Below are 287,312 nucleotides of genomic sequence, written 5' to 3' on the forward strand. Positions count from 1 at the left end.
GGTCATGTGCATGGCAAAGCATTTTTCTTGTCAACCCATCTGCTTTAAGTAACTAATATTTCTTAGAAAGTCATTATTTTTTTAATATTTATTTTTCCCTTTTGTTACCCCTTTTTAAATTGTTGTTGTAGTTATTTTTGTTGTTATTGCTATTGTCATTGTTGGATAGGACAGAGAGAAATGTAAAGAAGAGAGGAAGACAGAGAGGGGGAAAGAAAGACACCTGCAGACCTGTTTCACTACGACTCCCCTGCAGGTGGGGAGCTGGGGGCTCAAACCGGGATCCTTATGCCAGTCCTTGAGCTTCGTGCCACGTACGCTTAATCCACTGCGCTACTGCCCCACTCCCATGAAAGTCATTATTTTAATAGAAAAAATAAAGGTGGAGGAGATAGCATAGTGATTATGTAAAAGACTTTCCAAGATTCCAGGTTCAATCTCCTGCATTACCATAAAGCAGAACTAAGCAGTGCTCTGAAAAAAAATTTTTTCCTTAGAAATTGTGTTGATTTCTGGGGGGTTGGGTGGTGGCACACCTGATTAAGTATACATAGTACTATGCACAAGGACCCACAGGAGGAACCGGTTCTGAGCCCCTGCTCCCCACCCTGCAGTGGGGGAAGACAGTCTGCAGGTATTTATCTTTCTGTCTTTCTCTCTCTCTGTCTCCTCCTCCTCTCTTAATTTCTCTTTCTCCTATCAGATAAAATAGAAAAATAGAAGGGGGGAAAAAGAAGGGAAAAAAGAAAAATAGCCACCAGGAGCAGTGGACTTCTAGTGCCAGCACTGAGCCCTACGTTATAACCCTGGAGGCAAAAAAAAAAGTGTTGATTTCTCATAATATGCATATGAAACAATAGAAACAACTTAAGCAGTCTCCTTACCTTGGCAAAATGATTTTCTCTTCAGCAGTTAGGAAGGCATAGTCATTGAAAGTGCTAAATTTCATAGCTGGTGGATATTTGAATGGTTTTGCTCCAAAATTGAACTCACATTGTTGATATGACATAAAGCTAGCTGCAGCAAAAAATCCAGATCTATTAAAAAAAGAGATAGAGAGAAACAATAAAATAAAGTTCATCCAACTTCACAATAGAAAACAAAGAAGCATCTAGCTGGTGGGTCAGCTGGAAACTAATCTCAGCTGGGAAAACTGAGTATCTTTCTCTCCAAATGCACTTCCACTCTAGGCTTCTTCACCGTAGGGCTTTCAACATAGTGCCACAAGAGGACAATCATAAATTCTGCTACAGCCTTGTAAGCCCAAGGTTTTGGATCATGTAATATACATACATATATATATTTTAACCAGAGCACTGCTCAGCTCTTGTTTATGGTGTGTGTGGGACTGAACCTGGAAACTCAGAACCTCAGGCATGAGAGTGTCTCTCTTTTTTAAAAGATTTTATTTATTAATGAGAAAAATAAGAGGAGAGAGAAAGAACCAGACATCACTTTGTTATATGTGGTGCTGGGGATTGAACTAAAGACCTCATGCTTGAGAGTCTAATGCTTTATCCACTGTGCCACCTCCTGGATCACCAGGAGAGTCTCTTTGCATAACTATTATGTTATCTACCCCTACCCAATGTACATTTTGCTGCTACTTTCTATTGTTCAGAGCAAGTCACAAGGTCAGTGACAGAGGGACAAATTCTCCTGATGGCAAGTGTGTAGATTTTACCTTCAGGGAGGCAGGGGTATAGAAAGATGCGATTTACTGGAGACCATTATATAATGATCTATTACTGTCACAAGTATTTCATGCAAGAAAGGCAAAGAGAAAACGAAAGTGAGACTTCTTCAGGGAATACAATTTGGGAAAGTCTAATATGAATTTCTAAAGTCCCTTTGTGAAGTTATATTTTATGAATGTCTATGCAAAATATTGTTTATATTAAATAAAAAAACAAAAGTTCGTACTCAGAATAGTTTTCAGAAAGTTAGACCAAGCCATACTCAGATGGAAAGGAAGAGTGACATATTCTGCTTATTAGAACTGTGAAACAATTATGTCAAATTTTGGGGCAGTTTTAGGTAAAGTCCCAATTACCTGAAATAAAATGACTTCTTTTTCTCTCCAGAGTTATCACTGGGGCTCGGTGCCTTCACTATGAATCTACTGCTCCTGGAGGCTATTTTTCCCATTTTGTTGCCTTTGTTGTTGTGCTTATTGTAGTTGTTATTGTTGTACTTATTATTGTTGTTGTTATTGCTGTTGTTGTTGGACAGTACAGAGAGAAATCGAGAGAGGAGGGGAAAACAGAGAGGAGGAGAGAAAGATAGACCACCTGTGGACTTGCTTCACCGCTTGCGAAGTGACCCCCTGCAGGTGGGGGCTCAAACCAGGATCTTTTTGCTGGCCTTCGTGCTTTACACTACCTGCACTTAACACGATGCGCTACTGCCCAGATCCCAAAATAAAATGACTTTTTGTCACAACTGACCATATAGACAAAGCCCCCCCAAAAAAAAACCCCAAGGAGAAGAGTACATCCTATGCATCTACTCAATTTTCTTTTTAAATGAGAAGAGCTACTTACACCGTAGATGAGAATACTTGTTTCTCAGGAGGCAGCTGGTTGCCATTTAAAAAGAATATCATTTGTTTTTCATTTAAGTCCAACAGAAATCCTACTGTGTCTCCTAGAGGATAAAGTAAAGCACTGTTAGGCTAAGGGAGTATACCGCCAGGATTTGCTGAGTGTCTCCAGGGTTTTAATGTCACAGTAGTGCACCTGTGGCCTTATAGTCAATATAGCCAGGCTTCCTACTTCTTCTGCAACTGATATGACTCCTACATGACAATATTTTAATAGATCATTAGGAAATTTTTGCCAGTTAATCTATGACAAGTAGTTAGTTGCAAGTTACCAATTTCAAAGATGTTAAACCATGGGGGCAAAAGTCTATCTTGAAAACAGTGAAACATGAGTAAATCAAAATCATGTACTTCTTTGCATCTCTGGTGATGCTTGGAATCCCTTGATATAACAACTGTCCCAGATTATGCTTTATTTTAAATACATGCATTTTCACTCATCAATTTTTCAATTTTAAAAATTAAGACAAACATGAAATCTCACAGGAGAAACAGATAGTACGGGGGGGGGGAAATTTGACAATCTCTCTCTCATATATATATATAAAATCAAAAGTCTTCAAATTTTGTATCTTCCTTGCTCTAGAAATTTAACTTCTAAAGATTTATCTAGAGACAGGGAGACAGGTGTTAGGTAGCGCAGCGGGTTAAGTGCACGTGGCACTAAGTGCAAGGACCAGCATAAGGAACCTGGTTCAACCCCCCCCCCCAACCCCCCGCTTCCCACCTGCAGGGGAGTCGCTTCACAGGCAGTGAAGCAGGTCTGCAGGTGTCTAACTTTCTCTCCCTCTCTCTGTCTTCCCCTCCTCTCTCCATTTCTCTCTGTCCTAACAATGATGACATCAATAACAACAATAATAACTACAACAATAAAAAAAAGGGCAAAAAAGGGGAAAATAAATATTAAAAAAAAATTTATCTAGAGACAAGTCAGAATGGGTTATAACATTTTATATAGTAATTTTATTATAATAATAACTGTTTTTGGAAGCTGGAATCTAGGATGTGTAATTTCACTGATCCAAACTATTGCTTTTCTTTGCTTTTTAACTAAGAAATACAAAGAAAGACAGTAAGAGAGGAGAGACACTACAGTAGGGGTGCTCTGGTGTCATAGCATCTCCCACATTGGTAGTGGTGGTGAAGCCTCAGTCACATGTATGGCTAGACAGGGAGGAGCCTTACCAGTGAGTTCTCTCTCTGACTTTATATAATATTTTAATGTATTTATTAAAGATTTTTCTTTCTTTTAAAAAATTTTATTCTGTTTACCAGAGCACTGCTCAGCTCTGGCTTATGGTGGTGTGAGGGATTGAACCGGGGACTTTGGATCATCAGGCAAAGAATCTCTTTGATAGCCACTATGTTATCTACCCCAACCTTTAAAGATTTTTTTTTTTGAATATTTATTCCCTTTTGTTGCCCTTTTTTTTATTGTTATAGTTGTAGTTGTTGTTGTCATTGTTGGATAGGACAGAGAGAAATGGAGAGAGGAGGGAAAGACAAAGAGGGGGAGAGAAAGATAGACACCTGCAGACCTGCTTCACTGCCTGTGAAGCGACACCCCTGCAGGTGGGGAGCGGGGGCTCGAACCTTAGCCAGTCCTTGTTGCTTTGCACCACATGCGCTTAACCTGCTGTGCTACCACCTGACCCCCAAGATTTATTTCTTATGAGAGAAAGAGTGCACTATTGTGGTACAAGCACTGCCAGGGATCAAACCAGGAGCCTCAGGCATGTAAGTCTGGAGCTCTAACAGCTTTATTTCCCCTTCTGCTATGTAACATTTTTTTTTAAATATATATTTTTTAATATTTATTCCCTTTTGTTGCCCTTGTTGTTTTATTGTTGTAGTTATTATCGTTGTTGGATAGGACAGAGAGAAATGGAGAGAGGAGGGGAAGAGAAAGATAGACACCTGCAGACCTGCTTCACCACCTGTGAAGCGACTCCCCTGCAGGTGGGGAGCCGGGGTTCGAACTGGGATCCTTATGCCGGTCCTTGTGCTTTGCGCCACCTGCGCTTAACCCGCTGCGCTACAGCCTGACTCTCGCTATGTAACATTTTTAAATGACAAAAATACACTTGCCTGAAAAGCTGTCCAAGGCAGATTAAGTGTAACAACAGAAAAAAATATATGCTTATTTTTTCTTTATTATTTGATAGAGACAGAGACACCTGCAGCTCCACTTCACGCTTTGTGAAGCTTTCCCTCTGCAGGTGTGTACCAGGGGTTTGAACCTGGGTCCTGTGCACTGCAATGTGAGCACTTAACCAGGTGCACCATTGCCTGGCCCCTCTATGCTAAATTTTCAGTACTGAAGAATCTCCAGTGGCCAGGGAAATAGCTCAACAGGCATAGCACTGAACATGCATACCTGAGCCTCCCAGCTTAATCCACAGTACCACATACACCAGAATGGTTCTCTGGCTTTTCTCTCTCACATGAAAGTCTGCATCATATAAAATTAATATTAACACAGCTTAAGAAAAAGTCTCTGGGACCATAAAGTTCACCAGGTGGGGCACCTGCATGACCACATGCTCAGACCTCCCAGTACCCAATGGGAGATGCTATCGCAACAGAAGAATCTGCAGTGCTACGGTGTCTTTCGTTCCTTCTGCCTTACCCAATCTCTCTCTAAATGGCAAAGTGGCTTGGAGGACTGAAATTCTCCATGAGTGGGGCCCTGATTGTACACAACAGCAGCAAACCTCTGGATGGAGATTTTAGTTTCATTTTTTCTTATGTTCTAAAGTTTTATAATAAACATACTACCTCAGTAATCTTTGACAGTAATTTAAAGCATACAAGACTTTGTAGATCCCTAACTTCATCCTCTATTAAATAAACAAGTACACACACACTTTTTTTCCCCCCCACCAGGGTTATTGCTGGGATTTGGTGCCTGCAGGATAAATCCACTGCTCCTGGCAGTCTTTTTTTTTTTTTTCCCTTTTTTCTAATTTTTATTAGATAGGACAGAGAGAAACTGACAGAGGAGGGGTAGAGAAAGACATTTGCAGATTTGCTTCACCTCTTGTGAACTGTTACCCCTGTAGAATGGGAGTGGGGGCTCAAACCCAGGTTTTTGTACTTGGTAGTAAGTGTGTTTAACCAGGTGTGCCACTGCTCAGCCTGTGTGTGTGTGTGTGTGCGTAATGGCAAGACATTAAAATGAGGGCATATGGGGCCAGGTGTTGGCGCACCTGGTTAACTACACACATCACAGTGCACAAGGACCCAGGTTCAAGCCCCTGGTCCCCACCTGCAGGGGGAAAGCTTCACAAGCAGTGAAGCAGGCTACAGGTGTCTCTCTCCCTCTCTATTCCCCTCCCTTTTCAATTTGTCTCTATCTAATAATAAATAAATAAATAAAACATTTATAAAAAGAAAAGGTTATCTTTAATTAAAAAAAAATGAGGGGGGTCGGGCTGTAGTGCAGCAGGTTAAGTGCACATAGCGCGAAACTTGAGGACTGGTGTAAGGATCCTGGTTTGAGCCCCCGGGTCCCCACTTGTGTGTGGGGCGTCACTTCACAAGTGGTCTAGCAAGTCTGCAGGTGTTTTTCTCTCCCCCTCTGTCTTCCCGTTCTCTCTCTGTCCTATCCAACAACGACAGCAATGACAATAACAATAATAACCAGAATAATGATAAAAACAAGGGCAACAAAAAGGAAAATAAATAAATATTTTTTAAAAAATGAGGGCAAATATTTTGGCTTTTCAGGTTTTCACCTTTCCCACACAATTTAGCTAAGTGGAGCTGTCCTCTCACAATTCCTGCTCTCAGTATGCTGAAGATCCAGTTTACATTTATGATCTATGTGCTTACAGAAATACTTGGAGGAGTTAGGCTCCATCCCTTGGTGAACTCAGGTGTTGGGAATAAACTCTTTCCCGAGGTTCCATGCCCTCATCCTTAGAATGATATGGAGGGGAGGGGACTAGGAGGCCCTTGAGAAACTATCCTCTCACACAGTGGCGCTGTGTATTTAGTTGCATGCAAAAAGACTCATTAGGCATAAATCCTTCAGTTTAAATATTTAACAAATCAACTATGAGGTAATAACTGTTTTAATTTTTCATTAGTTAGAATATTTTCTACTGTCAGAAAATATTCTCATTTCACTAGCATTTTAATTTCAGTATTTCCATAGCTACTTTGAGTAAAAACACATGATTTTCAAATTAGAATTCATACTAATCTTAAGATTATAACTTTCCCACTCAGTTCAAATTTTATAGTTTGGAATGTTTTTGCTAATGGGCTCCACTAGAGGAGAGTTGATCAGAGGAATGTCATTCATATCCATGGCAGGGGATATAAAAGCTAATATCCCTTTTTACATTTACCTTTCATACATTAAAACATTTAAAGGCCTAACAAAATAGAAGCCTACCATAAACAGATGTCTTAACCTAATCATTAGTTCATGACAGAGCAGGGTGAATACCTTCTTTCCAGCATGGGTGTAGATGAGGCTTACTTCTAGCATTATACCAAATCAGTTGCCGGCAGCCATCATAGGCACAGGAGTACTCGTCGTCTCCAATGCCATAGCCTTCCTGAAGAGACAGAGTGAAGAGATTAGCAAGGCCTGTTGTTCGAGCCCCTGGCTCCCCACCTGCAGGGGAGTCACTTCACAGGCGTTGAAGTAACTCTATCTTTCCCTCTCTCTGTCTTCCCCTCTTCTCTACTCTTCTCTCTGTCCTATCCAACAACAAATGACATCAATAACAACAACAATAACTACAACAATAAAAAAAAAAAACAAGGGCAACAAAAGGGAAAATAAATAAATATAAACAAATTAAAAAAGAAATTTCTAAGCAAAATAAGAGAAAGGATAGAGTGGACAGTCAACTCAATTTAAGTATCATACAGGTCCTTGGACACTTCTTTTATTACTGACGTTTTAAAAAACAGATTTTATTTATTAATGAGAAAGACAGGAAGAGACAAAGAAAGAACCAGACATCACTCTGGTACATGTGCTGCAGGGATTGAACCCGGGAACTCATGCTTCCAATGCTTTATCCACTGTGCTATCTCCCGGACCACTTATTACTGACTTTTAATTATCTTACAATTATTTCTTATTCTATTGTTAAAAAGTGATGAGATCTTGGGGCTGAGTGGTGGCACACCTGGTTGAGTGCACACTATAATGTGCAAGGATCTGGGTTCAAGCCCCCAGTCCTTACCTGCAAGAGGAATGCTTTGCAAGTGGTGAAGCAGTGTTGCAGGTATCTCTCTCTCTCCTTCTCTATCACCCCCTTCTCTCTAGATTTGACTGTTTCTATCCAATAAATAAAATAAAGATAATAAAAAAATTTAAAAGATGGGATCTTAAGACAGATTTCTAAGTAGTTATGGAAAAACAGCAAAAATCAGATGGCTGCTATTTTTAAGGATCAATGCTGAAAGATTCTAGTGGAGAAAGGGATTAAAAATGTGTATTAAATCCAAGATCTCTGGTTCTGGTGACTGTTTATTCTGTGGGATAAATCATGTAACGAAGTGAGAGACTGGAAATAAGGTTCTAACATACTCTTTGGAAACCTAAACTACTATATATTGAATTCTTGGACTACAATGCATTGAATTTTGATGATTATCCACAAACATTAAGGTTTCTGAATTAGTTCTGAATGTACTATTCAACAGCTAAATGAACTTACATCTAGCTGCCTATAAGCAGAGTAAGAAATCCACTCACCTACTGAAAAGAGCACTTTGCTATCAGTCTCAAAGTTGGAACTTAAGTAAAAATTCTTATTTGGGGTTGGGCAATGGTGTACTGGGTTAAGTGCTTATAGTGTTTAGTGCAAGAACTCAAGAATCCCAGTTCAAGCCCCCGGGTCCCCACCTGCAGGGGAGTTGCTTCCCAAATGGTGAACCAGGTCTGCAGGTGTCTTTCTTTCTCTCTCCAACTCTATCTTCCCTTCCTCTCTTGATTTCTCTCTGTCCTATCCACTAAAACAGAAAAAATGGCTACTAGTAGCAGTGGATGGATTCGGTAGTCCTGGAGGAAAAAAAAAATATAGATGTTGATTCCTAGGCAAAAAGCAACTAATTTCTTTATCTCTTCACTGTCTAGAGTCATAGGAAATCCGTGACAACATTTGAATGGAATTCCTAGAAAAGTACTAGCCAGTGAGAATGAGTTTAGAACAGACTTGGCCATATACTGCCATCTATGGCTGCATGAATTACCCAAGTGGGCGGCATTATGGAACAAAGGGTTAGCACTAATCATTTTAATCAAAAATCAGTTTCACACTAAGAAATATGTGCCTCTAGTAGGGCACCAAAGGAAAAACCCTGGGGTGAAGGTGAGGGTGAATACTCGGCTTCCTTTGTGGGCCCCCCACAGGACCTTGCCCTCAACTTGGATCAACAACGGTAGAGAATGTTCCATCCTCCGAACGGAGGCTGAACAACATACTCTATGTTATACCTAAGGAAGATGGGTCAACATTGGAGCAGCTTGGCATGTTCCTACTCATGACCACAGAATGTGAGCTCAGATCTAAGGGATGCAGAGGTCACATAGGCTCCTAAGATGAATATGGGCCCCAGACCAAATCAAATAGATGGGGTTTACAGTCAACAATATTTTTTTAAAAGATTTTTGAAAATATTTATTTATTCCCTTTTGTTGCCCTTGTAGTTATTATTGTTGTTGTCATTGTTGTTGATGGATAGGACAGAGAGAAATGGAGAGAGGAGGAGAAGACAAAAAGAGGGAGAGAAAGACGGACACCTGCAGACCTGCTTCACCGCCTGTGAAGCGACTCCCCTGCAGGAGGGGAGCCAAGAGCTCGAACCGGGATCCTTACGCTGGTCCTTGCATTTTGTGCCACCTGCGCTTAACCCACTGCACTACTGCCCGACTCCCAAGGACCTACTTTTAAGTGCTCATGGCCCCGGGTTCAATCTCAGGCATCATATGTAAAATCAACAGAGACAAAACAAGTGCGTGCTCTGGGAGGTGGCACAGCGGATAAAGCATTGGACTCTAAAGCAGGAGGTCCTGAGTTCTGACAGCACTAGAATGTACCAGATTGGTTTCTGGTTCTTTCTCTCTTCTCCTTTCTCATTAATAAACAAAATATTAAAAAAAAAAAGACATAACAAGTAGAACTTGACCTATCTCTGAGCTTAGCACTTAAGTTTATCCTTTCAAAACTGAAGCTCCAGCAGTTAAGATTTGAAATATGAGGCACTAGAGCTAGACTTCAAAACTTTAGGAACTAGGTATATCCTAGGAATTACTTACTTTGTAAAAAAAATAGTTTAGCTGTATAGACAAAGAGATGTAGCACTATCACACCAATGTCTATTCGAATCAAAGTTGCAAGAATGACAACCATGTTAAAATCAGACCAGTTTCTTTTTTTTTTTTTAATATTTTATTTATTACTAGATAGAGAGAAATTGAGAGGGGGGGAGATACCAAGGGGGAGAAACAGATACTTGGAGCCTTGCTGCACCACTCGTGTAGCTTTCCCCCTGCAGGTGGGGACCAGGGTCTTGAACCTAGGTCCTAGCACACTTTAACGTGTGTGTGTGTAACCAGTTGTGCCATCCCCTGATCTCTCTTTGTCAGTTTCTAATAGGAACAATCCAAGCAACAATTGGATCAGCAATAAAACTAATAAGTCTATTGGGGCCAGGTGGTGGCACACCTGTTTAAGTGCACACACTACAATGTGCAAGGACCCAGGTTCAAGCCCCTGGTCCCCATCTGCAGGGGGAGAGCAGCTTCACAAGTGGGGGAGCAGGTCTACAGATGTCTTTCTGTCTCTCTCCCTTGCTATGTCCCCCACCACTCTCTATTTCTGGCATCTCTATCCAATAAATAAAGATAATGAAAAAAATTAAAAATAAAAAACTAAGTCTATCAAACAAATTAGAGGGTAGGAAAATATTTTAAATTTCTAAACTTCAGGATTCAAAGTTTTCTGCAACTATAATGGGCTGGAAATTATAGTTTTACCCATCAGGTAAAATGATCCATACTTACAGTCAATTAAAATATATCTGCCATATTCAGTCTTTGACAAATTATATTTAGACTTCTAGAAAGAAGAGGTAGAGAGGGAGAGGAAAAGAGAGACAGCTGCAACACTGCTTCTTCAGTGCTCACAAGACATCCCCTCTACAGGTGGGAACTGGTGGCTTGAACATGGGTCTTTGTGCATGGCAATGTGTGCATGCTAGCAAGAGCCATCAGGTCACAGAGGAGGCCAGGAAGTTAGCACAGTAGTTATGTAACAGATTTTCATGCCTGAGGCTCTAGAATTCAAGTTCAATTGATAGTACTACCACAAACCAGAGCTGAGCAGTGTTCTGGTTTAAAAAACAAAATAGGGGCCTCTGGTGGTGCACTGGGTTGAGCATGTATGTTACAGTGTGCAAGGACCCAGGTTCAAGTCCCTGGTCCCCACCTGCAGGAGGAAAGCTTCACAAGTGGTGAAGCAGGTCTGCAGGTGTCTCTCTGTCTCTCTTCCCCTTTATGACCCCCTTCCCTCTTGATTTCTGGCTGTCTCTATCTAATAAATAAAGATAATAAAAAATTTCAAAATAGAACAAATAAAACTCAAAAGATATGGACTGGGAGGATAGCATAATGGCTATGCAAAAATATTTTCATGCCAGAGGCATCAAAGGTCCCAGGTTCAATCCTCAGCACCACCAAGAGCTGAGCAGAGTTATGGAGGGAAAGAAATATTGAAAATAAAGAAGCCTAAAGGTTATAAAGCAAAAATCAAGAAAAAAAAGTTAAGCCCACAATTAGTATTTTATGAAAAACGAGGCAGAGAGATAGCATAATGGTTATGCAAAAACAAACAAAAAGCAACTCCAGTGCTTACGATCTCAGGTTTGATCTCTAGCAGCACCATTAGCCAAAAAGAGCATTACTCTGGCAAAATATAAATAAACAAAAGTTTACAAAGGGGCAAAAATCCCTTTTAAACTTCTTTTTTTTTAAACAGTTTTTTTCAAAGTCTTTTTAAAAAAAACTTTATTAGAAATTTCCCTTTTGTTGCCCTTTTTGTTTATCATCATTGTTCTTATTATTGCTGTCGTTGTTGTTGGATAGGACAGAGAGAAATCGAGAGAGGAGGAAGACAGAGAGGGGGAGAGAAAAATAGACACCTGAAGACCTGATTCACCGCCTGTGAAGTGAACCCCCTGCAGGTGGGAACCCGGGGGCTCAAACTGGGATCCTGATGGTGGTCCGTGCACTTTCCACCATGTGCACTTAATTCTGGGTCACTGCCTAGCTCACCTTTTTAAACTTCTTAAGACATGAATATAAGGTAAAAATCATTAATGGGCTTAATAAAAAAAAAAAACCAAATCAGGGTCGGGTGGTGGTGGCGCAACTGGCTGAGTACATGTTACAGTGCTCAGTGACCTAGGTTCAAGCCATTAGTCCCCACCTGCAGGGGGAAAGCTTCATGAGTGGTGAAGCAGTGCTCAGGTGTCTCTCTCCCTCTCTATCACCACCTTCCCTCTTGATTTCCGGCTACGTTTATCTAATAAATAAATAAATAAATGGAATCAAAGTTATGACTGGGGCCAAAGATGAGTCTGCCAAGTCAAAGGACATACCCAACTTCTAAGTAGAAAATTAATGTGAACCTAGAAATCAAAGGGAAAAAAAAAGGGATTTCATTTTATTTCTGCAATGTCAGAGATTTGGTGCCCAAGAAATGACTACTATATAAATCTATTTGAATAATAAGCAATTTCTACTCATCAGAAATAAAACAGGAAACCAAGCAAATAAAATCTACTGCTATCATTATATGCCCATTTCTCCATGGTACTCACATGGTTGAGAAATTTGCTGTCTCTTGTGGCCCAGCCAATCTGCATGACGCCAGAGGTAACCACTGTTACTTCATAGTACCACACCCCTGCATCCACACAGAAGGTACAGCGTACACTTTCAAAAGAGGAGGCATCACAGCGAGCCTGACAAAACCAAAGCATGACAGCCCATTATCAACGTCTGACATCACCAAAGACAGTGGATGGCTTAGAAGGCTGGATGTCTTTTTCTTTTTATTGAAGCTTCTGGTGAACTGCTGTTTCCTCCTGTGTCTCCTCAGTGAGAGAGTGAAGCACACCCTGACGATTTTAGTTTTTTTTTTTTTTTTTTTTTTTTTTAGTATTTATTCCCTTTTGTTGCCCTTGTTTTATTCTTGGAGTTATTGATGTTGTTGTTGGATAGGACAGAGAGAAATGGAGAGAGGAGGGGAAGACAGAGAGGGCAGGAGAAAGACACTTGCCCTGCAAACCTGCTTCACCGCTTGTGAAGCAACTCCCCTGCAGGTGGGGAGCTGGGGGCTCAAACCGGGATTCTTATGCTGACGCTTGCACTTTGTGCCATCTGTGCTTAACCTGCTGCGCTACCGCCCGACTCCCAATTTTACAGTTTTAATTCTAAGAAGTTCTAACAGGAGAGGTGCTTAGTTTAAATGCCCTCAAAGATGTGGTCTGGGAGGGGGCGCAGTGATAGGGCTTTGGACTCTCAAGCATGAAGTCCCGAGTTCAATCCCTGGAAGCACATGTGCCAGAGTGATGTCTGGTTCTTTCTCTCTCCTCCTATCTTTCTCATAAATAAAATCTTTAAAAAAAATGTTCTCAAAGGTAACTGCAGTAAGAATTAGTGAAGACTACTGGCTTCCTTTTTTAAAGTATTCATTGGGCTTTGCTCATTCTCATAGTTGAATCCTTTACAATGCATATATATATATGCTTAACCCATACTTGTTATTGATAGAGAAGAATGCTGAAAGTATGAATGGGGTACGTAACAGAGCTGTCTGCAGTTATTCTTCAGGTAGTTCTTCAGTCTTCACATGTCTGGTGATTTACCTTACTTGCCTCAACACAAATTGATCTTTCATAAACTTTCACCATGAAATCAGTAATAATTTCAACATACATAGAAGAAGAAGGGGAGGCACTAATCCTAGTAGGCTGCACATGGATTATAAAAAGGAATAGAGCTAAAGAGATAGTATAATGGTTATGCAAAAAGACTTTCAAGCCTGAGGCACCAAAGGTCCCAGGCTCAAACCCAGCACCACCATATGCCAGAGTTGAGTAGTACTTTGGTAGCCAGAGTTGAGTAGTACTTTGATAGCCAGAGTTGAGTAGTACTCTGGTAAAAACAAGAACAAAACCAACAAACAAAAACAAGGAAGAGCCTCTTTTGGGAATACTAGTTTTAACCGTTAGTTGAATAAAACAGAAAAGACTAAAAACAGATATGTTTAAATCAAATAGTCAATAATTACCATAGTGCTTACTACTGGCATAGCACCAAGTGGGTTATAAAGGAGTAAACGTCCTCTACACCCTTTTTACCTCTAACCATTCTTGGAATATATAATAAACTTGCAGCTATGCTAAAATAAATTGCAGTTCTTGAGAATCAGGGTATGAAAATGAAAAAGAATCACCCACTACCCCTACCACCCCGTCAACCAACCAACCAACCAACCAACCAACCAACCAACCAACCAACCAACCAACCAACCAACTCCCAGCTCCAACCTCCTGCATGGTTCATCTATGGAAGCTTTACCTCCAAGCCATGAGGTGAGATCTTCAGGTATTCGCTGACATCATTGCTATTCAGCATGGCCCTGATGCTATTCAAGTTCACTTTCTCATAGGTAAGTTGCCTACCTTCCTTTAAAACTGCAAAAGAGAAAGTGAGAATGTTTCTAAGACCGCCTAGCATAGGGAAACAGCTACCTGTCATTTTAGTTAAGAAGCAGAGGTACTCTTGGTGGGGGAAACCTAAAACTTTGCTTTGCTGGTATACAACTATATAAAGATTAATCAGACAAACACTAGAAAAAGAAGGACTGCTAGGTTTATACTTCTATTCTCTGTAATATTTTAAATTCACCAAATTCCAGATATTCTTTCAGAATTCTTCTTAAAGTGACACTACATAGGTCCTGCACTAAGCAATTCCCCACAATATTAGGACAGAAGCCATGAATTCACACAGGCTCCTAAGCAGAATATGGGTCTCAGATAAAATTTATGGGGTTTACAGTCAACAATATTATACACCTTTCCCATATTTGGGAGCTACTCTCTTCCCTGATCCATCTTTCTAGCCCTTTTTTCAGCCATAACATCATCTCCCCAGAAAATAACTTGGGTCCAGCTGCATATCAGATGTCAGGCTCAGGAAAAAAAAAAAAAAAAAAAACTAGTATAGTCATGGGCCTTTTGGAATATAACTAAAATAGACCTACTAACTATCTACAAAATGGAGAACCCCAAATCTTCATCTGTAATATTACAGCCTTTAAGTTCATGATTATCAACAATTTAGCTTCATGTGTTAACTCTTCTTTCAGCCACCAGGTTCCAGATGCTAACATGATGCCAACCGGAGTTCCCTGGGCAGTCAATGCACCAGTGTGTCCTGGAGCCTCACTTCCCTAGAGCCCTGGCCCACTAGGGAAAGAGAGAGACAGGCTGGGAGTATGGATCCACCTGTCAACGCCCATGTTCAGCGGGGAAGCAATTACAGAAACCAGACCTTCCACCTTCTGCATCCCACAATAACCCTGGGTCCATACTCCCAGAGGGATAAAGAATAGGAGAACTATCAGGGGAGAGGATATGGAGTAATGGTGGTGGGAACTGTTTGGTTGTATCCCTCTTATCCTACGGTTTTTGTCAGTGTTCCCTTTTTATAAATTAAAAAAAAAAAAGTCATGAATTACATGTTTATATGTGCTTTTAGCATAGTGCTAACTGTAAAGGTGATATGGAAATGGTATAATTTTAATTTTTAATTTTTTTTGCCTCCAGGGTCACTGCTGGGGATCCACTGCTCCTGGAGACCTTTTCCCCACTTTGTTGCCCTTGTTTTTTATTGTTGTTGCTATTGGACAGGACAGAGAGAAATCAAGAGAGGAGGGGGAAGACAGAGAGGGGGAGATAAAGATGGACACCTACAGACCTGCTTTACCGCTTGTGAAGCCACCCCCCTGCAAGTGGGGAGCAGGAGGGCTTGAACTTGGATCCCTATGTCAGTCCGCCAGTCCTTGCACTTTGCGCCATGTGTGTTGAACCTGCTGCGCTACTGTCCAGTCCCCATATAATTTCAATTTTAGCAGTCCTTGAGGTTAAAAAAAAAGTCAAGGGCCAACCTTCATAGTGAATGTAAGACTTAAGACTTGAATAGCTAAGTTGGGATAAGGAGAGGAATAAAGACAGAACTCCCAAAGGAGTGAGTACAAACGTAGGAATGATTGAGACTTGTTTGTAGGATAGAGTTACATTTGTATTAGGTAGAGTTTATTTGATGGTACAATGTGATTTTGACCTTGATGCTGCAGGAAAAAGAGCATAGTACAAGATCTTTGAACAGAAGGGTGCTAGAATTAAGAAGCATTCAATAAAATTTTTGATAGTAAGGTCCTTAGAATACTTTTCTGGGAGACTATTTCTAATCTATCAGAGGATTCTATAAGGAAAAACTTATACTTATCATTAAAAAATTATCCTATCAAAGAAATGGGAACAGGCATTTTAATAGAAGACTACTTCCACTTACAGAGATTGTCTAAGCTCCACTGAGCACAGAACCCAACTTGACGTTTCAGATAATCAGGATCATCAGCCCAGGACTCCAATGTGACAAGTCTATCACTAATACTGGATTCAGAGATAGTCAATTTATTTTCACCTGTATGGAAAGACATAAACTTCGAATTAACACTATAAGAATAAGATGACTTGTTGGACAGATTACTGGTGATAAAAAGTGAGGATAGACAGAGTATTTGGAGACTAGAATAATGATGTAGCCCAGAACTCTATTTTCTAGAAAGTAGCAATCTCATCTCTAAATGTTTAGTTATAAAAAGTGGGTAGCTATGGTCACCAAGTTTTGATTCTTAGGTGAGAAAATCTTTGCCTTTGTCTATTAAATCTAGCCTTGAAGTGTCTACATAGACAAAAAACAGAATGTATGCATGCTTTGATGGGGTTCAAAGTGTAAGCTTATCTGGTAATTAAGAAAAATTAGATTTTTAACAACTGACAGAGAAGATCATTAGTGCAAGAAGTCACTATACCTACTTGTCTGTGCAAACTTTTCCAGTGCGATAAGTGCAAAAAGCATGACTGTGGGGTGGGACTGTAACTTCTGAAAGACAATAACAGATAAAAAACAAAAAACAAAAAAACAAAAACAAAAAAATCATTCCCCTGCAGAGACAGTAAGTTATCAATTTTCTCTTCCTGCCCAATATGTGCTAGTTTTTTTTTTTTGAGAAAGATTTTACTTAACCAAGTCTTTAATTACCCATTTGCTAATAGTTAGAAATAAAGAATCAAGATAAAGTCTCTAAATTATATTGCTGTTTTATTTTACTTGGTATCACTATATTAGGACTGTGTTAAATAAAATAATGTTGCTTCTTAAATTCATCTAAGCAAATCAAACAGAAACTTAGAATTGTAGCTAAAAAAAAGACTCCATATCAAAATCTTAAAAGGAACCGCAAATCATTACCAAGTTTTGAAATTATAAAATGACAGCTTAGTCTTCACTCTTTCAGAATTATTCTTTAAGTGGAACTATCCAGGTTGTGCACTCAGTACTACAAAGGTTCTGTTTTCAGAAATGAATTCCACAAATGCTAATGATAGGTGGAACATAAAGGTTTCTGTCAGATTTGTTCACATTTACAGAAAAGTCTGTCTGCTACATATCTCCTCTTCTCATAGTCATTCCTTCCTACAGCTATGTTAGAATCCTGCAAATGAATTTAAGAATATTCAGTGGTTCCTGTTCACTTCCCTGGTGTCCAACTAGGGTCTGCAAAGCCTATAGGACCACCATTATTCCATGCTGCAAAAAGCATGTTTAGTATCTTTCTTCTTGCTATAGCCACTCAATCTTTCTGCCAGGCTTTTCAGAACCTTATCCCCCCTTCTCCCTTGGTGACTTAATCTATGTCTTACTATCTCTAAGACTGCCTTTTTGATTAGATAGTTTTCTGTGATAGGCCTGATACATGACTATTTCTCTTTCTGGACTTGTCAGTGATGAGCCTTTAGCCAAGAAACCCATTTTTCCCATCCTGTGTGCACAACCAGGTGTTAACCACCCTATGAAGGGATCCAGCTGAGGTCCCTCCTTCCTCAGAAGCCTGATTTTCATGATTCTCCCAGGATTTACAATACCTCCTACATCCCAAATATCTTCTCAGAACTCTTATAGCATTTACTCTGCAAAAAGTAATTTGCTTTTCATCACATCCTATCATACAATGGAGGTCAATTATGTGGTCTGCATAGTTTTATTCTTGACTAACCTGTAAACTTCTTATTTTTAAAGGAAGTATTTTTGGGGTTTGGGAGATAGTAGAATGAATATGTAAAGAGGCTTTCATGTCTGCGGTTCCAAGGTCCCAGGTTCCACCCCCAGTACCACCATAAGCCAGAGCTGAGCAGTGAAGAAAAAAAGAGAAAAAGAAAGATATATTTATTATGAGAGTATGAAAGAAACAGAGACCAGAGTGCTGCTCAGTTCTGGCATAAGGTAGCGCTAGGAATTGAATCCATAGCTTCTGATAACTCATGTATGCAAGTTCTGAGCTCCAATGGGCCAAGCTATCTCCCTGGTACCGATAAACTCCTTAAACCAAAGGACTGTTAAACTACTTCTGTATCACCATAATACCTACATTGTATCAAATGTTTTAAACACGTATCATATATACATATATATTTAAATGAGGTCTTTTAGATCAGAGTTTTGAAAAAGATCCTTATTCACTAGATCTGCAAAAAATAATATTTAAACATACAGACCAGTCAGGACTGAAGCTCAGCAGTGTGAAAGATCTAAAGGTACTGCCTCAGCAAACCACAGGCAATACTCAAGTATTCAATAACAACACTTTAAGAGAAGTAGAAGTGAGGGCAGGGAAAGAATTATACACTGGAAATTTGACCCACTGGTCTTCCTGGCTTACAATACTAAGCAATTTTGCTTTCACTTTGGAGGTTCCTACTACTATTTTGCAGACTAGGGGCATATACCCAAAAGTCAATTATAGCAGCCATCTTTTGACTAATTTTAAAACCATACCAACTCAGCTGCTTTTTTCTTATATAAATTCTTAGTCTACCTTTTTGTTTTCTTTAAATGCAGGAGGGAATAGATAAATACTCAGGAAGTACCTGCAAGTAAAATTACATTTGATTCCAAGCTCTGTGCCAGTGGTTAAGCTGGCAGTTTTAGAAAAATGCATAATTCTAGATGACTAAGAATGACCAGTTTGATGCTTTACTTACCAGACACTGTAACAAATATTCCAGTATTCCTGGGCTAAGCAAACCTATACTTGCAGGACCTAGATAAACACAATAAATACTGGATAAAATAAAAATGCTACATTATTTTAAATTAAAACACAAAGTATTCTAACAGACATGACCTTTGGTTGGTTAAGCCCCTAGGTTTGAGGTAATGATAGTATAATTCTCTTTCCCAGTTAAGCAATTATGGGCACAAAGTGAAACTGCTGGGAGAGAACATGGCAAAACTGGAACCAGTATCCATTTGCTATGATATCAAATTCATTCTTTCTTTTTTTTTTTTTTTTGCCTCCAGGGTTATCGCTGGGGCTCGGTGCCTGCCCTACACATTTACTGCTCCTGGAGGCCATTTTTTTCCATTTTTGTTGCCCTGGTTGTTGTTATTTTTGTTATTGATGCTATTGCTGTTGTTGTTGTTGGATAGGACAGATAGAAATCAAAAGAGGAGGGGAAGACAGACACCTGCTTGTCCAGTTATGAGGCGATTCCACTGCAGGTGGGGGGCCAGGGCTCGAACTACCATCCTTATACCAGTCCATGCACTTCACACCATATGCGCTTAACCTGCTGTACTAGGAGGTGGTAACCCGGCCCCCTAATTCATTATTTCTTACAATGCACATGACAACTAGTTACAGTACCCGCCTGCATTTTGATATTAACTTTCCAAAAATGGTAATGTTCATAAGCATGTTAAATGCCTGCTTCTCAGGAACTGATCTATTTTGAAGCTATTTTTCTTAAACTTCACCTACCTAGCATATCTCCATTATCTAGTTCAACTTTATAGAGTGTGGTGTGTAGAGCAGTATAGTAGGTATATATATACATTGTCTTTGTTGTACTGAATGTAACCTTATCTCTCACTTTAAAGCAAGTACAAGTAAAAAAATTTTTTTTTTTCAATTTTCCCCTGAAAATCTTCAAAGCTAAACTGGTCTTTTAAGCAAAAACTGGTCTTCTTTTTTTTTTTTTTTTTTTTTGAGATACTTATTTCTGATATAGTAGGTTTGATCAAAGACTTGCAGTTTAATTTTCTTTTAATGCCAAATGATATAAGATCTTCTTTTATGGAGCTTCCCAGAGTTACCTGCTAGTTTCTCAGCCAAGCAACCTAGGACTGCAGATGTGTTCCTGTGTTTGGCAGGATGACCTGAGTCCTGGCAAGCTACTTCTCCATTTAAATTGAGAATTTCAGTCAATTTCTGGAGTGCATCCTAAAAGCAAAAATGTACAAGTGGGTTTGATAAATATACTACTTAGCTTTTCTCTCAAGGTAATTCTTTGGCACTAAAGATATAACCAGATGCCAAATCATAATAACCATACAAAAGTGATATAATATATCCAATAATATCATTATTGATGGGAAATATATATATTGTAGCCATTGTACACTGGGGGTTGTGGGGAGGGCAGCACGGTTGGCTTAATTTGCAGCAGAGGTGGGAAACATTTTTAATCAACAATGTTTTCTCATTTGCTAAATTTCATTCAAAATATATCAAATATATGCTGTATACTCTTAAATCATTAAAATAGCAACCTCCTCAAATGTCAATATATGACCAGTAACAAGAATCTAGGGATACTGAAGGAAAAAGCATTGTTTTTTTTTTCCTTCTTTTTTTTTTTTTTTCCTCCAGGGTTGTCACTGGGTCTCAATGTCAGCATTACAAATCCACTGTTTCCAGAGGCCATTATTTTCCATACTGTTGTCATTGTTGTTATTTCTGTTGTTGGATAAGACAGAGAAATACAGAGAGGAAGGGAAGACAAAATAGGAGAGAAAGACACCTGTAGACCTGCTTCACCACTTGTGAAGCGACCCTCCTGCAAGGGGCTCAAATTGGGAATAATCAAGACTACTTATATCAATGTAAGACTCAAAAATGCTTTCAATACAGATTTTTTATCCAGTGGAAAGTATTTTTACAATTTGTTTTGAGGAAATTGATTAAAGGTAAGAAAATCAGCTCAGCAACTGACTGCCATTTCAGATAGAAATGCTTTCAATTTTGATATGAAAAGAACATAAACTATAATAGCATAATCGTTATGTAAATAGATTCTCATGCCTGAGGCTCCCAAGTCCCAGTTTCAATCCCCTACAACACCATAAGCCAGAACTGATCAGTGATCTGAAAAAAAAGGGGACTGGGCAGAGAGTTAAGTGTACATGGCGAAAAGTGCAAGGACCAGAGTTAAGAATCCCAGTTCGAGGCCCCGGCTACCCAACTGCAGAGGGGTCACTTCACAAATGGTGAAAAGCAGGTCTGTAGGTGTCTATCTTTCTCTCCCCCTCTGTTGATTTCTCTCTGTTCTATCCAACAACAGCAATAATAATAATAATAACAACAACAAAGGCAACAAAAGGGAAAAAAATAGCCTCCAGGAGCAGTGGATTCGTAGTACAGGCACCAAGCCCTAGCAATAACTCTAGAGACAAAGAAAAAAAAGAGAGAGAGAAATGAAAGGAAAAAAAGAACATAAGGTAAAGCTTACTGATATATGAATGTAGCATTTAGTAATAATAAAACAGATTCCAAATGTGTAACAAGGAAATGCATAACATCAAATGTGCTTTGTTGTCATACACCCTGTGCTTAAGTAAAGATGAGTTTCATAAAAAGATAAGTACTGGGAGTCAGGTGGTAGTGCAGTGGATTAAGCGCCAGTGGCACGAAGCACAAGGACCAGTGTAAGGGACCCGGTTCGAGCCCCCGGCTCCCCACCTGCAGAGGAGTCGCTTCACAGGCAGTAAAACAGGTCTGCAGATGTCTATCTTTCTCTCCCCCTCTCTGTCTTCCCCTCCTCTCTCCATTTCTCTCTGTCCTATCTAACAACGATGACATCAATAACAACAATAACTGCAACAATAATAAAAAAAAAACAAAGGCAATAAAATGGACAATAAATAAATTTAAAAAATTTAAAAGAAAGGTAAGTACTAACTTACTTTAGTGGGCAATGGACATTCATCTAGTAATAATGTTATAACAGCTGGTCCCAATGGATCTTCCAATGGAATAACTCTAATTAAAGACTGGACAACGTCCAACCATCCTTCATCTAAGAAAAAAAGATTGTATCAAGTCACTATTTTAAAAATGTGGAAATGCATAACTTAATACATCATACAAGATGACCTCATATAAAAATAGAAACACTTTTGGCCTTCACCCTGCAGTTTTGAGGCAACTATTTTTTGGCATGGTAATAATCACCAATTGGTAGCTGTTATGGAGATTTTGGAGAATCTTTATCTGGAAGAAATTCAAGCTGTGTTCCTCTGGTCTCAGATTGTGATTAAAATAGTTTTCAGCATTTTATTTACAACACAAGATTGAACTGAGAAGATTAAGTACCCAAAGCAATTGGTTGTTTTCAAAATGGCACTTAGGAAACTGAGGGACAAAAATTATGTTCCACATTCTACAAGAATTATGTCAAAGATCTGGCTGTCAACACCAAAATAATTTTCATACTTTCAATGAGGTAAAAATCATTACTGAAAGATACAGTTTTATGGTCATGATGCAATATATAGTGCTTATTAATTACTCTTATGCAGTGAAAATTCCATAGGCTACGAGCTTTTTTCTTTTCTTTTTAAAAAGATTTTATTTATTTATTAATGAGACAGATGAGAGAGAGAGAGAAAGAAAGAAAGAACCAGACATCACTATGGTACATGTGCTGCCAGGGATTGAACACAGGACCTCATGCTTGAGAGTCCAATACTTTATCATTGTGCCACCCCTGGACCACTGAATTTTTTTCTTTGTCATGTGTATTAAGTATTTTTGGAAATCTTCATTTTAAAGTAGGCATGTTTGGGTTGGGGAGACAGCATTATGGTTCTACAAAAGACTTTCATGCCTGAGGTTCTGACATTCTAAGTTCAATCCCTAGCATCACTCTCAGCCAGAGCTAAGCAGGGCTCTAGTCTTTCTGTATCACTCATTAAAATAAAGTAAATAAAATAAAATAATTACAGTTTCTCATAATTATCAATTCACTAGGGAATATTAAAAAAAAAAAAGCTTTGAAATTACCTGTTTCTGCCATTTCATGCAAAGTAATCATTGAATAGGGAGGTTCCTGATCACTGAAAAACAAGCATTCAAGACATCAAACTTGAAGAAATAAGAAATGATAATTCCAAATAAAAATTCAAACAAAATGTAGGGTAGAATAAAAAAAAAAAAGGATTTGAATGAATGTAGAGCAAGAGATGAAAGGGACAACCAGGGCTGTGATTGGTAAGGACAAATATATGCTACATGGGTGCTTTTCCAAGGTCACTGTCTGCGATGGGTAGAAGGGCACAGCAAAGGACCACCTTGTGTCACCTTGTGTCTGAAGTGAAAGCAAGGACTGGAGCCTACCTTCAGCTTCACCTCTAGAGGGCTGTTAACTAAGACAAAACAGGAAGTCAACATCATCTTACGTTTACTTACCTCAAAGAAAAGCCGAAAAGGGCAGAGGGCAATCCCAAGTGAGGATTTATGGAAGCAAGGGCCTACTTAAACATCTTCACTTTTAAGGGTTCTTCTGGAAAAAAGCACTTTTTGCTTACATTTCATAAGATGATGTTAGAAGAAAAAGAAACCAAACTTAATTGAGGAGTTATTAATAATCTAGATAGTGCTCAGAGAGTATTATTATGTGCCTAAATTCAGTGGATTTTCAAACTGTGAACTCAGGAGTCCTAAGGAGGTAGTATAGGAAAACTTCAATAGCGAATGAAATAATCATTAAACAATGGTAAAACTAGTTAAAATAATGTATTCACTTTTAGTTGTTTATGTGTAGCTCTGTTTCCCCATGTAAAAACAAAACAAAACAAACCCAAATCTATTGTCTTCTTCTCTCTTTTCTTCTTTCTTCCTTCCTTCCTTTCTTTCTTTTTATCATTGTTGAGGCTTTACCACTCCAGGCTGACTTTTTCCAGATAGAGAGATAGAAACAGAGAACAAACAGAGGGAGAGAGGGAAAGATATCACAGCACTAAAGTTTCTTCCAGAGCAGTGGGGGTCAGACTCAAATCTGCACTGCACATATGACAGAGCAGGCACTCTATCCAGGTAAGCTATTTTTCCAGGTGTGTCTTCAATTACTTAGTCCTCAGAGTAATCTTGTAATATAGGAATTACTAAATTCATTTCCGGTGCTCATTAGAGGCTGATTTTTGACACATACTATACCCTTTTATGATCAGAGGAGATTATTTAAAAGACTTGTTTTAAAGAGAAAGGGTAAAATATAAGGTGAAACTTTATATAAAGCTTATATAGTCTATTGCAATAGATCCAAGGACTAAAAAAGGGAGGCAGGAAGGGGCTAGAAGGGGTAGAAGATGACAAGTTGGAGCATGTGATGTGCTAAGAATTATTATAAGAAGATAAAAACTGTACACATGTGGCAACAATTGTCTTATACATAATTTCTCCCAATAAAGTGAATTTTAAAAAAAGCTATTGTGACAGTGGTGGGGGTGGGAGAGGTATCTCAGTGGGTAGCTCACAGGATGGCCTGCCCTGAGGCCAGAGATTCTACTTCTGGCACAACCAGAGCACGGATATGCCAGTTCTCTTTTTCTTCTCTTTCCTCTCTTTTCTTTCTTTCTTAAATTAGATTTTTATTTATTATAGGATAGAGACAGAAACTGAGAGGAAAGGGGGAAGGTAGAGAGGGAAAGAGACAGACACCTGCAGCCCTACTTCACCACGTGTGAAGCTTTTCCCCTGCAGGTGGGGACCAGGGGCTTGAACCTAGGTCCTTGCCACCCCTAGTCTTTCTTTTCCTCCTTCCTTCCTTCCTTCCTTCCTTCCTTCCTTCCTTCCTTCCTTCCTTCCTTCCTTTCTTTCTTTCTTGATATTTATTTATTCCCTTTTGTTGCTCTTGTTGCTTTATTGTTGTAGTTGTTGTTGTTATTGGTGTCGTTGTTGTTGGATAGGACAGAGAGAAATGGAGAGGGGGGGAAGACAGAGAGGGGGAGAGAAAGATAGACACCTGCAGACCTGTTTCACCACTTCACTGCTTGTGAAGCGACTTCCCTGCAGGTGGGGAGCCTGGGGCTGGAACCAGGATCCTTATGCTGGTTTTTGCGCTTTGCGCCAAGTGTGCTTAACTCTCTGAGCTACTGCCCGACTCCCTTTTTCTTTCTTTCTTTCTTTCTTTCTTTCTTTCTTTCTTTCTTTCTTTCTTTCTTTCTTTCTTTCTTCCTTCCTTCCTTCCTTCCTTTCTTTCTTTCTTTCTTTCTTTCCTTCTTTCTCTCTCTCTCTCTCTCTCTCTCCCTCCCTTCCTTCCTTCCTTCCTTCCTTCCTTCCTTCCTTCCTTCCTTCCTTTCTTTCTTTCCCAAAGCACTGCTCAGCTCTGGTTTATGGTGGTACAGGGGATTGAATCTGGGATTTGGGAGCCTCAGGCATGAGAGTCTCTTTGTTTAACCATTACGCTATCTCCTCTGGCCCTCTTTTTCTTTCTGTCTCATAAAGAACAACAACAACAAAATTTAAACCACAGTTCATTTTACAAACATTTCAGAGCACAGTTAAGAAATAATGAAATCAAGTAAGCACACACACACACACACACACACACACACACACATATGGAGAAACTGTTAAATAGGTAAGAGATGTATGTGAGGCTATTTGCTGCAGTTCTATTCATAGGAACACACATCTTGAAGTAGCCTACGTGACTATTACTAGATTGAAGGATAATATAATATAGTACTACTTTCTTTCACATTTTTTTTTTTTAAATTGATAGGACAGAGAGAAACTGAGAGGGGAGGGGGAAATAGGAAGGGAGGGAGAAAGACAGTTGCAGACCTGCTTCACTGCCTGTGAAGTGACTCCCTCAACAGGTGGGGAGCCAGAGGCTCAAACCCAGATCCTTATGTGGGTCCTTGCACTTCATATTATGTGTGCTTAACTGCCTGGCCTCCACCACTTTCAAGTGTGCAAAGGAGCACTCTGACGCAGTCTCAAAAAGTTATAGCTTTACAAGGGGCAATGTAGGTTTCAAGCATAAGGCCGAAAAATGTTAAAAACAAGACTTACATAACTATATCAGTTATACAAAACTTTAAATCACACACAAAGTATTATATATACATTTCCTATACAGACAATATAAACATATGACAGGTAGAGTAGAACTACTTCCTTTCTTTTTAAACTAGAGTACTGCTTAACTCTGGCAGGATTTTTTTTTTTTTTTTTTTTTTTGCTTCTAGTATTATCCTGGGGCTTGGTGCCTGCACCATGAATCCACTCCTGCAACCATTTTTTTTTTTTTTGATAGAAATTGAGAGGGGAGAGAAGATAGAGAGGGAGAGAGAAAGATACCTGCAGACTTGCTTCACTGCTTGTGAAGTGACTCCCCTGCAAGTGGGGGGCCAGGAGCTTGAACCAGGATCCTTGCAGGGGTCCTTGTGCTTCATACTATGTGCGCCTAAGCCTGTATGCCACCAGCGACCCCCAATGAAAATCTTTTGCATAACCACTATGCTATCTTCCTGGCCCAGAAGAATCTTAAATTCCACTAAAATAGTTAGAGAGTTATCTATTGCTGTTTTGAGGCATACAACAAAGAGAACAATGGGATGAGAGAAAAGGGAAATAATAATAACAATAATAAAAAACCAGCACACCAATGACAAAAATGGAATGAGTACTTCAACTCTATATAGAAGTACATTCTCACATGAGAGTGGGGGGGGGACTTGAGGAAGAGGAATTTCTGATGGCAAGTAGAAGCTAAAGTCACCAAACTATCGGGCTTAGGGTCAGCAACTACTCAGAGGTGACTAGGGGGCTCTCTGCTTGCAGGGTACTGGGAACCAAAGTCCCACCTGAGCAAGAACTGGCACTAATTCATTACGTGAAGCTGGGACAAAATTCCCCTTTCAGTAAAAAGGAGTGAAAACAGTGTTTGTTAGTTGAGAATGTGAGCTATCACTGGTATGAAGCCACAAGTTTCCACTGACAGGAAAAAAGGCAGTCAAAGCCACATAGCAGGACTAAGCATCTTTGAGTGAGAATGGCATTCAGAACCACCAATTTTGGCTCAGTTACAAACTGGAGATCCTTGGGATCTAGATGGAGACAACAAAAGTGACAGGAAGGGATACAGAGAGAGCAGAAGCAAGAGCGTGAGAGAGAGGATACGCATAGACATGTGATGAAAGACTTTATAAGGTGGAGTCTGCAAATTACAGTTCCAGTCACATGAAAATAACTAGCATTGGGTGGGGGTAGATAGCATAATGGTTATGCAAAGAGACTCTCATGCCTAAGGCTCCAAAATCCCAGGTTCAATCCCCCACACCACCATAAGCCAGAGCTGAGCAGTGCTCTGGTGTTTCTCTGTGTCTTTCTCTGCATCTCTCTCAGAAATAAATAAATAAATAAATAAGTAAGTAAATAAAATACTTAAAAAAAAACTAGCATTATACACAACCAGAAGAAACAACAAACATAAAAAAATGAGAGCACATCAAGACGATTTTAAAATAAGCATATTTATAAAAAATATATATAAAATAAGCATACGTAAAGAACAACCAGTAGTATCTGAAATTAAAAAATAATCAACAGAAATAAAGAGAATACTAGACATGAAATACTGAAATAAAAATTTCAATAGAAGATATAACACGGGAGTCGGGCGGTAGTGCAGAGGGTTAAGTGCAGGTGGCGCAAAGCACAAGGACTGGCCTAAGGATCCTGGTTCGAGCCCCCGGCTCCCCTCCTGCAGGGGAGTCACTTCACAGGCGGTAAAGCAGGTCTGCAGGTGTCTGTCTTTCTCTCCCCCTCTCTGTCTTCCCCTCCTCTCTCCATTTCTCTCTGTCCTGTCCAACAACTACAACATCAACAACAATATCAACAACAATAAAACAAGGGCAACAAAAGGGAATAAAAAATTTTAAAAAAATTAAAAAAAAGAAGATATAACACTAGATGAACTATAGTTAAAGAGAACATTAGACTAGAATACCGAGAAGTTCACTCAAAATCCAGAAGCAATATTCAAAGAGATGATAGCTAAAAAAATTTCAAAACTCAGTAATAACTCAGATTGAAAGTATGCAAAATAAGAATTAGACAAGAACAACAACAACCAAAAATAAAAAAAAATAAATCCAAGGGGCCGGGTGGTAGTGCAGCAGGTTAAATGCACATGGCAAGAAGTGCAAGGACCGGTGTTAAGGATCCTGGTTCTAGCCCCCAGCTCCCCACCTGCATGGGGTGGGGGTGTGTGTGTCTCTTCACAGGTGGTGAAGTAGGTCTGCAGGTGTGTCTCTTTCTCTCTCCCTCTCTGTCTTCCCCTCCTCTATTGATTTCTATCTGTACCATTAGGAATTGTGTTCTCAAATCATATCAGCTTTTCCTAAGTAAACAAAGTGAAGAGAACAGTGAACACATGAAATTTTGTCACTGTAGTATCTACATAAGTCATGCTAGGTATATTCTTACTAAGCCCATTTGTTCTAATAATCTTTCATGTTTTAATAGTCTTATAAACTTTATATTGTTATGGAATTCTCCTTTAGTAGCTTCTAAAATCCTAGATAAACAAACAAACAAAAAAAAAAACCCCATCTATGTTTATAAACTGTCTAAATCTTTTTTTTTTCTCCCAATTACAATCTCCAAATGTCTTTCATACTTGGCTTACTTTTCCATTCCCCAAAGAATTATAACTAAGTCAGTACAAACAGATGTAAGGTAAAGAGTATCCTGCTACTGAAATGTAACACTACTTGCCTCATGGAAATGAATCATGAACTTTATGAATAAGCTCACTTACACTTTGTAATATTTTCTAGAAACTCAGAAAGAAACACATGCCTACACATTCTAAATCATCCTCTTTTAAAGTGGAATGAAGTCTATTTTTTACCCATGTTTTCAATGGGGTTAACATTTCTTGTGGTTTACTTCCTTACTTGGGAAATACTTTTACTGCACAGTTTAAATGTTATCACAAGAAATTTTATAGAACAATTTTTGGCCCCTGGATTGAGAAGGAGATATAAACGGCAGAGATTAATATTCACGCACCCAAGTCCAATGCTCTACCTGCTGTGCCACCTCCCAGGCTGGCATAAATAATATTCATCATATATTTCCTACAGACACACTAAAGTTAAATCAATTTAGATATCTTAACTACTTTAAAGGGAAGGTTAAACTTAAGAAATCCTTTCTGAGTTGGTCACAGAGAATATTTGTAAGCACCAACTTTCCCCCAGCATGTTCTATACTAGCTAAAATGAACATGCAAAATAAATTTGCTTCAATGAGGAAAGATAACCACCTCAGAATAATATGCACAAGTGTATCTTACTTTGTGCTATACTTACTCGGACATTTACATTTACTAGCACAGTCTGAAGTAAAAAGGGCCCAGAAACGTATTTAATAAAATAATTGCTTTTTTCTTTATTTTTTTTTTATTTATTCATTTATTACTGTATAGAGACAGTGGAATTGAGAGAGGAGGGGGAAACAGGGAAGGAGACAGAGAGAACCTGCAGAGATGTGGTCCGGGAGGTGGCACAATGGCTAAGGCACTAGACTCTCAAGCATGAGGTCCTGAATTCGATGATGGCTGGTTCTTTCTCTCCTCCTATCTTTCTCAGAGAGAACCTGCAGCCCTGCTTCACCACTCATGAAGCTTTCCCCCTGTAGGTGGGGGCTAGGGGCTTGAACCTAGGTCCTTGCACATTGAACCAGGTGTGCCACCAACTGGCCCCTGAAATACTTTATAGTTTCCTTACCACCAGTGATAAGCTGAGGCTCAGTGCCTGCATGTCTCCCTTGTTCTGAAGGTAATTTTTTGGTAGACGGAGCAATAGGGAGGGTGAGACCCAGAGAAGGAGAGATACCTACAGCACCGTTCTACTGCTTGTGAAGCTTCCCCCTTGCAGGCAGAGACTAAGGGCTTGAACCTAGGTCCACTTGCATGGCGACATGTGCATTCTACCAGGTGATCCACTAGCTGGCCCCTGAAATACTATACTTACTAAGCAATGTGTGCATCTGACAGACATGTGCTAGGCACCACATGAAGTGTTTTATATATACTATATTGTGATAATCCTTATAAAGTGTTATTTCTGTGTTATGTAAAATAACCCAAGGCTTAGAGAAGAACTTTGCTATTGAACTGTAGGACTACATTATTTTCCAGTGTGAACAATGTCCTTTAATTTCACTGTTATTCAATCTGGGATTCCATACTTGAGCTAGACAAAGCAGAAGGAAAGGCAAAACAGGTACAGGTGTGTCTTGCAGTTTCATCTTATAAATTTCCCAAATGGATTAAAGAGGACCAAATTAAGCGACAGGAGAAAAAAAAAAAACGGGAAAAAGGAGAAGAAAGAAAACCCTCTGTGATCTGTATCCTTGTGTTACCAGCAGAAGCTGCCTGCTCATGATCTTAGCAAAACAACTCATCTGAAACCTCTGGTCAGTGGACAGAACAGCAAAGTAAGAATGAGTCTTTATGAAAGCTTGCAACACAAACTCACTCTATCTTTACTATACTCCTTAATAAAGATCATAGTTTTAATTTGGTAAAAGAAGTTTTCAGATATTCCCAGATGGGAGTAGAAACAATGTTTGCATGTAAAAATATTAAACCCGATCATTTACTCTGCCATCAGATGAGAACTAAAATACTTCCCTTTCTCTGTGGGAAGCTTGACAAATAGAGCTTGATGAACTGAAGGCATACAAAAGTTATGTTTCTTGGCAGAAACTTCTGATTACACAGGTGACTGTGGATTAGATACTTACTTATCTACAAGAGTTCGTATGACTGCTAGTGTGTCCAGCACTAGTCCATCTACGTTTTGTTTCTTCCTCCTTGGTTCATGGGGCCCCCGGCCCCTCCTTGGTGGCCGAACAGGGTCCCGGGGCTGGTTCCTCAAATCAGCAGTGGGTGCTGCACTGCTCTCGACCTGCTGCTGTTGGGTGTCAATACTGTCTTCTGCTCCACTGTCATCTCGGCAGATACAGGAATTACCCATGGTAGCAGCAGTGCCTCTAGTCCCCAGGAAGTGGGCAATGTGCTCCTCAAGAGTCAACAGCAGACCCTGGCCAAGGCTTCTGCTTGCTAAGAACACGGCCCAACCAAAGACAATCATTTAGATAGTTTCCAGTTTTCCAAGTACTGTCTTCATAATCTGGAGTGGAGGAACTTGCATCCTATTTGCTTTTAATAACCGAATGCCAAAAACAGTGGCAGAACTGATCTCCAACATTATCAACTCCAGGAAGTCCTGGTCATCCAGTGGCAGTTCTAAAAGAAAAGAGAGAAAAGGAAAATGAATCCAAGATTCTTAGTCATGCTAAACTACTCAAACTTTCCTGGTTTGACTGCATGGACATTAGGATTACAACAATCATCTTCAGCTATTTTATACAGAAATATCTTTGATGAGAGAGAGAGAGAGAGAGAGAGAGAGGCAGGCTGGGAGTATAGATCAATCAGTTAATGTCCATGTTCATCGGGGAAGCAATTACAGAAGCCAGACCTTCCACCTTCTGCACCCCATAATGACCCTGGGTCCATACTCCCATGGTTTTAAAGAACAGGAAAGCTATCAGGGGAGGGGATGGGATACAGAGCTTTCGTGGTAGGAATTGTATCCCTCTTATCCTATGGTTTTTGTCAGTCCTTCCTTTTTATAAATAAATTTTAAAAAAGAGAAAATTTAAGTCAAGAATTCTCTTTATCATAATATTATTAAGTTGATAACTAAGCCATATCACTTACTTGTAGACTACAGGAGTTACCATTAATTTAAAAAGAATATGTGAGTTTGATCTATACAGAAATGTATTTGAGGAATATGTATAACATTTTCTTTTTTTACTTAATTTTTTTACTTATAAAAAGCAAACATTGACTAAACCATAGAATAAGAGGGGTACAACTTCACACAATTCCCACCACCAGAACTTGGTATCCCATCCCCTCCCCTGATAGCTTTCCTATTCTTTATCCCTCTGGAAGTATGGACCCAAGACCATTATAAGATGCAGAAGGTTGAAGGTCTGGCTTCTGTAATTGCTTCCCTGCTGAACATGGGCGTTGACAGGTTGATCCATACTCCCAGCCTGTCTCTCTCTTTCCCTAGTGGGGAAGGGCTCTGGGGAATCGGAGCTCCAGGACACATTGGTGGGGTTGTCTGTCCAGAGAAGTCTGGTCGGCATCATGCTAGCATCTGGAACCTGGTGGTTGAAAAGAGAGCTAACAAACAAAGCCAAACAAATTGTTGACCAATCATGGACTAAAGGCTGGAATCGTGCAGATGAAGAGTTGGGGGGTCCTCCATTTTGTAGCTAGCTAGTAGGCATATTTTAGTTATATTCCAAAGGGCCTGTGGCTATACTAGTGTTTTTTGTTTTGTTTTGCCTGAGCTTAAAATCTGGTATGCAAGTGGATCCTAATTATTGTCTGGGGAAGTGGTGTCATGGCTGGCAGAAGGACCAGAAAGCTGGATCAGGGAAGAGAATAGTTCCCAAATATGGGAAAGGTGTATAAATATTGTTGACTGTCAACCCCATCGATTTGATATCATCTGGGGCCCTTATTCAGCTTAGGAGCCTATGTGACCTCTGCATCCCTGTAGATCTGAGCTCATATTTTGTGGTCATAGTAAGAACGTTCCAAGGTTCCCCAATATCAGGACCCATTTTCCTCAGGTGTAGCATAGAGTATGTTGTCCAGCTTCCCTTCAGAGAATGGAACATTCTCTACCATTGTTGATCCAAGTTGAGGGCAAGGTCCTATGGGGGCCCACAAAGGGGCCTATTGTGTTGTTCCTGCTAGGAACAATGGAGAGAGGTCTAGGCCCATCAGGTCTGTTTGGGAATCTCAGGACTTCCTGAATAGGGGCCCAGCATGTACAACCTTTTCAAGGGCTCTTTCTGTGGATAAGACTTTGAAGTCCCTGGTTCAATCCCCTGCACCACAATAAGCCAGAGCTGAACAGTGATTTGGTTAAAAAAAAAAAAAAAGATATGATTGAGTTGGTGAAATAGTTCACTTGGACAGTGTGCTGCTTGCCACACGGATGACTTAGGTTCAAGTACACATACTCCACCTTCACTGAAGAAAGCTTTGGTCTCTTTCACTTTGTCTGCCTGTTTCCGTCTCTATTAAAAAGAAAATTCTTTTCTTAACCTAACCGTATGAAAATTTTAAGGTTTCAAATAAAGTATCTAACTACGGATGTGTGCTGTAAAGAGTTATGAGGGTCTGTGAAATAGCTCACTAGGGTAGCCCAGGTTCAAGCCTGCCCCCACCCACACTGAAGGGAGCTTCAGTGTTGTGGTTTTTACTCTCTGCTTCTCTGTCTCTATTGGAAAAAATCTCCAACAAAACAAAACAAAAAGTTATGATACAAATGTGACTGAACACATTTGATACCAAAAAGAATAAAGGGATAGAGTGTTCTAGTTAAGTTACTCAAACTATAGATATTTCAACTAGAAATTTTCTTGGGAATTTACAGAAATCATGTAAGTCGTTACAAAGTTTCTCTGTTACATAAGCAAGACTATTTTGGGAAAGGCAAGGCTACATTTTCACAAAGATCAGTTTGTTGCACAATGTATCTGCAACAGAATTAAGAATAAGGATACAAGATTTATATTTGAACATACAGGTACCATGCTGGCCCTGGAAAAATAAACATGAACAAGGCACAGTTCCCCCACCCCCAGGGAATTTATGGATGATAATCTTTATCTCAGACAATATACTTATCAAAAAACTTATGGATAGAATCTTTATTAAATAACCTAGGCTTAAAAAGAAGACTTAAAAACAGGGAACTTAGAGCAAAAAGTCAAAAATATATTTAAACACCTGGACACTAGGGTCACATGTGGATATATAAGAAATAGAGACTAGTGTGGAGTCTCAGCATTTCCTTATTTACAATTAAACATTCACTGAGCACTGGCTCGGGGATAGAAATAAATGCACCTTAATATGGGCCCCATATCAAATCGATGGGGTTTACAGTTAACAATATTTATGTACTTTTCCCATATTTGGGAACTACTCTCTTCCCTGATCCAGCTTTCTAGTCCTTTTTCCAACTATGACACTATCTCCCCAGACTATACCTTTGATCCACCTGCATGTTAGCTGTTGGGCTCAGGCAAAAACTAGTAAAGGCATGGGCCCCTTTGAATATACCTAAAATAGACCTACTAGCTTTTTCCAAAATGGAGACCTCAAATCTCACCTGCTTTATTCTTACCTTATCATTAAACAATTTGTTCTGCTTTGTATCTTAATCCTTTTTCAGCCACCAAGTTACAGATGCTACCATGATGCCAACCTGGGCTATCTGACTTCTCTGGGCAGACAACCTCACCAGTGCGTCCTTGAACCCCACCTCTCCAGACCCCTGTCCCACTTGGGAAAGAGAGACAGGCTGGGAGTACGGATTGGCCTGCCAACACCCATGTTCAGTGGAGAAGCAATTACAGAAGCCAGATCTTCCACCTTCTACACCCCATAATGATCCTAAATCCATAATCCCAGAGGGATAAAGGATAGGAAAGTTTTCAAGGGATGGATGGGATGGGATATGGAACTCTGGTGGTGGGAATTGTGTGGAACTGTATCCCTCTTATTCTATGGTCTTGTCAATATTTCCATTTTATAAATAAATAAAAAAGAAAGAAATGCATCTTTCAGTGGGATTAAAAGCAACAACAACAAAAAAAAACCAAAACAAAACAAAACTGTGTTGGAAGATGGCTCAATAGATAGCGCATATGTTTTACCTTGCCTGAAGTCTTAGGTTCAATTCCTGGCACCATGGGCAGCACTATTGATCGTGGAGCAATGCTTTGGTGTCTATTTCTCCTTTTTCTCCCCCCCATACAACACACACACACACACACACACACACACACACGTTATTGATTATTGGGCAAAGACAGAGAGAAATTGAGAAAAGAGGGGGAGATAGAGAGGGAGACAGACACCTGAACAGAGACACCATTCATGAAGCTTTTCCCCACAAGTGGTACAAGGGACTTGAACCGAGGTTCTCGAGCATTTTAATATGTGTGCTTAACCAGGTGCACCACTGCCTGGACCCTTTTAATTTCTGTTCTTTTTTACAAAATTATTTATTTATTATTGGACAGAGAAAGAGAGAAACTTAGAAGGGAGGGGGAAGGGAGTTGGGTGGTAGCTCAGCGGGTTAAGTGTACATGGTGTACAATGCAAGGATCAGTGTAAGGATCCCAGCTCGAGCCCCCAGCTCCCCACTTGAAAGGGAGTCGCTTCACAGGTGGTGAAGCAGGTCTGCAGGTGTCTATCTTTCTCTACCCCTCTCTGTCTTCCCCTCTTCTCTCCATTTCTCTCTGTCCTATCAGTGACATCAATAACAACATCAATAACTATAAGAAGAATAAAAAACAACAAGGACAACAAAAGAAAAAATAAATAGAAAAAAATTTTTTAAAAGGAGGGGGGGAAAGAGAGAGGGAAAGAAACAGAAAGTCCTTTCACTAGGTATACAAAATTTTAAAAAATTGGGCCAGGGAGACTCAAGAACCTTGATGTACTTACTGCTTGGTACGACATTGGGGGAGAGAGCAGGAGAATTACTCCCATTATCTTGTGCACATTTATGAAACTCTTAGATATTTGGCCAGTTTAGTTGCTGTCTATGCAGAAAAGCAGAAGAAAAAAGGAATAGAAAATCTTTAATTTTTTTTTTTCTTTTTACCAGAGCACTGCTCAGTACTGGCTTACGGTAGTGCAGGCAACTGAACCTGGGGCCTTGTAGCCTCTGGCATGAGAATCTCTTTGCATAATAATTATGCTATCTACCCCTGCCAGAAAGTCTTTACACACATATGAATATATAATATTCAGTAAAATATAGAGAGAGAAGGAAGAAGACAAGAGATACTATTTTCCTCCTACTGCCAAGACAGTAATGGCTGTCAAGTAAGACCAAATATTCTTGCTTATTCCCCATCAAAATGTCTTCAAAATTTGGAGTTTGTGCTTAAAAAAAAAAAAAAAAGTGACTGAAGTATAGGATTCAGATGGAAATAGCATAGATTTTTAATAGGAAGACATACTAACCCAGCAAAGAGTCAAAGTGAAAATATTCTCACTACTGCAGGGACCAAGGCATATTAGTTCCTCCTAGAGGGTAGATAACCAAGGGATTTCAAAGTTTAAAAGGAGACAGGAAACCAAAAATGATTATTTTAAAGGATCATTGGTATAGATTTCTATTACTCTAATAAATTATGTTGGTTTCTCATAAAGAAAAAAAAAGGAAAAGTTAAGAAGCTATGCTCTGGCTTTTTCACAGAGAGTTCACAGAGAAGGCACTGTTGGAACAATTCAAACAAAGGCAAAAATCCAAGGTTTTCTGGCAGGTTTGCTGCTGGGCAGCAGCCCAATTGAGATGTCACTTTCCTGACATCCCCTAGTACCACATATATATTTATCCCTTAATTTAAAAATTTGACTAGTCTATGGCCATACCACCCTGAACATGCCTGATCTCTGGAAGCTAAAAATTTGACTATATTTCCATTTTAAGATCTAAATGTTGCATACATCTATAGAAAAGCAAATCTCTCTTCTGCTCTGCTTCTCTTCTGCATGGCCCCAGCACAAGGAAGGAAGGAAGAAAGGAAGGAAAGAAGAGAGGAAAGGAGAAAGGGAGGGAGGGAGGGAGGGGGAGAGAGAGAGAGAGAGAGATGGTCCAGGGACACCACTCAGCAGTATAGTACATCCATGAAGTTCTGAGTTTCTTCCCCAGCACTGCATAAAATATCTGACTAAATTTGGAAGTGAGAAGGCAAAATTTTTAAGTTTTACTTCTATTTCCAGGTTGAACCTAAGTGTAGTTAGGGTTGATTTCTGCCAAAAGGGTCAATTTCCTTAAGTGATCTAGAAAAATTATGTCAACTTAAAAATCATCAGAGAAGGCAGTGGAGTGTTTGTTTGTTTTTTTTTTTAAATGTCAAGTATTTCAAAACTAAAGATGTGAAGCATTTTAAAAGGAAAGACTGTGAAACATACAAGAAAAAAAAAACTAAGCTGTTATCTTTTTCCTTTTTAATTTATTCCCTTTTGTTGCCTTTGTTGTTTTGTTGTTGTAGTTATTAATATCATCATTGTTGGATAGGACAGAGAGAAATGGAGAGAGGAGGGGAAGACAGAGAGGGGGAGAGAAAGAGAGACACCTGGAGACCTGCTTCACCACCTGTGAATTGACTCCCCTGCAGGTGGGGAGCTGGGAGCTCGAACTGAGATCCTTACGCTGGTCCTTGTACTTTGTGCCACCTGCATTTAACCCACTGCGCTACCGCCTGACTCCCACTGTTACTTTTTTTTAAATGTATTTTTTATATTGATGAGAGATAGATAGAGAAACACACACACACACACACACAGATGGGGCACTAGAGCACTGCTCAACTATGACTTTAGTACTGGGGATTGAACCTAGGATCTCAGAGACTCAAGCATAAAAGTCTTTGCAGTAGAGCTTTTCTGAAATGAATTTACAGAGTAACTGAGGGTTATAGTCAAATGAAAGGCACATAAATGAACAAAATACATGATTTTCCAGATTTACTCAGCATTAAATACACACACACACACACACACACACACACACACACACACACACAGACTTTCACTTGGAAATGGTTGCCATTTGTGTTCTTTTTCTCAGTGAAGAAATTGTGAATGCTTTAGGCAAAAGCCTGGGTGACGAAGCTAAACAATTATACTTCAGACAGCTCTGTTTTTTTTTTTTTTTTTTTTTTTTTTAAATCTTATGCCAAAAAGCATTATTTGGCCCACTTACCAAGGAGGAAAGAAGTGGAGAGCGTAGGAGAAGCATAAAGAGGGAGGGAAAAGAAAGCACAGCACTACTCCACCATCCATGGAGTTTTCCACCAGTGTTTGAATCTGGGACTTCAAGCCTGGGAAGGTACTATACTTAGTGAACTATCGAACTATCTACCAGTTCCCTACTGACACAATTGAAAACATTCACCCCCACCTGACATCTCAGAGGACTATTGTGATGGTTAAATGGAATAGTACATTCATGTAGAACAATGCTTGACACTGAACTGCATCCTTATGTGCAATATGCCATTACAAAACATAAAGAGACCACAGTATTGCTCAGCTCTGGCTTAAGGTGGTACCAGACGTTGGATTTATAGTTTCTAGGACCTTAAGCATGTAAGTTAATGATTTAATAGGTTCGGCTTTAAAAAAGACTTAAGGGACTGGGTGGTGGCACACCTGGTTGAGCACACACATTATAGTGCATAAGCACCCAGGTTCAAGGCCCCAGTCCCCACCACCTGCAAGAGGAAAGATTTGCAAGCTTTAGATTTCTGGCTGTTATATCCAATAGATAAAAAAAAAAAAACTTAAAAATGTTAAATTTCTCATTTCTGTATCATTTGTTACTTATTATAATTTTTTATACTTTTAATTATAAGTCATTCTGAGAGGGGAAAAAGTAAACATCCAAATTTGAGTTCTCAAGAAGTTTAATATTTCAGCAGTGATACTCAAAACACAGACCTCTGTCATCAGAAACAGTTACCACAAAGACATGCAGTCAACTGTTCCAACTCTTTCTAACAAATGGTCTGGGAATCAGTGATTCATCTCTTCAAATATTTGCTTGCAATCATAATACAGTTCAGTGGCAGAAAGAACACTTCTTTTTCTCTGAACACAAGACTTTGGGATTATGCTTAAAGAAGCTGATAAAATGAATGGCCATAGGAAGAAAAAAACCAAACCAAATTTGGGCATAAATTTACTATTGCTATCATCTTCACTTCATCATTCCAAAACTGTTATGGGATGAAGTATTTTTTTTTCCAATTGCCTGCCCTGCCACCCCCCACATATGGTTAAACCATAGCATGATTTATAGAGCTACCTGTGTGATAAACTCATGCAGCATAACTAATAGCAATGTCTACAATGGACATTTTAGTGATCATCTGTCATTAGGAAATGTGTCAGATTTTTCTCCCTGAGACAGTGAATATAATACAAATTATTACTTTTAATGTCATGTTTGTATCTCTTCCATTTTATTGTGCAAAAATTCAGAGAGCAAATTTTGTGAATTTTATATACTTATGCGTCCACCCCTAAGACTTTCCCATTAACATTTTGGTACAGTTGCTTTATCACATTTTCATTTCCACCATCAATCCATCTAATTTTTGGGTGCATAGTAAACTAAGTTGCAGGCATCAGTGCATTTCTCCCTAAATAATTCATTTCCCTAAATAATTTGCCACTCCTACCACTAACTAGCTTCAATATATTTTGAGGTAATTTACATATAATGAATGGTATAAATCTTAGGCACACATGGGGCTAATTTTACCAGGTACATACATGTAATTTAGACCCTGCCAAGATAAACCCAGATATCTGATTGCTTATAAAAATAGAGGTGGGGGGAGACAGCATAGTGATTATGCAATTTTTTTTTTTTTTTTTTGCCTCCAGGGTTATTGCTGGGGCTCGGTGCCTGCACTATGAATCCACTGCTCCTGGAGGCCATTTTTTTTTTCCCATTTGTTGCCCTTGTTGTTGTTATTATTGTTGTCATTGTCATTGGACAGGACAGAGAGAAATCGAGAGAGGAGGGGAAGACAGAGAGGGAGAAAGATAGACACCTGCACCATGGTAGCAATAAAAATAAATAAATAATAAGACTATTTTTTTTTTTTTTTAATTTCAACAAGCAAGAGAGAAGACAGAGAGAGAGAGAGAGCAAGACCAGAGCACTGCTCGGCTCTGGTTTATGGTGGGGCAGGGACTGAACCTGAAACCTGGGAGCCTCAGGCATGAGTTTTTTTGCATAACCATTATGCTATCTCCCCTAACTCTGCAAAAAAGACTTTTATGCTGAGGCTCTGAAGTAACCAGCTCAATCCATTGCACCACCAAAAGCCAGAGCTGTGCAGTTCCCTGGTAATGAATGAATGAACGGAATGAATGAATGAATGAATGAATGAATGAATGAATGAATAAATAAATGTAGTCCAGGAGGTGGTGCAGTGGATAAGGCACTGGACACTCAAGCATAAGGTTCTGAGTTCAATTCCCAGCAGTGCATGTACCAGAGTGATGCTCTGATTCTCTTTTGCTCCTGCACTCTCTCTCATTAATAAATAAAGTCTTAAAACAAGCAAATAAACAAAAACAGAAGATGCAAGATGCCCCAACAGTTCTCATGTTGAGAATTGTGATTAAAAGGAAGAAACTTGACCAAAAAGATAAATTATTTGGACCTGCTATAAATAGATAAGAAAAGTGTATTATATATCAAGAATACACTTACCAATTGAAACAGAAACTACCTAAAGATGCTTTAACAAGATGTGTTTTCTTTCCAGACTATAATCTGTTATCTGGGTTTGGGAATTGTGAAATAATTTGTCTGGAACATCACACTGTTCCTCCAGAGAGGAAAGGCAGCTCTGATAAAGTGTTTTTAATGTGTCACCACGGTGCCCACAACCATCTAGATGCAGTGTCACTAGCAAATTGTGGCTTAAGTTCCCTGGGTAGTTTTATCACCTAGACTGTCACCCTTCAATAGTTTTGAAGAAGTACTGAGGGACTCTGATACTTCCACTACCCACTAAAGTTGGTTTAAGAATTTATGTTTGGGAGTCCGGTAGTAGCGCAGCAGGTTAAGCGCATATGGTACAAAGTACAACCACTCGGGTGTCAGGTGGTAGCACAGTGGTTAGGTGCACGTGGCGCAAAGCGCAAGTACCACTGTAAGGATCCCAGTTCGAGTCCCTGGCCCCCAACCTGCAGGGGAGTTGCTTCACAGGCGGTGAAGCAGGTCTGCAGATGTCTCTCTCTCCCTCTCTCTGTCTTCCCCTCCTCTCCATTTCTCTCTGTCCTATCCAATGACGACAACATCAATAACAACAGCAACAATAAAAAAAAAATAAAAAAAACAACAAAAGGCAACAAAAGGGAAAATAAATATAATTTTTAAAAAGTGCAATGACCCACTTAAAGATCCTGGTTCAAGCCCCTGGCTCCCCACCTGCAGGGGAGTCACTTCACAGGCAGTAAAGCAGGTCTGCAGGTGTCTGTCTTCCTCTCCCCCTCTCAGTCTTCCCCTCCTCTCTCCATTTCTCTCTGTCCTATCCAACAACAATGACATCAATAACAACAACAATAACTACAATAATAAAACAAGGGCAACAAAAAGGAATAAATAAATATTTTAAAAAATAATTTATGTTTAGGGGCAAAGAGATAGCTTACCAGGTAGGATGTCTAAATAGCTATGTACTTGCTGCAGGCTCAAGCCCTGGTACCACATGGGAGATGTTATAGTAAATGAGGCATAGAGGAACCTTTGGTGCTGTGGTGTCTCTGTGCTGGCCCACAGTGGTGAAATCACACGTGTGTGAGGCCTGAGTTCAACAACAACAAAAACAAAGTATTATGTTTCAAAGGGAAGTAGACAATGTTTCTGGTTGTCAAGGAAGGAGTATCTGGGAAAAACTTCTTCCCAGATGTGAAGGGCTTCTTAAACCTAGTGGCAATGGCAATCTTTGGTCTGATGAAAGACTTAATTACAGAATGAATTACAGAATACAGTCCTCACCAGAAATAGTACAGACAAAACAAAACAAAAACCAAAAAAAGATGAGTTCTTTTAGCATTCAGAAAATGCTGTTAAATAATAAAATTTAGACTTGAGATAGAGAAAGGAATTTCTAGCAGCAGAAAATAATAAAATGATAATAATAAGGGAGAGAGGTAAATAATTCTTATTTGATCTGAAAGATTACAAATATTGTTTTGTGTCCAAAAAGGAAATATTAAGGAAAAACTGTGGTAAGCATTAATAATGGCTGCAGTACAGAAGGGAAAAACAAGTGTAATACTCTAGACTACTTGAGACTTCCCACCCCCCCACCAAATAACAGGAAGCCATGCAGATGTGTTATTCAAACATATACACAAAAATCTGAAGGAAAAAAAATTTTCTCTGTTTCTTTCTTTTTTCTTTCTTTTTCTTTTTCTTTTTCTTTTTTTTTACCAGAGCACTGCTCAGCTCTAGCTCACGGCGGTATGAAACCTGGGACTTCGGAGCCTGGAAAAGGATTTCTTGTATTATAGTAAGTTTTTTTTTTTTATTATTCCTATTAAGCAAACACAATATGTGAGCAGTATGAACAATAGCACTTAGTGGTATCTACTTAAAATGATGTCTGAAAACACTCAACTAAATACCTATGTGAATTTAAGTTTTTAAAAATTATTTAATTTAATTTATTTTTATTATTATTGGATAGAGACAGAAAAAAACTGAGAGGGAAGGGAGGAGAGAGAGAAAAGACACAGAGAGACACCTGCAGCCCTGCAGGTGGAGACCAGGGGCTTGTACCTGGGTCCTCGAACACTGCAATGTGTACACTTAAGCAGGTGTGCCACTGCCTAGCCCCTCAAGTATTTTTATTTTTTTTAGATAAAGACAGAGAGAAATTGAGAGAGATGGAGGAGATAGAGAAGGAGAGAAACAGAGAGACATCTGCAGCCTTGCTTTGCCACTTGTGAAGCTTTCCTCTGGAGGTGGGGACCAGGGGCTTGAACCTGGGTCCTTGCACAATGTGATGTGTGCATTTAACCAGGTGTGCCACCACCTGGCCCTTCTAACAGGTATTTAATAATGTTTTTTTTTTCCTCCAGGGTTATTGCTGGGCTCGGTGCCTGCACCATGAATCCACCGTTCCTGGAGGCCATTTTCCCCCCTTTTGTTGCCCTTGTTGTTGTAGCCTTGTTGTGGTTATTATTATTGCCATTGTTGACGTCATTCGTTCTTGGATAGGACAGAGAGAAATGGAGAGAGGAGGGGAAGACAGAGAGTGGGAGAGAAAGACAGACACCTGCAGACCTGCTTCACCGCCTGTGAAGTGACTCCCCTGCAGGGGGCTCGAACCGGAATCTTTACACTGGTCCTTGCGCTTTGCGCCACATGCGCTGAATCCACTGCACCACCGCCCGACGCCGTTAATAATGGTTTTAAGTGAATCTACTTTAGAATCTAGAAAAGTAAGAAATATTGCCAAAATATCTACCAGTTTGAAAAAATGGAGACAAGAGCTGGACCCAGTAAAGTGCACACATCACCATGTGCAAAGACACGGATTTAAGCCCTTGGTTTTCGTCTGTAGAGAGGAAACTTCAAGAGTGATAAAAGCAGTGCTACAGGTGTTTCTCTCCCTCTCAGTACCCCTTCCTTTCTCAATTTCTCTGCTTCCATAAAAAAAAAAAAAAAAGTCACTCAGAGCTTCGGATTCATCATACATGCACTAAGCTGGTACGGCAAAATTTCCTAGTAGCAATTTTTTTTTTTTAAGGGAAGAAAGATGGAGACAATGTCATTCATTACGATTACAATGTTTCTATGCCAGTACTAGGCAAAGACGAAAATAAGCTCTTTTGGGAGTTGGGTGGTGGCGCAGCGGGTTAAGCGCACGTGGCGCAAAGCACAAGGACCACGGTAAGCATCCCGGTTCGAGCCTTCCGCTCCCCACCTGCAGGGGCGTCACTTTACAGGCGGTGAAGCAGGTCTGCAGGTGTCCATCTTTCTCTCCCTGTCTTCCCCTCCTCTCTCCATTTCTCTCTGTCCTATCCACCAACAACGACATCAATAACCACAACAATGTTAAACAACAAGGGCAACAGAACAGAAAATAAGGAAAGAAAGAAAGAAAGAAAGAAAGAAAGGAAATATGCTCTCTCATGGCAGAGATAAAGGACAATAATAAATGACACACATAATATCACATGCCATAGAAGCCTATGGATATAATATCAGGTTCACTGGGAGGAGTCCACTCAACCTACAGTTTTTCCACTGGAAGAGAGACTTGACAATCTCAACTATATCTGTACCAGCACTTTTTTTTTTAAGATGAGTATATTAGCATTAGTAAAGGAGGAATAGAGGATATATATTATGTCTTAAATTATAGGCCAAGATATTCTTGGTATGTCCTTGACCAGACAATGAAAAGTTAATCAAAAGCCCATAAACTAAATTCATAAAGATAAAGCTAGGGGTTGGGAGGTGTCTTCACCCAATAGAGTACATGTTAGTAACCATGTGCAAGGACCCACCGGTCACTCAAGTGTGCCTGCAGGGGAGAAGTTTCACTAGTGGTGGTGTGGTGCTGTAATATCTCTCTTCCTCCTCTATCTCTCTCACCCTCTATCAAAAAGAAAAAAATGGCTGCCATGAACAGTGGAGTCATGCAGGCAGAGTCCCAGAGATAACCCTGGTGGCAAAACAAAACAAAACAAACAAAAACCAAACAGTAATTCTAATAAAAACAACAAAGAGGAAGTACAAAGGGGAGACTAAAATCAATTTGACACAACACTGATGATGCATTCCTGATTGTTGCAGGAATTCCCATTGTGTTTATAACGTGTAAAAAAATTTCTTTTAGCATCAAAATTTCCCAGGTGACTTCCTGAAAGAACAAGGTACTAATGAGGGTAGAGGTAGATAGTATAATGATTAATGCAAAGAGACTCTCATGGCTGAGGCTCCAAAGCTCCAGGTTCAATACCCCAACACTACCAGTTAATATAAGCTGGTTAAAAACAAAAAAGTACTAATGACACTATCTAGACTGTCCTAGTTTTGGTTTATGAACACCAACGTTTTGATAGCCTTCAGTAATTCACTCATTATGTTATTAGTAAGTAGCCTGTAGGCATAGGTAAGTATGAGTAACTATGAAACATTAGGAATTGAAAAAAGCAAACTGTCTTTCCCACAAGGAGTGGCAGGGCAGTATTCTCACTTTGAGAATCACAGCTTTAAGGAGAAAAGAAGAAACATAATTCTTCAAGAGGTAGAAGGATAAGAAACTGACACTGAAACATAAGACTATGAAGTAATAATAAACTTGCAAAGTAAGGTATTATTTCAGATCTATTTGATGTGCATACGACCCATGAAATTATAACTGAGAAATGTAAGTTCAAGCACTAGAGCTAGAGGGTTCATTTCGTTTTTTTTTAAGTTTTTTTTTAAAAAATATTTATTCCCTTTTGTTGCCCTTGTTTTATTGTTGTAGTTATTATTGTTGTTACTGATGTCGTCATTGTTGGATAGGACAGAGAGAAATGGAGAGAGGAGGGAAAGACAGAGAGGGGGAGAGAAAGATAAGACACCTGCAGACCTGCTTCACCACCTGTGAAGCAACTCCCCTGCAGGTGGGGAGCCGGGGGCTCGAACCAGGATCCTTACGCTGGTCCTTGCGCTTTGCGCCATGTGCACTTAACCCACTCCCCACTGATTCATTTCTTAACAAACATTAGTAGTGTGTCAGTTCATTGCAGTTTCACACACATTCCTCTTTCCAAAATCCAAAAGAGATAAAGGGAAGTACTAAGGGCCCAACACTAAGATGATTTCATTTCATTTATTCTTGTATATGCCACATAGTTAAATATGTTTTTACATATTTAGCTAGCAAAAACTTCCCTTTGGAGTGGATAGACTAAAAACATAAGAGATATTTCTTTTCCTATTCATAAAGGTTGGCAACAAAGTGATTTCAAAAAAAAAAAAAAAGGGAAAATTATTCTTTTGTGTTCTTAAAACTTATAAAAATCTCTTTCTAAAATGTGATCTAGTGTGGTCTGGGAGGTGGTACAGTGGAAAAAGCACTGGACTCTCAAGCATGACGTCCTGAGTTTAATGCCCAGCAGCACATATACCAGAGTGATGTCTGGTTCTCTCTCTCTTATCTTTCTCATTAGTAAATAAAATCTTTAAATATACATATATATGATCTAAAATCTTTAAATATACATATATACGATCTAAATTTTGAATTAACTACATCTTGACTGTTCTGTCTTTCAATTTTTTAAAAGATTTATTTACTAATGAGAAAGATAGGAAGAGAGAGAAAGTACCAGACATCACTCTGACACATGTCCTGCCGGGAATCGAACTTGGGACCTCCTGCTTGAAAGTCCAAAGTCTTATCATTGCGCCACCTCCCGGACCACCTGTCTTTCAATTTTCTAACTCAAATGTCAGGAAAACAGTATCATAAGTCAAAGGCAAATGCCTTGAAACACCAAGTAGAAATTGCACTGATAGGTACCTCATCCATGGTGCCTAATGACTCTACTTTATTTTGCAACCTTCTGTGATTATCAGTCTACTTTACAAGGGTCCCATCACCGCAAAAAAAAAGTTTCTAACTTAAAGTGATGTAATAATGATTACCACACTTTTTTTTTTGCCTCCAGGGTTACTGTTGGGGCTCAGTGCCTGCACCATGAATCCACTGCTCCTTGAGGCCATTTTTTCCCCCTTTTTGTTGAACACAAGAATTTTTAACAATTCCCCAAACTGTATAGAGTATCAAAGAGAGCTGTATTTTGAAAGATGCAGATTACTTCACTATTAGGGGAAATATAATCAATTTTTGACAAACTGAATTAATTCACAAGTTGAAATAGACTGTTCAAAATGCAATTTAGAACATGCAAAGTCTGGGTGTTTTTTTTTTTTTTTTTGGTTATTCTTTTGTCAAAACATATTTCAGCTATTGTTTTCCCTTATTCACTATAGAATAACATATCATTACACAAAATAATAAGTTTTTATTTCCTCTTGACTCTTGGCCAATTTACTAAGTACAAAGCTATTCTGCTGATAAAGCAGAAACATTCACATGAGTATGCTGGAATACTTCCTATAATCAATAACTTTAAGATAATCCTGGAGACAGAAATAAAGAAGAGTTTGTGGGGGAAAAAAGCAGGACATAGCAATTTGTGTCCTGGAAAATCAGCAAATTTACAAAATGACCCAGTAATTTTTTTTTAAAACCCATGAAATAAAAGATTAGATGGAAAACAAACAAACAAAAAAGGATGTGGAAGTCAGCTGTTTGTTTAAAAAACTTCAAAAATCACAAACTACCCAATATTTGAAAAAAGCTCTCTTGAATATCACTAGCCAAACACTACAATTCAAATATCTGCTTACTTCATAGAAGAAGCTACAAAGTGAGATGTCATCCCAGGAACTGCAAATTTTATAGATATGAAGAAAATGCTAACATGCCTCATAACCTACAGGTTGGGGTTGCTATCAGATATTATAACATTCACAGAGCAAAATAGGAAGTCTTATTTGCAAAATCAGAACTGAGATAAAGCATTATATTTGCTAGTTATTGAAAAAGAAAATATATGGGAAAATGTGAGGGGTCATTTATAATGCTGACATAAAATTGCTTGGGGGCAAATTCTAACTTCAGGGAAAAGCTTCTTGGGGGCAAAGATCACATTATAGGCACCATTATAAGTTAAAAGTAAACTCAAACTTTGGGATGAAAAACTAGAAACCCCCGCACCTCCATTTTATTTAAACAGCGGTTGAAACCATGGGTTTACATTGTTATATTAAGACGAGGAGTTGTGACCCTTGAAGCTTCCAGTACAATATGGCACCAGCACTCCACTGGCCATGCACAACCCTTCTAAAAGCTATTTCCTTACATCTACATCCTGCTTTTCAGGATGTGAACATGCCTTCACTTTAACTCCTCCACAGCAACCTGTTCGGAGGTAGAATCTCACGACTTCACTTTCACACAGCTTTTTAGTTCATAAAATTCCTTTACACACACACCTGCGCACACACACACCACGATTTTCACAGGTGGCAGATAGAGGGGGTCTGGACAAGGGCGGGGACTTTCCTCGGTCAAGAACAGTAAGTATCAAGCCTTCAAAGTTCGAAGTACCAACATTCCAGGATCCTGACAGTTCATTCAGACAGTGCCCCCGAGATCCAAATGCAGAGACCCGTCGGGAACATGCCTCAGGTCCCCTCCTCAAAGGCTGGGAAACCAGAGACTAGAAGGTAAAAGACACAAAGTCTGACCGACCTATGTGTTCACACCAGGAGTGCTGGTGGGATGATCGTCCTCCACCCCGACCCCCACAAACCCCGAAGCAGTGTAAAGAGTCTGGACCCAAGTGGGGGAGCCCTTCCCGCTCCCCCCACCCCGGGCTCTCGTAGGGTCGGGGTCTCTGCTGGACGGAAACACCCCGGCAATCCCGCTCCCCCAAGCCGTCAGGGTTTTTTTCTCCTCGGGCCTCCCGAGTTGGGGAAAATCCGCTAGCTCAGGTCCCCACAACCCAGCGCCCCCGGCTGTCCGTCTGTCTGTCTGGGGGCGTCTGTCGACCTCCCGGGCACTTCCACGTCTCCCACCTGAGCCGCCCCGAACCTCCAAGTCCACAAAAGAAGCTCCCCTCGAAGCGTCCTCCATCCACACCGTTCGCCTGGAGCGCCCCGGAGAGGCACCCCTAAACACGGGCGCCCTCCAAGAGCTACCTGCCTCTCACCTGGGCCCCTCCAGCCGCGGCCTCCTCAGCAGGGACCCCTCACCCCAACCTCCTGGAAGCTGCTCCGGCCGAGACCCCCCGAGGCGGGGAGCACCCTCTCTCAGGAACCCCTCGGGCGCCTTCGGCCAGGGCCCTAGGAAGAGAAGCTGCGGGCTGTTCCCGGGCTCTGCCCGACGCCACCTCCTCCCCGGCCCCGGGTCCGCTCTCGCCGCCGCACACTCGGGCTGCTGTTCCCCCTTCCTCACGGGGGTCCCCAGCTCCCGGAGTCCTTCTCACTCCGTGTCTCCCAAGAGGCTTCCCAGAGCAGCGCGGCTGGGCTGCGGCGCTTGACTTGCTCCAGCTCCCGGACATACCTGAGGGAGGGGGCGGCGGCGGCGGCGGCGACGCGACTCCTTTGTGACAGGTCCGAGAGAGCGGTAAAGATGGACGCGAGGCCACCGCGCTGCCATTACGCGCTGGGGCCCACCCCCGCTTCGCACCGCCCCGGCCCTCCCTCTGTCCCCTAGGAAACGCCCCTTCCTCGCTGGCAAATCCCTCCCACTAGCACCCAATCAGCTGGCCGGACTACTGTCACGTGACTACACCGCTCGGCCAGCCCCCTGGACGCGAGCCGGCCAATCCCTTGGCTGAGCGGTGAATGGCCCAATCAAGTTTCAACTGCGCGGTTGACGGGCACCGGATTTCCATGTGTCTCCTGGGAAGGACCCGAGGTGCGGATTGGGTTCCCCCGCCGGAAGCGGGGCGGAAATTTTGTTGTGGCGGCGAGAAACAGGAAGCCCTGAAGGGTCAAAAGGAATACAAAAAGCAAAGGCTGTTTGTTTGCTTTCTTAGTTTTCTTTCCTTTCCCCCCCCTCGTTGATTCTACCCTCCCACTCCCCTCCATTCCCACAGAGCGAGCGATCTTTGGGGTGGGCGCCGCCGAGGTTGAGGGGGCTCACCTCCTGCACGCTGTAGGTGAGTGCGGCCTGGGCCCCGGCCGGGCGGCGGAACCGAGGCTCCAGCTTCTCCTTGCCGAAGACGGGGGGGCTGCGTCTGAGAGGAGGGTTTTAGCACCAGGTCTGCGCTTCTCACACTGCACTTGCCCGGTGTTGAGACGTGAGATCTTGGGGATCCAGCTTGATGGGGGGGGAGAGGCGAGGGCACCCTGGCAAAGGCCTCCTGGTAGTATGCGGGAAGATCGGCTACCCTTTCTAGGTGTTTCCCGGCTCCTTGCCACCTTTCCCGAAAGTTGGGGGACACCGAACCCCCAGTTGAAGAGCGAGCTCTGTTCCAGACTTCTTGGAACGGGGCCAGGGCATTTTAGGAGAGGTGGGGATGATGCATGGTTGCAAACTACGTCACAACGAAGCTGGGAAACATCAGTTGCTTTTATCTAAGTTCATTTTTCTCCTGATAGAAAAACAAGAAGGCTCCCCCCCCTCAGAATACAGAATACTTAGGGAATCTAAGACCTAGAGTTTCAAGCATCTTTGTTTTCAGAGTTGGTGGCCGCTATGAATATGTCAGTTTGTGCTGAGGCGGGATGGAGGAAAGAAGCAAGCTACTCGTTCTCAGTAGTAGTTCTTTTAAAAATGCATTTCTTCGGACCTCACCCCTAGTTTTTCTGACTTCATGTGTTTTTTATTTTATTTCTTTATTGGGGAATTAGTGTTTTAGATTCAACAGTAAATACAATAGTTTGTACATGCATAACATTTCCCAGTTTTCCGTATAACAATACAACCCCCACTAGGTCCTCTGTCATCATACTTGGACCTGTATTCTCCCCACCCACTCACCCCAAAGTCTTTTACTTTGGTGTAATATGCCAATTCCAGTTCAGGTTCTACTTGTGTTTTCTGATCTTGTTTTTCAACTTCTGCCTGAGAGTGAGATCATCCCATATTCATCCTTCTGTTTCTGACTTATTTCACTTAGCATGAATTTTTCAAGGTCCATCCAAGATCAGCTGAAAACTTTGAAGTCACCTTTTTTTTATAGCTGAGTAGTATTCCATTGTGTATATACCACAACTTGCTCAGCCACCCATCTGTTGTTGGACACCTGGGTTGCTTCCAGGTTTTGGCTATTACATATTGTGACTTCATGTGTTTCATGCTAGTTTAGAGTGAGTCCCAGGTAGCCTTGTGCTAGGCGGATAGTCAGAATACCCAGTGACTTCCTGTGCACCAGCTGTGCTGTTGAGTGATGTGTTCACCTAGTAAAGTGGTTTGAAGGCTTCTGAAATCCTTGGGACAATCTTGTGTAGAGATATTTATTTATTATTTCTGAGAGGAGAAAGAACCGGAGCATCACTCTAGCATGTACTTGGAGTCTCACTTTCACATTCAGAGCTTTAGCCACTTCCCTACCTCCCAGCACCTAGAGACTCCTTTTTGTTACAAAGAATTGAAGGGCATAAAGGCAGCTCTTACAGTCTTGTGTATAAAATTTGAGATCAGCTGTTACTTTGTAAAGGTCTCAAAGCAGAGGCTACTCAATTCTGTCCCGACTGAAGTCTTGGTGCTTTTAGATCCTAGTGAAATTCTTAAATGTACTAAAGGGAAGAATTGTGTTGAGACTTTTTGCGTGTTCAGCACTGTTCCCTGTGACTGTGACTCTGGATGTTTAGTTAAGATGCTGGTGCAGAAATTGAAAACCGTGTATCCGCTAAATGGCTCAAACAGTGTGATGATGCAGGTGTGATGGCTAAACTAGTGAATTCAGTGAACTAACTATTGATTGCTGTTTGAACTTGCTTTGTCTTCGCTCGTAATATAACGCATTTCATTCTTTAACTCAACTATGGGCTTTCATTTTTTTTTAATTTTTTATTTATAAAAGGGAAACATTGATGAAACCATAGGATAAGAAGAGTACAACTTCACACAATTCTTACCACTAGAACTCTATATCCCATCCCCTCCTTTGATAGCTTTCCTATTCTTTATCCCTCTGGGAGTATGGACCCAAGGTCATTGTGGGATGCAGAAGGTGGGAGGTCTGGCTTCTGTAATTGCTTCCCTGCTGAACATGGGCATTGACAAGTCGATCCATACTCCCAGCCTGCCTCTTTCTTTCCCTAGTGGGGCAGGATTCTGGGGAATCTGGAGCCCCAGGACACTGGTGGGGTTGTCTGTCCAGGGAAGTCTGGTCGGCATCATGCTAGCATCTGGTGGTTGAAAAGAGAGCTAACAAACAAAGCCAAACAAATTGTTGACCACGGCTTTCATTTTTTTTTTTTTTAAATTTATTTGATGTGTATTATTAGACTTGTATTTGTAGATCAGTGTTATTTCCTTCTATAAATTTACTTTTTTTTATAATTATCTTTATTGGAGACAGCCAGAAATCGAGAGGAAGGAGGAGACAGAAAGGGAGGGGGACAGAGACACCTGCAGCACTGCTTCGTTTGCAAAGCTTTCGCCTTGCAGGTGGGGACCAGGGGCTTGAACCTGGGTCCTTGTGCATTGTAACTTGCACGCTTAACCAGGTGCTCCGCCACCTGGACCCTATAAGTTTACTTTTAAGAAGCCTAATTTATTTTCTAAAAGGTTTATTTCATTAGAGAATGAATCAGAGCACCTCCTACATAAGGGTGCTGGGCCTCAAACTCAGGACTTCATAAAATGCAAGCCCTGTGCTTTATTTTTAAAAAATATATTTTAATAGATACATGGAATGAGACCAGGGCTCTCCTTGACTCTGGTTTATAGCAGTGCTGGGGATTTGAACCTGGGACTTTGGAGCCTCAGGCATGAAGGTCTTTTTATATAACCACTATGCTGGCCCCCTTACCCCCATCCTTTACTTCTGAGCCACCTTCTTGCTGTTGTAAAATTATGTTACAGGGTAGTCGGACAGTAGCGCAGGCAGCGGGTTAAGCACTTGTGGTGCGATTCGCGCCCCTGGCTCCCCACCTGCTGGGGCGTCGCTTCACAGGTGGCGAAGCAGGTCTGCAGGTGTCTGTCTTTCTCTCCCCCTCTCTGTCTCCCCTCCTCTCTCCATTTCTCTTTATCCTATCTAACAACAACGATACCAACTACAACAACACTAATAACTAAAACAAGGGCAACAAAATGGAAAAATAAATACAAATAAATATAAAAAATTTTAAAAATTATTTTACAGAACTAATTTTCATTGTTTCAGTATAATATATGAATGCAAAATTACATTTTATATTCATATATTGCTTTTGCCCCATTAGCTGATCTTTTTTCTGATTTTAAAATAGATTTTTTTCATTCTATTTTTGTGCTTTTATTGTTCCATAGTGCATTCTGAATGATTTCATCATCCTGTCTCTCCCCCCCTCTTTCTGTCTCTTTTGTAGGTTATTAAACTCATCCACTTGAAGTTTAAATTCATTTTTTTGTACTTTTTAGTTCCTGAAGTTCTCTGGTCCATTTTCAAATGTTTTATTTGCTGCTATTTTGAGGCCTGGTTTTAAGTTCCTTAAGTATGACGAGCCTACTTATTTTATGATCTATATGTGTTAACTTCACTTTCTGAAATCTATTTTGAGTTTTTTCTGTTGCCTGCCATATCTGCTATTTTCTTCCCAGTTCACTTTTACTCTGATTGTAGGGTTTTTTTGTTTTGTTTTGTTTTGTTTTGTTTTTAGCAGATTAAGATCTAGGAGGAGATGGTGACTCCACATTGCTCCAGGTTCCTCTCTTTCCTTTTTAAAATTTTTTTTAAAAATTATTATCTTTATTTGTTTATTGGATAGAAACAGCCAGAAATCAAGAGGAAGGGGGAGATAGGGAGAGAGACAGACACCAATAGACCTGCTTCACCAGTGGTGAAGCTTCTCCCTGCAGGTGGGGAGGGTGGTGCGCTTGAAGTTGAACCTGGGTTATTGTGCATTGTAACATGGGCTGTCAATTAGGTGTACCACCACCTGGCCTCCAGGCTCTCTTTTCTTTTGCTTTGCAAGGGTACTAAAATAACAACCTTCATTCAGGTCAGAGAAATGTCTCGGGGAGAAAACGAAGTTTCTGCTTATCACCTTTACTGGAGACTTGAACATATTCCTTACTGTTTATTATTTTATTTTTTTGCCTCCAGGGTTATTGCTGGGGCTCAGTGCCTGCACTATGAATCCACTGCTCCTGGAGGCCACCTTCCTCCCCACCTTTTTTTATTTTTTGCTGCCCTTGTTGTTGTAGCCCTGCTGTGGCTACCATTGTTGTTATTGATGTCATTCTTTGTTGGATAGGACAGAGAGAAATGGAGAGAGGAGGGGAAGACAGAGAGGGGGAGATAAAGATAGACACCCACAGACCTGCTTCACAGCCTGTGAAGTGACTCCCCCACAGGTGGGGAGCCGGTGGCTCTAACTAGGATCCTTCCGTTGGTCCTTGCCCTTTGCGCCACGTGCACCTAACCCGCTGCGCCACTGCCTGACCCCCTTACTGTTTATTTTTTCTCAGCAATTTAATTACCCCTTTAATCTTGCTTTATTTCCTCCTCCTCCTCCTTTTTTGTCAAAGTATCATGGTTTATTAGAGTACTAGTTGTCGTGGGTGCCTGAAATCAAACCTAGAACCTCTCAGAAATCATGTGTGCCACCACTGCAGTGTCCCAGCATCCTTTGGTCATCTCTGCACTGATTTTCTCAGATAGAAACAGGTACATAGAGTTATAGGGAAAAAAGAAAAAAAAGGCACCAGAGCTTCCTCCAGTGTAGTGGAGGGCCTGGCTTGAGTTGTCTTGTTGGCCCCATGTGGCCCTTTTTAACTTATTAGCTTGTATTTCAAAAATTTCTTCCAGGATTGGTTTAGGTTGCTTAACTCTTAACTCACTATATCTGAAGGGATAAAGTCCCCTAGCATTTTGATTATGGAATGTGAAATTAGTGATTTCAGGCACTCTTGAAATTAGGATTATTTTTCTTAGTCTACCTGAAACTTGCATCATTTTTCACTGTGTGGGAATCCATTATCAAAATCAAACCTTCCCTGTGCTTTTTTTCTAGTTGTCCCCCTCCTCCCTCCCTCCCTTCCTTCCTTCCTTCCTTCCTTCCTTCCTTCCTTCCTTCCTTCCTGTCTCGTTTTGTGGAGGTCTGACAGTGGTGCACTGGGTTAAGCGCACCTAGTACGAATCACAAGGACCTGCGAAAGGATCTGGGTTTGAGCCTCTGGCCGCCCACCTGCAGGGGAACACTTCACAAGTGGTGAAGCAGTTCTGCAGGTGTCTCTTTCTGTCTCCCACTCTACCCCCCCACCCCCCAATTTCTCTCTGTCTTAGCCAATAAAAATGAAAAATGCCCACCAGGAGCAAGTGGATTTGTATTGCTGGCACTGAGCCCTAGCAATAACCCTGGAAGCAAAAAAGAAAAATAATAATAATAGTAAGTTTTTGGACTGGAGGGGGCAACATTATGGCTTTATGCCTGAGACTGAGCTTCCAGGTTTCATCACCAGCACTGCCAGAGCTAAGCAGTACTCTGGTAAGGGGTGGGGTGAGGTATGGGGGATGGTAATGAGAGAGTGAGAGAAAGAGGAAAGACATTCCGTGTGAGATAGGAGATGTTGATATGAAAGAGAAACCAGAGTACAAGAGTCATTGTTCAGTATCTGGCACTGTACCTTTCAGTATTACTGCTGAGTGAGTTAGTTGGCCATGTCTGGTTGGTGTGATGCTGCAAAGTACTATATATATGTATGATGAGCTACATAAAGCCTAGGTGAGTAGGAGTAGGACAAGTATGATTTAATGTAGGTAGGTTCCAAAGCCAGTCTAGATGGCAAAATAGTGTATAATGCAATCTACCCTTAAAAATCTTCCAGGGAGGCACCATATTGGATGTAAGTATACCAGCACAGAGAAATTCCAACATGGCCAGGCTTCCCTCCAGCTTGGGAGCAGATGCTGTTTTTCTTCTTTGAGCCCCAGATGAAGTACAGTAAGTTGAATGTGTCCATAGTTGACGTGTGTCCAAGATGAGATTAATTAGGCCCTTGAAAATCACAACTTTAAGTGAAAAGACTTAGAACAAAACCAGTTCTAAAAAAAAAAAAAACACAAAGCCTGTTCTTCTTCAATATAGTATTTTGTTCAGAATGACCTTTTTTTTTTTTTTTTTAAGATATTACAATCTCCTTTAATAGGTTTACACTTAGGGATGTGAAGTACAATTAATACTGGGATCATATATAAAGGAAATATTTACAAATCTTTGAGAGGCATTCATGCACTAGGGAACTGGTTAATTAATTGGTTCTTTTTTTTTCTTTCAGTGCATATAGATGAATCCAAGGTAATCTTAGCATATATAATGAGCCCCTGCCTGTGCTATGTAAAGATAAATTTAAGGGGGGGCTGAGTGATGGCACACCAAGTTAAGTGCATATAGTACAAAGCGAAAGGACTCACGTAAGGATCCCCTTTTGAGCCCCCGGTTCCCTACCTGCAGGAGGGTTGCTTCGCAATCTTTCTCTCTCCCTATCTGTCTTCCCCTCCTCCCTCAGTTTCTCTGTCCTATCCAAAAAAATCGGGAAAAATGGCCATAGGAGCAATAGATTTTGTAATGCAGGCACCGAGCCCCAGCACTAACCCTGGAGGAAAAATAAATAAAATAAAGATACATTTTTATATAGGTTTCTTAAAATTGAACCTGGTTTTGGCTGTTTACACATCCAGAAGGTTACTGCAAATTACCTTTGTAATATGAATTAAGTTATTTATGTTGTACTCTGATTTTTAGATAATTTCTTTTGTAAGTGTACCGCAATTTTAGTTTTTTAATTCTACCTGGGCTTTGCTAGGGGTTTGTGTTCCTTCTGCCCACCCTCCCTCTTTTTTCCTTCCTTCCTTCCTTCCTTCCTTCTTTCCTTCCTTTCTTTCTTTTCCAGATAGAGGGTAAGACAGAGAAAAAAGAGGCATGACAGCACCACACCACACCACTGCTTATGAAGCTTCCCCTTTGCATGGTGTTCTCTTATGCTGGCCAGGGATTTGTAAAGTACAGCTCTAGTGGGCAAGCTGTCTCCCAGCCTGCCTCCTAGAATGCTTTATATGGTGCTAGGGACTGAACCAGGGGTCTTTTACTTGTATGATACTGCCAGATGGCCTCCACAGCTCATTTTAACAATTCTGTATAATTGGGGTGGGGGGGAGACAGCAAGAAGAGGGAGAGAAACTCCTTTTTGGTGCTGTCCATGGTGTTTCCGCATAGTCCTGGGAGGGGGCCTTAGTACAAGGCCTCACATACAGTAAGGTGTGTGCTCCACCTTGAACTGTCCCCTCACCCCACTTCCAGACCTCGTTAAGTAAGCCTCAGCTTATTTGGAAGCTTTATTTATACTTTAGTTGTCCACAAATTCTGTTCAAAGATCTTAAATCATCCTTTTTTAAAATGATGTAATGCTTACTTTGATAGTTAATCAACTTGGAAAAAAAGGTACACAAGGAAAGTTAGAAGATTGAGGATTGGGCTGGGGAGATAGTTTAATGGTTCTGCAAAAGACTTTTTAAAATTTTTTTTTAATTATTTTTTATATTTATTTATTTTCCCTTTTGTTGCCCTTGTTGTTTTTCATTGTTGTTGTAGTTATTATCGTTGTTATTGATTGTCATTGTTGTTAGATAGGACAGAGAGAAATGGAGAGAGGAGGGGAAGACAGAAAGGGGGAGAGAAAGACAGACACCTGCAGACCTGTTTCACTGCCTTTGAATCGACTTCCCTGTAGGTGGGGAGCCGGGGGCTCGAACCAGGGTCTTTACGCTGGTCCTTGCTCTTCCTGCCACATGCGCTTAACCCGCTGGGCTACTGCCCGACTCCCCGCAAAAGACTTTTATACCTGAGGTGTTGGAAGTCTCAGATTCAATCCCTAGTACCACCATAATCCAGAGCTGAGCAGTGCTCCAGCATCTCTCTCTCTAAAATAAATACAATAGTAAAAGATTGAGGATTAGTTTGTCTAGTAATAAATACTAAGAATGTTCTTTCTTGGTAGTTTTGCCATTATCTCAAGTTTTAGAGTTTAGGAACATTAGCTTGCTATAAATGACACTAGCTAGGTAGGAATGCATTCTGGCCAAAAGTAAACCTTATTTGGAACATAGTTGAGTTTACCAGATGGCAAATCCCTCTTGGTGAGCGTCTTGCATTTTGAAATCCCATGTGACTTGATTATCAGGGTGAAAAATGTTGGGAGGGCAGTGTTTAAAGAGTATTTACTGGCAAATACTCTGGAAAGGGGATTGGCCTGTTATTTTTTGCTACTAAGAGAGAAGAAGCCTTAGTACACATATCAGAGAGATCTGATTTCCCCCTGGTGTGCTTTTACATATGTATAGCCTAGTGTAAGAACTAGGAGGGTGTGGTGACCAATGATACAGATTTTGCCATCACCAGATTCAGTTTCATAGGAAGCTAGATTTCATTAGCTTGTATCATGTCATGAACTTAAGTGGAATAGTTTGGTAAGGCAATTCTAGGCAAGTGATAGTAGCTACTTGGGGAGCAGCAGTGTAAGTTTTGTATCTTAAAATATGTATTGCATGCTTTGGAAGATACTGAGCCCATTCTGTCCCGTGCCTGGAAATTAGATACCTTACTCTTCAGTACAAGTACAGTAGTGCAGTATTTAATAGTTAGTTACTTTGGCTTGAAATATAAGAACTTTTTTTTTTTTAATTTTCACACAAATTTAAAAACTATGTTTTTATTGTGTCGCCTGAAAAACTCTTTTAAGTTTGAACACAGTGGCTTTAGTTTGGTTTTAGTTGTCCATGAATTCTCAATTTGAAGACATTAAATAATCCTTTTAAAAAACAATGTTTAGTGTGCTAGTTAATTAACTTAAACTGTACAAGGAAAGTTAGCTTTTTTTCCCCTGAAATTAAACAATAAAGAAAAAATAAGAATTCCCAATGTAAAGTCTCTTTTTTTTAAAGTTTTATTTATTTATTCATGAGAAATGATAGGAGAGAGAGAAAGAACCAGGCATCACTCTGGTACATATGCTTCCGGGGATTGAACTTGGAACCTCATGCTTGAGAGTCCAAAGCCTTATCCACTGCGCCACCTCCCAGACCACATAAAATCTCTTTATTCTTACATAAATATTTATCATTTTTATTTGGAATTTAATTAAAATTATGAGTATAATATATGAATGCCATGTAAATTCATATGACTGTGAATATGATGAATTACTAAAGTGAGTAGTATTAAAGTCCATTATGAAGGGCACAAATATTAATTGATCCAGTTTCTCATATAAAACTTGAGCGTATAACTTTTCCCTCAGTTCCCTTACATCCCACCAGTTGCCAAGTTTTACTGTTTCTGCTACTAAGTTACTTTTTTTTTTTTTTAATCAGCACTTTGGGGGCTTTTGCTTAGAGTATGTTTTAATTATTTTCATGAATAAAGGAGGAAAATAAATTTGTAAGAATTTAGCTAAGCACTAAGAATCAGAAATGAACATGATTTTGTTTCTAGATTTTCTTACCACTCCCAGAAGATGCTGAAAGTTGAAGATACCATCAGTTCCCTATTGCAGTATAAAAAGCCAGTTAATATTGAATACTAGAGGCCAGGAAAGTGACAAGTGGGTCAGAGGTATAGTACACACATCAAACCACGTCAGGCCCACGGTTTGATCCCTGACACAACACATACACACACACACACACACACACACACACACACACACACACACACACACACACACACACACTCTCTCTCTCTCTCACTCTAAGAAAAACAAATAAAAAATCATAAATGGCAGAGCTGTGCTCTGGTTTCATTAAAAAAATGTTACTCTTCTAGGAAAAATGCACAGGAAATAATTACTACTTTATTATAAGCTTTTTTTCTTTAATATTTATTCCCTTTTGTTGCCCTTGTTTTATTGTTGTAGTTATTATTGTTGTTGTTATTGATGTCATCGTTGTTGGATAGGACAGAGAGAAATCGATAGAAGAGGGGAAGACAGCAGGGGAGAGAAAGATAGACACCTGCAGATCTGCTTCACGGCTTGTGAAGTGACTCCCCTGCAGGTGGGGAGCTGGGGTCTGGAACTGGGATCCTTACACTGGTCCTTGCCCTTTGCGCCACCTGCGTACTGTGCTACCGCCTGACTCTTTTTTTTTTTTTTTTGTCACTTGTTCTTAAAAGGAAATAGCAAGAGTTATTCTTTTTTTTCTTTTCTTCCTTTATTTATTGGATAGAGATAGCCAGAAGTCAAGAGGAAGGGGGAGACAGAGAGGGACAGACAGAGAGATACCTGCAGCACTGCTTAGCTTGCAAAGTTTTCCCCCTGCAGGTGGGGACCAGGGGCTCAAACCTGGATCCTTGAGCATTGCAACATGTGCTCTCAACCAGGTGCACCACCACCCAGCCTCCCAAGAGTTATTCTTGAAGACCAATGGTACAATAAAGCTACTTATTTTTTGTTCCTGTGTTTCCTACTGCACAAGTTGTATAGTGTTTGAATAGGCTTCCCAATGGAAAATAGAAACTTCAACAAAAACTTATCTAATCTCTGTCATTCTCTATAACTTATATTGAACAATACATACCTAGGAGTATTCATGTGAAAACATTCTTCCCTGCTTTAGTTCTTCTAAAGCAGTTGATTCAATAAATATTCATTATATATGCTTGATTCTGTGCTAATAAGCACTCTGGATTCAGAGAGCTATTGAAACAGTCATAAATGATAAAAACTTATTGAGTACTGTAGACATGGCTAGAGTAGAAACAGGAAGACTGGAGTGCTCTTGAGTTCATACAAAATGACAAAATGAATAGAGAACAGAAAGGGAAGAACCCTTTAAAACAATGGGGGAAAAATAGAGAATAGATTAAGAGGAAGAAGAGAGGCCCTGGGTACAATTTCTGCTACCACATGAAAGCATTGAAAACAGATGGAACTCCATGGCTAGTGAACTAGTGCTTTTCTCTATCACCCCCGCTCCAAAAAAAAAAAGGAAGAAAGAAAGGGAAGGAGAAGAAATTGGGTCAGGGAATTAATAGAGCTGTAGAACATATGTTTGAGACCCTGCAATTTCAGTCTTTAACACTGATTTTTTTTTTTTTTAAAGGTAATTAGAGGTGAAACAGTAAAACTTGGTAGCTGGTGGGATGCAAAGGAATGAGGAAAAAGTTGTATATCCAGATACTCAGTCTGGGAAACTGGACTGATTCATATTTGTGTCCTTTATTGTTGTGTCTTACTTGCACTGTCCACTTTGGTAATTCATCATATTCCCCCCTCCCTTTTTTTTTTTTTTTTTTTTTCTTAATCAGAGTGCTGTTCAGCTCTGGTTTTAAGATGATGTGGGGCATTGGATCTGAGACTTCAGAACCTCAGTCATGAGCTCTTTTGCGTAAGCCCCCCCATCTGTCATGTTCATTTTTCTCCGGTATTAACTAGTGTCATAATACTGATTATTTAATATTTATTTCCTTTATTCACCCTGTAGACTTGCACAGTGCTGGATGTAGTTCAATATGAAGCACTTTGTTGAGCTTTTTAAATTTAAAATGTTATAAACAAATACAGTAAAATAGAGAACCACAGTAAAAGGAAATAATACGTAGTCACCAAGTTATGCATATGTTTTAATTTTTCCTAATTTGTGTTTGATGTGACCCCTCCTTCAGATAATCTTTTTTTTTTTTTTTTTTTTTTTTTATTGATTGATGAGAAAGGAGGAGAAAGAACCAGGCATCACTCTGGTACTGGGGATCAAATTCAAGACCTCATGCTTGAGAATCCAATGCTTTATCCACTGCACCACTTCTAGTACCACTCATGGTTGTTTACGTCACTGATTTATTTCTCAGATTTTTCAGTGCAACAGTAGTCCTCTCACTCCCCTTACTTGTCCAGAGCCAAGTTAGCATAGTGCTCTGTAGTAATGCACACCTGCCAAAGGACTTTTTTTTCTTTCCATATTTACTTGTGATTAATGGTTATAATATTTTAAGATCACAATGTGTAGTTCCACACCCCCCACCAGAGTCCTGTGTCCCCACCCCACCCCCGTCTCTCAGAGGTAATCAACATAGTTTTTACAAGTCTGTCAAAGGATTTTTAAGCATGTGCCAAACACTCTATTAAGAATCCTGCATGAATTATCTTGTTTATCGTCATTAAAACTTTGTTTCACAGTTCTATTTTAATCCACTGTCAGAGTAGTTTGTGGATGAGCAAAACAAAGGTTCAGAGGAGTTAAGTGATTTGCCCAGGATCCTACAAATTATGAGTGACAGAACCAGGTTTGAAGCAGAGGTATCTAGATTTCAGTCTGTCATTATCTTTCCATTACCTACACTTCTTCATAATCTGTATTCTTCCTGGTAATAAAACTGCACGAGAAGGTACTTGTTATATATTGGCTGAATTCATTGAGGTATAATGAAAGGTGTTTGGTTTTAGCTTGCTTTTGAGCTATGTTTGTTAATAGTGAAGTTTTACTTATTTTGAATAGAGACAGAAAGAAATTAAAAAGAAAAGGGAGAGATAAAGAGAGAGTGAAAAAAAAAAGACCTGTAACATTTCACTGCTTTTGAAGCTCTTCCTCCCCCCATTTCCGCAGTTGGAGACTGAGGGCTTGAACCCTGGTCTTTGTGCACCGTAATGTATATGCTTTACTTGGTGCACCACCACCCAGCCTCAGATAGTGAAGTTTTGAATCCTGCAAAGATCTAAATATTTCTGAAGAACAACTATTATCAGTATTTTCAACAGTGATGGCCACTGTTTCATGAGCATGTCTTGTCCCTGTCTTTGACCTCTCCTAACTTGAAAGATGATCAAATTAATTAAGCAGAGAACCTATGAACTGAAGGAGGGGATCTTTTAGTTGTTGCCAGGGAATGAGGGCCTATAGAAAAAATACAGTTTAAAGAAGACAACTGATAAAACTGTTTTAATCACAGTCCTTTAATTCATGGGGCTTCATTATAACTAGGTGTGGTCATTTAACTTGTGATATTTATTTTGGGACGCGAGGAGTGTCACAATTATAATTTAGGTTTTTTCCTCGCAGAGCACTGCTCAGACCTGGTTTACGCTTGTGCAAGTACTGAAGCTGGAACCCTAGAGCCTCAAGCATGAGAGTTTTTGCGTAGCCATTTTGCTGCCTCCCACACTCTTTTATTAGTTTTAAAGAACAGACTTTGAAAAGTGTTTACTAGATTCAACTGCATGTGTTTTCAGGAAACCAACCCATGGAGAGTAGGCAAGAAATAGTTTCTAAGACCATTCATTGTCTCTAAATTAGCTTTATCTTATTATTTCTTTTCAATGGGGTGCTGAGGATGGATCCCAGAGCCTTACACACTGTGCCACTGCTCTCATTTTTTTTTTTTTTTTTTTTTGTATTTTGATGTGAGAGAAGGAGGGAGAGACACCCAAGCGCTGCTGTTGACCACCATCGCTTTTTGCCTTTGGTGCTCTGGTACCAATGATCAAGCCAGGGACTCATGTGCAAGGCATGCACTGTACTTGTTGAGCCATCTCCCTGGTCTCTAAATTTCCTTTTTCAGAATGTGTTTCTGCTTTATATTCATCATCCTTAGCCGGCTGCTCCTGTTTTGTGTGTGAAAGATAAAGAAGCTTTAACCTCTAGTAGAAACAATGTAGAAAGGAGTAAGGGTTTCTTGGAATTTTATGAATCTGTCTTTTCCCAAAGTGATGGATAAATGTTAATAGGGAAGGGGAGATTTGTGTTTCTTGAGAGTTTATCTTTCAATTCAACTCCATGTTCACATGACTTTTTTTTTTTAGTAGTTATTTTTTTTTAATTTCTTTTTTATTTAAGAAAGGATAAATTAACAAAACCATAGGTTAGGAGGGGTACAACTCCACACAATTCCCACCACCCAGTCTCCATATCCCATCCCCTCCCCTGATAGCTTTCCCATTCTCTATCCCTCTGGGAGCATGGACCCAGGGTTGTTGTGGGTTGCAGAAGGTGGGGAAGGTCTGGCTTCTGTAATTGCTTCCCTGCTGAACATGGGCTTTGACTGGTCAGTCCGTACTCCCAGTCTGCCTCTCTCTTTCCCTCGTAGGGTGGGGCTCTGGGGAAGCAGAGCTCCAGGACACATTGGTGGGGTCTTCAGTCCAGGGAAGCCTGGCCGGCATCCTGATGGCATCTGGAACCTGGTGGCTGAAGTAGTATTTCTTTTTTAAAAAATACTTATTCCCTTTTGTTGTCCTTGTTGTTTTATTGTTGTAGATATTATTATTGTTGTTGTTGTTGGATAGGACAGAGAGAAATGGAGAGAGCAGAGGAAGAGCGAAGCAACTCCCCTGCAGGTGGGGATCCTGAGATCCTTACGCAGGTCCTTGCGCTTTGTGCCAAGTGCACTTAACCTGCAGCACTACCGCCCAACTCCCCCCATGTTCACATGACTCTTAACAGGATCTGCTGTTTGTTTCAGGGATCTTTGTTAAAGTTAAATTAAGGTAGATTCTTCTTTTTCCTGAAACTCTACAAACTATGAAAACTAAATGATTTTACTTTCATTATTTTGTGTTATAAGTCTTATGAGTCTGAGATCTTTTTTTAGATGGAAACATGTTAGACTCTAGGTTGTATTTGAGGCTATTAAGAGATTCAATTAAAAAAGAAAAGGAAGTTTCAATTTTTAATGTATAGTGAGAATGAAGAGATACATTGCTGTATCCTAATATTTCCCAGGATTGAGTCATACTGCTTTGAGACACTTGTTTTTCTTTATTTAGTAAGATTAAATAAACTGAAATGTTTGACGCAGATAGTTACAGATTAAGAATTGTCTTTAAACAATGGCAGCATTGTCATGTTACTAAAGGGCTTTGGCTCTTTTTGTGTAGTCTCAGTGAATTGAAATCTATGCACAGATTTCATAGGGTCTAATTGAGTTTTAGGAACAACTTGTCCTACCAGTCAGATCTGCTTAGAGAAAGGAAATCAACTACCTTCAAAGGAATGCAGTGGTCCTTCTTGAAGTTTTTATATGTAGGTTGGATGAAGACCTGAGGGTGTATGGTGGATTCAGATGTTGAATGGACAGTCATAACTAGGTGGGCTGTAAGGACCTGTCATGCTCTGAGTCATTTACCAGGAAATAAGGGTAAAACCCAGATAGCTAATGTGGGGTAAAAATGTGAGAACTACAGCTAGTCGAGGATAAGCGTGGGGAAAATTTCACGTACAGTACACCATTCCCATCCATTAGAGTCCTACGTTTTTGGCATTCTTCCCTGGGACATTTAAGAAAATATTGGCTCTTGATTCATAAGAGGTCACTTGGCAGATTTTGAGCAATTTTTGGCATAGACACAGAGATTGAACAGTTTTATTTCTATAATAGGCCTCTGACTGGAGACATCGAGTGATGCTAAATCAGAAATGTCCAGGCTATGGGTATTAAGTGGGAGCTGCAACATGTCAATGATTGGGTTTTATTTCTAGTAAATTTCAAAATGTTCTTCTTACATTGAACTAATCTTCAGCAATAGTAGGATTTAGGCTGAGACTAGTCTTTTGTTGTGAATGCTTGGATTTATTTTCTTGGTTTCCATTTTCTGTCTTTATTAAGTATAAAGGCTAAAGCATTTTCAACACTAGCATTGATGTAAGAAGATGAAATGAACATGTCCTTTTTTTTTTTTTTTAAACCAGGTTCCCTGGTTTTGGGGGAGGGCTTAGTAAAGTGGGCATGAGTATGAATTTTTTATGTCAGAATTTGACTGGATTTGGGGGTTCTGTCATTCACCACTTTCATCACCTCTTTAGACAAGTGACCGAGCTTCTAGGCCTTAGTTTCTTCCTTCCTTCCTTCCTTCCTTCCTTCCTTCCTTCCTTCCTTCCATCCTTTCTTTGTTTCTTTCTCCCTGTCTCCCTTTCTTCCTTTTCCTTTCCTTTCCTTTCCTTTCCTTTCCTTTCCTTTCCTTTCCTTTCCTTTCCTTTCCTTTCCTTCCCTTTCCTTCTCTTCCTCCCCCTCCCCTCCCCCCTTCCTCCTCCTCCCCCGCCTCCTCCTTCTCCTTCTTCTACCAGAGCACTACTTATCTCTGGCTTGTGGTGTGGGGGACTCTGGAGTTTCAGGCACGAGAGTCTGTTGTTCATAACCATTATGCTATGTACCCCCATCCTAGACCTCAATTTCTTTATTTGTAAAGTGATAGTATTACTTACAGGGTCAACTTGAGTGTAAATGAGATACTATACATAGAAAATGGCAAGAGGTCAGTAAATGTTAGGCACTTTATTTCCTTGTTAGCAGTAGAAACACTTGTTATTCGGAGTTGTTGTCAATGGGTATTGAGTTGATGTGCCAGGTTATATTGACTGTGCTTCTTGCTAGGTATCATTATGTAAGACATGGCATGCTTGGTTAGAGAGTTAATTCCATGGTTCTTCAGAAGGAAAGAAACCAACAAAGCAAAGCAGAAATATCTAGTTTAAATGGAATAATTCATACTCCTGGATCTTTATTTCTTTTCCCTTCCTTTTTTTTTTTTAATATTTATTTATTTATTTTTATTAGATAGAGACAGATAAATTGAGGGGAAGGGGAGATAGAGATGGAGAGAGACAGAGTGACACCTGTAGTCCCGCTTCACCACTCGCGAAGCTTTCTCCCTGCAGGTGGGGACCAGGGGCTTGAACCCGGATCCTTGTGCACTGTAGTGTGTGCGCTTAACCAAGTGCGCCACCGCCTGGCCCCTTTTCCCTTCCTTTCTAAAGAGAAGTTCCAGTAGACATACATAGACCCAGTTTTTTGGATTGACCGCAGGACCTCATGCTTTCAGTCCATGATTTTATCCACTGCACCACCTCCCAGGTTGCCTAGGAGACCTGTTTGTCTTTTCTTTCTCTTTCTTCCTTACTTTCTTTTCTTTCTCTCTTCTTTTTTTTTTAAACTAGTCCACTGCTCAGCTCTGGCTTATGGTGGTGCAGGGGATTGAATTTGGGACTTCGGAGCCTCAGGCATGAGAGGGGAGACTTATGTGTCTAGAGGGACAGGAAAATATATGCAGTGTGAGATATACTAGGAAACACTGTATAATGAGAATTATTGAGGTTCTCTTATTTTGTTGATAGCATCAATGTTATTAAAACTACCAATATAATAAGGAAAATATAACTATGTATTTACATCAGTGACATGGTAAAATTATAATTTGGGCTTTTCTTTAGTGTTGAAGGGAATTTTAAGCTAGCTTATTGTTGGGGGAGAGAAAGAAAGCCAAGTCTGTTTGTTTCTCCCTCTCTCTCTTTTGAAGATTTATTTATTTATTAATGAGAAAGATAGGAGAGAGAAAGAACCAGACATCACTCTGGTACATGTGCTGCCGGGGATTGAATTCAGGACCTCATGCATGCTTGAGAGTCTAATGCTTTATCCACTGCACCATCTCCTGGACCACTGTTTGTTCCTTTTTAATTTTTTTTTTTTTTTTGAGAAATGAAAACATGGGCATGGTTTATTAACATTGTAACAAATGAACATGGATGATGAAATGAGTCCAGAGCTGGAAAGGCCACAGGTGTGTGAGGGCCAGTGAGAGGATGAAGTCTCAAAGCACCACAGGGTGAAGAGTCCGCCCCAATTGCGAGGGCTCCTGCGACACATCCAGGGCTTCTTCCTGTGCCAGCCGTTCCTCTGCCAGTCTTTTCTGTGGAGGTAGCTCACAGCCTCATGGCCCCTGTTGGGATGGCTGGTCCTGCTGTCCTGGGAGGTCCGGGAGTGGTCTCTGCTCATCGCAGAGCTGGACTCTGAAGGGTCTGGATGAGCCGTGTCCTGGTGCCTGTGGGTCCCTGGAGCTTGTGTTCCCAGCTGAAGCAGGCTGTAGGCACTGACCTTGGCACTTCTGCTTCTTCCTGGAGCTGTCCGGTGACGGCCGGGGGGCTGACAGATACATGCCCCATGTGTGGGGGTCCTGTGGTCCGGTGTCTGTGCTGACAGCAGGACTTGTGCAGCAGCCCGCAGGGGCTGCAGTGCAGCCGCATGTTGAAGTCATGGTCGTCTATAGAGATGTCTCCCAGCTTCAGACAGAAAGGGAGCGACCAGGGTCCCAAATGCCAGGTGCTTAGCACCCAAGGTGCCTTGGTCCCCTCAGCCTCCTGTGCTCTGTCCCAAGCCTGGCGCACACAGCAGGCGGAGGGCTGCTCCATGTCCTCGGTGGTTTCAGGGAACCCAGGTCTCCTGATCAACCCCACACCTGTCTGGCCTAGCCGAGCGCAAGAATCAATTTTTTTTTTTTTAAGATAGAGACAATAGGTAGAGAGATGAGAGTAAAAGAGACCACAGCACTGACTTCCTTCAGTGTGGTGGGGGCCGCATTTGAATCCATATTGACATTGCTCACATGGTAAATAAAACAACACAGTTTTCAAGTGAGCTATTTTGCTAGCCACATCTTTAGAACTTTAAGTGTAATTCTTAGTTGAAATTCTTTATTTGCAGCCTGATTGTCCATTATGGATGGAGGGGATGATGGTAACCTTGTTATCAAAAAGCGGTTTGTGTCTGAGGCTGAACTAGACGAACGGCGCAAGCGAAGGCAAGAAGAATGGGAGAAAGTTCGAAAGCCCGAAGATCCAGAAGGTCTGTAGGCTCGTAATTTGGCATGTGACTTAGTCACCTTTAATCCTCATTGTCTTGTAAAATAAGTAGTAATATTCTCATCTAAAGTGGAGGAATCTATATGTAAAGCCTCCATAGTTAGGAATGGGACCAGGAAACTCACATCCTTGCCCTTTCTACTTTACCACTGTGTCAGGAGTTTATGCGATTCTATTTCAGTCTGAACTGGTAGATCCTGAATCTGAACAATTTGAGAGCGCTATGGCTGGATTGGGATTGGGCTGCCCCCTCATCCAGTTAGCTGTCTCTGGCCATGAGTCCTGTTGACATTGGTAGTTAGCTTTGGGAATCACCAGGCCCTCTCTGAGGTGCAAAGGGAAGCTGTGGATTTTGTGCTATTTTTTATGAGTCAGCAGCAATGTGAAAAAAAAATTCTAAAGGCTGTATCTTTTCCCCCTACCCTTTCTTCTTTCAGAGTGTCCAGAGGAAGCATATGACCCACGGTCTCTGTATGAAAGACTACAGGAACAGAAAGATAGGAAGCAGCAGGAGTATGAGGAGCAATTCAAATTCAGTAAGCTGCAGAATCCCAGAGTTGCAGGGAATCCACCTGCTTGACACACTTTTGCTAACTCGCCGTGGGACTGTCTTGATTTTCAGGTGGCAAGGAGACAAGCTTCTCATTCTAAACCACATTGAACATTTTTGTTCAGAGCTGTAGATACTCATTGTAATTTTATACTGCTATCTAGTAGTGGAAACAATGTCTTGGTTTTATGCCATGTTCTCTTTAAGTCATGATGCTGAGAAGTTCTTTGTTCTAATCCTCTGAAGGAGCTGTTGTTTATTTCAATAATAATAATAATAATAATGGAAAGAGGGACAGGAGGGAAGGTGGAAGGCTGTTCTGGGCAGTGGCTCATTTGGCTGCAAGCACACAAAAAAGAAACCAGGGTTTAGCTGGTCCCCACCTGCACGGAGTGAAACAGTGCTACCAATGTCACTCTCCTCTATCTCCTCGTGCCCTCTCAGTGTCTCTCTTATCTCTATTCAAATTACAAAGTTTACAGATATACAAAAGAACTTCGCAGCCCAAAGGTAAATATGTTTAAAAAAAAAAAAAAAAAGGAAAAGTCTTTTATTTATTTATTTATTTTTTAAATATTTATTCCCTTTTGCCTTTGTTTTATTGTTATAGTTATTATTGTTGTTGTTATTGATGTCATCGTTGTTGGATAGGACAGAGAGAAATGGAGAGAGATGGGGAAGATAGAGAAGGGGGAGAGAAAGATAGACACCTACAGACCTGCTTCACCGCTTGTGAAGCAACCCCCCTGCAGGTGGGGAGCCGGGGCCTCGAACCAGGATCCTTGGCGGGTCCTTGCGCTTAACCCACTGTGTTACCGCCCAACTCCCTTTATTTAGTTTTTAAGACTTATTTAACTAGATACACTGCCACAAGAAAGATATATTGAAGAATATTTTTCAGGGGCTGGGCAGTGGTGCACTGGGTTGAGTGTACACATTATAGTGCTCAAGGACCTAGGTTCAAGCCCCTGGCAGGTGGGGACGAAGGACAAGCTTCATAATTGGTGAAGCAGTGCTACAGATGTCTCTTTTTCTCCTCTTCCCTCTCAATTTCTGTCTTTACCCAAAACAAATAAAATATTAAAAACTATTTTCCATCTAGCCTGCTAAGTAGTTCTTTCTCTTCTTTTTTTTTTTTTTTAGATTTTTTTTAAAAAATTCCTTTTTGTTGCCCTTGTTTTATTGTTGTAGTTATTATTGTTATTATTGATGTTGCTGGATAGGACGGAGAGAAATGGAGAGAGGAGGGGAGATAGAAGGAGAGAAATATAGACACCTGCAGACCTGCTTCACCACTTGTGAAGCGACTCCCCTGCAGATGGGGAGCTGGGAGCTTGAACCGGGATCCTTATGCCGGTCCTTGCGCTTTGCTCCACCTGCGCTTAACCCGCTGTACTGCTACTACCTGACTCCCTCTCTTCTTTTCTTTTTTAAAAAGACTATTTATGAAAGAGAGAGGACCAGGGTATCACTCTGATACATGTGATGCTGGGAATTGAACTTGGGGCCTCATGTTCAAGCCTCCAGTGTTTTATACACTGCACCACCTCCCAGCCCACAATTTAGAGTTGTTGTTTAATTATCTCCTTAGAAAACATGGTAAGAGGCTTAGATGAAGATGAGACCAACTTCCTTGATGAGGTTTCTCGGCAGCAGGAACTAATAGAAAAGCAACGAAGAGAAGAAGAATTAAGAGAACTGAAAGAATACAGAATATCCTTTGTATGTTAAGAGGACTCTCTACAGTGTAAGTTTTCTTTTCAACACCTGTGGATTTTTGTCTCTTCAGAAATAGAATAAAGGTCTTGTACTTGGCATTCTTAAAATTCAGCACTGATCTCCCTTTGGTCTGAATAATTGGCAGTGGTTTGTAGAGGTTATGTTGCCTACAAGAGTCTGTTGCATTGAAAAGGCCAGATCCTTTGGGATTAACGAAATTCTACTAGTCAGTACCACAGCTTCCTGTCTTGTTCAGTTCTTCTTCTTCTAGCGTTTGCCCTTCTTCCGTAGCCAGTCAACAGCGTCAGGTTGAAAGCTGTCAGGAGCTGCTTGTTGCTGGCTTTGAAAGTGACTGGGATCCATGTGGATTCAGTCAGCTAGGAAGGATCGTCAGTTTCCCCAATGAATGGGTACTCACGGGATGCACCACGAGAAGGTCGACCCAATGCATCCCATCTTGTTCAGTTAAACTCTGAGACAGATGGATGATGTGGTAATCTCATCCCAGGGAGGAATTGACTTCTGAGTTGTATTTATTTTATTTGAACAAATCCTCTAGTTAGTTTTTTTTTTTAAATAAAAATTTGTTTCTTTATTAATTTGGGGGGGGGGAGAAAAACTATAGCATCACTATGATTACAGGGTTCAAACTCAGGACCTTTTGCATTTTAACAAGTCAGACACTACCTCCCAGGTAGACTTGTGAGTTTGGAAAGAAATGTCTAGCAGCTCTCCTGTGTGCAACCTTATCTGCAGAGGCAGCCTACTCTGTCCCAATACAGGGGTAGAGAGAATTTACAAAAAAAAAAAAAAAAAAAAAACTTTACTTTTTTGGCATCCACTTAAATATCTTAGTAAGCATCTGACATATAACTTGGATGTATCAAAATTCTATACCTCCCTACTCCCCACTTTTCCTACTCTACCCTCCCCCTAAATTATTGTATTCTTGCTACTTCTTCTCCCACTGCAGTAAAACTGTTCTCTGGACAACCATGACTTAAGTTGTTTTTGCTTCTGCTATGGTATGCAGCAATGCATTTTCTAGACAATGAAGGGAACTTTTGGAAACACATAGGATTAGGTCACTAGTGGTTTCCTATTGCATTTAGACCATTATACTATCTACCCCATACACGTATTTATTTATTTATTTATTTATTTATTTATTTATTTATTTATTTATTTTACCAGAGCACTGCTCAGTTCTGGTTTATGGTGGTGCAGGGGATTGAACCTGTGCCTTTGGAGCCTCAGGCATGAGAGCATTTAGACCTAGATCTACATCCCCCCCCCCCTACAAGACTACATAATTTAGATTAACTTCCCTGTTGCATCTTGAGCTTTTTCCTGATGTTTCACTTTTACTTCCTGGGTTCACTGCAGGCTTTCTTTATGCTCCTCCTATAATGGTTTTGTGATTCCATCTCAAGACCATTATTTTTGCTTTTCATTGCCTGGCTTTGCTCTACATTTTCCAGGTCTCAGTTCATATCTTCCCTCCTTGTACAGACCTTCCCTTAGCAAACCCAGCCCATTTAAATTTTCAGTGTCACTTTTTAAATTATTACTTATTTTTTATTTTTTTAATATTTATTTATTCCCTTTTGTTGCCCTTGTTGTTTTATTGTTGTAGTTATTATTGATGATGTCGTTGTTGGATAGGACAGAGAGAAATGGAGAGAGGAGGGGAGGATAGAGAGGGAGAGAGAAAGACACCGGGAACCTTATGCCGGTCCTTGCGCTTGCACCACGTGCGCTTAACCCGCTGTGCTACCGCCCAACTCCCTAAATTATTATTTTAAAGAATATTTACTTACAAGAGAGAAAGAGAACACCAGAGTATGCTCTGGCACATGCAGTTCTAGGGCTAGAACTCAGGACCTCATGCTTGGCAATCTTAACTCCTTATCCCTTTAGTCACCTCTCAGGCCTGGAATGTTTTTGATTTTTACCAGGCCAGCCTTGTGGTATGGGGGATTGAACTTGGGACCTTGGAGCTTCAGGCACTAGAGTCTGTTTGCATAACCGTCTTGCTGTCTCCCCTACCCTGTAATGTCATTTTTAAAAACCACGTATTGGGGAGTCAGGCAGTAGCGCAGCAGGCGCAAAGCACAAGGACCGGTTAGGATCCCGATTTGAGCCCCTAGCTCCCCACCTGAAGGGGAGTCGCTTCACAGGCGGTGAAGCAGGCCTACATGTGTCTATCTTTCTCTCCCCCTCTCTGTCTTCCCTTCCTCTCTCGATTTCTCTCTGTTCTATCCAACAACAATAACAGTAATAAGAACAACAACAATGATAAGGGCAACAAAAGGGGGAAAATAGCCTCCAGGAACAGCAGGAGCCCCAGTGATAGCCCTGGAGGCAGAAAACATAAAAACCACATATTGCCACCTATAAGTCTTCATTTCTTTGCTTACTGGCTTATCTCTTTAATGCTACAATTTAAATCAAGCTCCATATGAACAAGGATTTGTTCATCACTGATTTCCCCTATAGTTGGTTATATTAGATTCTCAATATATCTGAATAAATTAATGACTCATAGGAAAGTTAATAAAAATCTCTCTGTCTCTCTCTTTTTTTTTTCCTCCAAGGAGGAAGTTTTTGGCAGTTCTAAGCTTATATGTTGAATAAGCCTCAGTAATGTGATTCATTGGACTTTACCCCTAAGATTGATGGTTGGCTTTGAATGTGCTAGTTGATTTTGTTTCATTTATGAGTGACATGGGAGAAAATGCCGACATTATATGCCAGATCCCCAGGGATTTGGTTTAATCAAGATGTCCGACTGTGACTAGTTAGGTGGTATCGTGAATTTGGAAAATTTGCTCTGCACTGGTCACAGAAGACTGGTTTGCAATCCCACCTCTACTAGTGACATTACAGTGTTATAATCAGATAGGCGCTGATACCACAGTTGCAATGATAGGGGTGAGACTAACTGACTCTTCTGAACTTCCTCTCCCGTACTCCTGACCTGGCAACCCCAGGATAATAATGTGTTAATGTTTGCAGTGATGAGCAGATATATGTTTTCTGTTGTTTTAGGCACCAGGCTTTTCCTCTAAGGAGTTACATTAATTACACTTCTCATTTGAATTATGTCTTGTTTTATGTGCTTAATTTAACAGACTAGCAAATAAGGCATAGAATGTCTCCCAATGCAGCATTCTAAAGATTAATGTTGGTGTGATATCATTGTGAGATTCCCTTGGCTTTTCAGTTTCAGTTCAAAAGGAGGAATGAACAGGGCAACAGTGATTTAAAAGAAACTTCTGTCTTGGTAACATTATAGTACAACACTGAGGAGGTACCAGGGGTCTTGGCTTTTATTGGAAACTTGGAGATGTCTGACTGTCTAGAAAAAAAAACTTAAAAAAAAAAAAAAAGGCAGGCCTCCCAGCCCATTGCGCTAATTCCAAGCACACACACACAAACCAGAGACAAGTTGAGATAGGAGTGGAAAGATTAGGCATTTTGTTGATTGAAGCTCTGAATTAGGAGCTAGTCCTTGGCTTTGCTTGGTGGTTATAATATGATACATTTTATAAAGTGATACTTGTGAATACTAATAAGCTGTGGTTTATACTATACAAACAATAGAACTCTTGTTTCAGATTAACTAGTACTTAGCAGTGTTATGGGTGTTAAAAATGCTGTCCCTTTTGAAAATGAATCATCTAGCACTGTGAGATTATCAAGACGTGTTTATGTATTTAAATAATTTTAGGGAGTAGTCCGGGAGGTGGCGCAGTGGATAAAGCATTATACTCTCAAGCTTGAGGTCCTGAATTCAATACCCAGCAGCCCATGTGCCAGTATGATGTCTGTTTCGTTCTCTCTCTCCTCCTATCTTTCTCATTAATATAAATATAACCTTTAAAAAATACTTTTAGGGAAAGAGGGACATATGGTGAGAATGGCTTCTGTTTTGGATTTGGACCTAAAATAGTATCTATTTTCACAGTAACCTTTAAAATACCAAATCAGTGAAACTCAGAATTGTACTGGTGAGCATTATATGGAATCTCCAGGGAGTTTAACACGTATTTAAGGCCACTAGTGAGCATATCAACAATTAGTACATGTAGAGTGATCAGAACTAGAATTTCTTTATAGACTCTTTCCTTTGGATCATTCATGCATGCTCCTTAGATTTCTTGGCCACTAGATGTCACTATTGTCCCAGTAAGACACTATTGTATTCTTAAGGGATTGTACGAAGGATTAGGGGTATAGCATAATGGTTATATATAGAGACTCTCGTGCCTGAGGCTCTGTAAAGTCCCAGGTTCAATCCCCCACACCACCATAAGCTAGAGCTGATCAGTGCTCTGGTAAAAAAAAAAAAAAAAAAAAAAAAGAATTATACAAGTACAAATACTTCCCTGTTGCATAACAGGTTCTGAAAAAAAAAAAGCATGAAAAACAAGTGAGAGAGGGGGCTGATGAAAAGAACAAAAGCAAATGAAAAACCTTGAGAGTCAGAGATTGACCCTAAGCATGAAAAACTAGTGTTACTAGTAAACTGGTTGTGATTTTAAAATCAACAACTTTGTTGTTGGTGTTGTTTTACTTTATTGAACAGAGATAGGGAAATCAAGAAACAAAGAGGAGATAGATAGGGAGGAGAGACACCTGCAGCCCCCACCACCTGTGAACGAGGTGTTTCCCCTGCAGATGGGCTGTTCTTTTTTAGAATTTAAAGCAGGTTCCTAGGCCTTGGAGATCCTCATCTAGTATGTTGCTACAAAGGAGTACCTTCTATAACAAGTCTCCCAGTGATCTGATGATGTTTTTGCACCAAATTAAGAATTAACCTTTATGATGTCTAAGACTGAATGCCACTAATAGTTATCAGACAGTCTGCACAATTTTATTTTATCCTTACAGAAAACCAATTTACTTTTTGTTAGTGTAATCACCTCTTTTTCTGTTCTGTTTCTTTGTTTTCCCCATCAAGCCTGTTACTGTCCATGCCTTTGATAATAGCAGATTTTCTGATTATACTTAGATTTTCACTGAGAATCAGAGAAGAGTTTCTTTGTATTCTTTGGGGGATGTGAGGGTGATCTGGATGTGACATTTGTCACCTCATTTATCCCGAGGGTTGGCAGGGTGGGTGTCCCCTTCCTCTCTCACCACTCCATGTGAATCTCTCCCAAAATTGTGTGCTTGGTCGAAGAGGACGGCCTCAGTCAAGGTGTTTGTGTTATTTTGTGTTGGACTTACCTCCTTTTGTGACCACCTTTATTTCTCTCTACATTGTCTGTTTTTGTTTGTTTATTTTTATATAAGTAGCCAAAATACTGCATTGCAGATCTGAGATGCTAGTGCTTTTTGTCTCTCTTCTCTTGCTTTATGATGGTCCTACCCTAACTCTTTTTGTTTAGTTTTGACCCTTAACCTGTAACTCACAGTAACCTCAACAAAGTTGGAGTTTCTTCTGAAAACAAAAAGGAAGTGGAGAAGAAACTGACTGTGAAACCCGTAGAAGCCAAGAACAAGTTCTCCCAGGCAAAGCTGTTGGCAGGAGCTGTGAAGCATAAGAGGTTAGTCAGCAGTCACATAACTTAAATCTGACTGTGGACTCTGACATGCCGTATATGTATGTGTAATGATTTACATACACACATATGGATAATAATAAAGAGTTGTTTACTAATGAGAGAACTGAAGCAGTACTGTGACACACAGCACTGGGGATGAAATTCATAACACATACAGGTCCAGTGCTCTGCCACTGTACCACTTCTCCACCTCTGAAATACCTGTTTTAATGTAGTCAGAGTTAAATGTTACATAAACATTAATCTTGATGAAATTCCCCTTATAGCTCGATCTTTCTCCTTCCAGGCTTAGTGCCTTCTCTGATTGATTATTTAATGATTTTATTATCTTCATTTATTTGACAGAGACAGCCAGTAATTGAGAGGAAGAGGGTGAGAGAGAGAGAGAGAGAGAGAGAGAGACACCTGCAGCCCTGCTTCACCACTTGGGAAGCTTTCCTCCTGCAGGAGGTGACTGGGGACTCGAACCTGGGTCCTTGCACATCGTAACATGTGCGCTTAACCAGTGTGCCACCACCCAGCCCCTCTCTGATCGATTGTTCACTATGATAATAGCTCCTTGTCATTGTGTAACTGCCGTATGCCAGGCACTGTTTGGTTGCTTTCCATACAGGGTGCCATGTACTCCTTTGGACAAGCAGATGAGGTATAAGTTACCAGCATCCCTGCCTTACAGATGAACTGACTAAGGATCTGAGAGGTTGAGAACCTGTGCCCAAGGTCACAACGCAGTAGAACAGGGGTTCACTAGTTGAGCATCTCCATTTCTAGGCAAATAATATAGTTAAGTTCTGTGAAATAATTAGCATGAAGTATAATTAGAGCAGGAAGGAGGAAATACATAACTCTGCCTACAGGGGGTATGTGTGCTCCTGTGGGGAAAGTTAGGGAAAGCATTAGAAAGGAGATGTTGATTGTGGAGGAGGACTGGGGGTTTCATAGACAGAAAAGGGGAAGGGAGAGCATCCCTGCCAGGCGGGTAAGCTGCTGCCAGGCCATTGGGGCCTGGCAGGACCTGGCAGCTGTCACAGGGCTACTGTCCTGGCTGGGCCTCTTAACTGACTGGGGTGTCAGTGCTGCCTAGAGATCTTGATAAGTTCTTTGTTAGATTTGTTCCTCCCTTTCCAAATTTTGAATTGGTACCATCGGGTCATTTCAATTGGACCTACCATACCCTGGGTAAAATGACGTTATATAAGTGCAGTCAAGTCTGTTAGGAAAATCAATACGGTATATTGACGATCAGCCACATATATGGAAGGGAGTGTACTAATGCAGTCTGTGGCTGGCACACCTTTAGCTACAGATGTTCCTGGGGACATTGCTTACACGTGGAAATGTCACCGTGGTATAGCTGCAGAGGGGAAGGAGTTTCACTAGTCTGAAAACAAGTTACTGAGCCATAAATAATCCCTTTCAGATTTTCACAAAAGCTTTATATGCTCAGACCATTTTCTTTCAGGATTTGAACCTCAGTCAGTTTTACTGAACTGTAAGAAGGGACACTCTAGGTAGGCAATTAGCTGCCTTTCAGAAGTAGCTTACTGATGTCAGAAATGGGTGTTTTAAGGGCTGGGGACACAGCATAATGGTTATGCAAAAAGACTCTCATGCCTGAGGCTCTGAGGGCCCAGGTTCACTCCCCAGAGTTGAGCAGTGCTCTCTTGTCCCTTGGTCTCACTCTCTCTCTTTCCCCCTCCCGCCCTCCAATTCCCCCTCTCCCCTCATTAAAATAAAATAAATTATGGGAGTTGGGCTGTAGCGCAGCGGGTTAAGCGCAGGTGGCGCAAAGCACAAGGACCGGCATAAGGATCCCGGTTCGAACCCCGGCTCCCCACCTGCAGGGGAGTCGCTTCACAGGCGGTGAAGCAGGTCTTCATGTGTCTTATCTTTCTCTCCTCCTCTCTGTCTTCCCCTCCCTCTCTCCATTTCTCTCTGTCCTATCCAACAACGATGACAACAATAATAACTACAACAATAAAACAACAAGGGCAACAAAAGGGAATAAATAAATAAAATAAAATAAAATATTTTAAAAAATAAATTATATATATATATATTCGGTGTTTTAACTATTTTACTGAGTCCATAGAACACCTTTCAAACAGATTCTATATTAGCTTATTTGATGACATAGGTTTACTCCCTTTTGAGTTTGGAAACTACATCATTTATTGTTGTTTTGTATACCAAGGTGATAAATTAGTCTCCTGGGGCAGAAGCTCTTAATCTACCCAGTCCTGGGTTTATAGGAAGCATCTGGGTATTTGCTAATACTGTGAACTCCAGACCTCACTTTTAATTCTTGTTGAGTAATTTTGCAGTGGGGTCTTATTTTAAAGTTCCATAGATCGGCTTTAATGCCAGAATATTAATAACATTGAGTCTACCACTGAGCATCTTAACATCCTATCTCCCTACCCTGCCATCTTCTGTACCCTAAGGTCATAGGTAATGTTTCCTCTAAATATTTGAGTTTTTTCTTTCGTATGGAAATTGATTTTTGTGAAAGGGGGTAGGAACTCCATTTGTTTTTTTTCTTCAAATAAAAAGCTAATTTTCTAGCTGCCTTTATTAAATAATTCTGCCTTTCCCCAGTGATCTATTATGCTACCTCTCTTGTAACAAATTTTCATATGATATTTACCTTTTGTTATTGATGTCTACCTTAATTGCATTTCAGTTTATATGTACTATTCTTCTGAAATTGCTTTAGACTTACTTTGTGACCCATCATTGAGGTTGATTTTTTTTTTTTTGCCAATTTCCCAAGTGAGCCTGATAATTCTTACTTATTCCTTTTTGTTGCCCTTGCTGTTTTATTGTTGTAGTTATTATTGTTGTTGTCATTGTTGGATAGGACAGAGAGAAATGGAGAGAGGAGGGAAAGACAAAGGGGGAGAGAAAGATAGACATCTGCAGACCTGCTTCACTGCCTGTGAAGCAACTCCCCTGCAGGTGGGGAGCCGGGGGCACGAACCGGGGGGCACAAATTGGGATTCTTATGCAGGTCTTTGCACTTCGCTCCACATGTGCGCTTAACCTTCTGGGCTACCACCCGACTCCTGGAGAATTCTTTTTTTAACTTATGTGCCCTATGTAGGAACAACAAAACAAGTTTGTTAACTGCATTGTTTAAATCTTCTACATCACTGGAATGTCACTAAAGATATTTCCTTTAGTCTCTCATAAGTTTACTACATATTTTGTCACTTATGAATTTGTCTCGATATCCCTGAAAATCTGTCATTCTAGCCTGCCAAGATGAATGATAAGAACAAGGAATTTGAAATTTAGATGGGGGAGGGGCGGGAAGGGAGACAACATAGTGATTATGCAAAAGACTTTCATGCCTAAGGCTCTGAAATTCCAGGTTCTATCCCTCACACAACTATAAGCCAGAGCTGAGCAGCTGAACAGTGCTCTGGTATATGTATCTCATTAAAAAAAATATATATATATACATATAGGTATATATATATGTATATATATATGTATACAGACACACACACATATACTTTTAAAGATGTTTAAAAAAGGAATATAGGTGAACCAACACTGTACTTGCTTTTTTCTTTTTTTCCTTTATTGGGGGGATTAATGGTTTATAGTTGGCAGTAAAATATAGTAGTTTGAACATGTGTAGTTTTTCTCAGTTTTCCACGTAACAGTCTAACCTCCCCACCTTGGTCCTCCTTCAACATCATATTCCAGGATCTGAACACCCCCACCCCTACTCCAGGGTCTTTTACTTTGGTGCAATAAATAAATCTTTTAAAAAATGAAAATAAATTGTCTTTATAACTAATAATATAAGGAGAAAAAAATTAGAGCCTGAAATTAAAATGGTATCTGTTCATCCCAGCTCCTCAGAGCTATTTATGTAAATGGTTATTGGAACGCCCACTTCTCTACGCTTTGATCCCCAGGATTGGATGTAGTTCAAGTGATTGTGGTTTTTCCCTTACAGCTCAGAGAGTGGCAACAGTGTGAAAAGACTGAAATCAGACCCTGACCCAGATGACAAGAATCAAGGTGGGTGGTAGCTCTCCTTTTATTACTCATAAGACACATGAACCATAGTAAAGGACTGAAATGCACTGCCTCTGTACTTTTATCTCTAAGCAGGCCTGCCTAAACTTAACTTACCAAACCATGTTACAGCAGTCAGGATGTCTACTCAAGTATTTTTTTTTTAAAAATTTATTTATTCCCTTTTGTTGCCCTTGTTGTTTTATTGTTGTTGTTATTGATGTCGTCGTTGTTGGATATGACAGAGAGAGAAGGGGAAGACGGGGGGAGAGAAAGATAGACACCTGCTTAACCGCTTGTGAAGCGACTCCCCTGCAGGTGGGGAGCTCGGGGCTCGAACCGGGGTCCTTGCACTTTGCGCCACCTGCGCTTAACCCGCTACACTACCACCTGACTCCCTATACTCAAGTATTTTAGCTGCCCTACAAAGTATGTTAGAAACTGGTGGAAGTGATAAATGACATTTGTGCTCTCCCAGGAGTCCTTGTGAAACCAAAGCCCTGGTCGGATCACCTCTGCTCACAAAAGGTTCTTCTCTGTCTCCCCCAAATATCAAGTTTCTGATTTCACCTGGCCTGCTACTGATGAGAGGTCAAATGCTTGGCTCCTGCTAATGGCTGGATTGGATTGAGCCTAGATGCTTTAATACAGTCCCCAGGAATATACTTTCTTTTGTGGTGACTTTCATGTGATCAGATCTGCCTCTGTATTAAGTGGCATGAAGTTATAAGTGAAAGTGAGCATTTCTGGGGCTGGACCAGGAATGAAAAATTCAAAAAAATCTTTGTTTCTGCGCCTATCTGTGTGGGACTTTGTGCTAAACTCAGTGGGCTATCTATAAAATCAGATTGAATATTTATTTCTCTCTCCAGAAAAAAAATGGATACTTTGAAATATTTATTTACTGAGCACCCTGTATGTCACTATACATATACATTCCTTATGTATATGTATGTCCAGAGCTATTTAGTGTATATGCAGTCATATATATATATATGTGTGTGTGTATATATATATACACATATGTATATATATATATATATATATACATATATATATGTTTTGGTATGATTAGACATTTAGATGATATACTGAATCTCATCATAAAGATTAACAGTTTTAATATATATCCAGTCTTATTTATATATTTATGAGCATAAATCCGTATTATCAAATTGTTCTATTCATACTTCTTTTAAACATAACTGCAATAACACTGGCATACATAGAATAATGACAGTATTTTCTAACAACTATTACATTCACTTTGTTGGGTTATTCAATAACTCTATTTTAACTTTCTGAAGAACCGCCAAACTGTTTTTCAAGCTGCTACCCATTTTTCCGTTCTAATAGCAGTGTATGTCGGTTTCTTCACAGCCTCATCAGCACTTGTTTATTAACTTTTGTTGTTGTTAAATCCATCCTTGTGAGTATAATTAATACTTCATTGTGGTTTTGATTTACATTTCCTTAATGACTAAGATGTTATTAGCATCAGGTTCTTAATGATTATTTGTATATTTGCCCCAAGTCCTGAGCTTATTCTTAAATCACTTGTCTTTTCATTGTTGAGTTATAGGAGTTTAAGCCCCCTGGTCCCCACCTGTGGAAGTGAAGCTTCTCAAGCAGTGAAGTGGTTCTTCATGTGTCTCTCTTCCTCTTTGAACTTACTCTGTCTCTCACCCTATTCAGTAAAAAGGCCACCAGGAGTGGAAGAGCTGTACATGCACTAAATCCTAGTGATAATTTTTTAATACAAAAAATCGCTGCTTTATAAGGGTTCTTTATATATATATATATATATATATATATATATATATATATATATATATATATTCATTCAGGATACCATACACTTGCCAAATTTCTGATGTATTGGTATTTTCTCCCTTCTTGTGGGTTGTATTTTTTTGGAGCCCAAAAGTTGTACATTGTAATGTCATCTATGAACTTTGCTTTGGTTGCTTGTTTGTGATTTAGATGTTAAATCCCACATGCCTCCCATTCATTCTTGTAGAAAAAACCTGAACAATGCCTATCCTTTTGCTAGGAGTTAAAACTCTGTATCTTCCTGGACTGGGGAGGTAGCATAATGGTTAAGCAAAAAGACTTTCATGCCTGAGGGCCCAAAGGTTCCAGGTTCAGTCCCCAGCACTTGCAATAAGCCACAGTTGAGTAGTGGCCTGGTAAATGAGAACAAATAGTAAAGAATATTTCCTGAAAAGTGCTTCAAAGTCTTGTCCCTGGCAGTAGAATTTGTCGCCTCAGAAGATAGCTCTGTGACCCTAGTACAGGCTTCTTCTTTCTGGAGACTCCGGGCTTAAGCTCTAAGCAGAGCATGTGAATGCCCAGATTTGCTTCATCTACTTGCAAGTCACGCATCTAAATCCCAAGAACATTGTCTATCAGTGATTTTCAGTATTAATTTGGTATGACAGTGTGGTCCTGCAAATGCAGAAGCTGGCAGGAAACTTGACCAAATGGGTAAGGTCAGAGGGCGTCATTTTGTTCTTTTTAGATAGATAGTTGCTTTTGGAATGAAATTTGTCAGAGTTGCAGTCTCTTTTTCTTTCTTTCTTTCTTTCTTTCTTTCTTTCTTTTTTTTTTTTTTTTGTTTGTGAAACTTTCTAAATAATGGGGAGATTTGTTTGGTTTTTCAGTCTTAAACCCAGTTGGTTCACAGTGATTCCTTGGTTGCTTTTTTGTGTCTAGCTTCCATCCTTCCCTAAGGCTAACTCTGATTATCCATAGTTACTTTACATTGAGACTTTTCTGTCTAAGGTGGGCCTTAAAATTCAGTTCACACCTGTAATATTGAGTAAGCTGACAAATACCACAAAACAGCATCATATAAATTACTTTTTCCAGTAACTTGCTCTTTACAAGGTAACAAATTTTAAATCAGATTCCTCAAAGTTTTTCAATGGAAGACTGAAAATAACTCTAATTCGGTGTTGTGGCCCAAATTTCACATCCCTCCTCTCCCTCCAAATTTATCCATTTGTAATAAGACTCTATAATCAACTGTCTTTTAACACATTCTTCTGCTCTCACATTGTGAGTATACTTGTAGCCTGACTGTTGCCATCTTTGCACCCTTTGTCAGCTCTCAGTTTAGTATTCTTTATTTCATTTTTTTTTTTCCTCCAGGGTTATTGCTGGGCTCGGTGCCTGCACCATGAATCCACCGCTCCTGGAGGCCATTTTGCCCCCCTTTTGTTGCCCTTGTTGTTGTAGCCTTGTTGTGGTTATTATTATTGCCATTGTTGATGTTGTTCGTTGTTGGATAGGATAGAGAGAAATGGAGACAGGAGGGGAAGACAGAGAGGGGGAGAGAAAGACAGACACCTGCAGACCTGCTTCACCGCCTGTGAAGCGACTCCCCTGCAGGTGGGGAGCCAGGGGCTCGAATCAGGATCCTTATGCCGGCCCCTGCACTTTGTGCCACATGTGCTTAACCCATTGCGCCACCGCCCGACCCCCTATTTCATTTTTTAATCATGAGAGAGAGAGAGAGAGAGAGAGAGGTGAAGGGAAAGGGAAGAGAAGGGGAAGGGGAAGGGGAAGGGGAAGGGAAAAGGAAAGGGAAGGCAGAGAGCCAGGACCAAACTACCCATCTCTGGCAAAAGGTGGTGCTAGGGATTGAACTTGGGGCTTTTGGGGCCCCACACATGTAATGTGGTGCTGCATCAGTCTTAAACTACTTTCCTGAATCATATTACTTGTCTGCATCTCCATGTTTTGACATGGTTTATCTTTAGCAGCTTTCCCCCCCCACTCCTTAGGACTCACTGTAAAGCGAGTGAATACACCAAGCACCTGAACTCTGTGTGCTAGTTGTTTTCAGTCTCTTTTTTTTTAGCTTCTCAGTGTTTGTTTGTTTGTTTGTTTGTTTTCTTTCCCCTTTATTCTTCCTCCTGGTTTCACATTCTTGGAACCTTTTATCCTTCTCACGTTTAATATGAGGTGTCGGTTTGTTATAGCAAAAATCCTGGAAGGTAATTTTCTTGTGGGCCTTACACAAAGGCTTGAGCTCCAGCTTGTACTCTATATGAGCATTGCTGTCTCTTCATACATTGCCTTTTGATTCAGATTCAGTTCTTTATTCTGTGTGGCTTATCACCCAAACCAAATCACTCGACTTCCCTCATCAGTGACATGGGAGATAATACCTATGTCAGGTTGTTGTAGTGATTAAACAAGTCAGGATACATCTAGAGGGAGGAAGAAATGGTGGAAGGGAGTTCTTCACTTTTGCTGTGACCTTCTCTCTCTTTTTTATTTATTTTTATTTGTTATTAGATAGAGACAGAGAGAAATTGAGAGAGATAGGGAGATAGAGAGGAATAGAGACAGAGAGACACCTGCAGACCTGCTTCACTCTGCAAGTGGGGAGCCGGGTGCTTGAACTGGGATCCTAACCGGTCCTTGCGCTTTGCGCCATGTGCATTAACCCGTTGTACTACCGCCAGACTCCCCAAGTCCTATTTTCTAAGTTGAAGTTTGTGGTCACTGAGGTAGAAGACTAACTGTGGTTCCTGAGGCACAAATAAACAAAAACCACCAGCTATTCGGTGACATTTTGCATGGTCTGAAACCATTCTCTGAGTGTGACTTCACTCCTCTCAATTATAACAAAGGAACAGAACTGTAAAGTATGATGCAAGACTGTTGACTGCATTTTTTTTTTTTCGCAGCTCCCATGGGCATAGTGCCTGGAACATGGAAAGCATTACCATCAATTTCCCTTCCTCCTCTTTTGCAGAAGCTCCATCCTGTATATCTGTTGGAAGCACATCCCTGAGTGGTCCCTCCATCCACTGCCCCTCTGCCGCCGTCTGCATTGGTATCCTGCCAGGCCTGGGTGCCTACTCTGGGAGCAGCGACTCCGAGTCCAGCTCAGACAGCGAAGGCACAATCAGTGCCACTGGCAAGATCGTTTCCTCCATCTTCCGAACCAACACCTTCCTCGAGGCCCCCTAGCTCCAGTGTCCTCATCACTGAGACCTCCTCCCCAAGAATAGACTGGACAGTTCATTCTACCCACGGGCATTATCTCTGTCAGAAAACTCGTTTGCCTGCTTCCTGTGCACACCGTGACATTTTTAACCTCCTCTGAAAATATGCCAGACCCCACTCGGGGCCTGGCCTGTGTTTGTTTTCTATTTCCACTCTATTTCAAATGCTCCAGACCTGTCCTGCTGCCTCCTCCCTCAGTAATGTGGTGGAGTAGAGGTCAGCCCCCTGAAAATGCCCTGGGGAGTAGACACCAGTGGGCTCACAAAGCGTTAGGGTCATAATGGTTTCTTGTTTTGTTTTCCCTTTCCACAATAACACAAGGACAGTTACTGAACAGTTTATTATTTAAACTATTCTGAGTGAACATGTCATTTGGTTATACTGCATTGTAGAGCATGTGGGGGAAGAGAACTGGCCCAGGTGATGAAATGGCGTGTCCCCTAGAATTTAACCTATTCTTCCTGTTGTGTGACTAAGTAAAGATGATAAGCTGTATCTACAAGGGGCGTCACTTCATTCACTGTGAAGTTTTGCCTTACTCTTAGTCATTTCTCCTCCTCCGTCTCCTCTTCTTCCTCCTCCTCCATATATCCAGTCTGACTGAGATCCCAAAGGATCTTAGGCCTTATGTCATCATGGCCAGAAATCAGATGTGCTGGTAGGTGTGTGGACAAGTTGGCTCATTTCTCACAGCTTCTGGATCCCGATATTGCAAAGCTGTACGGTACACTTGAACTTGCTGACTACTGCTGGTGCTCTGTCAAGGCTCTTTTCTGGTATACTTATGACTTCTAACAATGAAAACTATTTCTAGCCTGTAGGTGCTGCCTCAGCCCTTGTTGCTTTTATGTGTTGCCCTGTTGCTTTTTTAGTTCCCACACAGGGCAGCTCCATGGCTGAGCAGCCACGACTTAGTGGCACTGTTCTCCTTCTCTTCCTGTAAAGGGAGAGAAGTGGTATGAAGGCCTCAAGGACAGAGGTAGGCATGGACTTTGGTAGGGAAAAAAAATCCACAGGCACCCCTGCTTCAGGACGGTGGGCCAGTAGGGTCGTCACCCCCCCCCCCCCCCCCCCGTGGTTCCTACGTCAATTGTTGTACTTCCTCGGGTGTGAGACAGATAAAGACGCACACAGAATGTGTTGACTCTGTGATGCTGTCAGGCAGAGAATCTGCCTCATTTTAACGTGGGCAGAGAGGCCCCTGGATCTTGTCCAATTCACTCCTTTCCCCTTCCAGTGCAGTGACACTATGATGCCTGCTGGCAGATGGTGTCTTTCCTTCACCCATAACTGATGCCTTATGAGTTCTTCCTCCTTTTCAGAACTACTCTGTGCTAATTGTTCCTGACTGTCAGCAAAGACATCACAGCTCCATCCTAGCAAACAAGACATTTAGGTAAAACTGTGTAGGCACCTTCTGCCTCTGTGCTTCATTGTTCCTGTGATTGTGCTGTCATTATGACAGCATGTACCCAGAGCACCCTCGCAACATTTCATGAGGTAGACCAAGGAATCAAAGCCACCATGAGATAGGGTTTGATTTTCAAGAGGCCGTTATTATACCTCATGGCCTCTGTTGATGTAGAAAGAAGGGGCAAAAAGTTTCAGAGATTAAAAACACATTAGTTTGAGAGCTAATATGGCCAGTGGAAACCAAGGCCTTACTTTTACTGTACTGAGTCTTGTAATCCCAACTCTATCCCCATCCACTATAGCAACTCAACAACGTCTCCTTTGTGCTGAGAAGGTGGAGACACTTCAAAATGCAATGTCCGCTCTTGGTGTCTCAGGAGAGACAGAGGGTCACTAGTGATGATTTCATTGCACTTGTGAGTGTAGAGCCTTGGAATGGAGATACAGGTTCTTTATAGCAAGGCAGGGGTTAGTCTGCCCGGGTGAGAAAGCAGCACTGGAAGGCCTCAGACTCAACAGAGAACAGAGGAAAGGAAGGAAAGGGAAGTCTAGCTTTCAGCCATAAAGCTTCTGCCTTAATAACTGGGATTTTATAACTAGGTTATAAGGGACACAAGCAAAGTTTTTTTTTTTTTTTTAATTTTATGTAAGCCTGCATATAAAAGTTATACTTGTAGTATTCCTCTAATTCTTGAACCTTGTGGGGGAGAAGGCTTGTCTATAAAGAATCCCATTGAAGGCTGGGTAGTGGTACACCTAGTTGAACACACACATTATATTGTTCAAGGACCCAGGTTCAAGCCCCTAGTTCCCACCTGCAGGGGGGGTGGAGGGGGAATTGTAGCTTCATAAGTGGTAAAGCAGTACTGCAGATATCTCTCTCCCTCTCTCCTCCTTTCCTCTCAATCTCTGTCTCTATTCAAAATAAATTTAAGAAGGAAACCTATTACCAACTCCATGTCTTCACACTATGCCCTCTCTCAATCGCTTCCTGCTGTCTACCTTTGGTCCTGTCACCCAGCTTGGGAAGCAGGAGGGGGGGCGGCGGGGAGGAGAAGCAATAGGAAATTTTCCATCTGTGAAAAGTTGAATCCCAAGTGATTAGACCCAGAGAGGTGGCTGGTAACCTGTTTGTATATATGTATATATATTTCCTGGTCCCCAGAGCCAGGCAAGAAAGTAAAGTGGGGGTTTCAGCTCTTTCCAGTAGTCTTCTAGACTGAAAATCAGGAGCCCCTAACTAGGAGTGACCTAGGCTAGTCCCTCAGTCTTCATTTCCTTCTCGCCACCTTGTGAGTTCTTCCTTTCTGGGTACCTCCTTCCCACCCTAGAGAGAAGTTGCATTCTCCAGACTTCCCCACTGCGTCTGCGGTTTCACCCTGGGGAGCTTAGCTGAGTTTCTACCTTCCATGGATATGCCATGGCAGTTAGGAGCCTGGAGCCAGACGTTTACAAGTTGGGTTATCTGGACAAGGTGCTTAGCTTCCCCTCCCCACCCCCGTACCTGTCTCCTTGGTAAATAGGTATACTGGCACCAGATTCCTGGTGAAGGTGAGTGATGATCTAGATTGGAAGCCTGGTGTGGTATCTGGCACACAGTGCTCAGTAAGAGGTTACCATGAACCTCCCCTCCTCAGGGTAGGCACTGTTGGTAATTTGTGGCAGACTTCCCCACCCTCCTGGCATTCCTCGGCTGCAGTTAGAACACTCACATGACGAAGGGTCAGATGTGGTCGTCAGAGCTCCAAACACCTGCTTCTGTGTGCTTCCTTCCCTCTTAGCTAAATGTTAATTGTCGAGGCACACCCGGTTCCTTGGCTCGAGTGTCCCAGCCGTGGGTATGTGGGTATGTGGCTGTCAGCTTAAGCCCCACCAGAAAAACAGGGGAACTCAATGGCATCACACTATCTTTTGGACTCGGGTATTTTCTTGATTTCCTGGCATGCCCAGCCCCACTTACGCACAACAGTATGGAATGCAAGTTCTGCTCTGTGGGAGTCTAGAATCTTGGCAACATTTTTATAGTCACAGGTTGAACGCAAGAAGCCAGTTGTATACTCAAGCCTTGGTGGTGCTGGCAAGGGCTGGCATTTTGCTCCCTTGTCTGCTGGAGCAACCGTTTTAGAGGATTACCCCAGGGAATAGGGGCAGAATGTGGCCCCAGCACCAAGAGCTTCACAATGATGGACAGTGGAGCCCAAAGACACTCCACTCTGATGAGGTTGTAGGCTTGGTTAGGTTGTAGGTTTGTCATTTGACCAACAGTCATATACATTATCTCTTACGTTTGATTGTTTCATTCTTATATACCTAGGGCCTAGTAACATAAACCCTGGCACTAGGCACATATTAGGGTCAGATGAACAACACAATGACTCAGTAGGATGAGCCATCCCACCATTAGGAAATGTATCTACTCTGAGCAACTTTTACAGATAATCATGCAGCATTATTAACTATAGTCATGCTGTATATTACATGCCATTCCCAGCACTTATTTTTATTTTGTTTTAAATTGTTTATGAACACCAGAGTGAAAAGGAGAGAACCAGAATATCACATATTAATGCTGGGGATGTGCTGGGAAATTGTGCAGATGCAGTCACATCTGCCATGTTGTCCCCTCAGGCTACTGCTAGTTCCCCGCGAGAGTTGGGACATTCTTGGAGTGCCTGTTCTGCCATGTTGTGCCCTCAGGGCATTGTCTATTTGCCCCGCGATATTTGGAGTGCTTTGGTCACTCCTCCCCCGTCCCATTCTCACGAGAGTTACCATCCTATCCTGGAGTGCTATGGTTACTCCTCCCCCTTCCCATTCTCGCGAAAGCTGCTCCTATAAAAGCCCTTCTTCTTCTGCACCTCGCTCTCTTGCCAGCGCTTCACTTTGGTGTTCAGACGCAGGAAAGGTTACTGTGTGAGGTGGCCATTTTCGCTACCTCCACGTGGCCCAACCTGCTTCTCTAGCACCCAACTCTGAGGTGCCAGTGCAAATAAAGATTTGTGTTCCCTCTTCGCTCCGGACCTCCTCTCTCTCTTCTCCGCGGCCAGCGCACAACAACAGGGATGGAACTTGGGAGCCCATTGCTTCCAAGTCTAGTGCTTTAGCCACTGTGCCATCTCCTGGGCCACTTTTTTTAAAGTGATTTAGCATGGTTTGGGAGGTGGCACAGTGGATAGTATTGGATTCTTAAGCATGAGGTCCCAAGTTTGATCCCTGGAATTGCATATGCCAGAATAATATTCCTTCGTCTTTTTCAGACACGCACGTGTGAAGTTCAGGCCATTGTTTTACCTGTCAATTCAAGCCAGCCTGGAGTAGAGGGCTCCCTTGTTTGAAATTCCCAACCTTAGACTGAGAAGGTGAAAGAAAAAGAGATGGCAGGAGTTGGGCGGTAGTGCTGTGGGTTAAGCGCAGGTGATGTGTAAGGATCCTGGTTCAACCCCCGGCTCCCCCCCCTCTCCATTTCTCTCTGTCCTATCCAACAACAATGATATCAGTAACAATAATAATAATAACTACAACAATAAAACAAGGACATCAAAAAGGAATAAATAAATATTAAAATCTTAAAAAGATGGCACCACATCAACTGCCAAGTGAACCTGGAAATAGAGTCACTGCCATCACACCTGCTCCATAAGGGTGCCCTCATTTGGGATGGAGCCCCTATGCAAGACAGGGTCTCTCAGCCCAGTAAAAGTCAGTTTCCTATTTATTCATCATTGGGTAAACTACTTTTATGGGGTACTTAAGGGAGAGATCTAAGAAATGGTCACCCTCCCCCCCAAACATCGAACCTCTGAGGTGAGGGATAAGGAGGGAATTGTGCGGGCCTCTGATCAATCATAATTTGATAAATTCTCCCAGGCTGGGTTAGCACAGAGTTCCCTGAATATAACATCTGGCTAGGCTTGAATCAAGGGAGCAATGACTTGGGTTCCCATCCACTTTGCTGAGCTGACTGAGGGTGTGCTGTAATTTCCTAAAGATCTTTGGGGGATGCCAGGCCATGGTGTGGCCCTGCAGCCCTCTCAGAAGTGAAAGTATTCTAAAGAATTTTCAGCCAAGCACTGGAAACTTAAAAGAGGAAAGTAACCCTCACTGTCAGTCCCACCAGATACCAGATACACAGGAGCTTGTGAGGGTTTTTTTTTGTTTTGTTTTGTTTTTGCCTCTGGTCATTTGGGGCTTAGTGCTGGCACTATGAATCTACCACTTATGGCAGACTTTTCCCCCCCCTTTTCATTTGATAGGACAGAAATTGAGAAGAAAAGGAAAGACACCTGCAGACCTGCTTCACCACTTTTGAAGCATACCTGCTGCAGGCCGGGAACAGGGGCTTGAACCTGGGTCCTTACACATATCTGTGCACGTAGTACTATGTGTGCTTAACCGGGTGCACCACTGCCCAGTCCCAGCAACTTGTGAGTTTATCAGGCACCTCAGACCCTGCCTGATGGAGCCCTCCCCTATCCCCTGGGTCTAGTAGGCCCAGTAAGAACTACTGACCAGAAAGAATAAGAGGAGATGGCCAGTTCATTAGTCAAGTTCATTAGTGACTCAAGTAGAGGACTCCCCTCTCAACTTCTGTCCTATCAAAAATAAAAAGAGGAAAGAAGGGAGGATGGAAGAAAGAAAGGAAGGTGACTGATGGGAGCAGTGGATTCATCCTGCAGTAGCAAGAGCTCCAGCAAATAAAGTGAGAGGGGCTTTAGGGAGAAGTGGGGAAGCACCATGTGGTGTTGGCAAGGCCAGTTTGTAATGTTTATGTTTGCTTTTTCCTAATAACTTTAAAAAAATTATCTTTATTGGATAGAGACAGCCAGAAATTGAGAAGGTAGGGGGAGATAGAGAGAGGGGGAAAGACAGACACCTACAGCCTGGGTCCTTGCCTGTTCTGACATGTCTTCAAGCAGGTGTGCCACCACATTGCTCCTGGAAGTACCAATTTGTAGGGGACTCAGAAGCTTGTGTGAGCTCTGCAGGGACCCAGAAGGCCCGCAGCTGTGGGTGAGGGACGAACATTCTGCCATCCACGTGTGCCAAGTTCTGTGCCAGATTCACAGGCACTACTGTTCATGTAGAACGTGTGTCCCCAAGTACAAATATACAGGTGATTTCACCAGTTTCACAGGCTTGCTGGGGGAAGGACACCCTGAATATAACAAACAGAAACAGGGTAGAGGGGGTCAGGTGGTAGCGCAGCAGGTTAAGTGCACGTGGCGCAAAGTGCAAGGACCTGCATAAGGATCCCGGTTTGAGCCCCTAGCTCACCACCTTCAGGGGAGTCGCTTCACAGGCGGTGAAGCAGGTCTGCAGGTGTCTGTCTTTCTCTCCCCCTCTCTTCCCCTCATCTCGATTTCTCTCTGTCCTACCCAACAACGAACAACATCAACAACAATAATAACTACAACAAGGCTACAACAACAAGGGCAACAAAAAGGGGGGAAAAATGGCCTCCAGGAGCATTGGATTCATGGTGTAGGCACTGAGCCCAGCAATAACACTGGAGGCGAAAGAAAGAAAGAAAGAAAGAAAACAGAGTAGAGAAGAAGCAGCAGGAACTAGGTGTAGGCTGTGACACAATGCTCAGGGACACATTCCTCTCCAAGTGACGTGGAAAAAAGCCAGCTGTGATTGTAAAAATTTTATTCTCTTTAATAACAATAATAATTTCACTAAAATTATACAAAGTACATTCAATACTTAAAAGAGTGGCAAGGACGAGAGAAGAGGAGAGGAAGTCAGTTTGGCCTGGAAGCATCATCCATCGACAAGAGTCCAACAAAGGAAGTCCAGCTGGGCTGGGGGAAGTCGGGGGCGGAGGTCCAGTTGTAAAAAATAAAATTGTGGATCAGTTAAAAAAAAAAAAGCCACCCACAAGGAAGCAGGGTGAGCGTGCATGTTCGGGGAGGAGGGGAGGACAGGGGGCCCAGCTGGCATGCTGCTGCTGGGCTAGGCAGGCGCTCAGGCGGGCTCCGAGTTGGTGGGGGGCAGGTTTTGACGCTTGAAATACTGCACAACTTGTTGGGGCAGCTCCGCCAGCACAGCTTTGGCCAAGGTCTCCTTTGCTGCCTGCAAGGTGGGGAGAGGAGAGAGTGAGGATGACTGCAAGTGGAGAAGTGATTAGGGTGCCACTTCCAGGAGCAAGGCAGAGGCTGCCAGTCCCCCCACAAGCCTTTGGGGGGGGTCAGGTGTATGTGTGGGCAGTTTCACCTTTGAAGCCTGGCTTGGGTGAAGGCGGATTAGTAGATGAGCTACCTCACTTCTGTCTGAGCCTTTGTTCCCCCCCCCCCCATCCGTGTGTCTGGAATGCTTTGCCCCACATGGATTTTTTTAATTATTATTATTTCTTTATTGGGGGATTAATGCTTTACAGTCAACAGTAAATACAACAGTATGTATATGCATAACATTTCTCAGTTTTCCACATAACAATACAATCCCTACTAGGTCCTCTGCCATCATGTACCAGGACCTAACCCCCCCACCACCACCATTTTTTGAGAGGAAAGTGGGAGATGTGGGGGGTAGGAGAGTTGAGAGAGAGAGAGGGAGAGGGAGACGTGAAGCACTGCTTCACCACTGGTGAAACTTCCCCTCTGCAGGTGGGGACCAGGGGCTTGAACTCTGGTCCCTGCACACTGTAATGTGTGCACACTTGAACGCTGCTGGGTGTGCCACTGCCTTGCCACCGCCCCCCCCCCCCATGGGTTAACCTTGACTTCTGGTTCAGGACCCTGTTCCGAGGGCAGGCCCTCTGGGAAGCCCTTTCTTGGAGCTCTACGGGCCATGCCTCTCTGGGACCACATCCACTGACTGACTGGAGCCAGTGTTCATGCTCTCTCTCTCATGTGGCATCTTCGGGGCAGGCCTGGCGCACAGTAGGCCCACAGAGAGTCATGCCAGGATGGAGCTGGGACGGGAGCTAAGGACGGCTCAGGTGACCTTCTCTCTGTGAGTGCTAACCTGGGTTGGGAGGTGCTGTGACCCACCACCCACCCACCCAGCTTGGGGCCCACACTCACACTGCGGAACTCCCGGAAGGGCACAAACTGCACAATGTCGCGGGCAGCCTCCTCCCCCGTGTGGGAGCGTAGTGTGCGGCTGTCCCCATCTAGGAACTCCATGGCGGCGAAGTCAGCGTTGCCCACACCCACGATGATGATGGACATGGGCAGCTTGGAAGCCTGCACCACGGCGTGCCTCGTCTCCTCCATGTCACTGATGACGCCGTCCGTGATGATGAGGAGGATGAAGTATTGCTGTGGGACAAGGGAGGGAGTTCACTGGGCACTTAGGCCTCTGAGGCTCAGGGCCCCCATCCCTCCTTCCTCCCCCAGTACCCCAGATTTAACGCCTGTCTCCACTAGTTGCTACACTGTGGTACTCTGGCAACTGACTTATGCCCACTACCAAGTGGAGTTGCCTCCTCTTTCAAAGACAGCAAGCTTGAAGCCTGGCTGCCATTTGCTCCCTGAGGACCTTACAGAGGGAATATATATATATATAATATCCCTTCTATTATCTTTTTAAAGATATTTACCTATTTTGGACAGAGGCAGAGAGAAATTGAGAGAGAAGGGGGGAGATAGGGAGAGAGAAAGAAAGAAACCTGAAGCACCACTACACTTCTTGTGCAACTTCCTCCCTGCAAGTGGGGACCAAGGAATTGAACCTGAGTCCTTGTGCATAACACATGCACTCTACCAGATGCACCACCTAGCCCCCATATATATATATATATATATATATATATTTTCTTTGATAGGACAGAAAGAAATTGAGAGGGAAGGAGGGAGTAAAGAGGGAGAAAGAGAAACACCTGTAGCACTGGTTCACCATTCAAAAAACTTTCCCCTGCAGGTGGGGACCAGAAGCTGGAAGCCTGGTCCTTGTGCTTGGTAATGTGTGTGTGCCCAACCAGGTATGCTACCACCCCCTCTTACAGAGGCTATAAATCCAGTCCCTTAGGATACTTCGCTTGCTCATCTGCCCCTCAGTTCAAGCCCTGGAATGAAGGAGTGGGGTGCACTATGTGGAGGCATGGGCCCCACCATGTTAATGTCTGGTTCCCAGGCAGCACTGTGCCTTTAAGAGACAAATTGCTTGGCTGTGGATACCTGTTGCTATGGAGATGGCAGCCTGGATCCCTGCAGTGGAGGGCTGCTGCTGCTGCTGCCGCCAGCCCCCATCCTGGGGCTGGGGAGTGGAGGGGGTGGCTCCAAAGCCAATCCAATCTGGACCCTTATGTCCCTAAAGCCTATCATGGCTCCCACACCACACCTCTTCCCTGTGTGGCCCGCAAGCCCCACTTCCATCCCATCAGGAGTAGTTTGGGGCAGTACATGTACATCTCAGCTGGCGGAGGGAAGGCACTGAGAAGCCTGACCCTACAGACAGGAAATAACACTTGGCTTTGGTCTCTAGAGGGCACCATGTGGCGAGTGGGCCTAGTCTCCAGGCCCTTCCAGCCCAGCTCCTCTTGGCTCTCACCCCCCACCAGCCCCCCATCCCCACATTTTGCATTAGGAGACTCAGCATCCCAGCTTGGGTCTCCTTCAAGCCCTGGAACCCTCATCCCCTGGGAGGTGGGAGCAAACAAGACCTTAGTTCCTTCAGGGCACCCAGGAGAAGGGTGAGAAAGTCCTTGCTAGCACACAGTGATGGTGGCAGTGCAGACTCCCCCGTCATCTCGCACTGTGAACCTTCTTACAGAGAGTGGGTCAGTGACTTGCTTAAGGCCTCCCAGCAGGGAATGACACAATCCCAACACAAACCTAAACCTGGCTGACTTCAGATTTGGGGCTCTTTCCACAGCAACCTCTTCTCTAGTTCACTGGCATCTCCAAGAGTGGGGGCCAGATGGGAGAAGCTTTCTTATTATCTTTCTATCATAATTTTTAATTATCTTTATTTATTTAGTGAGTAGAGACAGCCAGAAATTGAGAGGGAACATGGAGACAGAGGAGAGAGAGAGAGAGAGAGAGAGAGAGAGGGAGAGAGAGGCCTGTAGCACTGCTTTACCACTTGCAAAGCTTTGCCCTGCAGGTGGCGAACGGGGCCTCAAACCCAGGTCCTTGAGCACCATGACATGCGCTCAACCAGCTGCTGCACCACCACCCAATCACCCCCCAGAAGCTTGCCACACCCCCTTCTATATCACCCCAGTGTGCAAAGGCTGGACCCCCAACCTAGCAGCTCAACCATGGCACTGGACTTTAACTCTTACCCGCATATGCTGGCTGCCAGCTGTAGTGCCCACACACGTCTGACCTCAGACTCTGTCCAGCTAGACTCGCAGGTCAGCAGCCTGGGCCAACCTTGGCAATGGGCATGAAGCTAGCAATTCCTGAGCTTCTCACCCACCCCAGTCAGTGCTGAGGTGGTGCAGCAGCCTCTAATGTCCACCACAACCCAGGAGTCTTTGGTCCCGCCACAAGAGACCAGAGAGGAGGTGGTAAGGGAGAATGAGGAGTGGAAACAGAGGAGGTGGGGAGAGGCTCTGCTGTCCCTATCCCTGGACCTTTCCTGCTTTGTGTCCTTCTGTATGGCCTGCCTTTCCCACCCACAGCTCCACCTGAACATCTGTTCTTTGTCCCAAGCAGATGTGATGATCTTTCCAGGACTGGTTCTGCCTTTGCTGCCAGTGCTTGCTCTTGGGGTAGGGGTGCTCCAAAGACATGCCTCTTTCTTCCTTTACATGCTCACACCTGGTGGGCCTGCCACTCTGTCAGTGTTCCAGAGATATAGCCACACGCTGCTGGAGGAAATCCAGGACCCACACTGCCAGGCCAGAGTATCTTCTGCCTTTACCCAGAGGCTCTCTGGGCTTCGAGGACTGTAAACAGCCTCTTTCCCTAATGCACTTATTGTGTGATTTGATTTATAAGAAATGGACTTGACCACAACAGTTCTAGGCAGAGTGCAGGAAAGTTCCACTTACTTCCCAGCTTATTTATGAGAAATTGGCTGTCTGTGGCCAGGGAACTGGCTGCTTCCCAAGACTCCCTTTCTCATGGCCTAGGTGGTCAACCAGGAAGGGACCAGTGTCATGCAGAGGGAGGGGTAACAGCCTCATGATGGGACTCCCCGGGCCAGAAGTGGTTCCCCAGTGCCCTTGAGAAAGTCTAAACTTTCTACTGGCCACACTCTCCACACTCTAACCTTACTTATGATCCTTCATGCTCTCATATCAGACTCCTTCACACACACACACACACACACACACACACACACACACACACACACACACACACACACACACACACACTCTGACCCTTGACCAGGATAATTATTCATTTGGTTTTGGCCCCTGGCATGGAATGCAAGACCTCAGGCATGTGACACACACACCTCTGGGTCACTCTCACAGCCTAGTACTTTGCGATAACGCTCATCTTCAAAGTCTCAGCCTAAACATCACTTTTTCAGAAACCTCCCTGAGCCTCTGCCAGGGCAAGACACTACCCAGATGACCCTGTTCTGATCTGCAGCCTGGTACCCCACTAGACCACGGGTACCGGGAGGCAGAGGGCCTCTCTCCATGCAGAAATGTGCTCTGTGATGGTGAGCTGTGTGAGTGAGCTGCTGGGAGCGGGCCTGCTTGGAGGAGCTTCCTACCACCTGCTCTCAGCTTCCGCGTGTGGGTGGGTGTGCATCCGCATGCCAATGCTTGGGGCCAGGGAGGGTGAAGCCACACAGAGGATTTCCCAAAAGGCAGCTGGAGGAAAGCAGCGGATCATCTATTGTATCTGGTTACCTGTGACTTGGGCACCCTAGGCCTCAGAGCTGTCGACATGGTTATGAGCATTTACTGTTTGCCAGGCAATGTGCTGCATGATTTTCCTGCCAGTCTGGGGGGATGGATCCTCACATGCTTCTATTAGGCAAGTACTATGCTCATCAGCCTCATGGTACATGAGAGGAAGCCAAGGTTCAGAGAGCCTGAGTAACCTGCCCTGGGTCACACAGCCCAGAAGTGGGCTGGCACTGGGGGTTGATGGTCTTTCAGAGCCTGAGGCTGAACCACCAGGAGCTTAACTCCCCCTCTAGTCCCCTTTTGGGCCACAGAAAAAGGTGAGCTAAAGGCAGGAGGGGGAGGAATATTGGTATTTGTTTTTGGACATCAGACCAGAGATGTTCAGAAGTGGCCCAAAGTTACAGAGTGTTGGGGATGGGGTGGAGTGGGCAGAGCTTCCTGAGGGAGGCCACCTCCTCAGGATGGAAGGGTTTTGACAAAAATGGCAGGTTAGGGGGCCAGGCGGTGGCTCACTTGATTAAGTGCTCACATTACAGTGCACAAGGACACAGGTTCAAGCCCCTCGTCCCCACCTGCAGGGGGAAAGCTTCACAAGTGGTGAAGCAGGGCTGCAGCTCTCTCTCTCTCTCTCTCTCTCTCACTATCTACCTATCTATCTCCCTCTCCTCTTTTGCTTTCTGGTCCCTCTTTATTATTATTATTATTAATAATAATAATAAAAAGACAGGTTATGGAAAGGATGAGGATTGGTCAAGATTAGAATCCACTTAAGAGAAGGGGCCAAGTTCTTTTCTTTGGGGAGCCCAGACCAGTTGTTCTCCAGAAAACAAAGAAGCCCATCCTGACCTTCCCTGAGACTCAAGCTCACTTTCAGAACTAGGATCCAGCAGCCACAACTTGCAGGTAACACCCTCACCCCCTCCACCCTAGGTGGTTCCCCTTAACCAAGAAGGCATGCCTTTCCCCACCCCTGAGAAAACTGGCTCAAAAGGAAGGGACTAGGTGGACAGAGCCCGGGCTGCTTGCAGGAATGCAGTATGGGCTGCTGGAGGCTCAGAAGTGCAATTCACTCCCAGTCCTTAACCCCCACCTCATACACACACACACACACACACACACACACACACACTGGTCTCCCTCACTAACAATGCTCTTGGGAGCAGAAAGGATCAACACACACACACACACACACACCACACACACACACACACACACACACACACACACACACACACTGGTCTCCCTCACTAACAATGCTCTTGGGAGCAGAAAGGATCAACACACACACACACACACACACACACACACACACACACACACACTGGTCTCCCTCACTAACAATGCTCTTGGGAGCAGAAAGGATCAACACACACACACACACACACACACACACACACACACACACACACACACACACACGTCTCCCTCACTCTGTCTGGGGACTCACTCCCACCTGTCCTCCTTAGCCTGCAGGTCTCTTTGGCTGCCTGGGGCTGCTTTCCCTCATTTACTCCTAACCTGTGTCCTCAAGGCAGAGTCAATCAATATTCCCAGTGTGTGTGAAGGAGGAACCAGAGAGGCTAAATCACTAGCCTGAGTCACACAACAGGGAAGAGGGGAGCAGGAGGGGGCTCCTACCCACAGGAGTCCCTTCCCTACTGACCCTCTGTTGTCTCCTGAACAACCAGGCCTTCTGCCCCACCCTCCAGCCCAGGCTGCCTCTGCCTGCCCACTTCCCTCCCAGGCACCCGCCCTCCCTTGCCTGGGCTTCCTTGCACCATCTCCCCTGTTCCACTGTCAATCTCAAATTCCTTAGCTTCTCTTCCTAGGCTCCCTCCCATTCTCTCTCCTTGGATCTACAGTCATGCCCACCCCAACCTCCAAAGATAGCTAGCCCCATCCTCCCTCCACACTGTCTCGGCTAGGGGCCCACTCCAGCCCCATCCCAGGCAGTCTGCACCTGCCCTCTCCCTAACCTCGCCTCAGCCCTGACTCAGCTATGTGGCCTCAGGCAAGGCGCTGCCTCTGAGCAGAAGGGAAGGTTCAGAGGATGCATGAGTTCTGCCTGGGGTGGCTGTCCCTCAAGGCATGGGTGTGGACTGGTAGCTATTATCACCAGGACTTTACAGTGAAAAACTAGAGAGCAAGAACTAAGAGGGAGAGAGAGCTCCCAGCCAAAGGACACCCAGCTGGTATGGACCCCAAGTGGTACTGAAATGCTTTCTGGGCCTCACGGAAACAACTTGTAAAGTGAAGGTGAAAGGAGTCTTCTGGAGTTCCCTGCAACGAATCCCTCGGAGTTCACCTCCAGGCACAGGTCTTGCTAAAGTGATAAGCTAGGGCTGGGGAAACAGCATAGTGGTTATACAAAATGACTCTCATGCCTGAGACTCTGAGCTTCCAAGTTCAGTTCCATGTATCACCAAAGCTGAGTATTGCTTTGGTGGAAAAAAAAAATCCATATCTCTCTCTTTCTCTCTTTCTCTCTCTCTCTCTCTCTACACACACACACACACACACACACACACACACACACACACACACACACACTGGGGCAAAGACATATTTGCACTAGAGCCAGCTCCTGAGGCCTAATGTCTTCTAGCCCTGTGTGTCTCTCTCATAACCTATCCCTTCTTTGCTGCTCCTGCCAACTGCTATTCACCCTCATCCCTTTGCGATCAGAGAGGGTCCTCTCTCCTTTTAGTGGCCTTCATGGGACAAGGTCCCTTTCTCTGAGAGAGGATCGTACTGAATTACCTCCTAAAATGGCCCACAAAGCCCCACTGAACACCATCAGATCCCCAGAACATGAGACAGGCCTACCACAGGCTAGAGGAGAGGGGACAGTGAAGGCAGACACAGCCCACTCCACATGCTGGACCCAGTGAGGGAGATGCACTGCCACAGGACAGTCTGGAGTATTTGAAGATGTGGCCACTATCATCAAGGTCAAGATGGAATAAACAGAGAAGGTGGGCAGGGACTCACCGTGGCGGTCTGCTGCTGTGTGGCCTGGGCCGCAAACCTGGCCACATGGTTGACGATGGGAGAGAAGTTGGTGGGACCGTAGAAGCGGATATGGGGCAGGCAGGCTGAGTATGCCTGAGCAATGCCGTCCACACCTGGCTCAGAGAGAAGACACTGGATCAGCCTGGCCTGTCCCAACCCTGCACCTGCCCGTATGCCCCACCTGCTGACCATGCCTCTGCGTCCCATTCAGCCCAAGCATCCCTGGTGTGGTCAGTGTGGACCCTGGGGAACTGGCAGTCCCAAGGGCAGGGCCAGCCAGGGTGGTGGTATGGAGCAAAGAGCCCTGGATGTGGATTCAGATAGGCCTGAGTTCAAATTCAGGGGCCAGCAAGATAGGGCACCTGGAGAGCATGCTGCCTTGCCATGCACACCACCCAGGTTTGAGCCTAACCCTCCCCCCTCCCACACCTGCACTGGAGCAAGCTTAGTGCTGTGGTGTCTTTCCCTTCTCTCTCTATCTGGGGGGGGGGGAAGAGCAGTGAAGTCCTGGCGACAACAAAAATAAGTGAAACCTGGGCCTAAATTGGAGGTGAGAGTGTTTTGCAGACCCCTATCATAGGGAGATGAGAAATTATACCCATGTGTCAACAACTGCACTGTAAACCGTTAACCCCCATATAGTTATAAAAGGAGAAAAAAAAAAGGGAGTTGAGTGGTAGCGCAGCGGGTTAAGCGCAGGTAGCACAAGGCACAAGGACCGGCGTGAGGATCCGGGTTCAAGCCCTCGGCTCCCCACCTGCAGGGGAGTCGCTTCACAGGCGGTGAAGCAGGTCTGCAGGTGTCTGTCTTTCTCTCTCTTTCTGTCTAACCCTCCTCCTCTCTCCATTTCTCTCTGTCCTATCCAACAGCAACGACATCAGTAACAACAACAACTACAACAATAAACAAAGGCAACAAAAGGGAATAAATAAATATTTTAAAAAAGGAAAAAACAAACAAACAAAAATAAATGAAACAGATCTGTTTTTTCTACTTGCTAAGGCTCTGGACTAGAGGATTCTTTACCGCTCTGAACCTGGCCCTGGTTCCCTGTCCTTGATGAGACCACCAGCCTGTATTCCGGGCCACTGGCAGGAGAGGGCAACCGCCTCTTCTTGGAAGAGGGGCTTGCAGAGTGGACAGGGGTGCTTTGGGGCCACAGGAAACCAGGGGAAGGCAATTCTGGACACTAGATGGCTTCTGCTGCTGGTGGGTCTCAGCTCAGCACACAGTAGGGCACCATGAACAGCCATGCCCTGAGGTCCTGTCCAGAATACCTGTGGTGGGCATGAGGCCACCAGCCTGAACTTGGGCAAGGCATCCTGACAGGAGCACAGGGCCGAATTCTGCACTGACCCAAGCTGCTGCACTGTCCCCGAACTGGTGACCTGATGTACCTCTTTCACCTCCAAGCCTGACCCAGTTTTAAAGATCCTTCAGGGAAGGCAGAGGACACAACACACCCAATCCTTGGCTGAAAGTCTCAGGGACTTGGTGACTGGTGGGGGAAGAGGGCAAGGAGACAAACTCAGTGATGGTCTCATTGGGGCAGGGATCACTCTATCCCATACCCACCTGGAGCCCCTTCTCTGGCTCCAAGTTGTTGTTGTTTTTTAAATATTTATTTATTTATTTTTTATTTGGGACAGAGGAGGAGGAGAAAGAGAGAGAAGCAGGGGGTAGGGGTAGATAGCATAATGGTTATGCAAAGAGACTCTCATACGTGAGGCTCCAAAATCCCAGCATCACTCTGACACAAATGACGCCGGGGATAAAACTCGGGACCTCAGGCTTGAGAGTACAGTGCTTTATCCACTGGCCAACCTCCAAGTTTTGTTTTGTTTTCCTTTCTCTCTGTTTCTCTAGCCCCAGCAATTATTATGGTAGCAGAAGAGAGAGAGAGAGAGAGAGAGAGAGAGGGGCAGGCTCTGCTTCGCTACTTGTGAAGCTTCCCCTATGCAGGTTGGGATGGTGTTGGGACTGGGGTTTGAATCTCAGTCTTGTGCATGGTAACATGTCCACTAAGCCAGGTGAGCCTCCACCTTAGGGGTGCTGGGTAAGTCCAGACACTTACTTCCCACTTCTTCTGCCTTGACTCCCCTAGTAACTTTACCTTTGGGGGCCAAGGCTCTCTGTGGCAGGCAGGGGTGGGGGGAGGGAGGTGGGAAGCTGTGTATAACCTCCTGCCCTTGCCTCTTGGTCTGCACAGGGCTTCCTATCAAGGCTTCTCTCTCCTCGCCTGACCACCCAGTGAGGAGAGCTACTCCCCAGATTAGGTGAGGAGGTAGAGGCCCAGAGAAGTTTAGTAATCTCTTCAAGGTCACACAGCCAGGAATGGGTCATAGCTGGCCTTGAATCCAGGGCTGCCTGACCCCAAATTCCAGCTCTTCTCTGTCAACTTGAGGGGAGGGGGGAGGAGAAAGGGAGAGAAATCTGTTCTCAGCACTTCTATCATTCAGGGACTTGGCCCTGCCTGGCATTCATCCAAGGCAGACAGCAGTGGACTTGATACTCACCTGAGCAGAAGGGGTTGGTGGGGTTGAAGTTGATGGCAAATTCATGGGAAACCTGAAATGCAGAGAAGATGCTAAGCACAGACATGCCCCATCTGCCAGACCCAGACTCCTTTGAGGGCACATGCCTACTGGCTCCATCCTCCCAGGGCATGGTTCCAGGTACCCCCACATGCTTTCAGGAAGCCGAGACCCTTCTACACACTCCAATCCATCTTGGGGGAGGGGGTTAGAGCTGCTTATGTATTCTTGCTCCATGCAGAGTGAGAGGGAGAGAGACCCTCTAAGGAAAGGGGCATTTGGCATGTCCCTTTGTCACCTGAGAGGGTCTGCAATCAGAGCTCCCCTTCCGTGGGTCTTGGGCTGCTTCCAGTCTTCATATAAACTGGAGTGTCTGTGAGGGCACCCACTTCATGGCCAGCCATACCAGGTCTAGCTGATAGCAGCCCGGAGACGGCCTGGGTTCAAGAAGCATAATACGGCCAGAGGGTGCAGAGGGGCAGAGAGGGCTGTCACTTCCTTTGGGAACCAATCCTGTTTCTCTGCCTCCAGACCCAGCAACAGCCCAAGAGACCCTCTAAGACTGATCCTGCATATTCCTGGGCTCTACTGGATTTGCCATCATCTAAGAACACCCCATGGGTAGAGTCCATTTGGGAATACAGGGAAGACTTCACTGTTTGCAGAGCTGGGAGTCTCAGGAGACCTGAAAGTTCAGACAGAGAGCCTCCCAACACTCCCTCCCTCAACCAGCTACCTCAAATCCCCAGCATTCCCCCCCTCCTCTGGCATGCACTCTTACATTCAGCAGAAAGCAGGTACCCCACCCCACCCTTCCTTCACAACAGCCCCATCGTTCAAAGGACCACACAGATGCAGAATGGATTAGAATGTTCCCAGGGACACATAAGTGCTGACAGCAGATATGGGGGTGGAACCAGGCCAGGCTCACAGTCCGTGAACCCAATAAACCCACAAGGTTCTGGGGGAAGACCTACCAGAGGGGAGCTCTTGTCTGGGAGCAAACATTCCCACAAACACCCTTTAGCTTTGAGATGCTACAGTGGGTGCTGGGAGGCCCTACCAAGTTCAGTGTCCCCATTTTACAAGTCAAATCAGGCCAGAGATGGTCCATTGGTGCCAAAGCCAGGCAGCAGAACAGGCCTGAGGCCCTGGCCCCGCACACCTGCAGAGTCCCTCCCTCTGCTCTGGGGGAGTCCTTCTGGAGTTCCCCGGAGGGAAAGTTCAAGCCGTCATGTGCTTGGTGGCCCAGGATAGGCCAGTGGCCTGAGGAGAAGACACAATTATTTTAGATGTTCCTTTTCCCTCCCTCCCTCCTTCCCTTCTTTTTAAAAATTTTTTTTAAAAAAAATATCTTTTTTAAAAATTTTTTTAATTTTATATTTATTTATTTATTTCCTTTTGTTGCCCTTGTTCTTTTATTGTTGTAGTTATTGATGTCGTCATTGTTGGATAGGACAGAGAGAAATGGAGAGAGGAGGGGAAGACAGAGAGGGAGAGAGAAAGATAGACACCTGCAGACCTGCTTCACCGCCTGTGAAGTGACTCCCCTGCAGGTGGGGAGCCAGGGCTCGAACCGGGATCCTTATGCCAGTCCTTGTGCTTTGTGCCACCTGCACTTAACCCACTGAGCTACAGCCCGACTCCCCAAAAATATCTTTATTTAATGGATAGAGACAGCCAGAAATCCAGAGGGTAGGAGAGAGAGAGAGAGAGAGAGAGAGAGAGAGGGAGAGGGAGAGGGAGAGACTGAGACTCCTGTAGCCCTGCTTCACGACTTGCAAAGCTTATCCTCTGCAGGTGGGGACTAGGGGCTCAAACCGGGTCCTTTTTCATTGTAACATGTGCACTCAACCAGGTGCATCACCACCTGGCCCCCCTCCTTCCTTTCCTCCTTCATTATTTCCTCTTCTTCCTTTCCTCCTCCTTCTTCATACTTATTTTTTTAATGAGAGACACAGAGAGAATAGCACACAGAAGAGACCAGATCACTGCTCAGCTCTGGTTTATAGTGGTGCTGCGTATTGAATCTTGGGACCTCAGAGTCTAAAGCATCAAAGTCTTTTACATAATCACTATGATCTCTCCCCCACCCTCTTTCTCTCTCTTTTTTTCCCCTTCCTTTCCCTTTCTCTCCCTCCCTCCTTTTTATATTTTTATTTTGCCACCACAGTTATAACTGGGGCTCAGTGTCTGCATGACGCCACTGCTCCTGGTGAATATTTATTCCTCTCCTTAGATAGAGAGAGGGTGAGGGGTAGAGACAGAAACAGAGAGATGTGATACCACAGCACTGCTTGACTGCTTGTGAAACTTCCCCCTGTAGGCACTTCCATAAGGTGACCTTGGGCCTGAGCCCAGGGCTTCATGCATGGTATGCTCTACCAGGTAAGTCATGCACCTGTCCCCAGGTGTTTCAGCCCCTTGCTCCATCAACCCTAAGGGCTGGGCATGGAGACAGTTTCTTTTTGGCCCCTGTTCCTGCCTGGGGGGGTGGGGGTGGGGCTCTTCCTTCTGTCCCCAGTCTGGGCTCCCTGTGTGTGTGTGTGTGTGTGGGGGGGTGAGGGTGGGGGGGGTGGGGAGGGTTTCTGAGGTCTTTGTTGCCATGGAGACTTTATGAGCCTCTATAGAGATGAAAAGGGGGGCTTGTATAAGGGGGCTGAGAGGAAAAATGGTTGCTAGGGAAACAGCCCTCCTTTGGGCCAGTGGCTTCCTGCAAAATCAGATTTTAGGAGATTTTAGAGACCAAAGGGAAAAGCCCCTTCCTGATAGGAGCATATTAATGTTCTGCTTCCTCTGCCTCCCAGCCTCTTCACTTCTTCTCTCCCTGGCAGTCAAGTGGGTGACTGTGGAGATCACTCACACATCCTGGAGGCCCCTCAGGTCATGTACTCTCAACAGCTCCACTTCACAGGTGGAAACAATGAGGTTCAGAAAGGGTAGGTTCACACCTGGTTCACAGGAGAAGCCATGACAGAGCAGGGCCATCTGGGACAAAGGTGCAGGCTGCCCGCAGCAGCCCCACTCCCCACACACTGTGCTGTGGCTTGCTTGAGAAACCAGGGAAACAAGAAAGCTTCCTGCAGGCTAGCCAAGCTGATTAGGGGGCCCCTGGGGGACCTACTGCCCACAGGTCTTTGTCCTGGGACACCCTGTTGCCTTCTGACCACCAATGGTCCTTCACCTCATCTGGCCAGCATGTGTGCAGCTAGTTACCTAAGACACCACAACCTGTGGGCCTAGCTGGGGCAGAGTGAGGGACGGAACTGAAGGGATCTCACAGGGACTGTCCTGCCCCAACCTCAGTTTCCCCATCCATAAAGCAGGGAAGCAGGAAGAATCATAAACTGGCCTCTTTCCTAGCTGCCCGAGGCCTGGCACAGCCCTTTCAGCTGCCACATCCCTTACTTTATTGGGTAAACCCTGGCCCCTCCTGAAGCCCCCAGCCCTCACGCCCTGTCCTCAGGGAAATGCCTGCGGGGTTCCTCAGCCACTCCTCAGGCTCATCTTGCCCAGCTCTGTGGAGGAACCCAGCTCCCCAGGGCGGGCAACAGAGTTACCTGCTCCTTCTAGCTCCTTCCAAATCCTGCCCTCAAAGAGCCAACACCCCTGGCAGCTCACATTTCTGGGTCTTCACCCTGTCATTGGGAAGGGTTATAAGGAACTGGGGTGTGGTGAGAAGGAAGTCTGTCTGTCTATCTGTCTATCATCTCTCTCTCCTCCCACCCCCTTTTCTCCTGAGCTCTGAGGGAACCACACACACAGGGCTGGGACTCTGCAGGCCTATGAGGACAGTGCTGGGGAGCGAGGGTCCCCATCCCATATGAGCGCATTCAGGGTAAGCCTCCTGGGGGAGGTGTGAGTTATCAGTGGATGGGAGCACAGAGCCACCACAGGTTACGTGTAGGTTACGTGCAAGGACCCCAAGGTGGGAATGAATGAAAGGAGGCTCACAGGGTGGATGTGAAGTGAGTGAGAACAAGAGCATGTGGCCAGGCCAGAAGAGGCAGGGTAGGGACAGGTAGGACACAGCCTGTGCTTCCAACATGCCTCCTGGCACTGCTGGGTACCTAAGCCTCCCCAGAGTGCCCGGAGACATTTCCAAGGAGGTTTTTGCACAAGAAAGCATCTCATTCAGCCAGAGTTCTTTGAAAGCTGGCTGGTGTCCTAGCAACGGGGGCCGTGTGGGGCCTGGCCACACCAGCCTGTCCTACATCACTTTGGTCTCTGAGATCTTGCCCTGCACTGTACCATGAATCTCCCCACATGACCAAGAGTCTCAAGAGCTACCCTCTGAATCTTGGGGCGGGGGAGGCTGGGAATGGGGGACATGGCACACTCTGGAAATGGCATATAGCATAGGCTAGAGAGGAGAGGGCCCTGCAGAGAAGCTAGGCACAGCTAGAATTCTCTATGCCCATACAGTAAGGCTTCTCATCAGAGAAAGAGCTGGAGACTATGGCTCTGGGTCTAATTGCCAGCATCACCAAATGGTGCTCTGGGCTCTCTCTTTAAATATAGGAACCAGTTAACTGGTTGAACAAAAGGAATCCAAGAGGCAGCAGCTCCTGAGAATTACTGGGTTGCTGGAAAACTCATGATGCACCTTTGCATAGGAAAACTTAGAAAAAAGACATCAGGACCTTTCTGACAACCCAACACTAACTTTAGAGTTCATCTGCTCTGCTGGAACCTGGCCTCCTGTTGTGAATGTGACCTTACACAGGTCCCTTAGGCCCTGCTTTGTCATGGAGTGGGGAAGGACACATTCCCTGTCTTGGCCTCCAGGAGCTGCCCCAGGCTGCACCCTCATCACCAGCCCATGGGGCCCAGATCTGCCAGGGTTTCACAAACCCTGGCATCTCTCTTAATTCCTTCTTGGTTCTTGGTTCATTTGTTTCTTCCTCTTCCTTCTATACTCCTCCTTCCCCCCTATCCACCTGCCCCCCCCCACCCCATGCACCATTCTCACCCCCACCCCCCTTCCCGGCCTGGTCTCCCTGGAATCTTAGGAGGGACAGTCACTTCTTAGGCTCCACTTGACCCTCTGAACTGGAACCTAGTTCTTCTGCTTCTCAATCCAGTGGGTTCACAACAGCACCCAATCATCTGTTTTTTGTTTTTGTTTGCTCGCCTGGGTTTTTATGAGAAGTAAATCAAGCTGGTAAGGTTAGCAGAGGTACATCTAGAACATTCTTCTTCTTCTTTAACATTTTATTTATTAAGGAGAGAAATCCAGAGCATCACTCTGGTACATGGGATGCCAGTGACTGAACTCAGGACCCCATCCTTGCAGGTGACATGTTCTACTCACTGCACCACCTCCTGGCCACATGTCTAGAACATTCTAAATGCCCTATAAAGGATGCTGCTGTTTCTTGGTTCACTTTCCATGGCCCCCACATTGCCCCTCCTTCCTGGATGTCCCCGACTCTTTCCACTCCAACTCAGCCTTGGCACCCTCTGATTCCCCATCTCCCTGGTCATCCCTTACCCAGTTTTGTACCCTCAGTCCTGGATGAGGAGGCCTGGGCCTCCAGTCCTATTTCTTTTATATTCTACCTACCAAACACAGTGTCTTGTCCTCCCTCTCTGACACAGGCACCACGGTCAGAGGCCATCACTGTCCTGCCCCCTTGTTAGTCCCCCCCCCCCCACCGCCACCTTATGCCTGTTTGAGTTCATCAGGGAAGAAGTGAGGGTGAGGTTGGGTTTGGAGCATGCATAGAGAAGGCAGGGCAGTGGGGCCCCCTGCCCCAGCCCTTCCCTCCTGGAGAGGCCACAAACACAGAGTCATCTCTACTGAAAGCTGCTTCACTCACCTTCCAGTCTGGGGGCAACTGGGCCCCGAACCCCAGAGCTGGAAACATCTTATCACTAGGTCAGAGAGGGGAGGAAAAACAAAACAAAACAAACAAACAAACAAAAACATCATGAGACAAGTGGAATGAAAGTTTTGTCACCCACATTCATCCCCCAAATCCCTTCCCAAGGTTGGGCCCACTCTGCTGCATACACTTCTCAGGGCAGTAAAATGGCCTCTGCTCTCTAGAAGAAGGTACATTCAAGCGACCCATTGAGCCCAAGCCCACCTCTGTGTATCTGGTCAGCATGCAGCTGACCACACTGCACCTGTGGCAGGCATTGCTGATAATAGCCTTCTAACCAAAAGGCCTGGGTATGGCTCCTAGACCCTTCTCAAGCCAGCAGCACTCACCCACAGTGGTAATGGAAGCAGAATTCTCTGGCCTATCATATGCTTGAGAACAATTCTCCTAAAAGGAGAGCCCTTCCCTTGGCACTCAAGGCCCTTCACCGCCTGGCTCTAAGGCCTAGCTTCATCTTCTTCCACCTGCCCTCCCTCACACCCCAGTCCTGACCACTACACTGCCCTGCAAACTATATTGGGAAATTTCACATTCCAACTCTCCCAATCCACTCCCTGTGGCAAACTCCTACTCATCCTTTAAGACCCTTCTCTCTGTGGGCTTCCCTGAGGGCCCAGAATGCCTTTCTCTTTGGTGCTTCCACAACTGTGTGAACCAGTCTCTCATCATTCCAGTGATTTCTTTCCTGGATTCCTCTTTGAGTGGGGACTTCCTGAGGGGCCACATCGCATTTGTTCATTCATTCATTCACATGCATTTATTGAAGCCCCCCAGTGGCTGTGTGTGTGTGTGTGTGTGTGTGTGTGTGTGTGTGTGTGTAAGACAAGCGGTCAGAGGCCAGGGAAGAGGCAGGGAGGCCAGTGAGGAGGCTGCGTGGGCAGGAGGCAGTGGTGGCTCAGAGAAGTTGATAGCAGCAGGAGTCAGGAGGAAAGGCTAGATATAGGTATCTTTTTGAAGGATGTACTAAAAGAATATGGGTGGAAGTGGGGGAAAAGTTTTGGGGTGAGCAGTGAGACCCTTCATGTGACTTGTGGACCTTTAACATTGGTCCATCCTGTTTGTGGTTCTCCTCTATTGACTTCTCACTAACCCCAAACCTCTAGAAAGTGTGGTCCAGGAAGAGTACACACACACACACACACACACACACAAAGACACACAAAGACACACACACACACATACAAACACACACACACACAAACACAGACACACATACACACACACCTCCTCCTCCAAAGTTCCTAGCAGGACTGAGATGGTTATGCCATCAGGGATCTGAAAGACTGGCTTCCAGTCTCTCTGATCTGTGTGACTTTGAGCAAGTTCTCCACACCATAAACCAAGGCCTCTGCTTCTCAAAGTTTAAAAGGCAGGAGGTTGTGCAATAGCAAACAAGCTTCATCTTCTATCTTGACTCATTTTCTTATCAGTTACATGGTATAATAGGTAGAGAAGGTACCAGTGTGGGCTCAATAGGTAAGAGTTCAGCAATCTACTAGCAGTGTCTGCAATCCATTAGTAATGTCTGCCTCAGGCACAGGAAAGGACAATGGTAGCATTATGCCAAGTGCTGGATATTCCCTGATCTGGTATTCTCTGGGTCTCTTAGTTTTGACAAACAGATAGTCCCAGGTCAGATGGAGCTCTGACTGACCTTTAGAGTCTTTCCCTTATGTACCTTACCTGTCATAGTCTTGAATGATCTGCCCAACGGCCCAGATGGCTGACAGGTACTCGTTGGTGCCCATAGGGTTGATATAGTGCAAAGAGGAGGGGTCCAGGGGATTCCCATTGGAGGCTGTGAAATCTATCCCAACCTGCATAGAGGGGACAAAGTCCATCCAGTATGTCCAGAGGCTCCAGCTCCCTATCTCACCCCCAAGGAATCAGAGAGGTGGGTGGAACATGGGAGGTACATTCATCTCCCAGCCCCAAGTCACCCTTCCAAAGGACTATCTGAATCTTAGAAACTGTCTGAAAGTTATTACTTCCTCTGGCTCTAATGTCATCTGTGGCTCCCAATTTGCTAAGCATAAAGTCTACTGCCTAGGTGTGATACAAGTCCAACTTACAGTCATAAATTCCTTTTCCCTTCACTGTCCCCACACACTTTTCTGCTCCATTACAGGGCCTTTATTCACAAGGTTCCATTGACTTGAAGGACCAGGTCACCTTGACTCCCTGGCTAATTCTCCTTCAACCTCCAGGCCTACTTCAGACACCACACCCTCATTGATGTCTCCCCAGATACCTTCCCAGTACCTCAAGTTATCTCCCCATTGTCCTTCAGACCCAGGGCTGCCTGGTAGGGCAGTACTGGTCACCCCAGCCTGAATGGGTGTTCACTGGGGGGAGAGACTCCTAGGAGTCAGGTCCAGACTGAGTACAAAGCATGTAGTAGTGCTCCCCACAAAGTTTGGGGCTGATAGTGGGGACCCTGGCTCCACCTTCTCTCTCAGCTCAGAATGAACTCCAGCTGAGGCTATGGAGAGGAGATAAAGGAATGGCAAGACTGACCAGGAAGGAAGGAAAAGGAGAGGGACCCAAAAGGAGAGATGGTCATCTGAGAACTTAGTCACCATGGGGTTGGGCTGGAGTAGGGGGTCAGGGTGGAGGTCTCAGTCATCAATGAACCTTTGAAGGGACACAGGCTGAATGTGAATGCCCAGGCTCATTCACTGAAATGAACGCAGATATGCCATAAGAGCCGAAGGGCCTGGCCTTCCCATGGAGGGTGGGAATAGAGCCAACCACTGAGGTTACAGGTCAACAAGGACACCCTTCCTATCTCCATATCCCCCATGGGAGCTGGCCCTGGGGGTAGAGAGTGGGCACACAATAGGGCAGGCAGGCAGATTACACAACACCCCAGCAGATTCTCTTCTCCAGGCCTGAGGGACAAAAGGCACAATGACTGGGATCAAAGGATGCCAAACCCCACACAGGATGGTAGCACACACTCTCATGTATTTCTGAGTTCCTGCTGGGCACTGGGCACCATGAGATGCACTGAAATTTCAGCAAAGCCCTGCACTTAGGGGACTCGGGTCTACTGGATAGGACAACAAGGACAGGCTAAACATAACTGAAATCATTTCCCTGAGTTGTAAGGGCCCGGGAGAGAATAAAATAGGAGTGTAAGAAAGGCACAGGTGGCATGGGGAAGCTCTCCCTGGTGGAGAGGGTGGGTGCTCTATGCCACAGCATGAAGGATGGCTGGACAAACAGCCATGTGAGAAGGTTCCAGAATATTGTTCCAAACAGAGGGACTAGCCATTGCAAAGCCCTAAAGTAGACCAGAGCTTGGCATGTTGTGGGATAGACCAAGGGAGCAGAAAGAGGACTGCAGACTACACAAGAAGGCTTTGTGACCAGTGCAGAGGAGATAGGGGTACAGTCAGCAATAGTGAGGGCTGGGCAGCCTTGCTCTGACTTACAGCTAAGCCCCCAACTCAGTTCCTTCCATCTCCCCCCTCCCTCAAATCAGACATACCCCTTGCCCTGAAGAAGTCCTTTCTTTTCTTTCTTTCTATTTAATATTTGTTTTTATTTTACAGAGAGAGAAAGAGGAGAGAGAGAGAGAGAGAAGAGAGAAGAGAGAGAGAGAGGGAAGAGAGAGACTGAGACCAGAGCACTATTCAGCTCTGGCTTATAGTGGTGTTGAGGCTTGAACCTGGGACTTTGGAGCCTTATGCATGAAAATATTTTTGCATAATCATGCTATCTCACCTACCCCTTTCTTTACTTTCTTCTTCTTTTTTTAATAAATTTTTAATGTCTTGCTTTAAAAATATTTGTTTTTTTACTTATTATTGGATAGAGACAGAGAGGAGAGGGGGATATAGAGACTAAGACTGAGAGACACCTGCAGTACTGCTTCACCACTCATGCAACTTAACCCCTGCAGGTGGGGATGAGAAGCTAAAACCTGCACTCTGTAATGTGTATGCTTAACAAGGTGTGCCATCACCCGCTCCCCTGCCACCCTTTGCTTAAAAAAAAATGTACTGGGCTTGGGAGTTGGTGCAGTAGATAAAGCACTGGACTCTCAAGTGTAAGGTCCTGAGTTTAATCCCTGATATCACATGTGCTAGAGTTAATGTGTCTCTCACTAACAAATAAAGTAAAACAAAAAATATTTATTTATTTAATGACCAAAGCATTGCCGAGCTCTGGTTTATGGGGGTGCCTGGGAATTAATCTGGGACTTCAGAGCCTCAGGCTTGAATTTTTATTTATTTATTTGCCACCACAGTTACTGCTGGGGCTCAGTACCTACATGACAAATCCACTGCTCCCAGTGACCTTTTTCTTTTTGGACAGAGAGAAACTGAGAAGGGAGGGGGGGGGGGATTCAGCAGAAGCGAGAAAGAGAGCCACCTGCAGCACTGCTTCCCTGCTCATTAAGCTTCCCCTTTGCAGTGGAGACCAAGAGTTATGCTGTCTCTCTGCCTAGGGGCGTCTTTTTTTCTTTTTTTTTTTTTTTGCTTTTCTCCTTCATCTCATCTCAGCATCTGTATTAGTCTGAGCCCTCAAGGGGAGCCTCACTAAGGAGTAGGAGGAGGTTTGGTAAGATACTGACCGTGAACATGAGTTGGCAACCACCCAGGATATAGTCCAGGAAGGAATACTCTCTGTTTATCTGCAAAGGAAGCAGGGTTGTCAGAAAGGGGCTGCCCCCCAAGTGATCCCACTCTCCATGACAGCTTTTGGGGAGCTGTTGCTCTGTGTCCTGCAACCTTGCCATAGGGTCAAGGAAGCCAAAAAAGAGACAGATGGGGGAGTCAGGCTGTAGTGCAGTGGGCTAAGCGCAGGTGGCGCAAAGCACAAGGACCGGCATAAGGATCCCGGTTCGAACCCCGGCTCCCCACCTGCAGGGGAGTCACTTCACAGGCGGTGAAGCAGGCCTGCAGGTGTCTATCTTTCTCTCCTCCTCTCTGTCTTCCCTTCCCTCTCTCCATTTCTCTCTGTCCTATCCAACAATGACAACAACAACAATAATAACCACAACAATAAAACAACAAGGGCAACAAAAGGGAATAAATAAATAAAATAAATATAATAAATAAATAAATAAATCTTAAAAAAAAAAAGAGAGAGACAGATGGACCTGCAGATGACAGCAAAACCCACCTCTCTCTCTGACAAAGCACTCAGTGCAGCAGTTCTGGATGGCGAGAGACTCTTCCCCAACACAGAGACACAAGATGAATGCTGGCAGGGCCCAGGGAAGGTCTCAAGTCCTCCCAGCTACACACCGGAGAGTCTCTCGTGCTGCTGCCCTGCCTATGTTCTTGCTGCCCCCACCAACCTCTGTTTAGGGGGAAAGCCAGGTCTTGGGCTCAAAGCTGCCCCCTATATATTAATAAAGCCACTGAAACAGTGTCACTTGGATGTTCTTTTCTGCCTTTTGGCAGAGAATCACAATCTTTCCATCGGGGTAGGCTTAAAGGGGTTCCTATTAAAACAAATGTATTTAAGGTAGAAAGGAAGGAAGAAAGGGATAAATAAGGACTTACTAAAAAAAAAAATAGAAAGAAAGAAAACAAATGACAACCCACAGCTGTGAAGCCCCACTAATGATAAGTAAATAAATAAAGCTTTTAGTGAAAGGAAGAAAGGGAGAAAAAGGGGGGTACGGCTACCAAGAGAGCACACCTGGCTAGTGCATCTGCTTTGTCATGAGTTTTTTTTTCTTTTCCCCCATGAGTTCTGTCTGTCCAGGTTGGAGCCTGGATAGAAGCTTCAGTGCTATGTTGTCTTCCTTTCTCTCCCTCTGTCCTCTTGTCTCTATTTGAAAAAGTCTGCTACCCCACCTGCAGGGGAGTCGCTTCACAAGCGGTGAAGCAGGTCTGCAGGTGTCTGTCTTTCTCTCCCCATCTCTGTCTTCCCCTCCTCTCTCCGTTTCTCTCTGTCCTATCCAACAACAACGACATCAATAACAACAGCAATAATAACTACAACAATAAAACAATGGCAACAAAAGGGAATAAATAAAGAATAAAAAAGTCCGCTTGAAACTGCACCAATGACAAAAAAGGGGGACAGGAGGAGGGGCTAGTAGGTAATATAGTAAATAATAAGCAAGGCAGGGGCCAATGGTCATGCAAAGCAACTGTGAATGCCAGGAGCTGCAGAGAGAGGCCCAAACGCCACGCTGCTGTCACTTGCTCTCTTCTCAGTGCGCCTGGGTATGGAGGCCCCCTGCACACTCAGTGCAGCCCATCTCCAGAGCAGCGGGAAAAGACTGGGGTCCACCAGCTGATGGAAAGAGCCAGGACCCACTCAACACCTTCAGTTTTTTTTAATTTTTTTTTATTATCTTTATTTATTTATTGGATAGAGACAGCCAGAAATTGACAGGAAGGGGGAGACAGAGAGGGAAAGACAGAAAGACATCTGCAACCCTGCTGCAGCAAAGCTTTCCTCCTGCAGGTGGGGACTGGGGGCTTAAACCTGGGTCCTTGTGCATTGTAACATGTGCGATCAACCAGGTGTGCCACCACCCGGCCCCCAACACCTTCAGTTCTTCCTTCCTTCCTTCCTTCCTTCCTTTCTTCCTTTCTTTTTTTCTTTCTTTCTTTTTCTTTTTTTAAAGATTTTTTAATTTAAAAAAATATTTATTCATTCCCTTTTGTTGCCCTTATTGTTTTATTGTTGTAGTTATTGTTGTTGATGTCGTTGTTGTTGGATAGGACAGAGAGAAATGGAGAGAGGAGGGGAAGACAGAGAGGGGGACAGAAAGACAGACACCTGCAGACCTGCTTCACCATTTGTGAAGCAACTCCCCTGCAGGTGGGGAGCTGGGGACTCGAACTGGGATCCTCATGCCCACCCGTCCTTCTGCTTTGTGCCACATGTGCTTAACCTGCTGTGCTACCGCCCGACTCCCAACACCTTCAGTTCTGTGTCCACAACTCTCACTGCCCTGACCAGGCCTGAGGTCATCAGGGTCTTGTTTCCAGCTCAGCCCGACCAAGGTTGGTAAGAGCTTCCTATTTTCCTGGGCTTCACAGTCACAGCTATGCCCCAGGAGTCACAGTTACCCCAGTCCTCACTGATCAGAGGACAGGGTGCCCCTTCTCAATGACCTCTTGTTTCTCCCCTCTCCCAGATGCTGCCAGCATGGAGGCAGCAAAAATGTGATATCCCCATTCCATAGATGAAGAAACAGATCCCAGGCAGGTGAAGCTCAGAAGTCACTGAACTAGGGTTGGAAGCCAGATCTCATTCCCCCTTCTTCAGTAACACCCTCCATTTGACTCCCACCCACCTCAGACACAGTCCCCCTGGCCTATGCCCACCCTTGCCCATGCACCTTGCAGGAACGAAGGATAATGATGCCCGAGTTTTTATAATTTTTCTTCTTCTTCTGTTTCTTGGGGTTGATGCATTCGAACTCCAGCTGGGCAACAAGGGAGGAGAGAGAGAGCTTAACTTAGGAATTCCAGAGGGACTGCCTCTCCGCTGACACCCAGAGTCCCCATAGAGCTCTGACAAGGGACAGCATGAGCATGCCTCTTCTAGGAAGCTCTCCAGGAAGCCACACTCAGAAATGGTTCCCCCTCATACTCACACCAAGCTCTGTACCTGCTCAAGGCGGAGGAGGAGGAGAAGAAGGAAGAAGAGGAAAATCTGCATTTGTACCTCCATTCCCAGACATCTCACTGCAGCATGTCCACAAATGTCCCCACAACTGTCACAAATGGCCAGGCTTCACAGGCTGGGCTAAAGGGGCATCTCCTGAATGTTCTCTCTGTGCCATCTCATTTAATTCCCATCCTGCTCCTCTGCCTCTACTGGACAGATGGGGAAACTGAGGCTCCAAAAGACTGATGATCTTGCTTAAGTTCATAGCAAGCAGAGGGGAGGAATCTGAGACCCAGGCTGCTTGATCCAAATCCTTGCTCCCATTGTTCAACCCCTGCTGAGGTCTTGAATACACACACACACACACACACACACACACACACACACACACACACACACACACACGTCTTACCGGGACCCCGTCTCGAGCCTCACACATCCGGGATACAGAGGTCTGGAAATCTCCGATGAAGTCATGGCCTCCATCATTGTCATAGTCATAGCACATGACCTGGAGTGGGTCCGGGGAGGTCAGCCCAGGTCAGCTCGCCAGCCCCTTTCTGTTCCCTGAGCAAACCCCATGTCTTCTTTCTTCTCCCCCAGATCTACCTCGCAAATCTGGGGTGATGCCAGCAACTCCTCAACTGTCTCAAGAAGTCTGACAGGGTTGCCTCAACTGTCTCAAGAAGTCTGACAGGGTTGCCTAGAGGACTAAGTGTGCCAACCCCAGTAACGGATGCTGTACCCTCTGGTGCAGGGAGTGTAACACCACTCTTACACTCCTCAGTTTCTCACTATTGAGAGAGTGAGTCTTGTGGGCCCGATGTCCTTCCTAAACTGCTTTCCCTCTGTGATGGACACAGAAAGGTGTAGTTCCTCATGTCGTCTAACAGCTCCCATGTCCTACTAAGAGGAGGGCAGAAACCTCACTCCCACGCTACTAATGGGCAAAGTGAGGCCCCAAAAGGGTGCTCCTTGCCCACAGAGTCTCACTACAGTGGCACTAGGGACCCCATCCTGGCCCAGGTGCCTCCCATCACATGATCTCTCAGGCATGGTCCCTGAGGATTAAGGGCCTCAGAGTCGGGCCAATCAAGTCTGCTGCTTCTTCCCTGAGTGGGGTCCTGTTCCATCCTAACAGGCAGGAACTCAGCTCTAGCACCCCACAAGACTTGGGGCATGCTTGGAGGCTGGAGCTCCAGGTCCCCTCACCTGGATAGGCTTCTCCATGTCCCCATCACACAGGGACACCAGTGGCACAGTGAACGGCCTCCATATGGGGTCCAGTGTGTACTTGATCACCTGTGGCAGAAGAAATGGGCAGGGGTGAGACTAGGCCTGGGGGCTGCAGTGGGGGGCTGGAGGTGGCAGGCTGGAGGTGGAAGGATGGAGACTCAAGGCCCCACCTAGGGACAGGAAAGGGCATTGAGTGAGTGGGTGGGGGGTCCTTTAGGTAATGCTATGGATTTAGGTAATGCTCTGTGCACTGTGTGGCTGTGGCTACAGACCCACTTGGAGACCCATTTAGAGACCCACTGAGAGACCCACCTGAGGGCTCACTTAGAGACCCACTTGGAGACTCATTTAGAGACCCACTTGGAGACCAAATTGGAGATCCACTTGGAGACCCATTTAGGGACCCAAATGGAGATCCACTTAGAGACCCACTTGGAGACTCATTTAGAGACCCACTTGAGACCCAATTGGAGATCCACTTGGACCTATTTAGAGACCCAATTGGAGATCCACTTGGAGAGCCATTTACAGACCCACTTGGAAACCTACCTCAGTTCTGTGCACCAGCATCCATTTGCCATCATCCCCTGGCTTGTAAAATTCAAGAAATGGGTCTGACTTGCCAAAGAGGTCCTGGAAAAGCAAGAGACAGCTGAGGGAGGTGCACCTCTACTAGGCAGTGGGTGGCCCTGCTGTACACCCTACCGCAACCTTGGGGTCAGAGCCACTGTGCTCATTCACTGTGCTCATGGGGTCCTCCTGTCCCAGAAAATGTCCCAACCTGGGGTCACCAGGACTTGTGTTTGAGAGTCTGAGAGTCGGGGCTTGCAGGAGCTGAGACTCTAGCATCTTAGAAGGGAGAGTTGGGGTGTGGGGGAAGAACTTTTAAGTGAGAGACTTCCTGCAGGATGTGATGGTGCTATTTACTTATTGATTATGGCCACTTCTTTATCATTCAGCTAAAGAGACCGAGACAGAGAGGGAGAGGGAGAGACAGAACAGCACCAGAGCTTCCTCCAGTGCTATGGCACCTCCCATGTGGTGTTACAAGCATGACAAGGCAGAAGCCCTACTTGGTGAGCCACTTCTCCAGTCCTATGTATTTATTTAGATTAGATGTTGGTGGTGTCAGGGATCAAACCTGCATGCATGGAACCTCCTGCATGGAGCACTCCTTTGCACTGTCTCCCTATAGCCCAGGATGATAATTAAATTTATTTAGTGGGAATCTGAAAAAAACTAACTATCCCAGCACATGACAGGAGGGATATAACATACCATTAATTTAAGTCAAAACAAGTGTCATTCAACAGAGGCTACATCCAAGCAGGGGAGACAGAAGATAATGAAGGAATTAAGCAACGGAACAGGTTTGGCAGCAATCAGTGCTAAGGAGGCAAGTAAAGCCAGAGTCTGAGGGGGGGGTGACATAGCAGGGACTTGCTGGCAGTGAGAAGGCCACTGTGAGAATATTTGGGGGAAAACAACACCGAAGGCAGAGGGAGCAGGAAGTGCAAAGGTCCTGAGGTGGGAAGGTACCTGATGCTTTCCAGGCATGAGGAGGCTGATGCTACTGAAATGGAGTAGAGGAGGAGAAAGTAGAAGGGGTTAGGTCACAGGGCTGTGGACACACCAGGTGGGACCGTCGGTCCCTCACATTTACAGTGAGAAATCAGGATCCCTCATGAATAGGTTTCTGGAGGAATATATATATATATGGAGAGAGAGAGAGAGAGAATGAAAGAGACCATGATACCAAAGTTTCTTCAGTGCGGTGGTGACCATGCTCAAACCCGGGTCATACACATGGCAAAGCAGTGCACTATCCACGTGAGCTCTTTAACCGCTCTCTCTTTCTCCTTTCACTCTCTTTCTCCTTCACTTCCTTCTCTCTCTCTTTGCCATCAGGTGCTAATCCAAGGGGTTCGGTGCCTGTACAACCTCGCCATTCCTGGAGACCATCTTTTCTTTCCTCTAGATAGAGGGTGAGATATAGAGAGACAGAGACAGAGAGAGGAGAAGAGATACTGAAGCACTGCCCCACCTCTCATGCCGGGAATCTGGTGGTGGAAAAGTTTGTTCAGAACTGAGTGGGAATAGTGGAGAGGATGGGTGACAGAGGACAAGGGAGGGAGGAGGACAAACTGAGTCCTAGTGGCCACTGAAGTACGTGAAGACTTCCCTTATCCATTAGATCTCTCTCTCTCTCTCTCCCCTCCCCCCCTTTCCGCTTGACCACCTCTAAGTGATGGACAATGTACTATCCTTGGTGAAAAGAGCTCCTCCTAACTTGGGGGTGGTCAGGAGGGTCCTGTGCTGTGGGGAATGTGTGTGTGTTGTATCTCAAAGTTGGTAGCCAGAAGCCCCCCATCTAGGTTACACAGCTCTGGGGTCATGAATGGGGGCTACAGCCCCAGATGGAAGCCCCTGCCTGCAACCCACCTCACCTTCTTGTCCAGCTTCCTGCCCGCCAGGCTCAGAGTGATGACACGGTTGTCTGACAGCTCCTGGGCTGCTATCTGTCAGGTAAGAGGAGTGTGAACAGTCAGGACCTGCTCCTTAGACTCCCCCCTCCCTACCCTTGCCAGGTGGGGTGGGCATTAGGTATTCCAGGGAGAGGAGGGATGAGGCAAGGAAGAGTCATGCCAAGTGATCTTGAACAAGCCTCTTGTCTTCCCAAACCTTAGTTTTCATCTTCTGGAAAAAAAAAAACAAAAACCTGGAGGTCATCTGTCTGGATGAAGAATCCAGAACTGACCACATGTGACTCAAGAGAGGGGCCCTGTTGAGGGGCCAGACAGAGAGGCTGGCTTTCCTCTCTGAGGGGAGGCTCTGAGCCAGGCCTGACAGACCCCTCCAGCTGTCACTGCAACCCCAGCAAGAGCAGCAGCTTGAGGACACTGAGAGACTCAGAATCACAGCGACTTTGCCATGCAGATGGAGAAACTGATGCCAGGACAGGGGCAGGAGTTGCCTGCAGGACTCACCCACTACCCTCCTCGCCATTCTAACAGCCCTCCTAGCCCAGCCCAGCAGTGACACCCCAGCTTGGTGACCTCCAGGAACCTGCCCTCTCTGGGCTTTTCGTTCTCTTCTATAGTGCTGGGGGGGGGGGGGACTGTACTCAGGTGGGCTGAGCCTCTGGGTCTCCTCTGCATACTCCCTCCTGCCTCACCTAACACAAGCTGCAGAGGCTCTGCTGCGACACTGGTTCTCCCCATCCTTCCCTTCTTCCAACTGAGGAATGTCCCCTCACTGCCCTCATTCATGGAGCAGGGGCCTGAGGGCCACAATGGAAACAGTGGGAAAACTGGGGCATGGCTCACCAGACAAGGAGGACCTGTCCCAGCTGGCTCACGCTCACGAAGCATTTCAAATAATTTTTTTTTTTTTTTTGCCTCCAGGGTTATTGCTGGGATTCAGTGCCTGCACTATGAACCCACTGCTCCTGGAGGCTACATTTCCCCCCTTTTGTTGCCTTTGTTGTTTATCATTGTTGTGGTTATTATTGTTGTTGTTATTGCTGCCATTGTTGTTGGATAGGACAGAGAGAGGAGGGAAGACAGAGAGGGGGAGAGAAAGATAGACATCTGCAGACCTGCTTCACCACCTGTGAAGCAAACCCCCTGCAGGTGGGGAGCTGAGGGCTTGAACCGGGATCCTCATGTCAGTCCTTGGACTTCGTGTCATGTGTGCTTAACTCACTGCACCACCATCTAGCCCCCAGATAAAATTTTTAAGGATTATTTATTAATGAGAGAGACAGGCAGAGAGAGACAAAGGGAACCAGACATCATTCTGGCACATGTGCTGCCAGGGATCAAACTTGGGACCACATGCTTGAGAGTCCAACACTATCCATTACACCATCTCCTGGGCCACTACAAAGGTGTTTTGATGGGGAGGTTTGAAGAGAAGCTGGTGTGTGTGTGTGGGGAGGGGAGAGTAAAGCAATTCAGGTGGCAGGGGCAGCCAGGGATAGGGTGAGGAATGGGCTCCAGCTGGCCTTAAATCCATGCCATATACATGAAGGGGAATGTGGGAGTCCACAGGCAGCAGGGAGCCCCAGCAGGTCCAGGGGAGGAGAGGAGAGCCCCTTCCTCCCTCCAGCTTCCCCAGCATCACACAGGCCCTGGTGAGGATCCTGGAATTCCAGAGAGCCTAGCTAAACCATCCCAGGACACTTCTTCTAGGGGCTTCAGCTCTGTCATTGGTGGGGTTCCCTTGCTTCCCGGGGGGTCCGTGGGGCCCCGAAGCTCATCTCAGATGCTAAGGGTCTGCAGGTAGGAATCACTACGCATGGCAGCCTGGGGCAGAGCTGCGTAGCCGGATGCTCTAGAAAGACCCCAAGAGAGGATGGGCAGAGGCCAGTGCAGGAGAAGGGTGCCAGGAGGTTTCTGGAAGCCTGGAGCGGGGGAGGGGGTGAACAGGAGCACCCCTGCCTGGGGAGCCTCCACTGGGGCCCCTCCAGCAGCTTCTCACCACCCCCCACCCAACTTGGTGCTCCCCACCCCTGTGCATCATGTGCAGAACTGGCAGCCCCGTTGCTAAGAGACCTGTTGCTAAGTTGTAAGTTGGGCCTTTCTACTCCAAACAAAGCTGATGATTATCTGCCAGGGAAGCAGCCCATTGATGAGGGAGGGAGGAGGCAGAGGCAGGGGGCCCATGTGGGGCAGGGACACAGACAGGTACCGTAATCAGCCCCTTCCCTGCAGGCTTGTCATTCATCAGCAGCAGAGGTCGAGTGATCTTCTTGCTGGAGACAATCTGGGGGGAGAGAGAGGGGCATTTGGTGAGGCTGGAGGAGGGGGGTAAACCTCAGTGGGCATTGTACCTAGCTACCCATACCCACCATTTGGGCAAACTTCCCCCACTGAGCCTTGCCCTGGGAGGCTCCACTAACCCCAGCCACTGCCAGGAGCCTGGGCCCAGAGAAGTTAAGGCACTTGCTTTAGGCACCACAGCTGGGGCGGAAGCCCATAGTCTGATGCCTCCGACTGGCTGCCTTTGTCTTTTCACATTCACAACTGTCATCCTCCAAGTCATACACATCACTCACTTCACCCTCCCCTGGAGGTCATACCTCAACTCCATTTATGCATTTTTTTACTAGGAAATAAAACATTCACACAGGGTCCAGCCATCCACATAGGGCACAACAGACAGGGAAGTCACACTCTTGTAGGCCTCTCTGCCTATCCTCACCCTCTCCCCATGCCCTTTCTGGGTTAAGAGCAAGCACCTCCCTGTTCTTTCTGGGGACTGCATCACCCCAGCTTGGGGGAGGGGTGCCCCCAAGGAGGCTTTAGAAAGAGCAAGGAGCTCAGGAGAGAAAGGCTGGTCTGTGGCTTGGCGGAGCTCTGCTGCTGGGCTCTAGTCCCAAGGACTCCCCACCTTGGCCACAGCTCCTCCCATATCCTGCAGGCCGGGCATAGAGGAGCTACAGTGGGGTCAGACCTGCATGGGTTCCCCACCCCTGGCTGGGTCTCATGTACCCTTTGAAGAAGCAGACCTCAAGAGATGAACCCTGCTTCTTACACAGCTCCTGGGCCTTTGCTTTTTCTCTTTTACCTCTTGGAGGGACTGGTGTGATTGTTCACCACTGAGGATGCCTACATTGCCCTGTGGGTCACCCAGGTTTGAGTCCTAGGCACACCACACAGGAGTGCTGTGGCACTGGGGGAAGGTTAGGCACTGTGGTACCTCTCCCTCTCCCTGTCACTGTCTCTGTGAAAGAGCCAGGATGGTGAAGCCCTGGAGACAACAGATTAAAAGAAACTAAAAAATGGGAAAGCTATCAGGGGAGGGGATGGGATATAGAGATCTGGTGGTGGGAATTGTGTGGAGTTGTACCCCTCCTATTCTATGGTTTTGTTAATGTTTCCCTTTTCAAATAAATAGAAAATTAAAAAATAAAACAGAAGTAAAAAAATGCTGTTAATATGTGAACTGGGTGAAAATTACAAATAAATATTTCTTTTTAATATTCTGTAATCCTGCAGTTTTGAAAGTTTATAATTAAAATAGATCATCATGATTAAAAAAAAAACTGTCTCTCAAGAGCTTAGGGGGTGGTACACCCGGCTGGGCACACATGTTATATGCAGAGACCCAGGTTCAAGTGCCAAGTCACAACCTACAGGGGGGAAGTTTCATGAGTGGTAAAACAATGCTGTAGGTGTCTCTCTTTCTCTCTCCCTCTCCATCTCCCACTTTCCTCTCAATTTCTCTCTGTCCTATCAAAGAAAAAATGAAAAAGAATAAAACAAACAAATCCTAAAAAAAAATAATAATAAGGCCTGGGGGCTGGGCGGTAATGCAGTGTGTTAAGCACATATGGTACAAAGCTCAAGGACCAGCGTAAGGATGCTGGTTTGAGCCCCCGGCTCCCTACCTGCAGGGCGGTCTTCACAAGTGGTGAAGCAGGTCTTCAGGTGTCTATCTCTCTCCTCTCTCTGTCTTCCCCACTTCCCCTTCTCTGTGCTATCCAACAACAACAACAGCTATAACAACAATAGCAATAAAAACAAAAAGTGCAACAAGGGCAACAAAAAATGGGAAAAATGGCCTCCAGGAGCACAGGATTCATGGTGCAGGCACCAAGCCCCAGCAATAACCCTAGAAGCAAAAAATAAAATAAAATAAAATAAAATAAAATAGGCCTCTCTCACAAAGGGACATTTCAACCTCCAGTAGGCCCTCTCAAAAGATTCTCCATTTTCTCCCCTGACCAGCCCCAACAGCAGTTATCATTAACCTACAAGTGCAACAGGGGAAAAACTGAGGCCCAAGGTAGGAGACTCGCCCAAGGGAGCAGCACAGCACAGCTAGCAGAACCTGTGTTGAGAGCACTGAGCCCTACCCCTCCTCACCTCTACAGGATCTCTTGGGAGTGAGCAAAATTGTGAAGTATGGCCCAGAGAGGAAAAGGAAGTTGCCCAAGGTCACACAGCCCTGGGGCTGCTGCCTGGTAGCTCCTCTCCCGGCAGGTCTAGACTACAGCCCATCCAGATGAGAAAAATCAGAAAATTAAAAACTCTGGCTCCTGTGGGCCCCATTCCTGTATGGCAACATAGGCTAATGCTGTGTTTTATTTTTTAAAATAATATTTAGGGGACCAGGAGATGGATCACTGGTACATCTTACATTTCACCATGTAGGAGGATCAGGGTTCGAGCCCCCAGTCCCCACATGGGACAACCTACATGGAAAAGATTCACAAGTGGAGGGGGCTGGGCAGTAGCACAGTGGGTTAAGCGCACATGGTGCAAAGCTAAAAGACCAGCATAAGGATCCTGGTTCGAGGCCCTGGCTTCTCATCTGCAGGGGGGTTGCTTCATAAGCAGTGAACACGCAGGTCTGCAGGTGTCTTTCTATCCCCCCTCTGTCTTCCCCTCCTCTCTTGATTTCTCTCTGTCCTATCCAACAACAACAACAACAGCTATAACAACAATAACAACCACAACAAGGGCAACAAGATGGGAAAAATTGCCTCCAGGAGCAGTGGATTTGTAGTGCTGGCACCTAGCCCCAGTGATAACCCTGGAGGCAAAATAAAATAAAGTAAAAAAATAATAATAAAGATTCACAAGTGGTAGAACAATGCTGGGCATCTCTCTTCCTTTTTCTCCTTCTCTGCCACTCACCCTCTAGTAAAAAAAAAAAAAAAAAGAATCCTGTAGAAATCATGCAGGTGTAAAGTCTCAGAGAAAAACTCTGTGACAAAATCAATAAATAAATATTAAAAACTAATATTGATTTAGGGCAAGCAAAAGAGCTCCCCTGGGAGGGTGCAGTGTTTTGATGCACACGACCCAGGCTTAAGCCCCGGAAGCACAGGGGAAATGCAGGGCCAGCCCTGGGGGCTGCCAACCTGTGGTATCTTCCCCTCTCTCTTTGTTCCTTTTTTTTTTTTTTTAAGTTTTCTTTAAAATTTTATTTAGTCATTTAAAAAAAATTTTACGTATTTGTTTTCCCTTTTGTTGCCCTTGTCTTTTTTTATTGTTGCTGTAGTTATTATTGTTGTTGTTATTGATGTCGTTGTCGTTGGATAGGACAGAGAAATGGAGAGAGGAGGGGAAGACAGACAGGGGGAGAGAAAGATCACCTCTAGACCTGCTTCACCACCTGTGAAGCGACTCCCCTGCAGGTGGGGAGCCGGGGGCTTGAACTGGGATGCTTTTACACCAGTCCTTGCACTTTGCACCATGTGCGCTTAACCCGCTGCGCTACCGCCCGACTCCCTAGTCATTTTATTTTTTCAAGATAAAGACAGAAAGAAATTGGGGGCTGGGCAGTGGTGCACCAATTAAGTGCACATACTTCCATGCAGAAACACCCAGTTTTGAGCCCCTGTTCCCTCTCACCTGCAGGGGTGATGCTTCACAAGCTGTGCAGCAGTTTTGCAGGTGTCTATCTTTCTTTCTCCCTCTTTATCTCCCCATCCCTCAAGTTCTCTCTGTCCTGTCAAATAAAAAAAAGAAAAAAAAAACCAGAAAAAATGGCCACTGAAAATGTTGGATTTGTAGTGCTGGCACTGAGCCCCAGCGATAACCCTGGTGGTAATAAGTAGCACAGTAGGTTAAGTGCATGTGGCACAAAGCACAAGGACTGGTGTAAGGATCCCAGTTCGAGTCCCCCACCTCCCTACCTGCAGCGGAGTCGCTTCACCTGCGGGTCTGCAGGTGTGTATCTTTCTCTCCCCCTCTCTGTCTTCCCCTCCTCTCTCCATTTCTCTCTGTCTTATCTAACAATGATGACATCAACAACAACAACAATAACTACAACAATAAAACAACAAGGGCAACAAGAGGGAATAAATAAATAAATATTAAAAGAAAGAACAACAACAAAAAGACAGAGAAATTGAGAGGGGAGGAAAAGTAGAGAAGGAAAAGGACAGACATCTGCAGCACTGCTTCACTGCTTATGAAGCTGCCCCCTGCAGGTGGGGACTGGGGGCTTGAACCCTGGTCTTTGTGCATGGTAACATGTGCGTTCAACCAGATATGTTACAGTTTGGTCACTGACTCTTTCGTTCTATTTGAAAAAGTCTGCCTGGAAGGGTGCAGTTCCAATAATGACAGAAACCAAGAGAAGGAAGGAAAGGAGAGAAACGGGGGTAGGGAGTGAGGGAGTGAGAAAAGAGTGGGCTTGAAGGTGGTGTATCAGGTTGAGCACATATGGCATCATGCTTGAGGACCCAGGTTTAAGCTGGGGTGGGGCGGGGGTGGCAGCTTCACAAGCAGTGAAGCAGAGCTGCAGGTATGTGTCTCTCTCTCCCTCTTCTATCACAATTCCTCTCTGCCATATCCTAGCAAATCAAATCAAATAAAAAGAAAGGAAAAAATGTCCACTGGGAGCAGTGGGTTCATTGTGCTGGAACTGAACCCCAGAGGTAATCTGGGTGGCAACTAAAAAAATTAAAATTAAATTAAAATAAATCACTCAGTTCATCTTTATTTATTATTATTATTATTATTTTTGTCTCCAGTGTTATCGCTGGGACTCGGTGCCTGCACTATGAATCCACTGTTCCTGGAGGACATTTTCCCATTTTGTTGCCTTGTTGTGGTTGTTATTGTTGTCATAGCTGTCGTTGTTGGATAGGACAGAGAGGAATCGAGAGAGGAGGGGAAGACAGAGAGGAGGTGAGAAAGATAGACACCTGCAGACCTGCTGCACCGCTTGCGAAGTGACCCCCTGCAGGTGGGGAGCCGGGGGCTCGAACCAGTATTTATTTTTAATGTATGAGAGAGTCAGAGTCCTGCTCCAGCGTCCGTGGCATAAGGACTCAGGTCCTGGAGCCTCACATGTGCAAGAGTGGGGCTCTACCCACTGAGCCACCGGCCCAGGACCTTCTGATGCTAGCTTTTCAACCTGGTTCCTTTGGGAACTGCTGGCCCCAGATCTGTGACTAATTACACCTATGTGGAGTCAGTTAAGGAAGGGAAAGCAGAGAAGGCAGGAGATGGGGCTCTGGGAGAAGGGTGACATGTGGGGGGCTGCCCGCCCCCACCCACCCACATACCCACACACCCGCATAGATGGACGAGACTCACCGTGCCCAGGCTGCAGGAGAACTGGCCCAGGAAATCATGCTCATCCAGCTGCATGCTGGACTTGTCCTGGTCAAACAGGGCAAACTTGAGCTTCTGCACCTCCTCAAAGTGGTAGTCGAGGATGAACTTTTTGGAGAAAGCGGGGTTGAGGTTGTTGACTGCAGTTTCTGTCCTGTCATACTGGGGACGAGGGAGGGGGAGGGCAGGGAAATGGGGTTCAGAGTCAGGCAGCTGGAAACCTATTCTGTGACCAGCACCCATAGCTAGTCAGCTGGGTGGTTTAAGCGATCATTATTCCTAGCTCAGAGAGAAGTGACTTTTCCCAAGGATGACCAGCAAGCTGGAGATTTGAAACCGGGTGGGATTCCAGTGCCCATGTACTGAACGTGTTTGGCCTTGGCTCCACATGCGAGTATCAGAGGAAGAGCTGTGCCCTTGTCCGCCCCCCACCTGCCTCGATGAGTGACAGGGGGATTTCTATCCCCATCTGGACCCCAGTCTCCATCTTTACAAACACAAGAAATGTGACTGCAGCTTTATCCTTTTTTATTTTGAGAGAACTCTTCTTTTCTTAAACCACCTTCTACAAGGAAGCAAAGAGAGGAAACAGACAGAAGGAGGAGGGCTCACAGAGAGAGAGTTGAGGTCGTGTCCCAACCATCCTGGGGGGGCGGATGCTTGAACTATACATAGAACCCTGAAATGTCAACGGTAGGAGCCTAGCAGTCTGAACCCCCACCTCCTGGGGAAACCAAAGCCAGGATGAGAGCAGGGTCTGGCACTGGGGGCGGGGGTGGGGTGGGGTGGGTGGGAAGTGGGCTAGGACAGGAAGCTGGCCTCCTGGCCTCCTGACTCCAAGGCTGCCCCAAGTTGAGCAGTCTGGTGACGTCTATTTTGGGGCTCGGGCTCTGTTGACTTTGCCTTCCACCCAGTCCAATTCCAAGGGCTGAAGCAGCAGGGATGGAAAGAGGTCTTGGCCTGGGGCTATTTTTAAGCAGGGTGGGAGAGATTGTGGGGAGGGTAAGGGGTGCCTGGTATAGGAGTGGGGTGTATTGGGGGAGGAGACAGGTTTTGGATACCACGCAGAGGGGACTGCTATTTCCAGGCAGGAAGTCTCACTGACCCCATGTCCCACTCTAACACGTTGGGTAACACAAAAACCCCTAGTAGCTGGGTAGTGGCACACCTGGTAGAGCCATGTGCATGGACTGAGGTTAAGTCCCTGGTTCCACCAATAGGAGGGAATCTTCATGAGAGAGAGAGCAATATGTAGGTATCTCTCCTCTATGTCCTTTTATTTCCCTTTCTATCTTGCTCTCTCACTCTCTATCAAAAAGAAAAAGGGGGTGGGGGTATATAGAATAATGGTTATTTAAAGAGACTCTCATGCCTGAGGCTCCAGAGTCCCAGGTTCAATCCCCTGCACCACCACCAGTCAGAGCTGAGCAGTGCTCTGGTAAAAATAAATAAATAAATAAATAAATAAATAAATAAGGAAGGAAGAAAGAAAGAAAAGGGGGGGCGGGAGGCTACTGGGGGCAGTGGAGACATTGCACAGGTTCAAGCTCCAACCATAGGTCAGGTGGTGAAAGGCAAAAGGGGAAAAAAGTAAAATAAAAGGAAGTCTCGGGCTCAGGAAACAACATAATAGCTCAGCAAAAAGACTCTCATGCTTGAGGCTCTGAGACCCCATGTTAATCCCCACCACCAACATAAGCCAAAACTGAGCAGTGCTCTGGTATGAGGGGAAAATACTCAAAAGGAAGTCTTTACCCATTCTGGGTCAATTTCCCCTCTGTTAAGTTAGTTAACAGTCTTGGGCTCCAGTCCTTGGCATCATAAGAAGGCATCGATGGACCAGGAGACAGTGTAGCATTTGTTCACCAGACTTTCATGCCTGAGGAGCAGGGGTCCCAGGTTCAATCCCAAGGACTGCCATAAGCTAGAGCTGAGCAGTGCTCTGGTCTCTCTCAAATAAAAAAAAAAGAAATATATATACAAGGACTAAGTATCTGGAAAACTGATAATCCACAGTACATTCAGTGGGATGCCCACTGTGGCCCAGTTAAATAACTGAAACACAGGGGGTTGGGCAGTGGCACACTGGGTTAAGCGCACATAGAACAAAGAGCAAGGATCCCAGTTTGAGGTCCTGGCTCCCCACCTGCGGGGGTGGGGTCACTTCATAATCGGTGAAGCAGGTCTGCAGGTATCTGTCTCTCTCTCCCCCTCTCTATCTTCCCCTCCCCTCTCAATTTCTCTCTGTCCTAACCAATAAAAATTAAAAATAGCCTCCAGGAGCAGTGGGTTTGTAGTGTAGGCACCCTGGAGGCAATAAAAAGTAACTGGAACACAGACAGTTATTTTCATAAATGCACATGCCAGTGGAACAGTCTGTACACTAGAGGTTCTTTTTCACAGGTAAGAAGCTCTCAACCATTTTGATTTCTTTTTCAAGTCTATCTGGACTTTTCTAGATTGAACACAGAATCTTAGTGGGGCCCTTTAGGATAGGAAATAAAGCAATTTTTAAAAAGTATTTATTCCCCTTTTGTTAACCTTGTTTTTTTTTTGCTAACCTTGTTTTTTTTGTTGTTGTTGTAGTTAGTATTATTGTTGTTATTGATGTCGTCATTGTTGGATAGGACAGAGAGAAATGGAGAGAGGAGGGGAAGACAGAGAGGGGGAGAGAAAGACACTTGCAGACTTACTTCACTGCTTGTGAAGCAACCCCCCCTGCAGGTGGGGAGCTGGGGGCTTGAACTGGTATCCTTACGCCGGTCCTTGTGCTTTGCGCCACCTGTGCTTAACTCACTGCGCTGTAGCCCAACTCCCATAAAGCACTTTTCTTTTTTTTTTTCTATATTTATTTTCCCTTTTGTTGCCCTTGTTTTTCATTGTTGTAGTTATTATTGATGTCATTGTTGTTGGATAGGACAGAGAGAAATGGAGAGAGGAGGGGAAGACAGAGAGGGGGAGAGAAAGACACCTGCAGACCTGCTTCATCGCCTGTGAAGTGACTCCCCTGCAGGTGGGGAGCCGGGAGCTCGAACTGGGATCCTTATGCCAGTCCTTGCGCTTTGTGCCACGTGTGCTTAACCTGCTTAACCTGCTTAACCTGACTCCCCAATAAAGCAATTTTCTAAACCCCAAAGGCTTCACATTTATTTCGCAATATCCTTCCTCAAGTTTCATCTCTGCCCTGTTTTCAGGCCAAAGACTCTCAGCTCATTAGTCTTTGGTTGTGGTACCATTAACATCCCCAGCTCTGGGGCTCTCCAAGGTAGGCAGGGGGAGAAAAAGCCCTCATTTCAGAGCCGAGCAGGAGATAGGATCAGAGTGAGATAGCCACTTGCCCAAGGCCACACAGCAGGGAATGATAGAGCTGGGCCCTGGGTAGCTCAGGGACCAAAGCTTGAGTTCCCCACTGACTGTACAATTCAGAATAAGTGAGTAAAGTTACTTAAAAGGTAGACGTGAGTAGTCCAGGAGGTGGTGCAATGGATAAAGCCTCTTAAGTATGAGGTCCTGAGTTCCATCCCTGTCATTGCATATGCCAGAGTGATGCTCTGGCTCTCTCTCTCCCCTTCCTTCTCTCTCATTAATAAATAGATCAATATTCTCTTTTTAAAGGTGGAAGCAAGAATTTTGTAAAACATCAAGCCTTTAAATATATGTAATCATAATTTGAAACATTATGACATAAAACAAGAGGGCTGTGATGATGTAGTTATAAATATATACCTGTGACTTATTTTTAGTACTGCTTTTTTAAATGTTTATTTTATTTTTTTATGTTATATTTATTAATGAGAAAGACAGGAGGAGGAGAGAGAGAGAGATAGAAGGAACCAGACATCATTCTGGTACATGTGCTGCCAGGGATCGAACTCAGGACCTCCTGCTTGAGAGTCCAATGTTTTATCCACTGTGCCACCTCCCGGACCACAGTGTTTATTTATTATTATTTATCTAGATAGAGACAGAGAGAAACTGAGAGGGAAGGGGAGATAAGGAGGGAGAGAGAGAAACACTTGCAGCCCTGCTTCACTACTCCTGAAGTTTCCCCCAGCAGGTGAGGAGTGGGGTGCTTGAACCTGGGACCTTGAACATGGTAACCATGTGCTTTCAACCATGTGCGCCACGGTCCAGAGGAATAGCTGAAATGTAATTTACTGTTGATAGTGACAATTTTTCTTTTTTCTTTTTTTTTTTAAGGACTCTTGTTTTTCATTTGTTTTTTTCATTTTATTTTTTTATATTTATTTATTTATTCCCTTTTGTTGCCCTTGTTTTATTGTTGTACTTATTATTGATGTTACTGATGTCATTATTGTTGGATAGGACAGAGAGAAATGGAGAGAGAAGGGGAAGACAGAGAGGGGGAGAGAAAGAGAGACACCTGCAGACCTGCTTCACTGCTTGTGAAGTGACTCCCCTGCAGGTGGGGAGCTGGGGGCTCGAACCAGGATCTTTACGCTGGTCCTTGTGCTTTGCGCCACCTTTCACTTGTTTTTTATTTGATAGAGACAGAGAGAATTTGAGAGGGTAAGAGAGATAGAGGAGGAAAGAGACATCTGCAGCCTTGCTTCACCACTTGTGAAGTTTTCCCCCTGCAGGTGGGGACCAGGGGCTTGAACCTGTTTCCTTGTGCATATATATCTTTTCTAATGAGAGATATACAGAGGTAAAGGTAGATAGAGAAATACAGAGACCAGAGCACTTCTCAGCTCTGGCTGATGGTAGTGCTGGGAATTGATCCTGGGGCCTCAGAGCCTCAGCATGAGAGAGTCTTTTGCTAAACCATTATGCAATCTCCCCAGCCCACTAACAGTGGCAATTTTCTAAGTAATGTCAGGCCCACACCCCATCTAACGCCACTCATTCAATGAACATTCCCCAAGCACTCCCGAGATAAGATGAACTAAAGCTACTTCACCTCTTCTGTGAGCCCAACAATATTAGCATCACCCCCACACCCCAGTGCAGTCACCCAGGAGGGGCCTCACCTCCATCCAGCGGCCATCATTCTCTGTAAAGAGGACGCAGAAAGGGTCAGACTTGGAGGTGACATCCCGGTCCAGCAGGCTCTGGCCACTCACAGACAGCTCCACTTTGCATACACAGTACTGGGACCCCATGCGGGCTGCCCCTAAGGTAGGGGCACCCCCACCTGGGATGTAGGCCATGGGGGTCGGTGGTGGGGGCAGCAGTTCCTGGCAATCTAGGGGGACAGGAGCGGAAGTCAGAAAGGGAACAGACAGATACCCAAGACTCTATCCCAGGGGGTGTCATCACCTGACCTTCAAGATGTGGGTGAACAGAAGGAAGAAAAGATGGTGTAAGGGGCTAAAGAGATATCTCACAGGGTAGGGTGTATGCCTTGCCATGCTACTGGTCCACCATAGAGCCCCCACACCATATGGGAAGAGCTATGGCACCTGAGGAAGCTCTGATGTTCTACTGTCTCTTTCTCATTCACTCCCCCCACCATCTCTCTCTCTCTCTCTCTCTCTGAATGAAAAGGTGACCAGGTACAATGAAATCACATGTGGACAGGGGAGACAGCATAATGGTTATGCAGAGGACTTTTCTTTTTTTTTCCTCCAGGGTTATTGCTGGGCTCGGTGCCTGCACCATGAATCCACCGCTCCTGGAGGGCATTTTTCCCCCTTTTGTTGCCCTTGTTGTTGTAGCCTCATTGTGGTTATTATTATTGCCATTGTTGACGCTATTCGTTGTTGGATAAGACAGAGAGAAATGGAGAGAGGAGGGGAAGACAGAGAGGGGGAGAGAAAGAGAGACACCTGCAGACCTGCTTCACCACCTGTGAAGTGACTCCCCTGCAGGTGGGGAGCCGGGGGCTCGAACCGGGATCCTTATGCCGGTCCTTGCACTTTGCGCCACATGCGCTTAACCCACCGCGCCACCACCCAACCCCCGTAGAGAACTTTTCATGCCTGAGGCTCTGAGGTCTCAGGTTCAATCCCCAGCACCACCAGAAGCCAGAGCTGAGCAGTGCTCTGGTAAAAACAAACAAACAAACAAATAATCCCTTTCTTTAAAAAAAATGAACTCACATATGTGTAAAGCTCTAGTGCCACAAAAAAGAAAAGAAAAAAGATAGGACCTTTTAGGTCCATGATTGTTCAACAATTTGTTTGGCTTTGTATATTAATTCTCTTTTCAGCCACCAGGTTCCAGATGCTAGCAGGATGCGACCAGACTTCCCTGGACAGACAACGCCACCAACGTGACTTGGAGCTCTGCTTCCCCACAGCCCTTCCCCACTGGGGAAAGAGAGAGGCAGGCTGGGAGTATGGATCGACCTGTCAACGCCCATGTTCAGAGGGGAAGCAATTACAGAAGCTAGACCTTCAACCTTCTGCAACCCACAATGATCTTGGGTCTATACTCCCAGAGGGTTAAAGAACAGGAAAGCTATCAGGGGAGGGGATGGGATACGAAGGTCTGGTGGTAGGAACTGTGTGAAGCTGTACCCCTCTTATCCTATGGTTTTGTCAATGTTTCCTTTTTATAAATAAAAAAATTAAAAAAAAAGATAGGACCAATACATAACATGAGCAAAGGCCTGGAGAAGGGAGAATGTCAGAAGTACATAACAAAGAAGTCTGGTGGACATGTCTTGTTTTGCCTCTAGAGCTATTTTCTGTTGTATATTATTATTACATTATATTATTATTGTTAATGTTTAATTTCTTATTGCCACCAGGTTATTACTGGGGCTCGGTGCCAACATGATGAATCCACCACTCCTGGTGGCCATTTTTTCCCTTTTATTTAATAGGACAGAGAGAAATTAAGTGAGAAGGAGATGGAAAGTGAAAAAGAGAGACCCCGGCAGCGCTGCTTTACCACTTATGAAGCTTCCACCCTGCAGGTGGGTCTGGTGGCTTCAGCCAGGGTCCTTATACATGGTAGTGTGTGTGTTCTACCTGGCCTCCCCGAATTATTCTCTTCTTTGGTTCATTTTTCCCTGCAAGACATAGACAGTTCTTAGCTGCCCCTATCAGATCAGGAATAAATCAAAGTGGACATGGGCATCCCAGGCATTTACTTTGCCAGCAAAACCTGGGCCTTCTCTGGCCATAGTGAAGCTGGTCACTGTCCAGATTTCCTTCCTTCCTTGCTTTGGCCACTAGGAAGCTCACTGTTGGTGACTGTGTTAAAACATACTCTGATACATCTCACATTTGTAGCCCAAGCACTGTGACAATCCCAGGGAGCACTTAGTGTACACTTGCTAGATGCAGACAAAATAAGTGTACAACTCAGTAAGTGTGCAAACTGTCCCAATGCTCAAACCCTGCCTGCATGGCTCCTGATGATTTCAGCATAGAATCTGTCCTTTCACTTGTCCACACACAGTGCCTCAGGTCTGTCTGCCTGGCTCTGCCAGGGCTCACTGCTGGCATCTGTTTGCCCTGAGTGGTTCTGTTTGCTCTTCAACTGCAAGGTGTTCCTTAGGAGCAAGTGGCTGGAAGCAGTTCTGGGTTACTCCTATCGCAGCCCCCTGATCAGGCCCTCCAGTTCTCTGTGCCTCAGTTTCTTCATCTGCTGTAGAGATAGTGCAGTCCCATCCTAATAGACTCCGGTGAGTGGACCCCATGTTCAGGGACATGTGTGCAGTTAACACAAGCCCTGTTGTTCACAGAATGAGTTTCATCCCCAAACAGATACCCACAAAGGCCACCCTCAAACTGTCAAGTGGGGGACTGGCCCTGCACTGCCTGCCGCAGAGGGAGGAGGTGAGAGGAGGAGGACGCTCCCTGTGGAAACATGATTCTAAGTGCTTAGGAGCACTTAGAGCTGAGTACCTTTCCCTACTGATATGACCCCATTTCCCAGAGAAGGGTACTGAGGCCCATTCATTCTCTTTGGTGTTTCGTGAATACTTCTGAGGTCCCAAGAACCAGGCCACAGCTGGGCCCCTGTAGAGGGAGACTGTCCAGACTCAACTCTTGTGGTGAAAGGAAGGGACAACAGTGAGGTCCCATGAGCACTGGAGGCTCTGAAGGGGAGTTGGGGTTCAACTCAGAGTGATGCTTACAGTGGGGAGGACACAGATCTGAATGGGATTTTAAAATTCTATTCCAGGGCCAGGCAGTGGCACACTCAGCTGAGAACACAGTACAGTGCTCAAGAACCCAGGCTCAAGCCCCACCTGCAGGGGGGGAAGCCTCACGAGTTGGAGGAAGGCCAGTTTGGGCAGGGAAGACCCAGGGAAAGTTGCAGTGCAGTGCCCACTCCTCCTCCTTGTTTAAATTTTTTTTTTTTGGTATTATCTTTCTTTACTTGCTGCATAAAGGTAGTCAGAAATGGAGAGGGAAGGGGGAGGTAGAGAGGGAAAGAGACAGACACCTGCAGCACTGCTTCACCACTTGTAAAGCTTTTCCCCTGCAGGTGGGGACCGGGGCTCAAACCTGGATCCTTGCATACTGTAACGTGCTCAACCAGGTAACTGCAACGTGCGCTCAACCAGGTGCGCCACCACCTGGCCCTACCATTCCTCCTTCTTGAATCAGCTAGAAGGCTCCCTGGGGGCTAGCTTGTCTCAGGGCCATCACATGCCAGACACAGCACCCTGAGGCACATCTGGCAAGGAGAGGACCTGGACAGCACGGGGCTAATCCTTATGCCCCCTCCCTTCTGCCCCCACCCCCAGAGCCTCCTTATAATCACATGGTCCCAGAGCGCCAACAGCACTACAATTTGCCTGCAGGATTTCTTCTTGTCATGTGAAAATTGGTGTCCACTGGAGGGGCTGTGTTTCCTTGCTATGTGCAGCTGGGTGGGCTGAGCAAAACCCAATGGCCAGGAGGGGTTTTTGGAATGGACACCTTGCTCTGTGGCTCGAGCCCTGCAGGCCACAGTGGAGGGGCAGGGGTGGGGATGGGGGAGGTCACTATCTTCAGGTGGCAAATAAAAACACAAGAGTCCCAGAAAGCTGGGCAGCAGAGTTAGGGTGAGGCCCAGGTGTCTGTACCCTCAGGCCTTCTTGCCAGGGTGGGGGGGTGCCAGACACGGTGGTGCTAGGACCTAGGTGGGAACATGGGGCATCAGGCAGGCCAAAGGGAGCCAGAGGCTAAGAGGGGCCCAGATTGCCCCAATTGTAGCGAGAACCCAGAGCGCCTCCCCATCCGTACCCCTGCACCTCCCAGCATTACTGACTAGGTGGCCATAGCACAGCCACCTCCAGCCCTCCCAGTAGGGGCCTTTGAGACACACTAGCTGCTGCCTGGGCCACAGCCCCTATTTCCATGTTAGGGGTGGGGAGGTGGGGTCAGGACATGCTCCTGCTTGGGCTTACACACTGCTTGGGCATGGACACATGCACATAGTCACACATATGACCCAGGGTGAGCAGAAGAAAAGCACATGCCCACACAAACAGCCCACGTCCCCTTCTCCCCTGCTCAGCCTCCCCTGTCCAGTCCCCCATGCCTATCTTCACTCCCGATGCTGCCACAGCCTTCAGGGGCTCTGGCCTGCCTGACAGTGTGGCCAATGTGGTCCAGCCATGGAGGGTGGCTGGGTACCAGAGGATGTTTTGCTGTCCTGGGTTGGGCTCTTGGGAGTCTACAGACCCCAACTACAGTGAGTGATGAGTGGGTGGCAGGGGGCAGTCCTCCACCCCTCAGGAGCATCACCAACTCACCCTCCGGCTGGAAGCTTCTGGAAAGCCGAAACGGGGAACACATGATGTCCAGAGTTGGGGCAGGCAGGGGGTCAGAGTGGGCCGTTGTGTGCCAGCAGGGCGGCGGATAGGCGGGCTGGACCCTGAGGTCTGACGCAATGGAAAAAGTAACCACAGCCCTGGCTGGGCCAGGCCCCCTCCCCTCCGACTCCAGTGGGAGGGCTGTCGAGCAAGGTGTCATTAAGGAGGGCTGGGCCTGCCCTGCATCTGGGCGAGGGGAGTGCTCTCCAGGACAGTGCCCGCCCCACAGGTAATTTGAGGTTACAGACTGGAAGAGGAGGCGTGGGGAGCCCAGGCCTGCTCATAGATGGTCACACATTGAACACAGGTCCTCTGGGGGTGACCGGACCCCAAGGAAGGAGAGGAAAGGCATGACTACAAAACAAAAAGCCTCTTTTTATAGATAGGTTAATTATAGATAGGTTAATTAAGGCAAAGAAGGGTCAGGGCTGGGGAATTCCCATTCATTCATTCAACAAATATCCCTGGAGCACGTTGCGCCATAGCAGTGAATAAGACAGACACTTTAGGGGGCCAGGCAGTGGTGCAGTGAGTTAAACTGTCATAGTGCTAACTAAGCGCAAGAACCCACGCAAGGATCCCGGTTTGAGCCCCTGGCTCCCCACCTGCAGGGAGGTCACTTCACAAGCAGTGAAGCAGGTCTGCAGGTGTCTATCTTTCTCTCCTCCTCTCTGTCTTCCCCTCCTCTCTCCATTTCTCATCTTATCCAACAACAGCAGCAGCAATAGCAATAATAAACAACAACAATGGGATAAAAGATGGCCTCCAGGAGCAGTGGATTTGTAGTACAGGCACCAAGCCCCAGCAAAGGCAAGGAAAAAAAAAAAAAGACAGAAGCTTCAGCCTCAAAAGGTCCACTGGCCCCATTTCCTAGCATATTTTGCCCTTTAGGCAAACCAGACACTTCCATATCTCTGCCTTCAAGTCTATCACATAAAACCCAAAATTCCCCTCAGGCCAGCAGGGCTCCCACCTGACCTGGCCCCACATCACCCCAGCTCTCACTCTCTCTGCCCCAGTGGCTCTGACCTCCTGCTCTGCCAGCATGCCAGCCTCTCTCCTGCCTGAGGGCCTTTGCATGTATGGCTCCTTCTGCCAGATGTTTTTCTTCACAGGACTATGGGTCTTAATGAGCAGCTTAATGTTACCTTCTCAGAGGTCTTCTCCAGTCACCCAGGGATGATGTCATCTCAGTTTCAGCCCCACATTTCCCTCCCTCCCCCTCCCTCCCTCCCTTCCTTCCGCTATTTTGCTTTATTTGAGAGAAATCGAGCACTAGATTATCACTCCTGTACACTTGATGCTGGGGCTTAAAGTTGGAACCCTGTGCTACAGAATTCACTGCACCACCTCCAGGGCTGCCCCACTGTTCCATCACAGATGACCGCAGGGTACAATCACTTACTGTTCACCTGGCCCCTCAGACTGTCAGATCCACAAGGGAGGAATCACCTGTGTCCTTGATGCTTCACCTAGCAAGCACTGAATGAACAGATGCCAAATAAATGGGAGGAGGAGGGAGCTCACCCAATAGGCCTGTTAACCTGAGGGTCCAGGGAAATCATAGCCATCTTACACACACACACACACACACACACACACACACACACACACACACACACCCTACTTCTCAAACCCTCAGCTCTGCTCTAAGTGGCTAGAAGCAGAGGAACTTATACCCCAGTTCAAAGGGAGGGAAACTGAGGCCCAAGAAATGACAATGGCTTTTCTAAGCCAGGGGCAGAAGGTTATGAGACCAAGAGCTACGAATATCCCACTCCATCCTTCTCTCCGTCAACGGCTCAAGGGGTTCAGGATTCAGGAGCTGAACTATACAGCCATCTCCACACTGCGAAAGCAGGTGCACAGATGCCTGGGAGGGCCCCTCACTCAGATATGGGCAGTGACAAGGTGGAGGTGACCCCATGGAGCCCACACTTTGAGAACCAAGCTCCTAAGTGAGAGGAGGACTAGGGTAAGGATCCTCGTTCGAACCCCTGGTGAAGCAGGTCTGTGGGTGTCTATCTTTTTCTCCCCCTTTCTGTCTTTCCTTCCTCTCTCGATTTTTCTCTGTCTGTCCAACAACAATGACAGCAGTAACAACAACGATAAACAACAAGGGCAACAAAAGGGAAAAAATAGCTCCAGGACCAGTGGATTCATAGTGCAGGTGCTGAGCCCCAGAGATTTAATAGCTGACCACACCCCTCAGTGACTCTGGTGGAGCCTGAACCTGGACCATGAGGCAGAGGCCACACTGAGAACCCAGGCAAGTCCTGCCAGCCTCACACACTGAGATCCTGGCCAGATCTCCTCTGGACTGCATGGTAAAACTCAATGCAACCGGGAGTCGGGCGGTAGTGCAGTGGGTTAAGGGCACATGGTGCAAAGCACAAGGATCAGCATAAGGATCCTAGTTCAAGCCCCTGGCTCCCCATCTGCAGGGGTGTCGCTTCACAGGCAGTGAAGCAGGTCTGCAGGTGTCTATCTTTCTCTCATCCTCTCTGTCCTCCCCTCCTCTCTCCATTTCTCTCTGTCCTATCCAACAATGACGATATCAACAACAATAACTACAACAATAAAACAAGGGTAACAAAAGGGAATAAAGAAATAAATATTTTTTTAAAGAAAACCTCAACACAACCCTGAGCTAAGCAAGTGCCTGGTTCTTGTGGACCCTGGTAGCTGTGTTCACTGGAATTTCAAGGTCAAGATGTGACCCTGAATGTGTCTACGCTGTACCCTTCACCCCATTTCCCAGCTGAGAAGAGCCAAGGAGACAAATGGCAACTGAACCATCCAGGGTTTACTGGAGAAAACAGAACAAATAGAAACTCTGTCTATCTGCCTACCCAGACTTCTTTTAAAGGAAACATCTCATATGAGTGTGATGACTGACAAGTCTGAAATGTCCAGCCAAGACTGAAGATTCAGACATTGCGATTTGCAGTCTGAAGTCTGCAGAACAGACTGGGCAGAGTGGAAAGCTGGAAACCAGGCAAGGCTTCCAGGTTTCAGTCCTGGAGCCAAATTCCTTCTCTTTGCTTTTAAGGTCTTCTGTCGATTGGATGAGGCCCACCCACATAATGGAGGGTAATCTGCTTTAATAAAACTCTACTGATTTATATGTTATTCACATCTGAATAATCACAGGGCAATATGAGACCGGTGATTAACCAAACAACTGGTCAGCAGAGCCTTGCCAAGTTGACACAGAAGATTAACTCTTACAGCCACTTTCAGTTGCTCCAAGATATGTCTTGGGACATAAAAACAGGGGGTGGGGCTGGGGCTTTGGGCCAACCTTTCCTAAATGTAGGCACTAGGCATATACACACCTGGTCCCCTCTACTGGAAGGGGACAGAGGAGTTGAGGGGCTGTGTGCTGATGGAGCAATAATAAAGAGCATTATGGAATTTAAAGTCTGTAGTTTAAGGGATCAGGCAGTGGCTCACCCAGTTGAGCATACACATCATCATGTGTGAGGACTAGGGTTCAAGTTCCTGGTCCCCACCTGCAGCAGAGGAAACTTCATGAGCAGTGAAGCAGTGCTGGAGGTGTCTCTGTTTCTGTCCTCTCTCTCCTTCTCTCTCCCTGCCCCCTTCCCTATTTCTCTCTATTTCTATCAAAAAGAGAAAAAGTGGGCGGGGGAGACAGCATAATGGTTATGCAAACAGACTCTCAAGCCTGAGGCTCCTAAGTCCCAGGTTCAATCCCCCGCACCACCATAAGCCTGAGCTGAGCAGTGCTCTGGTGTTTCTCTCTCTCTCTCTCTCTCTGCATCTCTCTCAAAAATAAAATTAATAAAAAAAAATTTTTTTTTAAAAAAAAAGAGAAAAAGTAACTATGCAGGAACCAAACCCCTGTGATAAGGCAAAAATAATAATAGGTGAAAGGAAGGAAGGGAAGAAGGAAGGAAAGAAGGAAGGAAGGAAGGAAGGAAGGAAGGGAGGAAGGAAGGAAGGAAAATCTGTAGCTTAAGTAACATCCTGGAGTCAGGTGTTACCACCACCCCATTTTCTAGGTGAGCAAACAAAGCCTGGTCAGATGACCCTGAGCATGTGGTTTGGTCTCTCCAAAATGCAGTTCAGCTTTCTTATTCACCCAATAGACATTATAAAAGGACTGACACAGTAGGTACCAGTTGAAAACCAGAAAAGCCTCTTCAAAACACTCTACCCTCCTTAGAACAATGTCCAAGCACTCTAAAACAGCCCTTAGACTTTAGGCCTTAGCTATGCTATTCACTTTACACATACTTTTTCCTGCCTACATAATTTTCCACATGCCTGAATTGTCCTCCCTTCTCCTTTTTTAAAAATTTATTTTTTTATTTTGTTTTATAACCAGAGCACTGATCAGCTCTGGCTTTTTTTTTTTTTTTAAGATTTTATTTATTTATGAGAAAGCTAGGAATAGAGAGAAAGAACAAGCTATCACTCTGGCACATGTGCTGCCAGGGATTGAACTCAGGACCTCATGATTGAGAGCCCAAAGCTTTACCACTGTGCCACCTCCCAGACCACAGCTCTGGCTTTTGATCGTGCAGGGGATTGAACCTGGGACTTCAAGCCTACCATGAGCATGAAGGCAGCACAGGACACTGGCATGGAGAGGCTCACACAAAGCAGGGGACAGTATATGTGGGGGAGTGTATTCTCTTGCGTGAGTGCATGTTGCAGACAGAGGAATTCTCTGCCACTGGAATCTTGGGCAGTGGTGAGTGGAGGAGGTGGGGGGACAAATGTCAGTGACCACAATCAGGTGCTGGGGTGGAGGGGTGTGTGTTTCTGTTTCTCAGTCTGAGTGTTTGGTCTGTGAAGTCACCGAGATGTCCCTGTCACTATCTGCTTGAGTTTACCATGAAAATGTCAGGAAAAAGGTAACAGGGTCTGGGATGTAGCTCAGTGGTAGACTGCTTGCTTTGCATGTATGAGGCACCATGACAAACAGCAAAAGCACAACACTGGGAGGTTCAGGAAGTGCCACAGTGGGTAGAATACCTGACATTTCCTGCCTGAAGTCCCAAGTTTAGTCATCAGCATTACATATGTCATAGTGATGACTGGTGTTCTCTCCACCATTCTCTCTCATCAATAAATAGCTAAATCGGGGTGCTGGGAAGTGATACACTCGGGTAAGCACACATACTACAAACTTCAAGGGCCTACACAAGGATCCTGGTTTGAATGCCTGACTCCCCACTTGTAGGGGGGTTGCTTCGTAAGCAGTGAAGCAGGTCTGCAGGTTTCTACCTGTCTCTTCCCCTCTCTATCTTCCCCTCCCCTTTCAATTTCTCCGACCTATAAAAAAAAGAAAGAAAAAAGAAAGAAAGAAAGAAAGAAAGAAAGAAAGAAAGAAAGAAAGAAAGAAATGTCCACAGGAGCAGGGGATTCATAGAGTAGGCACCAAGCCCCAGCAATAACCCTGGAGGCAAATAAATAAATAAATACATAAAACAAATAGCCAAATCTTTGAGAAAACACACACACACACACACACACACACACACGGGCTGGGACCATGTACAAGGGCCCAAGTTCAAGCTCCTGGACCCCACCAGTTGGGGAAAAGCTTCATGAGTAATGGAGTAGTGCTGCAGGTCTCTTATTTCTCTCTCCCACTTGCTATTTCTCTGTTTCTCATCATCTATCAAAAAGAAAGGAGAACAGAATAGGAGGAAGGAAGAGAGAGAGAAAGAAATGGCCTTTAGGAGCAGCCGAGTTGTGCAAGCATGGAACTGAAGCAATAAGCATAACACACACACACATACACACAGACACACAGACACATGCACACACACACACACATTGTGTAGAGTGCATATGATGCACCTCATTCCACCTGGGAGAACCAGGGTCAGTACCAAGGGAATTCCATGGTGGGTGAACCAGTGTTTGGGTCTCTCCCCACTCCCTCACTCTCTTCTTACTCTCTCTCAAAAAAAATACAGAATGAAAACTGGACTAGAGAGGCCACTCAGCAGTATGGCACATCTTCTGATATGGAAGTATGGAAGATCCTCTCACTGCATCCGAAACAAAACAACCCCCATGACACTGCGCCTCTGGTCCTCGAGGGGAAATCACTCATGCTGTCACCATGCTGTAACCACTGGCCTGAGAAATGCCACCTTCACCTGAGTTTAAAGATGAGCCCAGGTCTTGTTTTTCATCTCCGTTGTTCTCAGTACAGAGAAGCACGGAATAGGACCACAGTGGTTGACAGTAGGGAAGAGTGAAAAGGTGAGTGGAATCAACCCAGGAGGTAGCACAGTGGCTAGAGCCCTGGATTACAAGCATGAGGTCCCAATTTGATCCTCAGTACTGAATGTGCAAAGCTCCCGTTCTCTCTTTCTCTCCTTAAATAAAGAAGTCTTTAAAAATAGATTTTAAAAGACAGGGAGAGGGAGAGGGAGAGGGAGAGGGAGAGGGAGAGGGAGAAGGAAAGGGAGAGAGAGAGAGAGAGAGAGAGAAAGAGAGAAAACGTGCAAGGAAAAGGCGCTCTCAGGGCTGGGAAGATAGCATAATGCTTATGCAAAAGACTTTCATGACCGAGGCTCCAAGGTCTCCCTCAGGTTCACTCCCCAGCACCACCATAAGCCAGAGCTGAGCAGTGCTATGATATTTTTCTATGAATGTCTCTGTATCTCTCTCATTTTTTATTGGAGGATTAATGTTTTACATTCAACAGAAACACAATAGTTTGTACATGCATAATATTTCTCAGTTTTCCACAAAACAATACAACCCCCACTAGGTCCTCTGTCATCCTTTTCCAGGGCCTGTACTCTCCCCTGCACCCACCCCAGAGTCTTTTACTTTGGTGCAATACACCAAATGCAATACTCTCGCATTAAAATAAAACAAAAACATTAAAAAAGAAAAAGAAGATGAACTGTGACTTCTTAGAATGGGACTAGAGATTCACAGAATCACAGGGTTTGGGAATTCCGAGGCTTCAGAATCTGGAACTCATTGACTCTCTGAGCTGAAAGGCTTTAGCTGGACCAGTGCCACCTTCCAGCCACAAACCAGCCACCGTCCTGTTTCTCTAGAGGGGTGGGGAGGGGTAGCTTGTCCTCCCTGTGGGCCCATGGCTCCAGCCAGGCAGTACAGTCCCCGGAGAGCTGGCTGGTGCTTGTCAAGGTAAGGGGTGGCACCACATATCATCTCTCCACCTTAGCTCAGGCACCGGCAGCTGCTGCTGCGCTGGGAGGACTCAGGCACTCCCAACAGGCAGCCCAGGCAGCCGGGCCATTATGGGGATAAATATAGAGCAGCTAGCCTGCCAGCAGGCTGCAGTGGGGATCGCCTGGCGCCCCGAAGCCCCGTTCTGCCAGACCACACCTGCGGGGAAGTTATTCTCTGCAGCCAGCCCTACCTGCACACCAAACCCTGGCTCCGAGGGGATGGGGAGGGGTGGTTTCCTTGGTACCGGTGAACCATGGGGCTGCTCTCCAAGACTGGGAGGAGGAGGGTCTCTCTAGGTTATCACCTTCGGGGCTGGCTGAGCAGGCTGAGAGGCAGCCACTACCCTACTCCCAGGGAGTCCCTGTGGGGGTTCACTTTCCTTTCTGCTGCTGCCTCCCTCCTAGGCTCCTTCATCTGCACAGTAGGGTTGCTGGCTAAGGTCCTGCCCTTGTCCACAAAGGAAGTGCTAAGTGAGGTGCAGAAAGAATTTCCTAGGGGCTGGGTGGTGGCATACCTGGTAAAGTGTACACATTACCATGCTTAAGGATCCAGGTTCAAGCCCCCAGCCCCACCTACAGGGGAGAAGCTTCAGAAGCAGTGGAATGGCACTGCAGACGTCTCTCTCCTCCTCTTCCTCCTCCCCCTGCCCCCCATCTCTTATCCTTTATAAACAAACAGCAAAAACAAACAAAGACCCAGCCACCTGGAATGGTATAGCCAGTAGCCACAGAGACCCAGTGACAATCCTGGTGGCAAAAGAAAAAAAAAATTCCCAAGGGTCTCCAAGTGGGGCTGCCCAAGTCCAGAGAGTCGACCAAGTAAAAGAAGGGTAGAGGGAAACATGGTGACAGTCACCTTGGGCCAAAGCCATTCCAACCTGATTTTGTTCTGAGGGGGGCCGTGGGGGGAAGGGGCTCAAAGGGATTTGGGCACAGTATCATGATTCTGTCCTGAAGGGGTTTCCCCTTCCTTCTGGGGATGAACTTGGGGAGACTGGGATAGGTGTTCCCACTCTCTATGTGAACTTGCAGAAGTTCCTTTCCTTTGCTGTGCTTCAGTTTCCCTGCCCATCAAAAGCTTTGGTTTGTTCCTTCCAGGCTTGAAAAGTCACAGAAGAGCTTCAGTCTTTCTTTCTTGAAGAACTATGGGCTTCCATTCCTCAAGTTCCCCCTCCAAGAACCTCTGGGCTAATAGGATCTGAAAAGTCATCTGGACCCACTGAGAGCCCAAATCTCCCTGGGGGTGTCCACAGTGACTGGTGGACACTTCTCTCAGCTCTGTAGAGGGGGCTCTCCCCTTTATGTTAAGGGCTTCTTGTAGTTTGGTAGCTTCCGTGGGCCTCAGGGCTTTTGCATGTCCCATTCCCTCTACCTGGAGCCATTCCTCCACGTTCATTCATTCAGGAAGACCCATTAGGCATCTGTGGGGCAGCAGCTACTGATGTCATACAACCATGAGTGAGAGACCATGTGTCAGCCTGGAGAGGCACCCCTCTCATTCACATAGTGGGAAGGGTTTTCTCTGAACCTCAGCACCCAAACAAGTGAGCGGTCCACAACCCAGAGGAGCAGGCTCTGCCTCAGGCTCGGGTCCCCAGCAAGTTCCTTTCACCAAAAGCATCACCATCTGCTCTTCAGCACCTGGTCCCAGCCCCACCTTCAGACAGCCTAAGCTGGAAGCAACAGTTCTGATGGCTTCCTGTGTGGCTGGTCTGGTTCTGAGGATAACATAATACCATCAGGCCTGCTGCAATCCTAGGAGAGGTCCTAAGAGAGGTAAGCAGAGGAGAGGATGATGCCATTTTATTGTTTTGAAGTTTAATTTCCTCACTAATGGGGGGGGGGGGTAGGAGAGGGTGAGAGAGAGAGAAAGAAAGAATGAGTTAGACCATCATTTTGGCATAGTGGTACAGGCAATTGAACTCAGGACCTCATACTTGAGAATGCAATGTCCTATCCACAATGCCATCTCCTAGGCTGAGAGAGGACCCTATGATGAGGACCTTTATCATTCCATCTTCTAGATCTGAGGACTGAAGAACAGACAGTTAATACAACCTGCCAGATAGAGGGGAACTGTGTTCTCTGAAACTTTATGTTAAAGCCCTAGCCCACAGAGTCTCAGAACATGACGGGTAGTTGTTGGTGTAAAAATGGTTCAGACAAGGTCCTATAGGAGTAGGCTGTGTCTTTGTCCAACATGAGTGGTCTTTGTATGGCAAGACAATGGGAAGACACAAAAGGAAGAAGGCTGCCAACAAGAGGCAGAGGTTGGAAAGATGCTACCACAAGACAAGGAATGCCTGTGGCTCCCAGGAGCTGTAAGAAGGAAGATGGAGGGGAGGCAGCATAATGGTTAATGCCAAAGACTGTCATACCTGAGGCTCTGAAGCCTGCAGTTCAATTCCTTTAGACAGAGCTGAGCAGTGCTCTGGATTCATTTTTTTTTATTTCTTTAAATATTTATTTATTTATTCCCTTTTGTTGTCCTTGTTGTTTTATTGTAGTTATTATTGTTGTTGTTGATGTCATCGTCATTGGATAGGATAGACAGAAATGGAGAGAGGAGGGGGAGAGAAAGAGAGACACCTGCAGACCTGCTTCACTGCTTGTGAAGCAACTACCCTGCAGGTGGGGAGCCAGGGGCTTGAACCGGGATCCTTAATGCCGGTCCTTGCACTTTGCACCATGTGTGCTTAACCCGCTGAGCTATTGCCCGACTCCCCTAGTCTCATATTCTTATTTCCTCTCTCTCTCCTCTTTTTCTCAATGTATGCCTCATTAGAATAACATAAATTACAAATTTTGAAAGAAGAACCTCCCCTAGAGCTACAGTGGGGACATAGCCTTGTCAACACCTTGAACTTGAAGCCTCCAGAGCCACTAGAGAATTCATTTCTGATGCTTTTAGCCACTAGTTTGTTACAGCAACCACAGAAAACAAATGCACTGCCTAGGCTCACTCAGCTATTCCTACAAACCAGAGTTTGAAACCAGCTTAACTTTCTGCATCCACTGTACTCTCCTGCAGCATAATGCACCTTCCCTTCAGGGACACAGGCACGACATGGAAGGACTGCTAGAGCCCAATAGGAGGGAGGGGCTGGACAGTGTTATCTGCTGGGAGCATGTGTCATGGGAGGGGATAGGCAGGTCAGATGCCCCCCAGCTCCTGACCCCCAAACCACTAAAGAAACAGATAGTAGGGGAGTCGGATGGTAGCGTAGCGGGTTAAGCGCACATGGCACAGAATGCAAGGACCAGCATAAGGATCCCTGTTCAAGCCCCCGGCTCCCCACCTGCAAGGGGGTCGCTTCACAGGTGGTGAAGCAGGTCTGCAGGTGTCTATCTTTCTCTCCCCCCCCTCTGTCTTCCCCTCCTCTCTCTAGTTCTCTCTGTCCTACTCAACAACGACATCAGTAACAATAATAATGACTACAACAGCAATAATAATAATAAAGAAATAGATAGTAGGAACAAAGGAAGAAGATATTCTAGCCTCCCCTAGAGCTGCAGTGGGGACATGATGTTGTCAATAACTTGAATTTGGACTTTGGAGCTTCTAGAACCACCAGAGAAGACATTTCTGCTGTTTTCAGTCACTAGTTTGTTACAGCAACCACAGAAAGTATATGCACTGTCTAGACTCACTCAGCTAGTCCTGTAGTCTGAATCTAGCTGGACTCAGCACAAGGACCAGGGTTTGAATCCCAGCTCCCCACCTACAGGGGGTCCTATGAGAAGTGAAGCAAGTCTGTGGGTATCTATCTTTTTCTCCTTCTCTCTATCTCCCTGTCTTCTCTAATAAAAATTAGAAAGAGAAAAAAAAAAAAGGCCACTGGAAGTGGTGGATTTGTAGTGCCAGTATAGAGCTCCAGCTCCATGGCACTATCAAAAAGAAAAAAGAAAAGAAAAAAGGAACTAGCTGGACTCTCTGGTCTTTGCATGTGCTATTACCCCTACCTGGGGCCAAGGAGACATATTAACCCATTTAAAAAGGCCTATCATGCATCTGCTGGCTAGCAGCTACAGATGACTTACAACCATGAAAAATAGACCAGTGCTCACAGATTAGTGACTCAGTTCCAATGTCACCACTTCCTAATGGGGCTGATATCCTAAGATGGTATCTGTTAAGTTAGCCTATGCATTCTCTGTCACTCACAGCCCTGTCAGGGCCATGGATTTCTCTTCTCCAGGGGGAAGACAAACAACAGTTACTTTCAGCATATGTTTCAAAGATGCCCCATGACCCCTTCCAGGGCACCCTCCCTCTCCAATCCTGCAGGCGCCAGACACGATGAATGTAGCAACCACCCAAAGATGTGTTGAAAGAGCCAAGGTCTTGTTATCAATGGAAAGACATCTGCATCCACTGCCTGCCTTTCTCCCCCATATCGACTCATAAAAATCCAACATATAGGGCTGGCGAGATAGCTCACCTGGATCGTGTACTGCTTTGCCAAGTGCGTGGCCCAGCTTCAAGCCTGGTCCACACTACACTGTATTAAGCTTTAGTGCTGTGGTCTCTTTCACTCTGTCTCTCTGTCTCTATCTACACAAACAAGCAAACAAACAATGCACTCTAACCTCAGGCAGAGACTTTGTCTCTTGCCTCTCTCTGGCCCTCTTCTCCCTTTGAAAAAGATACACTTTCGGGAGTCGGGTGGTGGCGCAGCGGGTTAAGCGCACGTGGCGCAAATCGCCAGGACCTGCGTAAGGATCCCAGTTCGAGCCCCCGGCTCCCCACCTGCAGGGGAGTCGCTTCACAAGCGGTGAAGTAGGTCTGCAGGTGTCTGTCTTTCTCTCCTCCTCTCTGTCTTCCCCTCCTGTCTCCATTTCTCTCTGTCCTATCCAACAACAACGACATTAATAACCACAACAATGTTAAACAACAAGGGCAACAAAAAGGAAAATAAATAAATAAAAAATAAAAAAAGATACTCTTTCTTTCTCTTTTTAATATTTATTTATTCCCTTTTGTTGCCCTTGTTTTTTTTTATTGTTGTAGTTATTATTGTTATTGATGTCATCATTGTTGGATAGGACAGAGAGAAATAGAGAGAGGAGGGGAAGACAGAGAGGGGGAGAGAAAGATAGACACCTGCAGACCTGTTTCACCGCCTGTGAAGCAACTCCCCTGCAGGTGGGGAGCCAGGGGCTCGAACCAGAATCCTTAATGCCGGTCCTTGCGCTTTGCGCCACGTGCACTTAACCCGCTGCTGCACTACCGCCCGACTCCCTTTTTCTCTTTCTTTCTTTCTTTCTTTCTTTCTTTCTTTCTTTCTTTCTTTCTTCTTTCTGTCTCTCTCTCTCTTTTTAAACATTTTTATTTATTTATTATTGGAGACAGAAAGAAATTGAGAGAGGAGGAAGAGATAGAAAGGGAGAGAGACAGAGAGACACCTGCAGCCCTACTTCACCATGTTCAAAGCATTCCCCCTGCAGGTGGGGACTAGGGGTTTGAACATGAATCCTTGAGCACTGTAATATGTGCATTTAACCAGGTGCGTCACCACCTAGCCCCTGACCAGCTAGCTTTCTATCACATGTCTCCATGTCTTTCTTTCTTTCTTGAGTCATCCTACCTATCACATTTTACTGCTTCCTCTTTTAGGGAAAGAGACAATGGTCACCCTGCTCCTCCCTGAGCTCCCTCTCAGCCCCCTTCCCCATCACAGTCACTTCACGCTGTTTTATTCTCTTGGAGGCATTTCCCTCCCATCTATAGCTTTCCAACCCCCTGGTCATTCATCTGCTCGCCTCCTCCCCGCTTCTCCTTTTCCCTTAATGCTCCCTAGTTGTAGCCCAGCTTGAGTGCCCTCCCTGAGGCTCAATGAGGGGGACACTTTCCTGGGAGGTGGGGACCCACGGCCACAGGGGGCGGGGGAAGAATCACGACATCTGTGCACAGCTCTCTTCAGTTTATAAGCCATTTATAACTGCTCAAGAACCCCACCTGGGAGACAGGGTCTGGGAGAGAGCACAGACTTTCATGCCTGAGGCCCCAGAAATCCCAGGCTCAATCTCCAGAGCCAGCACAAGACGGAGTTAGCAGTGCTCTGGGGTATCTCCTCTCTCTCTCTCTCTCTCTCTCTCTCTCTCTCTCCTTGCTCTGTATCTCTCTCACAAAAGAACTTAATGAAGATAGCTTGAGATGACTTCCAGTTTGAGGGCCCTCACTTCCTACACAAAGAAATTGAGGTTGGAGGGTTAAGAGACTTGGCAGGGATGCTGAGTAGGGACACTCTCCCCAACATGCCTCCAACTCTGGAGTTCGGGCAAGGGCAGCAGCTGCCAGCCCCACCTCCCCAGTCCCCAGACCCCCAGTTTCTTCCTTCACCAGTCCATCCTTTCGCTCTCTTCTGGCCCAGCACTGCCCCTCCTGCCTGGACAGGTCTACTGTCCCCCAGTGCTCCATGGGGGTGCCACAGGGACCCCTCCAGAGAACCAAGGGGGAAACTCTCAATGTTTCCGGGCCCAATCTCTCACCAGCGCAGACCCATTTATCAGGAGCCTTAACCATTCATCCACACAGCATGCTGCCAAGTGCACGGAGCCTTGAACAGGACTGATGTTCTTTATTCTTTGGGGAGAGGAGCCTACATAGATACATGAATGAATGAGTGAGGTAACTGGTTACAACCCAGAGGAAATCAGGCAAGGCTAAGTGACCAGAGGTGAGGGGTTTGTGGTTAGTTCCTCTCCTAGACACTGGAGGAAGAAGGTGTGGACAGGGCAGCACAGAAATACTCCAGGGCATGGAACAACAGGGCTCCCTTGATGACACCCCATTCCAGAACCAATGGGGAGAGAGAACCAGGAGACTGTGAGCCCTGCTCAGCCTGCAGGCACTGTGGGACCTTAGAAAATCATGACACACATCCCATGAGAATTCCAAGCCTCCATATGGACTTGAACCAATGGTTATTTCCACTTCCAGATGCAGTCTGCTGAGACCCCAGGTGACCCTGTACCCAGGTCCCCTGCCCCTTTCAGAGGCCTGTTCTCTAGGGGGCAGGGGCCTGGCTTGCAGAAGGGACTTCAGGACTCCTTAAGTGCTAGAGGAGGGAGAGGAGAGGAGGCCTCCAGGGGACAGACTGGACCCAGGATAAGGGCCCTCAGAAGGGAACACTGTCTGGAGACAAGGCTCCCAGCTCTGACAGGAGTGAAAGGAATTCTAGAGAACATTCTGTTTCCTCTCACTGTGGGGGGAAGGAGGGAGTGGGAACACCAACCATCGGCATGGTAGAAACTTCCTGCTCAGAACCCTGTCCCTACAGCAGTCCAGAAGTCCAACATTTTAATTCCGAGGAGGCTTCTTTCTCCAGGGAGGAAGCAAGGGAGGGAGAAGCAGGCCTAAGAAAAATCCCAGGAAGAATCCTAAATGCTGCTGCTTTGCAGAAGGCTGACTACACTCCCAGGGCCAGTGACACTGAGGATTGTTCCCGAGTGCTCATCCTGAACCACCGCTAGGCAAGGCAGCTTTCTGTCACCTGTAGGGATCATCAGAATCGCCTTTATTTGTTTGTTTAGATAAATGAAGTGAGGGCCAGGCTTGAACCTGGGCCACACACATGACAAAGCAACACACTATCCAAGTGAGCTATTTAAAGTTGATCTTAAAAGATGACTGAGGCGGGGGGGGGGCGGTGATTGAGATATACAGAATTGTCTCTGCTTTCCACCCTCTGTTCATGGCCCCGTGTTTTTAATTCCTATGGTTTCTGGGAAGGAGGGCAGAAGGAGGAAATAGTGTCAGGGACCACACTTACCCCCTCACTTTGCAAACACCTGCACCCGCTTGCTCCCAACTCCTGCCACCCAGCAGCCTTGCAAACTGCATTAACTCTCAACTATGCAAACTGACATGCTCATCACTGTCTGCCTCATTTCACAGATGGAAAAATCTCCCCCCCTCCTTCCAGGCCAAGGGGTGACAAGGCACACAGTCAGGAAGTGGCAGAGTGGGTGGAGGAGAACCCAAGTGTCCACATTTTTAACCTCGGGTTCTTTCCACTGTGGGGTGACCACTCCCACTCTGGTCAGCTATGTCACAGTCCCCTGGGGCAGTCACAGCAATCCCTGGGCCCCAAGCCAGAGGGGTTGCAATAAAACCACTCCTTGGTGTTTGCACACAGCCTCCAGAAAGGCTCACAGGCCCAGGACAATTAGCCCATTTTACAGATAATGGCAAGGAAGAGGGTCTGGCCTTGGCTGTGTTGGGTAGGGGTCGGGGGAGGCATTCTGACCTAGGGTACCCACAGCTCCAGCGAGTCAGGATCTGATTTCCTCTCCCCTCACTGAATAAAGATGCTGTGAGTGCTCCAAGGAACCAAATAGCTGCGGCCGCAAACCCCTCCAACTTCCCCCCGCCCATGGCAAACCCAGAAACGCCATGTGCAGACAATGCAAAGGTTGGCTCAGATAATTTTCCCAGATCCCTTGCCAGGTTACTCCCCACAACACAAAACAGGGCGGGAGGGAAATCGCGATCAGGATAAACCCCCAATGGATCATCAGAGCCCTAGGCTCCAGCTTCGCCTTGGGCAAATCACAGCCCCGTGATGGAGCCCCTTCCTCAAAAGAGGGTTTGTAGCAGGCATAGAGGCTACTGGGTACGATGGGATTGGCTGGGGGTGGGAGACCCCCTTCCCTTCCCAGAGAAGCAACCCTAAGAGGCCCTGGGAGCGGCCTTGCTCTCTCGCCACTGTGCACCCCCCCACCACACACACACACACACACACACACACACACACACACACACACACATACACACACACACACACACACACACCTACCACCACACAGGTGCCAGACAGCTTTTGCAGAAAGAACTAGTTTGCAAACACACTCCGACTTCTGGGACACTGCCCAGCCCCACTCCCACTTTCGTTCTCCCTACCCAGTCTGGAAGCCGACAGGCTTTCCAGCAGTTTCCTGAGCTGGGGTGGGGGTGGGAGGGCTAGTCGTGTCATGGGGGTGCGATGAGGGGTCCGCGCCAGCCGGGCACCAACCCGACCTCAAGTCTTATTCAGCCGTAAGAGCAATGGGGACTATACCTCCCGAACGCCCACCAGCTTTCCGGAGAGGTAAGTGTGTGTGTGTGACCGGGGAGGGGGGTATCCCCAAAACAGCTGCACTCGCCCCCCTCCTCCCGAGGGCACTAGCCCCCGCCCACTCCGCTGCCCGAGTCGCCCCACCCCGCAGTCCGGGAGCAGGCGGAGCGCCCCCGCGCGGCCGGGTGACAGCGGACTCAGGGTGCGCGCGGGGAGCGGGGGCTCGGGGCGCCCCAGCCCCTGGAGACGGAACCCCATTTCCTTCCGACCCGCCCCGGCGCCGGCCGCCGAGCCTGAAGGCCGAACTTGAGCGCCCGCCAGCCCTCCGGGGGCCCCACTCACCGCGGGTCCCGCCGCTCTCACCGCGTGGCTGGCGCTGCCCGCGCTCCGGGCCCCCGGGGCATCCCCGCGCTGCGCCTCGGCCGGGCGCGGGCCGGGCTCAGGGCGCTGGCGGCGCGGCCATAGCCAGCTCAGTGCGCTCCGCGATCCCAGCCGCCGGGGTCCCGTCCTCCTCGCGGGCCGGGCGGGCGGTGGCGGCTCCGGCTCCTCCCTCCGGCCGCGGGGGGGCTGGTGTGGGGGGCGGGGAGGCACGGCGAGCGCTTCCTGGAGGGGCGCGCGCTCCCCAGGCGCCGCGGGGCGCTGTCCTGTAGTCCCGGGCTCCGCGCTCCGGGCTCCGCGCTCCAGGCAAGCGCGCGGGCACCGCGAGCTGTAGTCCTTCTGGGGCCCGACGTCCGAGGCAGGACCGAAGGTTCTGGGGCTGGGTTCCGAAGGTCCCAGGCTGGGAGGACTCAGCGCTGCGGGTGCACGGCGCCCCCGGGACAGCTTCGCTGAGCCCCGGGAGCCTGCGACTTGCCCCGACGCTCAGGAGCCCCGACGCACACCCAGGAGTGGGCTCAGCGCGCACCTGCGGGCCTCCACCCGAGAGGACCGATGGACTCAGTGCTGTTCCCTTCGGGGTTATGGCACAGTGTTCGGTTCTGGACGGTACTGGGCCGCACTAGGACCGAGGTGTGTGTGTGTGTGTGAAAAGCTTTGGCATTTTCTTGCTACCAGAGACTAGGAAGATGACACATTCCTCTGACAGAGAGGATAAGATAGCTAAGATAAAGACAGCCACACAATGCTTGGGACTAGGCAGCTAGGTGGGTGGGGGCAATTAGATGGGTATTTAAGGCAGGGTGTGTGCTGACCCCTGGCCCCCACCCCTCTTTCGAAGGTCTTCTTTTCCCTGAAACAAAAACTGTTTCCATTAAAAATATTTTTTATTCATTATTCTGGCACATGCTATGCTGGAGATCCAATGAAGGCCCTCATATTTCAGAATCTAGTCTATACAGCATCACTCCTCCACCGCCTGCAGGCAATGCAGGAGGTAAAGCTTAGGGCGGGAGACCTCAGAATCGAACCCTGGCATCCCATGTGCCAGAGTGATGCTCTGATATTCTCTCTCTCTCCTCATAAGTAAATAACTAAAAAATAATTTTAAAAAATGAATCCAGGGGGCCAGACGGTAGCTCACCTGCTTAAGCTCACATAGTGTGAAGCAAAAGGACTAGCACAAGGATCCGGATTCAAGTCCCCCCCCAACTACAGGGGGGGGGGTCGCTTCACAAGTGGTGAAGCAGGTCTGCAGGTATCTGTCTTTCTCTCCTTCTGTCTTCCCCATCTCTCTCAATTTCTCTCTATCCTATGCAACAACAATGGAAAAAAAAAATTTTAAAAAGGCCCCAGGAGCAGTGGATTTGTAGTGCAGGCACAGAGCCCTAGCTATAACCCTGGAGGCAAATAACAACAACAATAATAATAATTTAAAAAATGCATCAAAAAGTCTGCAAGATAGCTTTCCTGGGAAGGTACCTACCTTATCATATAATCAGACCAAGTCTGAGCGTGGTTCCCACCACACTAGTGGAAACTTCAATGATGGGATGTTTTTCCCTCTCTGTCTCCATCTATCTGAGAAGTCAGCCGGATCTCTGAAGTCTATAGAAAGACCAAAATTTAATTAATTAATTAATTAATTAATTAAAATAAAGTCTGTGAGCTCTTCCTGCAAGTCATTCAAAGGTATTTACATGCCTCCCCCAGATTGGTGCCTTAGACAGAGGAGCATCATTTAACTAGATCATGGGAGGATGGGGCTGTCTGGGAGAGCTCAAGGTCACAGTCCAAAGGCCTTGGCCCTGGGGCTCAAGGATCCAGCAACTGGGCAACTGAGCTTTAATGCCCACTTCTTGGGTTGTGCCTTTCCCTTGTTCCAGGAATCTGAGGGTTAACAGGGACACTCATGCTGCACCAGGAGACTCATGCTGCTGCGGAACCTCCCTCCAGGTCTGAGTCACAGGCACTTTTGCAGCCCAAGCCCCAAGGCTCTGAGCTTTGTTCTCTGCCTGCCTCTCCCCCAACCAACCTTCCTTTCTCTCTAAGCTCTCATCTCTCTGCTACTCCAAAACCTCAAAGCCTTCAGCCTAACTGGAGAGGGGAACTAAGCTGTAGGAGAGTTCTTAGACCCAGCTTCAGCCTCTCTTTCTCCAGGGACTGTGTTCTGACTGATCTGTGTCTCCAGTTCCTCAATGGGAGGAGAGCCAGGCTGTCCTCCTGGGATGGACAGTGGTGAGCACAAGTAGAGGGTCCCTGCCTTCAAGTCGATCCCCCTCCTAGAGGCAAGACTAGGACCTGGCCAATCAGTGCTGTTGGGAAAGAGCAAAGGTCTTGAGGTAAGGTAGCATGGAAGACCTACTGAGCCCTGGACGCAGCAAGGCTTCTTCAAGGAAGGATGAGGAGGCTGGGACTGTAAAGAGGAAAAAGAGATACTGGATCCCTAACTGAGAAGGCATAGTACAAAGGCCAGGCAGGGTTCCCAGCAGCTCCACTCCTAGCAAATACTGAGGGAAGTATTCCAGGAAGGATAAAAACATGTGTCCGAGGGGCCAGGCAGTGGCGCACCTGGTTAAACACTCACATTACATACGATGTGAAACGACACAAGTTTGAGCCCCTGGTCCTCACCTGCAGGGGGAAGCTTCACCAATGGTGAAGCAGGGCTGCAGGTGTCTCTCTGTCTCTCTCTCTCCCTTTCTATCTCACCCCCTCTCAATTTCTTCTGTCTCTATCCAATAATAAATAAATAAAGTATGTGGTCCTGGAGGTGGTGCAGTGGATAAAGCATTAGACTCTCAAGCATGAGCTCCTGAGTTCAGTCCCCGGCAGCACATGTACTAGAGTGATGTCTGGTTCTTTCTCTTTCTCCTCCTATCTTTCTAATAAATAAAATCTTAAATAAATAAATAAAGTATTTTTAAAAAGACTTAAAAAAAACATGTTTCTGTACAAAAAGCTTCACTGCAATGTGATTCAGGGTAGCCCAAAGGTGAGAACAACCTGTGTTCATCCACACTGGAAAACAAAATTTGACCTAGCCATGCAATGGAGTCTAATTCAGTGATAGAAAAGTATGACAGGGGCCCAGTCAGTGGCTCACCTGGTTAGGTGCACATAGTACTAAGTACAAGGATCCATGCAAGGGTCTGGGTTCGAGCCTCCCCTTTCTTTCCTTTCTCCCCTTATCTCTCTCTCTCTCTCTCTTGTCTCTATCATTCATAAATATTTTTAAAAGGTATGACATTTATGTGCTAACTGTAAAAAGTGAGAGATCATACGATGCATGACGCATTCCTACAAATAAAAAAAAGAAAGAGAAAAATCCAGCCTAGACGATTCCAGCAAGATGGAAAGCATGTTGGTGGCTGTCTAGGCTGGGAGGCAGGGTGGAGAGAGATTGCTGTTGGATCTGGATTTCTCTAAAAGTGTTTTATGACAGTGACGGTTGCACAACTGCAGATCAAAACCATTGATCTGTTTACTTTCAAACGTGGCTGCTAACTTAGAGTAGAGCTCGTGCATTGCACCAAAGTAAAAGGCTCTGGGGTGGGTGGGGGGAGGGTTCAGGTCCTGGAACATGATGGCAGAGGAGGACCTAGTGGGGGTTGAATTGTTATGTGGAAAACTCGGAAATATTATACACGTACAAACCACTATATTTTACTATTGACTGTAAACCATTAATCCCCCAATAAAGAAAAAAAAGCAAATTTTTAAAAAAGTAACTGCTATAGGGCCGGGTGGTGGTGCACCTCGTAGAGTGTACATTTTATAGTATGCAAGGACCCGGGTTCAAGCCCCCAGTGCACACCTTCCAGGGGTGGAGGGGAAAGCTTCACAAATGGTGAAGCAGTGCTGTATTTGTCTCTCCCTCTTTATCTCCCCCCTCCCTTCTCAGTTTTATCTTTATCTTCCCCCCTCCCTTCTCAATTTCTCTCCCTCTTCATCTTCCCCCACTTCTCGATTTCTCTGTCTCTAACCAAAAAAAGTAATAATAAAAAGTGACACGTATGTGAATTATTTCTCAATAAAGCTATCTACAGAAACGGCAGGAGTCGGGAGAGCCCAGAGCTCATTCTGTTAAAGGCCATTGCAGGTTGATGCCGTGCTTTGCCCTTGACCCACACGTGATTCAGGGCGGTACACTGCAAAAGCCGAAGGAGTCCTCAGCCTCATCTTGGAGGAGAGTTCTTGGTGCACAAGCAGGTGGCCTGAATCTCCCTAAATAGGCTGATGGGAGGTGGGGCTTGTGAACACCTGCCGTCTGGGTGTTTATTTTTGCAGTCCGGGCTGTCTGGACCAACATCACAACCAGCAGCATTGCCTGGCCATCTCAACATGCTTGGAAATTGAGGACACCTTGATGGAGCTCTGCTCACATGGGTAGAGACCCTGGCTGGCTCTAGTGATGTGTGTGTGTGTGTGTGTGTGTGTGTGTGTGTGTCAGGGGTGGGGGATCCATTTATCTATGCTGCATCACAAATCACCCCAAACCTTATCGTCTCTCAGTCTATATGGAAGAGGGGACAACTGAGCTCATCTAAGGCTGCTCTTGTGAAGGATTTCTGAGTTACAATTATATGACAGGGACAGAACTTTCTTTCTTTCTTTTTCTTATTTTTTCCCTTTTGTGGCCCTTGTTGTTTTATTGTTGTAGTTATTGTTGTTGTTATTGATGTCGTTGTTAGATAGGACAGAGAGAAATGGAGAGAGAAGGGGAAGACAGAGAGGGGGAGAGAAAGATAGACACCTGCAGACCTGCTTCACCGCCTGTGAAGCGACTCCCCTGCAGGTGGGGAGCCGGGGGCTCGAACTGGGATCCTTATGCCGATCCTTGTGCTTTGTGCCACATGCACTTAACCCACTGTGCTACCACCCGACCCCCTAGGGACAGAAGTTTCTGGAAGGTCTTCTCACATGTATTTAGCTGTCAGTGACTATAGCACTAAAGCTTCCTTCGATGTGGTGGGGGCCTGGTTGAACATGGGTTGCACACATGACAGAGCAGCACACTAACCAAGTGAGCTATTTCCCCAGCCCCAAGTCTCCTCTTCTTCCCTTTTCTTTTCCCTTCCCCTTCCTCTTTCCCCCTCTTCCTCTTCCTTCTACTACTCTTTCTCCTTCCTCATTGCCACCAGGGTAATTGCTGAGGCTCAGTGGCTGTGGGACAAATCTACTGTTGCTGGTCGGTATTTTTCCTACTACTATTACTAGTACTACTACTATTATTAGTACTACTACTATTACTAGTACTACTACTATTATTAGTACTACTACTATTACTAGTACTATTATTACTACTACTACTATTACTACTACTACTATTATTACTATTACTATTACTAGTACTACTATTATTGTTACTACTACTATTACTACTACTACTATTATTACTACTACTAGTACTACTACTATTACTACTACTACTACTATTACTAGTACTACTATTATTATTACTACTATTACTACTACTAGTACTACTACTAGTACTACTATTATTCTTACTACTACTAGTACTACTACTACTATTATTACTACTACTACTAGTACTACTAATATTATTACTACTACTATTACTAGTACTACTATTATTACTATTACTACTACTACTACTATTATTACTACTACTACTATCACTACTACTACTATTATTACTACTACTAGTACTACTATTATGCTTACTACTACTACTACTATTATGCTTACTACTACTAGTACTCTATTATTACTACTACTAGTACTATTACTACTATTATTACTACTAATACTATTACTACTATTATTACTACTAATACTATTACTACTACTATTATTACTACTACTATTATTACTACTACTATTATTTCTACTAGTACTACTATTACTACTATTAGTACTACTATTATTACTACTACTACTATTACTACTACTAGTAGTACTAGTACTACTACTATTATTACTACTAGTACTACTACTATTATTACTACTAGTACTACTACTATTATTACTACTACTACTATTACTAGTACTATTGTTACTACTAGTAGTACTACTACTATTACTAGCACTACTATTATTATTACTACTATTACTACTACTATTATTACTACTAGTACTACTACTACTATTATTACTACTACTATTACTAGTACTACTATTATTATTACTACTATTACTACTATTAGTACTACTACTATTATTACTACTAGTACTACTACTATTACAACTACTAGTACTAGTACTACTACTATTATTACTACTAGTACTACTACTATTACTACTATTACTACTACTACTATTATTATTACTACTACTAGTACTAGTACTACTACTATTATTACTACTACTACTATTACTAGTACTGCTATTATTTCTACTATTACTACTACTACTATTACTACTACTACTATTACTACTACTACTATTATTATTACTACTATTATTATTACTACTATTACTACTATTACTACTACTACTACTATTTTATTTGATAGGGCAGAGAGAAATTGAAAGGAAATTGAGGGAGGGAAGGAGGGAGGGCGGGAGAGAGAGAGATAGAGACATGTAGTACTTGCTTTGCCTTGTGTGAAGCTTCCTCCCTACAGGTGAGGATGGGGGTCCTTGCACATGGTAATATACGCACTTAACCAGGTAGGTGCACCACCGCCCAAATCTCCTATTCCCTCCTCTTCCTCTTGGCAGAGCTGCTTTCTGGACAGCCAGGTTAGGGCTAGGCTATGTGTAGGTGAACTCATGTATTGCTTCCAAAGACTGGGGACCAGGGAGGACTCTAGCTCTGAGGGCTGGGAGATACTGGGGTGGTGGTGGGCGCTTCACTAGAGCAGGGATGGGAGAAAGACCACCTGTTCCTAGGGCTTCCTAACTGCAGCCCTGGAAAATATTTATTTATTTATTTATTTATTTATTAATATTTATTTATTCCCTTTTGTTGCCCTTGTTGTAGTTATTGTTGTTGTTGTTGTTAATGATGTCATTGTTGTTGGATAGGACAGAGAGAAATGGAGAGAGGAGGGGAAGACAGAGAGGGGGAGAGAAAGATAGACATCTGCAGACCAGCTTCACCACCTGTGAAGCGACTCCCCTGCAGGTGGGGAGCCGGGGTCTCGAACCAAGATCCTTATGCCGGTCCTTGTGCTTTGAGCCACATGCACTTAACCCACTGTGCTACCGCCCGACTCCCAATCTTTATTTTTTAAATTTTCTTTAATTTTTTTCCCCTTTTGTTGCCCTTGTTTGTTGTTGTCGTCGTTGTTATTGATGTTGTTGTTGTTGGCTAGGATGGAGAAAAATCGTGAGAGGAGGGGAAGACAGAGAGAGGGAGAGAAAGACAGACACCTGCAGACCTGCTTCACCGCCTGTGAGTGAACCCCCTGCAGGTGGGGAGCCGGGAGCTGAACTAGGAACCAGATGCCAGTCCCTGTGCACTTTCTGCCATGTGCACTTTCTGCCATGTGCGCTTAACCCACTGTGCCACTGCCTGGCTCCCCAGCACTGGAGAGTATCAGGCCTGTCCCAGCAAGGTCTTCCCAGTACCTCTGGAAGCCTACTATGAGGGTGTGTGAGACTCTAATTGGGGCTTAGGCTGCCCTGCAGGCCTGGCCTTGGTCATGCAGGGGTGAGGCTGAGTAGGAGCGGGGCCCAGGAAGCATGCACAGACCTTCCACCTTCAGTATTGGGAGGACACCTGAGGTACACACTGACCTAAACACACACAACTAAACCCCAAGGACTTCCTCCCCTCCTCCAATCCAGGACTGGGCTCAGACTGCCACTAAGTGGTCCATGAGGTGTGATTGCGGGCCAGTGTTGCTCCTCTCGTCAGGCTGTGGTCTCAGGACTAGGATTTATTTAGATAGCCAGTAGAATGCATGCCTCCCATGCATAAGATTTTGAGTTCCTTTCCCAGCACCCTCTGGGAGCATCATAGACAACATGCAGGCAATTCCACGGATGGTGGAACTGTGCTGTCATATGAGTCTCCTCTCTTGGTCTGTTTGTCTGTTTCTCCTACTTCCCCCCTCCTCTGTCTAGGAAACAAAGAAAAAGATGGAGGGGGTCCTCTGATCTCTCTTGCTTACTCTTTCTCAACAAATAATTAAATCTTAAAAAGAAAAACCATGTGGTGTGGGAAGTGGCGCAGTGGGTAAAGTGCTGGATTCTCAACCATGAGGTCCCGAGTTCAATCCCCAGCAGTACATGTACCATGTACCAGAGTGATGTCTGGTTCTTTCTGTCTCTCTGCCTAGCTTTCTCATGAATAAACAAATAAATCTGTTTAAGAAAGAAAGAAAGAAAGAAAGAAAGAAAGAAAGAAAGAAAGAAAGAAAGAAAGAAAAACCAGGTGGGGGAAGACAGCATAATGGTTATGCAAAAAGACTGCTAGAGGCTCTGCTGCTTGAAGTTCTGTCTCCCACACCACCCACCACAAGGCAGAGCTGAGCAGCGCTCTGGTAAACAAATAAAAACCAAGCTCAACCTGCTTTGGGAAGGGAGGGGGAGGAAGATTGGACATCCTAAGTGTTGGATAGAAAAATGCTATCTAGGGAGCTTTGGAGATGTCATAGTGGCTGGAGCACTGCACTTCAAAGTTTGATCCTGGGAATCAGGCGGTAGCGCAGTGGGTTAAATGCACAAGAACGCAAGGACCGGCATAAGGATCCTGGTTCTACCCCCTGGCTCCCGTCCTGCAGGGGAGTCGCTTCACAGGTGGTGAAGCTGGTCTGCAGGTGTCTATCTTTCTCTCCCCCTCTCTGTCTTTCCCTCCTCTCTCCATTTCTCTCTGTTGTATCTAACCACGACAACATCGATAACAACAACAATAACAACAACAACAATAAACAACAGGGGCAACACAAAGGAAAATAAATATAAAAAACTAGTCAAGTTATACATTATTGAAAAAAAAAGTTTGATCCCAGCACTGCATGTGCCAGAGTGGTGCTCTGATGGTCTCTCTCTCTCTCACCTTCTTGTCCTCTTGTGCTAGTAAATAGTCTTAAAAAAAAATTCAAATAAAAATAGGCCAGATGGGAGAGGAAGCTTGTAGGAAGTGGAACAAAGTGCCTGCCCAACTTCCTGCTGCAGGCCCAGCCCTCTTTGTGGTGTTGACAGGACTGAGGTTTATTTTAGGGAAGCTGCTGCATGTTTTATGTGGTGGGGTATGGAGGGAGAAGGTGGTGGCGGGAGAATAGAAAGGAAAATTAAAATAGATAAACAATAAGTGCTGGGTCCTTGAGCTCTGGGCCCTGCCTGAGTACATTTCACCCAGCCTAGGACTACTACATTTCCTTGGGTCCTCCTCCTCCTCCTCCTCCCTCTTCTTTGTCTTTTTAGAGAGATAGATATACCCCTTTTTACAAAGAGATAGTGAGGGAAAGAGACCCCAGCACTGAAGCTTCCTTTAAATCAAGGGGGGTGGGGCTCTAATTCGGGTCTCACACATTGCAAAGCAGTGCACTACGCAAGTGAGCTATTTTTCCAGCTTGCTCTGGGATTTTTGATGGGCAAAAATTTCTTAGCTTTCTTAGCCAGAGCAGTTCAAGGCTTTGGGGTGGGTGTGGAGGGCTCAGAGGCCATCTGGGACAAGGAGAGAAGGCTTCCAGTCTTCCTGGACAGGAAGCAGCATCCTGAGGGTCCAAGGTGACATAATTCGGGGTTAAAGGTTTCTGGGTAAGCTTCTTGAATTCTCCTCCTGCCCACCCCCACCCCACCACACTGGTGCCAGGTGTGCTCTGGCCCTGGCCCGATAAGAGCGTCTCTGTGTGGGGTGTGGGTACTTGGCACTTGGCCGGAGGACTTTCTCCTCGGGGTTGTGAGCAACTGAGGACAGAGTGGAGGGCTGCAAAGGTCAGCACCCAGACATTCAGAGGAGCCAGGGGCAGAGCTAAGAAGAGCAGGGAGCATCACTCCTCTCTGGATCCCATGGTTGAGGCAGCTTGCAAAGGACTTGCCCATGGGTTAGTCTGCCCTCCAGTGGCAATCATCTGGAACTGCACCCTCCTGCCCTGCAGAAAGGTTCTCCACCTAATTGAAAGGCTATTGCAAAAGAGGGACGGGACAAGCCTGTGATCAGTGCCCTCTTCATACTAGAGACTTTGCTTCTGGGAGCCTCTAAAGTCCCAAGTCCCTGCCCTCAGAGGCAGGCAGCAAGTGACAAAGTCACCTTCCATTCCATACCTGTCCAACTTCCAGAGCCAGGCTCCGACATCCCACTTGCTTATGGAGACCCCCTGAGTCAGGACTTTCCAGGGTCTTGTTAGGACCAAACTCCAGAAGGGAAAGGGGCATATTGGGAAGCAGTGGGGACTGTGGAAACATGAGGGGTATAGAGTCATATCTTTTTTAAAAAAATATTTATTCCCTTTTTGTTGCCCTTGTTTTTATTGTTGTAGTTATTATTGTTGTTATTGATTTCATCATTGTTAGACATGAAAGAGAGAAATGGAGAGAGGAGGGGAAGACAGAGAGGGAGAGAGAAAGATACACACCTACAGCACCACATCTAAGGGGCACAGACATGAGGCTCCACAGATTGGTCTCACTTCGAAGAGAAGATGAAACTCTGGATATTTATGTAAAGGGACCATTAAACAGGGCCTTTAGTAAAGGTTGCCCGTTAGTTTGGAAAAATAGTTGAAATGTAATGCAAGTCACACAAAAGAGTAATTATATTTGCATAACCACTATGCTGTCCCCCCTCAGCACCCCCCCCCCCCAGGAGTGCTTCTAACATATTGAGCTTTGCTTATGTACTTGTCATGGAGTGGGGGGGGGGGGAGAGGTGAACAGACTTACTATAATCACATGGCCATAGAGGGCAGACTTTGTACTTAACCCTTGGTCTTTTGCCTCTGGGTCAGTGCTCCTTTCTTTCTTTCTTTTTTTTTTTTTTAATTTTGTTTATTTATTTTCCCTTTTGTTGCCCTTGTTGCTGTTTTTATTGTTGTCGTAGTTACTATTGTTGTTGTTATTGATGCCGCCGTTGTTAGGACAGAGAGAAATGGAGAGAGATGGGGAAGACAGAGGGGGAGAGAAAGATAGACATCTGCAGACCTGCTTCACCACCTGTGAAGTGACTCCCCTGCAGGTGGGGAGCCGGGGGCTCAAATCAGGATCCTTATGCTGGTCCCTACGCTTTGCGTCACATGCGCTTAACCCACTGCGCTACCGCCTGACTCCCCAGTGCTCCTTTGAATACATATCTCTGTGTGGTCTGCTCTGCTATCCAGTCCCTGGGGCAGGGGGCCAAATTATTAAAAACATTTTTTTTATTGCTACCAGTGTTTTTGCCTGCATGATGAATTCTACCACTCCTGGGGGGTTATTTTTCCTTTTTTTTTTTTTATAAGACAGAGAGAAATTGTGAGGGGGGGAGAGAAAGAGACACTTGCAGCCTTGTTTCACTGATCGCGAAGCTTCTCCTTGCAGGTGGGAGTAAGGGTTTGAACCCAGGTCCTTGGGCATGATAACGTGTGTGCTCAACCAGGTGTGCCATTGCCCAGCACCCTCCCCTTTTTAAAAAATATTTGTTACCTATAAGAGAGAGTTTCACACAAGACACAGAGAAAGATGCCAGAGTACCTCTCCGGCATGTTCGGTGATTGAACCAGGAACCTCAGGCATGCTAGTCCAAGGCTCTGCCTATTGTGGCATTTTTTCCTCCAGTCATGGGGGTGAACTATTTCTGACCTCTGCGAGGTGGCGAGACACATGGGAGTCAGAGTAGAGACTGGGAGGTGATCCTCACATTTATTGATCAGCTTGGCTTTCAGTGGAGTGGGCCTGGCATGGGCTCTCTTGGAGTAAGGACAACACCGTGTAGCACACGCAGCCCCGGGCAGCTCCCCTGGCTCCTGCTGAGATAGTTGCCCAGCCTTGTCCCTGGGCCACTAGACCTGGCTTTGACCCTTCTGCAGGACAGACCCAGCCTGACTCCTACCAGGGGCTAGCTGGCTCTACCTGGACCTGGGCCTCAAGTTCTTGGAAGTTGGCACTGGAGGGGATGGGCACATGTAGCTTACAGATGAAGAAACTGGGACTTGAGGCAGGAGGGGACCCATGGATAGCCTTGTGGCTTTGTCCCCATGAGGCTCAGAGCCCTGGCTCTTGGTGCCCTGGGCCAGTCAGTGTTTAGATATCCTTCCTTTCCTTGTTCTGGATGGAAGGTATTCCATGACCCTGGAATGAGTTTCTCCAGAAGCTCAACCCATAAATACAGAAGTGGTTTATAGTAAAATATATACAGTACTATGCTTAAAAAAATAATAAATTAGATCTTGGACTCCCCTGAGGGTACCTGGCCACATGCATATCATATGGCAGGGGCATTGGCCATGTGTCACATGTGGACCCCTAGCTGAGTGTCCTATACCTTACGTAGTGCGAGGACTCAATCCACTGACCTAAAGGTTACACAGTAATTCTATGTTGCATCACATGGAACTGTCATGTGCCACCTTTGTGTCCTGCATTGCACATGACACCCTCCTTGTTTCCAACTCGTCGACTAAGGCCCATGTCATAAAGGGTAGACTTTTGTTTGAGAGTGGCTCTTAGCCCTGAAAAGTGTCCTCCTTGAAGACTAAAGCAGGACAGATGTGCCTGTCCCTCCTGAGCTTATGTATAGGGGCACCCGGGTGAGGCTCCCTTCTGGAATCTTCTTTCCCAGGGTGTGGAACTTAGCATTACTAAACTGGATCTGAAAGGTCTTGAGGGGGGCCTTCAGGTATCTCCAGAGGTCTGTGACTTGCTGTCGAAGAAGGCAAAATTCAGCCTGGGGTTCTGTCTCTGGAGATGCTGGACTTTTTCATGAGAGATGGAGTTTCCCCAGAGGCTGTTGGACATACAAATAGGTGCTTAGCACTGAGAGTTAGTTGCTTACTGAGCCTCCTCTCATCTGTTCAGATGGGAGGCTGAGGCCTGAGAGGGAAGAGCTGCCCTAATCACCTGGACGAGGCAGGTTCAAACCAGCCTGGCTCTCCTAGGCAGATGGTGCCCCCACTATGCCCACCTCCTGACTTCTCCCACTTAGTCATCTTCCCCGGGAGCCAATGACCCTAGCCAGGCCCAGGCTTGTATGCATATCTGCACATATAAGGACAAAGCTCTTAGTGCCTGCACTATGAATCCACTGCTCCTGGAGGCTATTTTTCCCATTTTTGTTGCTCTTGCTGTTGTTATTGTTATTGCTATTATTATTGTTGTTGGACAGGACAGAGAGAAATTGAGAGAGGAGAGGAAGACAGAGAGGGGGAGAGAAAGATAGACACCTGCAGACCTGCTTCACCACTTGTGAAGTGACCCTCCTGCAGGTGAAGAGCCGGGGGCTCGAACTGGGATCCTTATACCGGTCCTTGCACTTGGTGCCATGTGAACTTAACCCACTGTACTACTGCCCAGCCCCCGCTATTAGCATTTAGATGCCTGCTTATACTGCTTACTCCTTTTTCTTAATATATTAAACATATTTTATTTATTTATTTATTTATTTATTTATTTATTATTGGACAGTGACAGAAAGATTGAGAGGAGAGGGAGAGACAGAATGGGAAAGAGACAGACACCTGCAGCCCTGCTTCACTTGTGAAGCTTTCCCTCTGCAGATGGGGACCAGGGACTTGAACCTAAGGTCTTACGCACTGTAATGTGTGTGCTTAACCAGGTGTACCACCACGTGGTTCCCCAGTGTGCTTACTCTTTAAGTAAGCTAGGCATTGTGCTCAGTGCTTTGGAATAATCACTGAGTCCTCACAGCAATTCTCTGAGGTAGGCACTGCCATCATCTTTTTTTTTTTTTTTTTTTTTTTTTGCCTCCAGGGTTGTTGCTGGAGCTCGGTGCCTGCACAATGAATCCATTGCTCCTGGAGGCTATTTTTTCCCTTTTGTTGCCCTTGTTGTTTATCGTTGTTGTTATTATTGTTGTTGCTGTCATTGGATAGGTCAGAGAGAAATCAAGAGAGGAGGGGAAGACAGAGAGAGGGAGAGAAAGATAGACACCTGCAGACCTGCTTCACTGCGCTACTGCCAACTCCCCCCTTTTTATGATAAGAGAGGGAGAGATATGGTGAAAAAGACAACAGCTGAAGCTTCACTTTAGTGCAGTGGGGACTGGGCTCAAACCTGGGTGTTGCACATGGTGAAGCAAAACACTACCCAAGTGAGCTATCTCATTAGCCCTCATCATCCTCATTTTACAGATGGGGAAACAGATTCAGAGAGTTTGCCTGACTGACACAAATGGCAAATGGCAGAGTAGAGCTTGATCTAGGGCTGCAGCGGCCCTATGATTGGGCCCTCCTCAATCGCTATTGAACAGGCCATGGCCAGTGTGCCGCTATGTTCCATCGCTGGGGAGCCAGAGACGACCCGAACTGCCCCTGCGGCTCCAGACAGACTATGACCCACATAGTCAACGACTGCCACCTCTCCAGATTCAAAGGAGGTCTCGAAACTTTACATCAGGCTCAACCTGATGCTGTTGACTGGCTATGGAAGAAGGGCAAATGCTAGAAGAAGAAGAATCACAGACCCCTGCAAGCGTCAACCCGGCTTTGACCTAGCACGTTATGATTGGGCCCTCCTCAATCGCTATCGAACAGGCCATGGCCGGTGCGCCGCTATGTTCCACCGCTGGGGAGCCAGAGACAACCCGAACTGCCCCTGCGGCTCCAGACAGACTATGACCCACATAGTCAACGACTGCCACCTCTCCAGATTCAAAGGAGGTCTCGAAACTTTACATCAGGCTCAACCTGACGCTGTTGACTGGCTACGGAAGAAGGGCAAATGCTAGAAGAAGAAGCAGCTAGATTTCTAGGGGAGAGCCCCTGGTCTCCTTCGATAATGCCCAACTCAGGTTCTGATTCATATGACAAGAGGGAATTGCCTTCTATAGTAAAGGCTGGGGAGCTTGCACCCACCACCCACACCCCTGCAAACCCTCTTACCAGATGACTTGGATGCCAGGTGCCTGTGCCAGTCCTGCTGCCAGGAGCTGGGCTCCATGGGCTGTGATCTGATTCTTCTCCAGGCTTCCCAACAGATGGCAGAGGGAGATAGAATGAGGGAGAGAGAGAGAGAGAGAGAGAGAGAGAGAGAGACTGACTTGAGATTGGGAAGGTGGGCTTGTCTGTGTCCCCTCCCAGGCCAAGATGGGATCACATCTGCTCAGAGGACCCACTAGGTGGCCATTCAACAGGGAGGAGGAAGGCTGGGGCCCAGGTAGAGCTCAGCTGGGCAAGGGCTTGCACACTGGGAAGGGGGACTCAGGGAAGATTTGCTGGAGGCAGGGGAATGGCCCAGGGGCCCACTTGGTTTTCCTTGGTCACAAGGTCCTCCCTGCCCCATCTGGCACCCCAGGATGTGCCCCCTCATACTCCATTCTCTTCAGCCGGCCCATCTGCGGCAGGACCAGGGCCAGTTCAGCAGCCGCCATGTCCCCCAGTTGATTCCAGGACAATCTGCAGGGCAGGGTTTTAAGGTCAATGACAGGGGATCAGTGAGGTCATCAGGCAGAGACAAGGCTGACAGGGGAGCAGTGGGGTCAAGGGGAAGAGACAAAGCGGTGAGTTGAGGGGGTTGGGAGGTTGGAAGTAGTAACAAGGAGAGGGAGAGACCAGAAGCCTGCTTGGCTCTGACATAAGACATTGCTGGGGATTGAACCTGTGGCCTCTAGGTCTCAGACATGCAAAGTGATGCTGTCACACTGAGCTAGCTCCCGGTAATCTTGGCTATCATGACTATCATTGGAAAATCTGATTAAGGACCCAAAACTAAAGGTTGTTTCAAGGATAAATCCATGCAAACAACAGTAACACTTTCTAATTGGAGCCTGTGTCCTGCCTAAAATGCTGCCCCCTGCACACCAGTCTAGTACTTCCTCTTTGTTGTAACACAATGAGAAAGGTTCCGCTTCTTTCCTGCAGACCTAAGCTCCCCCTGGAATCCCATCGGGCCTATACTTTAGGAAACAGTACTTCTCTCAGTCAAGGTCAGGTTCCAGGCCAGTGCTGGCAGCTGGCTTACCCCTGAGGCCACATGGTAAGTGACAAGCCAGCGTCAGGTGGGCATGGTGGGTGGGCATCGCGGGCAGGCAGATGGGGGGCTGCTGGCTGTAGTCACTCTTTCCTATACCATCTGCCATTGTCATCTGGGCTCCACCAAGCTGCCTCCTCCCAAAGGGAAGGTCAAGGGCAAAGAGCCTTTTAAAAGCACAGACCCCTTTCCCTGACACCTCTGCCCAGATGGGAGCAGGCAGGTGAGGCTGAGGGCCCTGAATCTCTCACAGCACAGTGGCTAGAACTTCCCAGAGGGTTAGACGATGGTTTGCCTGGTAGAGTAAACACTTGGCTGTGCAGTGCAGGAGGCACCAGGTTCCAGCCCCCAGCTGCTACGTGGGAGGGGTTCCTGTGTGAAGAAGCTTAAGAGTAGTAGAGCAGGGAGTCCAGCGGTAGCGCAGCGGGTTAAGCTTAGCACATGGCGTGAAGCACAAGGACTGTCTTAAGGATCCAGATTTGAGCCCTGAATCCCCACCTGCAGGGGAAGCCCTTCACAGGCAGTGAAGCAGGTCTGCAGGTGTCTATCTTTCTCTCCCCGTCTCTGTCTTCCCCTCCTCTCTCCATTTCTCTCTGTCCTATCCAACAACAATGTCATCGATAACAACAATAATAACTACAACAACAATAAAAGCCAAGGGCAACAAAAGGGAAATAAATAAAATAAATTAAAAAAAGAGTGGTAGAGCTGTTCTGTCTCTCTCTTCTACCTCTCCTACCTGTTTCTTTCTTTCTTTCTTTCTTTCTTTCTTTCTTTCTTTCTTTCTTTTATTTTTTAATTGTTATTTACAAAATGGAAACACTGACAAGACCATAGGATAAGAGGGGCACAATTCCACACAGTTCCCACCAGCAGGACTCCGTATCTGGAGATAGAGGACACCATACCCTCCCTGGATAGCTTTCCTATTCTTTAACCCTTATGACCATAGAATGCGAGCTTGGACCTACAGGGATTCAGAGGTTACACAGGCTCCTAAGCTGAATATGGGCCTCAGATCAAATCGATGGGGTTTACAGTCAACAATATTTATATACTTTTCCCATATTTGGGAGCTACTTTTTCCTGGTCCAGCTTTCTAGTTCTTTTTCCAGCCATGACATCATCTCCCCTGACAATAACGTGGGTCCACCTGCATATCAGATGTCAGCCTGAGGAAAAAACTAGTATAGTCATGGCCCTTTAGATTACACCTAAAATAGACCTACTAGCTATTTCCTAAACGGACACTCCTACCTGTTTCTTATCCTCTCTCTGAAAGATGGAGAGAAAGAAAGTAAGTAAGAAAAAAGGAAGATATTCTGTTGGAGGCAGTGGAATCATGTAGGCATGAAGCCTCAGTGTACAACCCTGGTGTCAAGAGAGGAAAGAAAAGGAGTGGAAAGAGAAGGGTAGGAAGGGAAGAGAAGAGGAGCGGAGGGGAGGGGAGGGGAGGGGAGGAGAAGGGAAGGGCAGGGAAGGACTGGGACAGGGAAAATAGCACAATAGCACTGCAGTTTATTCATTCAATTTTATTTTATTTTATTTTGTTTTTTTTACCAGAGCACTGCTCAGCTCTGGCTTATGGTGATGCTTAGGGATTGAACCTGGGACCTTTGGTGCCTCAGTCCTCAAAGTCTTTTTGCAAAACCATTAGGCTATCTCCCTCCCCAGCCCACTTGATAGACTTTCATGCTTGAGGCACCTGAGGTCCCAGGTCAGTCATCAGCACTAGCGCAAGTCATAGCTGAGCAGTGCTCTGGTTAAAGCAGAAAAACAGAACTCCTAGGAGAGAAAGTCTGAGCAAGAAGGAGCTCCCATTGTAGCTGGGAGGCTGTTGTCTGGGGTCAAGGGATGGGAGACGGGGGAAAGGAGGGATGGAGAGGCAGCACTGTTCTCTGTACTCACAGGATTTCTTCCAGGGCTGGACAGAGCAGGAAGCTGGCGGCCAGGGGCTTGGCAGTCTGGTCATCGATCTCACAGGCGACCAGGCTGGGGAGGGGAGGAGAATGAGCCAGCCCCGCCCCCACTCACACACACATACCACAGAAGGTGGAGAAGTGGCCCAGCTTCCCAATCCCCATTGTCACTTCCAAGGTCTCCCCATAGTTCAGGTTCCATTAAAAAAGGTCTTCCCTCTCTGTCCCCCCAGCCTCCCCGTCCTGGGGGTTGGCTACTTACTCTATCTGTCTGAGCAGTGGGAGTCCCCGGCAGAAGGACAGCACCCCTCCAGCCAGGCTGTTCTCTGCTAAGCTGCAAGGCAGAGGATACTGGTGTGAGGGGGACTCCTAGGCTTTCCCAGCCTGACCCCTGCACAGTCCCTATAGCCCCGCTCACCTGAGCTCTTCCACATGTAGGTACCCATCCAGGGCCTGGCCCAGGCTCAGCAGGCCTGTTGGGCTCAGATGACAGGCCTGCAGGCTGGGGGGAGGGGAGAGGGCTGTATGTGGAGACTGGGGCCTTCTGCACCACACTCCACCCCAACCTGTGTCTTGGGGTTGACCAGGATATCTGGACAATTGCCACCCCACACCCTCCCAGCTTAGACTCCTTTGCCTGGAACACAGAGCAGATCAGAGCCCTGGTCCTTTGTGGGGCTCAAAAGGGACTGCGGATGTAACGTGCTGAGGCTGCACTGCACAGCCTCTGCTGGCATGCCTTCGTTAGTCCCCAGAACTCCGCTCACAGGGCTGGAACTTTTGCAAAAGGAGAAACTGAGACTCCTAAGGATCAGGAGTGTGGCCAAGGACACACAGGGAAAAGTGGCAGAGCCAGGATCAAACTGGGGTTCCTGAATGCCCTGCCTGGACCCCAGAGGCAGGAGGGAGAGGGGGCAGGCTCACCACCTCCCCTTTAGTTGCAGTTGGACCTAAGGCAGGGCAGCTCAGTCCTTAGACTGCCTTCACGTCCAGTCCTCCCACTATCCCGATTGCACCTGGTGGGGGTGGGGGAAGACACTCACAGCAGGACCCTCAAGTGTGGGGGCAACTCCCGAGCCAGCCGCAGGGCTGTGGGGTCCCCCAGGACATTGTGGCCAAGCCTGGAAGGAGAGAGGGGCGAAGGCTGAGCAGGGGGCTACTCTGCCCTGTGCCCGTGGTGACGGTGGCGAGATGAGGGTCAGGGGTGAGGGGCACAGGGACACGGCAGGGCAGCCATGTGGGCCACACTCACCTCAATTCCTCCAGGTGCCTGCAAAGGGCGAGCGACTCTGCCAAACGCTCTCCCCCCATCGGACCAAAGCTGTTGTTTGAGAGGCTGGCGGAGGCAAGAGGCAAATAGCAGATTCTCAGACCCCACCCTGACCTAATACATCTGCTGGGGCCACAAGGGGCAGCCCCTCTCTCCCCCATTTCATCTCCCAACCCCACAGGGTCGTGAGATCCAGCAGGTCCAAGCAGAAACCCCACCCCACTGCCTGGAGAGACAGAGAGAGAGAGGGAGAGGGAGAGGGAGAGGGAGAGGGAGAGGGAGAGGGGGAGGGGGAGGGGGAGGGGGAGGGGGAGGGAGAGGGAGAGAGAGAGAGAGAGAGAGGGAGTGTGTGTGTGTGTGTGTGTGTATAAACAGCAGACTGAACCTGGGGCCAGTGTGCCCCCTCACCCTTAAACCATAGTGTGGTCATTGAGGGTCCCTAGGGTAGAGCTGGCCACTCACTCTATCTTCCTGAGCTCTGTCAGCTTCCGCAGCACTGTGGCTAAGTGCTGAGCACCCACATCTCCAATCTGGTTTTGGCTCAAGCTGCGGGAGAGAGAACCGGAGAACTGGAATCAGAGGACGATGACACCTAGAGAGGGCTTGGCTCACACCCAGGAGCGGCTTACCCCAAGCCTTCTGTTCAGGTGTGTTCTCCCTGAAGTCTGATCTCCACCCCTCCGGCTATCAGACACCCTGTCTTTGCTAGGCCCGAGGCTGTGCATGGCAGGGAGATGACCAAGTGAAGGTACCCAGGGAGTGCCTTACTCCCACCCCCTCCCCACCCCAACCTTGGGGAGAGGGACCCACAACTCACTGCAGCTCCTCCAAGCCAGTGGCAGCTCCAAGAACCTGGGAGAGGTGGCAGCAGCTGCTGTCCTCAAGGTGGGTACTGTTCAAACTGGAGAAGCAGAGGCGCTTAGTCAGGAGTGCAGGTAAAGCCTTCACACACCCAGGAACTCTTTTTTAATTTTTAAAAAATATTTATTTACTTATTTATTCCCTTTTGTAGTTATTATTGTTGTTGTTGTTGGATAGGACAGAGAGAAATGGAGAGAGGAGAGGAAGACAGAGAAGGGGAGAGAAAGATAGGCACCTGCAGACTTGCTTCACCGCCTGTGAAGCGACTCCCCTGCAGGTGGGGAGCTGGGGGCTCCAACCGGGATTCTTAGGCTTGTCCTTGCACTTTGTGCCAGGTGCGCTTAACTGGCTGTACTACCACATGATTCCCAAACTCTTTTTTTTTTTTTTTAAAGATTGATTTATTTAGCAATAAGAGAACCAGAGCATCACTTGACACATAAGATGCTGGGGATTGAACTAAGGATTCCATGCTTGCAAGTTCAGTGCTCTAGTCACAGTGACACCTACTGGGCCACATCCAGTAGCTCTGACCTTTGCTACTCACTCACAAGACTTCAGGGAAGAAGGGAATGTCCAGATAAGAACATCGGCCTGGGGGTGGGGGTGGGGCTGGGGGGTGGGGGGTTTTGGCCTGGCCAGGCTTTGCCTCAAGGGTGCCTGAGACTGGGATCTCCAGGCCCGCCCCATCATTCAAATGCTTTCCACAATACATATTCTTCCTCCTGGATATTACCCTGTTCCAATCCAAGTGGATGGTAGGTTTTTCCTTAAGCTAAGTTTATTATTATCTTTTCTCTACCCCCTCCTTGTCTCTCCTTTGCAAGAAAGGAAAAACAAACAAAATCAAACAGCTGAGGGTTAGCATGATGGCTCACTTGGGAGGGCAGCTGTTTGCCATGAATGTGACACAGGTTCATGTCCAGCCACCACTGTGCTGGTGCAAGGTCTTCCATGATGTGCTGTGTCCTTCTCTCTCTCTGTCTATATCTCTATAAAATCAGCCTGGAGTGGTGAAGCTTTGTCATAAACGAAGCAAAATGAGCTGGACAGTGGTGTACTTGGCTGAGCACATGTGTTATAATGAGCAAGAACCCAGATTTAAGCCCCTGGTCCCCACCTGCTGGGGGAAAGCTTTGCAAGTGGTGAAGCAATGCAGCAGGCATCTCTCTGTCTCTCTCCCTCTCTAACTCCTCCTGCCCTCTTGATTTCTGGCTGTCTCTATCCAATAGATACATCAAGATAATAAATTTTTTAAAAAAGCAAAACAAAACCAACTGAGGCAAACTGTCATAGTCCACATGTTAAGTATTTGAGGATTATTTGTTTCACAAATTAAATTTAAGGACCAGAGAGATATCTCACTGGGTAAGGTACAGCATTGTTATGCAGTATACCCAAGATTGAGCCCTGGGATCCCACAGAGGTGTTACTGCAATAGAGGAAGGTTCAGGGCTGTGTCACTCCCTCTCTGTCTCCCTACCTGAATGAAAAAGTGGCCCAGAGAGGTGAAATTGAGTGCAAGGCACTGGTTCTACTAACACACACACACACACACACACGCACACGCACACGCACACACACACACACAGCTAAAATTTTAACCAACTTCCTTTTAATCAGTTTATTTTGGGTGAAATGATCTGCTCCCCCAAACTCTCTGACCTCTTTTCCTATTCACTCTGGCAGACTGGGGGTGGGTCTTAGACGGAATCAAAGCAAGAGCTTTGATGTATCATAACTTGGGTTTGCTTTCAGTCACCTTCTTTCTTATTGTGAAAAATTGCACGCACAAAGCAGGTGATACTTGTCTGTCACAGTGGTCAGGGGCACCCAGATAGAACACCAGGGTAACCAGCTCTGAGTCTAGACCCTCACTGTTCATGGTGAGGTCTACAGTCCCAGAATTTGTGTCATTGGGGGAGGGTTTTATTAGAAATGCAGAATCAGGTCAAGGAGACAGTATAGTGGTTATGCAAAAGACTTACACACCTGAGGCTCTGAAGTCCCAGGTTCAGTCCTATGACCACTATAAATCAGAGCTGATCAGTACTCTCTGGTAAAAGCAAGCAAGCAAGCAAGCAAGCAAGCAATGAATGTATGAATGAATGAATGAATGCAGAATCTAGGCAATCCACATCCAGGCAATCAGAATGTGAACAAGAACCCAGGGTGAACTGTGCGCATATAAGAGTTGGATCTAGTCCCCTCAGGTCACTTTTTTAGCCAGAAGAAAGTTGGTGGCATTAAATGGCAAGAACAATGGACACTGATCTGGGATGACTGTTTCCAGGACAGGAGCACAGGCTCCCCAGGTCAATGGTCCCAGAGCTTCCCTGGGCAGGGGACAGCCTCCCACTCATTCCCATAGGGTCACGCAGCCACTCACCGGAGGCTCTGCAGGAGAGTCATGTGGTTTAGACCCCGAGTGAGCACAGCCAGGTTGGAGTCGCCTAGTGGGAGATAGCTGAGGCTGGAGGAGAAGTCAGAGAAGGATTTGATGCTTCTGGTTGGGTCTCAGCTGCAGACTGAAGGCTGTCCAGCCTGGAAGCTTGAGACCTCCCAGACCACTCACATCCACATGGTGTAAAGACATATAAACTATAAGTTATACAAAACAAAACTGCACTGGGAAATCCAAATGCCATTTCTCTGCATGAGATGTTAAGGTTATTTGAACCAACAGAGGTGCAGAGGCATGTGGGGAGTAGAGACAAGCAACAGAGGCAGACATCTGGTCCAAGGTCTCACTAACCCCACCTCCTTCCCCCAACAAAGAGGGAGAGGAAGGATTCTTGAAGGGGCAAAAAGTCAGAGAAGCTTTCTTTGAAATTATATTCAAAACATACAGGGCTGGAAAGGTAACTTAGCTGTAAAATGCCTCCTTTACATTTGTGAGGCTCTGGTTTTGATCCCTGGCACCATATGAGATCAACCAAGATAAAATGAAGAGAACAATTGGATGGTGGAACTGTTCCGTGTGTCTCTCTTTCACGCTTATAAAAACAAGCAAACAAAAAATGAAGTGTGGAGGTGACACAGTGGTAGGTTGCATAGACAAAACCCTGAATTCCATCTCTCGTATCACGTTAAGAAGAAAATCACATGCAGAAAAAGAAATCTGGGGGGAGTCAGGTGGTAGTGCAGCAGGTTAAGTGCAGGTGGTGCAGAACGCAAAGACCTGCATAAGGATCTTGGTTCGAGCCCCCAGCTCCCCACCTGCAGGGGAGTCACTTCACAGGCAGTGAAGCAGGTCTGCAGGTGTCTCTCTTTCTCTCCCCCTCTCTGTCTTCCCCTCCTCTCTCCATTTCTCTCTGTCCTATCCAACAACAATGACATCAGTAACAGCAGCAATAATAACTACAACAATAAAACAACAAGGACAACAAAAGGGAATAAATAAATATTTAAAAAATCTGGAGGAAAATTCATAACCATTCATTCCCAGAAGTCTTCTCATGGGGTGTCATGAGGATGTGGTGCTCTTTATTAGATGTTTCTGTGATGATAAACTTTCTGTAATTGGGAAATATTTCCTGTCACTAGAAAAATTTAGAGATTAAAAGCAGGAAACATTCTGTTGGGTGTTATGTCTAGATACTTTCAGGTCTGTGTGAGACAGAAACCAAGGCTCTTTCTGGTGTTTCTAAGAATTTGGTAACTCCAAATTATACATAAAAGCCCCTAGTTACTAAGGAAACAATTGTTGGCAAATGGCAGTGGGTCTCTGTGGGTTTTTCTCCCAGAGTAATTTTCCCTTTCTTCTAGTGAATAACACCATGAAATAACAGCACCCAGAAGTAATAGCACCCTTGAGTGCTGACAACTGTGTAGGCATGTGACCCAGATCTGGCCAATCAGAGTGTTGTGTGCTCAGAGCCTAAGTGATTGGTTTAGGGATGGACCTAGGCTAGCCCAGGAGAGACTCAAACTAAGCCTTTTTGTTATAACTTCAAGGAGGAAAGTGTTCTCTTTCCACTAAACTGGGAGAGGGAGTCTGCAGCTTTAGAGAGAGACAACCATGGAGACAGAGAGAAAGAGAGGGAGAGAGGGAGAGAGCGAGAGAGGGAGAGAGGGAGAGAGGGAGAGAGGGAGAGAGAGAGAGAGAGAGAGAGAGAGAGGCTGTGTCCAGCCTGAAGTCTGCTGCCTTGTAGCTTCCCTCCCTCCCTCCCTCCTTTCCTTTCTCCTTTCCTTCCTTCCTTCCTCCCTTCCGTCCTTCCTCAGAGCACTGCTCAGTTCTAGTTTATGGTGGTGCTGGGAATTGAACCTGGGAGCTTAGAGCCTCAGGCATGAAAATCATTTTACACGACCATTATGCTATTTCCTCATCTCTGCCTTGTAATTTTCAGACATGAGCCAGTGCATTCCTGATTTGGGTTGGTGGTATGAATCGAATATTCTGTTTTCTGTGATCAAGCATCCTGAAGACACTCCGAGTCAGCTAAGGAAGAGAAAGATCTTGGGAAGGCATTTAGCTCATGTACATGTGATGGTGTGTGTGCAGGAGAGATGCAAAGATTCCCAGGCACTCGCCTGCCCTCCACCAGCCACCACCACTTGCTTACTCAAGCCTCTTCATACGTTGCTTGCTCTCAAGGGCCCCCAGCAGCACCGTGGTGTCCTCTTTACAGAATTCATTGCTAGAGAAGCTAGAGGCATCAGGACAGAGTTAGTCATGCCTGCCTGCCTGCCCAGGCCCTGTCGCTTATCACTCCTTCAGTATCCCAGACTGACTGCCCTGTTCATGCTCTCTGGAGGCATTTTCTGTCTGGAACAAGGGGCTCTTGGGTCTCCAAAGAGGGAGGTGTAGCAGTCAGAGATAGTCAGAGAAAGGACACCCTGGATAAGGAGTGCAAAGAGGAAGAAGGGGAGCAGGGGACACATACTGTCACATGCACAATGGTAGCCCTGTCCCTTAGCCCTCTTGTACCCTGACACCCACAGTCACTCTGGGCAGGACATTGTGAGCCCATTTCATAGATTAGAAGATCCAAGCCTCACTTCATATTTGAAGTCAAGTTGGTGTACAGAGCATAAACTAAGTCTCAGCTGCCTCCAGGCCATCCCAGGGAGAAAAGTGACCATCGGAATCCACCCTCCACCTTACAGCAACCCCAAGGCTTCTTTCCAGCCTTTCCCTCTGCTGGGCCACTCCTTCCTAGGTCCCCTCCACTACTCACTCCAGCTCCTCCAGATGGTGGCAGTGACTCAGACCAGATGCCAGGTGGGCCAGGCCCTGGGAACTCACACAGCTGGAGGTCAGCCTAGTAGGGGTCAGAGGGCAGCAGGTCAGGAAGGAGCTCTGGGTTTTGGGAACTCGAGTTTAGTGATAGAAGGCAAGGAGGTGGGTGGGAAGTGGTGCCAGGGGGTTGGGACAGTGGGAAGGAACCCCTCCTTCCTTTCACAGATCTCTCTCATGGTGGACAGTATGGGACCCAGGACTGTGAGGCCACGGTGATAAGCCAGACTATCGTGACAACTGGCAAAACGGAAGTATAGGTTGTAGTTTAGCTAATGGTCATATATCTGTGTTGAATTTCCTAGATTTTATACCTTTATCACTTTATAGGGGAAAACATCCTGCTCTTAGAAAATGCACTGAGAGGGAGTCGGGTGGTAGCACAGCGGGATAAGCGCAGGTGGCGCAAAGCACAAGGACCGGCATAAGGATCCTGGTTCCAGCCCTCGGCTCCCCACCTGCAGGGAGTTGCTTCACAGGCGGTGAAGCAGGTCTGCAGGTGTCTGTCCCTCTCTCCCCCTCTCTGTCTTCCCCATCTCTCTTGACTTCTCTCTGTCCTATCCAACAACAATGACATCAATAACAATAATAACAAGAGCAACAAGGGCAACAAAAGGGAAAATAAATAAATATAAAAAAATTAAAAAAAAAAAGAAAATGCACTGAGATGTTAAGGGTGAAGTATAGTGACTGCAACACAGTTTCTTTCTTTCTTTCTTTCTTTTTTTTTTGCCTCCAGGGTTATTGCTGGGGCTCAGTGCCTGCACTATGAATCCACTGCCCCTGGAGGCCATTTTTTCCCTTTTGTTGCTGTTGTTGTTTATCACTGTTGTTGTTATTACTGTTATTGTTGTTGGATAGGGCAGAGAGAAATTGATAGAGGAAGGGAAGACAGAGAGGGGGAAGCAACCCCCCTGCAGGTAGGGAGCTGGGGGGCTCGAACCAGGATCCTTATGTCCCGGTCCTTGAGCTTGGCGCCACGTGCGCTTAACCCACTGCTCTACTGCCTGGCTCCTGCAACTTAGTTTCTTTTCTTGGTTTTTTTCCAACCAGAGCACTGCTCAGCTCTGGCTTATGGTGGTACTGAGGGTTGAATCTGACTTTGAAGCCTTAGGCATGAAAGTCTTTTTGCCATAACCATTATACATTCAAATGATCCAGAGAAGGAGAAAACAGGATTGGGGGTAGGGTGAGGAATGAGGGGAGAAATGGGTGAATTGGGGACAGTAACACCTGATGATTTTTCTCAGTTTTCTAGTAACTTTCCTACTAGTTTGCAATTAAACAATGGAGGAAAGAAGAGCACTGAAAAGAAAGTCATTTTTCTGGTCACGTGGTCATGGCTTTTGGCATCATGACATTGGCTCCTTTTGTAGTTCCAGTTCATGGGGGACATGGAGCACAGGAAGAGTGTGTGTGTGTGTGTGTGTGTGGGGGGCACACCATGGGGGTCTTGTCTGCATACCGGAATTTCTTCAGCTCAGAAAGAGACAGTAGCAGGCTTTGTAGCATCAGGGAGCTGTCATCACAGAGGCTCAACTGGGACAAGCTGAAAAAAACACACCTCTGGGGTCAGCCCTTACATTCAAATGGGAGACAGAGAAGGGGGGGACCATCCCAGAGCTGCCAGTGGGCAGGATCCCCCTGGGCCACCCTGGGGCTTTCCATGTTGGTCAAGTGTGACTGCTGCCGAGGCTAGCCAGAATGTTGATGCCCCCAGCTCTGCCCACCTCTGCTGGGGACTGGCCAACCTCTCAGGTATGGCCTGGAGTGGGCATTGGCCCCGAGGCCATGTTTCTGGGTACTGACCTGAGCTGCTGCAGCTTGGCACACGTCTCCCTCAGCTCCCTGGCAGGAAGGTTGTGGTATGTCTCAAGGTCACAGTGAGCCAATCTGGAGGTTGACAGACATGTGGCAGTTTCTGAACATCTGGACCAAGACTGAGGACTTAAATGCCGTCTGCAAGAAGCTTGCCTTTTGGGAGCAAACACATGCTAAAGAAGTTCAGTTTTAGATAGTGCTGCAATGAGGAGGTCCAGCTTGGGGCTGGTGGCATGGCTTTACAGGCTGTTCACAGTACAAGGAGGCGAGTTGGCACTGAGATTCAACTGTTTGGTCATGTCCTCAGCATTTGTAGGTGCAGGGCTACTCTTATCCAAGGGGGAGGGGTGACATTTAGCTTCCCAAAGTGTGTTGTGTGGATTAGAGGTACTGTGGTTCCAGGTATCTTTAAGATTGTCAGTGGGAGGGCTTGACAGCCTGGGGGTAGGAGAGGAGAGAACATTCTAGACTGGGGACAGTTTATGAAAGGGCCCTGACGCAAAAGGGAACTAGGTGGCATTGGAGGTGCTGAGAGCTCATGGGTCTGATGGAAATTGGTGGGGATAATGGGAGCTGAGACTGGGTTTGTAGTTAGTGAATGGACCTCATGGAGGGTTAGCTTGGTTCAGACCTAGGCCATGCAGACACTTTGGAGGTCAAAGGACCCAGAGCAGGGGCATGAGCAATACCGACCAGTAGTTGCAGCCCAGCCCAGCCCCCAAAACCATGTCCAGCCACACCCTCTCAGGGCTCTAGGTACCAGGTCGCACCTGAGGGCCACAGCCTCTGGGTTCTCCTGACGAGGAAAGTCCAGCCGGATGTGGAGCTGCTTCTGGGTCCCAGAAACGCTGAGGGTGGAAAGGATAGGTGGTGTTAGCTCACCCTGCAGCAGCAGTATTTCCCAGGGCACCTAACTCTCTCTTTTTCAAAAATGAATTCATTTATTTATTCATGAGAAAGACAGGAGAGAGAAAGAACCAGACATCACTCTGGTACATGTGGTGCCCGGGATTGGACTCGGGACTTCATGCTTGAAAGTCCAGTGATTTAGTCACTGCGCCATTTTCTGGACCACGCAGGGCACCTAACTCTCTGTCCCTTGTCACTCCACGTGTTTCTGCCACTCCTAGTCAGGGACCTCAGTGTGTATTGTTGTAAATCCGGGGTCACCTGCAGGCAGTCAGCGTGGGCCCCCAGCTTATCCATCTGTGATCCAGCTGCTTTTCATCTTTATTTTTATTTTTATGGCCCACCAGGATTATTGCTGGGGCTCAGTGCCTATGTGATGTCTTCACTACTCCTGGCAGACACTTTTTTTTAAATTATAAGACAGAGAGAAATGTGTGGGGGGTAGTGGGGAGAGGAAGAGACATCTGTAGCACTGCTCCTCCACTTGTGAAGCTCCTCCATGTAATTGGGGGCTGGAGGCTTGAATCCAGGTCCTTGTGCATGGTCGGATGTGCTATCTACCCAGTGATGCACCATAGCCCAGCCCAAACCTTTAGTCTATTGTTTATTAATTTTTTTTAAATGTGTGTCTTCAGGAGATTTTTAGCCCCTTGTCCAGAATCTGGGGCTGCCTTCCTCTCTGGCTCTGTAGCCTGAAGACTGTACAAGTCTCAGCAAGCACACAGTCTCCTGAAGAAGCACCAGTACTTCCTGCCCTTGGGGACCCGAGAACTCATGTTCCATGCAGCAGCTGATGCACAGGGCCTGAGATGCTATCTATAGGAAGAAGCGTCAGGAAAGGGTGAAGCACCCTGTGAGAATCTCCTCCCTGGACTCACCTTATTTCAGTGATGTTGCCTGAGGCCTGGGTACAGACTTCTAGCAGTGCTTTCATCCTGGTTCTGCCCACCCATGGCTCCTTTACCCTGTCACAGAAGTGGGCACAGAGAATGGTTCCCCCACTGGGGTGAGCAGTAGCTAGTGGGAGTACCTCAGGCCAGGGGATGCAGTGAAGTTTTCTACCGATTTCAAAGTTACCAAACTATACAACTGGCCAAAAAGCATGAAGCAAAATGAACATCATCCTTATTCCAACAAATGCAGGTTCCTTAACAGAAAAGTGCCTTTAAAACATGGTTTTGATGCCGGTAGACGTGGTATGGGTAAAATCTTGTAATCTTACAGTCTTATAAAACACTAATGATGACAAATAAAAAATGGGAAAAAATTATGGTTCTGAGATTAGAAAAGACCAGATAGTAAGATATTGCAAAGATAATAAAAGTTTATTAAAATGATCCCAATGTGTTCTTAAAAAAAAGAAGACTATGCAGAGACGGCAAAGCCATGAAAAGAAAGAGGGAGAAAGATGCCTGAGGAAAATACACTGAATGTTAATGGTGGTTGTTTGGATGCCTGTGAATGGCTTCTTTTTATTTGTTCTTTAGTTTTTAATATTATCTGAATTGTCTGCAATGTGCATGCATTCATTCAGAAGCAAAAACAGAGCTGTTCAAAAAACATTGCTTTTAAAGTTACTTTGAGTTCCCCACCTCCTTTTTTTTTAAAAAAAATTTATTTACTGGGGAATTAATGGTTTACAGTCAACAGTAAAATAAAATACAATAGTTTGTACATGTGCAACATTTCTCAGCTTTCCACATAACAATTTAAACCCCACTAGGTCCTCCTCTGTCTTCTAGGACCTGAACCCTCCCTCCGCCCCCCAGAGTCTTTTACTTTGGTGCAATACACCAAAACATCCTTTTTAAAAAAATTATTATTATTATTAGATTATTTATGAGAGACGATGAGGAGAGAGAGAACCAGAAAATGACTCTAGCACATGAGATACTAAGGATCCAATTGGGGACCGTCAAGTCTCAGGGTCCAATGTCTCATCCTGTGCAATCTTTGGGATAAATAGGCAGGGTTGGCTCCAGGTCCGGGGGCAAGTTTCTGGGTGTAGAAGGTGGCCCAGACCATGACTCTTGGGGGGACCCACACTCTACCCCCCACCCTTGACCTGGGAAGAGGAAGATGGTACCTGAGTGTGAGCTGCCCTGCCGGCTTCCTCACCAGGTTCAGGAGGGAGGCCAGCTGCTCCTGAGCCAGGTCACACTGGGTCAGCCTGGGGACAAAGGTCACTTATTAGAGTAGCTCTGACAGGGAGTCCCCACCCCTCTGCTGCTTCCAGGGGCTGTGCCCAGTCACTCACGTCAGCTCTGTCAGCTGCAGGGCCTGGCTCAGGCCGGTGGCCAGTCTGGGCATGTTCTCTAGCCCAAAGCTGCACTTGCTCAACCTGAGGGCAAAGGAAAAGGAGCAGAGCTGTGCTGAGACTGTGGGGTCTTCTGCCCTGCTCTTCCCCCAGTTTTCCTCAGGGACTATGGTGGGGGTGGGGTGAGGGCATCACAGGCTGCCAAGGCCTGGCACAGAGCCTAAGAAAAGGCCAAAAGTGCAGCAGCTCCTCAGTTGGCAGCTCCCTGTTGTATTGGGAATAGACAACATGCCAATCCCCCCACTCCCACCTACCCCATCACCTTCTCTGCCCACACCCCCACAAAGCACAGTGCTGGGAGTGAGTCACTTATTGAGCCATAACTATATCTGGTCCTGTGCCACATAGGTGAACAAGGTGAACAAGCAGACATGCCTCATGTGCAGTATCTCCTGTCTGGAGGGCTGTTTCCTAGGAAGAGGCTGACTAACCCAAGAAGACACATCAGGTAAGAAGTGAGGGCAGGGGGCTGGGTGGTGGCGCACCTGGTTGAGCGCACATAGTACAGTGCACAAGGGTCTGGGATCGAGCCCCTGGTCCCCACCTGCAGGGGGAAGGCTTTATGAGTGGTGAAGCAGGTTTGCAGGTGTCTCGCTGTCTCTCTCCTATCTCCCCCCCTCCTCTCAATTTCTGGCTGTCTCTATCCAATAAATAAATAAAGATAAAAAAAATTAAAAAAAAAGAAGTGAGGGCAGACCCAGTTAGAGATGATGTTAAGAAGGGAATGCATATGTCCTGGAAGACCAAGAGTCCTCAACCAGCAACTTAAGCAACAGGTATGTTTCTTAATACTTCCCAAGACTGTATAGGCAACTGTTCTTCATTCTACCTTTATTTGACCTACAGTGAAGAAGACCATAGCATTTCATTAAGAAAGTCTTGAGGCTTTCCGGTTCATACATAGTTTATAGTTTTTTATTATTATTATTACTACCTCCAGGGTTATTGCTGGGGCTCAGTGCCTGCACCATGAATCCACTGCTCCTGGAGGCCATTTTTTTCTCCCTTTTGTTGCCCTTGTTGTTGTAGCTTTGTTGTGGTTATTATTGTTGTTGGATAGGACAGAGAGAAACAGAGAGAGAAGGGGAAGACAGAGACAGGGAGAGAAAGACACCTGCATACCTGCTTTACTGCTTGTGAAGTGACTCCCCTGCAGGTGGGGAGCGGGGCTCGAACCGGGGTCATTCCGCCAGTCTTTGCGCTTTGCACCACATGTGCTTAACCAGCTGCGCTACTGCCTGACCCTCAGTTTTATTATTTTTATGTTAATAATGTGTCAGTTTTGATTTAAGTGATGTTTACTTCAATATGTCAATGATATAAAATATTTATTGAACAACAATGTGGATTGTTTTAATGTTCTAACTTTTTTTTTCTTTAAGCATGTTCTTTGCATCTGCCAGTGTTATTATCAGAACTTGTTTTTAAAATTGTTGGGTTGGGGAAATGGCATTATGGAATTTCATGCCTGAGGCTCTGAGATTTGAGGTTTAATCCCCTCCCCCTCCCCCTCCACACAACCACTATAAGCTAGAGCTGAGTAGTGTTCTCATTAAACTAAAGGCTTAATTTTAAAGTACTGTGGACATCATATAGTGTATAATGTATGTAATTGTCAATTCATTGTAACTTTTATTTTTATATAAAAGTATGGGGATGATTTCTGATTCAATATGTGAGAGATGGTTAGGTCTTCTCTTCAAAAGAACATGAATACAATTGTTTAGTACAAAAATTCTTTTTATAAATTGTTATCTATGACCACGTGTGGCCAGTAGTTTCCTATTCTTACGCTGGTCCTTGAGCTTTGCGCCACATGCGCTTAACCCACCGCACCACTGCCACTGCCCGACTCCCTGGTTTTCTATTCTTTAGGTCAGCTCCTTGCAGTGCTTGCTAATCCTCCAGCAGAGACCCTCAGACTCTCTTCCTCCTCTCCTCATTTGGGCAACGGGGAGATTGTGAGCTCTGAAGCCCAACCCGGCGTGGAGGAGACAGTTCTGCTTCAGGTATAAAAGAAAGAGAGGCAGGCTGTGAGTATGGATCCACCAGTCAACGCCCATGTTCAGCAGGGAAGCAATTACAGAAGCCAGACCTTCCACCTTCTGCATCCCACAATGACCTTAGGTCCATACTCCCAGAGGGTTAGAGAACAGGAAAGCTATCAGGGGAGGGGAGGGGATGCGGAGTTCTGGTGGTGGGAATTGTGTGGAGTTGTACCCCTCTTATCCTATGGTTTTGTCAGTGTTTCCTTTTTATAAATTAAAAAAAAAAGAAAAATAGGAGAAGGGTGAAGGGGGTGCGCTGCTGCCTGACGGCCACTGTTGGTGGCATGCCCTTATGCAAAAGAATAAATGCCTTGTTTCAACTCCTTATTCTTTGCCTTGATAAGTAATTCTAATTGGAAGTCATTTACAACAACTGCATTTGAGTTTATTTTTTCCAGTTGTTTTCATATCTTCTTTTCTAATACAATATAAAACTTGCTTTGAGTTTGAGTAATAACTGCCAGAGGGTAACAGTCACAAAAGAGCCACTTCTCACTTGCCAGTCTTTGTGCATAAAACAAACAAAACATAATAAATGTTCAGGTTTTGATTACTGAAACATTATGAAAACTATTTTTACCAAAGAGATGCAGTTTGTTTTAATAAAATATCGCTTTGAGTAAGCTTTGTATTAAAACAAGAAGAGGACGGGGAAGAAGGAAGGAGGAGGAGGAACAGAGAAGAAGGAAGGGGAAGAATAAGGAGAAAGATGGGAAGAAGAGGAGGTGGAGTGAAGAGAGGAGGAGGAGGAGGAAGAAGAAGAGGAGAAGGAAGAGTAGAAGTGGGTTGTAATCTTGCTTAAGCTGCCTTCAGACCCCAGACCTAGAATCATTCCCCAGTACCCCACTACCCCCCTCCCCACCCTCCATACCACCTTATTCTAGGCTCCCTGACAAGAAGGAAGATCTGGGATCCTGGCCCTGCATGGTCTGCAGCTAGGCTTCAGGCACTGGCTCTCAGGCAGGCTGAGAAGAGGCAGCACAACACCTCAGGGATGCATTGGATCGACCTTCCCGTGGTGCATCCCGTGAGTACCCACTCATTGGGGAAACTGACGATCCTTCCTAGCCGACTGAATCCACATGGATCCCAGTCACTTTCAAAGCCATTAACTGGCTACGGAAGAAGGGCAAACGCTAGAAGAAGAAGGGCCACAGGAAGCTTCTGGGAGCCGCTGACATTTGAGTGGGTCTTAAAAGACCTGGAGGATTTTATCTCAGAAAAGAGAATGTCAGGCCGAATGCCTGAGGCAGGGACGCTTCTTCAGCAGTGCTTGTCTGGTGAGACCAAGTTTGTCCCCTCCCACCCCCACTTCCCATGGCTGTCAGTGTAGTGTGATGTGTGATGTGTGTGTGATATGTGGTGTGGGAATGTGAATATGGCATGGTGTGTAGTGCATGATATGCTCTGTGTGTGCAGAGTGTGGCTGCTGCATGTGATTTGTGTGTGTGTTGTAAGGTGCTATCCATGGTGTGTGTGTGTGTGTGTGTGTCGGTGTGGGGTATAGGATATGAATATGATAGAGCCTGATGGCCAGATCAGACTGTGAGCAAGACCAGGGTTTGAGGAATGTGACCTTTATCCTGGGGACAGTGGGGAGGGAAAGGGCTTAAAGCAGCAGGGGTTAGTTAGTGTTGTGGGATAAACAGACTGTGCCTGTGAGCTTAACCGGGTGTGCCACCACGCAGCACTAAGAGTAAACAGATTGTGGAGGGGAGGCCCGGTCAGATGCACTAGGCCATTTGGTGGTCATGGGTACAGCTGACACAAAGACTGGGAGGAGACTGGGTCAAGGCAGTGGGGGCAGGCTGAGACAGAGCCTGAGTCTAAACTAGAAGGGCGTCATAATAATATCACAAACCACCACTGACACAGCACTCAACTGAGGCTGGCCTTTCCAAGCATTTTATTTATTTATTTTTAAATATTTATTTATTTATTCCCTTTTATTTCCCTTGTTGTTTTATTGTTGTGGCTATTATTGCTGTTGTTATTGATGCCATTGTTGTTGGACCCAAGCATTTTATACATACCGGTTCCTCTAATCCTCTCAGGATTGGCCTAACAGCTACTTCTTTCTCTCTCTCTTTCTTTCTTTGAAATTTTTGAGCACACATGTTATAATGTGCAAGGACCTGAGCTCAAGCCCCCAGCCCCCATCTATAGAGGGAAAGCCAGAACTCCCGCCTTCTGCACCCCAAAAAGAATTTTGGTCCGTACTCCTAGAGGGTAAGGAATGTTAGGGGGAAGATGACTACAGGGCTCTGAACTCCAACTCCAACAGGACCTGGAGAACAGCTACTTCTATTTTATGAGTGAGAAATGAAAACACAGAGAGATGAAGTCCCTTTCCCAAGGTCACACAGTTGACAGAACTGGGATTTGCTCCCATATGACTTCAGAGTCCCTTATCCCTTAGCCAGGCTTCTAGTTAGGTCCAGGCAGAGGACTGGAAGTGTGGAGGGACTGGAGACAGATGTAGGGAGAGCAGACAAGGCACAGAACTTAAGTGTGAAGAGGTGTGGAGGAGGAGGGGAGCTGGTAGAGGAAGCATGGGGGTTGCTGCAGGGTCAGCCCCCCCCCCCCCATCCTCTCCCTTGCTCTCTGATCTCCAGGTCAGAATTACCTCAGTGTCTTCCTGGCCTCCTCCTTTCTGGAGAAGTGAATCCAGAAGCTCTGCTCCGGGCCTAGGCTGCAGAGAGAGGTGTGGGGATGTTGGAGTTACCTGGCCAGCATTCTAGGGACCTGACACCAGGGGGCACTACAGAGCAGTGAGGGAGTGGGCCTGTAGGGGAGTGGCTCCTGAGGAGTGGAGGGTGGAAGCCACAGGAGAGATGCTTGCTGACTAGCAGAGATCCCCAAATCAACCTACGAGGATTCTGAATCCCACCATTGTCCCATTTCCGTGTGAGTCTCAGGATGGAGACTGACCCCTTGTCCCGTGAACCCAGAGACCCAGAGATGGTGGGATTTGCCCCTAGTTACACTGACAGCGGGCACAAAGAGGGGGATTCCCACACACCTCCCACACCCCAGCAAGGGGTGCCAGCCTCTCCTTACTTCACTGAGGCCTCCCGGACTCTCGGGCAGGAGGGCAGGGCCTCCAGTAGGCAGAGGGTGCTTTCCTGAGAGATGCCATTATGGCTCAGGCTAGAAGAGAAAAGGGGCTCAGGAGGAGAGGGTAGGGTACAGTGCTTCTGTGGAGCCCTGGCTGGGACCCCTTGTTTTCTTCCCTGCAGCTGTCGTCATTGCCCAAGCTGAGTAAGTTCAGAGTGGCATTGTGCCTGCACCGTGCCCACCTGTCAGGCAGGTGCCATCCCCCCCCCCCATAAGAGCCACACCACACATGCCTTCTGCCCTGGGGGACAGGGCACTGAAGCACCTGGGTTGGCAGCTTCAGCCCCAAGGAGATCAGGGACATCCAAAGTGCAGAGTTCAGTTGCCTAGTAATGGGTAGTATCCTGGCTCTGGCCCTGATCCCCCAGGTCCTGTAGCTTCTCCCTGACATAGGGGTTGATGAGAGGCTCTTTAGTGACAAGATGGACCAGGGGTGGGATAACTGAGGTCTAAGACCAGCCAGTTAGGGCTAAGCTGACACTCCTTTCCTGCAGTCAGCTCTGGCCACTCACACCCTCTGCTGGGTGGCTGGTGGGGACCTTGCCAGGACAGGCAGTGAAGGAAGGAGACAAAGACCTTCTCCCCTCCGGTGGGCTTCTCGAGGGAGGCCACAGGAGAAACCTGCTGATGCCCCAGGTCTAGGAGTCAAGGCAGGCCTTGGCCCTTGATGTCAGGGAGGCTGCAGGTCACTTACTCAATTGAACCAGAGATGGGCAGCTGGGGCAGACAGTCCAGGAGGGCCCTGAGGCCGCCATCTCCTAGCAGATTTGCCGAGAGGCTGCAAGAGGTCAGAGGAGGTTGGTGGGGGTCAGACACCATCTCCCCCCACCCCTCACACACACACTGCATTGCCATCAGCACCCCACCACTCCAGGGCACCATAACCACCTCACTGAATGCCAGCATTGAGCCTTACCATATTTTGTACCACCAGTCACTGCTAGAGTATGTGTCACACCCTCCCCCTCCAGGTCCCCGGGATCACATTTCCCCCTTCAGTGCCTGGTGGCTGCTCCAGCAGGCTCCCCAGAATCAGAACAAAACCAATTGGCTTTTCTGGTCCCCTTGGCCTGCTTCAGGGCTCAGTGGGGAGCCATCATCTCTGAACAGGAGGGAACCCAGGGTGAGGAAGGGTATTGGGAGGAAGTGTTTACTTTATGTATTGTTTCTTTTTAATTTGGGAACGTGGGATCAGAAATTGCACTTGATTACACTCTCACTTCCCTTCACTGGTTACCTCCTGTGGTGAGGAAAACATTTGGAAACAATATCTTCGTCCTGCCTTGTAATATCTGACATCCAGCCTGTGTCTCTGAACCCATGTGGCTCCTGAATATGATACTTTAGAGGTTTGGCTATATATTAATATTTTTCTGGAGAACCCTAGAAATCAATAGTTGTTTTGTCTCCTGGTACAAGTTAATATTCTTTAAATAAACATCTTTTTATATAAACATCTCTGAAATAAGAAACATGGCCATGGGGGCTGGGTGGTGGCATACCCGGTAAAATATACATGTCACCATGGACGAGGAACCCTATTCAATCATGCCTCCAGTCTCTACCTGGAAGGAGGAAATTTCACAAATGGTGGGGCAGTTCCCTTCTCCATGTCTCTTCCTCTCCCTTCTATCTTTCTCTGTCTCTCACCTTCTATAAAAAAATAAAAGAGTTTGCAGTGAGTACCTCCCTAACACTTCCTCTCCACTATTCCAAGCTTGGGATCCATGATTGCTCAACAAATTGTTTGGCTTCATATGTTAACTCTCTTTTCAATCACCAGGTTCCAGATGCCACCAGGATGCTGGCCAGGCTTCCCTGGATTGAAGACCCCACCAATGTGTCCTGGAGCTCAGCTTCCCCAGAGACACACCTTACTAGGGAAAGAGAGAGGCAGACTGGGGGTATGGACCGACCAGTCAACGCCCATGTTCAGCGGGGAAGCAATTACAGAAGCCAGACCTTCTACCTTCTGCAACCCTCAACGACCCTGGGTCCATGCTCCCAGAGGAATAGAGAATGGGAAAGCTACCATGGGAGGGGATGGGTTATGGGGATTGGGTGTTGAGAATTGTGTGGAGTTGTACCCCTTCTACCTTATGCTTTTGTTCACTAATCCTTTCTTAAATAAAAAATTAAAAAAAAAAAAAAAAAGAGAGGGGAGTCGGGCTGTAGCGCAGCGGGTTAAGCGCAGGTGGCGCAAAGCACAAGGACCGGCATAAAGATCCCGGTTTGAACCCCGGCTCCCCACCTGCAGGGGAGTTGCTTCACAGGCAGTGAAGCAGGTCTGCAGGTGTCTATCTTTCTCTCCTCTCTGTCTTCCCCTCCTCTCTCCATTTCTCTCTGTCCTATCCAACAACGACAACAACAATAATAACTACAACAATAAAACAACAAGGGCAACAAAAGGGAATAAATAAATAAAATAAAATATTTTAAAAAATCCTAAAAAAATAAAAATAAGAGAGAGAGAGAAAAAAGGAAAATAAATAAAGAAATGTAAAAAAATTTTTTAAAAAAGAATATGACAGCCTATAAGTCCTCACCTGGTTGGCTCTGAAGTGTTGGGTTTCTCCTCAGGCTGGGCCATTTGGTTATTTATTTATTTATTTTTGTTATTGGTACTGAGGCTTCACCAAGGTGGGCTGACTTTCTCAGACAGAAAGAGAGAGCTAGACAGAAGGAGTCAAAGAAAGAAACTATGGCACTGAAGCTTCCCACAATGCAGTGGAGGCTGAACTCAAACCTGGCAAAGCCAGCACACTGTCCAGGTGAGCTATCCTGCTGCACCACTTCTTTCTTTTCTTTCTTTCTTCCTTTCCTTTCTTTCTCTTTCTTTTTAAATATTTATTTATTCCCTTTTGTTGACCTTATTGTTTTATTATTTAGTTACTATTGTTGTTATTGATGTCATCATTGTTGCATAGGACAGAGAGAAATGGAGAGAGGAGGGGAAGACAAGTGGGGGAGAGAAAGAGAGACACCTGCAGACCTGCTTCTCTGCCTGTGAAGCGATTCCCCTGCAGGTGGGGAGCTGGGGGGGGGCGGCTCGAACTGGGGTCCTTACGCTGGTCCTTGTGCTTTGCACCACCTGTGCTTAACCCGCTGTGCTACCGCCCGACCCTCTTTCATTCATTCCCTTTTTCTTTCTTTCTTTCTTTCTTTCTTTCTTTCTTTCTTTCTTTCTTTCTTTCTTTGTTTCTTTCTTTCTTTCTCTTTCCCTTTCTCTCTCTCTCTCTCTCTCTTTCTTTCTTTCTTTCTTTCTTTCTTTCTTTCTCTCTCCCTTTCTCTCTCTCTTTCTTTTCTTTCTCTTGCCACTAGGGTTATTATTGGGGCTTGGTGCCAGCACTATGAATTCACTGTTCCTGGAAGCCATTCCCTACCCCCCCTTTCTTTCTTCCTATTTTATTTGACAGGACAGAAAGAAACTAAGGGGGGGGAGATAGGGAGAGAGAAAGACAGATATCATCAATACTATTTTTACCGTTTGTGAAGCTTTCCCCTGCAGGTGAGGAGCAAGGGCTCCAGCCTGGGTCCTTGTGCATGGTAATGTGTGCTGTGCTGACCCTCTGGTGGAGACCTTTTGTAAGGTCTCCTGTATTAGGTCAAGGCTACACCCTGAACTAGCTCCACTATGACAGGAGTGTGAGTGGGAGGGATAAGATAGGTATAGGGAAACTTTGTAGGAGTCCTAGGCACTCTGTTAGCTGTTTTACACACACACACACACACACACACACACACACACACACACACACACACACACACACACACACCCCTCCAGTGGCACACAGGCAACTCTTCCATATTCTCCATCCTCTCTTCTTCCTCCTACTTACTCTAGCTGGCTGAGGTGGTCACACTTGTTTAGCAACCTGCACAGTGTCTTCACATGTTCCTGCCCAAGGTCGCAGCCTATAAACCTGCAGGAGGAAAGGGGATGGTCAGAGGGGACTTTCAATCACTCAGCCCAGGTGGGACCTCTGAGCTCCTGGCCCTCTGACCCCTAGCTTGGATTCTCTGGACATATCCATGACTTACTGCTCCTACCTCTCCTTCCTATCAGCAGAGCCCACCCAGCACCCACATCCTTCCTCTGGGAACATAGTTCTCTCACTGGTCACCATATAGCATCATCAGGGAGCTGGTAAGATATACATTCTGGAAAGCCAGCCCAGATTGAAGCCTAAACTCTAGGGCAAGGCTCTCCAAGAGATCTGGTTCAAGCTCAGTGAAGCAGAGCTCTGGAGGAGACTTTAGTGACCAGTCAGGGGAGTCAGATGGGGAAAGTAAGGGTGGCATCTGCTCTTTCAGAAGGCTACCGATGCTTTATAGTATATCATTACAGAAACAGGAAGTCTGTTTTGAAATGTTTATGCAGAGACAACTCAATAAGGCAGATGCATTCTGGGACCAGCCAAGAGCCTTGCAGAGTTGGGGGGGGGAGGGGGAGGGAGGAAGAGAGATAGAAAGGGAGAGAGAAAGAGAAAAAAGAAAGAAGGGCCGGGTGGTGGTGCATATGTTACAATGCCCAAGGACCTGGGTTCAAGCCCCCAGTCCCCACTTGCAGGGGGAAGCTTCACAAGTGTTGAAGCAGTACTGCAGGTGTCTTTCTGTCCCTCTCTCTCTACTTCCCCCTTCCCCTCAATTTCTGGATGTCATTATCCAATAAATCAATAAAGATAATAAAAAATTTTTTAAAAAGAAAGAAAAAGAGAAAATAAGAAAGAACCTAATATCAATAGCAATTTTTTTTTACCACTGTTGCCCTCTATCAGGAATTTTTCCACTATCTTAAATTCCTAGCAGACTATCATTTGCTTCCTAGTTTAAAACCAGAATTAACCCCTTCAATAACAACAACAATAATAAAACAGCACTTTGGTTTTCTTTCATGCGCTTGTTATCAAAGGGAACTGACTTGTAGTACTCATTCAAATGGGAAACTGGCATCGCAGGCCACAAACAGCCCATCAACCTAACACAGTACATGGAGTGTGAGAAAATATCATCATTACCTTCTAGTCTGAGAGTGGTAGCTGCTAAGGGCTCTCTCTTTATTAAAAAAGGATCTTAGCAAGTGTTAGAGAAGTATTAAAGTCACACTAACATGCAACTGAGACTTCTCAGCCTTCATCAGAGAATTGGAAAGGGTGTAACTAGTTCACTAGGGAATTCAGTGAAGGTGAACCACTCCACCATCTGGCTAACCTCCTAAAACTCACCCCATCCTGGTCAAGGGCCTACATTCTGGAGACCACTGGCTTAGAGACTCTCCGGGCTCTAGAAGTCAGAGAGCAGGGCTAGAACAGGACCAAGGACCAGGTTTCAGATGCTAGCATGATGCTGACCAGATTTCCCTGGACAGACAACCCCATCAATGTGTCCTGGAGCTCCGATTCCCCAGAGCCCTTCCTCACAAAGGAAAGAGAGAGACAGGCTGGGAGTATGGACTGACCTGTCAATGCCCATGTTCATCAAGGAAGCAATTACAGAAGCCAGACCTTTCACCTTCTGCATCCCACAATGACCTTGAGTCCATTCTCCCAGAGGGTTAAAGAATAAGAAAGCTATCAAGGGAGGGGATGGGATATGGAGTTCTGGTGGTGGGAATTGTGTGGAGTTGTACCCCTCTTATCCTATGGTGTTTGTCAGTGTTTCCTTATTATTAATACAATAATAATAATAATTAAGGAGAGCTATCTTACTTGTTCAATTTTTAAAAATTTTTAAAAAAATTTATTTTTCTTTTTGTTGCCCTTTTTTTTCATTGTTGTTGTTATTGATGTTGTCATTGTTGGATAGGACAGCGAGAAATGGAGAGAGGAGGGGAAGATAGAGAGGGGGAGAGAAAGATAGACACCTGCAGACCTGCTTCACTGCCTGTGAAGCGACTCCCCTGAAGGTGGGGAGCCAGGGGCTTGAACTGGGATCCTTACCCAGTCCTTGCGCTTCTTTGCACCTTATGCACTTAACCCGCTGTGCTAGTGCCCAACTCCCTGGTTCAATTTTTTTTTTTAAAAGATTTTATTTATTTATGAGAAAGATAGGAGGAGAGAGAAGCCAGACATCACTCTGGCACATGTGCTGCCAGAGATCGAACTTGGGACCTCATTTTTGAGAGTCCAAAGATTTCTCACTGCGCCACCTCCTGGAACACTAATTTTTTTTTTTTTAATTGAGTGTGCATATATGTACAAGGGAGAGTTTGTGCGTGAAAGAGAGTGGTAGAAAATGTAAGGACAGGGAGTCGGGCAGTAGCGCAGTGGGTTAAGCACACGTGGCGCGAAGCACAAGGACCAACATAAGGATCCCGGTTCGAGCCCCCGGCTCCCTACCTGCAGGGGAGTCGCTTCACAGATGGTGAAGCAGGACTTCAGGTGTCTTTCTCTCTCCCTCTCTGTCTTTCCCTCCTCTCTCCATTTCTCTCTATCCTAACTAACAACGACATCAATAACAACAACAATAATAACTACAACAATAAAAAAACAAAAAAAGGGCAACAAAAGGGAAATAAATAAATAAATAAATAAAATAAATAAAAAAAGAAAATGTAAGGACATTGAGAAAGAGACAGAGAGCAAAGAGAAACATCACAGCACTGCTCCACATCCACAGAGCTTCCTGGTGCTATCCACGGTGATCTCATGTGATTTGGGATTCGAACCCAGGGTCTTGTGTAGGGTAAGGCACTTGCTCGATCGACTGAGCCCTCCAGACCTCCTCTTCCTCCTTTTCCTCCTCTTCCTCCTCCCCCCTTCCTCCTCCCTCTTTTCCTTCTCCTTTTGATTCCAGGGTTATCACTGGGGCTCTGTGTCAGCACTACAAATCCACTGCTCCTGGTGGCCATTGTTTCCATTTTATTGGATAGGACAGAGAGAAACAGAGAGAGGAAGGTAGAGAGAGAGAGAGGGGGGGGGAGAAAGATAGGCACCTGCAGACCTGTTTCACCACTTGTGAAGCATCCCCCTTGCAGGTGGGGAGTTGGGGGTTCAAACCCAGATCCTTGTGTGTGTGTGTGTGTGTGTATGTAGGTCTGGGCACTTAGTACTATTTGCGCTTAAGTGGGGGCACCACCACTCAGCTCCCAGACCTCTGCTTCTTTTTGATGGAGGAAAAAAGTCTTGCTGCAGGGCGACTTCAGGGAGATGTTCCATGCAGGCACATTGTCTTCTGCTCTGGTCACTCCAGGTCTTTTGGTCCCCAGCACCCTCTGACATGGTTCCAGGCAGTGGGTGGTGGGTGGGTGGGTGAGGGGACTTACCCACAGTATCTGCCCTCCTGCTCCTCGCTGGTCTTCAAGTGTAGGCTCATGTGACACAGGGACCTGGAGTAGAAAGCAGTCGAATTAGCCACCCTGGCCTATAGGAGGACCCCTCTTCCAACAGCTGAACCTCTGACTTGGGACTGTCTCTATCCCACTCCCCAACACTGACTGGGTTTCAGAGACCAGTCCCAGATCACCTGAGTTCCACCTTCTGGATCTTTGAACACACGCTGAAGAGGTCAGCCAGCAGGAAGGGGCTTCTCAGGGGCAGTTTTCTCGCCAGGCTCAGCCTGAGAAGGGGAAGGAGGGCCCTGCATTAGCACCTCAGAGCTAAGCAGGGTCAGTTGGCAAGGACCAGAGAATCCAGAGGGCCAGGTATGGGAGGGTAAAGAGGGTTGTGGAACAGCAAGGCAGTAAGGGAGAAGGCAGGGACTCAAGAGAGACACACAGGGGCCTGGAGTCTAGTAGCAAGAGCTGGATCCATGGTTTACATGCTGGCTGTGTGTCCTTGGACAACTCACTTAACCTCTCTGAGCCTCAGTTTCCAAACCTGGAAAACAGCCTTCCTCATGGTGCACTGATTACTACAGCCCCTACTTATTAATATCCTCACTACTGTTTCTAGTTGTAAGCCCAGACGTCACAGGTAGGTTCTTGCTAAGTGGGAGGAATTAGGGATTTAGAGCAGTTTCTCAGCCTCTGCACTGTTGAGAGTTGAGACTAGAGACTTCTCTGTTATAGGGGGGTTGTCCTGAAGGATGTGTAGCTGCAATCTAGACCTCTCCCAGCTAGATGCTACTGATTTTTTTCCAAGGATTAAATTTAAAAAAATTATTATTGGATAAAGACAGATAGAAATTGAGAGAGGAAGGGGAGATAGTGAGGGAGAGAGACAGAGAGACACCTGCAAGTCCTGCTTCACCACTTGTGAAGCTTTCCTCCTGTAGGTGGGGACCAAGGGCTTGAACCTGGGTCCTTGTGTACTGTGTGTGCTTAACCAGGTATGCCACCACCTGGCCCCTTCAAGGATGTTTTAAAGATGTATTTTATTTATTTATTTACTTAGGAGGTGAGGAGATGGGGGAGAGAAACAGAGACAGTGACAGAGAGACCAGAGCACAATTCTGCTATTTTATTCAATCCCAGTGATCGAATATGGGGCCTCAGATAAGTAAGACCTGCTGAGCCATTTTCCCAGCTGCTTTATTTAATTAAAAAAAATTTTTTTCCACCAGAGCACTGCTCAACTCTGTCTTATGGTGGTACAAGGAACTGAACCTGTGACTTTTGGAGCTGCAGGCATTTTTTTTTTTTGCATAACCATTATACTGTCTTCTACAACCTTTAATTTATTTTATTACTATTTTGTAGATGCTGTCAGCTAGGGCTTTACCGCTCTGGGCCAACTTTTTCTTTAAGTTTTTTTAATTATCTTTATTTACTTATTTATTGTTTAGAGACAGTCAGAAATAGAGAGGAAGGGAGTGGTAGAGAGGGAGAAAGACAGAGAGACACCAGCAACCCTGCTTCACCACTTGTGAAACTTTCCCTCTGCAGGTGGGGACCAGGTGCTTGAACCCAGGTCCTTGAGTATTGTAACATGTGCACTCAACCAGGTGTACCACCACCTGGCCCCAGCTTTTTCTGATAGAAAGAGAGAGACAGAGAGAGAATGGGAAAGACACCCGGCACTGAAGCTTCCGCCAGTGTGGGAATGGGTTTGAATGTTGGTCATGCACACAACAAAGCGGGTGCACTGTTCAAGTGAGTTATCTTGCTGAGTCTTAGTTCATTTTTGAAAGAGAGAGAGAGAGAGAGAGAGAGAGAGAGAGAGAGAGAGAGAGAGAAGGAGAGAGAGAAGCACTCTACTATTTTATACATTGCCAAAGATTGAACCTGGGGTCTCAGCTACTTGTGGTTGGGGTTCTGCCACTGAGTCATCTTCTCTGTCCATTAAGTGTTGTTAGTATTACTTCCCCTATCTTCACAAACCAGTGTCCCCACAGCCAGATGCCTCTTGACTGAAAAATCACTACAGGCTGTGAACCACTGCTGTCAAGAAAGCAAGATGACTCAGAGGCCTCCTTGCCGTTTCTGGTTTCTGTGTCTGACGCCCTACATATCCTCTGTAATCTTGTCTTGTCAGCTTCACTCTCAAGATGCCCCCTCTCCCCAATTCACCTCTTTCTCCACCCCTGCCAATCCTCAGCCCATCATCTCTTACCCTGACAGCACAGCCTCTTCCTTGCTCTCATTCCCACCTGTCACACCTCTTCTTGGAGATGTTAAAATTATACTCGACAGGGATCGGGCAGTAGCACAGTGGATTAAGCACACATAGTGCAAAGTGCAAGGACTGGCTTAAGGATCCCGCTCAAGTGCCCAGCTCCAAGGACTGGCTTCAAGACCCCAGCTCCCCACCTGCGGGGGGGTGGGGGTGTGTGTCTGCTTCACAAGCAGTGAAGCTGGCCTGCAGGTGTCCATCACTGGTTACTTCCATCAGGAACATCATTATCAGCCCTCTTGTGGGCTTTTTCAGGACTATATCCTCACTATGAACTAGCAATGGTAAGGACTGCTCTAATCCTACTCTGCCATTTGAGGAAAACTGGTTCTGAAATGAGTGCAACCTAGAATGTTCCCAGCTGTGACCATGCACTGTGAATTCACTGACAGGGACTCAGGGTTTATAAGGCTCCTGTGATAAATATGAATATATATATGCCCTGGGTAAGATTGAAGGGATAAACAATTGATTGTATTTATATATTTTCTTTCTTTTTAAAAAATATTTATTTATTCCCTTTCATTACCCTTTTTGTTTTATTGATGTAGTTATTGTTATTGATGTCATTGTTGTTGGATAGGACAGACAGAAATGGGGAGGAGGGGAAGACAGAGAGGGGGAGAGAAAGACAGATACTTGCAGACCTGCTTCACTGCTTGTGAAATGACTCCCCTCCAGGTGGGGAGCCGGGGGCCCGAACTGGGATTCTTAAGCCAGTCCTTGCGCTTTGCGCCACGCACGCTTAATCCGCTGTGCTGCTGCCTGACTCCGTATTTATATATTTATATATTTTCTTCAAGTTTGGGAGCTACTACTCTCTGCCCTGATCCAGTTTAAACAATTTTTAAATTTATCTTTATTTATTTATTGGATAGAGACAGCCAGAAATCAAGAGGGAAGAGGGTGGTAGAGAAGGGAGAGAGACAGAGAGACACCTGTAGCACTGCTTCACCACTTGCAAAGCTTTCCCCTTGCAGGTGGGGACTGGGGGTTCAAACCTAGCACATTGCAACATATGTGCTTAACCAGGTGAGCCACAACCCAGCCTCCTGATCCAGCTTTCTAATCCTGTTCTCAACTCTAATACCATCTGACACCCAGAAAATATTTTTGTCCACCTTCATTTTAGCTCTCAAACTACAGAGAAAACTACCAAAGTCACAGGCCCCTAAATAATACTAAAAATAGACTCCTTCACTTATTTTTACCCTAAAATCCTTATTCCCATTTGCTCTATTCCTACTTTTTGGTTCCTGTTTATGAAACACTTTGTCCTGCTTTATATGTTACTGCCTTTTAGCCACCAACTTGTAGATGCTACCATGATTTCATCCTGAACTTCCTGGGCAGATGACCTCACCAATGCGTTCTGGAACCTCACTTCTCTAGAGCCCTGCCCCACTAGGGAAAGACTGAAATAGGCTGGGAGTATGGATCAACCTTTCAACACCCATGTCCAGCAGGTAAGCAGTTATAGAAGCCAGACCTTCCACCTTCTGCACCCCACAAAGAATTTTTGTCCATACTCGCAGAGGGGTAAGTGTTAGGGGAAGATGACCAGAGGGCTGTGAACTCCAATTCCATCAGGACCTGGAGAAAGAAGAGGGTGGGGGGATGGGGGAGAAGGACACTTGGAAGTAGTAAGTATGACTTAGAAAGGAAGAGAAGGAAAAAGGAAAAAAAAATGGGCAAGTATATATAAATATAGATAAATAGTTATAGAAAAAATAGTCATCCCATATCTATGACCTTGGGAGAACTAATGCAGCTTCCAATGGAGAGGAACGGGAACACACAACCCTGGTAGTGGGAAAGGTGTAGAATTATACCTCTGTTATCTTACAAGTTTGTAAATCAATATTAAATCACTAGTAAAAAAAAATTACACTTGGTTCAGCTGGGTGGTGGTGCACTTGGTTGAGTGCACATGTCACAGTACGCAATGACCTGGGTTCAAGTCTCTGTTCCCCACCTGCAGGGGGGGGAAGCTTTACAACTGGTGAAACAGGGATGCAAGTCTCTCTCTTTCTCTCTCCCTATCTCCCCCTTCCCTCTCAGTTTCTGTCTCTGTCCAATAAGTGAATAAGTCAAATATTTAAAAAAACTACACTTGACTTACGGCCTTTCAATTCCTTGGAGAACCCCTAAACTCCTCTCCTTGACTACCAGGCCCTGTGTGACTCTACCTAGGTCCTCTCTCCACCTCCTCCCTGCCTAACTGTATGTCCTGGTTGCACTAATTTGCTGGCTATTTTGTGAGCTTGCAAAACTCAGTCATGGGTGGACACAGGCTCTTTGAGCTTGCCCATTTCTGGAATGCCACTCATGTCCTCCCTCAGGGATAAGCAGAGGAAGTGATGTGAGAGTCCTTTGGCACCCAGAGATTTTTTTTATTATTAACAATTCAGTAGTTATTTACAAAATTACATGTCAACCAGGGTGTAATTCCATGCCGTTCCCACCACCAGAGTTCTGAATCTCAAGTCCCTCTATTGCAAACCACCACCATTCTCCCAAGGTTGCAGACATGGGTTAACTGTCATCTCTACAACTATCTGTTTACATCTGTACATAATTGTCCCCTTTTTCTTCCAGGTCCAATCCTCTCTTCCCCTTCAGGCCACACATAACCCTATTACTACATCCAAATATCTCTCTCCTTTCGGCTTCTCTCTCAGGGACCTGACTGAGCTGGAGTTCAGAGCCCTCTTATCCACTCCCTCCTATAACTTCTCCCCCACTGGGAGTATGGATCAAAGTTGTTTTTTGAGATGCAGAAGGTAGGAGTTCTGACTTTTGTAATTGCTTTTCCATTGGATTTGGATGTTGGCAGCTCAAACCATAACCCGAGCCTGTTTCTTTCTTTCCCTAGTGGGGTAGGGCTCTGCAGAGGCGAGGTTCCAGGACACACTTGGTGAGGTTGTTTTCCCAGAGAAGTCAGGGTGGAATTATGGTAGCGTCTGCAAGTTGATGTCTGGAAAGTGGCAGGACATAAAGTGAGACAAAATGGTTAATGAACAAGAACCAAAAAGTAGGAACAGAACAGATGAGATTAGGGATCTTAGGGTGGAAGAAAGCTCTGAAGTCCATTTTAGTCATGTTTCTTGAGTTTGAAAGCTAGCATGAAGGTGGATAAAAACATTGTCTGACAATAACTTGGATCCATTGGCATATCAGATTTCAGGCTCAGGGGCAAAAAGAAAAAGGAAAAAAAAAAAAACTAGTATAGCCACAGGCCCTTGGGAATATAACTAAAATATGCCTACTAGCTATCTACAAAATCGAGCACCCCCCCAACTCTTCATCTGCACTATTCCAGTCCTTAGGTCCATGATTGGTCAACAATTTGTTTGGCTTTGTATGTTAACTCTCTTGTCAACTACCAGGTTCCAGATACTAGCATGATGCTGACCACACTCCCCTGGACAGACAACCCCACCAATGTGTCCTGGAGCTCCGATTCCCCAGAGCCCTTCCCCACTAGGGAAAGAGAAAGACAGGCTGGGAGTATGGATTGACCAGTCAACACCCATGTTCAGCGGGGAAGCAATTACAGAAGCCAGACCTTCCACTTTCTGCATCCCACAATGACCTCAGGTCCATACTCCCAGAGGGTTAAAGAATAGGAAAGCTATCAAGGAAGGGGATGGGATATGGAGTTCTGGTGGTGGGAACTGTGCGAAGCTGTACCCATCTTATACTATGGTTTTGTCAATGTTTCTTTTTTATAAATAAAAATTTTTAAAAAATTGTCTGAGGAAATGATCAGAGTAGAGTAAAGGGCTAGAAAGTTGGCTTAGGGCAGAGAGTAGCTCCCATTCTTGAAAATATTTTGTGGATAGAATTAACTTTATCTCCATCCACCTGACCCAGGGCCCATGTACATATTTATATTTAGCATCAGAGCCTGTGTAGCCTCTGAATCTCTATTGGTCTGAGCTTGCAGCTCATGGTCACAGCTGGGAAGCACCCAGAAATCTTCAGTGTTAGCATGTATGTTGTTATTAATGGGAAGATTTAACGTCTTGTTGTATTTTTCCATCTCAGCTGCAGCTGCTTGCCCCCAACCCCAGCTGCTGGAAGAATATTTAAAGTCCATCCCTTTCAGTCTGAACTGAAATTAGAAAACAAGAGTTTTAAATACTTCAAGGAAATACTGCCTAAATTGACCTTTCACAGAGTTAAAAGGTGACCTTTAACAAGCTAGTGGATGACTTATACACATGTGACCTAAATTCTGCAAAACCCCCATTCTAAAAGTAGATGACCTTTCTGTATGGGGGTGGGGTATGGCACCCCCACTCACCACAGCTTTCCATGATTTGAGGTGCTTTTAAAGTTACTGTCATCTTCGAGTCCCTACTTTGGGGGTTGGTGGGTGGTGGAGAGTATTCATCCCATTTGACAGATGAGGAAACTGAGACCTGGGATCCAGCCTTCCCCTTTGCCAGGCTGATAGCATTTGGGAAGAGCCAGAGGCAGACAAGAGCCAAGAGAAAGAGGGAGCAGGAAGGAGGGGGTGGCTTTGCAATGGACGGCAAGGGACAAGGGACTAGGGGTGGGGGACAGGAGACAGGGGACAGGGGCCTGTCATACTGCAGCAAGTTCAGACTGGGGATCCGGGGTAAGTGGTACAGCAGGGTGTTCAGGGTCTTCTCATTCAGATGTTCACACGATAACCTGTGAAAGAAGGGACCCCAGTGAGGCAGGGAGACACCCAGAAGCAAATCCTCATAGCCAGAAGATCAGGAGGTGGGGCCTGAACTAGGGCCGCCTCTGACATTTCTTCTGACCTCTGGGCCCTTGGTCATCATCAAGGCTGGAAGAAATGGGAGACTGGGTGTGTCTGGAAAATTCTGGGATGAGCCTAATGAGTCATCTTAAAAAATGTAAAAAATATTTATTTATTTATTGGATAGAGACAGCCAGAAATTGAGAGAGAAAGGGGGTTACAGAGATGGAGAGTCACTTGCAGCACTGCTTCACAGCTCGCAAAGCTTTCCCTCTGCAGGTGGGGACTAGGGACTTGAACCCAGGTCTTTGCTCATTATAACATGTGCACTCAACCAGGTACCTAGAAGAGTCTTCTTTGCTGTAGAACTTCTCAGAGCTTTGACTCTGCCCCTCTGCCTTGGGAATTTGTAAGGGGGTGATGGTAGACTTTCCCTCAGTTTCTTGTCCCTCTAAAAAAAGAACAAAGGTAAGGACTAGCAGAATCATGATTATGAAGGTCATGGAAACTAGGCTCCTGCAAAACAGTTAAGAAAGAAGAGAAGGCCTGTGATGCTTTGCTCTTTGCATGGACTGGGTTTGAGCTCACCCTCTTTCCCCTTGCCCTCAGTGTTCTACATCTCTGCCTCTCTATCTCTATTAACAGAAAGAAAAAGGAAATAAAAAGGAGAAAGAAGAGAGCGCCACCTTAACCCAGAGTGGAGAACATAATTGGCAAAATTCAAGGGGGCAGGCGGTGGTGTACCTGGTTAAACGCTCATATTACAGTGTGCAAGGACCTGGTTCAAGCCCCTGGTCTCCACCTGCAGGGGGAAAGCTTCACAAGTGGTGAAACAAGGCTGCAGGTCTCTCTCTGTCTCTTTCCCTCACTATCTCCCTTTCCCCTCTCAATTTATCTCTGTTTCTATCCAATAATAAATAAATAAATAAATATATTTTTTAAAAAGAGAGAAATTCAGGAATGTCACAGATCAGCAAAGGTCATGGTGGAGATTATGGTGGTGGTGGTGGTGGTGGTGTGTGTGTGTGTGTGTGTGCCCTTGCGTTCGTGTGTGTGTGTGTGTGTGTGTGTGTGTGTGTGTGTGTGGCGGGGGCTGTTCAAGTTCCTTGACTGTCAGTCAAAGCTTGTGAGTGGCTGAGCCAGGACTAGGTCCCCAGTCTGGTCTCTGGCCATAGACCCATGTATTTTAGGTGGGAGAGCTGATTACTAGAGGAGATGTCTTCAGAAATTATAGCAAGGCAGGCCCAGGTGAGTGTCAGGGTAGGCCTCTGGGGGTGTAGGGGGCAAACCAAGGCTCCCTGGTGCCCTGAGTTGAGCGGGTAGGGAAAATAAAGTCCTCAGGCCTGCAAAGCCTCCCTCAGTGGGATGGACTAAGGCTTCTGAGCTGGGCTGTTGAGGCAGAAACTTTTCCTCTAAGTTAAGGGGACTTCTGTGAGGTAGGGTTCTGGGGTTCAGTGGGTGTGGAGCAGGAAAGGCTGACTGGGCCCCTCACCAGGCCCTTCCTTTCCCAGTCACTGGGCAGATGCCACATTGGGTGTTCCTGACTTACATGACTTCCAGAGGCACTGCACACTGCTCCAGAGTCTCACAGAGTCGCTGGAGGCTCTGGGGCTCCAGATGACACTCCCTGAGGCTGAAATGGAACAGCAGGCAGGGGAAGGAGGGTCAGAGAGGACTCAGAGTCCCTGTCCAGCCCTGCTGATTCTCCCCAGGCCCCTGGGCCCTTCTTTCCCACCTGTAGGCTCTGCTCCTTCCTGACCAGACATGCTCTCCTCTTCTGTCTCCCCAGCAATTCCTGCTTCCCCCATCTGACAGTGACAGTAAAGGCCCCTCTCAGCAGCCCCCCTGGGTCCTACCCACTGACCCTGTCTGGGACTGGACTGGGTCCATTACCATTGGCCTAAACCACTTCCTGTCTTCCCTTCTTGCTTCTCTACAATCCTTTATAGTTGCAAGTTTTTGTTTGTTTGTTTGTTTGTTTTTTGTTAGTGCCTGATTTCATTGGTCCCAGCTGACTTTTTCAGATTGAAAGAAATAGAGAGACAAGAAAGGCACCACAGCACTGAAATGTCCTCTGGAACAGTGGGAGCTGGGTTCAAACCTGGGTGGCACTTACGGCAAAGCAAGTGCACTATCCAGGAGAGCTATCTTGCCTGCCAGTGACTTAACTTTAAAACGGTGCAAACCTGACCAGGCCTCTCCTCTGCTTAAAACCCTCTGTGGCTCCCCATCACCCTTAGATTAAAAGCAAAATACCCTTTTCATGGCCTCATGCCTCTCTACTCTCCCCGTATCAGCCCCAACCACACTGCAGTGCTCCTGAAAAGTTTTGGACAGGCTGGCTCTCCCGCCTGCCACACCCTCACCTCTCTTTGGATGACCCTGTTCAGACCTCAGTTTAGGTATCTATCTTCTCAAGTGAGGGGATGATGGAGAGGAGACCATCCAAGGTCTTGCAACCCCTCCTGGCAGAGGAGTTGCCAATTTCCTGGAAAGTTGGCAGAGAGAACATGTGGGAACTTCTCTCTAAGGAGCACAGTGGAGCCAGCAACCTTCCACCCACTACGCTTTCCTTGCTTTCCTTAACTTCTCTCAGATTCTTCACTCTTCCCCAGCCCTAAGCCTTTGCCTCCTTCCCTGTCTCCACGTCCCAACCCCCAACATCCACAGTGGTCACCCCCAAGCAATGAATGAGCAAGAGAGTCACCAAAAGCTCTTGGGGATGCAGTGCAGACCAGATCCCAGGAACTTGGCTCCAGCTTGGAAATCAGGCCCAAACTCAGCAGGCTGTGGATCTCTAGGAGTGAGGAAGCCATTTTGAAAGGACAGTTCAAAGTCTCCACTTAGTGTTTATTTCATATGTCTATTACCACTAGGGCTATGACCAGGGCTTAGTGCCTACACAAAGAATCCACTGGAGCTATACCCTTCCTTCCTTCCTTCCTTCCTTCCTTCCTCCCTTCCTTTCTCCCTCCTTTCTTTCTTTCTTTCTTTCTTTCTTTCTTTCTTTCTTTCCTCCCTTCCTTCCTTCTTTCCTTCTTTTTGACAGAAATTAAGGGGGAGGGGAGATACACAGGGAGAGAGACTGCAGCTTTGTTCCACAGCTTGTGAGACTCTCCTCTTGTAGTTGGGGACCTAGGTCCTTGCACATGGTAACGTGTGTGCTCTACTGGGTGCATCACCATTCAGCCCCCTCAAAACCTCCTCTTAGGAAGATTGGACTCAGAAGTCACAGCTGGGAGGGTCCTAGAATCAATAAAGGCACTGCATGCTGGGTCAGCCCCTCACTGTATAGATGGGGAAACAGATGCCCAGAGAAGGGAGGTCAGAGTGAGGAAAAGCAGGCGTTTACACCTGCCCAGCTCAGGGGGAGCCAGAATACAGCCCTTCCTCTCTCTGGCTTTCATTTCTCTCAGTTTTGCTTGGTTCTTTTGGTTTCAAGGATCTGGATGTGGAGACCCTAGCCTAGCTACCCAGCCTTGGGCCACCCCTGGCTCCAGACTGCCCACCTGACACAGGAATTTTTTTTTTTAATTTCTTTATTGGGGAGTTAATGTTTTACATTCAACAGTAAATACAACAGTTTGTACATGCATAACATTTCCCAGTTTTCCATATAACAATACAACCCTCACTAGGTCGACACAGAGGAATTTATTCCGCCCAGTTGGCCCTGGGTTAAGCCCTCCCTGCAGGTCAGCTCTCTAGAGTGAGCAGTGAGCATTCTCGCCACTAGGGGGCAGCCAGGAACCCCTGTAGATAGCAAGCTTATTCTTTGACTGCAAAGACATGGGAACTTTTTCAGAGCACCAATGGTTGGTTCTTGGTTGTTCAAGTGTGAAAAAGTGCGGCCAAGATCTACCAATGTCCCTGAACCATAATGGCTCTCTCTACCCTCCCACGCATCCTGCCAGCACCTATTCATTCTTCTGAGGTGAGACTTCCTACCCTCCCCACTTCCTCCAGCTGTCCTGTCTTCTTCCAGGAAAGAATGACAGCAGCTAACCGCTACCGCAGTCACTACAGAAACAGTGATTAATTCTAGTGCACCAGACCTGCCAACCACACAAATTAGGGCCCCTGTAGGGAATGGGGACCAGAGTGAGAGGGCAATCCCCCACCCTCCCAGCTCTCCCTCCTCACCTGCCACCTCTGTCACTTCTCAGGATGACTTGCTGGCTCTCGAAGCTGCAAGCAGAGAGGAGACACGGGTCTCAGTAAGGGGGAAGGCCCTTCCAAGGCAGTGACAAGAGGGAAGAATGGTTGAACAGTGGAGGGCCTAGAGGGTGCCCGCTGTCTTGGTAAATAAGATAATCAGTATGTCAAGTGACAACCACATTTATTAAGACACATGCAAAACACACCACTAGATAATATCACCTTAGACTGATTATCTCACAATAAAATGGTGAGGGAAAGGAAGCATTCTCATCCCTGGTTTTACAGAGGAGGAAACAGGTGTGAAGAGGTTTGGTGACCCATGTCAGTGGTGAGCCTGGATTTGAACCTGGTCTGTCTGCTATATCCCCATCTGACCCAAGAGACTCATTAGGAAGGAAGGAGAACAGTATAACTCAGCTGTGTGACAGCTCCCTCTAAATATTCATCAACTCCAGAGATTCTTCCCTTAAAGCAGCTCCCTGAGCATTCAGTAGCCAGCTGACTTTTTCTTTCTCATTTATTTTAATAGCATCTATTCATTTAGTTTTAATGATAAAGATACAGAGAGATAAATACAGACACCAGAACACTGATCAACTCTGGTTTATGGTGGTGCTGGGGATTGAGCCTGGTGTCTCAGAGCCTCAGACATGAAAGTCTTTTGAATAACCACTATACTTTTCTCCCCACCCCACTATCTTTATTTCTTTGCCACTAGGGTTATTGCCAGGGCTCTGTGCCTACCTGTATTATTCCATTGTTCCTCATGTGCCCCCCCACTTTTTATAGAGGGTGGGGGCAGGAGAAGGAGACAGAGAGAAAGAAAGACACCCACAACACAAGCTCCACCACTTGTGAAACTTCCTCCTTGCAACTAGGGACAGGAAATTTGCACCCAGGCTCTTGTGTGTGGTAATGTGTATGCTCTACTGGGTGAGATATCATCTCACCCATTTCTTTTCTTTTCTTTTCTTTCCTCTCCTTTCCTTTCCTTTTCTTCTCCTTTCCTTTCTTATCTTTTCAAGATTTATTTTCTTTGTTAGTAAGAGAAAGAAAAAAAAAGCATCACTCCAACATATTCAATGCCAGGAATCAAACAAGGACCTCATACTTGCAAGTCCAGTGCTCTAGTGCTGCATATCTCCTGGGCCACACCACCTGTTTCTTTGGGTCTCCAAGGACAACTCAGAGAGCAAGAAAGACTATGTTGACAAACTGTGCTCCCCAGTGAATATGGAGACACATTAGTGTCCCTGAGGCTGTTTTCATTCATTGGTCCATTCGTTCACTTACTCACTTGTTCACTAGGCAGAAACCCTTGACAGGCTCACTGCCTCTAGTAGCGCTTGGGACCCTGAGGATACTACTTTGTACACACAGCAGGCAGGGGCCTAGGGGACTAGCCGGCAAGGTGAGATCCAGAAGCCAACTCACCTGATGTCCAGGAGGAGTACCCACTGTAGAACAGAGAAGCACTGGGCCAAAATGAACAGGGCATCCAGGGACAGGTTGTTCTGGCTGAGGCTGAGGTGACACAAGGAAGGATGGTGATGAGGGACAACTGAGACTCAAAACCACCCTCTTTGTGGCCAGAATACAGGATATGGGGATCATTACACCCCAGGTAGTCAGAAAGCACCTCTCCCAATTCCTACTTTGTGTGCTCAGCCTGGTGGGCTACTACATGACCCCCTACCAATTTCTATGGTCATAACAGAGAAAATGAGAATCAAAAACTGCTGAAGTCTTTCATGACACGTTAGTGACAGAATTGGGATTAAATTCAGTGGTTCTCTCAGCCTGTGATAAATCTGAGGAGTTGTGCTTCAGTTACCTTGCCTGACAAAGGAGGGGGTTGTACCTACCCAATACAAAATGAAACAGCAGACACACTTATTAAAAGGCAAGTGCTGGCTAAGCACATACATTACAGTGTGCAAGGTTCTGGGTTCAAGCCCTTGCTTCCACCTGCAGTGTGTGTGTGTGGGGGGGCGCTTCACAAGTAGTGAAGCAGATCTGTAGGTATCTGTATTTCTCTCCCCAACTCTGTCTCCCCCTCCCCTCATGATTTCTCTCTGCCTCATCAAATTAAAAAAATAAATAAAAAAAATAAATAGCAAGGGTGCAAATCTTTGCCTTTCTCCCAGAGGCATTTATTTGGCCCAGGCAGGGGGATACTGGTTGAGTGCTGAGCCTTGGTCCCGGGCCATGGCAGGTGCTCACAGTACTGAGAAGATCATGCGGGTATCTGTCTGAAAGCTCCACCTACACACATAGTTGACACCTGAAGTACACAGGCCCACTGGTACCTGGAGATTACTCCATCTGTGAGTTTCACATTCACCCATGTAACCAACAGAGGATGTCTGTAGGTTGAACCCACAGATGTGGAACCCACAAACAGTCAGGACCACTGGAAGTTATATGCAGGGTATTTTTTTTAAAGTTATTATCTTTATTTATTTATTTGATAGAGATAGCCAAAAATGGAGAAGGTTGGGGGATATAGAGAGGGTGAGAGGAGAGATAGCTGAAACCCTGCTTCATCACTTATGAAGTTTTCCCCCTGCAGGTGGGGACTGGGGGCTTCAACCGGGGTCCTTGCGCACTGTAACATGTGCTCTCAACCAGGTGCGCCACCACCTGGCCCGCTTGTTTGATTTTGCTGCTGAAGTTATTGCTAGGGCTCTATGCTGATTTCATTGCTCCTTGCAGACTCTTTTTTTATGATAGAGGGTGAGAGACACAGAGAGAAGGAAGATATCTCAGCACCTCTCCACTGCACTTAAAGCTTTCCCTCTGCAGGTGACTCCATGTGGTGGCCGGAGCTTTGAACTCAGGTCCTCATGTATGGTAAAGTGTACACTCTACCAGATGAGCTATCTCTCAGACTTATGCAGATATTTGACTGCATGGGTAGGGAATATAAGGCCCCTCGGCCTCCCGGGGTTCCAGGGTCGCCTGTGATCTGTCAGCAGTGCTCAGGCCTTCTGTACACTCTAAGCAGGAGCAGAGGGCCTGCCCTTCCCCAATTCCTAATGAAAGACCCGTCTGAGCAGGAAGGGTTGATGTGCCAGGCGCCCACTCTCCCCTAGCTGCTGCCTTTACAGTTGCTGAGCACTCTCTCGGGACCAGGGATTCAGAGCAGTGATGTAACTAGCCCAAGGTTACCCAGGAAATCTAGCTGCAATCTCTTGCAAAAACTCTTCTCACTTTGTTTCAGAAGAGATGGAAGGGGAGTAGGAGCCCAGAACCCTGGGAAACTTTTAGGGCCTAGTAACTTTATCTGAAAGGTCCCGAAGCTCCTGGGTTCCTTCCATGTTGAACATCTCCTGATCTCTGCTGGGTGCTGGATCTTGCTGGGTACCCTCCCTGCCTACTGGAATGTTAGCCATCAGACAGCACTTCCCTGCACCCCTGGGGCCAGAGTGGGTGGCAGCCACTGCAGTGATCATAAATTATTTTTCGTCCACATCTGCCTCAGCCCAGGTGACTTGGGCCCCCCAGAGAGCCAGGTTCCAGAAGTGACACCTTCAATCTGAGGCTGGATGACTGAGGCACAAGGCACAGAGGCAAACTGGGGTTCATAGTCATAGTGTTAACTGTTCTTTACCGAGTACTTATCAGGTAACAGGAGCTTGACCAGGAAACCTGCCTACACCTTCTGCCTTTCAGTGTAATCTTTGCAACCACCTTAGGAGGGAGTGAGATGGGATAGAACACCGCCCCCCACACAATATCCTCACCCCCCATTCTTGATGAGGGCAAGTCATGGAGGCTAAGCCCAAGAGGCTACTTACTTCAAGGAGTGCAGAGGACCCAGTCCAGGCAGCAGCTGAGCCAGCTGGGTCACACCTTCATCCCTCAGGGCATTGTCTGAGAAGCTGGGGAGGGGGAGTGTGAGGCAAAAAACATCTAAGTCACTCAGTCACTCAACTTCTTCTGAAGCTGGGTCTTGGCCAAGGGCCACCAGGCAGATCTCAGCAGACCTCCTGGGCTCAGCTACCCCCAACCCTGGAGTTATCATTCCCCCAGAGTTTCCATCTTAAGGTCCAGACCCCTGGTCGGGGAGAGGCTTCAGAGGAGGACAGCATTTTAGGGGAAAAGCCACAACTTTCACCACTTTCTCTATGAGGATTCTGATTGGGAGGGGGAAGTACTGCTGATCTAAATCTTAAAGAAAAAAAAAAGAGAGAGAAACCCCAAAGTCCTAGTCCATTTAAACACCCAGTAACAGCTGGGTCCCACCCACCTGTCCTTCAACAACAACCAGCTACTCACTCGAGGCCACTAAGGTCACTGAGGTGACTGCTTCCTCTCAGCGCCTTGCAGAGTTGCTCGAGGTGCTTGGCTTGCAAGCCACAGCGTGTCAGTCTGCAGAGGAGGAACTGAGCCCTCAGTGCCTGCCCTGCAGGGAACAGAGGCCACAGGCCACCTCCACACAGCAGAGAGCAAGACTGCAGGAGAGGGTTAAGGCTGCATCTGGCTCACAGACAAAGAGCGACCAACACATACCACACAAGAGACAGAGAAAGCTAGAACACAGGGTGGGACACCAAAATAGGGAGGGAAAATGTGCGCGAGAGAGAATCAAATTGAAACTGGTCTCAAAGGGACAGGGTTGATGGTGCGGCCCTGGAGGGACTGGTGACCTACGGCTAACAAATCGGGCTAAACGGAATGTGGAAAATGAAAAGCCAGGGATCAGGAATGCACAGTTCTCATCCCATCCCTGCTTGCCTGGGGCCTTCAGAACTGGGGGAAGAGTCAAGACCTGTTGTGGGCTTTCTTTTAGAAAACTTCTGGAAATTTCAGCAGCAATCAGGAGGCCAAGATGGTCTAAAGGCCTTAACTTTCCATCCTGTTTGCCCTGGGACTCACCTCCCGGTTTCCCAGCCTTCTTCCCACTTCTTATCTGCATAAATATTCCCTCAAACAAAGGAAGAGAAAGAGAGTTGAGCCTTGCTCAAAAATGCTTCTGCTGCCAAAGACTTGTTTCCCTTCTTACAAACAGTGTGACAGTGTCTGGTTTTTTGTAGCAATAGACAGTGGGTCCATATTTGGTTTCAAAATTAAATCAGTTGGGGCCAGGCAGTAGAGCAACTGGTTGAATGCACTTGTTAAAATGCACAAAAGCCTGGGTTCAAGCCCTGGCTCTCCACCTGCAGAGAGAAAGCTACATGAGCAGTGAAGCAGTGCTGCAGGTGTCTCTCCTATCTCCTTCTTCCCTCTTGATTTCTCCCTGTCTCTGTCCAATAAATAATAACTAAAAATATTTTTAAGAAGTCAAACATGTTTAAAAAATATTAGACACTAAGGAAAATGGCAGCAGAGACAGAGAAGCAAGCAAGCAAACAAACAAAAAATTTGAGATAGGCAGACAAGGAGGGAGATTCAGATAGACACAGAGAAAAAAAAAAGGCCAGAATATTGACCAGGAAAGAAGGGGCCTGATAGTGATGGTTCTCCTCTATCCAGAGATCCCATAATCCTTCAGCTGTGGGAAGTTGGGGGGGGGGGACTGAGTAGGGTGGGGGAGCCCAGGGAAGGAGATGAATTGGGCAGGGTAGGTGGAAACTGGGGGGTGGGGGGGAGCCATGACTCCTGGATACAGCCACCATGTCTTTGAGGGGGGGATGTGACTGAGGGCATAGGGTCAGATTTTGCAGAGGACAGGGGGTTGCTGGAACCACACTCAGGACTGAGGGCCATCACCATACCTGATCCAGCGTGGAGACAACTCCAAGGGCCTCTGGGGCATATAGCTGTAGAGAGATACACACCAGAGTCAGGATCAGTATAACCTGAAAGTCCTGCCTCTGCCTAGCTTCCCCATCAATCTCTCTCTTTTTTAAATATATTTTTATTTATTTATTTTTAATTTAATTTCTTTCTTTCTTTCCTTCTTTTTTAACCAAAGCACTGCTCAGTTCTGGTTAATGGTAGTACGGAGGATTGAATCTGGAACTTTGGAACCTCAGGCATGAGAGTCTGTCTACAGAACCATTATGTTATCTACACCTGCCTCAATCTCTCTTCTAGCCTTGGAGACACCCTGATTCTCTGATTGGGTTTCTCGACCTCTTGGTTGTGTGAAAAGTCACTTCATTTCCCACCAAGAAGATGCATGTAAGTTGCCTTAATTTGGTGCTTGTGCACAGTAAAGTGCTCAGTGAATCTAGGCTGTTAGGATCTCAGTATTTGCAGTAAATCAGCCTTGGCAATGAGCATGCTTTAGGATCTCAGACCCTACAAAAGAGATTTCAGGTGGGCACCAGAAAGCATAGAGTTACATCTGTGGGCATCTGTTAGCTGGGGCAATCCAGGAGGGCACTCCGAAGGAGACAAACACCCTAATACTCAAAAGTAGCCAGACTGACCATCAGAACCACAGCCAGGAAATCCTCTGGGTTAAGGTTGCAGGGCCCCTGTTCTCTGAGGCAACACTTGGGGGCTGGGAGGGTTCCCTGTCCTTACACCCTCCCCCTGAAGGCTGTGTCTTCCACCAAGTCTGCTTGATGCCTGCACCTTCATGAGTTTATGGTCTCCTGGCATTGGTGTAGGACTGTGTGGGGCTGTCCAGCAGTAGAGGTCAGGAGGAGGGCTCAGGAGTGGGGACCTACCACTTCTGGGTCCCCTCCTGCTCTTCCAACTCTGGAGAAAACATGAAGATCGCAGTTTTTTGCAGTAGGCTGAGGAGAGAAGAGAGGAGAGAAGAGGCAAGAGACTTATGGGGCTCCTGCTGCTCTGTGTTATTTCCAGCCTGGCCTAAAGGCACCTCTGAGGTATCATGTTCTCATTCTTCGCTGTAACCACTTCCTCGATTGCTCTCAGCTTTCAGAGACAGGGATCTTTCCAACTCTGAGATTACATAAACTCGTCAGCCTTGGTTTAGCTTCAGTTCTGCCTTCTCTGTGGTGTGGGCCTTGGGCAGACACACCTCCTCCCTCTGTGGTGGGTGTTCCCTTGGTACGTACAGAAGGTTCTGCTTGTACCCCTCCTAGATGGTGCGCCTGTTTCAGCTGCTGCAGATAACGGCCAGCTTCCCTGGCCTTGCCTTTGCAATTCAGTGTTCTGTATCTATCTATCTATCTATCTATCTATCTATCTATCTATCTATCTATCTATGTCATCACAAGTCATACTTCTTCTCTACACAAGACTTAGATAACCTAATCAGTAATAAGAAAATAAAGAGAAAGTTGGTGTATTGCACCAAAGTAAAAGACTCTGGGGTGCGTGAGGGTGAGGGTGAGGGTTCAGGTCCTGGAACATGATGGCAGAGGACCTAGTGGGGGTTGTTTTGTTATGTGGGAAATTGGGAAATGTTATGCATGTGCAAACTATTGTATTTACTGTCAACTGTAAAACATTAATCCTCCAATAAAGAAATTTATATATAAAAGAAAATAAAGAGAAATCACCCAAAGAAGCCAGGCAGTGGCACACCATATTGAACACACACTTTGTCACAGGCAAGGACTCAGGGTCAAGTTTCCAGTCCCCACCTGTACAAAAGGTGAAGCAGTATAGCAGGTGTCTCTCTTTCTTTCTGCTTCTCTATCTCTCCTTCCCCTCTCAATTTCTCTGTCTTATAAAACAAGGCAAAATAAATAAACCATTAAAAAAAAAGAAAAGAAAAGCCACCCATAATATCTTCAACATCCTACTTGCTGCTAGCACCACTCAGAGCTATCCTTTGCATCCTTAATTTAAAAAAATAGTAATAGAGAGAAATAAAGCAAGAGCGACCACAGCACTGTAGCTTCTTTCAGTACAGCCAGGGCTAAGCTCGAACCTGAATAATATACACGGCAAAGCAGTACATTATCCAAGTGAGCTATTTCACCATCTCTGTTTTTAGCTTTTTTTTTTTTTTCTTTTTAGCTGTTTACTTCTTTGTGAATCCAGGGTTTTGGGCATATGCAGCATCAATGCACCTGAGTTGATATTTTCATTCTTTTTATCTTCGAGAGAGTGGAAGAGACACCACATTAGCTGAGTTTCACCCAGTGCCTGGTTTTCCCATGTGATGCCTGAGGTTCGAACCCCAGGCACACACAGCAAAGTATATGCTCCACTCAGTGAGCTATCTTCTGGTCCCAGACTCCTTTCTTTAAGTTAATTTTTTCCCTTAAAAATATGGGATTAAAATTGTAGATTTTCTTTTAAGAATTACTTATTCGGGAGTCAGGCTGTAGCGCAGCGGGTTAAGCGCAGGTGGCGCAAAGCACAAGGACCGGCATAAGGATCCCGGTTCGAACCCCGGCTCCCCACCTGCAGGGGAGTCGCTTCACAGGCGGTGAAGCAGGTCTGCAGGTGTCTATCTTTCTCTCCCCCTCTCTGTCTTCCCCTCCTCTCTCCATTTCTCTCTGTCCTATCCAACAATGACAACAACAATAATAACTACAACAATAAAACAAAAGGGCAACAAAGGGAATAAATAAAATAAATATTAAAAAAAAAAAAAAAAAAAAGAATTACTTATTCAAGGGACAGGGAAAGGAAGGGTACCAACATGTTGTTAACTCTTGGTGGGACTACAGGTGTTTATTACACCATCCTCCTTGCTTTTGAACTTACAAATAGAACTTACATTTCATAGTAAAGCCACATCTATGTCATCATTTATTTTTTGTGGTTCCATTCACATCTTCTCTCTGGATAGAACTTAGTTTATTGAACTAATCCCAGCTGTTGAACATTAAGCTAATACCATCTTTTCCTGCTATAGCCCATACTGAGAACATGCCTGCAGCTAAATATTTTACACAATCACAATTCTTTCCCTCCCTCCCTTTCCTTTTTAAATAAGAATAGAGAGGCATAGAGAGTATAAAAGAGATGAGAGTATCAGAGTTACCTTCAGTATACTTGGGGCTGGGCTCGAACCTGGGTTACACACATAGAAAAGCAGCACATTATCTCAGCAAACTATTTTTGTGTGTCCTATCATGATTATTTCTTTAGTATAAATTCTTAGACGTGAATGGAGTGTTTCTACAGAATTATTCTACACAAGGTTGCCTGATCAGCACCTCTTAGGTGAATCAGGTCTTTCCCTTCTCTGAGGGGTTTTTATAGTAGGGAGGACCCTACTTAGTTAAGGGCCCCTCTGGAGGGGGGACTTGTGCTGACACTAATTAGTGTCTGTCCTTGGCTCCTCAGATGAGCACTGAGACTTGCAGAAACAAGACTGGACCCAGTTGGAGGGTGAGCTTTATAGAAGCAGAGCAGGGGTCTGGAAGGGACAAGGCCATGAGCCACCTGATCACATGATCACATGATCTGGTGAGTGCCTGCTCTCAGGGAAATAAACCAATAAGGGCCAAAGAATAGCAGAACAAGTCAGGTCCTCAACCTTAGCCCATGGGGAGCTCTAGAAGGTGAATGGCACCCTACAACTAGATTCAAGAGACCTGGACAGCTATACTTCTGTCTTTGTCACTGGCCAGTCCTAGTTGGGGACAAGGAGGGCTGTAACCTCTTAGTCTGGAGTCGGTCTCCAGAGCTAACAGAAGTAGTGAGTGGACGATCTCTGCAACATCTGCAGCAGCTAGAACAGGTACATTAGCCACAAGGGTGCAAAAGCAGCACCTCTATACGTGTCAAAGGCCTGGGAGCCATAACAAATTCCAAGGACCTTAGAAAGAGCGAGTGATGGGGACACCCATGGACTCTAGATTTGGAGGTGGAAGTGGGCGACAGTGGTCCTCTGGAGCTCCCACCTGATGTCCAGCTGCACCAAGGTCCGGCATGTGTTCAGCAAGCTCAGCACACAGTGCAGCCCCGACACAGACAGCCCATTGTCACTGAGGCTGCAGAGAAGAGGGGAGGCAGTGTCAGCAGGTGGCAGAAGCCCCCAAACCTGGACCCCTTCTTATAACTTAATCACTTGCTGGTTGTCACTCTGAAGATGTCCTGAGTCCTTAAGAAGGGTTTCCGGTGCAAGTGGGTGAGTCAAGAAAGGCATGACCCATCTCACCCACCCCATCCCAAGCCCCAGAGCCTGCCCCCCTCAAGGAGAGCAATGAGCAGCTCTAGCCCCCCTCCAGCCACAGCAATAACAAGCAACCCTAGGTGTTGGAGCTTCAGTATCCTGCTCTGTAAAAGAATCAACATTTTAATCCTGTTCTCCAAACAGAAAAACTGACACCCAGGTAAAGCAAATCCTTTTCCCAGAGTCAGAGCCAGGATTCAAATCCATGGTCCTAGCCCCAAACCACTATAATTCAATCTAACATGCATGTGACATTAAGGCCCCACCCAAATTCTATTCAAGGCAACCCCACATTATGCTCCCCCTTTCCCCCCCTCCAAGTGCCCTGGTAGCTCATCCCTTCGCCAAAGCCAGCTCAAGGTAGCAGGCAATGGTGCCCCAATGGAGATGAACCAACACTTTCAGTGGCTGTTGTAAGAGTAAAGGGAGCACACACACCACTAGTATGCAAGGAGAAAGGTGTGTGTGTGTGTGTGTGTGTGTGTGTGTGTGTGTGTGTGTGTGTGTGTGTGTGTACACGCGGGGATGAATAACTGGGACCAAGATGGTGTTCATGCCAGAGGCAAAGGCATGGTGAAAGCACGCTAACTTTACTGGAGGAGTAGCCTGGTTTCTGGTGACTTTGACTATGGGTTGGGGAGATCTGGAATTCTTGGGGGGCCTCCTTGCTACCCAATAGGGGGTCACTCACTTGAGCTTCTTGATGATATGCAGCTGGGATGCAGCCTCTGCCATCAGGCAACAGCCTTCATCTTCCAGTTGGTTCCCTGAGAGGCTGAAACAGAGGGGCCAGATGCCCTGTGCTGCTAGGGTGGGGTCCCCGCCACCTTGACACTCATACAGCCCCTGAATTACATTAGTCTAAGCATCAGGCGAATATGTGGACCTTAGTAGTAAGGAGGGTGGGATATCTGTACCCTGTGCCCAGCACTGTCCTAGGTACTTCTGCCTGTAGTGAATACCTAATCCTTACACTAGTTCTATCTAGTAGAGACTCTTACCCTCATCTAACTGAACAGCACAGAGGGCTCAGGGTACTTGCTCTCAGGTGGAACTATGATTTGAATTCAGCAACTTGATTTAAAGGCCCACCTCAACCATTTTTCTCCTCTCCTCTCCTCTCCTCTCCTCTCCTCTCCTCTCCTCTCCTCTCCTCTCCTCTCCTCTCCTCCCCTCCCCTCCCCTCCCCTCCCCTCCCCTCCCCTCCCCTCTCTCCTCCCCTCCCTTCCCCTCCCCTCCCCTCTCTCCTCCCCTCCCTTCCCCTCCCCTCCCCTCTCTCCTCCCCTCCCCTCCCCTCCCCTCTCTCCTCCCCTCCCTTCCCCTCCCCTCCCCTCTCTCCTCCCCTCCCTTCCCCTCCCCTCCCCTCTCTCCTCCCCTCCCTTCCCCTCCCCTCCCCTCTCTCCTCCCCTCCCTTCCCCTCCCCTCCCCTCCCCTCCCCTCTCTCCTCCCCTCCCCTCCCCTCCCCTCTCTCCTCCCCTCCCCTCTCCCCTCCCCTCCCCTTCCCTCCCCTCTCCTCTCCTCTCCTCTCCCTTCTTCTCTTCTCTCCTCTCCCTTCTTCTCTTCTCTCCTCTCCCTTCTTCTCTTCTCTCCTTCCCCTTTCCTTCCCCTCCCTTCCCTTTTCTTCTTCTCTCCTTTCCTTTCCTCTCCTCTTCCTTCCCCTCCCCTCCAATCCCCTCTTCTCCTTCCTCCTTCCCCCTTCTCTCTTTCTTTCCCTCCCTCCCTCCCTCCCTTCTTTCTTTATTCTTTTTCTGTGGTACTGGAGCCTCAAGTATGTTGTTGTGGGGAGGAAGAATTAGATGTGGTGGAGTTTCTTTACAAATCTCAGTGACAAATAACCAGGAAGAGGCCAGAGTCACACTGCTGGAGCCTAGACTCAGACTGTCTGTCTCTTGATCTGAACCTTCCTGTGGCTCAATTTCCTCCTTAATAAAATGTGCATAGAAACAGGGTTTACATGAGGCATGAGTGAGGTTAAATGAGAAGACTGTGAAAATACCTGGCACAGGTTTAGTGCTAAATAGTGGCAACTTTTACAGTGGTCTACTCTCCTCAAATTCTTTTTAAGGTTTATTTTAGTTATTTCATGTGAGATATAGACACCTTCATAAAGAGAAGGATATGGAGAAGCCAAAGCATCAGTGCCAGGGATTAAATAGAGAACCTCAGACATATTGATATATGTCCTATATTCTACCACATTATGATAAAATTTTTTTTTTTTTTTGCTAAGGCTCATGGTTCCACCTTTTCTGGTGGCCATATTCCTTCTTGCCCTCCTTCCTCTTTTTTTTTTTTTGAAATAAAGTGATAGAGACAGAGAGGGAGATGAAGAAGAGGGAGATGAAGAAGAGAGAGACTAAATTAGGAAGAGATACCCAAAGCATTTATGAAGCTTCCCCTCCAATTCCTCCCACTCTTCTCTGCTTCCCATACAGAAGGGACCAGGAGCTTGAACTCAGAACTCAGATCCTCATGCATAGTAATGTGTGTGCTTTATCAGGTGAGTCAACACACAGCCCTGATAAAATAACAACTCTTAATGAAACAGCAAACCCTTCTGACAGGATAGCACCCTCCCAAAGCTGAGACCCAGTCCTCCCTCCGGTATCTCCTGCCCCAGCACTTCCCATGATACTCACTCCACTTCGATCAGGTGGGGACATCTCCGGAGCTGGGCTATGAGTATGTCTGCACTGTGGACCCTGAGCTCACACTCCTGGAGTCTGGGGTGGGAGCGGGGAACAGAGGGCTTAAGGAAAGAAACTATCCCATGTCCCTTCTGGCCTGGAGTGCTGCTGCTATCTATGTACAAGGGCTGGGAGAGTCTGGTTGGGTGTTGCTGCTGGCCTTGCTCTTAGTAGCTGGGTGGTCTGGGACCAGGCATTTAGCCTGTCTGGGACCCAGTTCCATTCTAATTGGAATAACAATGTGGGTTGGACTAGGCTTTCAAATGAATTCCAATGAGTTAATGGATAAAAAACACCAGAGTGCCCACATGCAGGACCCATGTAACTGTCTCTGTTGTTGTTGTTATGGTAGCTGCTCCTGATTCAGCCCAGAATGGGTTCTGCATGATTTTTCCTTGCCCTGTGTGTGTTTTGCCCTCCCTGCCTATACTAAGGTCTTCTAGAAGGAACCCTCCCTGCATCGAAGTCCCTCCTCCTAAGACAATTTTTTCCCCCTTGAAGGTACCTGAGTGTCAGTCTTCTGCTCAGAGCTTCCCCCTTCTGGTTGGCATTTCCTTGTAGGTCTGCACCCCTGGCAAGAACAAACCAAACACTGGCCTGGACTCAGGAGTCCAGCACCTGAAGGAGCAAACCTTTTCCTTTGGCTTCTGGGGATGGAAGTCCCTGTGACACAACCCACAGTGAGAGAGCAACCGAGATGGCTGTGTGATGGTGTGGCAAGTGCTAGACTGGAAAACAGCAGGAGCTAAAGGTCATAACACAGCCGTGTGGCATGTGGCAAGTCACATCACTCATTTGGACTTTCATATTCACTTTCTTATAGACAAAAATGACAATATGTAACACCTGGAATCATGAAAGGAATGGGTGGTCAAACGGCTAGCAAAGGCACAAAACTGAAGCTAAGTAAAGAGAAGCTGTGATTGGGCTAGGTGATAGCTCACACCTACACCTCAGAACTCATGCCTTACCCATGAATAAGGCCCCTGGGTTTGAGACCCAGTACCACATGGAAGAACCACAGAAGCACAACCCGTTTGTGTGTGTGTGTGTATGTATGTGTTGGGTAGCTGTAGTGGCTTCCCCCTTATGCCTGCATGTCCCTTTCTTCTCTCTATAAAATAAAAAGAATTGGCCTAGGAAGGCTTCTCAGCAGTGGTATCACACATGTGCAAGACCCTGGGTTTATCCCCAGGTGTTAAAAAAAAAAAGGAGGAGGAAGAAGAGGGAGAAGAGAAGGAAGAGGAAGAGGGAAAGGAGGAGGAGCTGCTGCTGCTCTAGGATCAGATATGATGGTCCCCATCTGTAGATGTGTCAGCTACGGCTTAGAAAGCAGGGAGCATGGACTGTATGTGGGACTTAGTTGTGAGAAGCAAAAGCATCTCCAAGTTTTCTCCCAGGGGTGGGCAGAGAGCTAAAGGGAAGTTGGGACATTATGAGCCAGTTTTCCATTGACAACTATATCTGCACTGTCTGGCAGAACCTTCTGAGATAATGGTCGTGCTCTGGGTCTGGGCCATTCACTGTGGAAACCAGTGGTGAAGCTTCCCCCCTGCTGGTGGAGACCAGGGACTTGAACTTGGGTCTTTGAGAAGCTGAGTGCCAACTGAGAGCCAGAAGTGTTCTAAGCACTTAGAATGTATTCATTCAATTCTCAGAACAATTCAAAGGTGTAGGTGTCATAACTACCTCTACCCCTGCTTTGAAGTTGGAACAGTTTTCCCATATGTCCTATCCCTCCCACCCCACAACAGCAATGTCATTTTAACAGTATTTTTAATGTCCCTTTTAAGGATATGAATCACTCTGATTTCTGGGGATGCTCCCTCACCAGATGTGGCCAAGATACAACAGAAGACATAGAGTTCTTTACAAATGCTGAGAAGCAATTCATTCCTCAGGGAAGCAGTAGCAAGAAGAATCCCTGCATTCAGTTCCATCTCTTCCCAGACTCTTCTGGCCAGCTTTCCCAGAAACAGCCCAGATCACTCTCAGGATAATCCCACTGCCTCCCTCACTTCTTACCCTTGTGGATCCGTCACTGTCTTTGTGGATGGGGAGAGATCAAAGAAGAGATCTGTCTTCCTGTGGAGTCAGACACAGAATTATGAAACATATGGACTGAAAACCAAGACAGTGGCTTCCTCCAATCCATGCACCCCCTTTCTGCCCTAACTGTCTAGAAAATGATTTGTGTGTGTGTGTGTGTGTGTGTGTGTGTGTGTGGTAACAAAGAAACAATAGAATTGGCAACATCACTCTAAATCAGACATATAAGATTATGATTGTGGCATTGTTTAATGAATCCTGAGTGCTTTAAAAAAAGTCAGAAATGGGCTGGGGAGACAGCATAATGGTTATGCAAAAGACTTTCATACCTGAGGCTCTTCAGTCCCAGGTTTAATCTTCAGTAACACCATAAATCAGAGTTAAGCAGTGCTCTGGAATCTCTCTCTCTTTCACTCTCTCTATATCTATCTCTATATCGGATGTCTTTTTGTATCTTTCTCACTAAAATTAATACTAAAATATATACTTTGTAGTATTTTATTTATATTTATTTTCCTTTTTGTTGTCCTCATTTTTTATTGTTGTTGTAGTTATTATTGTTGTTGTTATTGATGTTGTCATTGTTGGATAGGACAGAGAGAAATGGAGAGAGGAGGGGAAGACAGGGAGAAGGAAAGATAGAAATAGACAGTCTGATTAGACAGTCTGATAGACACCTGCAGACCTGCTTCACCACCTGTGAAGCGACTCTCCTGCAAGTGGGGAGCCGGGGGGCTTGAACCAGGATCCTTACGCCAGTCCTTGCGCTTCACGCCATGTGAGTTTAACCCGCTGTGTTACCACCCGAACTCCCTAAAATATTTTTTTAAAGTCATCTCACCTGGATATTGTACCTGCTTTGTCATGAACACAATACAGGTTTGAGCCTGGCCCCCACAACACTGTAGGAAGCTTCATTGCTATGGTGTCTTTCTCTCTCTCCCTCTCTCTGTTTTTATCTGAAAAAAAGTTAATTGGGAGTGGTGAAATCCTAGCAATGATTAAAACAAAAAGGTCATGAATACAATGTGTGTGCATATGTGCATGCATGTGTGTGTGCATGTGCGTGTGTATGTATGTGTGTGTTTAAGTTAGAGTACCATTCAGCTTTGGCTTGTGGTGGTGTGGGATTGAACCTGCAGCTTCAGAGCCTCAAGAATGAAAATCTTTTAAGTGACTACTATGCTATCTCCCTAGCCCATACTGAGAGTTTTTCTAGGAGCTACAGTGTTTAGAATTAAGAGGTTGTGAGAAGCAAATTTAGTACTGGCACTTAGCCTAAACCATGTTCCAATATGATGCAATGCCAGGTCAGCACCATGGAGAGCATCCCGTGGCTGTTTAGCCCTCCCCTGCAACTGTTTCCTAGATTTGTTAATTTATTCTCTCAAATATCTATCCTTCCAACTGCCTGTTCATTTCATTTCATTCATTCATTCACCCATTCATTCATTCATTCATTCATTCCCAAGTACAGGGTGCCAGATCTGAGCTAGGCTTTGGAAATACCAGTGTAAATAAAACAGACTTTCCCCTCTCCTACTCTGTCCCCATGCCTGGCCCTACTCACCCGACCTGCAGTATCGTGACCATAGGGGATGTGACTGCCACCTCTGTCAAGCGGAGTAGGGTCGACACCATGATGCTGTTGCGGCTTAGGCTGCACGATTGTGGCAAAGGTGTCAGGAGGGAAGCCTCTATCCCATGGGGTCCAGGTAGTCTTTATTCTCCAAGGGAAGAGGGTGACTCAGGCAGGGGTGGAGGAAGAATCACTTACTCAAGCTTCCGGAGCTGTGGCAGGTCGGGAAGGACCTCCACGATGTGCAGTATTTCCTGGTCCTTGAGCTGGTTGTCCTGGAAGCTGTAAGAAGATCCAGGGTGGGTCCCTCAGTTCTAATGTTGGTGCACTTAGAAGCCCCAGTTGGCAGATCACAGGTCATTTTGGGAGACAGGGGCCCAGAACAAGTTGGTGAGTTGTCCTAGGGTGCCTAGCAGGCATAGTTAGGGGATAGAGCCCTCTGTTGGCTTCATTTCTAACTCTTTTAAGTAGCTATAGGACAATATGACTCAATGGATCCAGCTAACAGCCTCTTAAGGCTTCATATTGTGGGATGAGGGGTTCCTAGCACCCTGCTCTTAGGGCTAAGTGCCTGAGCCCCAAGTTCATAATAAAGTCTAGATTGGGGGGGGTACAGAAGGTGCTCCTTCTAGTCCTGGCTCTGTCCTTGATTCACCAAGAGCCCAAGACCAAGCATATTCCCTTCTTTTCTTACATTCCCCACCTATCAAGTGGTATCTACAACCCAAACCTGCCAGGGCTCCTAGCTGGAGGGAGTGAAGCATTAAAGACTATGAGGGTGGCTGGTCAGGACAAAGGGGTGGAAACATTGCATGTGTTGACATTTTCTCTTCTTTTTCAGCCACTGCAAGTAACTTCAATCTTTTCTCCATTCACACAGACGAGTCACACAAAGACATTTGTCAGAGGGAATGGAGCAATACTGTGCTCCAGCTAGTGATCCAAGTAATCAGTAGTGCACCTTAGTGTCATCTAATCAGCAGTAGCTCTGTCCATGAGCTGCTGAATATGGTCCCTAGCCCTACCCTTCTTGGGCCATTCAGTCATAAACACAAGGAAGAATATTTGTGCAGATGTGCTTAGTGAATGCTTGCATCTAAGTGTGTACATGGAGCTAAGTGGGCATGCATGTGTGTGCTGTACAATGCACACCAGTGGATGTGCATATATGTAAAGCTCATTTAAGTGAGTAGACAAATGTGTCTATACATGCACATGGCATGAAGGTCAGCTATACATATTTGTACATTATGTATAACAACAGTGCCCAGCATGTTACCATTCCATCTTCCAAGACCACAGAAAGAGTAGAAGAGCCCCCAGATGCATGCTCCTTTAAGATGGGCTAAAATAGCATACAAACAAAGTATTGTTCTGGGGCATTTTTCAGTCTCGTGTTTGGATCTAGTCCCACACAGATCTGAGATGCTTCCTCTCTCTTTGGATCTCATTGACAAACTACTGTCCTGACCTTGATGGAATAACTAGGCTCCAGTGCAGACCTTGGGGGGTTCCCAGGACCTGGGCAGTCATTCCTTCCACCCACCCTGCTAGCCTGCCAGTGATCCCAGCTGGGGAGTACTTACTGGAGCTCCTCTAGCTGCGGACAGAGACACAAAGCCTGAACCAGCTGGTGGATTCCTTGAGCAGTGATCTGACTTCCTGTTAGCCTACAAGGTGAGTGAAATGATGGGGAGGAATGGGAAAGGAGATAAGGCAGAAATCTGCCCTGTGTGAAGCTAAGGGGAGGGTAGAGTGCTTCAGGTATCCCTGCATGAACACCCCTCTTGGCCCCAAGCCCTGGCTCACCCAAGCTGCTTCAGGTTCTTCATTGTTGGCAAGGTCCTAGCGAGGGCTTCTGCAAAGGCATCCCCACATTTCCTGCTTTTAAAGCTGCCACGAAAAGAGGCAAAGTGACAGTGGGTCAGTGGTGGGCCAGGTTTAGAGGTTTATGTCTCTATCACTTCCTGTAACAGATGGTGCTTAGAAGAATGAATAACGGTAGTAGGTATTTTTTAAAAGTATCTACTTATTAATGAATAAAGAGAGAAAGAACCAGGCATCACTCTGGTACATGTGCTTACAGGGATGGAACTCAGGACCTCATGCTTGAGAGTCCAGTGCTTTATCCACTGCACCACCTCCTGGGCCACTTAGTAGTAGGTATTAATAAGTAGTAGTGGATACTGTTGTAGTCACTGTAATAGCAATAAAATACATATTGTGGTAGAGACTACTAATTCCCCACCAAACTCCAATTCCCACTGCAGCTATAGGAACAGAACTAGATGCAGCTGGGGAGGTAGCACAGTGAATAAGATACTGGACTCTCAAACATGAGTTCTCAAATATGATCCCCTGCATTGCATGTACCATAGTGATGTTCTGGTTCCGGCTCCCTTTGCCTTTCCCTATGTATCTCTTAGACAGACAGACAGATATTTTAAAAAATTAATAAAGCTATAACTGGGACCATGGTTTCCCAGCCAGAGATGACATTTTCCATCCTTTCTAGAAGTACTGTGTGGCTCTATGATTATTTTTTCACCAGTGGGGTGTGAGGGGAAAGGATGTGCTTTGTTTTAACATATGGAGACTATCTAATCAATGTTCTTTTTTTTTTTTCCTTCCCCCAATCCAGAACACTGATAGGCCCATAGATTAGTTTTGATGATGTGGATCAAGATGCCCAAGGGAATGATGGGGGCAGCAATAGAAGAGGCCCAGGCTTCTGCATAACCACAGGGAACAGAGCCATCCCACCAGTCTGGACCATTAACCTTTACATCTTTCATGAAATCAAAATAAACTTCTGCATGATTTAATCCATTGTCTTTGGGTGGGTATTTGTTACTGTAGACTAGCCCCTTTTTTTTCCTAGATAATACACATACTGAACCTTTACTCTGTGCCGGGTGCCATGCTGAGGAGGATTCGTCATGTATTATGTCTCTTTTCATATTCACAGCAAGCCAGTGTCTTAGGTACTATCACTGAGTCATCTCAGGGATGAAGAAACTCAGGCAGAGAGAAAGTTAAGTAATTTGCCAAAATAGGCAGGGGAGATAGTATAATAGTTATGCAAAAAGACTTTCATGCCTGAGGCTTCACAGTCCCAGATTTAATCCCCTGAACTACTATAAGCCAGAGCTGAGCAATAATCTGGTTAAAAAATATATGCCACAGTTAAACAGCCTCTAGTAACACAAAGTGGATGGAGAGAGAGAGAGAGAGAGAGAGAGAGAGAGAGAGAGAGAGATATGGGTGGGGGTTGCTAAGAATGCAGAGATTGCAATGAGAGGAGAATCCAACTGTTCTCCTGAGGTCCCAGTCATGGCATGACACTTTTTCACTGTGTCACAGGTTATAGACTCAAAGGCAGGATCTTTCTGTTCTGAAATTCACAATTCTCACCCAGTCTCTTCTGCAGAGGTCTGCCAGCCTGACGGATGTCTGCCCTCTGGAAAGCCCAGTTCCTTCCTGCCCTAGCTCTCACCTGAGACTCTCCACCTGCTCACAGCCTGCCAGGGTCTCAGGGACGTAGGGGCCCAGTGTGCAGCCCTCAAAATCCAGGTGGATGGGGGCATCCCTGTGTCCCAGGATGTTGGTTAGGGCAGCCAAGTCGGTGGAGGTTAGCAGGAAGTTGCGGAAGTGCAGTAGGGAAGGGAGGTTTTGAGCAATAAAACTGGCCAGTTTGGGGTCCTGGGTCTCACTAACACAGTGGCACAGCTCTATCACTTTTGGTCCCGTGAGCTTGTGGGTGGCTAGCTTTTTCAGAGTCTGTATCACCACAGCCTGCCTGGCGTCCACCCATGCTTTGTCCTGCTGTGCCAGGAAGAGGAGGAAAGGGTGGCAGGCAGAGGATGCCAGGCCCGCCAGGAATGTAGTGAGGTGGCCAGAGAGGTCGGATTTAGCATTGGTCCTCAGCAGCCAGCGGGAATTGAGAGTGACGTGGCAGGCTAGTTTGTCCGTGTCCACCTTGGGGCTGACCATCAGGTACAGGGCAGCGAAAAACTCCTGCAGACTGAGGTGGGTGAAGGCATAGCCTGTCTCCAGGTGCCCAGGGCCTGTGCAGACACGGAAGGAAGCCAGCAGGCTGTGGGTGGCCCCAAAGGCCATTGTGGATGGGTGGATGTCCCCCGCAGAGAAGATCACTTTGCTGTTCTCTAAGCCCCACAGGGCCACCTCACTGAGGCTCAGCAGGAAGTCGGTGGTACAGTCCCCACGGTCCCTACGGGGGCTGAGGGTGAGCACCATCTGCATGAAGCTCTGAGTCACGGTGGGCAGGAGGGCTGCAGCCTGGCCCGGGGAGCTGTCTGGGAGCAGGTGCTGGAGGCAGAGGCAGGTGACCTGGCAGAGGGCAGGCACCGCACACATGTTCAGGAGACTTCCACTGCCTCGAACCTCTACTAGGGCCGCCTCCTGATATGTCTGGTCACTGAAAAAGTGTCTCACATAGGCCTCCACTCGCGGTTGATCGAAGCCCCACAGGTGGGCCATGGCTGCCTCTGTGGGCAGGCAGGTGGGCAGCTTCCCTGGGCGGGAGGTAGCCAGGACCCAGCATCCAGGCAGGAGGGTCCCACGGCAGAGGCCAGAGAACAGGTCAAGGGGTGAGCCTGCGTCTTTAGGATCTGTGACCTCTATGCTGGAACAGGGGTAGAGGGCCTCGTCCAATCCATCAAAGATGAGCAGGACTCCGTGGGCATTCATCTCCAGATACTGGAAGATAGCCTGGGGGTCATCCTCAGGGCTTAGGGATAGATCAAAAAGGAGTTGGAGCAGTGTCATGGAGTTCGGGATCAGGCTGAGCTGTCGGAATTCAAAAAAGAACAGAGCCTGGAAGCATTTCAGCTGGCCGTCAGCCCACTGCTGGCAGAGACAGTGGGCCAGTGTGGTCTTGCCCATACCTGCCTCCCCCAGAAGCACCGTCACCTTTGGATCCTTGTTGGTCTTGGTGCTGAAGAGGTCTAGGATGCTGATGTTGGTGCCATCTTCTGCTTTCAAGGCCCCCACAGCGACCCCCTCCTGAGTGTGGGAGGGTGTGGTAGTTCGGCTCCACTGCAGGATTGGGGGGACATAGGCCTGTTGGGAGGCAGGGAACAGCCCTGACCCTGGGGACCTGCCACCATAGCACTGCTCAGTGTATGTCCTCAGCTGCTGCAGGTACCTCTTGGCCAGTCCTGCAGAGGGCAAGGAGAAAGTGTGAAAGCCAGAAGGTCTCTGGTCCCTGAATCCCTTCACCCCAACTAGCTGTTGGGAGCCTGTAACCTCAGCTGTGTATTTATGGGAGTGGGCACCCAGGGGACTCTTGCACCGTCCAAATTCCTCAAAAAACTAGCTCTGTGGAAGTACAGATTTGGACAGCTATTGAAAGGCCTGCTTGAGAAGGGAAGTTGGAATGAAAGCATGAATCATGGTTCTATTTATCTTGTGACCATAGGTGAGTATAATGAGTACAATGTCAGCAAGAACAAGGAGGGGGAAATGTATTTCTCTGTGATATCTTACTAGAACTAGCTTTCAAAGTGATTACTGAGTAATTTGTGCCCCTCCCTGGCTCTAAAATGCCCACAAGTGAGCAAGAACAACTTGAGGCTGTGGGTACTAGTTAAGCATAAATACTGGAACTGGGCCCCTCCTAGGTCATGTATTCCCTTGGTAATTGCTGAATCACTGGGAGATCTTGGGTAACTCAGAGAAAGGACTGGTGTCACTGCTGGGAGTACCCACTAGGTATGCTAAGGTTGTAGCTTTCTTTCCCTTCCTTCCCTTTCTTTCTTTCTTTCTTTCTTTCTTTTTTTTCCCATTTATTTATTTATTTATTTATTTATTTATTTATTTATTTATATTGCAACCAGGGTTATCACTGTTGTTTGGTGCTAGGAGTACAATTCCACCATTCCTGGAACCATTTTTTCCTTTTTTTCCCCCTCCTCCTTTCTTTCTATTTTATTGGATAGGACAGAAAGGAATTGAGAGGGGTGGGGGTGATAAAGAGGGAGAGAGACACCTGTAGACCTGCTTCAGCACTTGTGAAGCATCCCTCCCTGTAGGTGGGGAGCAGGGGCTCAAACCTGGTTCCTTGAACATGGTAATATGTGCACTCAACTGGGTGCCTCACTGCCACTGCCCGACTGTGGTTGTGACTAGTTTATATAGTTAAGAATCCTCTTTCTATCTGTGATTTTATGAATATACTTATGGTGGTTTCTCAGCTGGTAGGCAGTTGGTTAAGAGAGAAACCGTCTAGACAACTGATGGAGCAGGACAGTCTGTCTCCTCTACTCTCCCTGGCGTGGTTGGTCCTCAGCAACCCCTATGTCTACCTACCTACAGGCTTCTACCTTGGGGCATAGGGGTTTCTCCTGGTCTTGCCCTTAAACTGGCACAGACTTGACATAATGTAAGGGAACTCCGTTTGTGACCTATCGGAGGCCCTTCCTTGCCAAACCCAACTTTTGTCATGTCTACTGAGCACCATGACCAATTATTCTCTCCTGGTGGTATAGGAAAAGAGGTGCCAGGCACTGGGAAACTTCTCTGTAGGCAGCCAAAGCTAGGCTCTGTGTCCTGGACCCAGGACAATTCCTACATTGAGGTCCCTTCCCACTTTGCTAACCACCTTGCTGCTGTTTCCTGCTCTGCTTCCGGCGAGGTGAGTTTCCATAGTTCTGGTGGGGCCTCTTGAGACCTGGAAAGAATGAATAAAAGAATGAAAAGAATGGCCTAGGGGACTGAGTGGCAGCTCATATGATAGGGCATGCATGCTACCATGTACCAGGACTCAGGTTCAAGTCCCTTGTCCCCATCTGCAGGGGGGAAGCTCCATGAGTGGTGGAGCAATGCTGCAGTTCTCCCTCTTTCTTTCTCTCTCCCCCCGCTTCTTTCTTTCCCTCTTTGTCATTTTCTTATCAAAAAGAAAGGATAAAAATCATTAGTGGGAATGGTGAAGCTGTGGAGACATGGAACTCCAATATGCTAATCCTGGTAGCCAGCAAACATGCAAACTTGAAAAGAATCAAAGAAGAGGAGACTTTAGGGGCTGGGCAGTGTGACCCCATAGAGTGTACACACTACCATGCAAAGAGACTTTGTTTAAGCTCCCAGTCCCCACCTACAGAGCAGAAGCTTCACAAGTGGTGGAATAGTGTTGTAGTGTCTCTCTCTCTCTCCCTCCCCTCCTCTCTTTCCCCCTCTCTCTTTCTCTCCCCCCTCCCCCTCTCTCCCCCCCTCTCTCTTTTTCTCCCTCTCTCTTTCTTTCTCTCCCCCTCTCTTTCTTTCTCTCCCTACCTCCCTCTTCCCTTTCAGTTTCTGTTTCTATCAAAAAGAAAGAAAGAAAAGGGGAAAAAATAGCCACGAGGAGCAGTTATGCAGGCACTATCCTAGTGGCAAAGACAGAGAGAGAGAGAGAGAGAGAGGTATTTGGGGACTTGGATTGACAAAATGCCCAGAACCTTTGGGGAGCTCATTCCATACACAAGCTGCAGGCAGACACATATTAATATAAAATAATCATATTCAAGGACTAGGTAAAAACAGGCAGAGCACAAAGACTGTATTAACCCCAGTTTTTTTTGCAGAAAGGGGCCCCAGGCCCAGAAGAAGGGCTGGGGGCTTATATGTCTGAGTGGTGAGGGACTGGGCTGGGGGCTGGAGCACAAGGCCTTTTGGTTCAGAAACAGGGGAGTGAGAATAAGACAGAGGATTCTGGCTATGGCCAGCAACTTCACACTTTCTTAGGAGGTCCCACTTGAGAGCCCTGGGGGACAAGACACATTTTTTTTTTTGTTTTGTTTTGTTTTGTTTTCAACCAAGGTTATTGTTGGGCTTGTTGTCTGTACAACAAATCCACCTCTCCTGGTGGCCGTTTCTCCCTTTCTTTCTTTCCTTTTTAAAAAGATTTTATTTATTTATGAGAAAGATAGGAGGAGAGAGAAAAAAAAAACAGACATCACTCTGGCACATGTGCTGCCAGGGATTGAATTCGGGACCCCATGCTTGAGAGTCCAAAGCTTTACCACTGTGCCACCCGTTTTTCCCTATCTTTATTTGATAAGACAAAGAGAAACTGAGAGGGGAGGGACAGATAGAGGGAGAGAGAGACAGAGACACCTGCAGTACTTGTTTCATTGCTCATGAAGTGTCCCCACTGCAGGTGGGGAGTAGGGGTTCAAACCTGGCTCCTTGCACATAGTAATGTGTATATTCAACTGGGTGTACCACCATTTGGCCCCCTAAGACACAGTCTTAAAAGCCATATCCTGGGAGAAGGGCTAGAGGCCACAGGGAGGGCCAAGGGCTGTTGGGGTTCCTGGGCGGGGGGAACCATCCTGGCTCACACTTCCCCCCCTGGCCTGTTGGCCAACAGGCAAAGAGCGGGGAACCACGGGCTAGCAGAGGCAGGAGCGAGTTCACTAAGGGGTCTTCTAGCATACCATAGCGGCGGACAATACACAAACCTCCTTAGGGTACTCCTGTGGAGAACGGGACGTCTTTATTGACGCAGTTACAAGTTTATAAAGGGGTAGCTGTGCAGGGGAAGTAGCCAGCTGGCCAATGAGGTCAATATCTTATAAGGGAAAAGAGGTCAATATCTTATAAGGGAAAAGAGAGCAAGGCAATGAGAAGGTATGGATGGTGATGCAGGAACGGGGAGATAGAAATATAAGGAAGGCGAAGCCCACCAGAGGGAGGAGGGGTGGGGTGATGCAGCAAGGCTAATAGGAAGGTTGGAATTCCCCCGACTACTCTGGCCACATCTCAATCTACCACAAGGCTGGCGTGCCAAGGGGAGTCTGATAGCTGAGCTTCAGGGGGGAGGGCAACCATCCATGCTCAAACACACATTAGACCCACAAAGGTCCTTGTGCAAATGGGTCAAGGGGTAAGGAGATGTTGATGGGAACAGCTGTAACCCCCTCACATCAGCCTCCTCTGACTTTGAGATTGACCTTGACATGTTTGATGCCCCTCTCCTGCCCCATACCACCCCCCAAGTCTCACCTTGGTGGAGCTGAGATTCACTTTGGCTTTCTTTATCACCTGTCAGCTGGCTGGAGAGTCCTGAAAGAGAAGGGGAGATAGAACAGACTATGGGGGTGTATGGGGTGTCCTGGAGCCAGTTCTGACTTGGTGTAGAGCTCAGTACTTATGTTATGGCGTGAGTCCCCAGCCAGGGACAAATAAAATGAAACTCAGCTATCTGTGTGGAGTCCAAGTGGTGGTGAGGCTTGGAGACAGTTGTGGGCAAAATGTGTGTGCATATGTGGGCTTATGTATGGACAGGTACATGTTACATATCTGCATGTGCACACATGCTTACACATATATAGATGTTAACACACACACACACACACACACACACACACACACACACACCATGACCCCCCTGCATTTCTATTTGCAAGCAAGCAGACTTCTTATTTTATTGTTATCGTTTTTTTTTTTTTTTTTTTACCAGAGCATGGCACAGCTCTGGCTTATGGTGGTTCTGGGGATTGAACCTGACATAGAAATCTTTTGCATAATAACCATTTTTGCATAACCATTAGGCTTTCTCCCCAGAAACATCACCATCTGAATGCCCTGTGCTTCCCCACTGCACTATGTAAACAGAAGGGACCCAGCAGATGCCTACTGAACAGACTACAGCCCACACAGCTAGCAGTAGAAGTCAGAGACCTCACCCTATGGGTGCTTCAAGTCACGCTGCACATAACAGAAACATCTTGGGTGTTACAGAATATTTGTAATGTCCTGCTTGGAAAGAGTCACTTGAACTTTTCTCTGGGTATCCAGCCTCCCTAGGCAGTTGGGGTGGGCAAGGGAGAGAATCAATCCACCCCACCCCCACCCTTTGCCAGCTGATTCAGTGACATTAGGCGTTTGGTGGCATTGCTCTAAGAAGTGACCAGAGACCTGCAATTCTGCTTTGGATCTGCTCACGCCCTCTCTGTGTGCCAAAAGTGGGTCCCAACCATCCCCGGCCTCCCCAAGGCTTTCCATGATGTGACTGTTGCCTGGTCCTTACCGTCAGTGTTGCCCCAAGTGCTGAGCAGCATTGCCTCCAAATGCAGCGGCACAGTCAGCTCCATGCATACACAGTGGATGAAGCCCTGCCAGGTGTCCTCGCCTTGGCCTAACAGCTTGTTGAGTTGTTGAGTAACCCTCTTTGTGGGGTCCAGGTCCCTGTTCCCGAAGCCCAGGTCCATGCTGGGGAGGAAGGACTTCACTTTGTGGTCCAGCCATTCTGGGTCTTTAGTGAGTAGTGTCACGAGCAGGCTCCACAGGTTGTTGGTGTTCAGCTGGTCACTAAGGGGGTCCATGAGGAGCGGGCCCTGCAGGCACAGGGAGGCAGGTGCACTGGGAGATGGGTGGAGGGTCTGTGGAGGTCAAGTGCATTAGGAGGAAGGTGAATTGAAGGTCAGGTGAGTCAGGGGGCAGGTGAGCTAGAAGGTGGGTGATCTGGGAGGCAGATGAACTGAGGGGAGCTAAGGGAGGCAGTAAAGAACTTCTCCCCCAACCAAGCTTCATGTGCAGTGAAACAGGTCTGCAGGTGTTTCTTTCTCTCTCCTTTTCTATCTCCCCATCCCCTCTTAGTTTTTCTCTATCCCATCAGTGAGAGAGAGAGAGAGAGAGAGGAGGGGGAGTAAGGGAGGAAGAAGAGGAAGAGGAAGAGGAGGAAGAAGAAGGAAGAGGAGAAGGAAATGGAGAAGGTTAAGGAGAAGAAAGAATAAAAAGATAGAAAAAAGGACACGCCCCCCTCCCCCCCCAATGTCTGAGTGGTAGAGGGTTGTGATACCAGTGGCCTCCTCATGGAGTCTCAGTGCTTCTGCTCAGGGACTGGTCCCAGAGATTAACCTCCTTTTTTCTGCACCCCTTCTTGTACCTATTCCTATGTGTGCCTGTGCCCTGGTTCTCTATGACTCTCTACAGATGCTTTATTCATTCTAGTTTCCATGAACTCTCTAAGCAACCTTCGTGGCAGAGAGAGAGAGAGAGAGAGAGAACTAACCATCCCCCTCTGTTCTCCTCTTAGTACTTCCTTACTACTAGAACTCCTGAATATTCCACAGCCACCTGAAATCAACGCTATTTCCCAGTCTTTCTCACATTTACATGTAGGTATGTAAATCCGTTTGGCCAACTGGATGTAGGTTGAAGAGTTATACACCTTTCTTTTCTTTTTCCTGCTGGCTGGAATGTGGGTCAGGGAGCAGGTGACCTAGGAGGCAGGTGATCTGGGTGGCAGATGAACTGGTATCACATATGTGATGGCTGAGACTTGGGAAGCTGCATTGGCTCATGAGGTGGAAACCAGTGGTGAGGAAGGTAGAGGGTAGGGCTTTCTATTTGCCCTGGGCTGTCTGACTTTGAACCACTGTTGTCTGAGGGCTCTCTGCTACTCATAGTAAAATCTAGCCCTAGGTAATGTGAACTGTCCCCCTCACACACACCGCTTTCTCTTTAAAGTTTTCAAACAACCTGTTGGTAGGAGTAAGTTAAGGTAAGGTGGGGGGATAGATCTTACATAGCGGAAACCTAAAAGGTATGCATGCAGTTCTTTTAACCCTGCAATCCCATCTCTAACTTTCTAGCCTTAGGAAACAATCATGAGTGTAAAACACAAAACATTTCATTATAAGGCTGTGCACTGGAAGACTGTTATAACTAGATAACATATTATTTCCCACTATATAATATCCTACACTATAGAGATATAATCAGTGTTATATATAGTAGTTATAATATGTATAGATTACATGCATATTATATCTATTACATGTATGTTATATCTAAATATGACTTTATTATAAAGACTCTTTATTCTAAATATTATTTACAATAGTTAAGTATTGAAAGCAGTTTAAATGTCCGACAACCAGGGATTAGTTAATTAATTTCTGGGCCATCACACAGCAGAAGATGCTATGACATTATCAAAGGTACTTGCTGACGTGTTGTGCAACGCTAGTAGAAAACATTAGAAAGCATTTACCATGTGCTGTTCTAAGTGCCTTGTGTATATATCTCACCAAATCTTTACCACCCTAGGGACCCCACTTCTAACTCTGAAAAAGGTGGGAGCCCCACTCTTTGGACAGATGGTAAGATTGAGATAAAAGAAAGGTAAAGGGGCCAGCAAAAATAGCTCATTTGAATAGTGTACTGCTTTGCCATGTGCATGACCCAGGTTCAAGCTTAGTCCCTCTCACATTGAAGGAAGCTTTGGTGCTGTGGTCTATCTCTCACGCTCTCCTATATCTCTCAAGAAAAAATAATAACTTCAGGACTTGGGCGGTAGTGCAGTGGGTTAAGTGCACGTGACACCAAGCCCAAGGACTGGTGTAAGGATCCCGGTTCCAGCCCCCAGCTCCCCACCTGCAGGGGAGTCGCTTCACAGGCAGTGAAGCAGGTCTGCAGGTGTCTGTCTTTCTCTCCCCCTCTCTGTCTTCCCCTCCTCTCTCCATTTCTCTCTGTCCTATCCAATAACGAACAACATCAACAATAACAATGATAACCACAAGTCTCAACAGCAAGGGCAACAAAAGGGGGGAAAAATGGCCTCTAGGAGCAGTGGATTTGTGGTGCAGGCACTGAGCCCCAGCAATAACCCTGGAGGCAGAAAAGTAAATTAATTTCTGCCTACAAGTGAGGCAATCCCATATTCATCCTTCACATTTTGGCTTCTATCACTTAACATGTTTTTTAAAAAAAGAAATGTAAAGGTGGCAAGGGTGGTAGCTCAGTGGTGGAGCACAGGGGTTGCATGTGTGAAATTTTTAGTGTTATCTATCTGTCCATCTGTCTGTTTATCTATCTATTGGAATCATTCATTAAATAAGTAAGTGAAAAAGAGATGCAAAGCTTGTGCGCAAGGTCATACTACAATTCCCTGGCAAATCTAGGCACAGAGGTAAGATTTCTTACCCCCAGATCAGTAAATTCCCAAGGTCTTGAAGCTTTAGGAGGCATCAGACAAAGGCTAACACACTAGACTTCAAATATTCTTGGCAAAAGGCTGTGACAACAATGCAGCTTCTTTTCTGGCTAGAATGTCCAAAGTCCATGCTGTCCATACTGAAACCAGCTGGGACACCAAGGTTCTAGGAGGAAGTCAGGAGGGCCCTGGGTGGTGAGATTTTGGGGAAGAGTTCTTCACCCTCTAGGTGGTGTAACAGAATGCCTTTGTTGCCACTAGTGCTCCCGCCTCAGGGTGGAGCATGGAGCTCTTTAAGGATAAACACCTCTGTGAGGAGAAGCACACTATATCATTACCAGTCATTGAGACATCTGTGAGAAAGAACCCTGGAGACAGAGGATCAGAAAAATCCTCAGCCCCAGACATAGGAGACTGGCCTTCATGTGCACAGTCTGTAATGACTTCTCTGCAGTAGACATCACATCCACTGGTGTTCTATTTCCAGATACTCAGTAAGACCCCACTTCCCTGCTTCCTGAAATTGGGCTCGGGCATAAAACTTGCTGTAACCAAGAAAATATTCATAGATTGTGCATGTCACCTCTGTGCAGAATTTTTTGTTTTGTTTGATAGAGACACAGAAAGTAGAGGGGCAGAGGGCAGGGGTAGATAGAATAATGGTTATACAGAGACTCTTCTTTTTTTTTTTTTTTTTTTTTTTAACCTGAGGCTCCTAAGTCCCAGATTTAATCGCCCATACCACCACAAGCTAGAGCTGAGCAGTGCTCTGGTAAAATAAGTAAGTAAGTAAATAAATAAATAAATACATAGAGGGGCAGAGAAAGTGAAAGAGATCACAGCACTGAAGCTTCCTTCAATGTAGCGGGGGTCAGGCTTGAACTTGGGTTGTCTATATGGCAAAGCAGTGCACTATCCAGGTGAGCTATTTTGCAGGCCCTGTGCAGATTTTTTTTTTAATTATCTTTATTTATTTATTGGATAGAGACAGCCAGAAATTGAGAGAGAAAGAGGGACACTTACAGCACTGCCTCACCACTCGTCAAGCTTTCCCCGCGAAGGTGGGGAGTAGGCTAGTTGAACCTTGGTCCTTGCATACTGTGATATGTGCGCTCTACCAGCTGTGCCACCACTTCCTCCCCTGCCCCTTTTAAAAAATATTTAATTATCTATTTGGGATAGAGATAGACACTAAAAGCAAATGTTCTCTTTATTCCTTTCCTTCAGAGGTCGGCTGTGTTCTGGCTGCTCCTCTAGCTTGGGTCCGGGGAAGAGGACATAGTAGAGCCGAAGTCCCAGTCCCAAAGGAAGAAAGTAATCCACTTTCATTGCTGTGAGCTACTGGAACCCTGGGGGTTGGCTGTACCACAGCATAAAGCCACCTCTGTTCACTGGCCACACTCACAATATGCCCGTGAACGTCTTCCCTATCAGGGTCTGCCAACTTTGCAGATTAGGACTGAGGATGTAGCTCTGTGGTAAGAGCACCTGTTTCACATGCAGGAGGCCCTGGGTTCAACTGCTGACTTAGATCAGGTGCTGTCACAACGACTTTCTGGGTTTTCTGTATCACCGGTTTTCACTTTCATGCTGAACAAGTAGTTAATGGCAGATATGTTACTTGTTAAGGGCAGCTCATTGAGGTAAATCTGTGTGGTGAGAAAGGAAGGGGTACGTGGGAGTCGGGGAGGGGAGACAACCCAAATGGGGAAGGTTGGCTTACTTGGCTTCTTGTTTCATCATAGATATCCTCTGGTCTATGTGGAGGGGGTGCAGAGGATGCCTGGGCTACGTCCTTTGCTGGGAACTAGAATCGCAGATGACTTCATAATGCAGGTCCCTGAGGAGAGAGGGAACAAGGAGTTTTCCCCACTGCCCCAAGTCTCAGAAGGACTGCTGGAAGGCAAGTACCAAGCTCTCAGAGACACCTTGAGGACTCTCGGCCGGAACTAGTCTCCTCACCTCCTGTGCAGGTCCAGTCCTTCCCCAATAACAGCTCCTCTAGGGCCTGGACTTTGCACAGCCCAACCCTGCTTGGTGTCACCTCTTGCCACACCTGGCAGAGAGGACAACCCTTTGCCAACTCCGATATTCACCCATGGCATTACAGTGCACCTTTCAAGTCTGGTTGATTCATTACAGCTAATTTATTCAAATGAAGATGGAATCATCCTCACAGCAGATGCCAACTTCCTTTCTCAATACCCCTCCCCCCAAAAAAAAAAGGTTAGATCAGCAGACTTTTTTCTCATTATGAGAGAGTGTATTTTTCTATATGATCAAGCATAAACATTCCTAGTGAGAAAACCCAGAGGCATCGATCTCAGTCTCTCAAAGGGGACAGTAAAGTGACACTCTGGCACACATGCATGTGGCACCTGACTTCTGAGATCCTGTCTAGCAGTATAGAATGGACAAGGAAAATGGCGGCTAAAAAGTGTGTGGAATAGAGACAGAAAAAGAAAGAGACTGGTATGTGCACTGAATGGGTATCTATCAGATGTGAGGGATGAAACCACATAGTTCCAGGGCTTTCAATAATTTACATAGAGAGGGTACATTCTAACATAACATATTTAAGAACTATTAGAAATAAACGAAGAGGGGAGTCGGGCTGTAAAGCAGTGGGTTAAGCGCAGGTGGCGCAAAGCACAAGGACCGGCATACGGATCCCGGTTTGAACCCCGGCTCCCCACCTGCAGGGGAGTCACTTCACAGGTGGTGAAGCAGGTCTGCAGGTGTCTATCTTTCTCTCCTCCTCTCTGTCTTCCCCTCCTCTCTCCATTTCTCTCTGTCCTATCCAACAACAACAACAACAATAATAACTACAACAATAAAACAACAAAGGGCAACAAGAGGGAATAAATAAATAAAATAAATATAAAAAAAAGAAATAAACAAAGGAAAAAAATAGGCCCCTATTGAAGAGGTACTGGGGTATTAATAATTGAAAGGCCTAGTGAAGGCCAGAGTCAGTATCCCAGGGCATATAATGAAAATGAGTATTTATACAGATAGGAGAGGGTGAGAACTGGAAAGCCAGGAACTGGATTTAGAGGCCAGCAGGGAGGGATCCTAGGCCTCCTGTGTTTCCTTTAGAACAAAGGCCATAATGGGTCTTGAACTATTCTTTAGAATTTCAAAAGGGCAAAACCAACAGGAACTATGAGGTAATTTGATTCCCTGATGCTGTCCTTTTATTTTCCAAATTCAGTTTTAATAAACTAACTGCTCCCCCTAGCCAGGGCCCTCAGCACCCCAGCCTTGTCCTTCTGGGGCTGGTGGTGTCTCAGGTTCATGTTGAAGCCCAAGTCCTTTAAGGTAACTAAGTTTACATGAAATCATAAGCATGGGGCCTTCAAGACGGGTGGTGTGACATTATAAGAAGAGGCAGGATCTTCCGCCACCCCTCACCCTCCACCCCTAGAACCCTGAAGAGTACATAGGCATTATACAAGTCCCACAACCTCTGGTATTCCATGATAGCAAGTCAAACCAAGTCAGACTTGCTTGCAACCACTGAAAGTAAAAAGAAATTTAAAAGCTCCAAATTAATTGTAAAGATTTATGACAAAGTCACTTAAATCACAGCAGGATACTTCAGAGAACCTGATAAAACAACAGCCATTTAAAGAGAAAGGGGCAAGTAGGACAAATATTTGTATGTCTCACATTCATAATAAGCATTGGAAGTTAGAATAAGACAAAAAGAAAAGAAAAAAAAAGGCAGTTATACCAAAGACTTGTTGGGAGAAACAGGCAATAGTACAATAATAAAGTCATTTCCAAGTATAATAAAGCATATTATAAATACATTGCCAATAGAACGTCATGGCCTCTGATTAAAATAGAAAAACTGGCCCAAGAAATGGTATATATACTTAAAACTCACCACTTAGTCACTGGTATTAAGAAGAAATATACGTAAAACTATATACATGGCACTAGAGGTGCTTTAAAATTAAAGAATTATTTTTTACAGTCAAGTAAGTAAATTAAAATTTTCTATATGCATGAATTAGAAAGTAAAACCACAGCCAGATACCATTTCACATCCACATAGGTTGGTTGTGATGAAAGAAAAGACAAGTATTGATGAGAATGCGGAGAAGTAGGAACATTTATATTACTGCTGGTGGGAGTTGAAATGGTGTAGCCACTTTGAAAAATGACTTATCAGTTCCTTAAGATATTAAACAGAGACCTGGGAGGTGGCACAGTGGGTAAAGTGTTGGACTCTTTAGCCCTCCGTCCAGTCTGACCTCGTGTATGCCAGAGTGATACTATAGTTCTTTTTCTCATAAATAAAATAAATCTTTTTTAAAATGATACTAAGTGGGAGTCGGGCGGTAGCGCAGCAGGTAAAGCACAGGTGGTGCAAAGTGCAAGGACCAGCATTAAGGATCCCGGTTCGAGCTCCCGGCTCCCCACCTGCAGTGTGTGTGTGTGTGTGGGGTTCACTTCACAGGCAGTGAAGCAGGCCTGCAGGTGTCTATCTTTCTCTCCCACTCTCTGTCTTTCCCTCCTCTCTCCATTTCTCTTTGTCCTATCCAACAACAACATCAATAACAACAACAATAATTACAACAATAAGACAATAAGGGCAACAAAAGGGAATAAATATTTTTAAAAAAATGACACTAAGCATACTACATAGATCATCAATACCCAAGAGAAAGGTACTTGTACACAAATACTCATTTTCCATAATAGTTCCCAAGTGAAGGCACCTCAAATGTCCAAAAATTCATGAAGGGATAAACAAACTAGAATATCTACACAATGAAATACTAGTCAGCAGTAAAAAGGAACAATGCACTAATACATGCAACAACATGGGCAAACCACAAAAACTTTGTGCTGAATGGTAGCAGTACCAGGGTCTGATGGTGGTGGCTGGTAGATACACTTTATCATGTTGAACACCTGGTTCAAGCCCTCTGTTTCAAACAGGGATAAAGCTTCCTGAGCAGTGTAGCAGTATCACAGGTGTCTCTGTTCTCTCTCCTCTCTCTCTCTCTCTCTCTTTATTCTCCTTCTTCTCCTTCTCCTCCTCCTCCTCCTTCTTCTCTGTCTCTCACCCTATGCCTAAAAAAAAACAACAAAAAAAAAACCCTGCCACTGGGAGTGGTGGTGTTACCCTGCAGCTACCAAACCCTAGTGATAACTCCAGTAGCAAAAAAGAAAAAAAGCTCCAAAAATATTAAGTAAATTCAGATCACAAAGCTTCAGTACATGTGTGTTTCTATATGCAGAAAACCCCTCTAGTGCAGTACAAGAAATTGGTGACAGGCTGTGTCTGGGGAAAGGCCCCAGGGAGCCCTTAGATTGTACTCTTCTGGACTACATTGAGGCAGGCTAGATTAGTCAGGAGGGAGAGTCATCCCATTTTCTCTTCAACTGCCATATCAATGCAAACCAGAACTGGTGGTCACAAAACTGACTACTTTTTTAAGTCCAAGTTGCAAGCAAGAACTGGAAGCAACCCTTTGGAACCAAGATGGTGACTGAAATGTCAAATACTGGACCCTAAGCCTCATGCCATCATTGTAATAAAAAGTTCCTACCAGGGGTCGGGCGGTGGCGCAGTGGGTTAAGTGCATGTGGCGCAAAGCGCAGGGACCGGCGTAAGGATCCCGGTTCGAGCTCCCGGTTCCCCACCTGCAGGGGAGTCACTTCACGGGCGGTGAAGCAGGTCTTCAGGTGTCTATCTTTCTCTCCCCTTCTCTGTCTTCCCCTCCTCTCTCCATTTCTCTCTGTCCTATCCAACAACGAATTGCGTCAACAAGGGCAATAATAATAGCCACAACGAAGCTACAAGGGCAACAAAAGGGGGAAAAATGGCCTCCAGGAGCGGTGGATTCATGGTGCAGGCACCGAGCCCAGCAATAACCCTGGAGGAGGAAAAAAAAAAAGTTCCTACAGGCGACCCCACCAACGTGTCCCAGAGCCTTACTTCCTCAGAGCCCCAGTCCACTAGGGAAAGAGAGAGGCAGGCTGGGAGTATGGATCCACCTGTCAATACCCATGTTCAGTGGGGAAGCAATGACTGAAACCAGACATTCCACCTTCTGCACCCCATAATGACCCTGGGTCCATATTCCCAGAGGGATAAAGAATACGAAAGCTATCAGGGGAGGGGATGGTAGATAGAGTTCTGGTGGTGGGAATTGTGTGGAGTTGTTCCCCTCTTATCCTACGGTGTTTGTCAGTGTTTCCTTTTCATAAATGAAAATTACACACACACACACACACACACAGACAGACACACACACACACCACACACACACACACACACATATGGGGTCCCATCACATGCCTGACGACACACGAAAGGGACAAATATCAGAAAAAGAGGGAGGTTTCAAATTCTGGGAAAACAGCACCTTTTCTGGGAAATTCTCCAGTCCCCTAGTGAATAGCACTTTTCCTGAAAAAGCCACACCTGTCCCAGACAGAATTTACATAATCTGACTCCTCAAATGGGCCCTATAATCCACCCACACCCTGTTGAGTGTGTAATTTTATTATAATGTCTGTGTGATTCACCCTAGGGTCCGTCCTTGCCTTTGAGTACGTATTTTATTCTCCGGCAATAAATCTGATCTTATTTGTGATCTATTGGTCACAAAGTTCTTTCTAAACTTTGACTAGAATTTATATCTGGTTTTTGTATGGAAAGAAGCTGCTCTATCCTTACTTTTAGGCTCCTGTTTATGAAGCAATTTGTCCTGCTTTATATCTTACCGCTTTTCAGCCACCAAGTTGCAAACACTATTATGACACCATCCTGATCTACCTGGGCAGACGACTTCGCCAATGTGTCCTGCCTCACTAGGGAAAGATAGAAACAGGCTGGGAGTATGGATCGACCTGCCAACACTCATGCTCAGCGGAGAAGCAATTATAGAAGCTGGACCTTCCACTTTCTGCAACCCATAAAGAATTTTGGAGGGGCCAGGCGGTGGCACACCTGGCTAAAGGCTCACATTACAGTGTGCAAAGACCCAGGTTTAAGCCTCTGATCCCCACCTGCAGGGGGAAAGCTTCACGAGTGGTGAAGCAGGGCTGCAGGTGTCTCTTGTCTTTCCCTCTTTCTATCTCCCCCTCCCCTCTCAATTTCTGGCTGTCTCTGTCCAATAAATAAATAAAGATAATATAAAAAATTTAAAAATAAAGAATTTTGGTCTATACTCCTAGAGAGAGACTAGGGAACGTAAAAACAAACCAACAAACAAAAAAAACCAACAAACCTCTCAAACTCCTTTTAATATTCAGCTGTATGTAGCATTTCTTGTACTTTTAAGTCTCTCTATCCCTTTTACTAGATTTGTCTGCAGTTCATATCTCTTCTGTTTATAAATAAACTTTTTTTTTTTTTTTGCCTCCAGGATTATTGCTGGGGCTGGGTGCCTGCACCAGGAATCCACTGCTCCTGGAGGAGTTTTTTTTTTTTAAACTTTCTTTATGGGGGAGGGGTTAATGTTTTACATTCGACAGTAAATACAATAATTTGTACATGCATAACACTTCTCAGTTTTTCACATAACAATACAACCCCCACTAGGTCCTCTGTCATCCTTTTTGGACCTGTACTTTCCCCCACCCCCACCCCAGAGTCTTTTACTTTGGTGCAATACACCAACTCCAGTCCAGGATCTACTTGTGTTTTCTCTTCTGATCTTGTTTTTCAACTTCTGCCTGAGAGTGAGATCATCCCATATTCATCCTTCTGTTTCTGAATTATTTCACTTAACATGATTTTTTCAAGCTCCATCCAAGATGGGCTGAAAATGGTGAAGTCACCATTTTAATAGCTGAGTAGTATTCTGTTGTGTATATAGACCACAACTTGCTCACACACTCATCTGCTGTTGGACACCTGGGTTGCTTCCAGGCACAGAGAAGGCCAGTATATGTTCAGTAATTAAAAAAAATAATAATGACCTGATAGAAAAATAGATTAAGGGGAGTCGGGCTGTAGCGCAGCGGGTTAAGCGCAGGTGGCGCAAAGCACAAGGACCGGCATAAGGATCCCGGTTCGAACCCCGGCTCCCCACCTGCAAGGGAGTCGCTTCACAGGCGGTGAAGCAGGTCTGCAGGTATCTATCTTTCTCTCCTCCTCTCTGTCTTCCCCTCCTCTCTCCATTTCTCTCTGTCCTATCCAACAACGACAACAACAATAATAACTACAACAATAAAACAACAAGGGCAACAAAAGGGAATAAATAAATAAAATAAATTAAAATAAAGAAAAATAGATTAAGAACATAAAGTGATTATAGAACAGGAAAGACTGAGGAGACAGCATAGTGGTTCTGCAAAAGATTCACATGCCTGAGACTATGAGGTCTCCGATTCAATCCTCAGCACAACCATAAGCTCGAGCTGTGCTCTAGTCTCAGACTCTTTCTGTCTCTCATTAAAATAAAATAAAATATTAAAAAAACAAACTTTTAAAAAAGAAAAGGAGACACAAATGACTGTAAAAAAGAACTTAAATTCACACAAAATGAAAGAAACCCACTAAAACTAAAACAGATGCAGCATTCTTGGTCTTAGATACACAAAGATATTACACTGGCTAAGTGCACATACTACAATATACTACAATATACAGGGACCCAGGTTCATGCCCCGGTCCCCACCTTCAAGGAGAAAACGTCATGAATGGTGAGGTAGAGCTGCATGTCTCTGTCTCTCTCTACCTCTATCTTCCCCTCTCCTTTCAAGTTCTCTCTGTCTCTATCCAATAATAAATAAACAAAATAAAATAAAACAAAAAGAAAAAGAAAAAAGAATAGGAAACCTTTCGTTGGAGGGGACGGGATATAGAACTCTGGTGGTGGGAATTATATGGAATTGCACTCCTCTTATCTGACTATCTTGTGAATCATTATTAAATCACTAATTAATAAAATAAAATAAAGAACCTATATCTGAATTCAAGATGCACTTCATCTCACCTTTCCAGGTCCCATTCTCTATTTCTCATAGCAATCCAACCCCAACCCTTGCCTGCAAACATCTTGATATTATTCAAACTTTTTGATAAGCACATTTAAATTTTTTATTTTATTTTATTTTATTTTTATAGCAAGAAAGAAGCATGTGCAGTGTGAGAACTGACCACGGTCCTCACATCTGCAAGTTCAGTTCTGCATCTGTGTCACCCTTTGGCCACCATTTTAATAGTTTTTAAAACCATAAAAATATTTACATTAAAAACAAGAATAACTATTTCCCCAAAGTGCAACGCAGAGAAACAACATGATGATGAGTAAGCATACAAATTTAATAATTATGGTTCACAGAATTGGAAATTCCCTAAATACTGTGAAGCAATATAGCTGAAACTACAATAAGAAGGAAATACATGGGGTTATATATCTAGCTTAGATATATCAGAGGCTGAACTTCAAATTTTAAATAATTAATACAGATGGAAAATTTTACTCTACTTTTTAGTTTAGTGTCTGTGTGTGCTTTGGGGACAAAACTGTATTTCTACTGGAAAAGTGGCTGAAAAGGTAGAACAGGCAACTGTAGTCAATATTTACTAAACACTGTACAAGTGCCGTCCAGTACTTTATTTATTTGTGAAGATAGAGACAGCGAGGCAGAGAGTGAAAAAAACATAGCTACGAAGCTTCCTTCAATGCTGTGAGGCCTGGGTTTCAGTTTTGGTAAGGCCAACGACAAAGCAGCACACTGTCCAAGTCAGCTATTTCGCCAGCCCTAGTATTTGTGTGTTTTATATTTCAAATTACTATTTTTTTTAATTTTATTTATTTATTTTCCCTTTTGTTGCCCTTGTTGTCTTTATATTTCAAATTATTTTTTCCTCAGTCTTATCTATAATAATTAAGTCTCCCAACAATTCAATTTGAGGGCCTTAGATATATTTTAAAATTAAATCCCCAAATCCAAAAGTGAGGCTCCCTCCCGGTCGCCCCTCCCAAACCAACCAGTCCTGACACTACCTTTTTTTATTCCAGTGAGGGGTGGCTTCATGCTTCTTTGAACCCAGGCCAAATACGGCTGAGTTTTTCTAAGAGTAGCTATCCTACAATCTCACTTCCTTCACTGCTGCTGCCTAGACCTGGCACTGGCATTTCTCACCTGGATTCTTGGACCAGGAAATGTGGGCCTCTTTTCTTCTACTCACCCGAAAACGCTCCACAGAGGAGCTAAGCTTGTGGCCCACATCACACACCTTTATAGCTCAGTGCCTCCCTACCTCACTCACCTCAAGTAAAAGTCAGTGCTTTTACTTGAGGTGAGTACTCACCTCAGTACTACCAAGTTGTCTGTGCAGTTGTAAAAAACAAAAAAACAAACAAACAAACAAATCAAATTTGATAACCTAAAAACGTTCTCCATTTGTTGATGGGCTTCTTATTTTTATTAGTTTTGATAATTCATTTTTAAAAGAAAATTACTCATTTTCCTTAAAAAAAAAACAAACAAAAAAAACCCCAACAAACCTCTCAAACTCCCTATAATATTCAGCTGTATGTAGCATTTCTTGTACTTTTAAGTCTCTCTATCCCTTTGTATTTATCTTAGCTTTTCTTACTTTGTTTTTCTTTTTACTAGATTTGTCTGCAGTTCATATCTCTTCTGTTTATAAATAAACTTTTTTTTTTTTTTTGCCTCCAGGATTATTGCTGGGGCTGGGTGCCTGCACCAGGAATCCACTGCTCCTGGAGGAGTTTTTTTTTTTTAAACTTTCTTTATGGGGGAGGGGTTAATGTTTTACATTCGACAGTAAATACAATAATTTGTACATGCATAACACTTCTCAGTTTTTCACATAACAATACAACCCCCACTAGGTCCTCTGTCATCCTTTTTGGACCTGTACTTTCCCCCACCCCCACCCCAGAGTCTTTTACTTTGGTGCAATACACCAACTCCAGTCCAGGATCTACTTGTGTTTTCTCTTCTGATCTTGTTTTTCAACTTCTGCCTGAGAGTGAGATCATCCCATATTCATCCTTCTGTTTCTGAATTATTTCACTTAACATGATTTTTTCAAGCTCCATCCAAGATGGGCTGAAAATGGTGAAGTCACCATTTTAATAGCTGAGTAGTATTCTGTTGTGTATATAGACCACAACTTGCTCACACACTCATCTGCTGTTGGACACCTGGGTTGCTTCCAGGCACAGAGAAGGCCAGTATATGTTCAGTAATTAAAAAAAATAATAATGACCTGATAGAAAAATAGATTAAGGGGAGTCGGGCTGTAGCGCAGCGGGTTAAGCGCAGGTGGCGCAAAGCACAAGGACCGGCATAAGGATCCCGGTTCGAACCCCGGCTCCCCACCTGCAAGGGAGTCGCTTCACAGGCGGTGAAGCAGGTCTGCAGGTGTCTATCTTTCTCTCCTCCTCTCTGTCTTCCCCTCCTCTCTCCATTTCTCTCTGTCCTATCCAACAACGACAACAACAATAATAACTACAACAATAAAACAACAAGGGCAACAAAAGGGAATAAATAAATAAAATAAATTTAAAAAAAAAGAAAAATAGATTAAGAACATAAAGTGATTATAGAACAGGAAAGACTGAGGAGACAGCATAGTGGTTCTGCAAAAGATTCACATGCCTGAGACTATGAGGTCTCCGATTCAATCCTCAGCACAACCATAAGCTCGAGCTGTGCTCTAGTCTCAGACTCTTTCTGTCTCTCATTAAAATAAAATAAAATATTAAAAAAACAAACTTTTAAAAAAGAAAAGGAGACACAAATGACTGTAAAAAAGAACTTAAATTCACACATAATGAAAGAAACACTCTAAAACTAAAACAGATGCAGCATTCTTGGTCTTAGATACACAAAGATATTACAGTTTGCTAGGCTGTTGAATTAACAAAGATTTTGATGCATTGCTAGTACAAGTGTAAAGAGAAACAGCTTTTATTTACTAAAATCATAACTGCCACATAACCGTCCCTAAAGATTTAATGTCCAGGTACCTAACCTACAGATATATCCACAATCTGTAAAATAACAACTGTTTAGGGAGATGTTATGACTATTTTACAATAAAATAAGATGGCAGCTGCCTACAGAACAAACACAAAAGCTCTATGGTCTCTTACGTGTATATATTTGCATTTTAGTACAGGGACCTCTGGTCTGCAGTCCACAGTCTGCAGTGCCTCCCTGGAAAAGACTTCTTAAGTGTGGAGGATTCAAAGAGAGGGAGTGAGCTCCCAGATCCAGACAGCAAGAGGGCAAGGGGTAGCGACATGTCTGTATACCTTGTCAGGGTTCTGGTCTCACTGAAAGGTCTGTCTGGGAGTGGGAGGGCCAATCCACCCTGGCTTCAATTTCATTTCTGATGACCCCCTCTATTACCTGTTTCATTGTGTTCTTGAGAACCTCTCCTGAGACCCTGTAGGTGATAATAGTAGAGGGAGTGGAAAAGTCAGGTGCAGGTACCTCACTTAGTCCCTGCTGATGATTCCTTGGCCTGGAGAGCACTGTCATCCCTAATCCACACACACGCACATATGTAGACATGCCCAGGTGCAAACGCAAACATGCATGCGCACTCGTCTAACTAGACAGATTTCTAAAAAGTCAGCTCTGGTCTGGCCTCATTTCTGCACAACCCCCCTATCAGCTTCCCACCACATCCCAGAGAAATTCTCATCATGTTGACCTCCACAAGCTGGTTACCTCAGCTGTCAGAGAAAGGTCCAAAGGATGAGTAAACAAATGGCCTTGCCTTGGCTCCTTCCAGGATGTCCCACACTTGCTGCCCTGCTCACCAGACTCACCCTTCACAACTCTGTCTCACAAATGTGCTTTCTTGGGCCTCAGACATCCTACCCTTACTCTACCTTGCAAACTTCTTTCTCCTTTTGGGCCCAGCTGATTCTCGCTGCCTTCTTAGGAAAGTCCTTCTGGCGGCCAGCCTTGGCCAAGTCATGCCCCAACACAGGGCTACATTTCTTAGATTTCTCTCTCTGAGCCTCCACTGCAGGCCTTGCCACTCTGCATTGTCACTCCCTCTTGAGCTTCCCTCAGTTGGCTGGGGACACCTGGGGCTCTGCTCTTTCTGCATAAGAGTGAACACCCTGGCATCATGACCCTAGATTGGTTTCTACCAGTTACCAATTATGTGTGTGTGTGTGTGTGTGTGTGTGTGTGTGTGAGAGAGAGAGAGAGAAAGAGAACCATGGAAGAGAGAGACAGACAGACAGACAGACAGAGAGAGAGAGAGACAGAGAGAGAACTATTCCATCATTGTTTTAAAAAGCAGAGTACTGGGAGTCAGGTGGTAACACAGCAGATTAAGTACATGTGGCCCAAAGCGCAAGGACTAGCATTAAGGATCCTGGTTCGATTCCCCAGCTCCCCACCTGCAGGGGGGTCGCTTCACAAACAGTGAAGCAGGTCTTCAGGTGTCTGTCTTTCTCTCCCCCCTGTGTTCCCCTCCTTTCTCCATTTCTCTCTGTCTATCCAACAATGATGACATCAATAACAACAACAATAATAACTACATCAATAAAACAACAAGGGCAACAAAAGAGAAAATATATATAAAGCAGAGTACTATTTCAGCTCTGGCTTCTAGTGGCACCAGGGATTGAAACTAGGACTGGGAGCTGGGTGGTAACGCAGCAGGCTAAGAGCAGGTGGCGCGAAGAGCAAGGACCAGCGTAAGGATCCCGGTTCGAGGCCCTGGCTCCCCACCTGCAGGGGAGTCACTTCACAGGCGGTGAAGCAGGTCTGCAGGTGTCTATCTTTCTCTCCTCCTCTCTGTCTTCCCTTCCTCTGTCCATTTCTCTCTGTCCTATTCAAAAAAGAGAAAAAAAAAGGAAGGAAGGAAGGAAGAAAGGAAGGAAGGAAGAAAGAAAGAAAGAAAGAAAGAAAGAAAGAAAGAAAGAGAGAGAGAAAGAAAGAAGGAAAGAAAGAAAGAAAAGAATCTAGGACCTCAGCAGGCATGAAGGTCTGTTGAATAAACTGCTGTGCTGTTTCTCCATCCCACTCTGCCATTTTGCTTTTCATTTTAATACTGTTTTTACTAGTGATTTAATAGTGGTTAACAAGATCATAAGAGTTCAGGGGTATAGTGTCACATCACACCTGCAACTAAAGTTCTTTGTCCACCTCTAATAACCATCATAATTTTGACAAAGCCAGTTTGTTTACTTTTTAAAAAAATTTGTATAAGTGAAACCATCAGTGGTTGTCTTTCAGTTCTTATTTCTTTCCTTTCTCTCTTTCTCTCTTGTTCTTTTTTCTTTTTGCCTCCAGGTTTATCACTGGAGCTTGGTGCTTGTACTACGAATCCACTGCTCCTGGAGGCCATTTCCCCCCCTTTTTGTGGCCCTTGTAGTTTATCGTTGCTGTTATTATTATTGTTGTTATTGCTGTTGTTGTTGGACAGGACAGAGAAATTGAGAGAGGAGGGGAAGAGAGAGAGAGAAAGAGAAAGATTGTGAAGTGACGCCCCCCCCCCCCCGCTTGAATTGGGATCCTTACACTGGTCCTTGAGATCATACAGCAATAGAACATAGAACTTGTACATTGAGAGGTCCCAGGTTCAATCCCACCACCAACATAACAGAGCTGAGCAGTGGTTCAGCACAAATAAATAAATCCAAAACCAGGGCCGCATGCACAGGTGCATATGCTCTACTGCTTCAGGTCAGGTAACCAAGTCTCTCAGCACCTCAGAGTCCTTACCTGGGGATGTTCTTCACCAGGCTTCTACAAATAGAGCCCAAGACAGCATGTAAGAGCTGTGTGTTTAGGTCGTAAGGAAACAGGCTCGGGGGGGAGGGGGTGAGAGGTGGAGGGAGATGGGCTAAGCAAGGGTGGTTTCAGGGGCAGACTAACTTCAGACTGATAAATGCACCACCCATTCAGGGACTCCAGAGGCTGGGGAGTTTGTCCTGCTAAGAGGCGATGAGGGGGCGGAGGGAGTAGGGCTGCTCTATGTCCCCATCTATCAGTCCCTGGCTGTCAGCCATACCTGGCGGGTGGTGGGGGAGGTGGCTTTGTGGCCTAGGCACCTCTACGTGAGGTTCCACGAGCCAGTCAGGGGCAAACATTGTGGGAAGGGCACAGATGTCAGTGTGCATCTCCCACAAAGAGTGGGGATGGTGCACTGGTCAAACAGGGGCAGTCATTGGGGGTGTGAGTGGAGCACCAACGGTGCCTGATCAGGGGTGTTCATAACTGCTTGCAAGGCTGGCACAGGCCACACCCCTGATATGGCAGCTGGCACAGAGGGGGAGCTTGATATGAGTTGGCCAGTGTTGGCCCATAACTGTGTGGTTTCCTCCAGCTCTAAGTAGTTTTGCCAGAAGTCTTTTCACTGCATAAGCAACTGACTGTAAGGCAACTTTGTCATAGAAGAAGGAAGGAAAAAAAAAAAAAAAGAACTGGCCAACTTTTTGGTTTAACTTTTGGTTTCAAATCTGGTTTCAACTGACATAGTCCTCCCATCTTCTTCCTTCCTTCTATCCTTTCTTTCTTTCTTTCTTTCTTTCTTTCTTTCTTTCTTTCTTTCTTTCTTTCTTTCTTTCTTTCTTTTTCCAAGATAAAGACAGGTAGAGAGTGAAGGAGTCCACATTGCCAAAGTTTCCTTCAGTAGGGTAGGTGCTGGAACTCAAACCTAGGTCACACATAAGGTGAAGCAACACACTGTCCATCCTTCCCATTTCATTTTATTATTGTTATTATTTTTAAAGATTTATTTATAGATCAGGAAATAGCTCAGCCAGTATTTCAAGGACCTAGATTCAAGCCCCTAGCACCCGGGGAACCTTCATAAATAGAGGGGCTGTGCTGTGGTGTCTCTCCTCCTCTTCCTCTCTCCTTTTATCTGATAGGACAGAGTGAAGTTGAAAGTGGAGGAGGAGATAGAGAGAGACGCCTGTAGCTCTGCTTCACCACTTGTGAAACCCCTCCTTCCCCACCCCCATGGAAGGCTGAGGGCTTGAACCCAGGTCCTCGAGCATGGGAATGTATGCACTTAGCCAGGTGCACCACCGCCTGGCTCCCCTGCCTCTTCATCTCTATCTGAAATTAAAAGGAAAAGCGAAAGATCCCCCTGGGAACACTGGAATTGCACAGGTGTGAAGATCTAGTGCCAAACGTAAATAAATAAAATAAAAAGTGAACTCAGTTATTTTATGAGCAACACCAGAACACACAGGATTAAAACCAGGGTCTCAGGCCTGCAAGTCCTATGCCCAGACACCCACCCTTCTAGGATGTTACTCTTAGCCCCACAATGTTCCCTGTAGTGCTGGCAGAGTGGCAGTCTTCAAGTAGTAGATGCTGAGAACTACAAATACCTCATTGATAGAAAACACTGTGGAAGGGAAAAAGAAAAGAAAAGAAAAGAAAAGAAAAGAAAAGAAAAGAAAAGACTGTGGTTGGTGTAGTAAAAGGCTATGGGGTGGGTCATGGGGAGAGTTCAGGTCCTGGAAAAGGATGACAGAGGACCTAGTGGGGGTTGTATTGTTATGTGGAAAACTGAGACATGTTATGCACGTACAAACTATTGCATTTATTGTCAACTGTAAAACATTAATCCCCCAATAAAGGAAAACAGAACAAAACAAAACACTGTGATAGACCTTATCAAAATGGTAACAGATCAGTATGTGAATCTTTTGGTGAGCTTGGCCACCTGTGAAAACCAAGCTAAAGACAGCAGGGGAAAGCAGTCCATCCCTCACGGTCTCAGACAGCATTAGCGATAAATTATTTCGCTAATTTGCAACCACCTGTTCTCTAATCTCATCTTCAGTCATTTGATCACACAATATTAGAAGGTAGAGGCAGCCTACAGATGGCGGTGGAGGGGGGCGTTCAGTAGAAAAGTCAAAGACTTAACCTGTGTGAAGCTCTGGGTTCTAACCCCAGCACCACATATGTCTGAGCATAGAATAAACAAACCAATAAAAGACAGTTTTAAAAGAAAGCAGAGGCACAAGATGAATCAAGCACTCCCTCTCTGTCCAAAAGAAGCAGTTGCATGGTTAAAGAATAAGTCTTATGAGAAAGGTAAAAACTGTTTGCTATGAACATGATTCAGGCAGAATCTAGGTATCTGGCACAGAGACCTGGGGGGAGGGGGTTGGTGAGAAGGAAGAACCAGCCACGTGATGAAATCGCTAGTGGCAAAGAGTTTAGTAAGACAATGTTTATTTGATAGCCTCCACAGGGGCAGGGGGAAGGAAGAGAGGGATGGAGGAGAGGATATGATTGAGAGACAGGCTTCAGACTTTGTTCCTCTGGCTTTCCCCCTCTTCTGATAGGATCTCAAGGTTTGGAGTAAAGGGAGACCCCAGGAGGCAACTTGGGAAGGACAAAGAAGTGCTGGAAGCTCCCTAGGCTTGTTGGGGTATATTTCCTTATAAGGCCACCTGCCTGTCCTGTCCTCTGGGCTACCTGCCCAAGAGAGACTGTGAGAAACTGGAGGTGACTTAGCAGGTAGTTCGCAGGCCACACATGTGTGAGGCCTTGGGTTGGGCTCAATCCCAAGGGAACTGTGTATCACCTAGTAGGATTCTGGTGTCTCTCTCAAAAATATTCATTTGTGTACCAAAGAACTGCTAATCTTTGGCTTATGGTGGTGCTGGGTATTACTAAATCTGGGGCTTCTAGTGTCTCAAGCATGAAAGTTTTTTTTTTATTTTACCACAACTACAAATGCAATTTTCCCCACCCTCTATCTCATAAAATTAATAAACAGATTTTGTTATGGAGAAGGCAGAGTTTAAATCTGCAAACCTTTGTTTTCTTCTTAACTCTTTCTTTCCTTTTTTTTTTTTTTTTTGCCTCCAGTGGTTTGGTGCCTGCACTAAGAATCCACTGCATACAGATTGGAAGAGAAGAAGTCAAACTCTCCTTATTTGCAGGTGACATGATAGTATACATGGAAAAACCTAAGGAATCCAGCAAGAAGCTTTTGGAAATCATCAGGCAATACAGTAAGGTGTCAGGCTATAAAATTAACATTCAAAAGTCAGTGGCATTCCTCTATGCAAACACTAAGTTAGAAGAAATTGAGATGCAGAAATCAATTCCTTTTACTATAGCAACAAAAACAATAAAATATCTAGGAGTAAATCTAACCAAAGAAGTGAAAGACTTGTATACTGAAAATTATGAGTCACTACTCAAAGAAATTGAAAAAGACACAAAGAAGTGGAAAGATATTCCATGTTCATGGGTTGGAAGAAGTAACATCATCAAAATGAATATATTACCCAGAGTCATCTACAAATTTAGTGCTATCCCCATCAAGATCCCAAGCACATTTTTTAGGAGAATAGAAAAAATGCTACAAATGTTTATCTGGAACCAGAAAAGACCTAGAATTGCCAAAACAATCTTGAGAGAAAAGAACAGAACCAGAGGCATCACACTTCCTGATCTCAAACTGTATTATAGGGCCATTGTCATCAAAACTGCTTGGTACTGGAACATGAATAGACACACTGACCAGTGGAATATAACTGATAGCCCAGAAGTGAGCCCCACACCTATGAACATCTAATCTTTGACAAAGGTGCCCAGACTATTAAATGGGGAAAGCAGAGTCTCTTCAACAAATGGTGTTGGAAACAATGGGTTGAAACATGCAGTAGAATGAAACTGAATCACTGTATTTCACCAAATACAAAATTAAATTCCAAGTGGATCAAGGACTTGGATGTTAGACCACAAACTATCAGATACTTAGAGGAAAATATTGGCAGAACTTTTTTCCGCATACATTTTAAAGACATTTTCAATGAAACGAATCCAATTACAAAGAAGACTAAGGCAAGTATAAACCTATGGGACTACATCAAATTAAAAACCTTCTTCACAGCAAAAGAAACCACTACCCAAACCAAGAGACCCCTCACAGAATGGGAGAAGATCTTTACATGCCATACATCAGACAAGAGGTTAATAACCAACATATATAAAGAGCTTGCCAGACTCAACAACAAGACAACAAATAACCCCATACAAAAATGGGGGGAGGACTTGGACAGAATATTCACCACAGAAGAGATCCAAAAGGCCAAGAAACACATGAAAAAATGCTCCAAGTCTCTGTCAGAGAAATGCAAATAAAGACAATAATGAGATATCACTTCACACCTGTGAGAATATCATACATCAGAAAAGGTAACAGCAGCAAATGCTGGAGAGAGTGTGGGGTCAAAGGAATCCTCCTACACTGCTGGTGGGAATGTCAATTGGTCCAACTTCTGTGGAGAATAGTCTGGAGAACTCTCAGAAGGCTAGAAATGGACCTACCCTATGATCCTGCAATTCCTCTCCTGGGGATATATCCTAAGGAACCCAACACATCCATCCAAAAAGATCTGTGTACACATATGTTCTTAGCAGCACAATTTGTAATAGCCAAAACCTGGAAGCAACCCAGGTGTCCAAAAACAGATGAGTGGCTGAGCAAGTTGTGGTATATATACACAATGGAATACTACTCAGCTGTAAAAAATGGTGACTTCACCGTTTTCAGCCGATCTTGGATGGACTTTGAAAAATTCATGTTAAGTGAAATAAGTCAGAAACAGAAGGATGAATATGGGATGATCTCACTCTCAGGCAGAAGTTGAAAAACAAGATCAGAAACGAAAACACAAGTAAAACCTGAAATGTAATTGGCATATCGCACCAAAGTAAAAGACTCTGGGGTGGGTGGGTGGGGAGAATACAGGTTCATGAAAGATGATGAATGACATATTGAGGGTTGTATCGTTAAATGGGAAACTGGGGAATGTTATCCATGTACAAACTATTGTATTTACTGTTGAATGTAAAACATTAATTCCCCAATAAAGAAATAAATTTAAAAAAAAAGAATCCACTGCTCCTGAAGGCTATTTTTTCCCTTTTGTTGCCTTTGTTGTTTATAGTTGTTGTTATTATTATTGTTGTTGTTGCTGTTATTTTTTGATAGGACAGAGAGAAATAAAGAGAAGACGGGAAGACAGAGAGGGGGAGAGAAAGACACCTGCAGACCTGCTTTACCACTTGTGAAACGACCCCCCTGCAGGAGGAGAATGGGGGCTTGAACTGGGATCCTTACGCAGGTCCTTATGCTTTGTGCCATGTGTGCTTAACCTGCTGTACTACCACCGGGCCCCCAACTATTTCTTTTAGAGAAACTGAGAGGAGAGGAGGAGATAGAGAGGGAGGGAGAGACAAAGACACCTGCAGCTCTGCTTCACCTTTTGTGAAGCTTGCCCCCTGCAGGTGGTGACTGGGGGTTAGAACCCATGCCCTTTTGCAGATGGTAACATGTGTGCTCTGCCTGGCGTGGCACTGCCTGACCCTACACCTTTGTTTTCTCTAATTGATTCCCTATCTGACCCTCGATGCTCCCTTCCCAGTGGCTGCAGCACTAGTATTTAAAGATGGTATGTGGAGCCGGGTGGGGGTGGCACACAGCTTTGCTCAGTCTCTCACAGGAGACACATGTATTATTAATTAGCGTCTTGTTCCTTTCACGCTTATCTGTCTGTTTGATACTTGTCTGGATTTGGGAGTCCAAAGGGGCAGGCATTTCTTCTCTCTCTCTCTCTCTCTCTCACTCTCTCTCTCTCTCTTCTGTCTCTCACTCTCTAACTAGAGGAAATAAAAGAAAAAATATGGGGGCTGGACGTTGGCACATCCAGTTAAGTGCATGTCCATGAGCAAACACCCAGGATCAAACCCCTGCTCTCCACCTTCAGGGACGATGTTTTACAAGCAGTAAAACTGGTCTGCTGATCTCTCTCTCTCTCTCCACCTCTTTATCTTGCCCTCCCTTCTCAATTTCTCTCTGTCCTATCAAGTATAACAAAAAAGAGAAAGAAGGTGAGAAAAAAAGAAAGAGAGTGGCCACCAGAAGCAGTGGATTTGTAGTGCTGGCACCAAGCCCCAGTGATAACCCTGGTGGTGAAAGAAAGGAAGGAAGGAAGGAAGGAAGGAAGGAAGGAAGAAGAAAGAAAGAAAGAAAGAAAGAAAGAAAGAAAGAAAGAAAGAAAGAAAGAAAGAAAGAGGAAGAAAGAGAGAGAGAGAGAGATGAGTGCCAGGAGTGGTGGATTCAGGCAGTCACCAAGTCCTGACATGTTCCTGGGCCTCCACAGGTGTCTCCTTGACTCTGCTCGGCCACTATTTGCCCAGAAGAGTCAAGGAGAAACTTCCATAGCCCACAACTCAGTGGGAAACTTCCATAGCCCACAACAACAGCATGACTGCTGGGAGTGGGAAGTGTCCTCCAGGCTTCAACTTCTGGAAGGTCCCTAGGTGATTTGATGTGCTCACAAACTTGGGCCACACAGTTCTTGCCACTGGGCACTGAGCTCAATGCTTCCAGTGGGGAGAGATAGGTTCCAGATTCCTCTGTGTGTGGCACTGCTTCTCCAAGCAAGCCTGTACCGAGTGAGACTTGCCCTCTGTGAGGGTGGAGACAGGGGAGCACCAATGGAGTCACTTCTAGACAGAGATTTGAGGATCTCTCCTGAGGGCTGCCCCCCTCGCCTAAGTGGAGAGTCTGCTTCTGCCCTGGACTGTGCCCTGGCACCAGGTACCCCAGCTCTGGGTTATGCCAAACCCTCTCACACAGGCCAGGCTCCACAGGCTCACACCAGATTGGAAATGAAACTGAAGCCTGGAAATACCCCTCCTTAACCTCTGCGTCCTCTGTGGTTGATACGGATCTCAGAGGAATCTTAGGTTGGTTTTGGAATAGGAGGGGATGAAGGTTTAGAGTGTAATGGAGACAAGTTGGGTCTTGAGGTTCAGGTTCACCCATCTATGTTAGAAAAAAAAAAGGCAGGGGGACTGGCAGGTGGCTCAACCAGTAGAGAGAGCACATGTTGCCAGGCACAAGGACCAAAGTTCAAGTCCCCACTTTATCACATGGGAGCGCCTGCAGGACTGAAGCTTCATGAGTAGTGTAACAGTGCTGCAGTGTCTCTTCTCTATCTATGTATCTATGTATCAATCCATCTATCTACTTCTGTCCCTCACTCTCTAACTAGAGAAAAGAAAATAAAGGGAAAAAATGAAATGCCAGGAGTGGTGGATTTATTTTATTTTATTTTTTCTTTAATTTTAAAAACATTTTTAATCTTTATTTATTGGATAGAGACAGTTAGAAATCAAGAGGGAAGGGGTGATAGAGAGGGAGAGAGACAGAGAGACACCTGCAGCACTGCTTTAAGGAGTGGTGGATTTATGCAGTTACTAAGCCTCAGCAATAATCCTGGTGGCATAAAGAAAGAAAGGGAGGGAGGAAGGATGGATGAGAGAAAGGAAAGGAAAAGGAAGATAAGAAAAGAGAAAAGAAAAGAAGAGAAGAAAAACGAAAAGAAAGCAAGGGAAAAGAAAGACAAGACAGGCTCAAAATGGAGTCATTCATTCTGGGGCTCCACCCAGACTTACTACCTAACTTAATAACAGTTTCAGCCTCTCCTAGGAGTGTAATCCTAAACCAATTACTCTGGAAGTTTCCAGATAAAACTCCAGTTTGGTAAGATTAGCACAATAAGATGCCCTCTCCCCTTGCCTCTGACTCCAAGGAGGGAAGGTGATTTTACTCAAAATAGTCTCTTCTTTCTAACACTCTTTCTTACAAAAACAAACAAATAAAAAACAGCCTCATTCAGTAGCCAGGCTGGGCAGTCAGTCAGTAGCCAGGGTGGGCAGTGATGCACCCAGTTGAGTGTACACAGCACCGTGCTCAGGGTCTGGGTTCAAGCCCTTAGCTACCACCTAACGAAAGGAAGCTTCATGAGTGATACAGGTGTCTTTCTCTCTCTCCCTCTCTATCTCCCCTCTCAATTACTGTCATATCAAGTAGAAAAAAATTTTTTGAAAGTCTGCTGGATACCTACTCATGACCACAGAATGTGAGCTCAGATCTATAAGGATGCAGAGGTCACACAGGCTCCTAAGCTGAATATGGGCCCCAGATCACATCAAATCGATGGGGTTTACAGTCAACAATATTTATACACCTTTCCCATATTTGGGAGCTACTCTATTCCCTGGTCCAGCTTTATGGCCTTTCTGCCAGACATGACATTACCTCCCCAGACAATAATTAAGATCCACCTGCATATCAGATTTCAGGCTCAGGCAAAAACAAACAAACAAACAAAAAACACATTAGTATAGCCACAGACTCTTTGGAATATAACTAAAATATGCCTACTAGCTAGCTACAAAATGGAGGACCCCTCCAACTCTTCATCTGCACTATTCCAGCCTTTAGGTCCATGACTGGTCAACAATTTGTTTGGCTTTGTATGTTAACTCTCTTGTCAACCACCAGGTTCCAGATGCTAGCATGATGCCGACCAGACTTCCCTGGACAGACAACCTCACCAATGAATCCTGGAGCTCCGATTCCCCAGAGCCCTTCCCCACTAGAGAAAGAGAGAGACAGGCTAAGAGTATGGATAGACCTGTCAATGCCCATGTTCAGAGGGGAAGCAATTATAGAAGCCAGACCTTCCACCTTCTGCATCCCACAATGACCTTGGGTCCATACTCCCAGAGGGATAAAGAATAGGAAAGCTATCAGGGGAGGGGATGGGATACGGAGTACTGGTGGTGGGAATTGTGTGGAGTTGTACCCCTCTTATCCTATGGTTTAGTCAATGTTTCCTTTTTATAAATAATTTTTTTAAAAGTCTGCTGGAAGTGCTGGATTCATTGTGCAGCCATCAAGCCCTGGAATAACCGGGGGGGGGGGGTAGAAGAGAAAGAAAGAAAGAAAGGAAAGAAGGAAGGAAAGAAAGAAGGAAGAAAGGGAGAAAGGAAAGAAGTAAGGAAGAAACCTTCTCCACCCACCCCCACATCATTATGGGGTATGGGGTGTGGAACTGGGGAGATTGTATAGTGGTTATGCAAAAGACTTTACTACCTGAAACTCTGTGATGGCTGGCTCAATCCCTGACACCACCATTATTAGCCAGAGCTGAGCAGTGCTCTGCTAAAAACAAACAACCCCCCATTCTGTGCAATCCTTGCTGACCTTCCTACTTTGTAGATAGAACACTATCTGATCCATGATTCCCTTAATAAAGACAAGTACATCTCCAACTCAGTGATTTTTACCCCTAACACCAAGAAATTGGTTTGCCCATTTCATGGGGACAAGTCAGCAGCGACTTCTACAATTTAAAATATATCCGCCCTTAGGTTCCACAGCTAATCAGCATAGTAAAAAAGTTCCATGGAGGGCCATTTGGTACACAGGGGCCACCTACAGTGATGCCTTAGACACATGAGGTCTTTGCAACTCAGCTGCTGGATTCTGGGCATGAGGGTCACTGACTGTGTGTGGACATGGCTTGGTCCTGAAGGTGTGTCACATTGGACAGTACAAGACACACTGTATAAAATTATATGCATAAGATGATATCACCTGCTTTAAAAAGTCATGTACATGGAACAACAGCACTGTATTTCACACACACACACACACACAAATTTAAAATAAGAAGATTGTGAGTCAGGCGGTAGCACAGCGGGTTAAGTGCATGTGGCGCAAAGCACAAGGATGGGTGTAAGGATCCTGATTCAAGCCCTCAGCTCCCTAAGCGGTGAAGCAGGTCTGCATATGTCTATCTTTCTCTCCCCCTCTCTGTCTTCCCCTCCTCTCTCCATTTCTCTCTGTCCTAACAACAACAACATCTATAACAACAACAATAATAACTATAACAACAATAAAAAACAAGGGCAACAAAAGGGAAAATAAATAAATATAAAAAAATTTTAAAAAGATAAAAAAGAAGATTTTATAATTTAGATATTAGGAGCATGAATTTTAGAACCAAGTTATCTAAGACTTGATGCTAGACACTTCACCATTTCCAGGATGTGTGGCATCTGGCAAGTTGAATAGCTTCTCTGAGCTTCTATAAAAGGGGACTATATGGGGTAAGGGGAGATAGCATAATGGTTATGTAAAAAAAGACTTTCATGTTGTAGGCTCCAGGATCCCAGGTTCACTCCTCAGCACCACCAACATCCAGAGCTCAGCAGTGCTCTAGTTAAAAAAAAAAAAAAAAAGAATAAAAGAAAGGTGGTGGGGTGGGGGTGAGGATAATAATAGCACCTACCTCACAGGGTTGTTGTGAAACTTTAATGAAATAATTCTTGGAAAGCACTTAAAGCATGGCCTAGCAGTTATTAAGCCCAATCTAAGTCTTATTTTTATTATGCCAGTGCTCTTGAAGGTCAGACACCATACCAACCATCCCAGACTAGGAGAACCCAGAGCCGGGATGGAAGATGGAGTGGAAGGGGGATTTTAGCCTCAAGGTTCAGGTATTTCACTTTTTTCTATGAGTATTTAGTTATGTTTTACTTGTGTAGTTAAAGCTGAATACTGTTTTTTTCTTTTTTTTTTTTTTTTAAGTGAAAGGAGAAAGATTGCCAACCTGAGGGCTGGGTCCTCTGAGGTTAGAAGAGGTGTTTTCCAGAGTGGAATGTCTGAGTCACTTTCTCCCATACCAGCTGACAAGGCCCAGACACAGAATGCCAGGACAGAAGAATGGCTTGAGGAGCTGAGGGACAAAGGATTGGAATCTTGGCTCTGAGTCCCACAGCCTCAGACTGATCTGCTGGGTGATGCCTGGCAAATCCCTGCCCTCTCTGAGTTTTATATAAGTCGACTTAGTTGTATATCAAGCAGATCTAATGCCAGCCCAGCTCCCAATGATCTACAGCATGAATAAAAGAGCATATGGGGTCAGGAGACCAGGTTTAAAGCCTGATTTCACTACTTAGTACTGTACAATATAAGGCAAGTTTCTTTTTTTTTTTAGCTTTAATATATATATATTTTTTTTATTTAAGAAAGGATTAATTAACAAAACCATAGGGTAAGAGGGGTACAACTCCACACAATTCCCACCACCCAATCTCCATATCCCACCCCCTCCCCTGATAGCTTTCCCATTTTCCATCCCTCTGGGAGCATGGACCCAGGGTCATTGTGGGTTGCAGAAGGTAGAAGGTCTGGCTTCTGTAATTGCTTCCCCGCTGAACATGGGCATTGACTGGTCGGTCCATACTCCCAGTCTGATAAGGCAAGTTTCTTAACTTCTCCAAAATAGAACTTCCTTATTTGCAGATGGGGGTGATGGCTTTGCATCTGCTTCATGGGCACATTCTGAAGACTGGAGACACATAGGTATAAGAAAATATACAAAAACTAGTATAGCTACAGGCCCTTGGAAATATAACTAAAATATGCCTACTAGCTATCTACAAAATGGAGCCCCCCCCAACTCTTCATATGCACTATTCCAAACTTTAGGTCCATGACTGGTCGACAACTTGTTTGGCTTTGTACATTAACTCTCTTTTCAGCTACCAGGTTCCAGATGCTAGCATGATGCCAACCAGACTTCCCTGGACAGATGACCCCACCAATATGTCCTGGAGCTCCACTTCTCCAGAGCCTCACCCTACTAGGGAAAGAGAGAGGCAGGCTGTGAGTATGGATTGACTTGTCAATGCCCGTGTTCAGTGTGGAAGCAGTTACAGAAGCCAGACCTTTCACCTTCTGCATCTCACAATGACCTTGGGTCCATACTCCCAGAGGGATAAAGAATAGGAAAGCTATCAGGGGAGGTGATGGGATATAAAGATCTGGTGGTGGGAACTGTGTGGAGTTGTACCCCTCTTATCCTATGTTTTAGTCAATGTTTCCTTTTAATAAATAAATTTCAAAAAAAGAAAGTATATAACACAATTGGAGTGTGCCCAGTCTCCAGTCAGTGCTGGTCCTCAGTGAATTTTTCTGAGGAGCTATTTCCTCCATACTCTAGATGAAGAAAAGGACTGAGGGGCTGGGGGATGGTTTACTCAGTAGAACCAACATTTTATTCTTGCAACAACCTGACTGTGAGCCCCCAGTCCCAACATGGGAACACCTGCATAAGGAAGTTGCAAGGGCAGTGGAATGGTGGTAAGGTATTTTCTCCTCTCTCCTTCTCTATCATCCTCTAACTAGAAGAGAAAGGGAAAGAAGAAAGCCTATTTTGAGTAGAGGAATCTTACAGGTATGGAGCTCTAGTGATAACCCTGGTGTCAGAAATAAGAAAAACAAAAAGGAAAGAGAAGGGAAGGGAAGGGAAAGGGAAAGGGAAAGGGAAAGGGAAAGGGAAAGGGAAAGGGAAAGGGAAAGGGAAAGGGAAGGGAAGGGAAGGAAAGGGAAGGAAAGGGAAGGGAAGGGAAGGAAAGGGAAGGAAAGGGAAGGAAAGGAAAGGAGGAAGGGAGGGAAAAGGACCCTAAGAGTGGGCTAGCTAAATAGCTGATTTGGACAATGTGCTCTTTGCCATGTGTACAACCCAGATTTAAGCCTGGCCCCCACCACATTAAAGGAAGCTTTGGTGCAGTAGTCTTGTTCACTCTCCCCTGTTCTCTCTCCCCTCTCTGTCTTTATCTAAACAACAACAACAATAACAAAAACCCAAACCCAAAGCTTTCTAAAAGAAGAAGAAGAAAAGATAAGAAAAAAATAATAATAACCAGTGGTAGCGCAGCGGGTTAAGCCAAATGGCACAAAGCACAAGGACTGGCGTAAGGATCCTGGTTCGAGCCCCTGGCTCCCCACCTGCAGGGAAGTCACTTCACAGGTGGTGAAGCAGGTCTGCAGGTGTCTCTCTTTCTTTCCCCCTCTCTGTCTTCCCCTCCTCTCTCCATTTCTCTCCTATCCAACAACGACGACATCAATAACTACAATAATAAAACAACAAGGGCAACAAAAGGGAGTACATAAATAAATAAATAATAATAAATTTACCTTTTAAAAATAATAATAATAAAAGGACTCTGAGGCATCAAAAAGTCATATATGCTTTAAAACCTAGCTGGGGGGCAGGGCAGTGATGCATCTGGTTGTGTTCATATGCTACCATGCACAGGGACCCAGGTTCAAACCCTCGTCTCAACCTGTGGGTGGGAGAGCTTCAACAGTGCTGCAGGTGTCCTCGATCTCTCTCTCTCTCTCTCTCTCTCCTTTATTTACCTTCTTTACTCCCATCTCAATCCCTCTCTGTTCTATCAAACATACAGAACAAAAAGCCAAGCCTAGCTGAATGTGTGCTTATGGGGGCCCAGGGAGTGTTGTGCAGTGGTAGAATACAGGATTTGCAACCCCCTGGCACCATATATGTCAGAGTAATACTCTGGTTCTCTCTCTTTCTTGTTTATCTTTTTTTTATTTATTTCTTTTCCCTTTTGTTGCCCCCCCCTTTTTTTTTACTGTTGTAGTTATTGTTGCTGTTGTTATTCAGTAATACTCTGGTTCTCTCTCGGTTTTATCTCTTTTTATTTATTTATTTTCCCTTTGTTGCCCTTGATTTTTTTTATTGTTGTTGTAGCTATTATTGTTGTTGTTATTGATGTCGTCATTGTTAGATAGGACAGAGAGAAATGGAGATAGGAGGGGAAGACAAAGAGGGGGAGAGAAAGATAGACGCCTGTAGACCTGTTTCACTGCCTGTAAACTGACTCCCCTGCAGGTGGGGAGCCAGGGGCTTGAACCAGGATCCTTATGCCGGTCCTGGCACATGCTTCATGCCACGTCGTTTTATCTCTTCTAAGTAAATAGATATTTAAAAACAAATAAAACATATATTGAATCCAGAAGTGTTTTCCAAATGGAAGCATCGTGCTACCTTTAATGAACAGTGTTCTTTCCAAACAAAATGATCACTCCCATATATCTTTACTAGTTACAGCTTATCAAATATAAGCTGCAGTCATCCGAGAAGTTCCAAATGTTGCAAAAATAGTAACATGGCATCTCCTGTAAGCATGCCCTGTAACAACAGCTTTATAATTTCCAAGAGGTTTTACCCCAGTTTGAGGATATTAACATTTTATTTGAGACTCAGAATATCATTTCCTTAAATTTTTTTTTTCTAGAAATCATCTCATTGTTCATTTTGAAAGTGCCATTTGTCATGCATGGAAGGTAACCCCCTAAGAAAACATGTTGAAAATGACACTGCTGAACTAGAACTGGATGTTGTTGCCTACAGGGAGAAGCCCTGGCCCTTTTCTGTTGATGAGGATAGTCAAAGTGGTTACAGGCACCAGCAGCCAAGCGACACTTTCTCCTTGACTAAGCAGGGAGGGCTAGAGAGAACTGAAAGGAGAGCAGGTTCTCACTTGATGATTCATTTTAAACAGACGCCCTGTTCATGTAGCTCATGAAACCAGCTTGTGGACTGGACAAGTCTCCATTGGGGAGAACACTGACCTGTTCATTTTAAGAAGAGGGGTTTTCAATGCCAGAAGTGAACGGAATTATCCTCTGAGAACTCAGGGAAGGGGTTAGGGAGGTGGCTCAGTGATAGGACACATGTTTTACTTGTAAAAGGTTCACATGGGAGCAGCTGGCAGTGTTATTGCTTTGCTCTCTTCCTTCTCTCTAGTCAGGGAGGCAGCTTAGTGGGTGGGGACACTCATTGTGCATGTATGAGACCCGAGGTCTGAATCCCAGCCCTGGATATAGCGCACTTGTGTGCCTTCTTTCTCTCACCTTTCTGTACACGCACACACAGGAACTCAGAAGAGATTACGGTGAGATATACAAAAAGGAAGTTATTTATCTCCCTCAAACAGGACACAGTAACAGACCCTAGGTACCTCCGAGTTCCAGCTGCCCAAGGATTGACCATGTGGGGCAGAAGGAACAGCCACAGTGAGGGTGGATGGTGGTTTGAGTATTTCTGAGTGGACAAGCTCCCTCTATTCCTTAGGAGATGGGTCCTGGGGCATCAGGCAGCTTCCTGTCTACAGCCTGTAACTGCACAGTCAGTTAAGAGAGAAATGGTCTTAAATATTTTAGAAATAAAGAGCTAGGAGAGGATTCTGGAAAGACAGTAGAGGAGGAAGCACTAGGAATAAATCTCTCTACCCAGACAACAATCACACCAGCAGGATCTGTTTATTTGGGCACTTTGGAGTCTGCTGAAAGCTTGCTACATCCAGGGGAGGACTTGAACAGTTAAATGCAATAAATTTTGGCCAATATCATCCCTGAGCACAATATCAGCCACCTGGCAGGTAGCCATGCATGGACTTCTGAAGCCGCTCCTAATTCTAAGAGTCAGTTCTTCAAACTGATCATTGGTGCTCTGGTTGCTGATTACTGCTTCTGATCACAGAAGTGTAAAAATAAATGACTTCCATGAGACTAAAAGGGCCTTATCTCTCTCTCTCTCTCTCTCTCTCTCTCTCTCGCCACACACACACACACACACACACACACACACACACACACACACACACTAAAGATGTGGACATTTATAAAACAATTGCATGTAAGGAGGAAAAAGAGGATCCAAGGAAAGGCTCAGAAAAGACACCAGATACTAAGTTTACATCTCTTTTTATTTATTTTTTTTTGTCACAGAGGCAAAAATTATAACTTATAACAGCTAGAAATAAATCAATAAAGCAACAAAATGCTATGTATACAGTGGTGGAAGTACATCCTAAGAAGCTCATTATTTCTTCCTGTGTGGACTTCATCGAGGGTAGTTACACACCTAGATGGTATTGTCTGCTACACACCTGCAGGGTCACTGTAGTACACACAGCTCACTGCTGCCCAAAGGGTCATCGAATGACATGTGACTATCACAACAAATAGCAAAACTCGGAGGGAAGAAGGAGAATCTGATTTCCAGAATTACTAGATTCAAAATCTAGTACTCAACAACAACAAAGTCACAAAGCATATAGAGAAATAAGAATAAGCCCAGGAGATGTCTCAGCGGAAAAAAAAAATAAATAAACACTTTACTATGTACGAAATGCCAGTTTCAATTTGTGGTACCAAATGGATGGAAGGGGAATGGGCATCAGAAATAGCGCCAAGGTAATTCCATGGGTGGTGGAACAATGCTTTGGTGTCCCTCCTCTTTATTTTATTTCTCAAAACATAAAATAATTGGGCTAGAGAGGCTACTCAGCAGTATCTCAAATGTACACAGTCCTGAATTTATTCCTCAACTTTTTATTAATTAAAAAAAAAAACACAGGGAGTCGGGCTGTAGCGCAGCGGGTTAAGCGCAGGTGGCGCAAAGCACAAGGACCGGCATAAGGATCCCGGTTCGAACCCCGGCTCCCCACCTGCAGGGGAGTCGCTTCACAGGCGGTGAAGCAGGTCTGCAGGTGTCTTATCTTTCTCTCCTCCTCTCTGTCTTCCCCTCCCTCTCTCCATTTCTCTCTGTCCTATCCAACAGCGACAACAACAATAATAACTACAACAATAAAACAACAAGGGCAACAAAAGGGAATAAATAAATAAAATAAATATTTAAAAAAAAATTTTAAAAAAACCCACGATGATCTAACTATATACTATCTACAAAAGGCTCATTTGCAATTCAAAGAAAAAAGTAGGTTGAAAGTAAAAGGGTGGGAAAAAATACTCTATGGAAAGAGTAATCTGGGGCCAGGTGGTAGCACACCTGGTTAAGCACACATGTTACAATGTGTAAGGGAAGAGTAATCATTGAGTGCACATGTTACAATATGCAAGGGTGTGGGTTCAAGCCTCCGATCCCCACCTGCAGGGGGAAAGCTTCATAATCAGTGAAGCAGGGTTGCAGATGTCTCTCTCCCTCTCTATGTCTCCTTCCTCTCTCAATTTCTGACTGTCTCTATCCCATAAATAAAGATAATTTTTAAAAAGAAAGTAATCAAAAGAGGACTGGGGAGATAGCATAATGGTTATGCAGAAGATTCTCATGATTGAAACTCCAAGGTCTTAGGATCAATTAATTTCCAACCCCACCTTAAGCCAGAACTGAGAAGTGCTCTGGTCTCCCTCTCCCTCTCTCTAATTAAAATAAAATAAATTATTAAAAGACAAAAGAGAAATAAAACAATAAAGAGAAAATAGGAGTGGCTACACTAATATTAGCTAAGAGATAATAAGTACAAATAAGGTATTATTATAAGTATGCATACACTAATGGCACACCACTAGTATATGAAGCAAAACCAAACAGATTTTTGAAAAGGAAATAGGTAGTTTTATAGGAAGAGCTGGAAGTGTTAATATTCCATCCACAAAAAATGCACTTAAGTGAAGGACTGAAGTAATATCCCACCCACAGAAAAAAATGTACTTAAGTGGAGGACTGAAGTAATACTTTAAAGCAGTTAGATATAGCAGCCACACACCAGGGATGGAGGGGGATGACCTACACAACAACAGGTCCATTCGGAATACACTCTTCTCAGGTACAAGGGGGACATTCACAAGTGGAATATGTGTTGTTAGCCCTCAGATTAAATCACAAATAGACATTTCTTTTTAAAAGATAGCATACAGAACATTTTTTTCTGACTACAATGGGGTAAAACTAGAAATCCATAACATGCAACAGCTGTAAAAACTGTAAAAGCTAAATTTAAAATGTAAAATACATTTTTAAGCAACCAACTGATCAAAGAAGAAATCACGAAAATTAGAAAATGGAAGTTGGGCGGTAGCGCAGTGGGTTAAGCGCACATGGCGCAAAGTGCAGGGACCAGCATAAGAATCCCGGTTCAAGCCCCTGGCTCCCCACCTGCAGGGGAGTCGCTTCACAGGCGGTGAAGCAGGTCTGCAGGTGTCTGTCTTTCTCTCCCCGTCTCCCCTTCCTCTCTCCATTTCTCTCTGTCCTATCTAACAACAACAGAATCAATAACAACAACAGTAACTACAGCAATAAAACAACAAGGGCAACTAAAGGGAATAAATAAATAAATATTTTTTTAAAAAAGAAAATCAGAAAACACCTAGAGTCAGGCAACGACACTAGAAGAAATGAAAACCACAGACCGATATCTCTTGTGAAACTGATGCAAAAGTGCTCAACAAAATACTGGTAAGCCAAATTCCACTGTCTATTAAAAAGGTTATTTTCAGAATACAACTGGAATTGATTACTGGAATACAAGGATGGCTAGACATACAAAAATTAATCAATATCATATGTCTCATAAACAAAATGAAGAGGAAAACAATCACATCATTTTGATTGATACAGAAAAAGCATCTGACAAAATTCAATGCAGTTTCATGATAAAAACACTGAATAAAAGTAGGAATGAAACCACCTTTACATAATAAAAAATATATATAAAAATCCCATACCAAATATGGAGAAAAGGCTGAAAACCCAGAACAAGGCAAGAACAGTGCCTGTTTTTTACCGTTTTACTTAGCATAACATTGGAAGTTCTAGCCAGAGCAATTAGGCAAAAGTAGAGAAGACATTCAAATTAGAAAGGAAGAAGAAAATAAAATCATCCAGAAAGTCCTAGAGCCTGCACAGGAAGTTGGTAAGACAACTAAATGAATTAATCAAAATATAACCCAACACAGGAAAATCAGTTGCATTGTTATAAAAATTAAAAAATGATACAATTATTTATTAATAATTATATACCATATGATTAATATCAATTATTCTATAATACAATTGATTGGTGATTCATTATATAATTATTTAGTAATAAATTATATAGATAATTCTATTTACAGTGATATTAAAAAGAATAAACTACTTACAAATTAGCTTAACAAAGTAAAACTAGATGGATAACAACAGCATAGGCTGGAGAAGACTGGCTCCCCACAGGTCTCTCCACTTGTTACAATATAGCTTCTCCCGTCTAAGGCAATGGCTTCTGATCCTCCCTTACACTCAAACACTTAATTCTTAGGGAAGCCTTCTCAGCATAGGTGATTTTAAGCACCTTCCTTCTTCCTCCCTTCTCGATTCTATTCTCCTCCTCCCCTTCCCTCTCTCCCCTCACCTATCCCACCTGCCTCAGGCTTTTGCCTCACCTGGCTCCTCTCTTTCTTTCTTTCTTTCTTTCTTTCTTTCTTTCTTTCTTTCTTTCTTTCCTCCCTTCCTTCTTTCTTTCTTTCTTTCTTTCTTTCTTTCTTTCTTTCATGCCTCCAGGGTTTTTGCTGCCTCCATTTCTCCTGGAGGCCATTTCTACCCCCCCCCCATTTTTGTTGCCTTTGTTGTTGTTACTATTGCTGTTGTTGGATGGGATTGAGAGAAATTGAGAGAGGAAGGGAAGACAGAGGGGGGAAAGAAAGATAAGACACCTGCAGACCTGCTTCATGGCTTGTGAAGTGACCCCCTCTGCAAGTGGGGAGCTGGGGGCTAGAACTGAGATCCTTATTCTAGTTCTTGTACTTTGCTCCATGTGCACTTAACCTGCTGCACTACTACCCAGTCCTCCGGGCTCACTTCTTATTGAATTTCTACAACATTCCAAGCTCTGTATAGACTTTGGCCAACAGCCCATTCAAGGAAGTCCCCATCCAGTGGGACTGATGTGACTAGAGCCCCTGCAAATCCCCTCCTACAGGCTTTTTGGAAAGACTGATTGTCACAGAGGGGAGTGTGATGCTTAAACAGGGTATTCACTGCAGCAATCTTTGCAATAGCAAGAGAGAGGATACCAATACCATCAGAATACCCAGTGATGGTTAAATCAATTAAAGAGTGACCACATGGGTGAAATAGTACAGAACTATTCAAAAGGAAAAGAGCAGGTTGGTTGTTTTCTTTTGATGTGGTAATATTTCCAGATAACACTATATAAAAAAAAAAAAGATAGAAAACACTACATGCACACCCGTTACAGATATCCACAAGTTACAGATATCCACAATACAAGTTTGTGTTGTGAAGGGCCCACCTGTATTATCTTCAGAAAGAGAGAGAGAGAGGCAGGTTTGCAGGCAGCCTACCTTCAGGCAGTCAAGTGCCTAGGAGACAGGGAAGTGGGGGGGTTGGCGCTTACTATGTGCATGTCTGCTTCACAGCATTATGGTGCTGCCATGGGAAATGTCTTTGCTACTAAGATAAAGTTTTTAAAACAGTTCAGGAATTAGCTTTCCCTTCGTGACTCATTCCATATATATTTTGTAATATTTATTTATTCCCTTTTGTTGTCCTTGTTTTTTTTATTGTTGTAATTGATGTTGTCGTTGTTGGATAGGACAGAGAGAAATGGAGAGAGGAGGGGAAGATAGAGAGGGGGAGAGAAAGACACCTGCAGACCTGCTTCACCGCCTGTGAAGTGACTCCCCTGTAGGCAGGGAGCCGGAGGCTTGAACCCAGAACCTTATGCTGGTCCTTGAGCTTTGTGTCACGTGCATTTAACCCACTGTGTTAACGCCCGACTCCCCCAGTCCATATTTTAAGTTTTAAAGGTGCAATGTCATTTTTGTTAGTCTCTGAGTCCATTTTAAAAAAGACTGGAATGGGCCCAGTGAAATAGTTCATTTGCTATGTATACAACACAAATTTGAGCTGGGTCCCCACCATACTTAAGCAAGCTCTGATGCTGTAATCTTTCTTTCTTTCTTTTTATTTTTTATTTCTTTCTTTATTGGGGAATTAATATTTCACATTCAACAGTAAATACAATAGTTTGTACATGCATAACATTCCCCAGTTTCCCATATAACAATACAACCCCCACTAGGTCCTCTGTCATCCTTCTTGGACCTGTATTCTCCCCACCCACCCACCCCAGAGTCTTTTACTTTGGTGCAATACGCCAATTCCAGTTCAGGTTCTACTTGTGTTTTCTCTTCTGATCTTGTTTTTCAACTTCTGCCTGAGAGTGAGATCATCCCATATTCATCCTTCTGTTTCTGACTTATTTCACTCAACATGATTTTTTCAAGGTTGATCCAAGATCGTCTGAAAACGGTGAAGTCACCATTTTTTACAGCTGAGTAGTATTCCATTGTGTATATATACCACAACTTGCTCAGCCACTCATCTGTTGTTGGACACCTGGGTTGCTTCTAGGTTTTGGCTATTACAAATTGTGCTGCCAAGAACATATGTGTACACAGATCTTTTTGGATGGATGTGTTGGGTTCCTCAGGATATATCCCCAGGAGGGGAATTGCAGGATCATAGGGTAGGTCCATTTCTAGCCTTCTGAGAGTTCTCCAGACTGCTCTCCACAGAGGTTGGACCAACTGACATTCCCACCAGCAGTGAAGGAGGGTTCCTTTGACCCCACACTCTCTCCAGCATTTGCTGCTGTTATCTTTTTCTTTCTTTCTTTCTTTCTTTCTATCTATCTATCTATCTATCTACCTGTCTATCTATCTATCTGTCTATCAATCTCTATCTCTCTGTCTCTCCCTCCACCCCCCACCCTAAGGGGACAGCATAATGGTTATGCAAAAAGATTTTTCATGCCTGAGGGCCCATGTTCAATCCCTAGCACCACAATAAACCAGAACTGAACAGAGTTGTGGTTTTGCTTCTTCTCTTTCTTTCTCTTCCTCTCTCTCGCTCTCATTAAAATAAATAAATTAATCAATAAAGACAAGCTCTCAATAAAGAGTCCTTGTTTGGGATTTCCAACAAGGCTACGGAGTGACTCACAGGATGGAGCAAGAGTTGAACCTGGCTTTCCAGGTTTAAAAAGAAACAAATGAGCTCACACTTCCCCTGACATTCCCATCTCTGCACCTCAGGAAATTAACCAGCTTCATGCCCTAATCATCCAGGGAAAGAAGATGAACAGGGAGAAGAATCTGGAGTCAGAGGTGGCCAAAACAAAGTTCCCACCCATCCCTTCAGGTCCAGAGAGAGCGAGGAAGCAGTTAAGATTTCCTAAAGCAGAATGGGAGTGCAGGTCAACTTTCCCCAGCTCTGAAGGACCCAGGAACCCTCTGGCAGCCTTAGGTCACATGATTATGCTTGCTTTTACAGTGATAATCCTCAGGTATATCCTGAGTGCTCATCTGCCTCCATAGGGACCAATTTCCCATTCTTTTGCCTTACACATCTTTTTTTTTTAAATTTATTTATTTATTCCCTTTGTTGCCCTTGTTGTTTTATTGTTGTAGTTATTATTATGTCATCATTGTTGGATAGGACAGAGAGAAATGGAGAGAGGAGGGGAAGACAGAGAGTCGCCTGTGAAGCGACTCCCCTGCAGGTGGGCTCAAACTGGGATCCTTACACTGGTCCTTGTGCTTTGCGCCACGTGCCCTTAACCCGCTGCGTTAACGCCAGACTCCCGCCTACACATCTTTTGAGTGTCTCAAGTAGACACTGGGTTACTGCCAACACTAGAAAAGTACATCTGGCAAAGAAAAGCAGTCGCATCCTCAGACTGCCTCAAAAAGTCTCATTGTTTGCTGTCGACTGTAAACCATTAATCCCCCAATAAAGAAATAATTTTTTTTAAAGTTTCATTGAGGGGGTCGGGCGGTGGCGCAGTGGGTTAAGCGCATGTGGCGCAAAGCGCAGGGACCGGCGTAAGAATCCCGGTTCGAGCCCTCGGCTCCCCACCTGCAGGGGAGTCGCTTCACAGGCGGTGAAGCAGGTCTGCAGGTGTCTATCTTTCTCTCCCCTTCTCTGTCTTCCCCTCCTCTCTCCATTTCTCTCTGTCCTATCCAACAACGAATTGCGTCAACAAGGGCAATAATAATAGCCACAACGAAGCTACAACAAGGGCAACAAAAGGCGGAAAAATAATGGCCTCCAGGAGCAGTGGATTCATGGTGCAGGCACCGAGCCCAGCAATAACCCTGGAGGAGGAAAAAAAAAAAAAAAGTTTCATTGAGTACTCTTACATCAGTTTGCTTAGTCCTTGGTCCAGCTCTGAGGAGATGGCAGGGGAGAGGTTCTAGGAGGGTGAATTAGACCCCTAGTTTGATCACAGTTGTAGCAAAGCACCACCAAGGAGGGAACTTAAAGCCACAGAAATACATTCCTTCACAATTCTGAGAACCAGAAGTCTAGGCAAGAGGCGGGCCATAGTTCCTCTAGTTTGTTTGTTTATTTATTTATTTATTTATTTTTATGCAACACCAGAAAATGATCCCAGAGTTTGAGCAACCTCCCAACCCATTTTTTTTAACCTTCATTTCTTTGAGAGAAAAGAGAAGTGTGTGTGTGTGTGTGTGTGTGTGTGTGTGTGTGTGTGTGTGTGTGTGTGTTTGGGGGGGGGCGGTGGTGGGAGAGAAATAGAGATGAGAGACACCAAAACACTCAAGGAGCTTCTCCAGTGTTGGGGGTTCAAACCCAGGGACTCACAAGTGGAAAGTTGTGTTTTATCTGGTGAGCTATGTTCCAGGAACTTAACTTATTTTTATTACAAAGCTTGTTCACTGGGGTTCACTGTCTTCACAAAAATCCATAGCTGCCAAGTGGCCATTTTTCTATCTTCCTTTCCCTTTCCCTTCCCCTCCCCTCCCCTCCCCTCCCCTCCCCTCCCCTCCCCTTCCCTTCTCTCTCTCTCTCTCCCCCCCTTTCTCTTTTTGATAGAGGCAGAGAGAAATGAGAGTGGGAGAGGGAAAGAGAGACACCTGCAGCACTGCTTTAACTCTTGTGAGGCTTTCCCCCTGCAGATGGGGACAGAAGCCTTAAACACAGGCCATCATTAATGGTAGCATGTGCACTCTACTAGTGCACTACTGCCTGGCTCCCATTTTATTTATTTTTTTATTGTTACCAGGGTTTTTACTGGGGCTTTGTGCTAACAGGATTCTACCACTTCTGGCACACTTTTTTTTTTTTTTAAAAGATAGAGCATGAGAGACAGAAAGGGAGAGAGACTCAAGTGGGTGAGAGACAGAGGCAAGGCAGCACAGCTGATGAAGCTTCCCCTGTGCATAGTACTCCTACGGAGTGGTTGAGGACTCAAACCTGGGTCGTTCTGCATAGTAAATCTACCTCCCTCCCACTTATTTAAAAAATTTCCCTTTCTTTTTCATTCTCTGAAGGGAGACTGAACAATATACTCTACCACCCGACAACGATGGGTCCTGAAATTAGTGCAGCCTGGAATATTCCTAGCCATGACCACAGAATGCGAGCTCAGACGTACAGGGATGCAGAAGTGACATAGGCTCCTGTGCTGAATATGGGCCCCAGATCAAATCGATGGAGTTTACAGTTAACAATATTTATGTACTTTCCCCTAATTTGAGAGCTACTCTCTTCCCTGATCCAGCTTTCTAGTCCTTTTTCTAACTATGACACCATCCCCCCAGACAGTAACTTGGATCTACCTGCATATTAGATGCCAGACTCAGGCAAAAACTAGTAAAGTCATGGGCCCCTTGGAATATACCTAAAATAGACCTACTAGCTTTTTCCAAAACGGAGCCCCCAAATCTTCATCTGCAATATTCCTGCCTTTAGGTTCATGATTAGTCAACAATTTGTTCTGCTTTATATCTTAAACTATTTTTCAGCCAGCAGGTTCTAGATGGTATCATGATGCCAACCTGACTTCCCTGGGCAGGTGACCCCACCAATGTGTCCTGGAGCCCCACCTCTCCAGAAACCTTCCCTACTAGGGAAAAGGAGAGACAGGCTGGGAGTATGGATTGACCTGCCAATGCTCATGTTCAGTGGGAAAGCAATTACAGAAGTCAGACCTTCGACCTTCTGCACCCCATAATGACCCTGGGATACTCCCAGAGGGATAAAGAATAGGAAAGTTTTCAAGGGAGGGAATGGGATATAGAGCCCTGGGGGTGGGCATTGTGTGGAATTATATCCCTCTTATCCTATGGCCTTGTCAGTATTTTCATTTTATAAATAAAAATTTAAAAGAGATGTAAAAAATAAAGAGATCAAATAAAGATAGGAAAACATTTAATTTTTTCCCTTTCTTTTTCACTGAGAAGACAAAGAGAAGTTGAGAAAGGAGGGGGGAGATAGGAAGAGAGAAAGAAAGACACTTGCAGTATTGCTTCACCACTCTTGAAGCTTTCACCCTACAGGTGGAGACCAGGGGCTTGAACCTGGGTCCTTCTGCATGGTGATGTATGCATTCAAGCAGGTGCCCTATTGCCTGACTCCATTTTTACCTTCCACATTTAAATAGGATTTATTCTCTGCTTGCTAATGGGAGAGAGAAATATTAGACACAGACCATGACTCTGGCATATGGGGTGCCAGGGACCAAACACAGGACTTCACAATGACATTTCCTATTCTCTACCACTAAGCCAACATCCTGGTCACCTACCAAGGTCCCTCTGTAGCTCTAGGGGAGTGACTTTCTGGCCTTCCCCACCTTCTCCTGGTTACTGGCAATTCTTGGCATTCCTTGGCTTATAGAGTCATCCTGCTAATTTTTGCCTCTGTGGTCTGTGGTCACATGACTACTCTCTTCTCATGCAGCCATATCTTCATATGCCAGTCTCTATCTTACAAGGACACCCGCCACAGTGCATGAAGGACCCAGTTACTCTGCTATGACCTCATCTTAATATATCTACAATAACTGATAACCCTGTTTCCAAATAAGGTGATCTTTTTTTTTTTTAATTGATACCACAGTTAATGGGCTTGGTGCCTGCACGATGAATCCATTGCTCCTGGTAGCCATTTTTCCCCTTTATCTTTTTCTTTTCCTACTTTTTTTCTTTCTATTTTATTTGATAGAACAGAGAGAAATTGAGAGGGGAGGGAAATTGAGAGGGAGAGAAATACCTGAAGGCCTGCTTCACCACCCATAGAGCCTCCCTCCCGCAAGTGGGAAACCAGGACTCAACATGGGTCCTTGTGCATGGTAACATGTACGCTTAAGGAGTGCACCATTGCCTGGCCCCTGAAATAAAGTCACATTCTGAGACACTGAGACACCAATATATCTTTGCTACAGACACAATTCAACCCATCACAGAATGGAAAAACATACTAAGAACTGCATTTAGGTAAAGGGACACAGACTGGTCTTCTTACACATGAAGACATCCCGCATATCTAGACCAGGAGTGAGGCTAAGCTTGCTGTGAACTCTTCCAAAGAACTGTTCTAACTGCCTATCTGCCTCCATCTAGGGCTCCACTCCCCTTGTGCTCACAGGGTCCCTGGAGCCAGACCAAGTGCTCAGCAGAACTCTAAAGCATGGAGTCACATCCCATTTGAAAGACGAGAGACTGAAGTTCTGACAGACGGAATAGTCAGTCCACGGTCACCCAGAAAATACAGGTGCTGAGGACCTGGTGTGCCTGCCGTGTTGGGCACCAGTCAAGGCTGATAAGGCTTTTCTGGAGCCGTGGCATGTGCACAACCAACAGGCGGGTGGCATTGCAATCAGAAAGGCTTAAGGAAAGCATTATGAAAGGGGAGCTCAGAAGTACCTTGAAACTATTGGCTTATCCCCCCCGCCCCCTTTTTCCTTGGGAGACCAAACCTGGAGCTCCTCTGGGCTTATTTGTCCTTATAGAGAAGGAAAGGTCATTTGGATGGTCGAAGTTCTAGAAATTCAAAGTTCTCTTGCTACCCAGTGCTATTGGAAAGCTCTAGTATGTCCATAGAACCCCTAATTGTTCAGAGAGGGAGAAGCCCAAAATTATAAAATGTATGTAGCCATCGGGGAAGGGGCTCAATGAATAGAGAGCTCTCCTTGTGTATATGGGGCACTGCGTGGAATTCATCCACATCATTACTTAGGTCTGCGCTTGTTCTCTCTCTCTCCCTCTCCCTCTCCCTCTCCCTCTCTCTCCTCTATCTGATAGATCTTTTACAAATAAATAAAATGCAAAGCATGCCAGGTTGTGTGTGTGTGGGGGGGATTGTCTCTTCCTCCCACATTTCCCTAAATGGGCAGCCCTACAAACTTTAGGATCTGACCAGGATCCTGGGTGAAAAAAGTGGGGTGAAAGGAGGAGGAAATAGAAAAAACAAACAAACAAAAAGTGACAAAATGACAGCAGCAGACTCACCTTCTACTTATGAAGTTATAGTGTTCAAGCAGGTGTAGTCTAGAGAGTCGACGTCAAGGAATTACTGCTAAAATGTTTTAAAATGCTGCTGGTCTTGTGATATTTTTTTTAAAAACTCTTTATCTTTTAGAACCTTCTGAAATATTTTGGTCACCATGCTGCGATAGCCACTATTTGTTTCAAAGTTAAGACCAGCCTGGGCTGCCCTTGGATTGATGACCACTGGCATTGAACAAAGACTTGGCATACAAAAAATCATGAGTCTGGGAGTCGGGCGGTAGCATAGTGGTTAAGCGCAGGTTGTGCAAAGCACAAGGACTGGCATAAGAATCCCGGTTCAAGTCCCCAGCTCCCTACCTGCAGGGAAATTGCTTCACAGGCAGTGAAGCAGGTTTGCAGGTGTCTATCTTTCTTTCCCATTCTCTGTATGCCCCTCCTCCCTCCATTTCTCTCTGTCCTATTCAACAACAATCAATAACAACAACAATAATAAGTACAACAATAAAACAACAAGGGCAACAAAAAGGGAAAATGAATAAATAAATATTTTTTTTAAATTCACAAGTTCACATAACTCTGCCTAATTCTGCCCTCTCTCTCTCTCTTTTTATTAAGATAGAGAAGACACACACACACACACACACACACACACAGGAGAGAGAAAATATGAAAGAGACCACAGTACTAAAGACCGGCTCAACCCTGGGCCATGCACATTACAAAACTGGTTCCTATCCAAGTGAGATTTTGACTGTTGCCGCCAACCCAACTCTCCTCCTCCTCAGGTTTGGAGTTGCCCACAATAAAAAGGTCTCCCCCTTCCTATTCCACTCCAAGCTAAAAATTTCTGAGTTGTGCAAAACAGGTCACCAACTTGTCTAATCCCCTAAAAAGGCAATTAAAAGTTGCAGAAGACCGTACAAACTATTGTACTTACTGTCGAATGTAAAACATTAATTCCCCAATAAAGAAATTTTTTTTAAAAGTTGCAAAAGACCATCAAGCCCCAATTTAACAGCCTGAAAAACACCCCTAGGCAGTGTGTGTGTGGGGGGGTGACCGACTGGACAGACAAGACAGACAGACAGACAGACATAGCACCACCATTCAGGAGCATAGATCCATTTCGGATGCATTTCATCTTGACCAACCAGCCCCCTTAAGGACGGCTGGCCAAATGTCCCCAATAGGCAGAAGAAGAAAGTGAGACCCAGCTGGGTTGGCCTGTGGGAAATGTCACCTACTGGTGACAAGTGCAGCAGAAAGAATGGGTGGGAAATGGGGAGCACACCGGGTCTGTCCCCCAAACTGGGCGACCTGGACCTGCGTGCAACTCATCGTCCAACTCATCCAGACAGCAGGCTGCCTGGACCCCTGGCTGGCCGTCTGTCTGCCTGTCTGTCTACCCTCCCGCAGCGACCCACCTGCCCTGCCATGCCCTGCCATGCGCTCCAGCACTGGAGCTGCGCTCTGCACTCACCATCCCCAGCTCCAGCCCGCTGCGCTCTGTGCGAAACTGAAAGCAGAGCAGCCGCCAGCTCTGCTGGGGAGCCGGGCAGCTGCCGGGAAATCACGTGGATTCGAAGTGCAGGTCCCGAAGGCGGGGGCCGGCATGCTCGCTCCCTCCCTTCCCGCACCCTAGTTTCCGGACGCCTGTGACTTGTGCCGCCAGATTCACAAACGGCCCAGAGAACTGGGGTGGCGATGGGGATGCTGAGGAGAAACTGAGGCTGAGTCCTGGGGTGGGTTCACAGGGTGCCAAAACCTCCCCACACCGGCTGAGTTCGCTTCCCCCTGCCGCCTGGATACCAGATGGGATGGGAGACTTGAAATGACATCTCTGAGCAGGGACCAGGAGACCTAGAGCCCAAGAGTCCTGTCTCCTGGGCCAAGCTGGAAGAAAAGGGCAAGAAGAACGAACTTGGGTTAAGGAGTCCTACTAGCAGAGCCCTGGCCTCCCTGGAAGGTGGAAAACATCACCCACAGATGTAGCTCGGCTAGTCCTCAAAATAACCCTCGAATGCAGCCTATGGAGGCATTACCCCCAATTTACAGATAGGCAAACTGAGGCTCAAACTGAGAGGTGAAGGAACTTGCCCAAGTGACTCAGAAGACACAAGAAGCAGTGATGGGGAAGAGAGGGAGCAAGGGGGGGTGCCAGGAAGGTGGGAAATAAAGAGGGAGCTTCTCCAGGAGGGGGGTACAGTTGTCCCAGTGACCTCCTACTCCAACTACCCTTTCAAAGCTTTCCCACCCCCTCCATTGGCACCCCCTCCTGGGACAGGAGTGACCTTCCTCTTCAGAGGACAGCTCCATCCTGTGGGCTGGCGGGTCCCCTCCACATGACTTTGCACCACCTCTTCGAAGCCTCCCCTTCCATATGTGTGTGTGTGTGGGGGGGGGGGCACTGCAGGAGAGTGGTCACCAGCTGCTGGAGAATTAATTAGCTCAGCTGGTAGAGCACAGGACTTCCATGCTTGAAGCTCCCCTTCTAATCCCCAATGCCACATGTCCTAAAGTGGTGCTCTGGCTTCTCTCATGTAAGACTCTCTATTTCATATAAAATGAATCTAAAAAGAAAAGAAGAAAAGAAAAGAAGAGAAAAGAAAAGAAAGGGGTACTTGTCACTATCACCATTACTTGACCCTCCTGGGTCAAGTCTGACTGTCCAACTTCCTGGCTGTGTCTCAGTGACCAGCTGCCTGTGTTCCTCTGAGCTGCAGGCACACCCATCCTATGGTGTGGGTGTGAGAATACCAGTGAGGTGGCCTGGACTTATCTGATGTGATCTGAACCTTTGTTTTTGTCTTCTTCTTCAGTTCCCACATCCTCATGAAATTCAAACTTCCTCTCTACTGGGACCAACGCATGGGATCCATGGATCCCATGGAATAAGAGAGGCACTCATTTCATTTTGTGACTGAATATTCCTGTGTGCTTCCTTGGTTGTTGTTGTCATAGTCCTCCTCCTCCACCACCTCCTCCTCCTCCTCCTCCACCTCCTCCTCCTCCTTCTCTCTTTGTCCTTCTTTCTTCTCTCTTCTTCTTCCTTCTTTTCCCTCCCCCACCCCTTCTTTTTCTGATAGAGACAGAGAGAAGTTGAGAGGAAGAGAGACACCTGCAGACCCGCTTCGCCACTTGTGAAGCTTTGGTTCTTGAATCTGGGTCCTTGGGCATGGTAAAGTGTGCACTCAACTGGCTGTACCACAGCCCGCTCCCTATCTATCCACTTTCTATCTGGGTGACTGAGATAAATACCTTCACCTTACCCGCAGGCCTCAGTTTCTTCATCTGGAAGGCAGGATGCTCTCAGCTCCTAAACTAGGACTCCCTATCAGCTAGAAACAATCTTAAATTTCATTCAGTTTCGAAATACATACAGTCAGAGCCAGGGTGTAACTTAGTAGCAGCGTTCATGCCGCACATGTGTGAAGTCCTGGGTTCAGTTCATGTGTCCACCACCACTCCCCCCCTACTCTCCATGCTTTCAGCTCACAGGCCAGGCAGGCGACAGGTAGAATCAAGAAGGCATCTCCCCCAGAGACCCTCAGTGAGTGATAACCTTTTGGCAATGAACTTGGGTGTGAACTTGGCAGGTGCTCTTGAACCAGTGTCCTGCTGACTTTGAGCCTCTGGAGCTCCTTCAGCACAGAGATGGGGCAAATCCTCGAGGACTACTCTGACCGCCATTTTCCTTTTTTCTTTCTCTCTTTTTTTCCTTTAAAAATTTTTTATTAGTGATTTAGTATTGATTTCAAAATTACAAGATGACAAGTGTACAACTACTCACCGTTCCCACCACCACAGTTCTGAATCCCTCCATGGAAACGATAGCAATTCTCTTAAGGCTGCAGATATAGGTTAACTGCTATTTCTACAACTATCTGTCTATATTTGTATAGACAAATATTTGCCCTCCCCCACCATGTTCCCATCTTCTCTTCCTTTCCAAGTCACACATACATCTATTACTACATCCAAATATCCCTCCCTTTTCCCTCTTCTCTTTCTGAGTCCTGATGGAGTTGGAGTTCATAGTCCTCTGGTCATCTTCCCCCTAACAATTCTCCCCCACTGGGAATATGGATCAAAATTATTTGGGGGTTTCAGAAGGTGGAAGGTTGGATTCTGTTATTGCTTCTCTGCTGAGCATGGGCGTTGGCAGCTCGATTTTATCCTCAGTCCGTTTCTATCTTTCCCTAGTGGGGTAGAGCTCTGGAGAAGTGAGGCTCCAGGGCACATTAATGAGGTCATCTGTCTGTCCAGGGAAGTCAGGATGGAATCATGATGGTGTCTGCAACTTGGTGGCTGAAAGGCAGCAAGATATAAAGCAGGACAAAAAGATTAATGAACAGGAACCAAAAAGTAGAAACAGAGCAGATAAGAATAGGGATTGTAGGGTGGAAAGAAGCTAGGAAGTCCATTTTAGGCATGTTCCTAGGAGCCCATAACTATTGTATTTTGATAGCTAGCATGGGGTTGGACAAAAATATTGTCTGAGAAGATGGTGTCAGAGTAGAGAAAAGGGCTAGAAAGTTGGATTAGGGCAAAGAGTAGCTCCCAGTCTTGAAAAAAAAAATCTATGAATAAAGTTAACTGTTTACCCTGTCCACCTGACTCTGTGTCCATGTATATTTATATTTAGCACAGGAGCCTGTGTAACTTCTGAGTCCCTCTTGGTCTGAGCTCACAATTCATGGTCACAACTGGGAACATTCCAGGCTGCACTCATTTTAGGACAAATCTTCCTGAGTAGCAGGACAAGATGACCCAGCTTCCCTTCAGAGAGTGGGACAGTCCCTACCATTGCTGCTTTATAGTGAGGGCAAGGGGATGCATTGGATCGACCTTCTCGTGGTGCATCCCGTGAGTACCCATTTATTGGGGAAACTGACGATCCTTCCTAGACGACTGAATCCACATGGATCCCAGTCACTTTCAAAGCCAGCAACAAGCAGACATCAGGCTCAACCTGATGCTGTTGACTGGCTACGGAAGAAGGGCAAACGCTAGAAGAAGAAGAAGTGAGGGCAAGGTCCTGGGAAAGCCCGCAGAAGGGCCTATGATGACTTTTCTGATGGAAGTGACCAGTGAAGGTTCAGAGAGGGATCTGTTAGTGGTCTATCCCATCATTTTTGTGTGGGAATCCCAGGGTTTCCTAACTAGGGCTCCAGATGTTGGAATGGTCTAGTGTTGACCAAAAATTCCATTGTTTTCATTTAAAATTTTCTTTATTTTCTTTATTTTTATTTATTGGATAGAAGTAGTCAGAAATAGAGAGGGAAGGAGGTGATAGAGAGGGAGAGAGACAGAGAGACACCTACAACACTGCTTCACAACTTGCAAAGCTTTTCCCCTGCAGGTGGGGACTGGAGGCTTAAACCTGGGACATTGTACATTGTAACATGTGTGCTCAAACAGGTGTCACCACCCAGCCCCAAAATACCATTATTAAGTGAGCCAGTCTCTTGGCCTTATCTAGCTTTTGTAGTCCTTTCTTTATCTGATGACCTTGGACTTTCTCCCAGTTGTTTAAGCATTGAGTATCATTTGTTGTACCCAACTGCAATTAGGTTTTGGGGGTCTGTCTTTTTTGGACCTTTCTGCTAGATTGCCAAGCTACTTTGGTTTAAATATGATAGATTAGAGAAGTTATGATGCCTTTTTTAGGTCCTTCTACTAGGATTCCAGACTTATTAGGTGTAAGTGTAATCACACAGGACTATTAAGCACTTTTACTTTTAAGTTATATAATTTTTTTTTTGCCTCCAGGGTTATTGCTGGAGTTCAGTGCCTACACCATGAATCCACTGCTCCTGGAGGCCATTTTTCCCCCCTTTTGTTGCCCTTGTTGTTGTAGCCTTGTTGTGGTTGTTATTGTTGTTGTCGATGTCATTTGTTGTTGGATAGGATAGAGAAAAATTAAGAGAGGAGGGGAAGACAGAGAAGGGGAGAGAAAGATAGACACCTGCATACCTGCTTCACCGCCAGTGAAGTGACTTCCCTGCAGGTGGGGAGCCGGGGGCTCGAACCGGAATCCTTCCACCAGTCCTTGAGCTTTGCGCCACGTGTGCTTAACCTGCTGCACTACCGCCCAACCCCTAAATTATATAATTGCCCCTTGCTTATAGATACATGTACACCTGCACCCAGTACCCTGAACCCTAGCCTCTATCTAGTATCTGTAACTTTGTTAGATGATGTGCCATCTAAAATGGAACCAGGTAGTCCCATTTGCTGGGAAAGATCTCACCAGATTTGAGGAGTTGGAAGGTTGACATCTAAGGCCTAGTATCTCTGGCTACCTGAATGCCATTAAAAATTATTTTATTTTATTATTTTTTAATTATTATCTTTATGTATTGGATAGATACCATCAGAAATTGAAAGGGAAGGGGGAAATAGGGAGAGAGACAGATACCTGCAGCACTGCTTCACCACTGCATGAAGCTTTCCCTTTGTGGGTGGAGATTGGGGGCTTGAACCCAGGTCCTTGTGTGCTGTAATGTGTGCACTCAACCAGGTGTGCCACCACCCAGGCCCTGACCATCATTTTCTAAGGGGCTAAAAGTCCATCCATTCTACAACAGCTCCTATGTCATTGTCTCCTTCCTACTCCCACACCACAGCCTTCTATATCCTCTATTGCCTCCTCTTGGCCCATCTGGCTTCATGACAGGATCGCAGCATAGCTAAGATGACTTCACTCCAGGGCCCAAGCTTTGTGCTCTGAAATGAGTCTGAATATGAGCTTTGCTGTGTGACCTCCAACCCACTCAGCTGCTCTGTGCTTGTCTGCTTGTCTGACAGGGAGGCTGGTGAAGATAAGGTGAGATATTTCTGGTAAAGGTCTTGACCCATTGCACACCCTTCGTCCAAATCAAGCCTGTCATTTTGTTGAGCGACCTCTCCCCCTCTGCCTCCCTTTACTCCAAGAAAGAGCCCCATCTAGTGGCTAGTTAGAGAGCTCACCTGCAAAGCGCACCTGGCTTGTCATGCACTGGGCCTATGTTTGAGCCTGGCTCCCACAACACTGGGGGAAGTGCTGGTGTTATGGTGTCTTTTCTTCTTTCATTCTCTGTGTCTTTTATCCAAAAAAAGAAGAAGAAATCCCATTGACTAGGACAGTGGAAAGAGACCCTTCCAACGCCCGAGTCTTCCTGTGGGTGAGGCCAGTGTACCTCACTGCATCCACACTGTGGTGCTGGGGAGAGCTGTGGGAGGTTTGATTAAAAGAGCATGGCCAGATATGGCTGATGATCAGGTGTCTGCCATTGGTACCAATTCAGATGGAGGAGTCTGAGTTCTGCCCTTCCCTTCTGGGGCCAGAGTTAAGTCCCAGGCACCTCCTAGCCACTCAGTCTGTTTCTACCCTAGGCCCGACTCTCTTGTACTTGACTTGGTCAAAAGATCATCACAGCCTTCTGCTACTGAGAAGCTAGGGCTGGTGGGCTGAGATAAAAATATGCAAAAAGGTGTAAAAAAAAAAAGAAGTAGAAACACAAAGCAGAAATTGACTGAGTTTGGAGTATGGCACCAAAGTAAGAAAGCAGAAGTATACTAGAGTTTGCAGTGAGTACCTCCCTAATACTTCCTCTCCACTTTTCCAAGCTTTGGGTCCATGATTGCTCAACAATTTGTTTGGCTTTGTATGTTAACTCTCTTTTTAGTCACCAGGTTCCAGGTGTCATCAGGATGCCGGCCAGACTTCCCTGGATTGAAGACACCACCAATGTGTCCTGGAGCTCAGCTTCCCCAGAGACCCATCCTACTAGGGAAAGAGAGAGGCAGACTGGGAGTATGGACCGACCAGTCAACGCCCATGTTCAGCGAGGAAGCAATTACAGAAGCCAGACCTTCTACCTTCTGCAACCCTCAATGACCCTGGGTCCATGCTCCCAGAGGGCTAGAGAATGGGAAAGCTATCGGGGGAGGGGGTGGGATATGGAGATTGGGTGGTGGGAATTGTGTGGAGTTGTACCCCTCCTACCCTATGGTTTTGTTAATTAATCCTTTCTTAAATAAAAAATAAATAAATAAATAAATAAATAAATAAATAAATAAAGAATATGCAAAAAGGGATGGGGGAGCTAGCATGATGATTAAGTAAAAAGACTCATGCCTAAGGCTTCAAGGCTCCAGGTTTCATTCCCAGCACCATCATAAGCCAGAGGTGAGCAGTGCTCTAATTAGAAGAAAGAAGAGGACGAAGAGGGGAAAGATGATGAGGAGGAGGTGGAGGAGGAGATGGAGGGAGAAGAGGAAGAGGAGGAGATGCGGGAGGAGGTGGAGGAGGAGGTGGAGAAGGAGGTGGAGAACATGCAATTGATGACGTGCTTAATGTGGAGGCATGAGTCCTTTCACTAGTAGCAGAGCTCTGAGTTCCTGTTTTTGAGGAAGCGCAACCCACAGGGTCTTTTTGATTGAAGTTTCAATACATCTACACAAAGGAAGTAGAGTCCTGTTTCTCATGGGTCC

At 45.5% G+C, this 287,312-nt stretch overlaps 4 protein-coding genes across 11 annotated transcripts in view; 1 reads left to right on the forward strand and 3 right to left on the reverse strand.

Annotated features, from left to right (window-relative positions):
- The window catches only part of RSPRY1 (ring finger and SPRY domain containing 1), a 58,955-nt gene extending 9,942 nt beyond the window's left edge, over positions 1-49,013 (reverse strand). For 2 of the 3 annotated variants that reach the window (XM_060185504.1, XM_060185502.1), the window contains exons 1-13: positions 48,859-49,013; positions 30,814-31,318; positions 23,053-23,105; positions 21,954-22,066; positions 20,085-20,211; positions 18,971-19,029; positions 16,745-16,811; positions 16,218-16,349; positions 14,217-14,332; positions 12,452-12,595; positions 7,059-7,170; positions 2,544-2,646; positions 885-1,037 (exon numbers count right to left, since the gene is read on the reverse strand). In XM_060185504.1, the coding sequence (XP_060041487.1) occupies positions 885-1,037; positions 2,544-2,646; positions 7,059-7,170; positions 12,452-12,595; positions 14,217-14,332; positions 16,218-16,349; positions 16,745-16,811; positions 18,971-19,029; positions 20,085-20,211; positions 21,954-22,066; positions 23,053-23,105; positions 30,814-31,163 (1,529 nt within the window). In that variant the 5' untranslated portion in view covers positions 31,164-31,318; positions 48,859-49,013. Of the gene's footprint in view, positions 1-884; positions 1,038-2,543; positions 2,647-7,058; positions 7,171-12,451; positions 12,596-14,216; positions 14,333-16,217; positions 16,350-16,744; positions 16,812-18,970; positions 19,030-20,084; positions 20,212-21,953; positions 22,067-23,052; positions 23,106-30,813; positions 31,319-38,999; positions 39,096-48,858 lie in introns of all 3 variants that reach the window. The other variant, XM_060185503.1, reaches the window with a different exon arrangement.
- A 78-nt stretch (positions 49,014-49,091) lies between these two features.
- On the forward strand, positions 49,092-87,326 carry PSME3IP1 (proteasome activator subunit 3 interacting protein 1). 3 transcript variants are annotated; one of them, XM_060185509.1, is made up of 7 exons: positions 49,092-49,459; positions 67,914-68,054; positions 68,509-68,607; positions 70,213-70,334; positions 75,762-75,895; positions 79,884-79,948; positions 84,646-84,990. In XM_060185509.1, the coding sequence occupies exons 2-7, from the start codon at positions 67,928-67,930 to the stop codon at positions 84,750-84,752; spliced, it is 654 nt and encodes a 217-aa protein (XP_060041492.1). In that variant the 5' UTR covers positions 49,092-49,459; positions 67,914-67,927; the 3' UTR covers positions 84,753-84,990. The 3 variants fall into 3 exon arrangements, with proteins under 3 accessions (XP_060041492.1, XP_016042334.1, XP_060041491.1); XM_016186848.2 differs by having other exon boundaries at positions 49,231-49,459; positions 84,714-87,326; XM_060185508.1 differs by lacking the exon at positions 49,092-49,459 and adding an exon at positions 67,111-67,130 and having other exon boundaries at positions 84,714-87,326.
- Positions 87,327-92,012: 4,686 nt separating this feature from the next.
- Positions 92,013-153,936, reverse strand: CPNE2 (copine 2). 4 transcript variants are annotated; one of them, XM_060185506.1, is made up of 17 exons: positions 153,797-153,915; positions 150,888-150,997; positions 132,473-132,687; positions 127,464-127,589; positions 122,095-122,169; positions 119,850-119,921; positions 117,952-118,035; positions 117,379-117,468; positions 116,579-116,677; positions 115,895-115,981; positions 113,159-113,218; positions 110,260-110,393; positions 108,511-108,565; positions 102,671-102,722; positions 100,134-100,267; positions 93,409-93,645; positions 92,013-92,455 (listed from the first exon to the last, which is right to left on the reverse strand). In XM_060185506.1, the coding sequence occupies exons 2-17, from the start codon at positions 150,919-150,921 to the stop codon at positions 92,348-92,350; spliced, it is 1,662 nt and encodes a 553-aa protein (XP_060041489.1). In that variant the 5' UTR covers positions 150,922-150,997; positions 153,797-153,915; the 3' UTR covers positions 92,013-92,347. The 4 variants fall into 4 exon arrangements, with proteins under 4 accessions (XP_060041489.1, XP_060041488.1, XP_007520167.2 ...); XM_060185505.1 differs by having other exon boundaries at positions 127,464-127,643; XM_007520105.3 differs by lacking the exon at positions 150,888-150,997 and having other exon boundaries at positions 127,464-127,643; positions 153,797-153,936.
- Positions 153,937-165,557: 11,621 nt separating this feature from the next.
- On the reverse strand, positions 165,558-238,912 carry NLRC5 (NLR family CARD domain containing 5). Its single transcript, XM_060185510.1, has 48 exons — positions 238,794-238,912; positions 234,161-234,512; positions 233,134-233,193; positions 230,753-230,821; positions 227,627-229,310; positions 225,940-226,023; positions 225,717-225,800; positions 224,329-224,412; positions 224,122-224,211; positions 222,528-222,587; positions 221,008-221,073; positions 220,455-220,538; positions 218,507-218,590; positions 217,544-217,633; positions 214,439-214,507; positions 213,536-213,580; positions 212,097-212,189; positions 211,616-211,699; positions 209,250-209,339; positions 207,798-207,842; positions 206,362-206,451; positions 205,204-205,287; positions 203,519-203,602; positions 196,833-196,925; positions 196,633-196,695; positions 193,208-193,291; positions 190,063-190,146; positions 189,312-189,401; positions 188,878-188,943; positions 184,144-184,227; positions 183,973-184,056; positions 182,765-182,851; positions 181,748-181,825; positions 180,966-181,049; positions 180,622-180,705; positions 179,098-179,181; positions 178,483-178,566; positions 176,307-176,390; positions 173,874-173,957; positions 173,519-173,602; positions 173,039-173,122; positions 172,830-172,907; positions 172,205-172,288; positions 172,049-172,120; positions 171,776-171,859; positions 169,210-169,293; positions 168,781-168,864; positions 165,558-166,667 (listed from the first exon to the last, which is right to left on the reverse strand). The coding sequence occupies exons 2-48, from the start codon at positions 234,453-234,455 to the stop codon at positions 166,556-166,558; spliced, it is 5,601 nt and encodes a 1,866-aa protein (XP_060041493.1). The 5' UTR covers positions 234,456-234,512; positions 238,794-238,912; the 3' UTR covers positions 165,558-166,555.
- Between the last annotated feature and the right edge of the window lie 48,400 nt (positions 238,913-287,312).

This window comes from Erinaceus europaeus, chromosome 2, assembly GCF_950295315.1.
Source record: "Erinaceus europaeus chromosome 2, mEriEur2.1, whole genome shotgun sequence".
Classification (NCBI taxonomy): domain Eukaryota; kingdom Metazoa; phylum Chordata; class Mammalia; order Eulipotyphla; family Erinaceidae; genus Erinaceus; species Erinaceus europaeus.

Bases quoted from the DNA above. Each gene is read 5' to 3' on its own strand.
- CPNE2 (XM_060185505.1), bottom strand. From the start codon at position 150,921: ATGGTTAAGGCTCCTGATAAATGGGTCTGCGCTG. The intron at 113,219-115,894 runs GTGCATGGGCAA...CTTCCTTTGCAG, and splicing joins TTATCCTTCGTTCCTGCAAG to ATAAACAGAGAGTATTCCTT. The intron at 108,566-110,259 runs GTAAGGTACATA...TCTCTGACCTAG, and splicing joins ATCATTCAAGACTATGACAG to TGATAAGATGTTTCCAGCTC.
- PSME3IP1 (XM_016186848.2), top strand. From the start codon at position 67,928: ATGGATGGAGGGGATGATGGTAACCTTGTTATCAAAAAGCGGTTTGTG. The intron at 68,055-68,508 runs GTCTGTAGGCTC...TTCTTCTTTCAG, and splicing joins AAAGCCCGAAGATCCAGAAG to AGTGTCCAGAGGAAGCATAT. The intron at 75,896-79,883 runs GTTAGTCAGCAG...TTTCCCTTACAG, and splicing joins GGAGCTGTGAAGCATAAGAG to CTCAGAGAGTGGCAACAGTG.
- NLRC5 (XM_060185510.1), bottom strand. From the start codon at position 234,455: ATGGACCCCCTTAGTGACCAGCTGAACACCAACAACCTGTGGAGCCTG. The intron at 224,212-224,328 runs GTAAGTGATTCT...ACAATCGTGCAG, and splicing joins CCACAGCTCCGGAAGCTTGA to CCTAAGCCGCAACAGCATCA. The intron at 188,944-189,311 runs GTAAGGAGAGGC...CTCTCTCTGCAG, and splicing joins GTCCGGGAGGCCTCAGTGAA to CCTAGGCCCGGAGCAGAGCT.